This window comes from Spodoptera frugiperda, chromosome 14 (genome assembly GCF_023101765.2).
Source record: "Spodoptera frugiperda isolate SF20-4 chromosome 14, AGI-APGP_CSIRO_Sfru_2.0, whole genome shotgun sequence".
Taxonomy (NCBI): Eukaryota; Metazoa; Arthropoda; class Insecta; order Lepidoptera; family Noctuidae; genus Spodoptera; species Spodoptera frugiperda.
In genome coordinates, this window is record NC_064225.1 from 225,478 (window position 1) to 496,365 (window position 270,888).

Here is a 270,888-nt window from a genome sequence, read left to right on the forward strand (position 1 = left end):
ATATATCTATAGTAATCAAGGATTATTTTATTCATAAAATACAGATTGATACTGTAAGCAAAGTCTTAAAAACTAAATATTATTCCCTATTCCTTAACGTTCTCTTAAAACAATAGTTAGTCCAAGATAAACCAAAATGGTACGAAACTACACTAGAACCTAGTAATTCAATGAAACCGCTGCGTTTGTTAGTTTCTGTGGTATTAGCATACAATGGCGGCGGGTGACAGCGCGCGTAACTCAATACAATCTGATAACTCCAATTATGTTCCTTATTTGAACTGTAAATACGAGGAGAGTATGGACGGTTCCTTTTCCTAGCCTGCCAGTAACTAGTGCAGAAATTAGAGTAATTTTATACTTTGTGGGACATTTTTAAGTGGACTGCACGGTTGGACAACTGGCTGCCGTGAAACGGGATAAGCTCCTGCACGGAGTAACTCTTTGTGTGACCATCACAATGTGTTTATTTGAGTCTGGGTGTCATGTATATGTTAAATTGTATGTTAATAATTGCAGCTATGACATAAGAGAAAAATTCTAAAATGTGTAGCAAATATTTTGCCCTTTCGTAGCACATAATCATTAACAGTGTATTAGGTATTCAGATAAAGACTTCAGTTTTAGAAGTAAGACCTGTTTCATATCACTTGCGAAATTTTACAAACATCATTTAGGAATTTGTAAGATATTTATAACAAAAAAGCATAGCGTACAATAGATATTCATGTAGTATTCACACTAACACAGCCATCAAAAAGTTAAATCAAATAAAAATTGATTTCTTCAACACCAGCCTCAAAATAAAATTGTCCAATTTAATCTGTCCGGCCAAGATTAAAGTTTTAATGAAACAAGTGCAACATTGAAATTAAGCCGAGCTAGCAGGTTGTCATCGTAACCGGGGATTAATCTGATGTTATTTAAATTAAATCTCCGCGCCGGGGATTAAGATTACCGATAGTGTCACATCTCTACCGTATTTGGATCAAAGGTGCCGCTGTGGTGGTAGTGATGGGAGTTTATTTTTGTTTGTTTGTCGATGATGTTTTAAAATGCAAAAAGCATTTTAGAAGTATTGCTTTAAGCTGTTGAGGATTTTTTATGGGAATTATAGTATTAGGTGGTAGGTAGTCTATTGACAAAACTAAACCACTTTCTTTTGACTTGACTTTTGATTTTAATTTATAGTGTAAAACATGTGTGACAATTGAATCTACATATTTTTATGTCCTAATGTCAAAGTCAAATCCAAAATGCCTGCCTCGTTGGTCGAGTGGTCGCAAGTGCGACTGCCGAACAAGGGGTCTCGGGTTCGATTCCCGGGTCGGGCAAAGTATTACTGGGCTTTTTTCAAAAATTCTCAGTGGTAGCACGGAGTCTGGAATTGTGCCCAGTATATCGCAATAGGCTCACCCCCTATTACATGTTACTTATAACACAAATGGTGAAAAGTGGGTGTACATTGTATAGCGGCATTACGTGCCGTAATGCACCTCTGCCTACCCCTTCGGGGATAAAAGGCGTGACGTTGTGTGTGTGTGTGTGCAAATCCAAAATGAAACTAGCATTAGTTTCTAAAAGCTCACATATTCTCACCAATCAAATTACAATTTCATAATAATTAATCGATAACAATCAGCAATCACCCCATCACTAGCCCGCACTAGTGATGTTGTCAAAGTCCACCGCTGTCAGTGTGCTCGGTAATTTGTCAATGTGTGCAGCACGGAGTGTCGCGGCGAAGTGACGGGAGTTGTGTATAATCTGTCTCCCATCTGTCGTAACTCCAAATGTGAGCTAAAGTTCAAGTTGTTGGCTGTTCGTACTTTGGCTTTGAACTTATACAAGACTAATGTAGTGCGTGTCATTTTACTAGGCATATTGTAAAAAATACTCATACTCAATAATTTATTGCATTCATGTGTTACCATTACCGGTTAAATGAAGAATTTTAAACAATATTAAAACGTGACTTTGATTGATTTCGACTACGGTGGCCAGTCTGTCTAACTAGACTGTGCGCACTACGCAGGAGCACTCTCTGTTCCCTCAATCTCTAAATTGACACGATCGGAAAGAGGTTCCGCGTTTGACCAACGGCTTCCGAAACACGGGCGTGAGGTACCGCCAAAGTTTCTGATTTCATGAATTATCAGGTCATTTAACTTAGAAAATGCCATTATCACATTTTTGCCCGATACGGGATTTGAATCCGCGACGCGTTGCACAGCAGCCAGTCACCCTGCCAATAACATTATCAGTAGCCCGTGACAGTGCAAAAGCTTAACGCGCTAATCAGGACAATGCAAAAACGTCGTTTGGCAAAAGCTTTACTCTTCTTTATTAAGGGTTTAGACCCAGGATCGCATAACTGCAACAGTCATTTGTACAAAACTTCCTAAAAATAAAACATACATTGAGAAGGATCATAAGTATGTTGACCTGCGAAATTGTTCGGCGTCGGTTGTTCGGCCATAACTTGTTGAACAACCAACAATCGGAGACTCACTTCGAGAAACGAGTTTAAAATAAAATTCGATTTATTAAACAACTTGATGACACCGAATCCAAAATATGTATTAAAATAAAATAAAAAATATTTCGTATAAAAATACAATCACCGACCCCAAACGAAATACATATTTATTATATTATATTAATACAATTTCGCAATACGTAATAATTTACAGTGTTACCGAAATCGATATTGAATATCGATATAAATAACGGCAGATATGGTCAAAAATCGATTGGGTCCACAATCGGGGCCGATGATAAAATACGTTTAATTACACCACTAGTCGCTACCGATACATTTGTTATTGTACTGTTACTCTTGCAACACAAACAAACACATCAATATGTTTTTAATTGCATTGAATTCTGGAGCCAATGTGAACGGTGAACCTACAATTGTGAGTCAAATAGTGTACATTATGCAGTGGTATTAAGTACTGTAAATGTCGACCTCTGCTTACCCCTTCGAGGATAAAAGGCGCGACTATACTTGAAACCAAGACAGCCTGTCTTTGCAAAATCAATAAATCTTATATTTGATACGTTTCTCCGATTTTTTTCTCTCTTCTTTGTTTTCTCCCGTCTTGGGTGAAGCAAGAAGGAGTGTCAGACTCTTACTGACTGAAAACCACTCCATTCCCTCTTCTGATTTGAGCTGGAGCCCCGGTAACCTGTTACGTTGTCTGCAGCTCCTGATCTACTGGGCCCCATATGTAGAATTTTCTCCGATCCTAGAATTGAATTTGAGACATTATGTTTGGCAGCCATACTAGCGATTTCGAACAACGAGGCAAAGACGCTGTACTGTTAGTAAATGCTCAAGGCACTAATCCACCAATTACATAAAGTATGATTAAAAATAAATAAAATTTCAGAATTGAATCAAGCCAAAGCGACACTCGACCTTAGAACACAACATTCAAAAGTCCCACTCCCTCCAACTGTACCTACGAGGTACAACACTATAATCACTCATGTCATACACAGACAGACAGCTAGACAGGCCCGTAACGCAGTAAAACATTAATTAATTCCCAACTATTACTATTATAATGGAGTTGTAATAAGCAAAGCCGCGGGCTAATCATTGTGTAGCCAGTTTATAAAGGGCGAAATTGGGTTGGGTTTGATTGACACTGTGGAAATAAATGACTGGTCTTAGTCCAATATTTGTGCAATGATCTAGATTTTAGACAGAAACTTTATAGAACTAACGTCTGAATATTGAAACGCTACTCAATACAATTTTAAGTTGTAATTAAATATCGAAGTTAAAGCATTCATTTCAATTAATCCTAAATTAGGCACTTTTGAAACGTCAAATTGAATTGTCGGCCAGTCTGTCTATCAGTGAAGCTAGGTGCTCGTTCCTAAGTGTAGCTTTTTTATGTTAAATGGGCCGACGTTTTGCCGCTATCTCGCCTGATGGTAAGTGATGATGCGGCCTACGATGGAGCTTCGAATGGAGAAGAACGAACAACAATATCCCTTTGGGAATGAAAGGCGTGACGATATTTTTTTATGATAATTGCTGTTAAACGAGCCTACGGATCACTTGATGGTAAGTAATTGCTGCCGCCCACGGATACCCGAACACCAGAGGCGATACAAGTGCGTTGCCAGCTTTTTTGGGGAAGGAATTTAGTAGTAGTTAGGGAATCGGGAATTGAACTTGGGAAAACCATTTCTCGTCCTACCAAATACCCAATAACAAAACAAACAAGATAATTTCGTACACAATCATAATCAATACATGCTGAGTCACGAACAGAACCAATATAAATATAAATACATAATAAAGTATGTATTGACCGAAGTGAAAGTATATTTGGAGAGCAGCTCGATGAGACGAGTGTTTAAATGAGTCGGTACATCTGTACATCGGTACATCTGTCGTCACACGCTGTTTGTCCAAGCAGGTTACGTCATCGGTGTTGGCTTTTTGGAAAATGGGGGAGGAATTATTAATTAAAAGTGGGGTTCTTGACTGTCATTTTGAATCGAGATTCTATTCTATTCTACAAATATTCTCTCTATTTATATACTAGCGAGTTAGCGACCCGCTCCAGCTTCGCATGGGTGCAATGGTGATATATTATGCATGTATTATACATAATTATAAACCTTCCTCTTGAATCACTCTATCTATTAAAAAAACCGCATTAAAATCCGTTGCGTAGTTTTAAAGATTTAACCATACATATGAAAATAGGGACAAACAAACTGTACATATATGTGTAGATAGATCTCTATTTATCTATATGTAGATATATAGAATCTCTATTCTACAAATAAAGATTAGTAGCATAATGACTGCATTGTTAGCGCAGTGGTTGAGTGATCGACTGCCGCATAATCTATCGTCAGTTTCCTTAACTATACGGGATAACTCTTTGTGATCCATAATTGTTATTCTAGGTTTGTGTGTGGTGTGATTTTTATACGACGACGACGCAGGATAATAAAATCCTTGAATAAAAAAATACGATAAAATTGTGGAAAATTAAAAATTGTATTCTCTCATGTTTGCTAGTTGTGTTCGTAAAATAACTCGAATTTCATTATGAAATGGAAAAACTTAACAAATAAATTGATAACCTACTAGGGTACTACTAGGACACAAGCCTCTTATCACTAAAAGCTTAAAAAAAAACGTCACACAAAATGCTGCAAATCTTTTCAAAAAACAAATGTGTTTTTGGTACCTACATGATATAATAAAGGCCTAAAGAGCTTTCAAGCTGGCTCGTTTAGATGCCCGCTCTAACCCCCGCAGTACTCACACTGTGACAGAACACGGCGCGCGCGCACCTCTATCAACACTTAGATCACGGCGCGACATACAAAGTGATAGTGAAAAAAAAAATCGAATCGAGACACCGATTATCCGATATTTCGAAAAAATCGGTATTATTTTTTCGGTTTGTGAAAATTTGTTGAACGGTGGTGTGACGTGATTATTTTTTGGATATTTTTTGTTGTGTTGTGAAAAAAAAGTGGGTCAGTTGGATTTTTTTTTCGTTTTTTTTTGTATAAGGAAAATTAGTTGCGGTATTGTAGTGTTTGGACTGTTGTTTAATATACGGTGATTTTTTTTTAATGACGGGAGCTTTTGTGATCTTCCTTGATATTTTAACTTAACTTTCATTGAAGAAATTTGGTATTAAATTAGACATATTTTGCATTTTTACGCAATCATAAAAGCGTGAACTTATTGAAACTGTACATTATCATATAACAGATATGGTGATATTTTAAAGAAATAAAAAGCTTAAAAATGCTTTTTACTTTTTACCCTTCTACAGGGTGATTTGTTATTAGAGCACAGTCTCGTATGGGATTATAGAACAGATTATTTCTAACATTTTTTTGAACACTATCCCTTGATAGGCGGAAATTATTGGTTAAGAAAATTATTAAACTTTTAGTGTTAATTTGAAAATGACCGACGCGTGTAGTAATGTGCGGCATTAATTTAGTATTAAGTAAATAAATGTTTTATTCGCACGAAACAAATATTTGTTCGATCTATTGATATTTTTGTTTAGTAGTAAGTAGATGTTTTGGTTAATTATGGTTATAAATATATTCATTACATAAGAGAATATTCTAGCAAAGGTAAAGATTTAGTTAAGAATAATGTTTTAAAAATTAATCTCGAATATTAAATACCCATAAATCTAATATATAAAATTCTCGTGTCACAGTTTTCGTTGCTATACTCCTCCGAAACGGCTTGACGGATTTTGATGAAATTTTTTGTGCTTATTTTTCATCCACCTAAATGTTAGGAGTAGTACAACCCTACATTGTTTAATTTTCCGCGGACGAAGTCGCGGGCAGAAGCTAGTTATCTATAATTTTATTGATTTAAAAGTTGATTAAAATTATTGATTTCAATAAAAAATGTGCCTACGAATAGGAACTTGAGTTCTATAAATATAAACAGCAAAATATAATTCCGTAGTCGCCAACCGAATACCGAAATCCGCATAGTTTGTAGTATGTAGTAAGTATTGTGACAAAAATAAACACAAAACCAGTTTGATGAGTATAAATAATCTAATCACATAATACGGCTTATGGTATCTCTATTATTTAAATTATATAATTTTTACACCTTTTGGAATAATTTTTTTAACACAGTTTGAATATTTTTTTAACATCTTTTGAATAAATTCATATCATTTGATCGAGATAAATTCACCAATTCTGTAGGATAAAAAGTATCCTATCAACCAAGTCAGCTCATATCATGTCTGTATACCAAATTCCATCAAATTCGTTCTGTAGTTTCAGCGTAAATGACTGAACAAGTATTTATAATATTAGTGTGATAACTCAATATCACCCAAAAATGTCGCTTAGATCAATTAGCTTTTCAACCGCCCGATATGAAATCATTGTCAACAGCCCGGTATAGTGCACTACGGGACTATGGGGCTACTCTAAATAAGAGTGGTTTAACTGAATACACCGGTTTTTAACCGACTTCTTTACATCAACCAAGTTTATTTAATTTATTTTATTTTTAGCCATGATCTTTCTCCATTAATATACATGAGTTATACATAACCTCACGCCTGTCTCCCATGGGAGTAGGCAGAGACAATGGAACGCCAATTGCCATTGAGTTATTGAGTTATCTTTCAGTTAATTAAGTATGTCTCACGATAATTATTAAAAGACCAAATTACATTTCATCAAAATTTGCTCAGTAGTTTAGACTGTACGTAGTACCAAACAGACTAACATTGGCCAGCGTGGAATATTTACGCGAGTTACTGTTACACGTTAGACGCTGGCAGGCTGGTTACACCTTAACGTTTACGTGGGCGTGTACTCTCGGTGTTTAGCGAAATGTTACGAGTACCAACGCATCGTCACGTAATGCTAATTAAACAGGTGGATTAATTTCAAGCTAAAAAAACCTTTTCGTACAATAAATCTATACATATTATATACATAAAGAAAAGTCGAAGTTAGTTACACTATTTAAAACTAAAGAACGGTATCAAAGATTTGGCTGAAAATTTGTGGGGATATTTCATCCAAGGCTTTCCCGAAAATCACATGGAAACGGAAAAAACTGATATAACTATGAAACTAAATTAATTTTAATGTTCTATCAATGCTCTGTTAGATGTGATCATTAGAGACGGTATATAATTTATGATTAATTTATAGATTCCTCAAAATTTATCGAGATGTTTATTAATGCTAATCGATTTAACTGAATTTTGATACAAAATTAACGTTATCAATTAGAGATATGAGTAAAAAAAATGCTTTGGGGTCAACAAATAGTTTTTCTGTCAGTGTAAAATATTTACATAGTAATAAAGTATGATTCTAAGTAGTTAGCAAAGCTGTAGACTGCCTAGCGGGTTACTAGAGTTTCGGCTCGAAAAGCAGGAGAAGGAACGGGGTAGTTTTTAGTCAGTAAGACTCTGACACTCCCTCTCGCCTCACCCAAGGCTAGAGAAGTCATTGGATGATTTCCCCCCCTCCTCAAAAAAGTAGCTAGCAAAATTGCTTCATTATTTTGTCCTAAGCAGTAATGTAGTATTTCATTTAAAGATAAAACCATTGACCCGACCTAACACATCGGTATCATCAATCCACGATCAATCAACATTTGAATGAGATTAACATAAGCAGCCGCAGCGACACGCTGAGACCGAGCCATCATAAATTATTGCCTATTTGTGTTACAATACATTAAAATACAATACCAAGATGAAATATTGTGTTGTATTAGTTGAATATTTTGTTCTATAACTACTCTTAACTAATGAATCAATTTGTTCGTCGCCGGTTAGACATCTAGTTGATCGTGATTTATTTCAAATCTTGGTCTCATATGATAACTACAACTAGGTTCAGCCGTGTTAAGAAGTACCTAATATAATTATTTGAGGAAAAGTTACTCTACATGGAGTAATATAAGGTTCCAAAAAAGTTTGTTTTGGCACTTATTCTCAGAGTAGTCAGTGGGTGGTGGTGCTTTTTGTGGCCTATTTACAAAAATAAATTCATTGTTTATTTTACATTTTATTCTATAAGTCTTATATGATTAGATAGACCGATCCACTCAAACTGCTTTTCTTAAAAAATACCCTTTATGAGTGCATGAAATGCATCGGAACCGAAAAGTATTCGCATTAATTTAAGGTAGTGAACGATCACTCAACTAACGCACTGACTGTCTAGGCGATGTTTAAGAAAATCTAATTATTTTCAACAGGAAAATTGTAGTCTATATCTTCAAGAATTAAGATAAAATATCTCACCTAATACCCTATATTCCGTCTCAATCATTCACAAACCAATAACAGAGACAACAATAGACTTAACGGCGATTAAAATCAAGTTGCGTATACGCATCGAAGCGTATCATAAGCTCCTTGAATACGTCTAACAACAGGAAACATAGATTTAAGACATAGACAACTTTCTCCGCCCAATGTTTGTGTAAGCAAGCGAAAGGATTAACCAAATTAATTAATTAAATCTGTCCCCTGAGCTGTCAATGTCATTTTGACAGTTGGCTGACAAATTACGCGCCAAATCTTACGTCAAAGCAACGAGGTGTCATTGCGAAATAGTGATGCGATGTAACGGAATGATTTTTTTTTATAGAGTATTAGGTCTAGTTATTTTGTGATCGTAGAGGGTCTTAGTTTTTTGGCTTTCTCGGGCGGTTTTTTTTTTAATGGAATAGGAGGGATAAGAGTAGACTGATCACCTGATGGTATGCGATTAGCATCGTCCATTTATACCCGCAACACTAGACGCGTCACAGGCCCGTTGCTGGTCTTTTAGAAAAGAATACGCTCTTTTTTTGAAGGTTTTAAGGTCGTATGAGTTTGGAAAAGCCGCTGTGATAATAAATGAAGTAATTAAAAGAATCAATGCCTTTGACTATACAGGGTGACTTTGAATTCGACGTATTCCTCTCGGGAGGTGATAATACAACTAATTTCCTACATAATTAGCCCTGAGGTCCTTGGGCGGAAAGTGGCTAGTTTCTGAGATATTCAACATTTTTGGTTTTTGTAAAAAAATCCCGAATTGACTACAAAAACATCAATAAATAAAAAAATACTGGTTGGATTTTAGTTATTTTAGTTTTAATCAGTTGCCAATACATCAGTTATCATTTATAAATACTAATAATGGCAGAAATATCATTCGTTTTAAAATAGCAAGTATTTTCTTATCAAATTTTGTTTTGTGTCACTAATTTGGTCAATAGTAAACTAGATTTATTTCGAAAAAAATATATGACACTAAGCGTACAAACCATTAGAAAAACTTCCTTGGTTTATTAGCTACCCAGAAACATAAAATTATTTACAAAATTCTCAAAAACAAATGAATTAATTGATGATTAGTAGAGTGTAAAGAGAAAAGGGCAATTACAAAAACATCTTAATTTGCAAAATTTTGTTCAAAGTGACCTCCCTTACGACGAAGACATGTCCGAATATGCTTCCTTATCTCTATGACGGTCACTCTTGGACTGAATATGCGTCTTTTTTCGTCATTATCTTCAAATATGTTTCGACAATTCCGTCCGTTTAAACAAGGGATTTCATGTAAAACTCAATCGTCGTTAGATTTTGGACACCGTGCATGCCATGGAGCTGGACCCCCTGCCATAATAAATAAATTGCCGTAATATAACACGTAGAAACCGAGGTATTCAACCATAGCCGCACCGTAGTTTGATAGTGACCTGAACAATTGTCGTGTTCGAATACATTCGTCATCTTGTTTCTAAATTCAAATTTAAAACAATGACCCTAGCTTATTCCTTAAAAATTCTTCATATTTCTTACCATTTAATTAATATTATAAATTGTTAGATAAAAAGTACAGTCCAATCAAGTAGGTAATTATTTATGATACCCATCCTAACACACCCATCTAAACATAATTGTTTACGTTGGTTTTGAATAATAGATATTTTGATAGTTTGTCCAGTGCACTATCGGACTACTACTGTGCGGCAATGGTAGGATACCTCAATTCCCACGCGTTATACTGGCAGGAGGGTCCAATTCCATGACATACACGGAGTCCAGAATCTGACGACGATTGTTTTTTTTACATGAAATCCCTTGTTTATGCGGACGGAATTGGCCGTGTATCGAACTTCTTCTCCGAAATATATTTGATGATATTGACGAAAAAAGACGCATATTCCGTCCAAGAGTGACCGTCATAGAGAAAAGGAAGCATATTCGGACATGTCTTCGTCGTAAGGGAGGTCACTTTGAACAAAATTTTGCAAATCAAGATGTTTTTGTAATTGCCCTTTTCTCTTTACACTCTACTAATCATCAATTAATTCATTTGTTTTTGAGAATTTTGTAAATAATTTTATATTTCTGGGTAGCTAATAAACCAAGGAAGTTTTTCTAATGGTTTGTACGCTTAGTGTCATATATTTTTTTCGAAATAAATCTAGTTTACTATTGACCAAATTAGTGACACAAAACAAAATTTGATAAGAAAATACTTGCTATTTTAAAACGAATGATATTTCTGCCATTATTAGTATTTATAAATGATAACTGATATATTGGCAACTGATTAAAACTAAAATAACTAAAATCCAACCAGTATTTTTTTATTTATTGATGTTTTTGTAGTCAATTCGGGATTTTTTTACAAAAACCAAAAATGTTGAATATCTCAGAAACTAGCCACTTTCCGCCCAAGGACCTCAGGGCTAATTTTGTAGGAAATTAGTTGTATTATCATCTCCCGAGAGGAATACGTCGAATTCAAAGTCACCCTGTATACGAACAAATTCGATTTTTATGCGTATAGCACTAGAATACAAATTAGTCTATAACCTCTATCATCCTTTTTTGTCTGTAGAAATGATGAAGTTAATCTCTTTAAGTAATAGAGTTTACACTTGATTGACGAATAATATACTTAAAAATCTCTCCTGAATGCAATTTGAACTTAATTACAAAACAATAAAGTTAAAAATCAATTACTTTGATATTTTAACATCTACCTATTATGACATACGAGACCAAAATACAATTTGATTGAATAATAATACCTAAGTTACACACACACATACACACATAGTACTAGTGCTACCCACTGATTGTGAGGAGGTATGTAAGGAGTGGCCAAACTTTCACTAAATTCGCAAACTTGATTAATTCTGATTTATTACACTTTGATGACCGTAGTTTTGGAGTTCCGTTGTTCTTTTAACAATAGTTACAAACCATGTGCAGGTGAACTATCCTTATTATAATGTAGAGTAGAATATCTTCCTTCTTTTTTTGTATTTGGGAAAAATCACCACTTTGGGTGAGGCGAAAGAGAGTGTTAGACTCTTACTGACCGTTCCTACTCCTGCTTTCCGAGCTGGAGTCCCGGATATCTGCTAGGCAGTTCGCAGCTCCGGGTCGGTATCAGACTTATTGGACCCCATCTGGGGGGTCTGATAACTTATTGGGACGAGGGTTTGATTCTAGACGGGCGGTGTGCTGCCCTTGCTCGCCGTCTACAGATCCACACTTACGGTGGCTCGGACGTCTGGAGTGTCTTTCTCGACAGCCTCCTCCTTAGCTATCATGGCTGCTTCGCAGAAGGAGGAGACGGCAACCCAATCCCCCACGCTTCGCAGCATGACTTATCTATCTATTACTTTCTTATTTTACTATTACTTTCTTATTTTACATGTACTCATTTTAGTTCTACTGGTACTTATTATGTCTTTTTTTTGTGAATGTTGGTTAACCTATAATTGGCAACTGTGTAAGTCCTAGACATATAAAAATTGTACTTTAAGCTTTATCTACACAGAAGCTGTTGGTAAACCCTTTATAAATAAATAAATAAAATAAATGACTTGTACCAATGGAATATTGATTGCTTGAGTCGTTGACGAATCACAGAACCTTTTAAATTGCAATATTGAATTCATCTGTTAAGTATATTACGGTAAACCTTTTTATGTAGAACAGACTCATATTTCAGAAGTAAATAGTAACTGTATTGATGATGATCTGGTCCTAAGACTGTTAAGAATTCTCGTAAAACATTTTCTCCTATACTAAGATGACTACGGAACCGTATAACCAAAACAATCGAAATAATTCAATTAGTGAGCTGAAGCGGCGCCGGCGACGTATCAATCACTTGAATTATAACGATATCATTGTACGTAATGTATGGAGCCCGAATGAATCAGATAATCAACTGAGTAGGCACTTACACCGCAAGATTAATCGAGTTCCTCGCCAATTCTCACCACAACCTAAAACACACCTTAGTCTGATAACAATACGAGTCAATTTAGAAGTAGAATTGATGTAGATATTTAGACAGGTGATTCTGTAATAGGAGCACTGACTCAATTATTGCTAAAAAATGAGTTTTGCGAGCCTTTGTTGCACCCTGAGGCTAGGTTCCGAGGTTAAGGCGCGGTGGGTGCGGTTAAAATGTAGATGGGTGACCTGGTCATTGATAAATAGCACTAGATTACATCATAATATTCAATTCATAAGAAAGTTTGTAACAAATTCGCAACTAATTTTCCTTATAGAACAACTTCCTCCAAAAAAAAAACAGTGAAATGATGTGAAAAAATGCCATAGACTCAACAACGAACAGACATGGCATCTAACGGTAAAACTCCGGAGATTTTGACCAACTTCGAAACTGTGGACTTGGACAAGAATGGGGACGAGGATGTGGGCAAGAATGGACAGTTGGTGGTATCTGCAGCCAATGGGCAGTTTGATGGGAACTGTCTCGGGGTCCCCAGGACGGGACATAGGCCGTCCATCATGGAGGTGGAATGTGCCAAAGAGCGAACGAGATTGGCTCTGCTGAAGCAGTGCTCCGCCATCTTGAAACAAGGAGACCAGAAGTATACGAAGGAGAGTCTGCATCGGACGTTTCAGGATGAGGTAAGTGTCGTTTATCTTTATATAGGTATATAATTCTTCTGTAAGTGTGTGAACTTCTCTTAAACGACTGGACCGATTTTGATGAAATTTTTTGTGTGTATTCAAGGGGATCTAAGAATGGTTTAGATTCACAATTTTATCCGCTGGACAATGTTTTTTTTTTTAATTATTATTTAATTTATTAGTAGTGGTTGATTTTGGAATGTTTTACATTGGATCCGACAAATTTTCAAATTAAAGACGTGTAGACAGGACAACGTCTGTCGGGTCCGCTAGTATGTATATAATACATTAAATAATAGGCTACCAAATTCAATGTTTACAAGATTACATTTACGGAATATTGGCTTAGTACGAATGGTATTTTAATTCATATCTTATTTCTTCTAAATTATAGAGGATTCTTATAAAACCTAGACAAAGTACAAGTAATACATAAAAATAGTTTTATGTGAAACGGTTTTAATGTGCTTACATTGTATGGTCATCAAGATTAAGAGTGTGTACCAAATACCAGACCGAGCGGACGTCAGGAAGGGGGTTAATTGCCAATTACTAAATTTGATCCAAACAAACAAACAGGTCAAGCTAAATAAAACCATTTAATAAACAGACAGACAGACACGTCAAACTTATAACACCCCTCTTTTTGCGTCGGGGGTTAAAAATGGAACAACGTTGTTTAGGGAACAGAGAGTAAAGTTCCCTAAGAAAAGGAGGATCCTCCGACCAGGCGAGGTGATCATGCCTGGCGGGCTTTCTGCCCAACAGTTGTTCGTTGGGATTTTTCTATCCATGTAAAATTCACATGTGCGATGTAGGATATTCATATGATCCGTCATCCGTTGATTTGCTCGTCGATAGTCTATGTGCGACTTCTGTTACAATTGTCCCTTATATACGTTATTCTGTTATGATCTTTAAATACCGCACCGGTCTTTCCTGATACTTGGTCCACTTATAGCGGTTTTTGTTCATCTCCAACTAACTTATTAAATAATCCCGTAAAAACCAATGACGACACAACATTGCCTTCTCTACGCGTTCTATTCTCGTCAACCGATCTCATGTACTCGTATGTGGTTTTATTTTTTTCAATTAAATCGAGGTCTGACCGCAGATAGCTGCAGTTTTTGCGTCCATTAGCGAGACACAGGCTTCGATACAATCGGCGCACTAAGTAGGTGTTGTTAATAGAAAATAATTGCTATTATAATGGAACAAAAAACTGCCTCGTTGGCCGAGTTGTTGCAAGTGCATCCGGGCAAGGGGTCTTTTTTTGAGGGGGAAAATCATCTAATGACTTCTCCCGCCTTGGGCCTGGCGGGAGGGAGTGTCAGATTCTTACTGACTAAAAACCATCCCGTTCCTTCTGCTTTGAGCCGGAGCCCCAGTAGCCTTTTACGTTATCCGCAGCTCCGAATCGGGCAATAGCCCTATCGGGCATCTTATAGGTCTTGGGTTTGATTTCCGGGTCGGGCAAAGGAATGCTGGACTATTTTCGAGTTTTCGAAAATTTCTAGAGTCTAGAAATGTGCCCGGTATATATTGGCTCAACCTAACAAGTTACAACATTTTCTGAAAAGTAGGTGTACATTGTATAGCGACATTACGTGCCGTAATGTGTACCTCTGCCTACCCCTTCGGGGATAAAAGGCGTGACGACATACATATACGATTGAACAAAAAACAAAGGCATTACAATTGAATTAACTTGGCGGTAAGGTTTGGACACTAGCTATAAAACCAGTATAAACTGAACTTTGAATGTGGGGGAAGATGATACAAAGCGAGACCATGGTAAACTGGTTTTGTATAGGTTGATGTGCAGCTGTGTGGTATTAAACTTGCCCAACACAGTTATAGGTTAGCCTTCGTTTTGCTCATCGAATATCGCGCAAGGTCACATCACTAGTTGTTACAGTATAACTATATAGGCAGAAGGTTTAGTACCTACATCTATATCTAAGTATATTTGAATGTATAAAGATATGTCGGGTTTTCCTTCCTGACGCTATAACTCCAGAACGCACGAACGAAAATTCAGGAAAAATTTCAAAGAAAGAGAAAAGCAGGAAAACAGGGAAAGTTATTGGTGGCGAAACGGAGTTCGCCGGGTTTGCTAGTACATATAAAAGAATCAATTACTGTTCGTTAATCTCACTGAAACTCGAAGACGGCTCTATCGATTTGGTAAATTATGGTCTTAAATTGTTTATGGAACACTCATAACACAATAGATTTTTAGTTTTAATTCCGCTTACATACACAACACAACAACGTCACGCCTTTTATCCCCTAAGGGGTAGGCAGCACATTAAGGCACGTAGTGCCACTATACGTACGTACACCCACTTTTCACCTTATCTTACATACAATAAAACTAAAAATCTATTGTATCGTTAGTGTACCATGGATTTTTTTAAAGTAACGCCTGATTCTATTCTGTATATCGTTTGTGGAAGTCCAGGGAAGGTTTAAAAGGTGGTATGAAGTTTGCCGGTTTAGCTAATATAGTTTAAAGTTAACTTTCTGTGCATAGTTTAAAAGCCCCACAGCGTCGTTACACACAAATTAAAAGCTCGTTAAGGTACGAAATGTGAAGATTTGCACGCACCAGTGTAGTCGTGACCTTACGCTTTAATGCTTTCAATGGCCCAACGAGGATGTGTAGTGGGGCCATGAAACTCGCGGGGATTTGTTTCAAATAACAATTTTTAATTGTTTGTAGTGTTTTGTTTTAGCGCTTATTGTTTGTATGAATGAAATAATTAGCTAGTTGCAAAACTTATGTATTATTTGGATAAGATATGTGTCTATATAATGTATAGAGGTTTTATGTAAGATGTAGAAATGTTTAATGCGATTGAAAACATAAGTGTTTCGTAATTAGTTGAAATAGTTAACTTAAGAAATTGAATGAAGTATGATGTGCTGGCCTTTATAGTGATTTTTTTATATGCAGTATGTTATAAGCTACATTATTATATTTTTTTAATTAAGTCTCTTTTTAACCGATTTCAATAAAGGAGGTTCTCTGTTTTATCTGTATGTAATGTATGTTTGTGCGCGATTATCTCGCGTTTGGCTTAATTGATTTTGACTTTCTATTTTTACCTAAAACGATTTTAACTTACTATTTTTCAGAATTAAGAGAAGGGTAGTTTTAGGTATATTTCCTGACTTAAACAATTGAGGTTGTCACCTAAAAGTAATAAGGCGGTTCCCTTTTTTTTTTTTTTAAATAGTCTTAGCAGACTACAACTATGCCTAAATGATAACGTCCCTTCATAACAGTAGACAGCTAGTCAGGAAGCCACACTTCATTAAAAATATACCATCAATAGTCTACCTACATCATTTCATATACCTACATATTTTAACTACACAGCGCCGTACCAACGAAATACCAACATAAGTCAATTAAATTATATTTGAAGTCAAGTTGAATGATCTCGGCCGTAGTGTGGTGTGGTGCCCGCTCATTATGTCATTGTAATTAAATAAGGGCCTGTCAGTTCGTTTGCTGACGCCTCTCACGGCCGAACCTGTAGTGATGTAGTGATGGGCTTCGTGGTAACAAAATGGGCCGGTAAAATGTTTAGGGTAAATGACTAGATTTAATTTTAATTTCCGCCTTGTAGATTATTTTCATTAATCTTGAGACACGTATTTTTTGTTTTTTATGGAAACAAAATACTTTCGAAGATATGTCGATTTGAAATATCGCGTGATGTCACTTCTAGTTACTTTTAAACTTCGATTCGTTTTATCTAAATATTGTTTTCTTATACGGCGAAATAAAAAATACGTGTCTAATAATTTTTTTGTTGCCAAACTGACGGACTAAATAGATTTTTAATTTTCATCACCCCGTCATCATTCCATACCGTTCTTCTTTTTTAAAATTTTTAGACAAATTTTTTAAACTATAAAGTTACTTTCATTAATACACAATTTAATTCCTTTGGTGTAAATTGATCACAATTTTTGACGTTTATTACGTGTTATTAGGGAAAATAATTTAAACAAGTATATTTATTATATCCGTGGTGTGAAATTATGGTTTACCCGCTGGTCTGTCCCGTCCCTAGAGAGTAAACAAATCGACCGCAAGAATTTTACCTCGTCCCAAACATTCATTTCAATAGTCAATATTATAACTACATGCTTCCGTTTATACTGCGTTGTATAAGATTTATTTTATAAAAAAATGTAGCATCGTCACGCCTTTTAACCCCGAAGGGGTAGACAGAGGTACACATTACGGCACGTAATGCCGCTTTACAATGTACACCCACTTTTCACCATTTGTGTTATGAGCTTATAAGTCCCATGTAATAGGGGGTGAATCCATTGCCACATTATGGGCACAATTCCAGACACCGGGCTACTACTGAGAAATTAACGAAAAACCCAAAAAAGCCTAGTAATACTTTGCCCGACCCGGGAATCGAACCGGAGACCTCTTATCTGGCAGTCACTCTTGCGATCACTTTACGACCATCGAGGTAGTCTGTTTTTTAATCTGACTATAATATTTAGTTTTAAATAAGTAAATGTTATATAGGCATCCTTAGTTCGATTTCCTGGCCACACAGCAAACACACATACATTTCACAAAATGTACTTGTTACGTTGCTCCTCGTAAAATTTTATTTCAATACCACTATCTGGTTTTTTCGTAATTCTGTGATTTTGACACAAACTTACTTTTACAGTATAAAAACAAACATCCAAACGAATTTATTCTTTATTCCAAGGCAGTAAGGTTTGTTTACATTTTCCGCGACTGTAGATTTAAAATTGCCGGTAGATTTGTTTATCCTTCCGATTAAAAAGTGTTTTTTTATTGGAATTGCGACCTTTTGTCTCTCATATTAAGATCGTTTATTTAGTTACGTTAAGTGCAAAGTTTAATTGGTCCGTGTAATTGGTAATTTGTTGAACTAGTGAATTGAGATTTCAAAAAAATCGACGAACATGTTTATGTGTGTGTGCGTGTGTGTGTGTGTGTGTGTGTGTGGCAGTGTTACGTTCTGTCATAATAAAACTTTGTAAGTAAATATTAAATCTGTCAAGTTTTGTTGTGAAATGAGAAATTAATAAAACTGACAGTTTCATAATAAACTTTATGTGGTTGCAATATAATTTAATTTACAATTTCCTTTCACACACATCATAATTATTTGTTCGGCTGTTATCCTTCACATTTGTTATAACCGCAGATCTGAGTACCTAAAGTTCAAAATAGAACTTTTTTAACTGACTTCAGAAAAAAGATGTTCTCAGCTTGACTTGTATGCATGTATGTATGTTTGTGCGCAATTATCTCGCGTTTGGCTGAACTGATTTTGATGTGGTTGTCGACATAGTATTCAGCCTTGTTTGAGGTGGGAAAATCATCCAAAGACTTCTCTTGCCATGAGCGGGGTGCGAGGGAGTGTCACACTCTGACTGACTAAAAACCCAAAGCTCTCTAGCGCTATCTCGCTAGGCAGTCCACAGCTCCGGGTAGTATTCAGACTTTGCAGAAGATTGTGGAGATCTTATTTGACTTAAAAATGGAGCGGTAAAGGAAAATACAGGCGGTTCCCTCTAAAAATAAATAAAAATATAATTTATTAGAGCTCCTTCCATATGTTAAATAAGATGTTTTGAATGCTCTAGGGCTTATAATACCCAAGTAAGCTACAGTAGCAGTATGCCTCACAAGTGGCTAAGCTAACAATTATATAAATTGCCTCCACTCAGTACTCCGCACCGAGCTACACTCAGCCGCCTAATGAATGACTTCATTTACCTGCTTAGTTTGTTGGGGTTCTTATTGGTCTAGTAGCTTATAGGGATTTAATGTTACTTTTGATTTAGTTTGTAAATAAGGTTTTCTAAAAGTATCTGTCATGGCTTTGATTGAAGTAGGTAGCGTAGCATAAACCTATGACTTCTCTCGCCTTGGGCGAAAGGAGTGTCAGACTTATTGACTAAAAACCACCCCGTTCCTATTCCTGCTTTTCGAACCGGAGCCCCGGTAAACCCGCTAGATTGTTCGCAGCTCCGGAAACCACATGGTTTAGTGCGGCGATTTACGTTCACCATGTATGAAGTTAGAAATAAAGTTGTTACTACCGAAAATCCGGAAAAAACCCTGTAATACTTTGCCCGACCCGGGAATCGAACCAAAAACCCATTGACTGGCAGTCGCACTTGCGGTTACTCGACTAAAGAGACAGTCGGGGAGGCAAAACGAACAAATCCCTCAGTTATTCCAATACCAGTACCAAATATCCCAACTATATAAATATACATACGACTGCATGGTTGGCGCGGTAGGCTAGACAACTGGCTGCCGCGTAACGTGTAGCGGGTTTGATTCCCCCAACTCTTTGTGTGATCCACAAATTGTTGTTTCGGGTTTGGGTGTCATGTGCATGTGAAATTGTATGTTTGTAAACGCACTCACGACACAGGAGAAAATCCTAGTGTGGGGCAACGCTTTTTTAAAAAATATTCAACTCAAAGCAGCAAGGATCCCCAGCACTATGCTGTGTGGCATCCAGCCTCTATAGCGCAGCATACCGCGTTGTAACTAGATCACTTGCATTGCGCAACCTCATCAATCACAACATGTCATTACCATATGAATGGGTATTTTGACAAATGGCCGCCGCGCCTGCGCGCCGCGCCGCTCCTATCACAATTATAATTGCTTTGGAAAGTTCGCGATGGTATCAAGTGTAATATTTCACCAGTTAACATACGCTGCTGGCTAAACGGCTACCGATCGATCTGAGTTAAGCAATAGGCGGTAGGTACTGCTGGGACAAAATAAACTGGGTTCGTTTTCACACTGTGGGACTATTCAGTGTGGTTTGGAATTAGGTACTACGGATTTAGAAGATGTATATAGGTTATTTAAATTATACTATATGTACATTTTCTGAACTGTTTTCCAAAAATAAGTGGAATTATTGATGTATAGGTAAGTTATAAGTGGTAAAAAACAGCAGTGGCAGTATGTCGACGTCTGTTAAAATTAGTTAAGTTAAAGTTTTCTCCTTCTTACACGGATTGTATAAGCACAAATACATTAGAAGCACTTGGGTCACCTCTAGCTTAGCACCTCTGAGAAAAAAATACTGATAGTTAAAAAAAAGCAACGTACACCTACTTTTCACCATTTGTGTTATAAGTCCCATGTAATAGGGGATAAGCCTATTGCCATATACCGGCCACATTTCCAGACTCCATGCTACTACTGAGAAATTTTCAAAAAAAGCCCAGTAATACTTAGCTCTACCAGGGAATTGACGATAATAAAAAAAAAAATTGAAAATCTAGAATCTAAATTCGAATTATATTTGTAGCAAGCAGTGCACTTTACATTGGCACCAAGTGTACACGTAAATGTCATTCAACCTTCGGACAGATTGATGGCTAATAGCTCCCTGCGCAGTTACGAGAGCCAATGGAATGACCGCTTGTAATTAATTGACCAATCACAGATCGACAGTTGACAGGGCAGGTCAACCGGCTACATGATACGGTTTAACCTCAGCTTGCTATTGTAATGTGGTGCAAGGAGAACTGTACACTCTTACATCTTAATTGTGTTATTCTATGCAAAGGCTGCGAATTATTGGAAGTTTATTTTTGTTGGCCTGGGCTTTGTTATAATCCCTTCCTTAGTCGACTGTTACGACGCCCACGGGAATAGTGATGTCTTCATGGCTGCACCACATCATAATGGGGGCTTTTTTTTGAGGGGGAAAATCATCCAATGACTTCTCCCGCCTTGGGCGAGGCGGGAGGGAGTGTCACACTCATACTGACTAAAAACCACCCCGTTCCTACTTTTTCTTTTCGAGCCGGAGCCCTGGTAATCCCGCTAAGTAGTCCGCAGTTCCGGATATCATAATGGGGGCTACCGTCTTTTTGCTCACTACATAGCAAAACTGCTAGAAGAGATATTTTTATCCAATCACCTTAACTGACAAATATAGAATGCCCAGTGGTGTGACACTAGCTAATTGCCTATTGGACGACAAACGAGAAGTTCACATTTGCACCATCTGAGAAGCAAACATACAATAGCCCCCATTAATACTAATTCCAGTTGTAATTTTAGTTCTAAATTAACTAAAAATCACAGTTTACTTACGTATATATAGGTATTAATGGAAAACAGCTCTACTAGTTTCGAGTCAAATGTGGCGAAGTAGCGCAGCTTACTAGATATAAGTAGCTTACAGAGTATAGGCTGCGTGAGAGTGATTTTTAGTTAATTTGGTATGTCTTATGATAGTTAATATAACAATTTTAGTTCTGATGTAGATACTGGACTATCATAGAGACCACGACTGCAACCACAACTCGTGCTCTACGAGAAAACAGCTGCTTAATATTGAGTGAACTTCACATTTGCTATGTACTATTATACCACATTATACTTAACCTACAACAACCTTAATAATACCACAACAGACGTTTTATAAAGCGCTTCGTCGTAACAGTAAATCGTGAGCAAGCACAATGCGAGCCACAGTATGTAGCATTGAAATAAATCCTCAGCTAATAATACCTGACTTGTGACTTACAGGCTGAGACCTAGGAACACAATGACCTTCCCGCCTAACCACGATCTACATACTAGTGACATTGCCTTGAATGGCTAGAAGGTGGCTTGTGACGTCATCGGACACATACAACAATTACCAAAGACAATTACTATCCCTTCACATGTGTGTGGCCTTGCGTTCGAATACGTGTGATTGGTCAGGTGCAGCGTACGCAAACTGCAACCACCAATCAGATTAATTGAATTTTTTTTCTAAGAATTTCTTATTAGTGAAAGATTTGGACGTATTATTATTGATTAGGTGGATTATTTTTTTATTACATTGTAGGTTGATAGTGGATTGGGTAAAAGAGGTTTGGAAAGGAGGATAAATAATAAATATACAATTATGTAATGTAGTAATTAAGATGGTCGTAAAATTTTGGTAAAAATGTCAATGTGAAGTATCATGTCAACATCGTTGTTGGTTTTGTTGTTGAAAATGCAACTCGATTCCTATTTAAATAAGGTTGTTTTTGTGAATATGATTGTTTTGTTTATTATCTTAAGTAGTGTCTACAAAGATTTGTCTGAGTATTTAACCTGTATACATTAAGTAAATGCATTAACCAAAACTCGCACGAAGCGCTTCTCATAAACCTTTCTTGTGCGAACTACTAAGACATAGAATTCTTTGCCGGAGTCTGTGTTTCCTGATGGGTATAACCTGGGTGTCTTCAAAGCCTGAGTGAATAGGTTGCTTATGGGCAGACGTGCTCTATTGTAGGCCGCATCATCACGTACCACCAGGCGAGATAACGGCCAAACGTCGACCCATTAAATATATCGCACACCTAGTAATATATTGGCACATTTACGGTTTTGGTTTCCATAGTTTACCTGACTTGTTTAGTTTTTAGTTTACTGACCAATGAACCGTTGTTTTACGTGCGTGAGGGAGGAAACTTAGTGGTATAATGACACTTGAATATGGAAATAATTAGATTAACATGCACTTTTAAACACGTAAAGCATATAAAGTCAAATTCACATTTTTTGCAGATGTGCCAATATGTTACTGGGTGAGCGATATATAAAAAAGTTCAGCGTATAACATAACAGGATATATAAGATAGGCAGCACTTCTTACAAAGATAAGATAAAATCAGACATTAGTCGGAAATAGTATCTAATTGATTGGACCACTTAACAAGATGGAGAGCAAAAACTAACATATCAGAATCTCAGTTTACATTAGTAGATTCAGATTAGCAAAAGATGAGTACTTAAGCGTTTTAAACTTGGGAACAGTGTGGGAGGCATGCTTTAGCGTGAACGGTAGGGTCGGACTGCATAGTTGTCGCGGTGCCTAGTCAACCGGCTGCCGCTCAACAGGTAGCGGATTCGATTACCGCACGGAGCAATTGTTTCTGTGATCCACAAATTGTTGTTTCGGATCCGAGTATAACGTGTATTTGAATTTGTAAAAACTCACTAATAAAAAAAACACATATGGCCCGGCTTGGAGTGATACCACGGCCTCACAGCAAAACCGACGTGAAACAACGTAGTGTGTGCAGCTGTGTGAGTGAGGTGACGTTACTAAAGACTTGATCTTCTCCCTCCCATCCAAGACACTCTTGGTAACTCCTTGTTATCAGTAAAGGTGATCAGTACCCTTAGTATGAGTTTGCTTAACGTTTAAAGTAAAACGAAAACACGTTCGGCGCTCTAATTCGCCGGTTCGAATAAACTAACCGCTCTCATTTTCATTACTTCTAACGGAAAGCAAACCTTTACTAAGGGTACAGGTAACACATCTGTTTGTTAACCCTCTATCCTATACAACAAAATTAACACCATCAACATAAAACAGTCAGAACAAACCTAAAACTCCTACAAACTCCACCAAAGCATTAAACGCCTACGCGAACATACCACCATCTATCGGGCGACACTAGAAACATGTGCATGTAATGTAAACCAGCATTGATAAACGTCCCCCGGTCCGCAGACTTATGATACGCCTCAGTAATGTTTACACAGCAAATCGCCGGCCAATCTCGCTGTCAGACCAGATCAGTCTAAATTACTAGGCTCCACTACTCAGGGTTCTCTTCTCATGAGGGAATTTGAACTCTGTGAATTTTGTTAATAAGGTTAATTGTGCAATGACGTTGCTTGCAAATTGTGTAGGCTTCATCGTGATGAGAGGTTTTCTATTGACTTAGTCATGTTAAGTGATGATTAAATAAGATTTAGTTTAAACTTTTTAAGTCTTACTTTACACAAATCTATGATTTAAAATCATCCTTGTGGGATTCAGATTTTGACTTAAAAAAGCAGTTTTATCAGATGTCAAGTTTCACAACCTGCTTATACTTGTTTTTCTTTATCGTCCTCCCGCTTTGGGTGAGACTAGAGAGTGTCAGACTATTACTGACTAAACACCACCCTGTTCCTACTCCTGCTTCGAGCCGAAGCCTCGGTGACTCTTTGCATTTCTCCGCAAGCAGAATATAAATTTCTCTAAGTGTTTTTACACAGTAATATCTAAAGAAGAAAGTATTTTAACTTAGTTCTAAAACATTACTTGCGTTTATCCTGTACCAGTATCCAGCTACACTTTGGAACGAGCACCTAGCTTCACTGACAGAAAGACTGACGGACAATTCAATTTGACGTTTCAAAAGTGCCTAATTAAGGATTAACTAAAATAAATGCTTTGACTTTGATCTGTCAAAGAACACACAGTATTTCATATTTGAAGAATTTGTCAAATTATTTTTCACTTTCACATCTCTCTCGAAAACACATAGTACTACAAAATTAATTTACAAGACATTACCAACCTGTGTATACACGAACCTATTACTGGACAGGTGGACACACAGACACACGGACACACGTGCAATCACTGTCCGCATGATTTCATGTAAATGTGATAACAGAGCCATATGTAATGTTACTACGTTTTGCAACCGCTAGTAAATTGGTTAAGTGATGGCGGTTTAATGCTGAGATTTGAGTGTGTTGGGCAATATATCTTCTGTTTGCATAGGTTTTATATAATGTCTTAATGTTTTAATTATCTTTACTAATGTTGGAAAGATAAAAGATTTGATTATTTGCACTAGACTCCGAAATAAATTGATGAATGTGAAATTAATGACTAATAGATGGTTTATTTTTCAAGGAGTAAGATGCTTATAGCGAAAACATAGAGCACTTTTTATCCCAATTATACATAATGTGGATAATTGGCAATTTTTTATAGTGTAGGACCGCTAGATGGAAAATAGAGAGGTGCGGTGGTTTGTAACGTCCCGGGGCGCCTGTAAAGTGTCACGCATTTTGTTAAAAGAATATCTAGTCTGAAATTTCTTTATAATAGTTTATTTTGAAGTATACTCCTTTTTAAAAGGCCAGCAACCCACTTGTGACTCCTCTGGTGTTGTGGGTGTCCATGGACGGCGTTGATCGCTTACCATCAGGTGACTCGTCTGCTCGTTTGCCACCAATTCCATTAAAATAAAAATAGTTTAGCTTCTAACTGAAGAAATCATAGTAAATTAATTAATCTAGCATATCTTCGATATTATACTGACTTCAGAATCCACGTTCAGCGACCATACTTAGTCTTAGTTTAGCTCAGAGTCCTAGTAAAACAGCAGTAAGTACACAAGCACAACTACCGCGAGTTACTTGTACTGTCAGTGATTTATAGAGTATCTTATTAGGAGCACTGCTTATGGCAACTTGTCGTAGAAGTTGGCGCTTATCTAGTGATCTGTCTCGATCGTTAACTCCGCAACATATACATATACTACCAATTAACTTGGTCTTTCATGACCTGGTTAAGGTATAGAGCTGCTGGATGCAGGTGGCTTCCAATCGGCTGATATGGAAGTCAATAAGGGCTACTTTCAGTAGTGGAAGTCTTTGAAATACGTTTTTAAATTGACATGGTTACTAACACTGTCATTAGAACTTGAGACGGGATATTTACCGTGTTTATTTATGTCTATGGGTTTCCGATATTTCGGCACTGTTGCAAGCGCCATGATAACAGATGAACTCATGGTAAATATCGGTAGGTAGTCTTTAAATGGAAAACGTTGCCCCGTACTATTTCAATCCTGTGACGGTTTACAAACATACAATTTCACATACACATGACACTCAGACCCGAAATAACAATTTGTAGATCACACAAAGATTTGCTCCGTGCGGAAATCGAACTCACTACACGTTGCACGATAGCCAACTATGCAGACAAACAGTCTAGTAGCAAATAAACATTCTTGTAATGATAGTTTATTTTTATCATGGAATATTGTTGAGCAAATGGATCACCCAAGTCATCGGCGCCGGCGGAAATCTGCAACGCCAGAGAAGTTATAACTGCAATACTGGTATTTTCGGTATTTGCATGGCTCTCTCACGTGAATATACTCATTGGTATTTTGAACAGATGTAGAATATGACAAGTACTAATGATTTTTTAGGATCGTCGTTAAGCATAGCAATGAAGGATGGCCATTGTTCAGCGTTGGACGTCGTCTGCCTGATAATTGTGAATTAGAATTTTAATGACGATGATATCATAATATGTATTTGGACAACTTTAAAAAACACCACATTTATTTTAGACACCACCGACAAATGGTGATTGAAAACATCGTGAGAAAACCTGGGCTTATAATTTGTAAATGTGAGTTTTATATCGCCAACTCGCATTGAGTAAGCGTGGTGATTAATTGTCAAACCTTCTCCGTGGGAGAAGAGGCCTTTGGATAGCAATGGCTATTGAGAATACGAACGATAGGAATTTACTACTTTAAGAATAGCACTGCAGAAGTATTACTGAGCTTTTCTCGCATTCTCGAAAAGTTTTCATTCGTAACACGGAGTCTGGAATTGTACCCAGTATATGGAAACAAGAAAGAGAGTTAGTACCGTAATGCGCACCTCTGCCTACCTCTTTGGGGATACAAGGCGTGACGTTGCTCTGAAGAATTACATACAATGAGTATGACCTTAATACAACTATATTTAAACCAACTCAATTTACAATTAGAAATAAACACAAAAGATTACATTGCAAACAAGTTTATTATAATCAAAAACTAATTAGCAATCATCCAGTATTTGTATGGATCTCCAACGGACGCCAATCGTGACCGTACCACAAAATAAATCATCGCGAACACACATACATATGTAACCTCCTTGCATCACTCAACTTGTCGGCACCAACGTTCACTAACTACTATTACTTAAATTAATAAATTTAATTTATACTAAAGCAATAAACGGTAAAATAAACCTTGGGTTTCGAGCGAATTTTATGTTTGAGCGAAATTAAATTGTTTTGACGTGAAATGGGATCGGTCTCCGGGTCGAAATATGATTGAGTAATCTCGAAAACAAAAACAATTAAATTTTTAACATTGATATAAGCCCTTTTAGGGAATAAAAGCATCAAATGACTTCTCCTGAGTTGTTGAAATAAGCCTCTCTGTCTGTCACTCTGAGTTAGAGGCTAGGATTCCTGTATTAGGTTAGGCAAGAAAGTATCAGACTTTTACTGACTAAAAACCACCCCGTCCCTACTCCGACTTCGAGTCGGAGCCCCGGTAACCGGTAAGGTCGTTAGATTAAAATAAGCCCTTTTTGAGAGGGGGGAGGAATCATCCAATGACTTCTCCCGCCCTGGGCTAGGCGAGAGGGAGTGTCAGACTCTTACTGACTAAAAACTAACCCGTTCCTACTCCTGCTTTCCGAACCCCGGTAAACCCGCTAGGTAGTCCGCAGCTCCGCTCCGGTAAAATAAGCCCCAGTTTCGCCATTGAGTCTAATAAAATAGTGTAATTGGTTAAATGTAATATAAAGCTGACATTTTATTTGCTCACTTTGACAAATATCTAATTGCGTATGCAATGGAAACTAGAGTATCTAAATGTTACGTACGTCTCTCGATTTGGTCACGAGTGTTATTATGAAAAGACATTAATATTATGTGCAATCGAGTAATCGAATGAATCAATCGTTTCTAATTAATTACATCTCTTTCTCACCTCGTCATCCTGTAATGTTTACCGACTGTCATAAACATGATATCATCATGATGAATTAGTTTTAAGTTAATAAAATTATTGTTCAGTTTTTTTAAATAGGCATTGACTATGTGACGTAATTAGCTTTACAATATACACTAAGCTTAAGGTAATAAATAAATAAAACACTAAGCAACAATTGAAGCTACACTTTGGAACGAGCTTCCTAGCTTCACTGGCAGGCTGACGGACAATTAAATTTGACGTTTCAATAGTGTCTAATTAACGTCTGTACCCTTAGTATGAGTTTGCTTTACGTTTAAAGTAATGAAGTTTGATGCTCTGATTGGCCGGCTCAAATAAACCAACCAATCAGAGCGATAGGAGATAATTAATCAAAAAGGAAATACAAAACGCTTGAGCAGTAGAAAGCAAAAAGAAAATTTCCGAAAGGGATTGACAGAAATGCATGGATAAATAAAGACCGAACCCATTGCACAACAACTGTACTAAGAAAAGAAAGCCTAAACACAAACGTAATAAAATACAATTTCAAATAATTACACCCACACCCCAGTTGACATTGCTACACAAGTTTTACATGAAATAATGATAAGTGTGTGGCCCCGAAATAATCGGAATATAATCGAAAGTAGATCGATTAAACTGTATCGATTTGAATCGAGAATCATTCGTTATGTGTGACTAATGTGACGGGTTAAGGTGTGGTCGCGAGACGTGATTTTAATTAAATATTGCCCGCTTGTTGGGCTCCTGATTAATGTTATGTTTTTTTTATGGAACGATCAGACGTATCACCTGATGGTAAGCAATCGCCGCCGCCCATGGACACTTGAAACACCAGAGGCGTTACAAGTGCGTTGCTGGCCTTTTGGGAGTTAGAAATTTAAGGGTTGACGGGGATTCGGGGATTGGGAAGGGGGGAATTGGGCCTCCAGTAACCTCACTCACACAACGTAAGTGTTGTTTATGTGTTAATCTGTTGTTGAGGTGTAAGTGATGTTCGCAATGTTCTCTATTTGAATCCTACACAGAATACATTTTTGAACAATTAATAAAGCTTGTTGTCTAACAAGACGAATCGTCGTACTCAGAGTCATATAATGATTAGTTAACTCAGGGTTCTTATCTCACAAGGGAATTTAAACTCTGTGAATTGCAAATAAGGTTAATAATTATGCAGTGACGTTGCTTGCAATTTGTATACGCTTAATTATGATAAGAGGTTTTCTATTGACTTACCACCGTACTCGGAGTCATGTAATGGTTACTTCAGTCAGTCTTCACTCAAAAGTGGTTTTGGAAACTAAATCGCTTCTAAGGAATAGTTTAATTAATCATTAAATGTCTCTGAGTGTAGCAGTAAATAGTATTTATTAAAAGAAGACATGAAATGTCAAATTCTTTCCGGTAGGTTGGTAATCTTTAGTCAACAATAAAAATCTTTGCATTTTAGTTGGTAACATATAAAAACATTGTTTTTTTTTAAGGTTTCATGAAATATTTCGCTCTTGTTTTTAACAAATATTTCAAGATCATTCGTAAGGCGGAGACTGGAGCGTGTGAGAACCACACCTTAACATTAGCGCAATCTCACAGATCTGCCGACCATTAATACAGCGATCGGTTTAATTAGAAAACATATCGATATGTAATTTTATAAGTAATGAGTTCTTTACCACACAGATGTATTAAAGAAGGCTTACATGCAGGACTGGCTCGGTTGTTAATAGTAGTATTTTACAGACCGTCGAATGAGAGATTGGTCGTATATATGTAGTAGGCAATTTAATTAACCGACTTCAAGAAAGAAGGAGGTTCACAGATTGGCCTGTGTGTATGTATGTTCGCCATTATGTCGCAGTAGGCTGAACTAATTTCAGAAGCGTTTTTAGCTCAATATTTTTTAAACTTAGGAATAGGTCTTATAAAAATAGAAGTGGTAAATACAATTTAGGGCAGTTCTCTTATTGTTTAAAGCTTTATTTCTCTAATTTTGTTTTTATTATTATTTTTTAAAATAGTTAATTAAAGCATGGGAACTGTACTTACATGAATAGATGCAAAAGTTTAAGTATACTGTAGCGTAAAATAAAAGAAGTGCGCATCGGGACTTCAGATTTTTAATGTCACAGTTAAGTTGGACTTTTATATTTACCTGTTTAGTGGCAGTAAGCCTAGGATTACGACATGAAGTCGTCGGCTTAATATTATGTTAATGCGGCGCGCATTAGATAGCTGTTTACACGCGACATGTGGGCATGTGGGCAGCTCGACGCTGGGACCTCACGAGCTGGGGAATGGGTATCACAAGTCTTACTGACTATTTCAGAGTCATTTAATGGTTACTTAACCCATCACTTAGCAATTGTTTTCCATACAAAATCGTTACTAAGGAATAGTTTAAGTAAGCATTAAATGACTCTGAGTGTGGCAGTTAGTACGAGTATTAAGATAATTATATAGTTTTAGTTTACAATTCGGTTCTGAATTTCTTTATATTTTCTAAGATGGGTAGCAACTGATTTTACCTTCACATCTTACGATTTAACTGTAGGAGTACAGTTTTATATATTATTGATTCGATTTAGTTCAAACCATACGGTTCAACTGTTTGCTCTACACTTTCAGGATTTAACTGTTCAGTCCGACTGTACAGTTAAAATTGCAGAGTTACATCGTAATGTGGGTAGCCGCTATAAGGATACTTGCAAAAATAGAAGAGATGCAATAAAATTGTGTATATTAATTCCTTAGTTTCCATTATAATATAAAAGATTTGCGCACGTTGCTCATAATGAAGAGTCTCTCTGTGACTCGAAACTAGTTTCTCCATTAACGCACGTAAGTAAACCGTAATTTATAGTTAATTTAGTTTATCTCACGATAGTTAGACAAAAAGATATTAAAAAGCATAATTGTCATTTTGTCTGCATCTGGTCTTTATGCAAACAAACACGCACGGTAAGTACCAGTAGCAAAGAACACTAAAAGACTAAAGTTATAGCAGAGCTAGTACCAAACAACATAATATTATCATAAGTAGTGGCCATGCTAACCATATCGCGACGCGGGCCTATTACGCCAACTACAGACGAGCGATGTTCTAATCTAATCGCTAATCGCCGGCTCGTATATGAAGATAGCGTTGGGTAATAAGCAGTAATGGGCTTCATCGAATTCATTACTGTAGGCTTCCTGCACCAAGACCTATACATAGGCAGGCAGGAGACTTAAGTTGTTGACATGTTCTGTTGGGGTATGATATTTTAAACTGAGTATTAAATGAGAGATGTTGGTTATTTTGAAGTATCTTGTATTTGAAATTAGTTGTGTGTAGACTAGCAAGAAATTAGAATTGAAGTGTCTGTTGGTAATGTTAAATAAATGTGTTTTACTACACGCATACACACGACACAAATTTTAAAAGCCATATTTTTGTCTGTCTGTTCTTTTTTTATGGAATAGGAGGCAAACGAGCAAACGAGTTCCATCTAATCAACAATAAATTGACGAATGAATGATTATATGGAATTAATAGAAATAATGTAGTGATTGGAGTAGACTCCGTGTGCGTTCTTCAACAGCAAATTGCAACCAAGAGATTTTTAGATGATATAACTGATCCACAGGTCGACAAACTTGACGTTATTTCTAACCTTCTCTCAATTCAGCTGTGGACATCTTTCTTATTGATGATGATTATGAACATCAATGACACAACACCCACTGGTCTCCCAACCCACCAGCAAGTTAATTGGAGCCACTCTTAATGAACACATTGTCTCATTAATCAGTACATAATGATGTTCATGTTGGTCCTACTCCAGTAGTAGACCAGCATGACAAACTACACCAAACTGTTCCATATCCTTCAACTGAATTTTAACTCTATGACAATAAGGTAAGGTTGTAAATCATTTGATAGTTAGGTGCAGCTTGATGAGCTGCCGTCTGTAGTGTGACAGCTGACCGCCTGTCACCGGCCTTACGCGATGTTTTTTTGTTCATAAATAACTGTTTGAGTTTTCAAACTGGAAGTTGGATTAGTTCGCGTTTTTATTGATTTGTTTTTAGTTGTGTATATTTTGTATTAATTATAACTTAAGTTACTGTTAGTAAGTTAATTACTTAGTAATTTTACTGAAGTTACTGACGTAGCTCAAAGGATTAGCAAACTAAAGTAGTAGTGGTCCAATCACATTTGTCGAAGAACCGATGACCGCTAGAATGGAGACCGTATCTAGACAAGCGTAGTGTAGGGCGCCCTCCAGCTAAGTGTAGTGACGATATACGCAAGGTGTACATACATGCAGCAGTGGACGAGAACAGGCTGATGATGATGGTGATGATGATATGTTTAACTGCTGAGCTCATGCTCATCCACCCTTAAAAGTCGTTGTCCAAATCCTGGGCAGAGAAAAACAATATAAAGTTAAATTATATTATGTGTGGTATCTGCTGCATTACTTATTCTTATGATGGTGCCTGCTAAGCATGGAATCTCGTGTAAGATTTCTACGTAGAATTAAGTGCTGCTATTACTTCTATTGAAATTTATTCTTTGACAAGGTTTTACTTGTCTGTATTGTGTACCCCACAAAAACATTTCATGTTAAATGTTGCCAAGACGAGACCATATAGCTCGCACTGTCAAAAAGTAATCAGATCCCGTGTAGAGCCAAGTTTCTAACCCTATACTTTTGAACTGGCGAGTCGGCCGCACGGACTTTTTGCTATTCGTCATATGGGCTTGAGCTTAAAAATCTATTCAATCTTCTAAACTCTTTCCGTGCGGCCAACTCGCCAGTTCAAAAGTATAGGGTTAGAAACTTGGCTCTACACGGGATCTGATTACTTTTTGACAGTGCGAGCTATATGGTCTCGTCTTGGCAACATTTAACATGAAATGTTTTTGTGGGATTCCATTTCTTTTTGTAGGTTGCTTATGATAGAAAGATAAAATGAGCGACAAATTCACCTACTAAACTACTAAATTTATAAGAAAATTGCAAACGTAATCCTAATACTTTTTATCAATGAAAATTAAAACACTAGTATCTAAACCTTTACCTACTAAACTACTAACAATTAAATATTAGGCAAATGGATTTTTTCTCCGCGATAGCAAATTTTTAAATCACCGAAATATTCCGAAAACTTTTCATTCAATGAGACAACCGTCAACGACGTCTGCCCTCGCGCGTCTGCCCGCGTTCGGGTGCCGCGCTCGCTGACGGGCCGATTATTTTTAGCTACTGCGCGGGGACGAGGGGGCAGGCGGCGGGCGTTGGCGCATACTATACTTACGATGCTTATGTTCAAAAGTATAGGTTGATTAATAAACACTTACCGAAGTGAAGTGTAGTAATATTATTCATATCTAAGTACTTATGGGTAGGATAATGTTTTGATTTGATGAAAAGTTTGTGTTCTATGTACTTGTGTATAATTTTCAGATCTCAAGCAGGAAATAGGGAATTAAGTTTCCCTATTTCAGATTTTTACCCCTCCGCGGCCGCATTCAGACCTCTAGCGTCAAAAGTTGCGGAAGTCTCGAACAAACTTTCACCCCCTAGTTTAAGGGGTTGGGGGGTAAAAGTTCCAAGTTTTAGGATTTTTTTGTTGTTTGGGTACTAATACTAGCTTACATACCAAATTTCAGTTTTCTAGGACTTCAGGAAGTACCTTAAGAATTTTGTTGATCATCAGTGAGTGAGTGAGTGAGTGAGTGAGTGACGAAATCGGGGTATTTTAGATATCAATAAAATCTAAAGTATAAGAGCTATGCAATTGAAACTTTAGAGGTTTATTAAGTCTACCACTGACATTATATCCTGAAAATTTTGTTTATCTGGTATAACCCAAACTCAAGTTATGAAGGTTCAAAAATACGACGAAGCGCTTCGAGAAAAGGTAGGTAGTGCCCTTGCGCTTGCGCTTCGCTTGGCTCGTCTTGGCGGGGGCACTACCGTGCCCCCAGATCAATCCAAGTGACTTATGACAACTTACTACACTTTGAAACGAGCACTTACTCGTAGCTTTACTGACGGACAGACTGAGAGAGTATTATTCATTTCTTTATTTGGTGACGCTTCAAAAAACTTTACTTTGCCTTTGAACTACTTCTATATAGATACATGTAGTAAGGTTTAAATTGGCATAACTGCAGATCATTTAATCAAATCCCTAAGTATCTATTAAGCAACCGATAAATAAATAAATAGTCAATTATTCGATAACAATCGAATCGATTAGGAGTCAAAACATTAAAGTATCGAGTTGCGATCGATCATGAGTTCGTGACTCGCTCGAGATAATTATATCACTCTCGGCACAGATATGATCGATCGGTATCGCGGCGTTATGTGATGGGTTCGACCACTGGCTGAGGTTTTTTGTCAACGTAAAGTTTTATTTAGCTACTGGTTGTACTAGTTTTTTCCAACGTGATTTGTCATGTTGTCATATTTTTTCAGTAGCCGGATACAGGTGGTTGTAACTGTTCTTTTTGTATTCGGTAGTTAAGGATATGAAACGGATAAAATGATATTATCAATTTATTAAATGTTGATCTGTATAGTATAAGTATATAACAGTCTAAAGGCACTTGATACAACGATGAACAAGTGAAAAGCAAAATTCGAAACTCGAAACGAGTTCGTGTTCGTGTTCGTGAACTTCTTGCCGGAGTCTGTGTTTCCTACAAAATACAACTTGGGTGTCTTCAAGTCCCGAGTGAACACTGAACAGGTTGCTCATAGGTGCTCTATCGTCGGCTGTACCACCGCAAACCACCAGGCGAGATGGTAGCCAAACGCCATCCTACAAAGTATATAAAAAAAAACAATTTCATACGTCTTAAAATAATCCAAGTTGTAGATAAGTAGGAATCAGATCCCTCAACAACTTCATCAATGCATCTTCATAATTGCCATTTGTCCTCGGTAACCAACCACACTCATTTTACTACTTCGGCTTACTTCTTTCAATCAAATCTGGTACATAATCAACATCAACCTCAAAAGTAATTGGCAAAAGAACAAATATTGATGATGAAGTAACACATCAACACTGCAGCTCCTGGTCTCACAATGTGACGTAACATGAACAACAGTCGACTCGAAGACAAGCAGCCTGTTATATGTAAATGCAGGCAACACAACACCCACACGATCACATGTAACATTTACGAGACAAGCCCTAACAATGCACCCACCCACTCGACACTAAGTGCACACATGCCACGACTTTTGGTCCTACTCCAGTAGTTTTTTTATATGAAAGACGCCGTAATCGTACAGACGTATTACCTGATGGTAAGCAATCGCCGCCGCCTATAGACACTTGAAACACCAGAAGCGTTACAAGTGCGTTGCCGGCCTTTTGGGAGTTAGGAATTTAAGGTTGTTGGGGAATCGGGGATTGGAAAGATTGGGAAGGGGGGAATTGGGCCTCCGATAACCTCACTCACACAACGAAACACAACACGAAATCGGTTTTCTGTGAGGCCGTGGTATCACTCCAGTCGAGTCTGCCCATTCGTGCCGAAACATGCACTTAGTAGCAGCCCAGCATGACAAACTATACCAAACTGTTCATGTCCTGCAACTGAATTTTAACTCTACGACAAACGGGTAAGTTTGTAAATCATTTGATAGTTTGGTGGAGCTTGATGAGCTGCCTTCTTCTTCTAATCACATGTAACATTTACAAGACAAGCCCTAACAATGCCCCCACCCACTCGACACTAAGTGTCCGCACACATGCCACGACTTTTTCATCTAAAATGGATGCCAATTACCCGACCATATACAAAACGCGAGCGACTTTTTGTCGTTCGTCTAAAAAGGCACTAATTATGGTTTCCGGTTAGACAGCGGGAATGTTCGGCGCGCGGTGAAAAAGTCGCAGAGGTGTGCGCGAAACGCGATGCGTCGCGCGGCTGTGTTGTGCAGGGTTGGTAGACGACAGGTGTGGTACATGTACAAATAATGATTTGTAGAATATTTATGATTAATATGAATGATAATTCATACAAAATTTCGAAACTTGAGAATAAAACACATGACACATTCCTCAGTACTGCATTTACCAGCTACTGCTTGCAAATGCGTATTTAATATTACGTTATTCGTTATATTACGTTATACACATACCAAAGCATTTTGAATGACAATAAATTGTATTGTACCATGATTGGTAACGAAAAAATTATAATAAACCGTTGACCGAAGAAAAGACTTCAACGCGTTAACAAAATCATTTCTTCTTTTATATTCTTTTATACCAGCCCTAAGTCTGTATCGCGGTTGCGATTAGTAGGAGAGTCACGTAGTCACACAGAGTAGGTACCTACATGGAGTAATGTATATCTTCATTGCGGAACATATGTAGTTATGTACCGAATTACTGATACACTATTAACGAGATATATAAGTATGATATGATATATCATAACGCAGTCACCTCGGTGGTTTTTGTATGATATTAATTTTTCTATCGATATGAATGAAATGGAGAGTTGTGAGGATCTCTTTTATTTATAGTTTTATAGGACAGAATAGAGAGATAATTTTTATTATGTAAGTATTTTAGAGATTTTTTAAGGAGATGGTTCAGTCCAACTTCAGAGGCCATACTAATATTGACTTGATTTTTCTAGGGTAACTTTTACTCAAATTCTAGTGGTTTTATAGATTTTTTTAGACAAACTAACAGATAATTTTTGACTATTTCATTTAAACAATATGTATAATAACACATTTTAATTTCAAAAGCTATAAGGTAAAGTTGCACATACACTCTGAAATGTAACTCCTACTTTTCACCAACAACTCCCCTACATTGCAATTCATATAAACCAACACAAAACAACCAATTACAATGCAGCGTGTATTTCAAGCTGACTAATTGACAAGACATCTGTCAACTCGAATTAATTCATCGACACTTGTTCCAATGGAGTGACATGCAAAATATTCCGACACAAAAAATGCATGAATAATAATATATCGAGTAAGTGAGCACTCTGTCCACACATTACTCCGTGGCCCAAGATGGTGCGGGGGAAAAAAGGATACATGTTGATGTTGCGTTTATCGACGACATTTCGACATACCATCAATCATCACACCAATAGCCTAAAAGTATACACTGCTGACCAAAAGCCTCTTCTCGTATGGAGTAGTTTGAGCATTAATCACTTGCTTAATACGGGTTGGTGATTTCAAATTTAATCCAAGTTACCTCACAATGTTTTCTATCACCGTTTGTCAGTGGTTTCTAAATAATATAATATTAGAAAGTAGGTATAACTCGGAAAACGTGTCATTGGTACTTGCTGTTGGTAGGTTTCGAACCCACCACGATAAAATAAAATAAACACCAGTGGCGTTACAAGTGTGTTGCCGGCCTTTTAGGGGTTAGGAATTTAAGGGTTGTTGGGTTTTCTAATTAAAGTTGACTTTATCACCAATTCATCTTAAGCAAGCATGATAATTAATGCACAAACCTTATCCATGTGAGAAGAAGCCTTTGGTCAGCAGTGGCCACTTATAGACTGATGAGAGGTGGAATTGATTTAATTTTATAGGTTTACTCCCTATTACAAGGGTCCTAAGGAAGGTGCAAATTACTCCTTAAGTATCTATTATACGTTCCCCTGTTTGATTACCCAAGCCTTAGGGTGCTTTTCCACCAAAGATGTGGTATGCAGCTATGCTACGAAGGTGTAATAGCTAAGCTGTGAAACTATGTGACAGTTTCCATCGATACTAAGCTATGTAGTTGTGCGAGTAATATGCGCAGCTCTAGTATGCGATGTATCGATAATAGGGAAGACATCCATAGCACACATACATAGCACGTATCCATAGCACGCATCTTTCCATATAAAAAACATAGCTTAGCTGAGTTCGTTTCCACCAGTTTTAAGCTATGTGTACCAATGAATATGATTGATGGAAGCTAAACGCATCCACAGCAACGTAACATAGTACATCTCTAGAGGAAAAGTAGCCTTACACCTAAGTCCCAACCAGCTTAGTCTTAAATTGAATGTTAAACACCTATTACAAATATCTTAGCACCAAGTTTGCCAATCAAATAGGTTTCTATGTTAATTTACCATCGTTTTCTTATACCGACCATCAACTTACCCTAATCTGTCACCACTGCAATTAAATTCCAACCTTAAACTGTATAAAACTAAAGTTGAAATTTCCATGAAAAGTTTTGTCAGTTTAGAGTTAGTAGTACAGATTTGATGAGGGATTATCGACCTTATGTGGTTTAGAATAGAGTGGTAGTAGATATCAATGTGTGATGGACAGGTCTGTCATTATGTGCGACGTTTTCATCTGCGTACGTGCCATATAAGTACTGATTGTGGTCCTCGAAGTGTCTCCTAAGTGCATCTGATTGCGTTTTTCACAGGAAAAAGGTGTTTTGAGTTTTTACTCTAAACCGGTTCTTAAATGTGCTTTAGAGGCTGTTTGGACGTGACAATCTTATTAGTTGAGTGTAAAATTTATTGAGGTGGTCTCAACTTCGTATACTAATCTCAGATTTTTGCGTTCCCGTAAGAATTTTGTGATTTTTTTATGACATAAGTCGGTAAACGAGCAGACGGATCACCTGATGGTAAGCAATCACTGCCGCCCATAGATACCCGAAACACCAGAAGCGTTACAAATGCGTTGCCACCTTTTGAGGGTTAAGAATTTAAGGGTTGTTGGGGAATCGGGGATTGGGGAGATTGGGAAGGAGGTAATTGGGCCTCCGGTAACGCGAGCGTTGTTTCACGTCGGTTTTCTGTGAGGATGTGGTATCATTCCGGTCGAGCCGACTTAATTGAAAACAATATTTTAACGTTAAAGTTATCATGTACAGGATCGAATTTATTTCGTAACATGTTCGCTGAACAATCTCTACAAGAATGGCGTTTCGGAATGGGTTTCACGTGGAGCTCGTCATTTGTTAGTGTCGGTAATTGATCGGCACTCGCAGCATTTGTCGGCATCCACCCGACTACACCACGCGGATACATTCGAGGCTTTTTCATAGATTCTTCTAAATACCTGGGCACTTTGAAATATATAGAATTTCTCAGTTCCTTGGCGATTGCTGTTAGCAGTACAAGAGGTGACGGGAACACGTTTACACAAACACATTTTTTTTATATTTATTGAATTACAGTACATTTTTACTCTGATACAATTGATTTCACATAAATATAGGGGACAGTTTTTCTACCATTGGTATATTGTGCATATTGTTTCTGACTAAGATTATTGAGAAACCCATATTCTCAATTATAATTAACTTGTGACTATGCAGTTACACTGACTTGCAACCTATGAAATAGGTCGTAACATAAGACACCATAGCTTGCTCGTTTTCATATTATCACCTTCTGAACTAAAATTATCTTAAACACCACTGGTAAATTCATTCACCACAAAAGCTAATCTCTTTTAATAGATTCGCCTCAAACCCGCAATCAATAAAATCCTCCAAGAAAATGCTACCCATTATCTATGTTGGTCTTGCACTAAATTACGGCGCGGTCGGCATCAGCGCGATGCCATCAACTTGGACGTCCACATACATAGGTCGGGAGTTGTAGGCTCACATAATTAACGTCAGCGACACACCACTGTGCTGTCGCTCGACACACGCGTGTACTCGCTGCCAGTTAACATGCTCTCGTTTCCTTATACAGGCAAATAGATTAACTATAAGCTCTACGTTTATTAAAAGGGAAATAATAAACTTGTTGTACAGTTGTGTTTGTAATGAGTTTTACGGTTTTTGAAATAATAACCTAAACTGAGCTCTATTAAATTGATTTAAGGTTTAACATCTGTAAGCTATAATTTGAAAATTTTATAATAATTGTTACACCCTCTTTTATACCAAGCTTATTCATATTGCCTCGTTGGTCGAATGGACACAAGTGCGAATGCTGGGCAAGGGGTCTCGGATTCGATTCCCGGATTGGGCAAAACATTATTGAGCTATTTTCGGTTTTTCGAATATTTTCGATAATTCTCAGTAGTAGCACGGAATCCGGAAATATGCCCGGTTTATGGTAACAGACGCAGCCCCTATTACATGGGATTTACAACACAAATGGTGAAAAGTAGGTGTACATTTTCCAACAGCATTACGTGCCATAATGTGCACCTCTGCCTACCTTCTTGCGGATACAAGGCGTGAACGTTATAGTTTTACTGTTTATTTACTCCTCAAACACTAACGAATTACCTCAACTGCTCACATCACGTAATGCCTAGATTCAAGAACGTCTACAATTACCCAAACATCACGAACTGACGAGTGACAGACAGCAGCGTCACCATTGGTCGTCAGCTGCACTCTGCTGGCCAATGGGAGGCCGTCTCAATGACCTAGTTGTTTCTAGTCATGCTGTAGGGTAACTAGATCTAGATTACTTTGATTCTTTGATTATGTTCTACTGGTTTAGTTTACCTACGTTTAAACTGTACCGATCCGCCTTGAGCGAGCGTAGTGACTATTGCTCATTCTTTCTCTGTGTGAGAAGAGGCCTTTGGGAAGCAGGGAGACAGTTGATATGCTGTTGTACATGAAAATAACTGTATTGTAAACATGAAATGTCGTGGTGGCCCGGAGGTTTCATATCCCAGAGGTCCTCTCCTCCTGCATGAGAGCTCTAGATCAAAACCTACCAACTGCAAGTACCCATGTGACTTTTTGCAAATTATATGTAAGGTACTTTCTAAGATTATTTAGACACCACTTGGGAAGAAGGACACTATAAGGGGGAAATTCATCCAATCACTTCTCTCGCCAGGGCAAGGCGAGAGGGAGTGTCAGACTCGTACTGACTAAAAACCACCCCGTTCCTATTCCTGCTTTTCGAGCCGGTGCCCCAGTAACCCGCTAGATAGTCCGCAGCTCCGAATCAGGCAGCAACCTTACTGGACCCCATCTTTAACCGCGGCTTTGTTCTTATGAAAGTCAATCTACGTGATTCTCAGTCCTACCAAATATTAATTTAATTGAGTAGACGCGCTGACGTCCCGAAACTTACCGTAGAAGGCAGGTAGTTAGTCTAGTCAGTTTTAAGATCACGGTTAATTCACGTAAACCGTGATTTTTAGTAAATTTAGTATATTTCACCATAGTTATCATTATTTATACTTAGAAAAATACACTCCCCGATAAAGCAACAAGAGGTAAAAAAGAAATACACTTTGGTTTCACATTGTTTTACCTATCTTGAAAAATCATAACAACACACCCTTATATGTCTAACCGCGAAACACAATTATAACTCAACACCAATTAAGAAACACAACTCCATACAAAGTCCATTTAATTATGAGTAAAACCTTTTTATCCCATCTCTCTTTGCAGCCTCAATAACTCTATTGCAGTATACATCCATTCCTTATTCCTGCCTACCCCGGCAAGGCAAGTGGCGTGATGATAGGAATGCGAGTTTAGCACTTAAATCACGACCAAAAGCGAAGGCAGCCGACGGCGACCGAACCCATACGTGTATGGGAATGTTGCATTATATTAGTAGGGGGACCATGTGGGAGGGAGCTTATGAAAATATTCTTCTAAAAGTCTTTGCAATGTTTAACCGACTTCAAAGAAACAAGAAGTTTCTCAGTTTGACCGGTATATTTTTTTTAAGTATACGGTATATGAGCAAGCGGATCACCTGATGGTAAGCAATCGCACGAAATACCAGAAGCCTTACAAGTGCGTTGCCGGCCTTTGGGGATTAGGAATTTAAGGCTTGTTGGGGAATCGGGGATTGGGAAGATTGAGAAGGGGGGAGGGAGGGTAATAATAATTGTGCCTCCGGTAACCTCACTCACGCAACGAAACAGCAACGAAATAGTCGAGCCGACAATGTACGTTACGATAATGCACGATCTCCTGCAATATCCTTCACACCAAAACATGACAGTCACCCTCCAATCTCACACTATAGATCATTGATCGATAGTAGATCATTAGGGCGGCGTGATCGATACCCGGCGCGCGCTGCTCACGCGCATCCATTATTCATGTACACACGCCCTCACACATCAAACTACACATAACCAGTTTATCTTGATCCCTCTCTTTACGATCATTCCGTACATTCAACGGTTCAGATTATACTGGTATTGCTTAGCTTCAAGTGTAGTGACACACATCACGACTTATATGACTTGTTCGCGTTAGAGCGAGACAAAAAATAATTCAATTGAGTAGTGTAACGTTGATCGAATGACGGCTGCTTGAAAAAGTGAGCGAAGAAACAATATGTGTGTGTGTGTGTGTGATCATTAAAATTGTTCGCTAATTAATAACGCTCAGTGCTATGAGCATTAAACTTAATATTATGTGCTCGACGCTTTTGACATACACTCCCATATACGAGTATTGAATTTTCTATTCCCTCGGTAGACATAATTGGTGCTTACATGCAATCTAAGTCATAGCACCGGTTGGGATTGCAGGTTCCTAGACAATACAGATGGGGTCCAGAAGGACTGAACCTGATCCGGAGCTGCGGACTATCTAGCGGGTTTACCGGGGCTCCGGCTCGAAAAGCAGGAGTAGGAACGGGGTGGTTTTTAGTCAGTAAGAGTCTGACACTCCCTCGCCTCACGCGAGGCGGGAATAGTTATTGGATGATTTTCCCCCTTGTAAAAAAGGCTAAATAACTACATTATAAAGTTTTTTACTGATCGTCTGTTCGCAACTACTATTTTTTTTATATTATTGGTACCTATTATATCAATCCTACTCAAATCCATACATCACTCAAATTATCTATATCTACATATATTATAATTGATTTCACAAATCAAATCACCTTTCAAACAACAAACGAGTTCCAATCGGTCATCGCATCATTGTCTATGCTTAATGATTTGATACATTGTCTATGCTATAATCACGCTGTGAGCGATTGGGTGTAGTTTATGACGGCCCACAGATTATAATTATTATACTAGTATTGTGCCTGTGGTTTCGCTTGTGTTTAATTTTGAAGATTTCTCAAATAGGTCTTAGGTTTCTGTCTCAAAATAGCGTGGTCCATTTTAAAAGGCTGGCAACACACCTGTGACTCCTCTGGTGTTGCGGGTGTCTATGGGCGGCGCTGGTCGCTTACGATCACGTGCAACTGGCTGCCGTGCAACGTGTAGCGGGTTCGATTACCGCACGGAGCAACTCCTTATGTGATAGTAGTAGTAGTAATAAATTGTTGTTTCGGGTCTGGGTGTGATACATATGTGAAATTGTATATTTGTAAATGTACATGACACAGGAGATAATTTCAGCGTTCAAAAATTCTCGATAAAAAATTAATCTACGTTACTGCCTGAAAAGTAACATTTCGAATGGTAAATAAAAAATTAAATGACTGATTTTAATATTTTTAGGAGTAGATACTGTCTAGTACGTACAAACAGTCAAATCTATTCACTTCATAACGTTATACTATACATAATTGAATTGGTATAACCAGACGTGTGTTGGCCAATGTAATTTATGGCCGTATTCTGATAATTCAGATAATTGATAATTGCACTCGTTTATATTATGTTCGGCCAGGCTTTGGCTGGTCTACTCGCGAGTAATTTGGTCAAAGATTAATGTCTTAGGATTATTATCGTAATTTATTACGAGACAAATGTTTTTGATAACGTTATGCTTTCAAAGGGGGAATAAAAGCTCGTAGCAGTTGATAGATTAGGTGCCTACTAATTTCCAACACGATAAACGAGCAGACGGATCACTTGATGGTAAGCAATCGCCGCTGCCCACGGGCACAAACATCAGAGGCGTTACTAGAGCGTTGCCGACCTCTTAAGGTCTCAGCACACATATGGGATCGGAAAGGGAACGTAACCGTAACGCCTTTCGCCTCGCTGTCAACCAGGCGTCAACCTACCGTATGCACGTAACGAAAGCGTATCAGCAACGCCTGTACGTCAACTCGGCTACGGCTAGGCGACACCGACTAGACTAACACGATAGTTAGTCGGTACGGAGAGACGTAAGCGCGGGGACGGAGAAACGTAAGCGCGGGGACGATGAGCCGTAAGCGCGGGAATTCAAGTTCGGAGCCTGTTCCGAGGCGAGGCGATTACGTTATTATTCCGATTAGTGTGCGTTGCAGTAGGGAGTTTAATACAAACCATTCTGAACGGCTCGAGGCGATACGGTGACGATCCCTTTCCGATCCCATATGTGTGCTGAGACCCTTAGGGGTTAGGAATTTATTTAAGGATTGTTGGGGAATCAGGGATTTGGAAGATTGGGATAAATGGGCCTCCAGTAACCTCACAATGAAACACAACAAGCGTTGTTTCACGTCGGTTTTCTGCGAGGCTGCGGTATCACTTTCTGTGAGGCCGTGGTATCACTCCGGTCGAGCCGGTCCATTCGTACCGGAGCATGGCTCTTCAACATTAGAAAAACTTTACTAGGTATACGATATCCGCAATGAGACCAATACTCATTCCCGTGTGAGTCTCTCGACACGTTCAAAGTACGAGTATGATTGTGATCAAAACAAATAAAGAAACATAAGAGCATCGTCGCGAGTGAATGCGCTGTCATCTGTCTGTGTGTAATCTGTGTGTCACGAACATCGCGTGTGGCGTGACGTCACGTGTGGATTAATCGGGTTAGAAGTGTGGTAATCATAACCTTTGGGTATTATTGTAACTTTCGTGAGACATACTAAATTAATTACTATGTTCATCGGCTCAAAGTCAAAAGTGAAAATAATTTATTTCAAATAGACCAGGAAGGCACATTTGAACGTCAAAGCAAACTAATATTAATAACGTCTGTCTGTCGGTCAGTCCTCTAATGAGGCTATTTGCTCGTTCCAAAGTGTATATTCTATGAGAAGAACGAGCAAGAAACTCCATAGGTTACTCTTTTTCAATCAGATTCACAATACGACTTGGTTACATTGTTTGGATTGCTTCAATTTGGGTATGTAAAACTGTAATATTTCAAAGTGAATGAAAAAGAAAACACTGAGGGCAACAAAATCAATGCAGTTATTATCGGCTTACTCGCGTAATTGTTTGACGAGGAACTCGACTAGTTTCAAGCCATGCTAGAGGCTCATATTCATGAGCAGCATTCCGCGACACACGACAACCTTTGAGTTTTGGGTATGTGAGGTTTTTGTGACACTGAAAATGTGTTCATGTTAGGTTATGGTCAGGTGTAGTATTTTTGGGTTTTTTACTGACTTCAAAAATATGAGGTTCTCAGTGTGACCTGTATGTATGTTTGATGCAGTTTTCAGCATAGTATCTTACTACTACTTGACTCAAAAAATTGTAATTGATCAAAATCCTTTCTTAGCGGATACCTACGTAATAGTATGCGATATTTTAGCCCGATCCATCCAGTGGTTTGGGCTGTGCGTTGCTAGATTACTATGTCAGTCAGTCAGTCATATTTAGGTGAATATACTTATATATTTAAGATTATAAAGCGCATCTGTGTTAAAGTATCAATAAAAAACTTACCTACTATAAACACTATGTTTCGTAAATCTAGATCTAATATAATTTAGCATAATTACATACTATCTATCTAACTATGACATAAGTTTACTAGGCCAAAGCTATAAACATACAATAACGACAAGAAATTAATTAAAATTCATAATATCTTAATACTGACTTATAGTATACACAACTTCACATCAAGCTACTATAAACCAATTTATCTTGGTCTGACTTAGCATGAACTATCCGTGCATTCATGGGTCAGCTTAAAATGGTTAATCACCCATCGAGCTGTAATTACCAGTGTATCTTGGTCTAACTTTGTATGAACTTTCCCCACATTCGAAGGTCAGCTTATACTGGTTGTATAGCTTGATGTGTAACCGTGTGTACAGCGGATGTAAGCAATCTATGTATGTAAGCTGACAGTCAGTTTCCGTTCGAACCCGTGCCGGGACATGTAGTCCAAACTGTAATATCCGTCCAAGTCATTATGTTATCAATTAAACATGTTAATTTGTATTTTATGTTAATTTCTGACAGGTATGTTACTAAGTCATAACATAACACTATTTATTTTATAAAGAAATGTAATGTTAATAAAAATATTGTGACATTTTTCGCCAGTTATTTTTCTATTGCCATATAAATGCTACGTTGCTCTCAATTCGGGTTTGATAACCGGGTCGGGCGAAATTTCTCAATAGTAGCACGGATTCTGGAAATGTGTCCGGTATAATATGGCAATAGGCTCACCACCTATATGGGACTTGGACTTGAAGCTGCGGACTACCTACCGGGCTTGCTGGGGCTCTGGCTCGAAATGCAGGAGTAGGAACGGGGTGGTTCTTAGTCTAACACTCCCTCTTGATTCGGTCAAAGCGGGAGATGCCACTATATGATTTACCCCCTCTAACTAACTATTAACAACAATTAACGTTCAAAATTAGTATTACTATATGTACACTTTACAGGCACATATACCTTTAACAATTACAAGCTCTACTTATACCTTCAGGTAATAAGAACCGTGAAGGTATGCCCCACACATAAGGTCGGCCGCCGAGGGTAACGTAATGGGGTAGGCGAGACATTATACCTTATGGCCCATATTGTGTGCTATAATTATTGATAAACTGTAGGACACACATACTTGGCTATTATTATTTATTAGTATGTGTCATGGAGATAGCCTTCATGTAAATATAAGTAAGTTAAATAATATAACTACACATTTATTTCTGCCTCGCTGATCGAGCGGTCGTGAGTGCGACTGCCGGACAAGGGGTTTCGGGTTCGATTCCCGGGTCTGGCAAAGTATTACTGAGCCTTTTTCGGTTTTTCGAAAATTTCTCAGTGGTAGCACGGAGTCTGGAATTGTGTCCAGTATATGGCAATAGGCTCATCCCCTATTACATGGGACTTATAACACAAATGGTGAAAAGTGGGTGTACATTGTATAGCGGTATTACGTGCCGTAATGCGCACCTCTGTCTATCCCTTCGGGGATAAAAGGCGTGACGTTGCTTTTTGTTACATTTATTTCTGTAGTAGTACTGTATAACTCTTTGAATGATGAATGAAATTGAATTACACGACGTCGACAGTTACCCTAAAATGTAACACCTATTTTCACCAGATAAATAATTATGAAAAAAGCTTTAACCTTTCGTATGCCGTATATCTATACTATATATACTAGTTATATATACTAGTTTGTTTGATTGTTTGTTTGTTTGTTTAAACGCGCTAATCTCAGCAACTAGTGGTCCGATTTGAATAATTATTTTTGTGTTGGATAGCGCATTTATCACGCTACGTTCAATAGGAACCGAGCAGAGCGGGTGAAACCGCGCAGAAGTAGCTAGTAAGACAACAATAGAAAACACATTGTGTCTCGCGTGGATTCACGTTCCAAACATACGAAGGGTTCAACAGAGAGGAGTGGAAGGAAAGTAGGGAGGCCTTTGCCCTGCAGTAGGACGATCATGGCTGAAATATAAATCTAAATTTAAGTAATTATGAGCTTTATTTTATGGGAGAGTGAACTCATTAATATCTAATTGATTGTCATGAAACAAAACTCGTTCGATATTCGATAAAGCCTCATAATAATAATTTATCGCCTGACCTGACCTGGGTATAGATATCTAGAGTTATGTTATTTTACTAATATTATAAATGTGAATGTTTAGGAACTTTTGTGTTTATGTGTGTGTATGTTTGTTACTCAATCACGTTAAAACGGCTGAAGGGAACGGGATAAAATTCGAACAGGTGTAAAATATGGTCTGGACTAACACATAGGCTACTTTTTACCCCACGCGAAGCCGCAGGCAGAAGCTAGTTTACCAAATAAACTATAGAACAAGCATATTATGCTTTGTAGGTACCTCGGGTTCTAGGTACCAATTAGTATTTATAGGTGTTAAGTATTATGGTCATAATAAGATAGCCTTGCTACACACTAGCTGTACCGATTATTAATAATCTCATGCATTATTAAGTACTTATTATTTATTGTTATTAACTTGTTGTGGTTTTCCTGGAGGCACTCGTGGTGTCAGTCTATTAGTCGTTATGTATATGGTTTGGTTTTATAGAAGAAAATTAGAAATCTATAAAATGAGAACTAAGTACCTTCTGTTTTGAGGGGGTAAAATCATCCAATGACTTGAGTTTGACTTCTCCCGCCTTGGGTGAGGTGAGAGGACTCTTACTTACTAAAACCCTCCCCGTTCCTACTGTTACTTTTCGAGCCGGAACCCCGGTAAACCCGCTAAATAGTTTATGATGAAGAGTCTCTCTGTGACTCGAAACTAGTTACAGCTTTTCTCAATATATAGGTACATATATGAGCAAATCGTTGCTTTTTAGTTAATATACTATGGCTCTCGATAGTTATTAAAATATTATATATATATTATATGTACCACAACAGTCGATCGTCACGACCTCTTGTTGTGAAGTATCTTAATTGCAACATCTATTTCTGCAGATGAGCTCATCAAAATCAGTTAAGCAGTTTTCGATAACAAGGTTAATATTCATACTAAGAAAGAATTACGATAAATTGATGATAGATAATTAATAAATGAAGTTACTATGTATGTATGTTTGTAGAGTAATTGATGAATGGCAGGTACATGTTGTTGACAAGAGTGTGAGTGGGGGAGTGGGTGATGACGTCACGAGCTGATGATGTACCGGTTCAGTTCTCACGCCCTACACGCGTTGTGCAATTACAGTGGGTACTTATCTATATCGAGTGAACATACGGAGGGGGAGAGCGTCGAGCTTGTTGGCTTAAACTGCTTGGTAAGGTTTAGCTGAAATGAATATTTTTATCTTACGGCGGGTTAAGTACTGTTTGACGAGGTGACTCGACTAGTTTCCAGCCAAACTAGGGACTTATAGTCACGAGGAGCATTGCATGAGTCGTGACAGACTGCCTCGTTGGTCGAGTGGTCGCAAGTGCGACTGCCGGATAAGGGGTCTCAGTTTCAATTCTCGGGTCGGGCAAAGTGCTACTGGGTTTTTTCGGTTTTTCGAAAATTTCTCAGTAGTAGCATGGAGTCTGGAATTGTGCCCACATGGCAATAGACGCACCTATTACATGGGACTTATAACACAAATGGTGAAAAGTTGGCGTATATTGTACAGTGGCATTACATGCCGTAATGTGTACCTCTGCCGATCCCTTCGGGGATAAAAGGGCGTGACGATGCACGATGCACAAAGAGTTAAGCGAAGATGTAACACGTAGCATTGCAACCTAGTCACTGAGTCAAATACACATTCAATCAGTCAACAGTTTTTGTTGTGTATCCTACACGTCTGTGTGTCACGCAGCCCGCGGCATCTTTCGTAAGTGTAACAGTAAATGGCGATTATGTTAATAGCATCAGTTTCTATAATGTAACGACACGTAATTGGGACGTGTAGTGTAAATACACATTATACACATTACGCTGTTTGTGCTTGAAGGGCAAACAGTTTAGTACATGCTTACGGTTTACCCAGACCTAATTAATGTATGAGAGAATTTATTCGACTGCCTCGTTGTTCGAGTGGTCGCAAGTGCGACTGCCGGGCAAGGGGTCTCGGGTTCGATTCCCGGGTCGGGCAAAGCTGCTGAGCTTTTTTCGGCTTTACGTGTATTATTTCGGCATTACGTGCCGTAATGTGCATCTCTGCCTACCCCTTCGGTCATAAATGGCTTAACGTTGCAAGTGGCCAACGTTGCAATAAAAATATACACAATTTTTTTAATCCGTCTAAGCATGTTCTGTGCAAACGATTAACTACAGTTTACAGTCGTGACTGCTTATACACACAGGATCAGTGAGACAGTCATAATTACGTGTCACAATGGAGATGGATGTGATAGAGACAGATAAACAAGTGATGATGTGATACATCGCCTCGATGTTACACGTGACGCAGCGTGCAACGTGTTGCTGTAGCTTCATTACATGTTTCAGGGCAATACCTAAATCACGATTATGAATTTATCCTGTCGAAACATTAAATCCTGTAAATTATCACATCAACAGCCTATAAGTGGTTATAAAGGCCTCTTGTACGGGGAAGCTTTGAGCGTTAATCACCAGTCGTGCAACGGGTAGTAGGTTCGATTTCCACAGGGACCAACTATTTGTGTGATCCGCAAATTGTTGTTTCGGGTCTGGGTGTCATGTATATGTGAAATTGTATGTTTGTAAACGCATCCACGACACAGGAGAAAATCCTAGTGTGGGGGCAAAGTTTAAAAAAACGTTGCACAGTGAGCTACTGAGCCAGAAGCATGGAGATGACATAGATGAGGTAAAAGATATGAGTATTATTGTATAGTGTGACATATAAAGTACACGTGTAGTCACACCTGCACTGTGTGTGTACGTGTGGGTCACAAGTCACGATATTGTGAAGTCGTGGCTTGTATTACACTGATACCAGATAATCCATTAGGTTTATTATTACTATCAGTGTAATAGCTAGGTAGTTAGCTCTTTAACTAAGTTACATATAATATGTGTTGTAGATGTGAGCCATATGGTAACGGCAGAGTGCTTACTAAACAATTACACATAATATGACAGTGACAGTGGTCTTTGATTAATCTGTACCCTTCGTATAAGGTTGCTTACTTTAAAGCAATCGAAACGAGAGCGCGCTCGGTGCTCTGATTGGCAGGCTCGAATTAACCAACGAATCAGAGCTCTGCACGTGCTCTCGTTTCGATTATTTAAACGTAAAGTAAACTCATACTAAGGTTACTGGACATTTTATACTTTTATCTCTGATTACTATACCGAGTGTTAAGATAATGGCAAATCCTCATGTAGTGGAGTCCATTGTCATGAACTATTAATGATGATGAATACTACTTAAATAAATGGTCCGTATCTAAATAAACATTCAGAGCTGTAGGTCTGTTGTTTGAATAAATCTATCTGCAATTTCGAAGGTGCACAACAAATGAAAGGTCAATTTCACGAATAATTTTTGCAAGTATAAAATAAGAATTATGCTTATTTTTTGTATGCTATTTCTACGCCTGTAAACGTCCAGACGGATCTCCTGATGGTAAGCAATCACCGCCGCCCGTGGACAACCGAAACATCGGAGGCATTACAAAGACGTTACCGGCCTTTTAAGGAATTTAAGGGTTGTTGGGGAATTGGCGATTGGAAAGATTGGGTAGGAGAAGTAATTGGGCCTCCGGTAACCTTATTCACTCACAACAACGCAAACGTTGTTTCACGTCGGCTTTCTGTGAGTTGTGATATCACTTCAGTCGAGCCGGCCCATTCGTGCCGAAGCATGGCTCTCCCACACTTAAATTCTTTCTATTTCTTGGGATCCAATATTACTTGAATATCAATTAGCACAACCTTATCAATTGTCTACACTATTAATGACTGCCAACACTATCGACAACTCTACATCACTAATTAGCGCGTCACTGTCAACTGTCAGCTGTCACGTGTCACTGTCATTATCTGACAGACGACAGCAACGCCCTCTCGCGGCGAAACAAGATCAGACTTATCTTGATATGTATGACAAGCGCTGTAATCGTCTTAATAGTGTTGTAATGAGGCTTAATGTGACAAAACGCCCACGGGAAGGGTTTGGGCGGTTTCTTGTGATTTCCTGCTTAATTACATAGTTATACATTGATATAAAAGAGTAATGAATGAAATTTCTTGCTCGTTCTTCTACATCCTAAGCTACACTTTAGAACGAGCACTTAACTTCACAGACGGCCGGAGCTGCGGACTACCTAGCGGGTTTACCGGGGCTCCTGCTCGAAAAGCAGGAGTAGGAACGGGGTGGTTTTAATCAGCAAAAGTTTGACACTTCCTCTCGCCTCCCAGAAGGCGTGAGATGTCATTGATGATGATTTTCCCCCTTAAAAGGGATTATTTTTGTGTTGGATAGTCCATTAATCGAGGTAGCCTTCCTTTGTAAGTTTATGTGTTTGTTACTCAATCACGTTAAAAAATCTGAAGGGATAGAGATGAAATTTGGAAGAGGTGTATATTATGATCTGAAATAACACACGGGACACTTTTAAACCCACGGAGCCGCTAACTGAAGCTTTTGGGCTATGAAACATTACGCCACGATCAATAGGAGCCGAGAAATGGATGAAACCGCGCTAGTTTAAAAAAAATACAACCACAATGTTACGCCTTTTATCCTCGAAGGGGTAGGCAGAGGTGCAAAATTGCACATTATAGCACGTAATTTATTTATTTATTTATTTGGTCTACCAACAATAATGCCGTTATACAATTTACGCCCACTTTCGACCACTTGTGTCATAAGTCCCGAAGTCCGAAAAGCCTCCAGTAATGATTTGCCCGACCCGAACCCGAGACCCCTTGTCGCGCTTTCGACCACTCGACCAACAAGGCAGTTTAAAATAAAGTTTTTTTAACACACTTACATAAGTAACTAAAAATATACAAATAAAATTATGTTCATAACATAATTGGCATGACCATCCACGTTAGCTGTCATATTCGGTACGAGATAATCACAGTAACGTAACCCACTTTGCGACCACCACACCACCCATACCTGACGCTAATTGTAATTTAAACACACAACTCGATTATTTGATCGAGTCAACTTATCGATCGGCTGACGCGAGACGTCACATCGAATCGATTCAAATCGATTGCAATCATCTTAATTGGTCGCAGCCGAGTGCTGTGAGATGAAGGAAAACTAGACACTTGCGGTATTTTGATTGGATTGTTTTTTTTTTATTTGTGGTTTTTAGTGTTCAGTGCATAATAATGTTAATGGGATGTTATTTCGTTTTATATTTTTATAATAACTATCGTAAGACAAACTGAATTAAATCACCATTTAATTACGTAAATTAATGAAGAACAGCTTTATTAGTTTCGAGTTACAGAGGGACTCTTCATCATGAGCAGCATGCGTAAACGCGGCGACGTCGCGCAGCTTTCTGAATGATGCTCTTCTCTAATTAGTTTTAATTTTGCTACATACTAGGACATTTTTCTGCATTATGTGAGTGTTTGAAGATATACATACAAATACACACCCAGGTTATACCCAGACCCGACGAACCCGCGACACTTTACGCCACAGCCAGTAGCTTAGCCACTACGTCAACCGTAGAGTCAATTAGAATGAGTTTCGCTTGAGCTCAGACTATCATCTTAATCTTATACTATTATATAAAGCTGAAGAGTTTGATGCGCTAATCTCTCGAACTACCGGTCCGAATTGAATAATTATTTTTGTGTGATATAATGCATTTATTGAAGAAGGTTATAACAAAGTAGCTAGTATTATATAAAACTGAAGAATTTATTTTTTTGAATGCGCTAATCTCTGGCACTTTTTTTAAGGGTGAAATATCATTGGATGATATGAAAACTCATTGGATGATAATCCAATGAATTTATTTTTCGCCTTGGGCGAAGCAAAACCAAGTGTCAGACTAAAAACCACCCCGTTCCTACTCCTACTTTCCACCCGGAGCCTCGGTAAACCCGCGAGATAGTCTGCAGCTCCGGATCAGGTATCAGCCCTACTGGACCCGTCTGTAGTAGGACAGGTTCGATTTGAGAAAAAAAATGTATGTAAAACATCACGCTATAACCAATAGGGGCCGAGCAGAGCGGTAGTAGCTAGTTTTCAATAAAGAATTACATCAATATCTAAACAGACTATCACAAAAAACTACCAGCAGGCTTATGTATGACCTTACGATCTTTGACAAATTAATTCACAATCGCCTGTACAAACACATCACGGTTGAATACAAACTACTTATATGGCAAACAGTTTAATGTCATTATTTGCTGTCAATCACATACTGTACGAGTATAGGCAGGAAACTTGTTTGTGGCTTCACAGTCTCGTCTGAATATTAAAGGAGATACTACGTACTTTATCCTAGTATAATAATCCTGTTTTAGAATTTATAGTTCTCATATTCTAAGGGCTGGAGTCTTAAGTGATATATTTATTCGAAGGGTAAGCTATATTTTTATTTTTCCTAAAAAAAAGTGTCCCCACACTACTATTTTTTTCTCCTGTGTCGTTGGTGCGTTTACAAACATACAAGTTTACATGCACATCTGACAAAGAGTTTTCCGTGCGGGAATTGAACCTGCACCAGTTGCCTAGCCACCGCACCAACCGTAGTCAAGATTCATCTTTATTAAGAAAAAATTAAGTTCTTTGACACGTTGCGTTGTTTGAAAATATATATTACTAAGTAAATATATTCTTAAGGATAATAGTTTTGTATTTACATGTGTGTAATTAACCTGTAATATACTATTTCCTCGTCAAACGGTTACGTGAGTAAGCCGATAACATAATAATTAATTTAGTATGTCTCACGAAAGTTATAATAATAATACCGCGGTTAATGTTACTAGTACATGGATGTAGAACCCAAAAATATGGTTAGGTTGTTTTGTCTGTCTATCTCTCTGTATGACTGCGCGCATCACATGAAAAACTACTGATTCAATACCGATGCGGTTTTCACAGATGTATTTATCTTCTTTCAAATTAATGTCTGATGTATAAAATATATTATATGTATAATTACTTCGAATGTAACGCATGCGAAGCCGCGGCCAAAAGCTACTTACATAATATAGGTAGTTAATTACATATTATAAAGTAGGTATTATTAAGAACGCTTTACTTATATTGTATTTGTTCATGTCCCAAGTATGTTAATCCTTGAAAACTATTTGAAATGTACAAAAATAAAAGCTGGAGTTAGGGAAAAAATATTTGTTTTATACGATACATTTTTATACACTTAAGGTAAGCGTCCGCAGGCCCGTATTAGACGGATCGCGTCAAACTAATTAATTTTCCTGTATCGGCGGATTCGTTCGGATTGCCGACGCTAGTATTAGCAATCGGATTGCTAGTTTCTATTCAAGATAAACAAAAATCCGTTGCGTGCGATGCGTCCGATGCGTACGATGCGGGCCTGTGAACGCTTACCATTATACTTTTAACCCCTACTACGCCAAACGTACGTAGATCTATGCAAGACATAATGTATATTTTGCTGTCTCATATACCAGCACTCGGCAGTCAAGAGGATAATATGGTTTTGATAAAATTAATTGTTGATTAATTTGTCCTTGGTTTTCCTCTCATCCTTTAAAGTTTATCGTTTAATTAAACTGTTGTTTACAAATCCCAGCAGGAATATGGTAGTAGTAGTGCCTATGCACTGCAGTTTTATAAATATGTTTTCCTGTTATATGCATTTATGCGTAATGTACATGTAGTAATAAATAATTCTGATATTATATCATTAGTTGAAAGTCTACTGTGGTGTTTGTACTAGGTACCTAAATATTTACTTTAGCTTAACCTAAAGATATTGTTTCATAATCATCATCATCAGCCCATGTTCGTCCATTGCTGGATATAGGCTACTCCGATAGCACGCCACTGAGCTCAATCTTCTGCTCTTTTCATCAAACCACTGCCATTGACTTAGTTGGAGTGCACTTCCAGCTCACGCCAGCTCGTTTTCCTAGACTTTAAACTCTAATTTTGTTAATTAAATCATATTTTACTTACTTAAACGTATTTTCTTTTTTAATAATTTCTTCATTAGTTTTATGAGCTAAACTACCTAGTGAAGAATGTTTGCAGTTGCCACTGTACATGTTAGTAACGAATTTGTTTGAATTGTTTCAGGATCTACTTGAGCGAATATTTCGGTTGTTCGACGCAGACGGCAACGACAACTTAGATCAAAATGACTGGCTGGAGTTCTTGAAAGAACGACTCAGGTATGTTTACAAATTTTTGTTTACTGCTAAGTTTAGCGCCATCTAGCGGCGAGTAGCTAAAATAAGAGTTTGTGTTCAAGAAATGTTTGTTTTGTATTTACAGCGAAGACAAACAAATAGATTTTGTGGAACAAGTGGAAAGTGTCGCTTACGTCTTATGCGGCAACGGTGTGATTACATTGGACACGTTTCAACTCATCCTTAAAAATAAAGTTGTGAGTATCAATAAGCAGCGCCATCTATTAGCTAATAGACTAACTAGTGGTAAGATAATTTGTCACTAGATGGCGTTGTCTTATCGTTTTATTAAATATTATTTTTTAACATGCTACCCTCGAAATTCAGTACTATAATAAAAAATCTGTGTGTAAAAACATTTCGTAGTAAAAATAAATAGTGTTAACGTAAAGATTATTGTTTTAGGTAACAAATAAGTTGTTCAGAGTGGTGGACACTGATGGTGACGGGTATGCGACGGCTGACGAGATCATGGAGTTTCTATCTACAGTCACTAGCAGCAGGTAACACTAGCAAGTCGTGTTTTTATATGAAATATTGTTTACTTCATTGATTGATTATTAAATAAAAGAAGATACAGACTATATTACAAGAAGAATGATCGGTAAACTAGAGAAAATAAAATACCTACCTAATCAGTTACGCCACTAATTTGCTGACTTTTATAATAAGCCTTTTATATTCTCATTGATTGTTTAGATAACTTTATTCAACATAAATTTCATACATTCGCATTTAATTTTCCATTCACTTAACTTCATAAACTAAATCTTCAGTATTGAATGTCTCTAGACCTATGAAGATGATCCCACTAAACAATAACCATATCTACTGACTGATGACGATGTTGAAGTAGAAACATGATTTTAGTGACTCCATAATGTTTCAGACCTCGCGTGGGCTTCGACAAGCACAGCGTAGACCGGCTGGAGAAGCTGTTCCGGGCCACGGTGGGAGATGAGAAGGAGATCACCAGGGAACAGTTCCAGAAGATTGTCGTGTCCAAGAATGTAAGCTGACAATACATTACTTGAGAACATTATATCAATAACAATGTCTATACCTTCTGTACCCTTAGTATGAGTTTGCGCGTTCAGCGCTCTGATTGGTTGGTTTTCAGGACCAATATTTGGAACATATTACTGTATAAAATTGTAGACCACACTGTACACTATGGATGCATTAAAGTGATTTGATTTTTATTTGATTTTTCGAGTCGGCCAATCAGAGCGTCACAGTCGTTTTTATTACTGTAAACGTCAAACAAACTTATACTAAGGGTACATGTCAATTTCGATTACAACGAATAATTTTGTTATTTGGAAACATCCAGTGCTTTCTGCGAATATAACTCGTCCAATAAAATGTCTCACGCCACTTTATCTGTTTCCAGCCATTCTTCACGGAGCGAGTGTTCCAGATCTTCGACGAGGATGACTCCGGCGCCATCTCCCTGCAGGAGTTCATCGCGGCCGTGCATCAGTTCGCCGGACAGACGCCCGAGGACAAGATACGGTTCCTGTTCAAGGTCTATGATTTGGATGGTGAGTTTCACTAGGACAACTTAATTAGTGATCATGTTAAATGCAGATTAAACATAACTATCTCTTAGTTTAAACTTGGTGCAAAAATTAATTTTAAGTGTGATAGCCATGCTTCGGCACGAATGGGCCGGCTCGACCGGAGTGATCTCACAGAAAATTAACATGAAATAACGCTTGCATTGTGTTAGTTAGGTTACCGGAAGCAACCCTTACATCCCTAACCTCCAAAAGGCTTTTGTAACGCCTCTGGTGTTCAAGTACCATGGGCGGCGGCTTGCTTACCATTAAGTGAACCGTCTACTTGTTTACCAGCTTATACTATAAAAAAAACGCTTTCGTTGTGTGTATACATGCCGGTAATCGAGCACACGTATTACCCAATGGTAAGCCATCGCCCTTCCCAATGCCCGATTTCCCAACAACCTTTACAAGTTCCTAACCGGATTTTTGACCAGCAACGCACTTGAAGCCTCTGATGTTTCGGTAATGGGGATGGGGTCCATTGGGAAGGAAGGAATTGGGCCTCCGGTAACCTCACTCACACAATGTAACACAACGTCAAGCCTCGTTTCACGTCGGTTTTCTGTGAGACCGTGGTATCACTCCGGTCGATGCGGCCCAAACGTGCCTAATCATGGCTCTCCCAGACTTATACATTACAAAATCCCAATCAAAATTTGCCTCTACCTCCACCCCCAGGCGACGGCCTGATCCAGCACCGCGAGCTGCAGCACGTGATGCGCGCGTGCATGGAGGAGAACGGCATGCAGTTCAGCGACGACCAGCTGCTGGAGCTGACCACCGCCATGTTTGACGACGCAGACTCCGAGCGCCGCGGCGCCATCACGTATGATGCGCTGAAGAAACAGCTCGAGAGTCATGATGGGTTACTGGAGAATCTGTCCATCAGGTATTGAATATCAGTGTCAACAGTTTTTTGGATATTTGCTCACTTGTTTTCTTTAGGCGTTGTATCGATGATTTCTTTTGCCATTTCAATATAATAAAATATCCCAAAATATGTCGATCATTTTCATGTCATTGCGGTTGACGATATTCTTATTTATTGAATGTTATCTTACAATTTTTTACATAATTAGTATGCTATTTGACTCAATAAATAGCAGGAAGCAGTACCTAATTTACCATGTCATACAAAATTCAGAGAAAAGTAACGTTTTTGACATTCCAGTTACAACTATTGACATTTGACTAGTAGGATGATACACAATTCATTAAATCCATTTTAGCCAACTTTCATCTCTGAAAGCTTCACTAGACGGAGAGATGTTACAAGCATCAGTGTGCTGTTTAAATATTTGCCCACTTGACTTCCATTAGGCGTTGTATCGATGATTTATTTACTAAGTTTGATATTGTGATACATAGTCTTTTTATTGCATTGTTATCGTCTTTAGAGTCTTATCTAGTTTTGATGCATTCTCAACGAAATAAATCAATTATAATTATTAAAGTGACGTCATGCATTTACTAGCATGCCACATGGTTTTGTTACTACTGTGATTTATTGTTGTGTATCCCTTGGAAACGCCAAAAGATATAATATTTATATTTTTCTTTAATTACCTACGCCTTTTGTTAAAATAAATTCAAATTAGATCTAGTGACATGACTATTTCCAATTGCTATTTCTTACTCTATTGGACATTACCATAAAACATAATCCAACATCAGCCCTAATCATTTTAACTTGTCTAACTAATTCCATCCTCTTCCAGCATAGACCGTTGGCTAGTCCCTCCAAAGCAGGACCCGCAGCCGGTGTCCTTCAAGCAGCGCCTCTCCCGGCTGAAGCCGTACCAGCTGTCCCGGCCGTACTTCAAGAACAACTACGTGTTCCTCACATACCTGGGGCTGTTCTCGCTGGTCAATGTCGGGCTGTTTGTGGCTCGCTGCGTGGAGTACCGCAAGGCAAACGGATTTGTTATACTCGCTAGGGCTTGTGGTAAGTCTGTTGTGAACTTTATTGTTACGTTATATGTAGGTACGATTTCTTTGGATAAGCTTTCAGAGATAGAAATAGAAATAAATGTATTGTAACGAAATATTTTGTAGGTAGATAGAAAATAAACTTATACGCCACTGTAACGTTAGTGGTTACAGTGGGTAGATAGAAATTAAAATGAAAAATTATTTTAGTGATAATTTTATATTAGGGTAGGTAGGTAGTGGTCGGTGAGCCGGGAGTGAGTCCGAATATCGAGCGTAACGAATTCTAGTTCGCCGTAAAACACCACTATCCTGATCAGTAGCCGGTTGAGTGGGTAGGTCGCTCGCAGCTCCGCAGTAGTCCAGCCGTCGGTGTTGCAGGGTAGGCCCGCTGACTTCGACGTGAAGGTCGCGAAGGTCACGAGGTCCAGCAGACTCGGATAGTAGTGAAGATGGATGGCAGTCGGTTGGATGGTAGATGCAGGTAGATGATGAACCGTAGATTGTAGGTAGGTGTTGAAAACCGGTAGGTAGATGCTGGAAGGTAGCTGCTGGAAGGTAGCTGATGGAAGGTAGCTGATGGAAGGTAGCTGATGGAACCGGAGCTTGTAGGTAGGTGATGGAAGTAGCTGCTGAAAGGTAGATGCTGAAACCCTGGAATTCGGTAATTGGCCGTCTTAGAAGGTGTCCGAATCCATGCCTTGACTGCAACATCCCGATCCCACTAACACGGTCTACTAAAGGGAAGCGGCGTTCTAGCATTAAGCAGCTATCGAGATGAGGCAGTCCAGGCAGCGTGGTACAATAGCAAAAGAAGTTACTTTGATGATTTGCAGCATTAATTGAATTGAAGTTACAAAAATTAAAAGTATTAAAATAATTAAAACATGTAGGTAGATACATATTATACTACGGGTAGAAATTAAAAATTATTATAACAAAGAAAATGTATGACCTAAGTCAACCGTCAATTTAGATTAACGGGGTATTTAGATATTTAGATGACAATATAGCAATTAGGTACTATATTAGCCCTTTAAACACATAACAACACAAAACATTACTAAATTACTTTTAAACATAAACTACTGGTATAAAACATTATGATACACAATTACTAACAAAGAACAATGGAAAATAGCAAATCATGCAGCGATTAGGTAGCTAATAAGCAGTAAGGATTTGTTTTGCAACACTCACCCGATCTGGGGTTAACACTGAATTTAATAGTAATAAGCACTTGGTAGGAATTGAGGTACGGATAATTGTTCGATTTTATAAATTAAATTAATTAAAATAATTGTAATTCGCGACACTGTTGCGGTAGGTGACTTTCTTCTGTCGCGGTTGCGTGGTAGTTTGGGATGATTCTAGTCGGTTGCCTAATATAGCTTCTCGCCGGCGCCAGGGAATACTAAGTACTAGCGCGGCGAGTCGCAGTCTAGGTGGAGGGGATCGTGCCGAACCGGCTACCGTGGCGCGGTAAGTAGCTATCGCAGCGCGCGGGTATTCAGGTATTTTTTGTAATGATTAGTTTTTTCTCTCTGTTTAGGTAGGGTAGGTGTGAAATTTATTATTTCTTTGTTCACGAAATATTAAAAATAACGTGCAACGTTACAGTACCCCCTTTTTAGCGTAGGATTTTCCCTAAAGAAAATCCGCTGCGTTCGCTCTTGCTAACAACTGACCTGAGTTACTCTTTCATTCATCTTCATTCATAATCCAATCATCCCTCACTTTTCATTATTCCTAACATTAACTAGCCGACATCACATTTGACATCTGTGCGTCAGCGTCCTTTCGACCTGAGTATTCTGCTTGTAGTGCACAGAACACTCACTCAGTTCAGTTATGGCTGATAGAAGAAGAAGATTAAGCTGAATTAGAGCGATTACTAGCTACACATGACTACTAATTGATAGATTGAAGATTAGAAAAGATAAATAAATAAGTTATGTTTGTGATTAAGGCTTATTTATAGAGTAATCAACCGCTCTTGCAAAGGCTTATTTAAGGAGTTGCACCGCTCCGTAGAGTACCAAAGGTGTAGGGCCTTTAGCATACATAACCGTAGGGATCTATGGGGTAGAACCATGATCAAGTTTTATTTATGACCATCGGTGTAGGGCCGACAGTCATAATATATTTAATATGGTAGTAATACAATGTATGGGGTAGGCCATCATCATATAATCTATTGGGGTAGACCAATAGATGTAGAATAGAAAGGGAATAGTCATGTGTAGTAGTAGTAAGTGGGTAGGTATAGAATTTAGTGCATATGTAGGTAGTTTTAGTTAAATTTAAAATTTTATTTAAAAATGTGTATATTTAGCTATAATCCACGTAGTTTTAGTTATAAAAAAATTTAGTATTTAGTTGCTATTTTTGATAGTTTAAAAAGATTTCGATAGTTTAAAAGTATTTAGTTGATAGTTTAAAATATTTAGTTTACTTTAGTCAATAGTTTAAAATATTTAGTCTGTTTTTTATTTACATAGCTGTAGTTACTTCTAATAAAATGATGATAAAAATTTAATTTAGTTATAAGAAGGTAAAGTAGAAGATGATTTAACTATCTTTTTCGAAGTTCGCTAACCGAGTCACCAGTACCGCCACGAACAGTAACTTCATAGTCGTGTTCAGCTTTTTGTAGCAATAAAAATTTAATAGGGTAGGACATGATAAAAATTTTAATAAAAACCGCAGCGAAATGTGTGTTGCAAAACGAAAAAGAAAATCTAAAAAGGCACAATATAAATAGGTAACACAATTTAAAACACAAAAATTATGCAAAATCAACAGAATTTCAGTCTACCAATGTGTGAAATAAAAAAATTATTACAATAAAAAAATTTGAAGGTAGGTGTAGAAAAATTCACAATTGGTATCCTGTGATTGAGAAATAATCTTAACACTACTGTTAGAAAGCCAACACCACAAAAACCACAAAATGATTAGCTTACCAAAATTCTATACGGCTCGATATTCTACCTATTTGGGCGCCATTGTAACGCTTAGCGTTTTGTAGGTAGATGAAAATTAACTTAACGCCACTGTAACGTTAGTGGTTACAGTGGGTAGATAGAAAATTAAAATGAAAAATTATTTTAGTTACAATTTTTATATTCAGGTAGGTAGGTAGGTAGGTAGTTGTCGGTTGAGCCGGGAGTGAGTCCGAATATCGAGCGTAACGAATTCTAGTTCGCCGTAGAACACCACTATCCTGGTCAGTAGCCGGTTGAGAGGGTAGGTCGCTCGCAGCTCCGCAGTAGTCCAGCCGTCGGTGATGCAGGGTAGGCCCGCTGTCTTCGACGTGAAGGTCGCGAAGGTCACGAGGTCCAGCAGACTCGGATAGTAGTGAAGATGGAAGGTAGTCGGTTGGATGGTAGATGTAGGTAGATGATGAACCGTAGATTGTAGGTAGGTGCTGAGACCGGTAGGTAGATACTGGAAGTAGCTGCTGGAAGGTAGCTGATGGAAGGTAGCTGATGGAAGGTAGCTGATGGAACCGGAGATCGTAGGTAGGTGATGGAAGGTAGCTGATGGAAGGTAGATGCTGAAACCCTGGAATTCGGTAATTGGCCGTCTTAGAAGGTGTCCGAATCCATGCCTTGACTGCAACATCCCGATCCCACTAACACGGTCTACTAAAAGGGAAGCAGTGTTCTAGCACTAAGCAGCTATCGAGATGAGGCAGTCCAGGCAGCGTGGTACAATAGCAAAAGCACGAAGTTACTTTAATGATTTGCAGAAATAATTAAATTGAAATTAACAAAATCAAAAGTATTAAAAATAATTAAAACATGTAGGTAGGTACACATTACTACGGGTAGAAATTAAAAATTATTAGAACAAAGAAAATGTATGACCTAAGTCAACCGTCAATTTAGATTAACGGGGTATTTAGATATTTAGATGACAATATAGCAATTAGGTACTATATTAGCCCTTTAAACACATAACAACACAAAACATTACTAAATTACTTTTAAACATAAACTACTGGTATAAAACATTATGATACACAATTACTAACAAAGAACAATGGAAAATAGCAAATCATGCAGCGATTAGGTAGCTAATAAGCAGTAAGGATTTGTTTTGCAACACTCACCCGATCTGGGGTTAACACTGAATTTAATAGTAATAAGCACTTGGTAGGAATTGAGGTACGGATAATTGTTCGATTTTATAAATTAAATTAATTAAAATAATTGTAATTCGCGACACTGTTGCGGTAGGTGACTTTCTTCTGTCGCGGTTGCGTGGTAGTTTGGGATGATTCTAGTCGGTTGCCTAATATAGCTTCTCGCCGGCGCCAGGGAATACTAAGTACTAGCGCGGCGAGTCGCAGTCTAGGTGGAGGGGATCGTGCCAAACCGGCTACCGTGGCGCGGTAAGTAGCTATCGCGGCGCGCGGGTATTCAGGTATTTTTTGTAATGATTAGTTTTTTTCTCTCTGTTTAGGTAGGGTAGGTGTGAAATTTATTATTTCTTTGTTCTAAAAATAACGTGCAACGTTACAGTATCAATATCAATTTGATCATGACTCCTAAAAGTAAACGGTAAACTCTACACATCAACCTTTACTTTAGATAGATAATCTAAGTATATCTATTTTTTTCTGACCCAACCAGGAAAAGCTAATAAGAGATTAAGCAATGTTATTGACCGAAGTAATTGGGTGATTCTTCCAAAAAATTCTCCCGAGTTATTAAGCATCGTGGTAGCTTATCATTATCATTTTTTTATTGGATCGATTGGGTTATAATCTTGAGTTTCAAATGTCAGAATTCTTGAGTTGTTGGTTGGTTGAGAATAATGACACCGTTAGCTTTCTGTGATTTTTTTTAAATTCCCCAGTTCACACTTCACACTTCCTTTAATATATTCCAGGTCAGTGTCTAAACTTCAATTGTTCCTGGGTGCTGGTGCTGATGCTGCGGCACTGCCTCACGGAGCTGCGCGTGCGCGGGTTCAGCTCGTACCTGCCCCTCGACCACCACATCTACCTGCACAAACTCACCGGCGTCCTCATCGCCATCTACAGTCTCGTGCATACGCTGATGCATCTTTGTAATTTTAGTAAGTATCAAGTCTTTACCGACAGTTTTGGAGTAAAGCGATGGCTTTGTTTAGTAATTAGTCAAAATCTTAGTCAAAGTCAATATCACTTATTTTAATTAGAGCAGGAAGGCAGTTTTGAACGTAAAAGTAAAAAAAATGTAAAGCTATTTGCTCATTCCAAGGTATAGATAACTCCGGAGCTGCAGATTGCTTAGCGGGTTACCGAGGTTTCGGTTCGAAAAAGGAGTAGAAACGGGGTGGTTTTTAGTCAGTAAGAGTTTGACACCCCCTTTAGCCTCACCCTAGGCGGGAGAAGTCAGTTTCCCCTTATAAGAAAGAAAAAAAAGTGTGGACCTACACCTTTGAAACGGTTTTACATTTTTTTTTTTAGTACAAAGAAAACGACGAAGTTTATTACAAGTGTAATATCAGTTTAATGTAAAAAAAAAACTAAAAATAATTATATTTCAAAATTATTGTAATAATTTTAAATAGATAATAAAAATTACGAACATAAACGGATGGTAAAACATTGTACAAAAAGAAATCTGCCGAAACCCGGGATTGAACCGGGGACCTTTAGATCTTCAGTCTAACGCTCTCCCAACTGAGCTATTTCGGCTGTGTGAGTGAGAGCGAAATTATCGACCAGTGTGTGTTCCCGTTATCAGTGCCTTATCACATACCTATACGTTTATTCCCATACAACTGATTGACTTCATAATCTACCTTTTGATACTTATTTTTTTCTAAATATAATTTTCATTGTTGTTCAAAGTGCGACTAACATAACGACAGCATCAGGGTCGTAGGTTCAATTTTCGGTTCGAGAAAAATACTGTAGCTTTTTTGAATTTTTGCCTCCAAAATTCTTAATATTAACACAAAATTTCGAATTGTGCCCGATAGATGGCAATAGGATCACCTTCTTATAATTTTTTTTCTAGTGTTTCGCCATAAAAAAATTGACGTAAACTTTAATAAGTGGCATAAAAGTACTCAAAAGCGTAAATTCGCAACTAAAGAAATTGTTGTTAATTTTTATTATGTGTGTAATGCGACCCCGCGCATTTTTTCGGATGAATGGAGTTTAATCAGGGTTAATCCTACTTTTAACCATTTATTTCATTACAGGTATAATAGTAGTGAACGACCCGGTCCTGAATAAGGCCAACTACACACTGTCGGAGTGGCTGGTGACGGAGAAGCCGGGGCTGTTCGGGCTGGTGCCGGGCTGCGCCAACCCCACCGGCGTGGCGCTCGCCGTCATACTGCTCGTCATGTTCATCTGCAGCCAACCCTTCATCAGGCGGGGCGGGAGTTTTGAGGTGATTACATACATAATACTTAAGTATTTTTTATTTTATTTTCTTTTTTTAACGAGAATTTTTATTTTTATTTTTTTTATTTTAGTTTTAAGTTAGTTTTTATCTTTTTTTAGGTATTTTCAAGGTGTAAATAATGGAGAACTTGATTATCGTAGAAAATAATTACAGACATTTTTGTAAGGACTATTCTTTATTTTATTTTATTCGATTAGTATAGATACAGACAACAGGATAATCGTATATAGCTATCTTAATTATAATATAAAGTGAGTGAATCTGAACTTCCATTACAATTTTACATAACTTACTGAATATACATATTAAATTACACATACCATTCTCAGATATTCATTTAAAACTACATTACCTGCTAACTTTTTTTTTCAATTTTAATAATTGTAATAGAAAGTGCAGTGTTAAAGGATAAACATAATAATGGTAGTGGAGCCAAGTCCAAATTACTAAAATGTACGTTCAAATTAAAAAAAAAAGAACTAAGTACTGTTATAATTTACTGCTCTCTCCTGAAACATACAGCACAAATGTAACACAAATATAAGTTAGTAAACATACTGTTTATGCATAATATTACTATCTATGTAACTTATATTTAAGCATACTGTATGCATATATTACTATCTATGATGATTAATGAAAAGAAAGTTTTACAAACATTTTTTATGGTATAAGCCGGTTATCGACCTGATAGTAAGCCATCGGCGCCACCACCCATGGACGGATATCTAAACCAGAGGCGTTACAAGTGCGTTGCCGGCCTTTTAGGGGTTAGGAACTGAAGGGTAGTTGAGTATTGGGTCGGGGATTGGCAACAAAATCTTATTAAGATAAATAAAAATATAACAGCCTAATTAAGTAAATGACACGGCTTTAATGTAAGTAAAAAGTTAAACCTCGTCATGTCTTTCTAAAATCTGGAAAGAAATAAAAGCATTAATTCGACAAAGCCACAAGTCAAGTTGATTATAAAGCACACACTTACACACACACACACACACAGACACGCACGCACGCACGCACGCACGCACGTACACACATTTACACACCCTAATACTTACTAATATAATACAAAATAATAAACTAATAACCTAAATTCATAATATATATTATGTTGTTTGTAGATATTCTACTGGTCGCACCTGCTGTACGTGCCGTTCTGGCTGCTGCTGCTGCTGCACGCGCCCAACTTCTGGAAGTGGTTCGTGCTGCCCGGCACCGTCTACCTCTCCGAGAGGATCATGCGGCTCGCCTGGATGAGGTGATCATTCAACATTGTTTACTTACTTTTTTAGTTGTTATATTTTAAACATATTATATAGCCGAAATGTGAATAAAACTAGCCAGGTAAATAAATAAACAGAAGCACACTGAATATATTTCATAAAAACAAACGAAGATCTTAAAAAGTTAGGTTATCTACTTTATTTTAACTTGATTGTTTAAATGTGCTCTAGGAATTTCTTTTTTTTATTGTTGATGATCACCTTCAAAAGGGCACCTTTATGGGCAAAAAACTAGGGAGCTTGGGATTTTTACCTCATTAAAACCTCTCCGGTGGTCACCATCTAGACCGGTCGGTAGACCAAGCCCGGAGCCCCCATGATGCAACGTCTGGAACAGAACTAACAATTAGTATACTACAATGAGTAATATTGCGTGAGGAGAAATGAATTCCACGACATGTTACAAAACACGAAATGAAACTAAGCGTTTATAATGTAATATTGATAACTGGGAGCACGGTAGTGCATCACCAATACGCGCCAAGTCAATCGCAAGGGTAATCATTCTCTTTTTAATTTATTTCAAAAACACTTACATAATGTCACGTTTACCCCCATGCCATTGGGGTAAGCTAAAATAATGAACATAGCTGTAACTTTTATAAGATGTAATGATACAATTAAAACACATACTTCGGCATTTTCTCCCCCAGATCCGAGCGTGGCAAGACGTACATATCATCGGGCATCCTGCTCCCCTCCCGCGTGACCCACCTGGTGGTGAAGCGCCCCCCCCTGTTCCACTTCCACGCCGGAGACTACGTGTTCGTGAACATCCCTGCCATAGCCACGTATGAGTGGCATCCTTTTACCATCAGTAGTGCTCCGGAGCAGGAAGGTTGGTATAATTGTTGTTAGAAGATTTAAATTACACATTTCAATCACACACTTACTGCCGCACTCAAAGACATTTAATGGTTACTTAGAAATTTTCTTTAGTAACGATTTTGTTCCGAAAACAATTGCTAAAGACAGGGTTAAGTAACCATTAAATGACTCTGAGTACGGCGGTTAAACTTTATTGTGTGGGGATTCAACTTTAAAAATTCATGCATTCAATATAGCGTAATGATAGGTTTATTTCCTATTGTCTAGATCTAGTATTATACCTAAAAAAACTACAGTAAAAGTCAAAGCATTTATTTCATTGAATCCTCAATTAGGCAATTCTAAAACGTCAAATTGTCGGTCAGTCTGTCTGTCAGTGAAGCTAGGTGCGCGTTTCAAAGTGAAGCTTAGAATAGAGAAGAACGAGCAGGAAACTCCATCATTACTCTTTATAAAAAATGTTTTTTACAATTCTGTAGCGAACACAAACACCAGTCCAATTATTAGAGTATTAAGTGTATCTGTTAAGTACGTACATGATGTGTAACATAATACACAATCTTTGAGTATTGTGTTATACATCACACAAATATGATTACAGAATACATTTGGCTGCACATCCGTGGCGTAGGAGAGTGGACCAACCGCTTGTACTCGTACTTCGAGAGAGAACAAGCGAGGCTGCACGGGGAAGAACTGCCGGCTATTGAGAATGGACATCAGTAAGTATACCCTACATTACCTAGTATAGGTATTTGATAAACCTATACTTCATGATTATCAGAAACGATGTTTTTGAAGTTTGTAATTTCGACTTTGAACGATTGTTTAAGCAAACGATTATATTCTGTTTGTTATGTATAAACACAATAATAGGCCAATTTAGTCAAATGTGTAGTCAAAATTAACCGGTATTACATCCCTTATATTCATAAACATATTACATCTTTTATATTCATAGCATATGCTCGGATTCAGCGGAAAACTCATTAATTACTGTGACTACGCAAAATACTAAAACAATATTGACATTATAACTATTTTGTAACCAGTTACCGTAACCCTGATGACTAATAGTATTTTGTATAGCGGTATGAGTATCAATGTAGAAACATTAGGCATGTCATCTTTAAGAGAAACTTACATTTCACATTTCTATGTTCCCAGGAAGTTAGCGCGTTCAATATCCAGCCAGAGCAAGAAGAGCCGCAAGAGTTCAGTGGCGAGCACCAAGAAGCGGTCGGTGGACTTCTCCCCCAAGTGCTTCACCAACGACGCTTATGTTCCCGAGGAGGGAAACGGGGATGTTAAACAAAATGATGGTGAGTGACTTATTTAAAGGTGCCATACCGTAATGTATTTAAGTGTGGGAGAGCCATGCTTTGATACGAATGGGCCGGCTCGACCGGAGTGATACCACGGCCTCACAGAAAACTGATGTGAAACAACGCGTGCGTTGTGTTTTATTGCGTCAGTGAGGTTACCGGAGGCCCAATTACTCCCTTTCCCAATCTTCCCAATTCCCAATTCTCCAACATCCTATAAATTCCTAACCCTCAAAAGGCTAGCAACGCACTTGTAAAACCTCTTATGTAGATCCCAATGTGTAAACAGTATTTATTACAATATAGTATCTTGTGAGTAAGGTTACTGGAGGCCCAATTACCCCCCCCCTTCCGAATCTTCTAAATCCACGATTCCCCAACAACCCTTAAATCCCTAACCCCAAAAGGCCAGCACCGCATTTGTGGCGACTCTGGTGCTCAATATGTCCATGGTCGGTGATCAGGTGATCCGTCTGCTCGTTTTCCGGCTTATAGCATAAAAAAACAATATTGCTCAGTAATCGTAACAACATACTATTCAAATGACATTTATGTTCCATTGCTCCAGCTCCATCACCAACGAAGATATCGTACCACCCCTCACTGCTGCTGGCTCCGCCTCGCACCCTGGAGAAGTCTCGCTCCATGCCCGACGTACAGAAGAACTTGAAGAAACGACAGCGGTTGATGGCGTGAGTATCATATATTTATTTTATTTCAACTTGGCTGTGCACTACCGTACTTACTTCTGACAGTATTTAAAAATATTTAAACGCACTCGTAGTAAAAAATGGTGCACTGATTGCTAAGAAACTCGAGTGAAGCATTTTCTGAACATATTTTTTACTTTTTTTATTTGAATTCTTGATAGACTTCTTAATATCAGGCCAGATAAAGTGCTCAATGTAAATTATGAACACACAAGCTATATCATCTCTTATACTCGGTTCATCCTAATACGGAGCCGCGGACTACCTAGCGGGTTTACCGGAGCTCCGGCTCGAAAAGCAGGAGTAGGAACGGGGTGATTTTTAGTCAGTAAGAGTCTGAAAATCCCTCTCGCCTTGCCTTAGCGAGAGAAGTAATTGGAAGGACATATTACGACTACAACTGATAGTCGTATGGCGTCACTATAACTAAACGTTTTAATGGAGTTATAATTGCTCCGTTTATTTTTCTTTTCATCCATTTTCGCAGTCTACGCGACTTCATGCGTTCGGAGTCGGAAAGCAAGTTGGACGAGGGCTCCATGCTGAGCGCCCGCAAGACCTTCGGGCTGGCCAGCAAGGTCCCGCAGAACAAGTCCCTGGTGCACAGCTTCAGGTACATGAGGACCAAGCCCACCATCATCGCCTTCAAGACTCCCAGCTTCGAGGAGAGGAGGAGGAGCAATGACAGCATTTTGACTCTTGGTGAGTTGGAGTAGTTGGTCTAACTAATAGAATACATTTCCTATCCATATAACATTATTCCAGCAAAGGAATTGGCTGGCCAGCGCCGAGTGTAATATTGGTGTACCCGAACTATTTGGTGCCACTTTTTACCCCTCCATGACTTAAAACTCTAGTTAATGTAAACAAAATTAAGCTTTCTGTAGTTGGCACTAATTATTTTACACTCTATATCGCTTTAAAATTTCTTCAGGGGCATTTTTGGTTAAGTTTAAAATTTCCGCTTTGTATAATCTGTTTTATCTGCTTAACTTATACTTTTTCTTTCATTTTACTAGGACGACTTAAATCTGTCTCTTGCATTAAATTCGCCGAGGGAAGTAGAAATTCTAATAATCTTTTGATTTATTTCGTTGCGGGATCCAAGACAGTCATTCATGTCCCTGGGACGCGCCGGATTTCAGTGTTCCGGTATTTTCATGGTTGTATCTACTGTAGATCCTGGCTTACAGGAGTTGCAGCGGTATGGGAGGTTGTGGCGGGCTTGTCCCATTAAAAAACCACTCAAATATAAATTAAGCTATTTCATATATGTTTTCCTGGTTTCCAGCTCGTCGTCGTCTATCAAAGAGTTTGTCTCCGGACAGAGACATCGAGTGTCAGCCAGAGAAGATCGTGGAGTGTGAGAACGATGGCTCGGAGGCTACTGATGACTTCGAAGCCAACTACCCTATTGGGAAACCTTTAGAGGTAAGATATTCTATGTCATAACGAGATTGATGGATGGATTCATTTTGAATTTTTTTAAATAAAAGTCTAAAGATTGGTTTTACTTAAATCATATTACAATAAGAAAATAATTTAAATAATAAAGAGGGAAAAAGACATAAATTAAAAAAACTTCACAATGGTGTGTTATGACATATACGAAAAGCTACGAATTCGAATTTGCTAGAAATTGCTGTAAGCAAGGGATAAGCTTTTTTACAAAAAAAATGTTATTTTCAACGTCTGATTAGTAGAAATTAAAAAAAATCGTAAGATTTTTTTCTGCCAGAAATAATAATATTTTTGAGTAACTAATTTGCTCACTCTATTTCATGGGACTTATAACACAAATGGTGAAAAGTGAGTGTACATTGTACAATGGCATTACGTGCCGTAATGTGCACCTCTGCCTACCCCTTCGGGAATAAAAGACGTGACGTTGGCGTTAACTAATTTGCTTATTCAACTCTCGATATCGTAAACCGCAAAAGACTAAATCACCTGGCTCCTATCTATCATTCTACTAGTTCAACTGCCTTACCACAACTTAAAATAATACTCTTTACCCCTTTTCAGATCTATCTGGACGGTCCATACGGCGCGGCCTCCTCACACATCTTCCTGGCGCAGCACGCGGCTCTGGTGGCGGCTGGTATCGGAGTCACTCCCTTCGCGTCCATCCTCCAAGCCGTGATGTACCGCTACTGGAGTGCCCGCCAGGACTGCCCCAAGTGTGGGCACACGTGGGCGTCTGACATGCCCAGACATAATATGAATTTGAAGAAGGTGAGATGTGTTTGCGTATTAGTTGTTGGTGATTGAATCAAATTGAAAACGTTAAAAAAAGGAGTAATATTTGCGGTAGACTAGTAGAGAATACCATTTTTTTATTTACTTCAGGCATCTAAAGCCCATAGAGAAATACTATACATAGATATTACATATAATTGAATTATATACTAATACATATTTTATATAAAAAGCGTCTTCTCACATGGACAAGGTTTGAGCATTAATTACCATGCTTGCTCAATACGGGTTGGCGATAAAAATCTTATTTAATTAAAAACTATAATCCCAGATTTCCTCACGACGTTTTCCTTTACCGTTTGTTTGGCAGAGAATGCCATCCAACATTAAGCCAGCCATTGTATGATTGTACATGAAGTGTTAAGTAAATAAAATTATTTTTCAGGACTTATTTTTTTAAATTTGTTACTGATGATGTACCAACACAACACAACCAAATATTTTTTTTATAATGAGTATGATAATCAGACTAGACTACAAATTATTATCGATTGTCTCGTTGGTCGAGTGGGCGCAAATGCGACTGTCGGACAACGAGGGTCTCGGATTCGATTCGCGGGTCAGGCAAAGTATTACTAGGCTTTTTTCCATGATACTAATATTCACTATTCCCAGGTGGACTTCTTCTGGATAAACCGCGAGCAGCGCTCGTTCGAGTGGTTCGTGTCGCTGCTGTCCCAGCTGGAGATTGAGCAGGCGGAGCTGGGCGGCGCCATGGAGCGGTTCTTGGAGATGCACATGTACATCACCAGCGCGCTGCAGAAGTCCGACATGAAGGCTGTCGGACTGCAGCTGGCCTTGGACCTTTTACATGAGAAGGTGGATATTTTTTTAGCATTTTTTATTAGCTTACGCCAATTTTTTTCCTTGGATAAATGAGTAAGTGGATTAGACAATCGACTGATGGTAAGCAAGTAAGTGCACGGTTGGCGTGGTGGTTAGGCAACCGGTTGCCGTGTAACTTGTAGCGGGTTGGATACCTGCACGGAGCAATTCTTTGTGTGATTCACAGATTGTTGTTTCGGGTCTGGGTGTCATTACAAGAGAAAATCCTAGTATGGGGCAACGATTTGTAAAAAGAAAATAAAAAAAGCAATCAGCCTACCAATGGACACCCACAACACTGAAGGAATTAAAAATGCGTTGCAGGCTGTTTAGGGGTTAGGAATTCGAGGATCGGGAGTTAAAATAGGGGAACAAAACAGTTTTATAGTAACAACATTTACAATCAATACATTTTCACAGGAAAAACGAGACCTGATCACAGGTCTGAAGACCAGAACGAACGCGGGCCGTCCGAACTGGGACAAGGTGTTCAAGCAGCTGCAAGAGCAGAACAAAGGGAAGGTGACGGTCTTCTACTGCGGACCCCCGCAGCTCGCCAAGATACTCAGGGTCAAATGTGACCAGTTCGGCTTTGGATTCAGGAAAGAGGTCTTCTAAATACTACGACAAAAGTTCCCTAAAGCCTCGTCTCCGCTAGGAACATTTGTCGAGCGACCAGGGGCCTTAGTCTGCTATTACAATTGTGTCAGAATGGTCGATCACTGAGCAGTGCAAGAGGGACGGAGCTATGTAGGTTGTATAGCTCCATCCCTCTCGCACTGCCCAATGATCGACCATTCTGACACAATTGTAATAGCAGACTAAGGCCCCTGTACCCCTGGAGACATCGGGCGATGTCAGGCGACGCGTCATTGTTGACTGTGCGACAAGGAACAGTTTCAACAATGTCAACGATGTCTCCGGGGACACATTTAAGTGTGGGAGAGCCATGCTTCGGCACGAATGGGCCGGCTCGATCGGAGTGATACCACGGCCTCACAGAAGACCGACGTGAAACAACGCTTGCGTTGTGTGAGTGAGGTTACCGGAGGCCCAATTCCCCCTTTCCCAATCTTCCCAATCCCCGATTCTCCAACAACCCTTATATTCCTAACCCCCAAAAGGCCCCCAAAACGTCTGCTCGAATACCGGCGTGTTCCAATAAAAAAAAAAACATAATGTCCCTCGACAAATGTTCCTAGTGGGGACGAGGTTTAAAAATCCTTGTACATGAAGTGCAGACGACAGCAAGTAAAGTTAAACCTTATATGACAGTAAATTTTTAACTTTATGTCTTAGGTAAGAAGGTTGAGAGTCTATTAAAGCTTGTAGTAGCTGTATGTGCTGGCGTATGTATGCTCAAAGTTAATGTAGTATTGTTAGCAATAGAAGTTACCAGAAAATGCTATGTGATAGAAATGTGATCAAATTACCTATGTGTTCTGGTTTTTCAAAGGAAATTTTATTTTTATAAAAAAATATATATTATGCTATTGTTATTTGTATTATAAAGTAAAATAATTATCGTCTTGGTAATTTTTTTTGTATGCCGCAATGTGCATCTCTGCCTACCTCTTCGGGGATAAAAGGCGTGACGTGCGTGCGTGCATGCGTTATTTTTTTTTATAAATTGTTTTAAAATAATCTGTAAAATATTTTGAGTAATACGTACCTACCTAATGAAATCAGCGATAATACTTTTAAATTCTTTGTAAATTTTAAAAGTGACAGTTGTATAATAATATTTTGTTCTTAAATTATAGGTGTAGCATAATGATTAATTTATTTAATGAAAAAAGAAGAAATACCATGACATTTACCTATACGAATTATGACATCAGTTTAATAGCAGTTGGACAAATATTTGCATGTAACATATTACAGTACGTACATATACGTGTTTGACTTAAATTATTATATTCTTTATCTGAGTTATATTGTTTGGAGTCTGTCATGATGACTTTTATTAAAATGGGATTATGTCACGGTCAGAAAATCAAATAGCAGCAACCAACAAAAAATTCAATGGTACAACTAGATTAACTAAAAATCACGGTTTACTCACGTAAATTAATGGAGAAAAGCTCTACTAGTTTCGAGTCACAGAGTGCTGGCTGGCACAGGCTGAGCAACGTCCCCACATCTGCTATAGTCCCTCTGTGACTCGAAACTAGTAGAGCTTTTCTCCATTAATTTACGTGGAAAACCGTGATTTTTAGTTAATATAGTACGTCTCATAGCAGTTATTACAAGAATATAGTACAACTCAATTAATATTTTAATTGATACTTTCATAATAATTTTATTATAAAAGAAAACTGTATACTCTATATCATTGTAATCTTAATTTAATCATCAACTTATTTTCACGTGATTCTTGTTCAATAAAATTATTATGATATGCGCGACTTGGCTGTACACTGCCGTGCCCCCAATAATTAAAAACATCTAAAAAGTAAGTTATTAGTTTAGTTAAGTGATGCTTAAGTAATTAAGGATAACTTTAACTAATTGGACTATGTCTGTTTGTATGTATGTATAGATACCATTTTGTTAGTCATTGTCATTGTATTTTGAACCCTATTGTAATTATTTCGACATTCTCTTTCTTAGGTAATTTAAATAAAATTATATTTTTTGATCTTTATAAAAACAAGACTTTTATTTTTCACTAGCATCAAATTTTATTTAACCAAAATCACGGTTTACTAAAGTTCCAAAATACCGATAACGCGGGCGCCTCGCTCCTGATCATGCGAAAGCAAGCGCGCGCGAAATTTTGTTGTTTAGTTATTATCATAAAAATAAAACTAATTAGTTATTAAGGATTAAAAGTTTATTTAGGAAAGTTGTTTGTAATCATGAGTACAATCACGTGATTAAATATCGTTCACTAATTACCAGTCACCCTATATAGTTTCTTTCTTCCATTAAAATGACGTCATACATCGGTCGGTCGGACAATCACTAAAGTCACTTTTAATTCTTTTGTGCTTGTGTTTTCAATCCGCTTCATTTCTCTGCATTACCCTATGGTTGACTGTTAGAGAATGCCTTAAGGCATTAAGTCCGCCATTCACTATTTTGTGATGAAGATTAAATAAATAAATAAATAAAGACGCTAAATACAATGGAACAAAATAAAACAAAGATCTAGATTTATTTATTTATTTATTTGATTCAGGCATCTAAGGCCCATAGAAAAATACTATACATAGATATTACATACAATTGAATTATATACTAATACATATTTTATATAAAAAATAACTTAAAAACTAATGCACACGAAGCGTCGGCGTCGTGTTACGCTGCGTGGTGTCGCGTAGCCTTCCTCGGAATCTCCGATAGACGACACCCTTCGGCCAAAACTCTTCCTTGAGGAAGGTCTCGAAGTGATGAGTTGGAACTCGCACCATGAACGACTTGAAGTTCGTGTTGTGGCGCGACTCCAACTTCTCCACCCTCAAGGTCCAGTTGGTCTTGGACCGGACATACTCCACGATCTGCTCCACCGTCGTGGTGTGATGTAGACGGGACACGTACAGCTGCGTCGTTGGTTTCTATAGAAACGCGAACTGCAGTAAGACGAGTGTGTAGCTGGTGAGCAGCTGCATGAGCGTGCGCTGCAGGCCGGCGTCCAGCCGCACCGCGCCACACACGCGCACCTTGGAGAACGACGCGCGGTGCAGCCGGCGCACGTTCTTGCATACACGTCTTTCTACATCTGGGATAGAAAATAATATCATCATCATTCATCATCGGCCTATAAGTGACCACTGCTGACCAAAGACCTCTTCTCGCATGGAGAAGGTTTGAGCATTAATCACCACGCTTGCTCGATGCTGGTTGGCGATTTCAAACTTATAATTAGAAATTATAAGCCCACGTTTCAAGTTTCCTCATGATGTTTTTCCTTCATTGCCGTGTAACTCGGAAGAAGTCGCATTGGTACTTGCCGTTGCTTGATAGGTTTCGAACCTGAACTTTGATGCATGAGAAGCGCCACCACGACATCATATGAAATAATATAATATTCACTATACTATTGGCTTTCAACGCGAATTTTTATTTCTCTTGAGTAATGTCGGCTTCTTGACCATAGAAATCGTATAATTTTCTAAAACTTAGAAACCCGAAAAGTGAGCTTTCCTATGACGGAGTTTTGTAGATTCAGAGTCACATAAAATTAAACAAATTACCAGTACAATGAGTCTTCAATATAACAAAGCAAGCATCTTGTATGCTCTGCATCGCTATGTAGAACTGCTCATACCGGCTGTTGAGGAGTGTCAGCGTTGTGATGTCCTTCATCATCCAACATACTGTCGATATCCACAGTGGGACCAATATATTCTGAAACAATATGGACAAAGTTTTTGTGCGGAGCTTTGTGCGGGTTTTTCGAGTAGTGGCACTGAGTCTGGAAATACTGGACTTTTTTATGTTTTTCGAATATTTCTCAGTACGGAGTCTGGAATTGTGGTCAGTATATGGCAATAGGGTCACCCCTTATTATATGGGACTTATATAACGCAAATTGTAAAAAGTGGGTATACATTGTATAGCGGCATTGCAAGTTCCTAAATTCTGAGGCAGGCTCAAATTTCGGACCATTCAGTCTCTCGAATTTCGAATTAACAAGAGTCGACTATATTTAACATTGTTTGAACATTGTTCAAACGGTCAGAAAATAAAAATGGACCGTGAGACATGAAATGAAAGAAAAGAAAATTAGTGATGAAACCAGTAAATATAACTTACGATAAATATCTCGTGGCTGGAGTTGATGCCAACCTGCAGTATATCTATACTGAACTGCACGTAGATCAATATATGAATGAAAACTTCGAAGATGTAGAACAGAATCTAGAAGGATAAAAGATAAATGAGGAACAAAATACATTAGAACTAGCTCACAATACCTTTAGTCCTTGTTATGAAATAAATTAATGCAATAATGTGGGCAGTCTTATGACTATGTATAATATAAGGACTTATTCCATTGTTGAGTATTCCAACGCAAGATACACACACACTAATATATAAAGCTGAAGAGATTTATGGTATGTTTGTCTATTTATAACTTATTTTACAATCAATCAAAAATCACCAATATACTTACATATGGCTGAAAACAAACTTTATGCACATGATAACACTGTAATATATCAGCGTAAGCCTGAAACATCTTCTTACACTCACTTTCTATGTGCACTTCTTCAAACCCGGCCAACATCTTACACTTCCACAGCTCAAGTTTAATTTCTAGCAACCTAATAGTTCTGAATGCGTATATTAAGTTAACATCAAACACATATAAGGCACAAACGACATTAATTAGGAACAAATCGAAGCCAGCAGTAATAAATAACATGTATTGTATGAATATGAACACACCTACGATAGAAGAAGCAGACAGCCAATTCCATATAATGAAATGCTTAGAACTAGTATTCAAGAATCTATGCACTTTTTGAAATGTAAGGACGAAATTAATGTTATTTCTGGACTGGATGATCCCGTTCAAGAAGTTGATGAAGAATCCAAAAGGATAGTAGATGCTATCGAAGTAAAGGCCTTTTGTAATAAAACTGGTCATAGAAAGTACGAAATGCCCAGAGATGAGATAGTAGGAGCGACTGATTAATAAGATGGAGAGCAGAAACATGCCGATCATTGAGAAAATGATACTAATGTAAGAATTGGGAACAATGTAATTGTTTTTGATACTGTATTTGGGGCAAAATGTGGCACGTTGTAGAATGTTTAGAAACTCCAAAATGCGTTGCACATCTTTGTCGACAAAATTGTTTGAATTGAAGTTAACTTGGTATTTATTTTTGTTGTTGATAGAAGTCTTCATAATTATTTTCTTTTAATGATTATTGAAATACACGTGCGTGTACACAATGTTCCTGGACGATGAATACAAATGGTGTTGTTGAAATTGGTACATTTAGATATTAAACTAGTTATTGAAGCAATCGCTTAATTTGTTTCTATTAATAGTTTAGATAGTCTATCAATGGTGAGGTGTTCAACGTTATTGCTATAGACTACTATAGCTTATACATATTTTTAGACTAATAAAAATACAATAAATTCATTTGATAAATGTAATGTCATAATATCTAATCTTATAAAAGCCAATTTTATAAATCTTCCACGTTCAGCGCCATCTACTGTGCCTGAAATGAAACAATCACGAAGTTGTCTGAACTTCGTGGAGTTTAGGCGTGTATAGAGAAATGGATAGAAGCTCTTCTTGTCGTTAGATTGCCTACTCAGTTGTAAAAGCATGAAGTTTTGATTCTTATTTCCATATTAAACACTTGAATCACAATCGTAAACAAATTCAATGTCTAATACCACATTTTTTATCATAATAGCCGGTAAATGAGCAGAGGGATCACCTGATGATAAGTAATTGCCGCCATCCTTTGGCACTTGAAACATCAGGCGTTAAGCGCGTTGCCGACCCTTTGGGGGTTAGAAATTTAAGGGTTGTTGGGGAATCGGGGATTGGGAAAAGAAGTTGGGCGATAACCTCACTCACACAACGAAACACAACGCAAGCGTTGTTTCACGTCGGTTTTCTATGAGGACGTGGTATCACTCCGGTCGAGCCGACCCATTCGTGCCGAAGCATGGCTCTCCCTCACTTAACGCTACACGTTACATAGCGACTGGCCACGTAGCCACATCAACTACTACCAATCAATACATCAACAGCTAACTTTCATACACCTATCTATTAATAATTACAACACATACACAATTAGATCCAATATTAAATTCACACACACACACATACATAGATACAAAATAATCATTTCCTACTTCGTACGTCAGAGTAGCGTCATCGTCATCATCAGCTTTATCAACGTACGCGCATTTTACGCTAAATATATCGCGTACGTCACTCGGCCTTTGTCCAAGGTTGTTGGAACAAGTTCAGTGCCATTATCCTGCCAAGGGCGACCTTCTAGTGACCTCGCGGCGAGGTCGCGTTACCTCGCGGCGAGGACACGGCCTTAATAAAGGTCATTTGGTTAAAATTCGCTGAAAATTATTTTTTATTGTTTTTTTTGGTGGATTATTGGTGTTTTTTCGTGGATTTTGTTTTGTGCAATAATATATCGTGACCTTGATTTCAAGGTTTTTTTACGTCATTCAAGGTAAAATTTTTGGGACATAATTTTGTGTTAATTTTTTTGATATGCTATCTGAAGTCTTGTCTATATCGATTAACGTAAGTTAAATTACAGCTCATATAGTTCCACATTATACATTAGAAAAATAAAAAACAAAACATTTGCAAAACCTTATTTAATAAAAGCGCTATCTATTATTGAACAAGAATACTTGTTTAAACAGCTACATCGCCTACATCTTTCAAGTTCCTCCATTACTTCCTAGATGGCGCTGTTATCAAATTAGCACAGGCAAAGATGTTTACTCACCATCCTTTCTCTAATATTCTCGAGAAACATGACAGAGATCACATAGCATTTCAGACATTGATAACTCTAAAGATAAGAATTATAACTTTATCGATATAACAATAGCTAGGTTTTGTGTTCCTACTAGGTAATCTTTGATTTGACTGTACCTACCTAAAACAAATTCAACTGTTATCAGATCAAGCTATTCTAACCCGTCTGCCCTTTGTAATAAAGTTGAGAATTTATTGAAGTCAGTCATTTATTATTTTACTTTGACGGGCAATACATAAGAGTTTTCATCATCACAATCATCTGCACCCACTACTGGACCCAGGTGTCATTAGATAAGTTCGCCACTGATTAGTACTTATTAGTTTTTTTTTTTTTGAAAATTATCAGCCAATTATTTATTCGATTCAGTGGGTCCAATTGTATTAGAACCGCGGAAGACCTAAAAGGTTACCGGGGCCCCAGTTCAAATAGCAGAAGTAGAAACGGAATGGTTTTTAGTCAGTAAGAGTCTGACACTCCCTCTCGCATCATCCAAGGCGGGAAGATTTTTACCATTAAAAAAAGGAGTCATTTGTATTCTAAAAGATTTCTGGTTTCATAATGTACTTTAAGTAACAAGACTAATACCCGTTTGTATCATCTCTTAAATTTTAAACATCCCTTAAAGTAAGATAAGTGACACTTAGCAACATTCTGGTTTTAACCAAACTGTACCTTAGTCACACCTAACAGTATTTGATAAGTTTAAGTGCTACTTCAAGCTAAATACCTAACTCTTAGGTAATCAAAAGAGGGGAAGGTAGTTGGTGTAAATTACCGTTTTTACACCTTCTAGTAATCTGTTTGTATTTTATGATATAAGCCGGTAAACGAGCAGACGCATCACCTGATGGTAAGCAATCACCGCAGCCCATGGACACTTGAAACACCAGAGGCGTTACAAGTGCGTTGCCGGCCTTTTGGGGGTTAAGAATTTAAGTGTTGTAAGGGAATCAATGATTGGGAAGGGGGTAATTGGGCCTCTGTGTCTATGCACAGCTGCGGCACTCCACGTGACACGAAATGAACCTTTAAGGAAATAACGGAATAAATAATAATTAATGTTTTACCTGACATGAAATTAAAACAACAGCTTTTAGGTACATAGCTAAGTATTCAGTCATATTCCAAGAAATATTCGATTATAATGTTTAGTCAGCATTTCTGAGAGAACAACAAGCTAACAGGCTAGCTATGTAAGTATGTATGTATATATATGTATGTACCGACACAGGAAAACATTAGTTTTAGGTGTCAGCTAATGTTTATGTCATTGTTTTATTAGGATTCAATAATAATTTAATATTTATTTATTGCATTTACGTTACATTAAAATTGCCAATTGTTACTTGTTTCAGCAGGTTAGCTTTTTTTTATTATTTTTTTAATGGAGTAATATTATCCAATGTCTTCTACGGGCTTAGGTGAGGCGAGAGGGAGTGTACGGTTCAGAGGTAGCTAGTTAGTTTTTGGGTGTGAGTTGACGGAAACTACTGATTCACAATAAGTTAAGTTTATTGGTATAAAGTTACAGTAATAATGTTGGATGCTAATACGTACATTATTGCTTAGGTAGCTGTTGGTAACTGAATATTATAATTATTTAATTATAATTACAGTAACTTTAGGGAATTAGGTTGCGGCGTAAACCATTTGCCTGTACCTACGAGAACCATACAGGGAGTGTGAGACTCTTACTGATTAAAAAAACCCCGTTCCTATTCCTGTTCTTCGAGCCGGAACACCGGTAACCTATTAATTCTTCCGCGTCTCCGTATCGGGCATCAGCCCTACTGGGCCGCATCTGTAATGGTCTGATGGCTCTTAATAAACCCGAGGCAATGTTGTTTGTCTCGGCCTCATAATATATAGCTATTTGATATATTGACGTGTAAAAGTGTTATTTTATAACCTACTAGCTACTTCCGCGCGGTTTCACCCGCTGTGCTCGGTTCCTATTGATCGTAGCGTGATGATTTATAGCCTATAACCTTCCTTGATAAATGCGCTATCCAACACAAAAAGAATTATTCAAATCGGACCAGTAGTTCCTGAGATTAGCGCGTTCAAACAAACAAACAAACAAACAATCAAACAAACAAACAAACAAACAATCAAACAAACAAACAAACTCTTCAGCTTTATAACATTAGTATAGATTTACAGAAATAAATATCATTTATTATTTGTGACAAACAATATGACTCGCTAATAATACAACAACGAGTGTTATTGTTGAGTTTTCCCAATACCATCCAGGTGTTGGTTTTTCCTTTAGGTTTTCAGATATTCCAAGTTACATTTTTGATTTTGAATTTTGAGCTTTAGAAAATGTGCATTAGCAAAAATCCGAATAAATAAACTAATAGTTACTGTTTCTCTACTGAGTCAGTCTTTATTTTCATAGGAACCCCGATTGAATTTGTTATCCGTACCAGTAATATTTATTTAATACATTTTGAGTACGATACGGTACCGTTATATGTTTAGGTTTAGGTTAGGTTAGGTAGGTACTTAGATAGAAAATCCTGCTAAAATGACTTATTGAATCGGTATGTCACTTCGGAAACAAAAATGGTGCAATAGATTTATATCTTTCAGTTATTTTAAAGTACCCCACACAATAATAATCTTATGACATAGTAGCGGCTCGCCTTACTCCGGCTTCCATTCAATTTCCCAACATCTTGTTTGATAAAACATTTTTACTATTATGCTACCAGGTTTTTTGGTCATCCTATATACCTATCCTCTCTAAAATAAGCGTGGGAGAACCATGTTTCGGCACTGACTGCTGTGCCGACTCGACCGTAGTGATACCACGGCCTCACAGAAAACCTATGTGATACAACGCTTGCGTTGTTCTTCGTTGTGTGAGTGAGGTTACCGGAGGCCCAATTTCCCCCTTCCCAACCTTCCCGATTATCGATTTCCTAACAACCCTTAAATTCCTAACCCCCAAAAGGCCAGCAACGCGGTGGCGGCGATTGCTTACCATGAGGTGATCCGTCTGCTCGTTTACCGGCTTATACCATAAAAAAGTAATAAAAATACTTATTTGCCCTTCACATTTTGCGATTAATTTTTATTTAGACAGACAGAATTCAAAGTATTGATGACGTAGGCACAGTAAAAAACGTATTTATATGAAGCAGTCCACCTGAGTATCAGGGAACATCGATAAAGATACGACTACATAGAAAGCATTGATAAAGTATTAGTAGTGACGTTAGGGTAGTTGCACACTGACGCGTAACAAATAAATAAACATAGGTACATTGCGTAGTTTCCGAAGTGAAAAATAAATTATTTTGACATATTTTTTGACATTCAATACAATAAAATATCCTAAGATAATCGTACGGTACTGTCATTCATTTTAAACGACTTCCCAAAAAGGAGGTGATTTTCAATTCGGCCGGTATTTTTGTTTTTTCTATGTACAATGTACATCGATTACGGCCTGTCACTTCACACCAACTGCCATTTTAATAGCACAATCCAAGTTCAAGTACATCCGACCCGACTCCGAGCGCATCCGACCGGCTGCGAGCAATTCCGACCGGCTGCGAGCACATCCGATCGGCTCCGAGGGCGTCCGACCGGCTCCGAGCGATTCCGACCGACTGCGAGCACATCCGATCGGCTCCCAGCGCATCCGCTTTCAGGTCTCTTCCAGCTGGTCTATGTGAAACAATTAGCAACTCCACTCCGGTTAACTCCAAGTATAGGTCTATGAGAACAGAAAAATTAAAAATACGCCGATGCTCTCCGAGCCGGTCTGTGTGAACGAACCCTTATCGGGGTTTTTGTGATTACGTAAACTGTTATGTCGAAATGTAATTCATGCAGTCTTGGCATGACACCTCAAGTCAGGGAATAGACTCGATGACTCAGAGGCCGCGAGTTCAATTGCTACTTATGTCATTGGTTATTTTTTTAAATTTCTTAATTTGTTTTTTGTTTTCGGGATTTCACACCTATAATTAGAAATTATAAACCCGGGTTTCCAGCTCGCTCTTTGTAATTTGAATAGAATCATTGATGAACGATGATGAATATTTAATATGACAATGTGGGCATTAAAAATAATAGCAGTTGCTTATAAAGACATTAATTAGATGCAGATTTTATTCGAGTAGGTATAACAATATTTCTTTTATGTTTCTATTTACGTGCTAAGATTAAATGGGCAAACAAGCAGACGGATAACCCGACACAACCCCAGAGGAGTCACAGGTGCGTTGCCGAAGGTTTGAATGTCGTATCGTATATCGTATTTTTCGAGAGGGGAAACATCCAATGACTGCTCCCGCCTTGTTCTTACTGAGTGAAAACCATCCTGTTCCTACTCCTACTTTGAGTCAGAGCCCGGCAACCCGCTGGATGGTCCACAGATCTGTGTAGAGTACTAAATACCTAGGAAGTTAGCCTTCAAAAATCTCGTGCTGTTGAATATATGTAAATCTATATATATAAAACTCTTCCGTTACTGAGTGACTGACTGACTGACTGACAGACAACGCACAGTCGAAACTACTGATCTTAGACAGCTGAAATTTGGAATGTAGGTTCCTTGGGATATGTAAGGGAGCACTAAGAAAGGATTTTTGGAAATTCAACCCCCAAGGGGGGGAAAAGGGGTAAAAACGTTTCTATGAAAAATGTTATTCCTTGGGCTTATAAACTTGAAACTTGGTATGAACACGTACATAGGCAAGTAAATATGTTTGACATTATAATTTTTTTCAAACTACCCTCCAATCGTGATTTAGGGGGTGCGATTGGATGACTGATTTATTAACGCACAGCCGAAACCGCTCGGTATAGGAGTCTGAGATTTTGAACAGAGGTTCCTTTAGTAACATAAGTGAGCACTAAGAAGGGATTTTTGAAATGTCAACCCCCAAGGGGGGAAACGGGATAAACTGAGCCGGAGCTGCGGGAAAGTTCTAACGAGATACCGTGGCCCCGGAACGCAAAGGGCAACTGAAGGAACGAGGTGGGTTTTAGTCAGTAAAAGTCTGACACTCCCTTCCGTTCCACCCAGAGCGGGAGAAGATTTCAGCCTGTGGAAGAAAAAGCCCTGTCAAGATCATTAAAAAACGCTATATATAACCGAATTACACGTGGGCGAAGCCGCGGGCGGAAAGCTAGTGATGTTATAATATATATCATAATAATAATGTAGTTATACATCGTGCATTTAAATGTGTATAATAATACCTAAACATCTTTTTAGGTTAGCAGACCAAGTGTCTGCTTTTTATTCCGATAACCGGTCAAATCCGCCGAATGAGAAATAAAAACAAAAACATTTAAATACGTAAACAGTGACTCCAACTCAAGCTATGACGTAAACTCACAAAATAAGAAGACGCAAGATAATTATATAGGTATAATAGCGAAAGTGTTTGGATACAAAGAATCAAATAATATACATACCTATATACGTATGTATATTATTTGATTACCTATAGAGGTTTCTCCGTACGGTATATACCGTACGGAGAAACCTCTTATGACTTAATTCAAACCACATATTTGTTATCATCTTGCACTGCTCAGTGATCGACCATTCTGACACAATTGTAATAGCAGACTAACAGTCAGTTGCAGGAACGATCATTAAATTTTTAAAGTGACTTTAAATATTAATGAAGCTTTAAAGTGTTGCACAAAGAAGTATTTCTATCTCATTTTAATGCCGGATTGACTTTAATTAAAGAAACGTCAAATCGGGACTTTAGCCTATTTTAACCGACTTCTTTTACGTTGCACAAAACGTCATTAGCGCTAAAGGAGCATTAAATTGACAGTTTGGGGCTATAATTTTTAATGCCTAGTCAAACATCCATTAAACTTGTTATTAAACTCTCAATTCTTTTGTAAATAGTGCTAGTAATATTTTTTTACTTTATTACAGTATTATTTATAATGTCCCTTTCAAGCCTTTCATCTTTATCCGCTCCTTCCACGACGACGTCGTGTACCAGATAGGATAAATTTATTTGAAAAACATGACGGAGAAGAGTTTCGTGTGAGATACAGGATTTCTAAAGCTTTACGCATTTGCGAGATACTAAATTTAGAAACTGAAACCCGAAGAAATAAAGCTATTGATGGCCTCACATAGTTATTGATACTAGTGGTCGCCTAGTGGTCAAAATTCGACCATATACGATTTAATTTACAATACCACTTAACATACGTTCAAGGATAATTTTTATTTAACGAATTGCTATTCGTTTTGTAAAATTCAAATTAATATATTCCGGCGCATTATGAATAACCAACCTCTTCATTTTTTTTTTTTTTTTTTTTTGTATCGCGATGGAAATCCTCATGGACTTCCCACGCCGTGGGGACGACGGAGGGGTGTGCCGGACTCTTACCGGCTAAAACCACCGCGGTGTTCCTCCACTGCCTGTGGCCGTGATCCGGGCTGCCCTCACGGATTCACCGCACCCGGCAGGCTTCGACCTACCGCTATGTTTGCGGCAGGTCCCGCCACGTTAGCGGCCCTGGGAGGCTGCTTCCCTTCCTCGAGTGGCGCGCGTGGAACACTACGCTAACGCCTACTCTCGCCTATACAGCGGACGTCTGACTCCCCTAGTCAGTCGCCCGTAGGCCTTTCCTACGGAGGTCGTAGATCGGCTGCCGCCTCACGACGCTGACGATTGGCGCGTCTACGGCGGGAGGGAAGAGATCTTGATTCCCTCTCCCTTTCAGCCGCTTCCTTTGCCAACATGACTTGTTCACAGAAGGAAGCGACTCCGTCCCATGCACTCTCACTGTCGACCATAGCTTGTATAACAGTCGACAGTGAGAGGTCTGTCCCGCCGAGTACTGCAATGAGTTCACGGCGCGGCTCTGCCCATGCAGAACATTCTTCGAGTGTATGCCGCGCCGTGTCCTCCAAACCACCATCGCAGTGATGACACACCGATGTCTGCTCCCGGCCTATGCGAAGCAAGTACTTTCCAAAGCAGCCATGTCCGGAAAGTACCTGTGTTAACCGGAAGGTTAGGACACCATGCCCTCTGCCGATCCACGCCTCCATGACGGGACTTACTGCCGCTATAATGGCGTGCCCTGCACTAGGTTGCGCAAGTCGTGTTTTCCACTCCGTTATTGTGTCACGACGGAGTTCAGTCCTTCGTGCCTCAAGAACTCGAGGTGGATATCGCTCGCCCCGGGCAGCCAGCTCCCCGCGCCACCTATATAGTGATGCGAGAGCCTTTGCTTCCAAGTCCCAGGGTGGGGATCCAGCTAGGAGGCTTGCAGCCTCGAAAGAGATCGTGCGGTAACCCCTTATCGCTCTGATGGCCATCGCTCGCTGCGAACTTCGTAGCAAAGCGACATTGGGCGCCGTCAGTCCATCCGCCCAAACTGGTGACCCGTAAAGGGCCATTGACCGCACGATCCCCATGTATAACCACCGGCAAGATTAACCTCCTTCAATGAGAAACCTCTTTTCATTTCTTCTTCTTTTAATATCATCGCAATGTCTGTCAATTTGACGTTTTGTCAAATACGATAGGGGAAGGTGGGGGAATTAGGAACACTTAACTTAAAAGGCAAAAAAAAGTATTTTCTCTTAAAAAAGGAATCAACTTTTATTAAAACTTAAAAACATTATTTATCTGTCTGCTTATAACGGAAAAAATATTTTTTCATTTCATGACACATATCACACACGTAACTTTTGCTGGTCTCTCTGGAAGTGCATTGCACATGTGCCCAAAGCTTTATCGTGGTCATGTAAATCTGATATTTGAACAGGTGGTGTCTGGTTCAGTCTGGCTGCAGCAACATCTCGCCTCATCTAAAAAAAAAATTGTATTGTAATAAAAATATAAAAACAAATTGTAAATATGAACGTTCCCAATTACCCGCCACTCACCGTTCCTAATTACCGGCAGTCGATAATTTGAATAAAAATGGTCGCGACCTTCGATAGCATTATAAGTGAATCCTATAACACGTAAAATTTTAAAACGGATTATCCATGAAATAAACTTACGAAATATGGTGTCATTGTACTCAAAAATATGACATTTGCATCTAATGTATGAAAACACAAAATTTATAACAAAAATGCAATAAAAACATTTTGACTCACCGTGTCAAGATGCGTGCATCCTCCAGTTCCCACTGTCGCTTGCGCACTTAGGGGCGGGGGAAGCATACCTCGAATAGCCGCGAGACGGGATACGGGGAGGGGAAGTGGAACTTATCAACGTGTTCCCAATTACCCGCCGTTCTCAATTACCCTACCTTCCCCTACTATGCATGGTAGTGTGTGTAATGTTTTATTTATTGATTTATTTATTTATTGATTATGAATGTACTTTATAAGCATTATTTATGAAAAATATTAGCGTTCTGCACTTCTCCTACACATAAACTATAAGTGTACCAAATTTTATGCTCCTACGTCCGCGCAATTTTCGTCATATAGATGTTTGTGATTCTTCGCTGCTGGATCTACCGAAGATCAGCTTCCTGCCAAACATAGGCCTTCCTTAGGTATTTCCATATCATGCTCGGGGAATAGGTGTATTAATAGATGTATATACCTTGTTCTTTATAGAGACTGGATAAATGCTAAAGAAGTGTTAACTATTAAGTAGTTATTTTTAAGAATAAATAAAACGACTTATCTTGTTTTAAATTAATTTATTTTATTATATATTTATTTTACTAAAATACCAAGCCACCTGGGGGTAATTCGTACTTCCTCTGTGGGTGCAATATTATACCATTCTTTGGTTAATTCTTTGCTTAAAAAGTTAGTAAAAGGGCGATGCATACTGCCTGAACCAGCCTGTGTTGCATCAGATACCATGGTTAATGAATAATACTGAAAATTCTTTCTACAAAAGGAAAACTCGAGACGAGTCCAATTCTCAATTAATCACAACAATAACAAACACCTAGAAGCTACATTAAATCTTCTCTCTTACAAACGGTGTTACGATACCAATGAAAGATAATTCAACACCACATTAAAGCAATTGATAATATTTTTATCGTAAAAAATTAGGATTTTTCCTAAATACAGAGATGACAGAAACGCTCATGATGACATTATTGACAACTAGGGCTGGTCAATGGTCATCTAGGATTTTATTCCCGCGAACCAAAAAGGTTGATACCTATTTTAAATCGGAACACATTAATTGAATCGGTTCAGGGATATGAAGAAAATTTGATATTTATACGTATTCCACTATTAAGACACTTCAAAATACATTTAATAGTAGCTAATTAAAATAACACATATACCTAATCTATTAAATATAGAGATATTTAATAAAATACAAAATATAGATATAGGTATTACGTAAAAAATGTGATTAGCTCTGGAAAAACTCATAACTAAGTCTTAGTTTACAAGTAACTAAGTAGTAACAAATGGTATTGTATTGATTTTTATAGTGTCTTTTAACTACATGAAATAAATCGAGTCACGATCGATAAATCGTCATTTTAAAAAATCGGTTTCTTTCGAAGCGGGATTCGCATCCTTCCATCCTTAATGACAATTTACATTCAATCAGTTCCACAGAGTATACAAATACTACGTAATCAGTTCATTCAAAATATGTGTTTTAACTTGCAACACTTTTTAATGTCTTCTTTAGTTAAAGTCCCATTAAAGGGACCCGCAACAGTTTTGTGCAACGTCTTTAAATTTAATGGAATATTAGCGATAATGACGGATTAACTAATGTCGATTTTAAAGACAGTTTTGTGCAACTGACTGTAAGGCCCCAGTAGGTAATCCAAAAAGTGCATTATTCTCTTTGAGATAATTTGGAAACTCTTTTCTTAAATACGGCATTATAACATTCCTAAACAACCAACAATATTACACCTCTTCTGTGGTCAAGGTAAATGGAGCTGTTCACACAGAATTGAATACTTTATTTGTTTATTTTGTTTGAAAACATAATATAGTAGTGAAATCTTAAGTTGAATCATGATTCTGTGGACGAGTACTACTTATAATTTCATGTAAATCATATGAGTGATCTGCGTACTGTATACTATGTAAAACGATACTATAGAACTTACTAACAAACCAGGCAAACTCCGTTTTCCTACTTTTCTCTTGCATTTTTCCCGAATTTTAATAAACCTAAACCTCACAGTTCCTGAGGCCTTTCCAACAAATAGAAAACCGTGGAAATCGGTTCGTGCATTCTGGAGTTATAACGTCAGGAAGGAAAACCCGACTTATTTTTATGCGAGTGATGTAATGATTTCTTTTCCGAATGTAGGGTTTCATGTATCTTATGTATGGGAAAAATTCATAATTTCGTTCCATGAAAACGTGAGAAAAAAAACCCTTCCCGTATCGTTTCTTATGTTATCTAGAAACCTTGCACTTGATATGAATACCCCATTTTTGTTACACCGTGTATAGATAGTAGGTACGTGTATATATGCTCGCTATGTTTACTGTCTATCAGCTTCAGCTCATGAAGTCACACTGCACCGCCACGCCACGTGGCTCTCGTTCACACAATATATATTTAGACACTCTCACTGTTTATCCCTACATACATACACACATATATATGTATATAACTATGTTGACACGTTTACGACATTCTCTGCCAACACGTGGCCGGGTAATGATAAAGATTTTTACTCATCAGTCTTCTAATTATCAACAGTAATGTACCATGTGTCTAGGTTCAGTCTCTATTAGAGCAACTGTGCACGGTTTTGGGTGTACAGTGGAGGACAGATCCGCTTGATCATTTTGAAATTTTATTGCTTGAACCCAAAAAAACTTTAACACGTTGACTGTCCGTGCATTACATGTAATGCAATGTTGATCTGGCTGTGACGTCCGTGCATTATATATAATGCATTAGTCAGTGGCAACTGAACTGCCTTTACTGCGCTGGACGTGTGAGCTAGAAATTTATTTTTCTAGGGACGTATGAACAATTGAAAATTGATATTTTTTTAATCAGTAGAACATTTTAAGTATCCTCATTGGACATACCACTAGATTATCCATAATTCTAAAAAAAATACATCGCGTTGGGGGACCGCTCCTAATTATTTCTTACTTCTCTACGATTTTTTCATAAGTATCACATGCTTGGTGTTAACATTAAAGTAAATTGATGTTTAAGTACTTAACTATAACGCAGAAAATAGAAATATAGCGGCGCGGGCGGCGGTGTGCAGTCCGTATTCATGCGGTCCCCCAACGCGACGTATTTTTTTTTTAGAATTATTAGTACATTCTTAGGTACTTTAAGATTAGGTTTCTTTTATTATTTTTTACTTTTTAAAGGGAAATTAAGTTTTTGTGTCGGGGGTTTTTAAATTTTTAATTTAATTTTTTATTTTATACTTTTTATAGGTAGGTTAGGTTAAGTTAGGCTTAGTATATTACATATACGTACTATAATTTCAATTCTTGTTAAGGTAAAGATTACAATCAAGGTCAAGTTCGTTGATTTTTTTTTTACTTATTAATTACTAGTTTTTATTTCTATAAGTAGGCTAAAGATTACATTGGTACAGGTTTTATACTTTTGTATTTTATAAAATATTTAATTGAATTTTTAAATTTTTTATTAATTTTTTATTATTTTTTTATTTTTAATTTATTTTTTTATTTTTCTTAATACGAAAAAATTATATCTTTCAATATTTTCTTTCATTGCGGTTTCATTTGAGACCCCATCCCAGTATATTTGCAGACCTTCGGTTAATCTCCCGCTTACGTTACTTTCACCACCCATAACTTTAAAACGGCTCAACCGATTTTCATCAAACATGTCTAAAAACACTCGCAGATAAGCCCCCTTTAATACGAAAAAAACCAAATTGAAATCACTGCATCCGTTCGGGAGTTATGATGCCACAGACAGACAGACAGACAGACAGACACGTCAAACTTATAACACCCCTCTTTTTGCGTCGGGGGTTAAAAATAGATGGGACAGTTAACGTATTAAGTCATGTCTCATAAATGTCTCGTTTAATAGAAAAGCAATTTATTAATCCCTCAGTCAGTGGTGTGTTTGATATTGTTCGGCTACCTGCGCTGTCACCAGCACCGCCCACTACACCACTCCATTCGTCAGTTCAAGATCATGGGGCAGGGCTAGAGAGCGGATCTTATCAGGTGTAAGCAAACAATAATAAATTAGTAGTGTTCAGGCGCATGTGACCACCATTGTACCTCTAGCTAGGATTAATTTTATTATATCAAGTTGCTTGGAATGAAGTGAAGAAGAGCTTGTGTGAACAAATGTGCTGTCGGCGTTTTGGGGGTTTGGTATTTAACGATTGTTGAGGAATCGGGGATTGGGAAGATTGGGCCGGGTCGACCGGAGTGATACCTCGGCCTCACAGAAAACCGACATGAAACAACGCTTGCGTTGTGTTCCGTTGTGTGAGTGAGGTTACCGGAGGCCCAATTCCTCCCTTCCCAATCTTCCCAATCCCCGATTCCCGAACAACAACCCTTAAATTCCTTACCTCCAAAAGCCGGCAACGCACTTGTAACGCCTCTGGTGTTTCAAGTGTCCATGGGCGGCGGCGATTGCTTACCATCAGGTGATACGTCTCCTCGTTTACCCGGCGTGATTCATAAAAAAAATCTCCAGTAACCCCACTCACTCAACGTAACAAAACGCAAGCGAAGTTTCACGTCGGTTTTCTGTAAGACTGTGGCCCATCTCTGGCCCATTTGTGCCGAAGCATGGCTCTCCCACACTTAAAACAGGCTGTAGCCGACAATGAAAAATCGTTCTGGTCATTATACCACTCATCACTTAAAGTCTAGTAGTTAAATTCTGTGTAAAACAACTTTAAAATACTAAGAAACGGAGCCCAGAAGCAAGAACCACGACAAAAACGTGTTTATATAGTGTACATATGTGTAAACGTTGAACATAATATATCTCAAGCAATATGACGTCATAGAACAATGCCTACGTAATAATAAATAAAAAAAATTAAGAAAAAAAACTGTGGTGACCGTAAATCAATCAAATCATTGTTAATATTATATTAAGAGCTCGCATATGAAGCTACTCTAACCGAAAACCTACAATAGACTTCCAACTTTAATTTAAAGTGATAAGGTACAAAATCGATTAAAGAAATTGCATAGATTGAGGTAGGTTGATATGCTGTTCGGTTTACTTATGGTAATAGAATAATGACGTGTACTGTGACATTGACCATGTATTTATCTTAGTGAAGTAGGAACACAGATTGCACATCGAGCTACACATAACCAGTTTATCTTGGTCTGGCATTTGTATGACTCTTCCTGATATGCGACGGTCAGTTTATACTGGTTGTGGCTTGATGTGACGCTGTGTATACTGTATGGCTACAAATCATCTTAAGTATTCGGTCCTTAGCGTTCGTCTCTTGTCTACGTGTGTCCCACCATGTGTCACGATGATTCACGTCCCCACCTATTAGCGGGAGAGAATATTTTAATCCTTTTTGGCTCAGTACTATTGTATGATAGATACTCATATAATGTTTTCATGGTTAAGGCATAATTGGGATGATGACGGGGTATGACAAATTAAAAATCTATTTAGTCTGTCTGTTAGGTAATGAAAAAATATTAGACAACTAATTTTTTGTCATATAAAAAACAATACCTAGATATAACGAATCAGTTTAGGTGTGAGAGGAAATACGTCATTTATATATTTATATATACATTATATATTTATATTTATATATACGAATAAAATGTGATTTCTACGTAAGAAGTGACGTCACGTGATATTTTAAATCGATATATCTTCGAAAGTATTTGTTTGCGTAGGAAAATACAAAATACGTATTATGTATAATTGATGAAAAATATAGCTCAAAAAAAGTAAGTGTGACATTAAATATTACCTAATTACCCAGAAGGTATAAAACAATTCAAGCCAAATATCTATACATATATGTAACTTCAACCAAAAACTGCAAACAGTTTTTATTTTAAAAACTATTCAACAGTTATCCAATACACATGGCCCGTACAAATTTAAACACAAGTAAAAACATTAAATAGATATGTATAAGTAAAAACAACGACTTGCAACCTTGCACTGCATCTAAAAATACCCAAAAAAACTATAACCTAGGAACTCATCGCCTAAACCGCAAATGTATACAAGTAATACATAAAAATAATGCATTCGTTACGCCTTTTATCTCCGAAGGGATAGGCAGAGGTGCACATTACCAATGTACACCCATTACGACATACAATACGATTCCAGACTTCGTGCTACTACAGAGAAATTCTTGAAAAACCGAAAAAAGCCCAGTTATACTTATTGCCCGACCCGGGAATCGAACCCGAGACAGAGTACCTATAGAGTTTCTTGCTCGTTCTTCTTCATAGGAATCTACACTTTGGAACGAGCAAATAGAACAACTAGATGACTGGACGACAGACAGACATTTTTATTATTATTATATTTGCTTTGACATTCAAAAGTGCTTTCCTGATCTATTTGAAATAAAATATAATTTTACCCAAACAAACGGGAAAACCTAAATAAACCCGTTTAAAAATGAACTCATAGATTGTACCGCCGACTCACTGAATGTTGTTTTTGTTGTATTACACAGCAGTGCACGCGCACCCTTAGATCATCTTTATCAGAATGTTTACTCATACAACGTTCAGTGTTCGTCTACATTTCAACGCGAACGGACGTGTCAGCGGAGTTAAAACAATTTGACAAATAAATAAATGACAATACATTTAATAGAAGTTATGTTATAGTGAGACAAAATGAAAGTGATAATCTGTGTTGTGCTCCTCGTGTTAGGCGCTGCTGTCAAAGGTAATTGCAAATTGCACCTTAATTGTTAACATATAAACTTGGTTATCGTGTGATAGGGAAGTGTTGCAGTTTTATTTTTAATGGAGGCGGCAGGAAGATGCCAATATAGTCGGGAATAGACTAGAAGTGTTCCGATTTAACTGACTACTGGCCCTACCTGGGTATTTGAAGCAATATCGGGTTTTATTCAAGCGATTTTCGACCTTATTCTAACAGTCATAGAGTTGTTTAAAGATAAATAGAAATTGGTTAATTCCTATATAGAAATTGGTTTAGTAATTCAGCATATAATTTTGATAGACAAACAAAATTGTGGGTTGTTTATGCTGTTATGCAAATAACTGTTGAATCGTAATGGTATGCGTTCATGCATAATTATTTATAGTAAATAGGTGTTATGTATGTATTATGTACATTCTTTAAAGTTTTCGTTAATAGGTACATAAAAAAGAGTAAATACTTAAAAAAATTCGTAGTGGCCCGGAGGTTTAAGACGCCCGCTTCTAATGAATGATAGTGCGAGTTTGAAACCTACCGACGACGGCAAGCACCAATGTGACATTTTCCGAGTTATAATATGTATGTTTCTAAAATGATTTAGACACCACTGACAAACGGTGAAGAAACTTGGACTTATAATTTCTAATTATAAGTTTGAAATCGCCAACCCGCATCGAGCAAGCGTGGTGATTAATGTTTAACCTTCTCCGTGTGAGAAGAGGCCTTTGGTCAGCAATGGCCACATAAAGGCTGTTGATGTGATGTGACTTAAAAAAGAATAAATGATAAATGATATTTATTTTTGCAAATAGGTTACAATGTAACTCTTTTACACGTCAATCTCTTAAATAACTAGATGAGGCCGACATTTCCTATCGGACTACTTTGAGAAGAAATGCCGAAACAAACTCAGAGGTCATAGTCTCTTTTAAAGTCCAGACAAAATCAAATAAAGATGTGAGATGTCTTTAAAAACGTCATTATGATGTGCATCTGCGTAAGCGGTTCGCTTCTTATAAGGAAAAATGGATCAAATATTATATTTTAATCGATTTCTTTATGAAAGATGTTTTATAATGCCTAGAATGTTACAGTCATCTTTCGTTTGGCCTTTAAATATCATAATTTTAATTACCTCATACAAATTCTTTAGTTTTTAAGGAAAATTATTCTTATGAGGAAAAGAGTAAACTAGTACTTAGGTACCTATTGTATGTGGTATGTAGATTTTGATAAAAAATCCACAATATGTATTGACAAAACTAAATGAAATATTGCGTAATATTATTTTTGATTGACTATTGAATATTAATTAGTTTACTAGCGGATCCCAAGAACCTTTTTCTGCGCATTTTTTTAAATGTTTCTTACATTAGGACTTAGTAATAATATATGCAAACAAAAAAGAATTCTCCAAATCGGTTCAGCTGTTTTCGAGATTAAGTAGTCAAGTTTTGAATAGTTTTTGTTTAAGTTACTGCAGAGAAAATCTGTTATTCAATAATAGCACTTTATACGAAAACATTAAAGTTCTTTTTCAAAATTAGCTATGACGCATCGAGCATGCACAATTCAAATGTCAGATTAGCCATATTTTCACAAAGCAGTATACCAACACATCAATCTACCCCAATATCTTCAATACGAATTCAACTTTACAACCAAAAGAATTAAGTTCACAATCAATTGTAGAAATTACACATTTTGGTATAGGTTGACCTGCGTTTCTATACAAAAGAATATTTTCTTTGTACATTTCGTGGTAGATTATTGGCTGTCTCGAGATGGATAAGCATCACTCTACTGATAAGCATTGATAAGGGAGTGTTTGTGTAACCTATCGCGAGTGACACTCAAATATGTGACCGTTTCCTGCTATTGCTTATATTGAGGGAAAAGAGGATTATTCTCATCTACACTAATGATGTGTAAAGCTAAAGAGTTTGATTGTTTGGTTAAAACCGCTAATCTCCGAAACTGCTGGTCCGATTTGAATAATTATTTATGTGTTGGACTTAGAACACATCACGCTACGATCAATAGAAATCGAGCAGAACGAGTGAATACAAAAAGATTTATTCAAATCGGACCAGTAGTTCCGGAGATCAGTGCGTTCAAACAAACAAACTCTTTAGCTTTACAAATATATTAGTATAAAGATTGGTCTATAAAGCTAATATAATTATATTACATGAAATATTTTCAAGTAGGTACCGATATAATTTGCTACCTGACTGCGGAACGAAAACAACAAAGTTTATCATAATCTGTCCAGTAATTTACGAGCCCAGCTTGTATTGTAAACTGATTACTCGTAATCTTTACTCCTCGGATTATATTTACCGAGCATGACTAGTGGCTGTAAAGTATTTACTTTGTTTTACACAAATTATACGCCATTTTGTTTTCCGATAATACATACATACATACATATCGTCACGCCCTTAATCCCCGAAGGGGTAGGCAGAGGTGCACATTATGGCACGTAATGCCACTGTGTACACCCACAATTTCACAATTTATGTAGTAAGTCCCATGTAATAGGTGGTGAGCCTATTGTCCGATAATATTAAAATATTAACAACAATGTCTGAAGTCCTTAATGGTCTATAGCTGGACTATAGGCTTTTATAGACTATAGCTTGGCGGTGTGGTTGCTGTGCAAAGTATCGCGGGTTCGATTTCCAAACCGGGCAAAAAGTGATAATGGCATTTTCTGAGTAAAATGACCATTATTAGCCCGGAGTCAGGAAGGTTGGCGGTGTCTTACCACCCGTGTCTCGCAAAGCGTGTAAATCCGTTGGTTCTGCGTCTGACCTCTCTCCAGTGGTGTCGATATGCCGTCCCATCGGGTTCAGAGAGTGAGGGAACAGAGAGTGCACCTGTGTTTGCACACACACTTGTGCACTATAATATCTCCTGTGAGTTAGACAGACTGGCCACCGTAATCGAAATCAATCGGGAGATTTATTTTATAGACCTCATCATTCATTTATATAAGAGGGTTGGCCATAATGTCCACATTTGATAGGTGAGGTGGATATCGTAGGTTAAAAGTATAATAGTAATGAAAATCAAAGTCAAAGCCCAATCCCTAATAGGCCGGCTACGCACTTGTAACTCTTCTGTTATTGAGGGTATCTACGGGCGACGGCCATTGCTTACCATCAGGTGATCCGTCTGCTCGTTTGCCGCTTTATGTCATAAATAAATCGTCAGCCAATTCAATGGTACCTACATTGCTGTCTTATTAGTCATTATTCTTAGTCATAATAAAATTTGGAACGAGATAAATATTTGGTAAAATTCCTTTTGAAAAGGAAAAATAAGTATTTTCCCCATTCACTAAGATTTTAATATACCTGCATGGTATACTATGGTGATCTATGAATCATCGTTCTGGCTTGGATTCTTAGGTTTTATAATTACTTATGGTTATTCTACTTTAGAGTTTTCAATAGCTCTAGTATAGATTGACATCATGTAAGCTTCTCTAGGAAAATAGCATAAAACTAATAAAATTACGGAGTTGTAGGTAAAACATCAACCGTTGTGTAGGTGACTAACGTTAGCCAAAGTCAAATCAAAGTCAAAATCATTTATTTCAAATAACTAGATCAGGAAAGCACTTTTGAACGTCAAAGCAAATATAATAATATTAATAACGTCTGTCTGTCGGTCAGTCCTCTAGTTGCTCGTTCCAAAGTGTAGATTCCTATGGAGAAGAACGAGCAAGAAACTCCATAGGTTACTCTTTTTCAATCAGATTCACAATACAATTCTTGGTTACATTGTTTCGATTGCTTCAACTATGTGAGAGCGAAAGAATTGCCAAAAGGAGAATGCTCACGAAGTATGGGAAAAAACCCAGGCCCGGCGCAAACGATTTGTATCTCAGTTTATCAGTATAAATGTGTAATAAAATCCCGTATAGGTACCATCGTCGAAAACGATGGCTAAATGTAGGAAATTGCTATTTGTTTTTTGTCAGGGACTATATTTAAATCGATCAGCAGTGGACGTATTTCGGCTGGTATGATGATGATATTTAAAGGATATTACGAGTAGAAAGTATTAAAACAAATGTATACATTATCAAAACATCATGTATCAGATTATTCAAAGTTCAATCATTTTAGTTCTACATCTTATATTACGTTTTGTAGTGAAAGTGCGGGATTTGCAAAACCATCTCGGTGCCTTGCCCACCCAAGGTAGTATATGATGGACATCACATGGACACAACAACCGAGCGTCCTTTTCCCATGTATGTGTTACGGTAAGAGTGAATAATTGAAAATTATTAATAATTATCTACTATTATTAATAATTACCGAAACTCGAGGTAAAAGTGATAAATTAATCACATTTGTCGGTTATTATTAATAATTTTACCCTAGTAGTGATAAATGTAATAAATGGCCTAGATGTAATTTTTATTTCAATTTAAACGGCAATATATTATACTTGCACAACAAATATTTATTGAATTCTATGACAATACTTTTAAAATTTTAATTTGATGCATTTATAGGTGCTACAGAAGATTTACAGGCAAACCAAATATGATTGTTGATTATTGCTTTTAGGATTCGTGTTGATTTTGTTAATGAAACAATAATTGTTCCGTGTCTGTGCTTTTCCTCCCGCCCAATCAGAAACAGGAACCTAGTTACCCAAACTCCCATGTCCGGTAAGCACCTGCGTCAGGCGGTAGGTAAGGACGCCCGGGGCATCTCTCTAGCCCCTCCTCAAAGAGGGGGACTTACCGCTGCAATGACAGCGAGCCCAGATAAATGTAGAAGGGCACTATTTAATATTCTAGTTCAGAATATGTGAATTTGTTGTCCTTTCGGTTTAAAGGAAGTACAAGTAACCTTATTTGTATGATCTCTAATTAATATAATCGTAAGACTGTGTTTAATATTATAAATAAATACCTGCTGGTCAAAAAACATCGGGTTTATATTTATTTTATTACTTTCACCAATATGTGTCGTGAATTATTAATAATTACTACTACAAGTAATAAATTCCGTCCGATTATTCACATTTACCAAAACGTGTGTTAACTATTAATAATTTTGAAAAATTATTAATAATTTTCAATTAATCAGATTTACCGTAACATATGCATTAACAATAATATTCGCCAATTGCATTTCTGCCACTACCTCTACTATATAAAACGTCTTATATCATGTATTGATGAGGGGGTGATCTGTGATTGATGCTCACGGCGTATACGAAGCGTATTAACTCAATAAAATAAAGAGATATTACTAAGTTTCATAAATCAAAACAATGATAAAAATTAATCCATGCTAAAAATAAATATCAATTTCCAACATTTAGCCATCGTTTTCGATGATGGTAACTATACGGGATTTTAACACACATTTTTACTGATAAACTGAGATACGTATAGTTTGCGCCGGGCCTGGGTTTTTTTTGAGCATTCTCCTTTATTAAGTTTTTTTTAGAATTTCAAACGCCCGCTTCTCATGCACGAGGATGCGGGTTCGAAACCTACCAACGACAAACTGTACCAATGTGAAGTTTTCCGAGTTATACAATATACTTTCTAAGATTATTGAGACACCACTGACAATTGACAAACGGTGAAGGAAAACATCGTGAGGAAACCCGGGCTTATAATTTCTAATTATAAGTTTGAAATCGCCAACCCGCATTGAGCAAGCGTGGTGATTAATGCTCAAACCTTCTCCGTGTGAGAAGAGGCCTTTGGCGGTCACTTATCGGCTGTTGATGTTGAATGTTTGAATCGATCACGATACAATGATTTTGTTTAGTTGTTATAACAATGCAAAGAAAATAATCTAAAGTACATACTAATTATTAATCTACTAATTAGTCTTGCTGCTTCGTTGGTCGAGTGGTCGCAAGTGCGACTGCCGTACAAAAGGTCTCGGGTTCGATGCCCGGATTAGGCAAAGTATTACTGGTTTTTTTTCGGTTTTTCGAAAATTTCTCAGTAGTAGCACGGAGACTGGAATTGTGCCCAGTATATGGCAATAGGCTCACCCCCTATTACATGGGACTTTATTAAATAAATGGTGAAAAGTGGGTGTACATTGCCGCAATGTACACCTCTGCCTACCCCTTCGGGGATAAAAGGCGTGACGTTACATACGAATTAATGAAAGAATAGTATTTTGCTTGTGCAAAATAAAACGTAAGTAAGTGCGATAACAAAATATTTCCTGTACACTTTCTTATCACACACTGACTCATATATTTTTTTAAATAAACAAATGATTAAGTATTTAAATAAATGTAGGAACAGTGTATGTATTGAAGATTATCATAAAATTTCGTTTATAGGTAAATGTATAGATTCTTAGATACTGAATCAAATTATTTTGTTTGGCATTTAGTCATCTTTACCTAAGTGGGTTGGTACTGTTAAATTGGGTTGGGTTATTAATTTAATGATTATTTATTGGTTTATTAATTTAATTATTATATCAGAAACAAAAACCAGATGATTTCCAGACCGGCTAGCTCACAAACTTGCATCCAGTGTTTCCAACTTTTCAACGGTTACCTCTATTTATGCTCATAAATTTTGAAAAAAACATTATTTTTTAAGCGGTTTTATTTATTTAGCTTGACCTGTGTGTTTGTTTGGATCAAATTTAGTAATTGGCAATTAACCCCCTTCCTGACGTCCGATCGATCTGATATTTGGTACACACTCTTAATCTTGATGACCATACAATATAAGCCTATTAAAATCGTTTAAATTAAATCACCTTTTAATGTAGTTATTACTTGTGTCGAATTCATAACATATAGGCAATTCAGTAGCAAATCTACCAAAGTTATGCATTTCTACGCCTCAATATTAGCTAAATAAGGCGTAGTATGTCGATTACACGGCATTTAGGAATGTAATCTAAGTCGCGATAGGATTACAAGTCATAGGTACGTCAGCGGGTGAGGGGTCGCGGGTTCGACTCGCAACTATATTCTGCACCAATCATGTGACTAAGTAATTAGTAATGACTTGATAAGCCAAAGGAAAGTTTTGTACTATCACTAGCTTGTACTCGCCACTTCACATGCTTGTAACAGGGGATTTTTTACCATCTATATCTTTTTCTAAATATATTTCTACTGAATAAAGTGTGCGTTGCAACTTGTTTTATGGAATAGTGAGTGAAGTTCCCTAAGAAAAGGAGGATCCTCCGACCAGGCGAGGTGATCATGCCTGGCGGGCTTTCTGCCCAACTGTTGTTCGTTGGGATTTTCTATCCATGTTTATTCGCAAGTAAACTTCACATGTACGATGTAGGATTTTATGACGTCATCCGTTGATTTTGCTCGTCGATAGTCTATGTGCAACTTCTGTCATCTGTCACTTGTCATGTGTCTCCACAAATTAAATGCTATAATTCAGTTTAAATGTTAAACGAATGGTCACAATACGAATATTAAAAATCTATACATATAGTCCGGCAGCTAAGCAATTGATAAATATTAGACACATATTAGCACTCTAAGAAGCAAGTGATTCACCTACTTTCATCGTCCGAAAAGAAATAGCTAAGTATCTATAGTTATGTTCGGTCATCGATATTGTTTCAAGGTCTGCTATTTAAAAAATGATTTTACTATTCTAAGGTCATATCTCACCAAAACAGGTGTTTAATAATGTAAATACTGATAATGCATTTCCAGACTGCCTCGTTGGACGAGTAATCGCATGTTGCGACTGCTGGTCAAGGGGTCTCGGGTTCGATTCCCGGGTCGGGCAAAATATTACTAGGTTTCTTTCAGTTTTCCAAACTTTCTCAGAAGTAGCACGGGACTCTGGCATTGTGGTATATATGTAAAAAGGCTCACCCCCTAGTACATGGGATTTATAACACAAATGGTGAAAAGTAAAAGACTATACATCGTGCAGTGGCATTACATGCCCGTAACGTGCAGGTGCACCTCTGCCTACCACTTCGGGGATAAAAGGCGTGACGTTACATATAAATTTAGAGCAGAACCAGACACTAGTCAATCCAGTTAGACACATGTGTCTTACAAGGAAAACGAGATGCCATCCATTGGAAACAAACATATTTTGTTTATAGACTGAACCTGAACTGAACAGTGCAAGAGGGACGAAGCTATACAACCTACATAGCTCCGTCCCTCTTGCACTGCTCAGTGATCGACCATTCTGACACAATTGTAATAGCAGACTAAGGCCCCTGCTACAGTCTGGCTACGTCAGGCTAAATAAATAAATAATATATTCGCGTCTGTGTGTATATATGTATATATGCATATTTATTATAATATATTTAAACAGATGTAACAGTCTGATGGATCACATCTACATTTGTTAGTTAGTTTCATCAATTTTGTCTGTGGAAGTGAATGATATTGACCTTGTTAGTAAAAGTACCTAAGCAGAGCTCTCCCCCTCCCTCCATTCGCTTAGATTTGTGGGAATCCCCGAAAATGCGTTTTCAAATACTTATAGACTGAATGTCTACAGATGACGTAATCATCATAGATGATTACGTCTTAATCTGGTCTGTGGTGGTCGCGAACTTAATCTGGTCCAGTTTAACCCTACTAAGACACAGGTCTGCGTGTTTACCGCTAAGAAACTACCGTTGGTCGTCTCACCTCAGTTTCAAAGTACCCCTCTGACTGCCTCAGCCGGTATTGGAATACTTGGCATCAACATTTCGAGCGACGTCCAGTTCCGTGGTCATCTGGAGGATAAGGCTAAATTAGCCTCGAAAAAGCTTGGTGTGCTCAACAGATCGAGGCAGTATTTCACTCCAGCCCATCGCCTGCTTCTATATAAGGCGCAAGTTCGGCCCCATATGGAATACTGCTCTCATCTTTGGGCGGGGGCACCCCAGTACCAGCTTCATCCTCTGGATCGCGTTCAGCGGCGTGCGGTTCGGATTGTTGAGTGTCAGGAAGTTTCAAACCGACTTGACACTTTGGCAATGCGTAGAGATGTAGCTTCATTGTGCATTTTCTATCGCTTATACCACGGGGAGTGCTCTGAGGAATTGTTTGGTCTTATTCCTGCCGCTTCTTTTCGCCATCGACCCACACGACAGCATTTCCATCCCCACCATATAGATGGTTGGCAGGCCACAACTGTGCGCTTCTCGCGCAACTTTCTGCCTCGCACAGCAAAACTGTGGAATGAGCTGTCGTCGGCGGTATTTCCGAACCGATACGACCTTCAAACCTTCAAGAAAAGAGCATACTCCTTTTTAAAAAACAAAGGCCGGCAACGCACCTGTGACTCCTCTGGTGTTGCGGGTGTCCATGGGCGGCGCTGATCGCTTACCATCAGGTGACTCGTTTGCTCGTTTGCCTCCTATTCCATAAAAAAAAAAAAAAAAAAAGATGTAATCCCTTAGTCAGCAGTGCGTTTGATGTTGTTTGACCGACCGACCATCACCCCGCTTTATTGGATTCTTCCAAGGGGGCGTGGCTATAAAACGGATCTTATCATGTACAAGCAAACATTAACTTAGTAGTGGTCAGGCACATGTGACCACCATTGTAGGTACCTTATACTTGTTAGAAAAAGACCAGAGGGCTTAGTACAACTTTACTTTACATTGTATGAAAACGAAACGAGAGCGTTTTCAGCCTTCTGATGGGTTGGTTCATTCGCGCCGGCCAATCAGAGGGCCGAACGCGTTTTTTTTCAACGTTAAGCAAACTTGTACTAAGGGTACAGGAGGAGAGGTTATTAGATCAAGATACAGATGTGTAATTCAGATACAGAATACACAATAGTTTCTTGTAATCGAGTTGGTTTTACCCGCGCTCTGATTGTCAACACGCTATGCTGATAATGTAACGGCACCTATTTGATAACGCTTGCTAACTCAAAACATCTTCTAGGAATAGACATGTAAACAAAATCTTATACTTATTATATAAAACTGAGATGAAGCCAAAACAAACAGATAGACAAAAATTAAAAATATATTATTTTGGAGTATATATCTTGTGTATTATTTAATCTATTTTTATTTATTTCAAAGAATCGTTGCTCAACACTAGGATTTCCTCCTGTATTGTGGCGTGCGTTTACAAACATACAAGTTCACATGCACATGACATCTAGACCCGAAACAACAATTAGTGGTTCACACAAAGAGGTGCTCCGTGCAGGATCGAACCCGCTGCACGTTGCACAGCAGCCAGTTGCCAAGCCACTGCGCCAATCCTGCAGTCAAGTATATTCAAATGCATATAGAAAAAGCGGTTATTTCAGTAATTCAAATAGACATTACAATTTTATTACTTATTTTAGCAAAACAATCACATTGCGGATATCTTCATTCCATTCTCGGACGCGACATCTTTCGGTGGGACTCGTCCATGGTTCGATGCCGACTGCAGACGTGCTGAAGCGCGAAAGCATGCGGCATACTTGGCATGGGCGGATGCCAGGCGTCGTAGGGCTGACGACACTCTTCAGAGGAAGAGAGCCTATAACCGGGCTGCCAAGTCATGCAAAAAGGCATTACGGATGGCCCGGTTCAACCACATTGGCCGAATAGGGAACAAACTGGCTTCTTACCCAGCGGGTAGTAAAGCATTCTGGTCCCTGGCCAAGGCGGTTGAATCGAACTTCTGCCGTCCTTCACTCCCACCTCTCCTGGGGCCTAACGGGACGCTGGCACACACCGCGGTAGAGAAGGCAAACCTGTTTGCTTCTCTATTTGCGGAATCTTCACGTCTTGATACTGGTGGCGCTATACCTCCTTCTCTAAATAACGTATGCGAGACGAAAATGTCGAAAATTCGCATCCGACAGAAGGAGGTGTATAAGACGTTGCGTAATCTCGACGTGAACAAGGCCAGTGGCCCCGACGGAATCCCGGCCGTGGTTTTAAAAACCTGTGCGCCTGAGTTGTCTCCAATCCTGACACGCCTGTTTCGACTTTCCTTGGAGACTGGTCAAGTGCCGGTTGCATGGAAGCTGGCCAACGTGCAGCCTGTGCCCAAAAAGGTAGTCGTGCCGACCCTAACAATTACCGACCAATCTCAGTCACGTCCATACTCTGTAAGAGTATGGAACGTGTACTTAACAACAGGCTCCTGGCATACCTTGAAGGTAACGACCTCCTCAGCGATCAGCAGTATGGGTTTCGCCACAACCGATCCACTGGGGACCTTCTTGCGTATGCCACCCACATTTGGAGCGAGGCCATAGAGAAGCACGGGGAGGCAATAGCGGTCTCACTCGATATATCGAAGGCCTTTGACAGGGTTTGGCACGACAGCCTTATCGGCAAGCTTCCTGCATATGGACTTCCCGCTGATCTGTGCAGATGGATTGCAGACTTCCTGAGGGATCGGTCAATTCGAGTAGTCATCGATGGCTGCTCGTCTGACCAATTTGGTATCAACGCCGGAGTCCCTCAGGGGTCAGTACTTTCAGCAACGCTCTTTTTGCTGCACATCAACGACCTGCTTAAGCCCGGTATCTTTGGGTATGCAGATGACAGCACAGTTGTTGAAAGGTATGTGTCCGATGCGCGGACTAGCGGAACACAGATCCAGTCTCTAAGAGAATCCATGGTCGAACGGTTGAACTCGTCCTTGAAGGCGGTCTCCGATTGGGGTGACGCCAACTTGGTCAAGTTCAACGCTACCAAAACCCAGGCGTGTCTATTCTCTGCCAAACGGAGTCAATTTCCGCTGGCTCCTACTTTCCGAAATGTATCCGTTCCAATATCGGATCATCTAGAGCTTCTGGGCGTAACTCTATCGCCAACGCTAAACTTCGGCTCTTATATAGAGTCGAAGGCGCATCTGGCTGGTAGGAAGTTGGGTATCCTCTCGAAGGTGAGACGGTACTTCACACCGAAACAACTGCTGAGCCTGTACCAAGCGCAGGTTCGGTCATGTATGGAGTACTGTTCTCACCTTTGGGACGGCTCGGCTAAATGCCAGCTAGATGCGCTCGAACACATTGAAAGGCGTGCCAAGAAGCTCATCAACGATGATGCGCTTGTGGAGGCCCGGCTTCAAAGCCTTGAACACAGGCGCAAGGTCGCAAGCCTTTCCGTTTTTTACCGGATACATTTCGGAGAGTGTGCGGGGGAATTGCACAACTTGATTCCCCCTAGTCCTTTTCATCATCGAACCACAAGACAATCGGCGAGGCGTCACCGCTTCATGGTAGATATCCCACCCACTCGCACGAAGCGTTTCGCTTCAAGCTTCCTTGTGCGAACTGCTAGGGAGTGGAACTCCTTGCCGGAGTCTGTGTTCCCTGATGGGTATAACCTGGGTGTCTTCAAGGCCCGAGTGAATAGGTTGCTTATGGGCAGACGTGCTCCACCGTAGGCCGCATCATCACTTACCATCAGGTGAGATAGCGGTCAAACGTCGACCCATTAAATGTAAAAAAAAAAAAAAAAAAAAAAAAAAAATCTTCTCCGAAATAAGACCAAAGTCATAATAACAAACTCGTGCGAACATTCCGCGCGGTTCGATAATAGTATAATTTATTCTAACTCGCTTTAAGTAGGTGAGTGATAAACGATATCACTATTGCATGTATTTACGACAGTCTACCACTTAAATGCTTCCTTCATTCTTATACATATATGACTAGATACTTCCTCGCGGCTTCACCCGCTCTGCTCGGCTCCTTTTGACCGTAGCGTGATGTTTTATAACCTACTAGCGACCCGCCCCAGCTTCGCATGGGTGCAATGGTGATATTATACATATAAAACTTCCTCTTGAATCACTCTATCTATTCAAAATCCGTTGTGTAGTTTTAAAGATTTAAGCATACAAAGGTACATAGGGACGGAGAAAGGGACTTTGTTTTATACTGTATAGAGATAACCTTTTTCAATAAATGTACTATCCAACACAAGGACTAGTAGTTTCGGAGATTAGCGAGCTAATCTCCGAAACTACTAGTCCGATTTCAATAATTCTTATTCAATAATTCTTATTTCAATAATTCTAAAACTCCTTTGCTAATCTCTAAATCGGAACTACTGGTCCGATTTGAATAATTCTTTACATGTTGGATAGTGCATTTATTTAGGAAGGCTAGGCTATAAAAATGTAACTAGTGTTTGTTATACAATGTGATAGGGTTCGGACTTCTAACCCGTTAAGGCTGAATACTACATCTAATTTTATGGACAAAAGTCGGGGGTCGAATGGGTCGAACCCCCTCCCCCTTAAAGTTATGGCTATTTTAATATTTTTCCTACTTTATGTGATATCAAAGGCTGTATGCGTCGTAGAAACAAAAAAAAAACGACAAACGGTAGCTAATAATCTTGGCTAACTAATTCATTACTTTTTTCATATGTTTGATAATGTTTTGGTGAGAAAAAAATAAATTCTGAATAATTTTTACCGAAAATATCGCTATGTTTCAATATTTTTTATTGGGGGTTCAACCCCCCATATTATCTTTTTTGTCCATAAAATTAGATGTAGTATTCAGCCTTAACGGGTTAGAAGTCTCGCCCCTATCACATTGTATATTGCTATACATATCATGTAATTGAATTACATCGGGACCTAGTAAGTACTGTTTACCATTTGAATGAATTACAAGGTAATTGCACTCATTAAAGAACTAAGCTGACTAGAACGAAACACTATAGGAACATTGTTAAACAATGAATGACACATTTCAGTACAACAAAACCCACTGAATTCAGTGGTCTGTTTAGAAGTGACGTCACAATGGATGCTTTGCATTGGTAATTCATTTAGATTTTCAACTCAAACGCATTCATTGCTTCATTTATTCCTAAGGTGCCTAAACGGCTAATGCCCAAATACTCAAACGCTACTCAATTTTAAGACGCTTTCAAATGTAGTTCTGTCACTATCAATTCTTTATAAAATGACAGAGATAGCATGATATTTAAGTACAACTTAAAATTGAGTAGCTTTTGATTATTCGGGCGTTAATCTGTCAAATGATTTTAACGTATTTACGACTCTATTATTAAATGTTAAAGTTGATATTCTGTTAACTGATTTTAAGAGGATTGTAACTTCACCTCAACAACCTTTAAATTCCTAACCCCCAAAAGGCCGGCAAGGCACTTTTAACGCCTCTGGTGTTTCAAGTATATTTGGGCGGCGGCGATTTCTTACCATCAGGTGATTTCATAAAAAAAATCGTATGTTTTTCTTGTGTTATGGATGTGCTTATCTGATATGTATGCAGCTACCCGCGGCCGCACTTATTTACCTATATCTGCACCTGTGCATACATACAAAACATGTAGACTTATGTACTATACAGGGTGTAACAGAATACCCATATACATCAAGAAGCACTGAAGAATACAGGTTCAATAGAATCTCTCCACAAAGTTTCAGCTTAAAATACTTTAAAAAAAAATTGGCACCAAATACTTGATGTCGCATGGTTTTTGATTTTAAATCATCATACAAACGTATCATAACACTACAGGGATCACTCGCTAATTACAAAACATTTCTTCTGTAAATCTGATCGCCTAGTACCTGTATCTACCTAATTTTGATGTTCGGTTTCTGGAATTTTATGTATTGGAAAAATTCATATCTTCGTTCCATGAAAACATGAGTTTAAAAAACCCTTCCCGTATCGTTTGTTATGTTATCTAGAAACCGTGCACTTAATATGTATACCCCCTTTTTGTTACACCGTGTATACAACTACATAGCGTATTTCTTGTAAACGACAGTGATGCATAGCTAGTTACATATTGACAGTAAACTTGGCACCGTATAAAAATATTTCTTTATGTTTTGTGTTAGGCTTCGTATGAAAAAATATTGTGAAATCTATGACATATCCTTGTTTTTACAGGAATTTTGATAAAGGTAAACCAGTGATGGGGAATCGATGACACGCGTGCCCTCAATGGCTCGTGTGTCATTGATGGCATGCAACACAAAATTTTGGACACGTCATTGATTGTCGTATATTACAAAATTAGTCCTATGCCAGTCGTTATTCTCAGATATGAATAACATTAAATATTCAGGTACACAAAATGACTCCAGTTCAACATGAATTTTGATTAACGAACTAACAAAATATAAAAAAATCTAATTATAAAGACACGTAGGACCGTAAAGGTTCGCCATCTCTGGTATAGACTAATCCGGAGTTATAACTAATCTGTTTCTGACTGCCGTGCTGAGAGTCGTTTAAAGGTTACTTAACCCAGTCTTTGCCAGAACAAACAAACAGATAGACAGTTGAGGATTTCCATGAGTGGCGCTGATCGCTTAATCATCTGCTAGTATACCACCTATTCCATAAAAAACAAAACGTAATAGACATAATGCAAATTTAAATTGGATTGAATAATCATTTTTATAATAACTTTCGTGAGACATACTAAATATCACGGTTTACTCACGTATTATTAATGTAGTACTCACATATCAGAGCTTTTCTCCAATAATTTACATGGGTAAACCGTATTTTTTAGTTAATTCATGATTATCGTCAGCGCGACAATCGCCGCGTTGTGTGTCACGGAATGCTGCTCATGAATATGAGCCACTAGCATGGCTTGAAACTAGTCGAGTTCCTCGTCAAACAATTACGTGAGTAAGCCGATAACATAATAATTAATCTAGTATGTCTCAGGAAAGTTACAATAAAATTATCGTCTGAAATTGGCTGAAATTACTGTCACTCTCCAATACAACGAGCATAATATGTGTTTGACAAGTAACTAGTACCAACCATTCATGATTACAATAATTGAGCATGGTCTAACCACCTTTATGTTACAACTACAAGCCGTATCACTATGTCCAATTGTAAATACAAATTACTTCAAGCGTATAATGAAACTGTGTGAGTTTATCGGAAATTTTACACTAGATTAAGAATAAATGCTTTAGTGCAGTGACTTTGGAGTAGACTGCATTTGCCACCACTTCTCTTCCCATGGGTATTATAAGAATCGACAGAAATTTGATGGGCTGCAGTATTGGATCTCCACTGCGATGTCCAAACCATCAGTCAAATATTTAGCTGTCATGCTTCTATGGACGAGTACTACTTGTAGTTTCATTTAAGTCATAAGAGGTTTCCCTATACGATATACTCTATAGAAGGTTTTTAGTCCAACAGTGGACTATACTTGGGTTAATTTTGATGGAGTTTTAGTCAAGTTGAATGATGTTATTGTCTTATTTATTAGGACTACTAACGTCGTCGCAACGTCACGCCTTTTATTTCCGAAGGGGTAGGCAGAGGTGCACATTACGGCAATAGGATTACATTTTTTTTTTATAAAAACGTTGCCCCACATGAGGATTTTCTCCTGTGTCGTGGGTGCGTTTACAAACATACAATTTCACATGCACATGACACCCAGACCCGGAACAACAATCTGTGGATCACACAAAGAGTTGTTCCGTGCGGGAATCGAACCAGCGACACGTTGCACGGCAGCCAATTGCCCAGCCACCGCGCCAACCGTGCAATCATTCTGGCCGCTCTGTATCACTATCCTTACATACTATTTACCTTTCATGCACCTGAACAAACATGTTTTAGTACACATATATCAATAGTTATAGATTGCAAACAATGACGTCATCGCCATGATAACTGCGGTTTATCAACGATAACAGTGGCTGTGTTGTGTAGCGCTGTCAGATTGTGTTGATAACATGGTAACCAGTCGTATATTACAATAATAAATATATTATTTTATGTATTTTATGCTAGGTATTGTTCAAATTACCTGTTATCCTTAGTATGAGTTTGCTTTATGTACAAAGTAATCCAAACGAGAGCACGTTCGGCGCTCTGACTGGCCGGCTTGAATAAACCAACCAATCAGAGTGCTGAACGCGATTAATTTAAACGTAGAACGGTGTAATGCAACTAGTACCAAAACATCACATCACAAATCAACAGCTTATAAGTTTTGCCCGACCCGGGAATCGTACCCGAGACCCCATGTTTGGCAATCGCAGTTGCGACCACTGGACCAGCGAGGCAGTCTTTAATTTTCAATTCCTAAATTAGCACTTATTTTGAAAACGATAAGCGTTATTTTTCTTTAACAACCATAACTGGCTTCTTTAAGTTCTTTATTCCTATGTACCTACCTATCGAGTATTGTTGAACGTATAGAGGAAATAATTACACGACTTTACATTTCCTACTTACAATCGGTGATAAATAAAATTATACGGGTCCATTGTTTTTGTATTTAACCGACTTTTTGTTCGACGAAGTTCGACCGAAGGTTCTCATTTAACCTGTATATACATATATCTACATGCATGTATGTTTATGCGAGATTATCTCGCTTTTTTCTGAACCGATTTTAATGCGGTTTTCAGTATAGTATTTTTCAGACTTAGAAAAAGGTTTTAGGGATATTACCTGAGTTTAAAATTATGGAGGCGGAAAGAAAATTTAAAACCCTTCCCCTTTCAAAAATGTTGTATGTCTGTTTGTTCCCGCTAAACTCTAAAATGTCTGGACCGATTTAGACGGAAATTATATTGCCAGGCAGCTCATCTACTAAGGAATAACATAGGCTACTTTTTATTTTAGAAATAACAAAATCATAAACACAAAATAATTATGTCAGAAGTCAGTATTCTATGCGTTCGAAGTCGCGGACAACAGCTAGTATCAAATAGAATTAATTGTCGAACTGAATATTAATTAAATTATGGTTTCATGGAAAACTGAAGGATAATTATAATTTATTATTATTGCTACATTATGGCAATGATTCATCTGTATCTATGTTGTTTTGCTAGACATTTATTGATGACTAATATTAATTTAAATGTCTTGAAAGAAACCTAATATCCCTGTTCCGTGGCCATTGAAGAGTAAGCCATGTTTCGACACGAATGGGCCGGCTCGACCGAAGTGATACCACGGCCTTACAGAAAACCGACGTGAAACAACGCTTGCGTTGTGTGAGTGAGGTTCTTGGAGGCCCAATTACCATCCTTCCCAATCTTCTCAATCGCCGATTTCCCAACAACCTTTAAATTCCTAACACCCAAAAGGTCGGCAACGCACTTGTAACGCCTCTGGTGTTCCATGGGCGGCGGCAATTGCTTACCATCAGGTGATACGTCTGCTCGTTTACCGGCTTATATCATAAAAATAACTTATTGGTCTGTAACTAATTACCACGTGAATGTAAACAAAATCCCAAAATCCCAGGTTTTCCTGTTCCAGTACAGATTTTGGGGGAATCCTACATTTTGTTGAGTGTTTACACTGCCTAAACAACTTACTAACACCAGTTTCAGCTAATCAAAACAGTGGTTTTGTTACACTTTCCCTGTTTTTGCCTTGTACCTATTATTGGAAGCAAGTATTAGCTCACACATAGGACCCACTTAGTTTTCAGTCGAATTTCTGTGGTTGGCGACTGGGATTCTCCCAGTTGTGCAGTCTCTTTTGTGCCTTTAGGCTAACTAATTCTGTCTCTTGCATTAAATTCAAGGAAATTGGAAATTATAGTTTTATTTTTCTTCTTCTCCAATAATATCTTGTGATTTATTTCATTGCAAGCAGGGAAGTGGAAACTATTGTCTTTTTTCGGTGTCTCCTCTAATATTTGATTTATTGAGTTGTGGGATCCAAGACAGTTATTCATGTATTCAGTGTTTCGGTGTTTTCATGGTTGTATCTACTGTAGATCCTGGCTTGTCCCAAAAACTCTTTCTTTGTTAGTCAGTCACCTCTATAATACTAGCTTTTACAAGTGGCTTCGCTCGCCCCACCGGTACAAAAACTCTGTGTCAGTCAGCCAAACATCCGATCAGATTTTACATATATAATATATCAATCACATCCTCGCCAGGAACCACGTACCATCAGGTGGGACATGCGTATTTTTGCCAACGTCGTGGTATAAAAAAACACATCGAGCTATAAAAACCAGTATAAACTGACCGTCGAATATATGGAAAGACCATACAAAGCGAGACCATAATAAACTGGATCTGTATAGCTTGATGTGGCCGTGTGTACATGGACCCAACCTGAAGGTTATCATTAACTTATGTACTAATTAATGTAATATATTATCTACCAGTAACATCTCGAACGAGACATAATAACTATTTTATTAATTGCATCGAAGACTCGAGGTCGACCAATTAGCTTATCACCATTTCTTCAAATTATACAGTTGGTACAGACTCTTTTGTACTCTATTACAAAGGCCATAGGATTGAAATTCAATTGAAGTTATTGGTCAAATTAGTATAGTTTGATGTGCTGGTGTATTACAGTTTAATTATTTACTTTTTTCCTTTTTTTACTCGACTGCTAATAGAAAGAGCGAGGTAAAGATACACATTAAAATAAACATTCAATTTCCTACTGTTGCTGCAACAGAAAGTATTAGAATATTACTTTTCCTGATTCACATTTTCAGCCTATAAGTGGCCACTACTGACCAAAGACCTCTTTCTCACACGGAGAAGGTTTGAGCATTAATCACCATGCTTGCTCAACGCGGGTTGGCGATTTCAAACTTATAATTAGAAATTATAAGCCCAGGTTTCCTCACGATATTTTCCTTCACCGTTAGTCAGTGGTGTCTAAATAATCTTAGAAAGTACGTGTAACTCGGAAGAAGTTACATTGGTACTTGCTATTGCACTTTGCTTCACTGACGGACAAACTGACAGACATTTCTTTATTTGTTGACGTTTTAAAAGCTGCTAAATATATGATTTAATTGCCATAAATGATTTGACTTTGACTTTGGTACATTTTGAACCCGTTTCGTTAAACCTCCGGGCCACTACGACGATAATTTCCCTTAAGGTAATGCAATCGCGTCATCGGTCTAAATTAATAATATTGAGTAAATAAATAGCTGAAGTTAAACAAACAATAAACAGATGAGTAATTGTTTGTATTTATACCCATGATGAAATAGGTCGATGCGGTTTACTTTTGACTGACAAACATCTATTTTAAAACAATTCATTATTATATTTGTGGCCAAATTCATGAAAATAAATCTGATTTTTTTATTGTCAATTTCTATGAATAATGACTGTTTTGAGAGGCCTTTTTTGGTATTATACAAAAGTGCTAAAACATCGTGGTAGCACGTAGGTTTAAAACCGCTTCTCATGCATGAGTGTGCAGGTTCGAAGCCTACCAACAGCAATTAACAATGTGACATTTTCCGAGTTATATGTACTTTCTAAGATTATTTATTTAGACACCACTGACAAACGGTGAAGGAAAACATCATGAGGAAACCTGGGCTTATAATTTCTAATTATAAATTTGAAATCACTAACCCGTATTAGGCAAGCGTGGTTATTAATGCTCAAACCTTCTCCGTGTTAGAAGAGGCTTTTGGTCAGCTGTGGCCACTTATGGGCTGTTGATGTGTCTTTTTTTGAGGGGCGAACGTCATCCAATTACTTCTCCCGCCTTGGGCGAGGTGGAAGGGAGTGTCAGACTCTTACTGACTAAAAACCACCCCGTTCCTAGTCCTGTCTTTCGAGCCGGAGCCCCGGTAAGCCCGCTAGGTAGTCCGCAGCTCCGGATGTGTGTACTAGAAACAAGAGTTGTTCAGTTTCATAGCTTGAAAACTGCAAGGTTTAGAGCTAATTCTATGCACAACCTATCCATTACCTCGACATAGCCTTGTCTTGAAAGAAAAATAACATACTTCTATATAATGACTCAGTGATAACAGCTACTATAATAAAACTGAATATTAATTCCAATGACTTTACTTGTATATTACAAGTTGTTTATGTATGAGTACATAAATAGTCCGCCATTACTCGTTACTCATCACATTACTGTGTTATTGTGGTTTGGCTCCTGAAAAATATTTCTATTGAATTACTTTTTGTTATTTTGTCCTACTATATTATAGTTGGTCATGTGACCTCTTTGTTACAGGAACTGAGTAAAGTTATTTATTTAGTTTATTAATTTAAATTCTATTTCAATGTAATTAAGACTGACTTTCGATTAAAGGTGTTTTTTTAGCAGACATGTCCTATGGTATGTTGCTGTAGATGCGGTTGGCTTCCACCAATCATATTCATTGGTACCTACACATAGCTTAGCTTATGAAATGGGTTCAACTTAGATATGTTTTATATGCATTTACAGACATTTAAATTGCGGTTATTTAAAATATCAAGTACCTACTATTAAAGTAACAGTTAATATTTTCCTGAACAAATTGCTTCAGAACTAAAGATGACAACATATTTATTAATAGAAGTATTTATAGTATAACTATAACCACTATATTTCTCAGTAAGTTCAATTTAATTAATTTTGATGTAAGAGCGGCAACGTCGCGATGACTCTCGTGGGTCCTATTTCTATATAAATACAAGTTAGTTGTTCAATTTTGTTGCTAAATGTAACCATAAATGAATAAAACGATTTGTCTAATACTTCTTGTAATTGAATAAAACTTCTTCAAAGAAATTTAAGAAGTAAGCATCGGTCTATAGGCTGTTATTGTAAAGTATGTTTTAAACACATATTAATAGCATCTAATTTCCTTGTTACAGCGCAAGAAGGCGATGCAAATCCAGATTACTTTGCAAATGACTACGACGCTTTATACGACTCATATGTGGATACCAGTGATGAAAACACTGACTTAAAACAAGTAGATGCTAGTAAGTCAGTGGAAACAGATGATGTACAACAGGACCCAGACACACAACCTCTACCAGCAGCTGACGATGGTGCTGATCCAGCAGCAGACTCTAACGCCATACCAGACTATCAGATCGAAGACAACAGGTCCAAGGAACAAGTTGAAGACAATCAAGAGCTACCAGCTGAAGAAGAAAAAGTAGAAGACAAAAGTCTAGAAGAACACAAAGTTCTACCCCTAGGAGCACCTGAACCAGATAATGAAGAATACCCAGACTTTGAGGCTGATAATCCTCTATGGCGCGACGCAGTAGCTGATATAGCAGATGATGTTGACCCACTACCAGTGCCAGAAGCTGAAAATGACGAAGAAATTTTTAAAGAGACTGAAGATATTCTAAACAATGACAAAGATTCTTTAGATGAAGAGAAAGTGCCAGAAGAGACAGCCGCTAGTGAAAAAAATATAGATAACATCATTGAGGAGACAAACAAACTTTTGGCTGAAATGAGTGATGAGTTTGATAACAAAGATTTTGATACTTCTCAAGAACAGGACCAAGAGAAGAGCGAAGAAGACATTTTCAATGAAAAGCCTGAAGACTCTGAGGAAGACACACCTGCAAAAGTATACGCTGACCTCAACGCTGATTTGGATAAATTAATTGAAACATTTAATAAATTAAGTGAAGATGTTTCAAATGAAGATAAAGAAAACGAAGATCTTGATAAGGTTTTGTCAGAAGCTGTTGATCAAGAACCGGAGGATCCGAAGCAAGCTGATGAACCTCTTGATGCATTTGTAGCTGATGATGATATTGCAGCTGATGAGGATATTGATGCTGATGAGGATATTGAAGCTGATGAGAATATTGTTGATGATGAACAGAAAGATGATGAGCAGAAAGATGATGAACTCTTCAGTGATGAATTAGGAGCAGATGAGAATATTGTTTCCACCGAAAACAAAGATGATACCGACTATGTCGAGATCCAAGACAGCAACCTGTCAGAAATATTTGCTGAAAACGAGAAAGATGAGAATAAAACTGAGTCAAAGGAAGTCGACGAAAACGTTAAACAAGAGAAAAATACTACAATGTCTCCTTCCCCTCAAGAAATTGAGGAGGAGAAGAAAATAATCGACTACGTTGATAATTACGATGAGCTCACTGACACTGAACCAAACGCTGATGATGATATCGACAGTATTATCAAACAGATATTCAATGAAGATGTCAAAGAGCCACAACCATACGGAGACGACGGTCTAGTTGATGAGAAACGAACTGAAAACGCAGATGCAGTTGTGTTTGAAACAACTACAGCAAGTGTTGAGGATACTACTGAACAGAAGACGAAGATGGTCGATGATTTGAACAGTGATGAGCTCGAACAGCTGAGGATACAGTTCATCGCTACTCATCAGGAAGAATTAGACCCTAATTCTGAAAGCTTTGCTAAGAATGTGGCACCTATCCACATTACCTTGTCAGTAGATACACCTACCGTTATAGAATCCCCTAACTTCCCTAATCCCTACGAACCAAACAACATCGTTGATTGGATTCTAGATGGATCCGGCCAAGGCATTGAGCTAAACATTACCAGCTTAAATCTCAATTCTGTTGTGGGCGACTTTCTGCTCATCAAACCAGGTAAGCTTATAACAACATAACGTCACGCTTTTTTATCCCCGAAGGGGTAGAGCTGCACATTACGGCACGTAATGCCGCTATACAATGTACACCCACTTTTCACTATTTGTGTTATAAGTCCCATGTAATAGGGGGTGAGCCTATTGCCATATACTGGGCACGATTCCAGACTCTGTGCTACCACTGAGAAATTTTCGAAAAACCGAAAAAAGCCCAGCAATACTTTGCCCGATAAACTTTTTCCAAGTTTTAAGTACTTTCTAATTTTATTTAGACACCTATGATATAAGGTAAAGGTGGATATCGAAGAAACCTGGACTTGTAATTTCTAATTATATAAGTATGATGTCGCAGACCCGTCCTAAGCATGCATAGTGAATTAATCCACAAACATTAGAACTTAAGACGGGATATATACCATGTTTATTTATGTCTATGAATTTCCGATATTTCGGCATTGTTGCAAGCGCCATGATCACGGATGAACTGGAGTATATGCGTATAGAAATGAAGTATATAATTAAACATGGAACAATAATTAACATCATTAGCGATGCGGACGATTTAAATTAGTTTTTATTGGTTTTTTTAGTTATTTCTAAGTTGTATATATAAAATAAATGTAATTGATATTCTGTTAATGAATCTTAACTACATATTAAACATGGTAAATATCCCGTCATAACTTCTAATGTGAGTAGTGACCATGTCAGTTTAAAACAGCAGTAGGACAACTAGAGGTTGATGACGTCACCGCAGTAAATGTTGATGATGATAATAACTCGTGGTTACTTTCAGGCGGTCTCGATGCTACTGGTTCTGATGGGATTGTATTCGCGCATCGTTTGGTATCAGAACGCAAGTACAGGTTCACTGGCGTGGACCGCCTGTTCATCAGGTTCCAATCGAACAACATTGCCGCAGCATGGCAGACTGCAACTGGATTCAGTCTATCTGTTAAACTGATGTGTAAGTTTTATTTTATTCAATACTAGCTTAATCTATCCGGAGCTGCGGACTGCCTAGCGGGTTTACCGGGGCTCCGGCTCGAAAAGCAGGAGAAGGAACGGGGTGGTTTTTAGTCAGTAAGAGTCTGACACTCCTTCTCGCCTCGCCCAAGGCGGGAGAGTCATTGGATGATTTTCCCCCTTAAAAAAAAGGTTAATCTATCCTTGCTCCAATTTTCATCCTGATTCAGTAACAAACATACAGACAATGTGAATGAATGTGTGGACATATAATTTCTAATTATATATTTGAAATCGCCAACCCGCATTGAGCAAGCGTGTTGATTAAAGCTCAAACCTTCTCCGTGTGATAAGAGATCTTTGGTCAGCAGTTGCTATTTATTATTATGATTTTCCCTGATTTCCTGCTTTTCTTTGCTATAAACCTCACGAAGCCCAATACCTTTCCAACGAATGCAAAACTGTAGAAATCGGTTCGTGCGTTCTGGGGCCTTAGTCTGCTATTACAATTGTGTCAGAATGGTCGATCACTGAGCAGTGCAAGAGGAACGGAGCTATGTAGGTTGTATAGCTCCATCCCTCTCGCACTGCTCAGACTAAGGCCCCTGGGGTTATAGCGTCAGGAAGGAAAACCCGACTTATTTTTATATTACGTTAATAATATCAAAGAGTAGAGATGATAATACTTCGAACTATCTTCCAGGGCCTCTCCCAGAACTTGTCGAAGAACTGCCTGATGCTGAGGCGGTCATCGAGCCACCACGGGAGACTCTGACCCTGAACCTCGCTGGCCTCACGTTGGCCCAATTCAAGGTCATTAAGGATGACTTCAGGCTAATGCTAGCGGACATGGCCAAGGCATATATCAATGACAACAATATTGAACTAGGATTAAACACCACGTAAGTACCTTTTGTTATTTTAAAGGCCAAATTTTTCTTTTTACAAGTAAACGGTGCCCTAAACTAGGGCTTTCCCTGTGTCGTAGGTACGTTTACAAACATGCAAGTTCATATACACATGACACCCAGACCCAAAACAACAATAATTTGTGGAATAGAGTTGCTCCGTGCGAGAATCGCACCCGCTACACGTGGCGTAGTAGCAGGTTCAACCGATTTTGGTGTGGTTTTGATAAAAATGTTTGTTGTTTTAGATTTTAGTAAATTAACCGATTTAAAAGAATATATTTTCGGTATTAGTAAAGTCTGGGAGAGCCAGGCTTCGGTACGAATGGGTCGGCTCGACCGGAGTAATACCACGGCCTCACAGAAAACCGACGTACAATGCTTGCATTGTATTTCGTTGTATAAGTGAGGTTATCCATAGACCCAATTACCCCCTTTTAATCCCCGATTCCCCAACAACAACATTCCTAACCCCCAAAAGGCCGGCAACGCACTTGTAACGCGTCTAGTGTTTCGGGTGTCCATGGGCGGCGGGGATTGCTTACCATCAGGTGATCAGTCTGCTCGTTTACCGGCTTACCCTGAAAAAGCTAAGGTTCTACCTGATTGTATATGAATTATAAGGCGTATCATAAAATCACCTACGCATTACCTTTTGCGAATGAAAATTGTGTCATATGTGTATGTATATAGGTTCTATAATGAAATATCAATTAGGTTTATACTTAATTGATTCGAAGTTAATAACTACATCGCCATTATAACTTGAACTCTCATCGTAAACATCTTAGTCACCGTCACGGGTCAACGTTTTTTAGACCTTAATATTATCAGTATAAATATAAAATTGTATTGTTTTATCGCCCCTTTGTCTAGGACGTCTCTTTACGATAATCCGGTGATATGTTATCTGAACTGAATCATCGAAAACACAAAACATTTTTGTTTTAACCGACTTCAAATAAAGGAGGTTATCTATAAGACACGTTTGTGTACACGTAGTGCGAATTACAATAATCTATTTATTTTGGGCTTGTAAACGAATCATTTTATAATGTCTATATATAAATACAGGTATATTTATTAATACAATAGAATAAAGTGTGGGAGAGCCATGCTTCGGTACTGCTGGGCCGGCTCGACCGGAGTGATACCACGACCTCACAGAAAACCGACGTGAAACAACGCTTGCGTTGAGTTTCATCGCGTAAGGGAGGTTAAAGGAGGTCCAAATACCTCCTTTCCCCATCTTTCCAGTCCCGGACTTCCCAACAACCCTTAAATTCCTAATCCCCAAAAGCCGGCAATGTCTCTGGGGTTGCGGGTGTCTATTGGCGGCGCCGATAACTTAAGATCAGCTGATCCGTCTGCTCGTTTACCATAAAAAAGTACATTTCTCAGAAACTACTGATTCAATAATGATAATCCATTTGTTTTGACAGTTTTCTACATGAATCTAAAACAAAAAACTCATTTTAAAACGAAAACTCACCAAACATACTCAACCATATTTAGTAAAAAATATCTGATAACATTCTAATAATGAATACAAATATTATAAGACTTGTAAATATTATCAGTCCGGACGATCATTTGCCAGAAATTTAAAAGTAATGTCCACATCTAATCTCAATCTGCAATTGAAAACAAAAGGAAGTAATGTGTTTCATGTCTCCGATACACGATACATGACGAATTATTTCACAATATTATACTAGCTTCTGCCTGTGACTTTTTTTATAACGTCACGCTTTTAACCCCCGAAGGGGTAGGCAGAGGTGCACATTATGGCACATAATGCCAATGTACACCCACTTTTCACCATTTGTGTTATAAGTCCCATGTAATAGGCGGTGAGCCTATTGCCATATACCGGGCACAATTCCAGACTCCGTGCTACCACTGAGAAATTTTCGAAAAACCGAAAAAAGTCCAATAATACTTCGCCCGACCCGGGAATCGAACCCGAGGCCCCTTGCCCGGCAGTCAAACTTGCAACCACTCGGCCTACTAGGCAGAATCGAACTAATTTTTCCGAAAAAATTTTTAACTTACTTTATGTCATTAGGTACTTTAAAAAAATGTATTGCGCTAGTAGTGGCAAATTTCATCAAAATTAGCTCGTTTAATGGGATTTCTGAAATTATTAGAACCACCAGTAGTTCCAGAGATAACGTGTTCAAACAAACAAACATGCTCTTTAGATTTGTACAATATGTTAACTAACAGAGGGCGTTCCTTTAAACTCGTTAATCTATATCATTAATAGATTAAAATAAAAATATCAGCATAGAAAAATAAGCAATAATTTACAACGTTGCCTTCCTTCAACTACGCGTGCACAGAGTGTTTTTATTATTATTTTAGGTGAATATTTTAATATTAAAAAAAAATTGTTTTGCTTCTGAATGGCATGTTTTTTTGCATGTATATTAACTAACAGGAACGCCCTCTGTTAGTTAACATACTGTATATTTAAAAAAAAGTATATAGATATAAAGTAAAAATTTTACTTAAACCGGTTAACGAATCTCATACACGACAGTGTGGCTCTTATTATTACCACTTAAAGTAAAATACAATATAATATGTTATTCTTCTAAAAACAAAATACAGTCGTTGTTTAGTGACTTTGTTCGTAAAATATACTTATATAAAAGTCCCAATTCCCAAGAACCACTGCAGTAGGCGATACGAGGACAGAACGAAGTAATTGTCTCGTTCTAAATGCGGAACTCTCAACTTTGTCGCATGCAATGCTTTACTATACAGGCGCACAGTATTATACGTACTCTGTGTATGTATGTATGTATGTATACACGCGTCGGTATGTCGCACGAGACAAGAGGAATCTATTCTCGGAGACGTCCACGTCACAGTGACCCACTTACGTATCAATTTGTATGACAATATCCATTCACTAACTAATTGCATTAGATAATACAAGAATATTAGTCAAATTGTGTTCTTTCTACAATGTTTATCAAAATAAAAGTACTTTCGGAGTAGAGGTTCAAGGTTCCGCGCATGCGTGGATCGGGAGTCTGACGCCTGCGCGCTGCAAACGTCAAATCTATTTCAGTAAAGCTTACGGCGCGAGCTTATAGCACCGCTTATAAACGAAATAATACATTAAACTTATTGCCACAACGTTTCATAGGACACAGTGCGTTAATCTAGTGGGAAACGTGAAGGATGTGCAAGAAAACGATACTCTAACATGTTAATAATAAGAGTGAATTTCCAAAATGCAGCATTGCGCCAACGAATCGATTCGAACGTTCCCTGATGCCAAACACAGTATTTAGTGTGAAATATCCACAGAATGGAGCCCCTCATAGACAGGAACAACTTCGCTATCAGCGCCATGGTGACGGTCGCGATGCAGATCCTGTTCTTCACCATAGCCTCGTTGTTCCAGAACGACAAAGTGACTGACTTCACTGGCGGGGCCAACTTTATTATCATAGCCTTGCTGACGTTCTTCCTCGGGCAAGGAGGCTCCCACCTCAAGAGTTACGACAGTCGCCAGCTCATGGTGACTGCCTTCGTGTGCCTCTGGGGCGTCAGGCTCTCCGGCTACCTCATTTACAGAATCTATCACATAGGTAGAGATAAGCAGTTCGAGGATCGTAAGAGTAATACTCTGAGGTTCGCAGTGTTCTATACGTTTCAGGCAGTCTGGGTGTACATAGTGAGTTTGCCAGTAATTATAATGAACTCGCCGCATCACTCCTTCCCCAAGTCTCCGAAGACGATGACGACACTGGACTCGGCGGGCGCCGGGATATTTGTCACGGGATTGTTGATCGAGACCTACGCAGATCTACAGAAGTTTGCGTTCAGGCAGGAGCCAGCCAACCAGGGCAAGTGGTGCAACGACGGACTCTGGGGACTGTCGAGACATCCCAACTACTTCGGCGAAGTAGTGCTGTGGTGGGGAATATTTGTCATATCACTAAACGTAATTAATGGCATCGAATGGATCGCGATCCTATCTCCGTTATTTACGACCGCGATCATATTGTTCTTATCTGGTATACCACTCCTCGAACGATCCGCTGACGAAAAGTACAGAGATAACCCAGATTATTTGTATTACAAAGCGTCGACTTCGCCTCTGATACCGATTCCGCCAGCAATTTATGTGGAAGTGCCACGATTTTTGAAGTTCGTCTTGTGCTGCGAGTTCCCCATCTATGACTCGACCACCGAGGAGTTCCCCGCGCCCACTATTGTCACGGAGACAACCAGCATCTCGATGGTGCAGTCTCAGACATAGCTAACAAACGCCGCGCGCGACATCGCCGCGGCCACCGACCAGATAGTGAAGCAGCACAACCAGAAACAATTGTGATACACAGCCGAGGACAGACAACACCGGCTGCCAAACTCTTTGCCACTTAAACATAACAACACTGTAGATATGAACCTCCACAATAGTTATATGGAAAACATTAAGAAGAGTAAACGTATAGCTTTAGGACTAATAGAAGAGACGAGGGACTATACCGCCGCGAACTCACCTGATATTGATGTAGACAGGGATATAGATTTAGCTGTGCCTAGTACTAGTCACGCGAAACGACCTCAGGAGATAGTGAAGTATGGTAAGATTACTTTTAACACGACTGCGATATTGCATCATTACCCTCAAGTGTCTAATAATGAAAGAAATTTACACTGTAGTAAGGAAGCGAAGAAGAAGTCTGACTTAAATCTGGAGGAGATTAAGCCGGACAATAACAACGCATCGACTTTAGAAGAGGTGGTGGTAGACAAGAAGAGAGACAACTACAACAACAATGAGACTGTGAGGGTCGACATCACGACCGACAACGCTCTCGAACTAGTGAACCAACCGGTGAAGTTTACAGAAGAAAAGCTTGTATGAGATTGGGAGACCACCTTTTTCTCTGTACATTTTAGACTGTGTAGAATTTGGCATCGATACTTGAAGCCTAAATTGACATATCGCGATTGATGTAAAGACTGGCCAAAATGTTATGAACAAAATGTCAGAGAGACAATTTATTATATGTGATAAGTGTAAAGTCCTCATACCAATAGTTGGAATCCGTCTCACTTAGTATTAATGTTAGATTTACAGATTAGATTATACGTTAAATATAAAACAATAAGGATATAGAAGACTACGATAATGGTGAGTTTTTAACAAAACATATTTATTGGTATTTAGTTTTATTTTTCTTTGCACACTCTTCTTATTTTGTTTCTTTTAAACATAACAAACAAAATATGGTCAAAGATTTTTCTTAAAACCTTGCCCCACATTAAGATTTTCTCCTATGTCTTGAGTGCGTTTACAAACATACAATTTAAAACAAACAAAACAATAATTTGTGAATAAGACAAAGAGTAGCGGGAATCGAACCTGCTATTCATTGCAGGGCAGGCAGTTGCATAGCTACCGCAACAACCGTGTAGTCAAAGTTGTTTTCAGTTTGTATATTAACTTCATTTTCAAATGAACCAATAGCTTCATTCACATCCATACCTAGTCGTACTTATCCAGAATCAATAATTTCGAAAAACAATTTACCTGTTTTGTTATAGGTACTCATTATCAGCCATTTTATGTTTCTTATCTCTTTCGATACAATTAGTAAAGGCACGATTTCCTTATCGTTTACATTTAATATCGCATTAAACAATAACAGTTTCACTTTGGCCGCGGTGAAATCATTTATCGGAATATATTTCATTTTTATACTGCCTCATATATCCTTTATATTATTTTTTTAAAATACTTTTTATAATTTTTTTATAACTTTATGCTATCGGCTTACTCACGTTGCTGTTGGACGAGAAACTCGTCTAGTTTCAAGCCATGCTAGAGATTCATATTCATGAGCAGCATAATTAAGTCATACAGCATTTTATTTTAAATCTTTTTGACGATTATAATATCAATTATATTGAGCTACAAGAGTGATCATAAATCATAGCTACGGATATAATTTCACCTATAGTATCTAGTGTTAGTGTGTTAGTGATAAAACATGAGAATCCGCAATATCTTCGGGGGACGAGCACGATACGTGAACGTGGCGGGACCACGTGACTACGCAATGCGGGTAGCATTGCTGCTGTTGCTGGAGTACGGAGGCGTCTTCATTTTTGCTTTTGTAGTATTATTTATTTATTTTGTACTTTATTGCACTTATACATAAAATACTTTACATTGTAATAGTAATTAGAGTACAATGGTCTTATTACACATGGTGATTTCTTCCAGACAACCTTTGAATGGAATTTTTTTTAATTATCTGGGAATGGTTAGTGTCCATGTACATAATAACACAAAATGAAAAAATAAATAGAATAGAAGAGAAAAAAATAAGAAATTCAACATACAATAAAATTTACAAACTGCATTAAAGGGTCTGGTGTTAAACGTTCGCTTACCATCAGGAAAAGGAACGATTTCCTTATATTACTTATGGCGTTGTTATTTATTAGTACGATTGCAGTATAAAAATAATATATAATTATTACTTGTATGACATAATTCGTGAATGCAGATGCTAAGTAAAACCTTATAACGATGTGGTTTACTTAATTTGGGAATACAGGCCAATAGCGAAACTTGAGACTTTTCGAAATAAAATAATGATAATTTAAGTGTGGGAGAGCCATGTTTCGGTACGAATGGGCCGGCCTAACCGGAGTGACACCACGTCCTCACAGAAAACCGATGTTTGTGTTTTGTTGTGTGAGTGAGGTCTCCAGTAAGACCCTATTAGCCCCCTTCTCAATCCCCAAATCCCCAACAATCTTCAAATTATTAACTTCCCAAAGGCTGGCAAAGCACTTGTAACGCCTCTGGTGTTTTATGTGTCTATGTGTCTATGGGTGGCGGCAATTGTTTACCATCAGGTGATCTAGCTGCTCGTTTACCGACTAATACCATTAAAAATGCAATTACACTTTACCTTACATAAAATTGAAACTCAAACATGCTACTTACGATAACTCGATCGCCGAAGTTATATTTAGGTATCTAGATTTTTCTTTTTACATCAAAACATAAGATATTCCAATATTAGCAGATACCTACCGCCTCTTGTAATACATTTCACCTGTCAAGATCTCGGCAAGGCATTTTCCATAATCTTCCGTTAGAAAGATCTAGAGGTGATAGTAAGAACTGTGGAAAATAGTGCTGTAAAGTAATTGTGTATGCATGTCATTGAATTGATAACTCGCTGCCGAATGATAACAGCTTATTGATAACCGTCGCGATAAACAATAGAAATAGTTGAGAGAAAGACAAGTTTGAGTGAAGTTATGATAATGATTGTGTTTTATTTATATGTATTACGTTCATAAAGGGGGAATGTTACGATAGTTTGGACATGTAGAAAGGATGAATGAAAGCAGATTTACGAAAGAAATATACAAGGCGAATATGAGTGGGACCGTCGGTAGAGGGACATATTATATCGACCATATTGGCGATATATTAGAGAAGGGCAAAGTTAAAAGTACCCTTAACCGACCGAAATGCATGAAAAGACTGTTGACTGTTGATAAAGCGAAAGAAATGTGTAAGAACCGTGGCAATTACCGTTCCTTTGTCTCTGCCTACCTCCATGGGAGACAGGCGTGAGGTTATGTATATATGTATGTATGTATTTATTATATTAATGTTTATGACTGTTGGAAGTACCTACTAGCTATTAGTCGTAGCGTAATGAGAAATATTTCCTTCCTTCCTCGATAAAGTCGTTACTAAGGAATAGTTTAAGTAATCATTAAATGTCTCTAAGTGCGGCAGTTAGTTCTATTATAAAATGAACCAGAAAAACCCATTTGTTTTAACTGAAACTGCTTAAATAAACACAGTTTTTTTTTTTTTTTTTTTTTTTTATGGAACAAGCCGGCAATCGAGCAGACGTATTACCTGATGGTAAGCAATCGCCGCCGCCCATGGACACTTGAAACACCAGATGCGTTACAAGTGCGTTGCCGGCTTTTTGGGAGTTAGGAATTTAAGGGTTGTTGTTCGGGAATCTGGGATGGGGAAGATTGGGAAGGGGGAATTGGGCCTCCGGTAACCTCACTCACACAACGAAACACAACGCAAGCGTTGTTTCACGTCGGTTTTCTGTGAGGCCGTGGTATCACCCCGGTCGAGCCGGCCCATTCGTGCCGAAGCATGGCTCTCCCACACTTAGTGCATTAACATTAACCATGTAACCGTTTCCACTTATACTAAGCTATGTAGCTATGCGAGGAAGATGCACAGCTTGAGTATACGATGTATCGGTAGTAATAGCACATATCTTTCCATATAAATAACAAAGCTTAACTGAGTCCGTTTTCACCACTGCTGAGCTATGTGTACCAATGAATATGATTGGTGGAAGCCAAATGCATCCACAAAAACGTAGCATGGTACATTTCGGGTAGAAGCTTTTCTACCTCTCTAAGAATACTGGTTAAATATAACGGTAGACATAAGCATTAAATCTTCATAATCAGATCAATTCTTAATTTATAATCATTGATTCATTACTACCTAATTAAAAATATTGAACAATAATATTTGTAGCAGGCAATGTGACTTCCAATCTAAATTATTGCTAATTATACCTTGTGCGTCATAGAACAAGATTGTTTATCGCTTGCAGAGATGTTGACAGCCATCATTTTATGTTTGACGTTAAACAAACAGAATGACTGACGAAATTCCCTCCTCCCTTCTATTTCCAATCCTTAATTTTCTCAATTCTCAAATCCCTAACCCCCAAAAACTTGAAACTCCTCTAGTGTTGCAGGCGTCAATGAGCGGCATTGATTGCTTACCATCAGATAATCCAGCTGCTTGTTTATGTTTGTTTTATCTCAAGTCAGATTTTCAAAATCTACCCATTAAAACTTTATTTGTGACATAATTTTTTTTATACCACCATCGTCGTGGTATAAAAAAAATATGTCACACATAGGAAAGGGTGACCGTGGTATATGAACGATTGCAACTTTTAGAACATTGCATGCTCTTTAATTAACTACTGCCCTTAAATTCCTAACCCCCAAAAGGCTGACAACGCCCTTGTAATGCCTCTGGTGTCATCAGGTGATCCGTCTGCTCGTTTACCGACTTATACCATAAAAAAACAAGAATTATCTCAAGATTCTAGTGGAAACTATGAATGATGGCGTGACCTTCAGTCAGTCAGTCAGTAGATAATAAACACTGACACTGATCTATTATAAGATCTCCAATGCTGAACACTGAACACTGAACACAGTTTATCGGATATTTATTTATGTTCTACGTCACGTTCATTACATGTTACGTTGCTGTTATAATTTATAACTGTTACTGTTTATGTTACGTTATTTTTGTAGTTATAATATTAGTTATTAGTTTCCGATTATAACGTTACAAGGTTATTTAACGAGATGTTTATGTTTATTTAGTTTTCTCCGGTATAAAACTAGATACGAAATGTTTAGAAAATCTTTGACGATACACGTTCTGAGGATATAAATACATACTTTTTTGAAAAATCACGCACCTGTGACTCCTTTGGTGTTGCGGGTGCCCATGGGCAGCGCTGATCGCTTACCATCAAGTAAACCGTCTGCTCGTTTGGCCACTATTCCTTAAAAAATCACTTCAGCCATTTATTATATTATATGTATAATAAATTCTGTAGTATATTACATGACCAGATTTAGTCAGATTTATCTATCTCTAATGACTTCCAGATTCCATCGAATCATGAGAACACAATTGAATTTAGATTTACCAATGCCCTAAGATCCTTTTAATTAAATTACAGAAACTAGTGCACCATTTATTCTATTTTAAACAACAAGATACCAATTACATTAATTGAAGAATGTTGTATATGAGTAAATAACTATAACCACAGTACATAGTTCTTTGTAAAGATGTCTTATCAAATTAACCAGTTCAATCAATATCAATCTGTTGCACCGATTCTTAAAAGTCGCCTAACCGATTGAACACGATTAAAACTGATTCCTAAAACTCAACAAATCGATCAGTCCCTTTTTATTCGACATCGATTCCGAAAATTCAACCTAACCGATTTTTTCACCGATTTTTATTCCGTAACCGATTTTTTCACCGATTCCTAAAATTAACCAACCGATTCTTTCGATTCCAGATACGAAGTGACGCAGATCACCAGGGCTGCAATCTGCAACATCCAATGGCCAGACTATGAGAGCTGTGTGGAGGTGACCTTCGGAGTACCCCTGCAGTATGATGACGAGGTCGAGGGGTCGGAGCCGAGGCTGTCCACTAAAGAGCTGGATGACATGTGGACTACATACATCATCAAGGATAATTTCGCTGAGAGGCTGCGCTCTTTCGGCATCACGGTGAGTTGTGTTTATAAAGTTGTTTACATGTCTTACTACTAAGAATTGTCTCTGGGATTTCCAGCAAAGTTGTTTTAGAATCTTCTTAAATATTGGAATTCTTTATTAAGTTTATTCACATACATTAATGAACAAAAGCTCTACTAGTTTCGAGTCACAGTTGTAGTCGCGTCTACGCACGCTGCTCACAATGACTCTGTAACTCAAAACTAGTAAGCTTTTCTCCATAAATTTACATGCGTAAACCGTAACTTGAGGGTAATTTAGTCTGTCTCACGATAGTTATTATAAAAATATGGACATTCTTTGGTCTATCCTAGTTTTCTATTTTGTAACTTTTGAAATATATTATAATTGACTTAGAAATATTTTTATGAAAAAATACTCCAATAAGTCGCCAAAAATATGGCACCTAGGAGCAATTATAGAGGGACTATGTGTAGGATTGAAATCACCACCAATATTCCCTGTATTCGATAAGCAATACCATGGTGATTAACATTCCAGGAGTACGCCATCCCTGATGACCAGACGGTGCTGATGGTATGGCTGGTGATCGCCGCTGGAGTCATCATCTCCATGGCCATGCTCGCCTTCGCGCTGTGGAGGTTCAGCTGCTTCGAGGACTACACCAGGTACCTACGAGAAGACCAAATTTTTTATATCTCAAAATAAAAGTGAAGTAATTAATTTCAATTAAATCAGCAAGCCACAAAATATTAAAAAAAAATGAAAGCATCTTTATGTCAGTCAGTCTCCTAGTAATGATTTACTGCACAGGAATTAACAAGTTCAAAATAAATAATGAAACAATGAATTTATTTTTGTAAATAGGCTACAAAAGAGAAGTTTTACACGTCAAAATAATTACAAAAAAAAAATCTAGATGAGGTCGGTATTTCCTAACGGACTACTCTGAGAAGAAATGCCGAAACAAACTTAGTACCTATATAGGCCGTCAGTCTGTCAATAAGTGAAGCTCACTGCTGCTATTTCTCTATCAGACTAGAAATAGCAGCCATTTACAGTAACTTAAACAATTGATTGGTCCGCCTCCGCTATAGAACCAAAAAATAATTATATTGTCCTTACGACTCGATCGTATTTTTGAATCTTGTCTAAAAATCTGTTTACTTTAAAGAAGTTTAACAGGATTTGATTAGTGTTCGATTTTACGGTGTTCTCGAGATGTTTGAGAAGGTGATTAATTATAAAATGGCCATAATTATTCAAATAACAAGAAATAGTAATGAAACAAAAGAAATTATACGATGATTAGTTACAAGTCAGAAATGCATTTGTCAAAATTTTGTCTTTAGTGCAGTTTATTCAGAGTGGCATAGAAGTAACAAAGACTGATCTCAGTTCTATACTAGGAACCAAATAGCATTAATGTTAAGGAAATAAAAGTAAACTGATCAAAATGTCCTTTGTCGATGTTTAAATAAAAACATAATAATAATTGGGATCTTAGATATTTTTATTTTTATGATATAAACCGGTAAACGAGCAGACAGATCACCTGATGGTAAGCTATCGCCGCCGCCCATGGACACTCGAAACACCAGAGGCGTTATAAGTGCGTTACTGGTCTTTTGGGGGTTAGGAATTTAAAGGTTGTTGTGGAAGCGGGGATTGGGTAATTGGGCTTTTACTTTCAAAACTCCAGAAGTATTTACTTTAGTTCTAACCATCTCCTCTATCCATTCCAGGATGAAGGTATACGGCGACACGGACAGCGTACAGAACGAGAAGCGGCACCTGGACCTGTACCCCACCCCCCACCAGACGCTCCCGCCGCTCTACTCCGAGACCGACTACAAGTGGGCCGACGACAAGTACGACGACTCTACACGAGGTACGCACAACTATAGAATGTTCTATTTACATGGTAAAGGGGTCAATGAGTAGACTGACCACTTAAGAGTAAGCAATCATCGCCGCTAATGAATCAGCGGAGCTATAAAGGAATTCTGTGACGTAGTAGTATCACTCTAATCGTGCTGGCCTATTCGTAACAACTTCACGCCTTTTATCCCCAAAGGGGTAGGCAAAGGTGCGCATTACGACACGCAATGTACACCCACTTTCACCATTTGTGTTATGAGTCCCATGTAATAGGGGGTGAGCTTATTGCTATATACTAGCACAATTCCAGACTCAGGGTTACTACTGAGATTTTTTTCGAAAAGCCGAAAAAAGCCCAGCTTTGGCCGACCCGGAAATCGAACCCAAGACGCCTTGTCCAGCAATCGCACTCGCAAGCACTTAACCAACCAGCCCACCGGTTGATCCCTCGGGGCTAATATCAACTGTTCTATTAACATTGTATATTTCCCCAATTCCAGTGGACATGGGAGGTTTCTCCAACAATAGTTACGTCCGAGACGACCTCTACGAATACGACTCGGATGAGGACGTCATCACACCACGAGACAGGTACTTATTGTAATGCAATAGAAGCTAAAATCGCTTGTCTTGTATTTATACTCTCTTATGAATTAACGTGTCATGGAAAATAGGTATTGTTTTTAGAATATTAATTTTTATTGCATCATTAAAGTTCCAAACCTACGACCAAACATCGGTCCATCAAATGTAAAAAAATGTATGTAGACACAGAGAGAGAAAAACAGAAAAACATTTCTATTTTTCAAAAAATACTACTCAAATCAAATCTACATACTTTAATCAAACCTCTGTGATGATAACAACATGAAACCCACCCGTTGACTAACAAAAATGTAAAAGATTTGTACTAAAAATTAAAATTCATTGTTTCATTGTTACAAAAATTTCATGACACGTTAATTCTAAACTAATTCTTCTTTAACTAACCTTCTAATCGATCTCTTCTAGTGCTGTGACTAACCTTCTTTTACTTCTTACCCACTAACATTGCAGGTACACTACAAACGTGTAGCCGGCACATCCCTAGCGGTAGTGCACTATGGTACGATATTACTAACACTTTCGTTTCATTTCATTCATGAATTAATTCATTTAAAATGAACTAATATTTATTTCATTATTGCTTGAATTTTTAGCATATTTTTTTAAGAATATTAACTTTAGTATAATACGTAGATTATTTTTAAATGTAACGTTATGTTCATTTATGGCTTATATAAGGTAGTTTTAACGGTAAACGAGCAGACGGATCACCTGATGGTAAGCTATCGCCACCGCCCATAGACACCTGAAACACCAGAGGCGTTACAAGTGCATTGCTGGTCTTTTGAGGGTTAGGAATTTAAGGGTTGTTAGGGAATCGGGGATTGGGATTATTGGGAAAGGGGACAATTGGGCCATTGAACTATGTATATCTTATTTTTATATTTTCTTTTACAGGAAAGGCATCATCAGCCCGCGAAATTACTATGACGCGTAAACAGTACGTAAGGATTCCAAAAATATATCGATATCGATGAATCTAATGAATTAATCGATAAACCTTTATGTAATTGTAAAGGTAACATATCAATTCATCGACATCGATACTCTTCATGTTAGTCTCAAAGTGAAATAAAATTAGAAATTTTAACAAGTACTGTCTACAGTTTATTCAATCAAATTTGAGTTTTATTCCGTAGACATAAGATTGGCATTAAAAGTAAAATTATATTTGCGAGATTTGGCTAGTCGGTGCAGCTACAATAATATATCTTATACAAAGCGTAATAAAATTCAAATTTGATTAACGGTAATAGTGTTTGTTAATTTTTCTAATTTTAATTCATATGCAGAATAGTTTGAATTAAAAATAACGTAGTAGGTACATATTATATTGTAAGTTTAAATTGTTGATTTTATGTGATTTTAAATGAAATCAATAATTTGTGAATATTGTCATTTGAATATAAAAAAAGAATATTAAATTACACCAAATATCGAGACCAAATAATTGCATTTAACATGAAAAAATCAACAACGAACAAAAAAGGTTTAATAGGTGAGTTCATTTTCATTTAAAATGAATTAATGTGAAATGAACTCAATTTGTTATAGTAAAATGTGAATATTCACAAATTATATGTTATACGCAGATATTATACCGTTGTATACTTAATAGATATATAAACATACTGTAGATATTGTAAAGTACATGATATAAAAGTTGTGATTTTATTATTTTTATATAAGTAAACAAATCTTTAACCTCTGTTGTAAATTATTTCATTTTATATTTTTTGTTTGCAATTTTATTTCACCAATAAATAAATGGTTATTTTTTAATTTGTGTTTTTTATTTTACTTTTTTCTTAGTATAATATTAAAATTTTAACTATATATTAGAAAATATTATACCTAAATGATATTTATACATAAAAAATCATGGTTTTAGTTCCCTAGGGTTGTGTTTTCAGAGTTTATAATAGGGTTGTGACATGCCATTCCTAAGATATAGAGTGTTTCATATTTCCTATACTCACAATTTTATTAAGTTTGAAACAATTTTATCCTATTATACGATTTTCAAAAAGTAATCATATTTACAAATCTTGCCAAAGTTTCGCCAAATGCTGCATGTTAAGATATTTATGAAGGGTCTAATTGACAATGCAGAAAGAACATACTATATTACATATGTTATATTAATTTATCTTTTAGGCATACCTACTATATGTATAACATTGCCAAAAAGATAAATTTCTTGCTTAAAGCCACTTTTAAACATGTGAACAAATTAAATTGCTTTACAAAAATATCAATACATAATATTATGATATTTCCAAAATTACTGATTATAATGGAAGCAATGTGTTCAAGACAAAGAGAGAAGCAATTTTAAAACTAAACAGAAACATATTTCAAAAATGGATTAATATTTAACGCCAATACTACACGTTGAAATATTATTGTTTAAAATTTCACTTACTAAATTAACTTAAAATCACGGTTTACTCACGTAGTATTAACGGAGAAAAGCTCTATTAGTTTCGAGTTACAGAGGGACTCTTCATCATGAGCAGCGTGCGCAGACGTCAGTCCGTGATATTTAGTTAATTTAGTATGTCTCATGATAGTTATTATAAAAAAATACATCCTATAACCACAATATTATGCAACGTTTTTAATCATATTATTCGACGCCTCCTTCCATATACAAACGTATTAATAGTATAATATAATAATTATGCCTAATATTTAACATTGATATAAAATAATAATATATTCTATATATAATAAGAATAAAAACATAGTTTATGTATAGAAACCTGTGGTCACCTTATTACCTGAAGTAACATAGTTCCTTAGGCATAAAAAGTAGATAGTATAACGAATATATAAATATAATTATATATAAGTATACCAAATGTCCATAAACTGCTATATAAGTAATATTAATAATATCTAAATTTATAGTGACCAACATTTAAAACAAATAAAAAAAAAACAAGATTTTTCAGACAAGTGTCTCCTGAATTTGACTGAAAGTAATTTTGGTCATCTCATCTAAAACAATAAGTGTATAATAAAATTACAAATTATTACTGCTATTGCATTTATGAGTAAACATTTCGATTTCACGTGCAAAAAGAAAATCATGCCAAAATAAATAATTTCATGTCAATTTTTTATGCCAAAATCATTATAAAAAAATACCTCTATTGTTTTAACAAACATTATACATGACTTACTATACTTAAATATATAAAATATGGCTACGATAAAGAGGTATAGTATAAAATGTATAATATTAAATAAGTCAATATAATAGGTATATAAACATTTCTATTGGCTACGCTATTAAAATGTGGTATTAATATTTAACTAAATTATTAGGAAAAATCTATTATCTAACTAATATATAAAATTGTTTTACATTATACATAATTATATATTATAATTAGAAGTCGGAATTAGGTACAGTTATTTATGTACTTGCATCGAAATGTTGATATTAATGTGGACTTTCCCGGGATTTCTAATGGACAATCCCGTGTGGCTAACAATATTACAACTAAATAATAATAAGAACGGCAGAGATATACATAACAACTAATGCGACAACATCACGTGTATTGGTATTTTACAACTTTGGACATCCGATGTCATTGATGTAAGTTTGGCAACGTCGTGCGTGCAGTAGTTTAAATTGTGTAAAAGTAAATAACTTTTTATTTAAAAAATCACGGGACTTTTCTGTTCTTTAACCTTTTTAATCTCGGAATTTGAGACATTTCCACTTTATATAAGTTTTTAAACTGACATGGTCACTAGTAATATAATTAGAACTAAACACATTGAACGCTGTGATGGTCACCTGTGACCGACGTTAGCGGAGGATTTGCCTTCAACAGTTTTCTATTGGCAGTCAAAGACTTAAACCGGGATATTTACCACATTCATTTGTTTTTATGGGTTTCCAATATTTGGGCACTGTTGCAAGCACCATAATCACGGATGAACTGGAGTATATGCAGGTGGATGTTCATGAGAAGACGAACTAGAAAGATGGTTGACCGATTCGTGGATTTATTCTTTCACTGTATGAAATCAGTGTAAGTACATGAACGACTGTACCTGATTACGACCACTGATTATAATATAGAAACTTTTATCATTCTTCCTTCTAAGTACTTAGAGAAATTAAAACTAGTACCTATGTATAAAAAGTTTGTGTTCAAAACGTTCATTACTTAAAAATATAACATAAATTAATGTTATTAGAATGTACTTAGATCTATTTAACGTTGTCTTCATTCAGATTTTAATTATTTATATACGTTATCAAATATGTATAACTATTGTACTGTATAATAGTTTAACTATGACATAATTAAGCGAATTATTTGAATATTTAAATTTAATTGTCAGGTCATTGTTAAATATGTCTTGTATGTATATTAAATAGGTATTTTCAAAGATTTATGTGCCTATTTTATTTCATCTTCTACTCAAAAAATGATGTTTGGTTATGACTTGTAATGTATTGCTTAGATACAAATGAATATAATATAATTAAAGCCAAAGTTCAAACAATAATTAAGAAATTTAATAACACAAAAATGCCTTTTTCTTAACTGAGAACCTATTACAATTTCTACAACGGTAGAAACAATAATATACATACCTATATATAATTTGCATTATACAGAAAACTAATTACACAAACTTTACTTAATTGTTCAATTTATACGATATAAGTCATCATATTATTTAATATAAACATTTTCATATTATGTTCAAACTAAAACAATAAATAATTTATTTCATTTAAAATGAGTTATTGCATGTTTGTGAGTGAATTTGAAACTGAACACCATGTATGTAAAATGAATGTCAAAACAAGGCAGTACCTAATAAAGATATTGCCAATACATATTGTTTATTTTATTTATCGTTTCAGATATCCCACTTTTAACATATACATATTTTTAATTCAATCAAGACTTTCTATGGATGTATGCTATAGAAATGGTCGCGAGTGATGTAGCTATGTACAGAGCAGAATAACTACAGCAGCTAGTTTGCGGCGTCGCATCTTCATAGCAAATCTTACTCGCACAGCTACATAGCTTATTATCAGTGGAAACGGTCACATAGTTTTACAGCTTAACTTTTACATCTTTGCAATATAGCTACATAGCATATCTCTGGTTCAAAAGCAACCTAAGAATTGTGAAACAACACTTGCGTTGTGTTTTGTTGTGTGAGTGAGGTTACCGGAGGTCCAATTGCCCCCTTTCCCAATCTTCCCCATCCCCGATTCCCGAACAACCCTTAAATTCCTAACTCACAAAAAGCCGGCAACGCACTTGTAACGCCTCTGGTGTTTCAAGTGTCCATGGGCGGCGGCGATTGCTTACCATCAGGTAATACGTCTGCTTGATTACCGGCTGGTTTCATGAATTAAATTCCTAGCGAAATGTGTACAAAAATTCACATATTTGTCAAAAAATCCCCCACGTTTAAAATTTGTCTACAGGAAAACCGAGAAAATTACGCATTAGCTACCTGTAAAATTTGTCATGTTATGTTATGTTATCAAAAATTAATCTCGGTATTCATAACACCACATAATGCTGTGACAAAATACAACAAACACATATAATAATTATGTTAAACAGGTAACTAATGTTAAATACATTTGTTTGTACATCTGTCTATATGTATCATATGTATGTATGTTTGTATGTATTGTTGTGTGTACGTCGCTCTCTGAATTTAGCCGCTTCTTGTATTGTTACCGTGTTGGGCTATTCTGTAGCGGAACAATATGAGCGTTGAAAATGTTCCGCAAAAATATAACTTACATTAACACATAACTGGATGTCAGGTTTTCTACTGAAGTGTATGCCAATTTGTCTGTTTGTAACTAAACGGGCCCTCGACACAAGAGAATTAATTTTATGGTGTAAGCCGGTAAACGAGCTGATGGATCACCTGATGGTAAACAATCACCGCCGTCTATGGATACCTAAAACACCAGAGACAAGTGCGTTGCTGGCATTTTGGGTGTTAGTAATTTAGGGGTTGTTGGGAAATCGGAAATTGGAAAGATTGGGAAGAGGGTAACAAAACGAAACACAATGCATGCGATATTTCATGACCGTTTTCTGTGAGGCCACGGTAACTCCAGTCGAGCCGGCCCATTTGTGCTGAAGCTTGGTTCTCCCACACTTCACTTCTTTTAGAAAATCCTAGCTTCTTATTTTTTGATAAGCTAAAATCATCCAATTCCCGCCACTGACTTACTGGTCAGACTTACTGATTCGAAACCACCCCGTACTCACTCTTTTTTTTTGTAAAACCTAGAGTAGAGCAACGTTTAAAAAATCTAGACATTGAGCTATAATGGGGATTTAAGAGGTTTTCAAAAAACCAAAAAAATAAACAATGTCCCTTATAACCGTCGCACTTGTACTCACTCCATCAAATATTGATCATTTGAAAATTAAATAGTAATTAGCGATACTTTCTGATCTTTAAAGAAATATCTTACCAACCAAAAACCAAATCTAGAACTTAGAAAATAAACACTAAATTGCAAAAACATCGTATCACAATACTTTAGTGTTAATAAGATATAGGCATTGCTAAATGTCAATGCTAAATTGTATCTTGTCTGAATTATTTTAAGTGCTAATTTCGTTAAATAGATTGTCATGCGAGTGGGTGATAATTAGGAGTCACAGAATGAGTAAGCAGCGGTACTCAATATATTTTGCAATATTTTATTTAACTTGTTTCCGTACAAATACAGAAGTAATCTAATTTGTGATTGTATGGTTTCTTGTACCAATTTTTTTATATTAAGATCACTGAAGGAATTATCAAGAACTTTATTTTATTACTATTTCTATCATGCTTTCCAAACGAGAGCGCATTCGATGCTCTGATTGGTTGGTTCATACGCCCTGGCCAATCAGAGCCGAACGATACAGATCGAAAGGAAGTCCTGGACAAAAATCACTTTCAACAATCAAATAATTGATAACCTACACAAAATATCGCTGTTAAAAAAAATGGAACCAAATTAAAAGTCAAAATCAAAATCATTTATTCCATGTTAGTCCTAAAGCCTAATCTTATCAATTCGATCAGTTAGTTTATATTCTCAGAGTAGACACATATACACAAACAACAACACCAACAAAATATACAAGCAACAAATTCATAAAGATTCCGCTACAGAATAGCCCTCCGTGCTCTCTGCGCAAGGTCGCTCCGGATCTTGTGCTTAGAGCGCGCATCACAATTAACACAAGATAACGCGATAACAGACGAGATAACGCGCACAGGACAACGTCTCACCAAACCACACAGTTTCGCACAAAAAATTACGTGAAAGTGTACTTCACTCATTATTTCATTTCATTTTGAGTGTGAGTGAGTTTATTTTTTATGTGAGTTCGGTTTATTTTAGTGTGTGAGTTGTTAAAAATGTGGGATTGTTATTGTTATTTTAGTAATTATTTTATTGGTGCTGTTAATGGATTTTTGTGACGTATCTACAAAATATTTACAATATAAAATTACGTATAATTAAATTTTCCAAAAGAAATAAACATGGAAGTGGAAACGAAAAGAAATTCCGAATACGAGCAAATAAATCAACTTTACGACGAATGCCTGAATTATTTGAAGGAAAACAAGCATTTTTTAGAACAGCACAGAGCTTCAATAGAAGACCCGGACTATGAGACCATACGAGAGCAGACAGAAGACCTTCAAAAAGACGACGAACACAACGAAACAGTGGAATCAAAAACAGTCTTTAAACTAGAGAATGAAAAATCTATGGAGAGCCTAGACTCCGTGATCTCCGAACCTCGGTCTGAGAGACTTCGAAAACTATCCAAACAATTACCTAAGATCATTATAACGCAAAGCACAACAAGTTTAGACTTCAAAAAAGATGAGATTAACAAAAAGCCTTTGCGAGGTGAAATGTCCAAAAGTGACCGAGTTTTGCCCAAAATTGACAGACATCTGCCCAGGCCGGACTATAGTATGCCCGTGATCAATCATCATCATCAGAATGTGTTGAATTTCGATGGGAGTTTGAAAGAGCGAGACAGTATGTCGAGTATGGATCGGAAGATGCCGAAATCTATGAAACCTTATAATCATGTTTCTAGTGAGAAGAAAAAGGTGCCACCTAGCAGGTAAGTTAAGTACTACTAAGTATTTTTGTATATGGATAAGTGATATCTGTGTCATTGATTGACTGGTTTAAGAGGCGGCCATGTTCAAGATTTGAAAATTTAAGTTTTAAAAAAAACGATAAGGGTTTCCTATTAACACATTGTTTAGTGGTTAGAAGCGAGAGGGAATTTCAGACTCTTACTGACTAAAAACTACCCAGTTCCTACTCCAGCTTTTCGAGCCGGAGCCCCGGTAAACCTGCTAAGTAGTCCGCAGCTGTGGCTTGGACAATCGGAGGGTCTACTGACTAATAATTGCTGCTACTAACTGCTCTACGTATCATTATTTCTGAAATCTACATGTTACTGAACACATAATCTTACAGAGTAACTTTGTACATAAATGTTTACCAAATTCTTACACAAGATATTGTTCCAATCACAGACCTCCACCTGACTGCCTCGTTGGTCGAGTGGTCGCAATTGTGACTGGCGGCCAATGGGTCTCGGGTTCGATTCCTGTGTCGGCCAAAGTATTACAGGGCTTATTTCGACTTTTCCAAAATTTCTCACTATATAGCAATAGGCTTTTTTAAGGGTGGAAAATCATCGAATGACTTCTCTCGCCTTAAGGCGAGAGAGAGTGTCAGACTCTTACTGACTAAAAACCACCCCGTTCCTACTCCTGCTTTTCAAGCCGGAGCCCCGATAAACCCGCTAGGTAGTCCGCAGCTCTGGATCAGGCATCAGAGGTTCACCCCCTAATACATGGGACTTATAACACAAATGGTGAAAAGTAAGTGTACATCGTACTGTGACATTACGTGCCGTAATGTGCACCTCTGTTGACCACAACCCCTTGACTGATTTCTTACAGAAGTTTGAAATAAACCCAACATTACGTTTTCCTTAATTAAAATTGCTCTTGAACCATCAGTGAGCTTATGTTATTAAATTATATTAAAGTATTTACTATTACATGTGTAATGTGTACGTTATACAGTAATTATCTTACACAAATAATGGCAGGCTGCAGAGATATGTTTACTCTGCCAAGTTACCAGTGACGCACTTTGGAAATTATACACGAAATGACGTGAAAGAGATTTCGAAGATTGACTGAAATAGTATCTTTCTTTGTTTAATTTAAAAGTATTGTGAATCTAATATATAACATTCTCGTGTCACAGTTTTCGTTGCTATACTTCTCCGAAACGGCTTGACCGATTTTGATGGTTTTTTTGTGCTTATCCGGTATCTATGAGAATCGGCCAACATCTATTTTTCATCCCCCTAAATGTTAGGGGTAGTAGTACAACCCAAAAGTAGTACTAGTTCACTAGTATAATATTATAACTTTCGTGAGACATACTAAATTAATTATGATGCTTTTCCGCTTACTCACGTAATTATTTGACGATGAACTCGACTAGTTTCAAGCCATACCACGGCCTCATAGAAAACCGTAATGAAACAACGCTTGCGTTGTGAGGATGAGGTTCCCGGAGGTCCAATTACCCCCAATCCCAATCCCCGATTCCCCAAAAACTTAAATTCTTAACCCCCAAAAGGCGTTGCCGGCCGGCAAAGCACTTGTAACGCCTCTGTTGTTTCGGGTGTCCATGGATGGCGGTGATTGCTTACCATCAGGGCTTTACCTTAAAAAAAGTTCACAAATAGTAACATTTACCTATTGCGAGAAATGTCACCAGCTAATTTACGAAGGTTTCCTTGCCCAGCTGTTTGCTCAGCTTATCCGTCGAGAATGTGAGGATTATGTCAGATTGATGCTAAGGTCGGTGTCACCGGTGTGGCTAAATATAAACGCTAATCTTAAGGCCATACTTTACAAGTAGTAACGTACTCTTGAAAATTTTACTACGAGTATAAATATTGACCACATATCATTTGCTCGTTGATTGAATGGTCGCAAATGCGTATGGTAAGGGTTTTTGGGTATCCGGAGCTGCGGACTACCTAGCGGGTTTACCGGGGCTCCGGCTCGAAAAGCAGGAGTAGGAACGGGGTGGTTCTTAGTCAGTAAGAGTCTGACACTCCCTCTCGCCTCGCCCAAGGCGAGAAAAGTCATTGGATGATTTTCCCCCCTCAAAAAAAAAAAAAAAAAAAAAGGGTTTTTGGGTTGCGATTTGCGATTCCCGGATTCAGCAAAGTATAACTGCCTAAAGTGCCCAGGCATTTACCGGTTTTTGGAAAAGAAATCTCAGTATTTGCAGGGAGTCTGGAAATATACTCACATTACCTGGGAATTATAACACATAACAGAGGCATTACGTGCCGTAATCTGCACCACTGCCAACCCTGCTGCGGGGATAAAAGGCGTGACGATATTTAGTTGAGTCGCGCGCTTACTGCTCACCGAAAAACTCACAACAATAAATTTAAATGGTGATACTGTGTAGGAAATAAACCAGCATCTGTCCATCACTAAGTGAAATACATTTTTACATTAGTTCTATAGAATTAATATTACAATTTGGCTCGTCCACCCTAGTAACATGTGACAATGGTTTTGCAGTGATTTCAGACATCCGCAGCGCACGCGGCCAGGGTACGGAGACCACCCCAAGCGCCTGGTCTCCAAGACAGGCATGGAGAATGTAGCTCTCATATCCAATGTGCCATTCGAGAAGATACGACTGCTGAATGATACCTTCCATACTTTGGTAAGACGGATTTAATTTCATATCTACAAAGGTATTGTGAATCTTCAGAGTGGCGGGGAGCCAGTGGATGCACGTGGCGGTTTGTGGTTCTCCGTAAAAGACTAAAGGGGAGGCCTTTGTTCAACAGTGCACGTCTTTCGGCGGCTGATGATGATGACACTGCTTCATGATTCAATCAGAAATAAACAATAATTTTATGAACTCTAGATTTCGTCTGATTTGTTACTTATACGTACCCCTGGCTACATGAATCAATTAGATATTTATAAAAACACAGTATTCATTACTAGGTATAGGAATACGAAGTTTAAAATGTTGATATTAAAAAATTGACTGAACGGTTGACGCAGCTGAGCAACTGTATGCCGTGTAACGGGTAGCGGTTCCGAGTCCTGCACGAAGCAACTCTTTGAGAAGACCCTCAAATTGTTGCTTCGGATCTGGGTGTGATGTGTATGTTTGTAAACGCACACACGATACAGGAGGAAATCCTAGTGTGGAGCAACGTTTTATAAAAAAACATAAATAGAATAATCTCATCAACAACGACCATGTGTTGACCATCAATCCAAGAGAATACCCTCACTATTTGACGCCATCCACCATGATGCTGCTACCACCTTCCTTCCAGATCAACCTGCGCTGGCGTTGGATCGTCATCGGCACGATAGTGGTCCACTTCGCGATCTGGCTGGTCTTCGCCGTGTTCTGGTACATCACGGCGCTGGCTCACTACGACTTCGAACCAGACCCGCCCAAGAAGACCTGTGTGACTGGCGGCAAGGACTTCGTCACTATATTCTTGGCTTCTGTTGAGGCACAGGTGAGGAACTTCTTATCTATCTTCTAAGGGTTCATCATCAGCCTATAAGTGGGCACTGCTGACTAGGGCTCTTTTCACACGGAGCATTAATCTAAGGTGGTTTCGAGTCTGGGTACTATTTGTATATTTGTAAACGCACCAACGCCACAGTGGAAAATCCTAATGTAGGGTAAAGTTTTTATAAAAAAAGTCATGTGATTGAGGTCTAACTACGAGTCCAAATCAAAGGCTGGTAACGCACTTTCAACTCCTCTCGTGTTGCTCATGTCCATGTGCGGCGCTTACCGACAGGTACCATACTATATACATACATAATGTCTACACAATATACATCATGTTAAATGCTATAAAATCATTATGTTCATTAAATATTGAGCACGTATGTTAAGAATATTTTTCCTGTTAATGTTTTCATACGGTCTGCCCATATTGTGATTATAGTTAACATGAGATTTAGTATAACTAGTCTTTGCGATAGATTTTACATAATTTTGAAAAAAAAAACTTTTCTTTGAAAATGGGAATCGCCTTCAAAAATTAAAGTGCACCTCACATTTTAAGGCGGACGAAATACGAAAAACCTTTTGAGTCCCAAAAATATTATGCTGAAAACCGCAACAAAATCGGTTCGGTCAAACGCTTGATAATCACGCACAAACATACATACATACATACTACACCATACACGTAGTCTGGCATGCCTCGTGTCATATTTTTGACAGACAGCAGTAAAGCTAGTTTAGTTTATTAAATTAATGAAAACCGGCGTCGCTTATTAAGATAAAGTTCTTCAGACACGTCTTATTAAGCCGGGCTTTTTGTGTGTTTAACTTCGGTCTACAGGGACTGTGTGTTCATAGAACAACTTCATTATAAAGCGTCTTAAAATACAGTCCAAATCCACAATTAGAACTACCAACCTACCTACATTAAGAGTATAGCAGTAAATGTGGGAGAGCCATGCTTCGGCACGAATGGGCCGGCTCGACCGGAGTGATACCACGGCCTCACAGAAAACCGACGTGAAACAACGCTTGCGTTGTGTAAGTGAGGTTACCGGGGGTCCAATTACAATCCCTGATTACCCAACAACATTTAAATTCCTAACCCCAAAAAAGGCTGGCGACGCACTTGTAACGCCACTGGTGTTTTGGATGTCCAATGTATGAACACATTGCCGTCCCTGGACACCCGGCGATTGCTTACCATCAGGTGATCCATTTGTTTATTTACTTACTCTATTGGCTTATATCATTAATTTGTTATGTGAAAGAGTTTTTTTATATCTAGCAATGCACTATCAAAGGCTGTTGACGGAGACGATCAGATAAAGTTAAATGACTGTGTAATAGTTTCCTCTAATAAATCTTTGTTTCGCAACCCGAAACCAAATTACAAAAATCTGTGTCATATACGAGTACCATCAATCCTTATAAAAGACGAACAAAGCAATAAATCCGAGTGTAGGACCAAACAACTAAAGTACAACTAACACAAACAATTACCCTCATTCCAAAGTGACGGACAGACGGACAGACACGTTAGTTGAGATTGCCATTTATTGCATTAGCGAGGATTTACTCGAGTCGCCCACTGAAATACTTGGGTTAGATTATGTTAAGGGCCGGACGATGTATGAGATTTGGTAGTTAAAGTAGAAGTGGCATGTTGTTATCTAGGCGGTGTTTTGAGTGTCGGAAAGTAAAATGAAGGCAGATAAAGTTAGTTTCAATAGGAATCTGGGAGCTTACTTAATGTCTTAGAAAGTCAATTGAGCTAGATATTCGGTAACTTGTTGAACATCAAGGCTCCTTAAGAGATTTTTGGGTGTGGGGATCAACCAATGACTTGTCCCACCTTGGGCGAGGCGAGAGGGAGTGTCAGACTCTTACTAATTAAAAACCACCCCGTTCCTAGTCCTACTGTTCGTGCACGAGTCCCGGTAAGCCGCTAGGTAGTCCGCAGTGGACTTAGGGTTCTTAAGAGACTTGACCAATCCAAGTGTGATTAAATGAGTACTATACAATATGCACTATATTATCTTACTTCTCTACCACAATATCGCTAAAACTGTAAATCGGGAACACTGATCGAATGGCAAAAGTCAACATAATAAGTTCACCAGATTTTTACTTGTATGCACTTTTACTAATAGATCTATGTACTCATCAGTTCTTAGCAAAATGTTTAAGCATAAGTAAAATTTCTAAATACCACAATATACACAAAAAGTCAATGTACTAGCAGCACGTGAACATATAGAGGACATACCTATTCTCAGTCCGCACGTCACGTGGACTGCAAATAGTTGCTATTGTAGTCAAATTCTGGGCGATTTTGTTCAGATTACTCAACAAAACGCATCCGTCGAATCGTGCACGTGTCCATACGTTGATATTGTTGACTTATTTGCGGGTTGTAGTTGATAGAATAGTAAACAACACTTTTCATTTTTTTATGTTATAAACCGGTAAACGAACAGACGGATCACCTGATGGTAAGCAATCGCCGCCGTCCATGGACACTTGAAACACCAGAGGCGTTACAAGTGCGTTGCCATCCTTTTGGGGGTTAGGAATTTAAAGGTTGATGGGGCATCAGGAATTGGAAAGGGGGGTAATTGAACCTCCAGTAACCTCACTCAAGAGCAAGCGTTGTTTCACGTTGACTTTCTATTAGGCCGTGATATCACTCTGGTCGATCCATGACATTCGTACCGAAGCATGGTTCTCCTACACTTAAAACTCTACCGTTCAAGCAATAACTTCAGCTTATAGCTGTAGCTGCTTTTGTGAAATCAAAGAAGATATCAATGGAACTACCATCAAATTGACGTTCAAAGACGATATCGGTGTAACTACCACCAAACAACTCCAGGCCCCATAAAGTATTCCAAGTTCAATACCCAGCGAACACTCTCGTCTCATCCGTCCAATCCGTCCCATCTCACAGGAACGTGGGCGCTAACAGCTTGCCGAGCAATCACGCACAAATAGATTCATCATTAGCACCAGTTCCCGTGCCGTGGCCGAAATAGCACCGAATGAGGAAGACATACATTGTCTCAAGGTGGTACTGGTTAGCTATGAATAGACCGACACTGCATCATGACATGACATGTGTGTGAATTTCCACCTGAACTGTGTTCAATGAAACTAAGTGGCGTTGTACTATTATTCATAAGTACTTAGAAACTAGGTAGCGTTATACTATTAGGTATGCTTAAAATACTTCAACGATCTTTATAAAGACGACATCGCAGGACTTTTCAAATCCGGAGCTGTGGACTAGCTAGCTAGCCCACGATCTCCGGCCACCGTAAAATGATCTCCGGCCACCATAAGTGAGGGTCTGCGGACGGCGAGCAAAGGTAGCTCGCCGTCCGAACAGAACCATACCCGTGCGGGCAGCACGATGCGTTCCGCGCGGCTGACCGTGATCCGGAGCTGCAGACTACCTAGCGAGTATGCCGCACCGATTCGAGAAGCAGGAGTAGGAACGGGATGGTGTTTAGTCTAAGAGTCTGACACTCTCGCCTTGCCCAGGGTCGTTGAAGTCATTAGATGATTATCCCCCTCAAAAAAAGAATGCTTTTCACATTAGGAACTGTAGTGTTATCCATACATACATAACCTCACGCCTGTCTCCCATAGGAGGATGCTAAATAGGGAGGAGATTATGGAACGCCAATTGCTACGATTCTTACACACCTCTTTCGCTTAGTAATAGTGTTATCTCCAGTCCATAGTCCAGCATGACTAAGTTAAAAGGTAAAGAGAGAGAGAGAGAACAATGTTTAGAATTAAAACAACAGTAATGAAGACTTCAAAACAACAACCAAACTTCACTCAAAAAGCCACAATCTCCGATCAAACCCCAAGTTTCCGTGCACCAAACACAATAATTGACACGGAACATAATTGAATTAGCCCACTCCTGCTGTTGCCGCCAAAGAGAGAATTATACCAATCAAGGACTATTGAGCTGGACATCCTGCTTTACTGGAACTGCTCTTGGAAATTGGGACCGCTATTGTTCTTAAACCGACAGCGAGATTGGTTAATGTTGAGTTGCCGAAACGGTAATCAGGATACTAAAATTGGTTGATTTTTTTTTGGCAGTTGTGTTGAGAGGCTGATTAAGATGTCGGGGAGGAGTTGAAGACTTTCTTGTTGCATGTAACTAAACCAAATCAATTTAATGCAGTAAGGACAAGTGCCCAATACGATTGTTATATTTCTTTAGCTTCCACCTCATATCAACAGCACATATCAGCAGTAATCACTGCTGACCAAAGGCCTCTCGCACGGAAAAGGTTTGAATATTAAGCACTACCCTTGTTGAATGCGGATTGGTTTCTACCTAAGGTTATACGAATACACAGTGATTCAAATGGTGTATATATAACATGTCAAATGTTTTGTTTCCAGACAACGATTGGCTTCGGAGACCGTGCGATAGATGAAGAATGTCCAGAATCTATATTCCTGTTCATCATGCAGGTGAGTCGTTGTTATTTGTCATAAAGAAACCAATTAGATTAAAAATAATTAGCTTCAATATTTGGCCATACACATATTCAAATACAAAGTGTATTTTACTTGGCGTGATGAAGTTACTACATATAAAATCGTTCCATGTATGCACATATTACTACAGTAGGTATTTCCCTAGGAAACTTACTAAACAATGGATGAATAATGTCCACATTGTACGACAAACATCTGTAACTGTTAATGTTTACTACAACGACGGTCGTTCAGTGTCATTTAAATAATAGAAATCGTGTAATTAACAGCTGGTAAATCGCTTGTAAATAAATTAAGGAAAAAAATTGTTGTATTTAACGCCATCTAGTTGAAAAGGAGTAACACTCTTCCAATTTCGTTTGTAACTTGTTTAAGAGATGGCGCTAGTAGTCTAACCGAGATCGAGAGGTAGTGGTTTTTGTACAAATAAATATTTTATTTGTCACATGATTGTATTTATTTTATAGAGTGCATTATTAATTATAAGTCTTAACATTGCAGCTGATCCTAGGCACTGGTCTCTCAGGAGTCCTGACTTGTGTCGTGTACGCCAAGTTGACCAGACCGGAGAAACTGTCCAGAGATGGCGTTGGCTTCAGCAAAAAGGCTGTGGTAAGTATTATATTACAACTTTATTGACGACTATTTGAGAAATAACATCAAATCTTCCGGACTTATAGAATTTATTTATTACTATTAAGGCATGTCAATAGAAACACCAACATTAATAAAAAACAAAATGAAGACAAAAGATCATAAAATGGCAAATAAATAACAATAAACAACAACCACGTCACGCCTTTAATTCTTGAAGAGGTAAGTAGAGGTGCACATTACGGCACGTAAAGCCACAGTACAACGTACACACACTTTTCATCATTTGTGTTATAGATACCAATCATGACAATTAGTTAAGTATCCCATTGACTATTGACTATTCTCGCCATCAAACTGTAAAGTTTGGCGAGGAAACTATGTATAGAACAACGAACAGTAAATGAATTAAAAAAAAACTATTATAATATTCCAGATCAGCATGCGAGACGGCCGCCTCTGCCTGATGATGCGAGCCTGGGACCTCAACTACGATCACATCATCAGTTCCGAGTTCACTGCACACTTTGTCAATACTTACAGGTGTAGTTTTAATTGAATATTTTTTGTTTTATATCCCCGTCGATAGATGGCGTTAGTAAGACTAAGCTGTTTTGTTAAACATGAAATTGACCAGCGATTACATTTTTTTTATAAATCATCACTCCTTTTATACCCGAAGAGCTTAGCAGATGTGCACATTATATCATCATGTACCGGGTTTCCAATTACATTTCTAAACTCCGTGCTACTACTGAGAAATTTACCGATAAAAGCCCAGAAATACTTACCCAACTCGGGAATTGAACCCGAGACTATTTGCCCGTCAGTCGCACTTGCGACCACAGTCGATTTAAAAATCTTGTTTCATATTATCTCTACTATTAGGTACTTATCTAAATCATCATTTACCATCATTTTTTATCATCATCGAGACAGAAACTGGAAATACATAGATATAATAACCCTTTATCTTATCAGAAAACCCAACCAAATTTCACAATCTTGTAAACTAACATCCACAAAAGCAATTCATTATCCACAAACATTATCCATTGCGGTTCCAGAACGAAGGAAGGCGAAGTGATCCGGTACTACGCGCGCAGTCTCACGCTGCAGCAGCGACAGTTCCTGCTGTGGCCGGTGACGCTGGTGCACGTGATCGATGAGACCAGCCCCCTGTACGGGTATACACCCGAGCTGATTGCACATAATAGGTATGAAGACATTGTGTGTTATTAGCAAAAAAAAATTGTCTTACCCATTAAAACACATTTTTACTCACCCCCTATTCGTCTCGCAGGTACGGTACTGAATATTTCTTTCTGTAATAAGCCGGTAAACGAGCAGACTGATCACCAAATGGTAAGCAATCGCCGCCGCCCATGAATACCCGAAACTCTAGACGCGTAACAAATGCGTTACCGGTCTTTTAGGGGTTAGGAATATAAGGGTTGTTGGGGAATCGGGGATTGGGAAGATTGGGAAGGGAGGAATTGGGTCCCCGGTAACCTCACTCATATAACGAAACACAACGCAAGCGGTGTTTCACGTCGGTTTTCTGTGAGGCCGTGGTATCACTCCGATCGAGCTGGACCATTTGTGCCGAAGCATTGCTCTCCCACACTTCTCTCTCACAGGTTTGACAAAAACCAAGCAGCTGCACTCTCCGATAAACCTGAACGTTTTAAACTACAAGCTCTAACCAGCCAAAAATATAACAAATTCTCTTATGTAGATGAGACACATGGTGAAGCAAGACTTTTAATGATGTTGTAGATGCACTAACGATGACGACAGCGATGATAACGACTATCGTACTATAATGTTCTTTATCCAACGTTACACCTTTTATCCACCAAAGGGTTGGCATAGGTACACATTACCGCAGTTAATGCCTGTATAGAATGTACATCAACATTTCACCATTTGTGTTATAAGTCCCATGTAATAATAGTAGGTGAGCCTATTGCCAGATACTGGAAAACATTATTATTTTGCCCGACCCGGAAATCGAACCCGAGACCCCTTGTTCGGCAGTCACTTGCGACCACTCGACCAACGAGGCAGTCTTCACCAATTCCCATGTAATGTAATATTCCTATAACAATAAAATAACCTTCTTTGACCCCAGCTACGAGATCACAGTGAGTCTGAAAGGCGCCTCAGCATCAATGGGAACGTTCACTCAGAGCCAGACCTCCTACCTGCCCAAGGAGGTCGCGTGGGGCTTCAGGTTCCCTCCTGTCGTGAAGTGAGTAAAGTGTCGATCAGATTGTATTCTATATTTATATATTTTTGACATTTAAGTCAGAATATTGTTGATGAAGTGCATCTGAGTTTTCCTATTTCACAGTACTGGTAAATGCTAAGTTTGAATTGGTAGCATAAATTTCATTCACATGAACTCTTCCAAATTACATTTGAAACGATTACATTTGCACAACCTTACTAACCACACAACCTCAACAATAGGATAAATGACTAATTTTTATTTTAATGACCGTCTTGTAGATTATTTTAAAATATTAGACACGTATTTTTTATTTTCTTACGAAAACAAATACTTTCGAAAATATATCGATTTGAAATATCGTTGGACGTTACTTCTAGGCATGTGTTATACGTATTTGCTCCCACTTTAAACTTTGAATCGTTTTATCCAAGTATTGTTATCTCATATGATAAAATAGTGTCCAATATTTTTTAATTACCTAATTGGCGGACTAAATAGATTTTTAATTTTTAAGGCCCGTCATCATCACATACCCAATACTTCATTATTACTATCTTTTAAATATTCTCAACCAAATCACCGTCACCTGGTAGCCCCAAGTACCAGGCTCCCAGAATTCGAGAAGAGTATACGTAAAGAGTTTGCAGGTACGACAGCCACAAGCAGAAGTACGTCATCGACCACAAGAAGCTGGACCTGCTGGAGCCTGTCGACACGCCCTACTCCTGCGCCAGGGATATTTATCGAACGTAAGTCGATAGCTTATACCTTCAACTTGTTTCCACTATGAAAGTCTATGGCGAACTCATTAGTCGTCTCGGATTAGATTATAGTTTTATGGTAACACTCGTGAAACATACTAAATAAATTATTATGCTAAGAACTAGATTAGGTTCAAGCCATGCCAGAGACTCATATTCATGAGCAGCATTCCACATTCGGTAGCAGCGCGACAGTCACCACGTCGTGTGTCGCGGAATGCTGGCTTGAAACTAGTCGAGTTCCTCGTCATGCAGTTACGTGAATTAGCCGATAGCATAATAATTAATTTAGATCATAGTTATACATAATGCGAAAGATATACAGTATAATTCTTACTTTTCCAAAAAAAAATTATTTTGTTGTCAATCAACATTGAAAAAAAGGAAAAAAAATGTGTACAAAAATATATTGTGATATACAAGACTCATACAAGATCTTCTACCACAAAAAAATAAACATTTAGATTGGATCTGGTTCTGGAACCATTGAGTATCATAAAACATCATGACTATGTTCCCTTGCAGTCCTACGCCGATAAAGGAGCCCCCTCCAACGCCTGGTACTCCGAGCAACTTCAGCGAGAAGGTGTCCAGCTTCCAGCTCGCGCGCTCCTCGTCCTTCAGGCAGAATAAAAATAATAAAAGCTAACTCATTATCGAATAAGACCATTGTGTGTTAATTCCCATCACTTCTTTCTCTTTTAAGTCATTTCTCACAAAATCTAAGCTTCTTGCGACCAAAGAAAAAAAGCTTAGATTTTGTTCACTTTAAACATCCGCTCACATTTTAAAGAGATTATTAATTTTAAGAAAGTGTAAAATAAATAGACATACGGATCTAGGTCGTATGAATCTGAATGAAATATGAAGAAATTACCTAAATAAAAAAATTGTATGAACATGGAAAAAGCAAGAACATCCTTTGAGGATTGTCATCAAGTGATTTATGGTAATGATAAGTGTTCACAATTGTAATATTTTGATAGTGACGTCGTTTATAAGGAATGTATTGATTGTATCAATATTTTTTAAGTTAAGTATGATGTATAAAAGTCTATGAAATATATTTTTATGAGGTCTTTGTGTGTTTTGAATTATTTTTATTACCTATATATTTCAGAAGACCTTTTTAAATCAGAAAACTTGCAAATGAAATATTATTGCCGAAAAGGAGCAAATAAAACAAAACATTATACTGTACACTCCTACTAATATTTTTGAATGGTATAAGCCGATAAACGAGCAGACGGATCACCTGATGGTAACCAATCGCCGCCTTCCATGGATACCCGAAATACCAGAGGCGTTACAAGTGCGTTTGGGAGTCAGAAATTTAAGGTTTGTTAGGGATTCGGGGATTAGGAAGGTAGGTAATTGGACCTCCGGTAACCTCACTCACACAACGAAACACAATACAAGGCGAGCCTATTCGTGCCAAAGCAAGGGTCTCCCACACTTATATTATGAAGAAAATTTAAGTCATTTAGTCTAAAGAATAACGACCATTTTCATACTAGGTAGGTAAATACAAGGTTACCTACTTATTTTTAATCACTAGCCTATTAAGAAACTGCACTCTGAATAAGACAGACAATGTCTAATGAAATGAGTAATAAGTCCTAATATGTAATGTTTACATGAAATTACAAGAATCTTTATTTACCAACACTCGAGGCACAATCTCAATGAATCCAAGTCAACGCTCCATAAATTTTCTAGGCCACAATTAGATCAAAACAAGTATATTATAGTACAAATATATTTGTTTCTTATCTTCGGATAAAGGTGTCCTTATCTTTAAAGATAACAATAGCGACCACGAGAATACTGCTACAGTGCTAGCGTGAGGCACACAAGATCTTGTCAATATTTTGGTGCAATTAAAGTTTTAATATTACCCTTAGTAAAAGTGCAGTGAACCTAGTCATAAGTGGTATTACAAAGGCTGGAAAATGTTGCTAGAAATATAAGCTACATGTTTCAAGGAAAATTGATAAAGAAAGTGAAATAATAGGAATATGTGATACCAATATTTGTGGTAACTTATTTGCGTTGTCTGATAGTACATTCTATAATAACGTTTTAAATGCAGAAAAGTATTTCAATGATGATAATGTGATTGTTAATGCAAATATTGCAATACAAGATGCAGTGCCTTAAATAAAATACTTATAAGACTTTGGTGACGAAATTTTACTCAATACCATCAAGTATTAGATCAATTTACTTGAAGATCGGACAAAATGAACTACGACCAAGGTGAATCTAGACGGGGCAGTCGAAACAGAGCCCTAGAAAGATCTCTGAGCTACTCCGAAGCCATAGGCAATGGTTCAGGCAGATCTTCAATAGAGATTCCCAACAACATCGTGCAAACAGACGTCTACGCGAATGAAGAACTGAAGAAACAATACAGAATATCACAGACTTACGTAGAAGGGAAGGAGATAGCATTTCCTTCGGTAGTAACTAATGTTGATACTAAGAACCATTTGAGGATACCCATAGTAGAATCTTCACAGGACTCCTCGATATATTCTAGTGAGGATGAGCATACAGACCCTGGTTTAGTGATGACGATAGATGTGGAAGATAAGCCCAGTAGCGCAAAAGACTCTGATATAACTAAGCCACTGTCTGAACAGTCTACCATACCTATGGCTTCGGATACCACTACAACCAATCACATATATGATACGATTGATACGATAGAAACATTGGATACTCCTGACAGTATATTTGATGGACGAGACACTACGTATGGACCGTCAGCTCATGCGTATTCTACTCCTTATAGTCGGAGGAAAAGGAAGAGGACTCATAGGTGGGTTTATTAAAATTATTTGTAAATGTTATTTTTTTTAACATTTACGAATAATTTGTTAATAATTTCCAATGTTTTGCAAGCTGTATTTCATTTATACTTAAGGATTAAATTCAATTGTTCATAATATCATTGGGATTATCGATAGAATTATTCTGAGTACTATGATGAATCCTAGAGCGTTGAATTTTTTCGACACCACTCCTTAAGACTGCGCTGCTCTTCAAGCAAATACTAACTCTACACTCTAGTATATTGAGTCCACAATACTTTTACCACCATCGACAGACCCATGTATAATAATATGACTGCACGGTTGGCACGGTGGCTGGGCAATCGGCTGTCACGCAACGTGTAGCGGGTTCGATTCCCGCACGGTACAAATCTTTGTGTGATCCACAAATTGATGTTCCGGGTCTGAGTATCATGTGCGTGTGAAATTGTATGTTTTTAAAGGCACCCACGGCACAGGAGAAAATCCTAATGTGGGGCAACGTATTTAAAAAAACTTATAATAGGTTGTGCCCTATTATGGTAAAACAAGTCTTCACTCGACTTCCGTCGTATTGATAGCCGAAATAAGGGCGACGCCTTGAATCATATCGCGACCGCTTTTAAGGCGAACCATGAATTTCGATAAGATAGCAAATTATCCGGTGTTCTCAGATTATGTGATGTTATTGGAAAAATATTGCGAATAACTGAATCATTTGTTTACAATTCATTGATTTCGAGTTATAACTGGTTAATATGGTTGCTCGATAATGTAACTGCTAAGTATGAGGTCCTAAGTTAAATTGATGCTGTAATAAATAGTATTAAGATTTTTCAATTTCTAAGTTCTTTTGCAGCATCTCAATAGTCAATAATCAATTGTTTCTTGCTTTCCACATGTAAGGCTTAGGTGGTAAATTTAATTAGGACACAATGTGGACACTAGAATATAGGTTTAGAAGAGAACACACTTATACATGACATTACAAGTACGTTACCGGCCTTTGGGAGGTTAGGAATTTAAGGGTTGTTGGAAAATCGGGGATTAGGAAGATTGGGAAGGAAGGTAATTGGGCTCCCAGCAAACTCATTCACGAGAGAGTTTCACGTTGGTTTTCTGTGAGGCTGCGGTATCACTCCGGTCGAGCCGGCGTATAATATTCGTCCTGAAGCATAGCTCTCCCACTCTTAAAATTATATAGGTATTTAAGAAAATTATTCCTTTGCAACCGGGACTAAAAAAGAAGTCCTGGAAAAAAATATTCAAAATAATAAACTCACAATAGTTCGACTTTTGAGAATTTCGTAAAGTCGAAACTCACAATCATTTTAACTCGGTTGGAAAGGGTAGCGTAGTAAAATACTCAGATATCATTTTACGTAACAACCTTCATATACTACCACAGCGCAGTTTCATTAACCATCAAGTCTTCTATTGCAGACAACGGCACGGTAGACCGAACAGATCCAGGCGAGTGGTGCTGAAGTCAGGCGAGGAGAACGTCCCGGTGCGGAGCAACATTTCTGCCAAGTCCATCAAGTATATGAGGGATATTGTTACCACTGTTGTAAGTACTTATATACTGAAATAATATCTATCTATACATATAATAAAATCGTAGAAAAGTGGTGTCTGTACATTGAAAATAAAAATAAAAAAAATAGCAGGGGTTATTGTTATGTCGATGTCGAACCCAAAAATGTAATTAACTTTTTTTTTGTCTGTTTGTCTGTTTGTCTGTTTGTCTGTTCGTCTGTGCGCGCTAATCTCAGAAACGGCTGATCCGAGTTGGATGCGGTTTTCACGAATATATTGTGGGATGCTTAAATTTACATTTAGTGTTTGTTTCATGTCAATCGGTTCATAAATAAAAAAGTTATGTCAAATTAAAGAATCACGTCGAACATTCTATGCTTATACCATTAATCTCCGCAACTATTTGACGGATTTGGTTGAAATTTGGTACAGATATAGTTTAGAACCTTAGAAAGGACATAGATATATTTTTATTTCAAAAATCAAAAAATAAAAATAAGAAATAAATTATTTATAAATAATTCTATGTCGATCGTTACACGACTTCGGTTCATGTTATTGTTTTAATTTATCGAAAAAAAGTAAATAAATAGTAAAAAGGTATGAAAAAAATAATATCAATATAATAAAACATTTAGTACAAAGAAAATGCTCTAACGGAGTATAGATAATTCTATGTCGATCGTTACACGACTTCGGTTCATGTTATTGTTTTAATTCATCGAAAAAAAGTAAATAAATAGTAAAAAGGTATGAAAAAAATAATATCAATATAATTAAACTTTTAGTACAAAGAAAATGCCCGAACGGAGTATAAATAAATAATCCAAGTTGTCTTTATCCTCGATAGATCGAAATAGATCGCGCTATGGTTTCGTTACATTCATTTGGTTGGGTATCGGCCGAGCGCTTCGGTACTATCGTAGAAAAAGTGTATTATCAGTCGTATGATTATTTGTCTGTAGTGGTCCTGCTGTTTCGTATATTCTAAATTGGTTTCGTTGTATTTGTCAATTAATAAGTTTATTTGTTGGGTTTTCCTGGTTTTTGGTTAAACTATTTAACGTAGGTTTAGTTTGATATCGATTATTAGTAGTTACTGTAGTTAGTTTTTTTAATAAAATTGTAAGTCTAATTTATAAATTAATTAGATTAGATTTAAGTCGTTTCTTTTAAATTATTTAGTTTAAGCTTGGTTATTATAGCATAGAGGATAGGTTGTAATATAGTTTCTTTTTTAATTGTTATAAATTCGTAATTCGTAGCTTTCTTTAGTTTTAAGTTAGTTTAAGTCCGTTTTTAAACAATTTTTTCAATGCCCTAAGTGAGTATACATCTATTAAATTCAAACGCAGAGCTCATTATGTTGATTTTTGAAGAGTTCCCTGGAATATCTTCCACATCTCATTTTTGAAGAGATCCCGCGAGATCGGGAACTAAGTGGTTAAAACCAAAAATTTGCCGGAAGTCACTATTCCACGCGAACGAAGTCGCCGGCAAAAGCTAGTATTCAAATAAATTTTTAACCGACTTCAAAAGAAGGAAGTTCTCAGTTTAACCTGTGTGTATGTATGTATGTAAGTCAAAGTCAAATCATTTATTCCAATTAAACCCATAATAGGTACTTTTGAAATGTCAACAAATGTCTAAAGTGAGATTATTTCTGGATATTACTGAAATTGAACTAAGCTTTCCTGTTAGAGTGATGACATGCAGCTAGGCGATTTTTCGGATGAATACTGAGTAAACTCATTACTCAATATCGATAAATACTCAGTAGGTATTTATTCGGAAAATCGCCCATCTATACTGACGTCAACATCAAATACATCGAGCGTGTCATTGGTTGTACTAACGTATCATCGGTCGAGTGTGAACGGTCAACTGTTTCTATACATTTGCCTGTTCTGGTGTTGCGCAACAGATAATACGTGACACAATGTTCCGTCAAATATGAACCGATCCAAAGTTTTCTTATTACCTTGATCATCAGATCAACAGCAAATGGCGTTTCATCCTCCTGATGATGGTGGCTGCCCACTTCATCTTCTGGCTGATCTTCGCGGCCATCTGGTACGCGGTGTCCACCTCGTACGCGGAGGACATCGGCGATGGGAAGGAACACTGCGTCACCGGCACCAAGTCCTTCGCTGGACTGCTCATGATGTCGGTGGAAACTCAGGTGAGCGTCTGTTTAGATGTGGATGGTTTCATATTAAGGTATGCGAGATATTAAACAGGAGTTGGGCTATTAATTATTTTTTGTGTTGTAACTAGCATTTTCTCCGACATCTTTAATTGATTTTATCTGGACTTTAAAAGAGACTATAACCTCTGAGTTTGTTTCGGCATTTCTTCTCAGAGTTGTCCGATAGGAAATGCCGGCCTCATCTAGTTATTTAAGAGACTGACGTGTAAAAGAGTTACATTGTAACCTATTTGCAAAATAAATATCATTTATAATTTATTTATCCTGGTGGATGCGTTTACAAACATACAAGTTCACATACACATAACACCTAGACACAAAACAACAATTTGTGGATCACACAAAGAGTTGCTCCATGCGTCCGTCCGAATTAAAATGCCCTAATTAAGATTTAAGATGTAGTCTATAAAATGAAATCATAGGGTATAAGGTATTATTTAGATATAGATATTTAATGAAATAAGTTAGCTATACCGCAATTCCGATTGTCCAAAGTGCAGAAATCCTTCATGGGATTTTGTGTTAAGTGTTACAATAAACTACCAACCACCATACTGAATCTGAACGAGAAAAAATTTAAATCTTGTATAAAGCGTGAACTGTGTAAACAGGCATATTATAAACTGTCAGATTATATTGAAGATAAAAATGTGTGGCAGCATGTTGGTCCGGCTCCACTGGACACTCGCTCACACTAGACAATGCTCTAATACGATCACTAGTTACACGTTAAATTAAAGTACTAATTTATTCCAATGTAGTCTAGGGATCCTGTGGCATCAAGCAGTTATTTATTATTTTTTTATTTGAAAAATTAAATTAAAGATTATTTTTTATTTGTATAGAAGCATTATTTCAAAATTGTAAGTGTACATATGTGGGCACTATGTTTGAAACAACCCGCTTTTTTGTTTTATTTTATATTCTTTACAAATTGGTTGTATTGTCGTTACATTGTTCCTACATATATATACAATAGGTAAATGATCAAATAATGTATCAGAGATATTGTAAAAAACATTTTTTGAAAAGAGTAACGATGGAGTTTCTTGCTCGTTCTTCTCCATTCGAAGCAACACTTTGGAACGAGCGCCTAGCTTCACTGACAGACAGACTGACGGACAATTCAATTTGACGTTTCAAAAGTGCCTAATTTAGGATTAATTGAAATAAATGCTTTGACTTTGACTTTGAATGGTAATGTTTCTCATAATTGATTATGTCTTAAAAGCATCAGAGTGATCACACGAACACGCCCGTTTTGGAGATTGACCCATAAATACTCTGTACTGTATGATAAACTTTAAATTATCTACATTTCAGATGACCATTGGATATGGAACTCGGTTCCCGAATGAAGAATGTCCTGAAGCTATCATCATCATGGTCTTGGAGGTAACGAACAATTCGTATAATTTCCATATGCATTTCATAATATTCTTTTAATGGACAATTCTGCGTGGCAAATTACGAAGGCTTATTCATTTTCATGTTTTTCGGCTTACTCACGTAACGTAGGACAACGATAACGTGGAATGCTGCTCATGAATATGAGCCTATAGAATGGCTTGAAACTAATCGAGTTCCTCGTCAAACAGTTACGTGAGTAAGCTGAAAAACATATTAATTAATTCAGTATGTCCCACAAAAATTATTATACAAATAATATTATTTACTTACACTTGATAATAAAGATTTTATAGTGTTACATACTTTAGTTGGTCTAAGACAATTAGATTGCCCTGATAATCTACTCCTACAATCTATAATATAAAAATAAGTCGGGTTTTCCTTCCTGACGCTATAACTCCAGAACGCACGAACCGATTTCCACGGTTTTGCATTCGTTGGAAAGGTCTCGAGCTCTGTGAGGTTTATAGCAAAGAAAATTTTAGAAAATTTCATGAGAAAAATAGGTACAACAAGCAAAATCATTTGTGGCGAAACGTAGTTCGCCGGGTTTGCTAGTTATTAATAAAATTACTTAATATTTCAGATAGTAGCCGGCACCGCTCTCTCGGGTGGTCTCTCAAGTTTGCTGTTCACAAAACTGATCAGACCGAACCGACATGTGAATTCCGTTGGTTTTAGTAGGAAAGCCGCGGTGAGTAGTTACAAAAATATTATTAGTTTAAAAAGCTAAAGACTCACTTTTAATCATAAATTGGTAAATATCTAGAGAAGAAACATACATACATTTAATCAACTGTGGGAGAGCCATACTTTGGCACGAATGGGCCAACTCGATCGAAATGATATCTCACAGAAAACCGTTGTGAAACAACACTTGCATTGTATGAATAAGGTTACCGGAGGTCCAATTACCCCTCGTCCCAATCTTCTCAATCCCCGATTTCCTAACAACCCTTAAATTTGTAACCCTCAAAAGGCCGGCAACGCATTTGTAACTCCATAGGTGTTTCGGGTGTCCATGAGCGTCGGCGATTGTTTATCACCAGGTGATCCGACTGCTCGTTTACTGGCTTACACCATAAAAAAATAATATATCCTCGTCATCAAGAGAAACGAACCTAACTATCCTTAGTTAGGTTCATTTCTCTCTCGGCTCATGCCCATACTCGATATAGTTATTAACCTTATTATGTCTCTAGGTCTGCCGCCGTGACGGAGAGCTCTGCCTGCAGTTCCGAGTGTGGGACCTGATGAACGTGCACATCATCGGCAGCACCATCACCGCCTACATGCTCAAACCTATCAGGTATCAGTTTATTTGCTATTTGTTTCTTGTCCATGTCTGGAGTTTTAGTGACCTTCAATTAAATTCCTGATAGTTTAAAATAGCTTTTTTAATATAGGTCGTTTTTATTAGTAACAGTAATAAAGGATTCCCAAATTAATTTACTACAAGGCAGACTCATATAAGCTATGTTTTTTATATGGAAAGATGCGTACTATGGATGGGTTGCTTCCCTACTACATCGCATACTCCAGATACGCATCTTTCTCATACAGCTTTTTTTTGAGGGGGAAAAATCATCCAATGACTTCTCCCGCCTTGGGCGAAGCGAGGGGGAGTGTCAGACTCTTATTGTCTAAAAGCCACCCCGTTCCTACTCCTGCTTGTCGAGCCGGAGCCCCGGTAAACCCGCTAGGTAGTCCGCAGCTCCGGACTACTGGACCCCATCTGTGGTTGTCTGATCGCTCTTTAAGGCGCGCGTGGAACACGACGCGCTGTACTCTTCACACAGCTACATAGCTTAGTATCAACAGAAACGGTCACATAGTTTAATTACAGACGACATTAATTATTTGTAAATGTTATTGCAAGCTATCTTAGACTTTATTTCATTCATACTTAAGGATCAAATTCGATTAAGCTAGGGATATTAACTCTTAATGCCATGAAAATAAGCTTCACATTACCTTCTTCACCAGGACCCTGGAAGGAGAGCTGGTGCACAACTACATGCACCAGCTGGAGCTGAAGGAGTCGCGCGCGTTCCTGCTGTGGCCCATCACGGTGGTGCACGTCATCAACCGACGGAGCCCGCTCTACGACTTCTCCGCCCAGGACATGATGGACTACAGGTGTGCTATGGAAACTCTATTCCTAATGCTGTGGCAAATACTTTTAGAACACGTCAATATTTTAATATTATCTAGATGAAGCCATACTACTAACAGTACTTAATAGTGGGAGAGCCATGCTTCGGCAAGAATGGGCCGGTTCGACAGAAAACCGACGTGAAACAACGCTTGCGTTGTGTGAGTGAGGTTACCGGCGGCATAATTCCCTCCTTCCCAAACTTCCCAATCCTTGATTCCCGAACGACAACCCTTAAATTCCTAACTCCCAAAAAGCCGACAACGCACTTGTAACGCCTCTGGTGTTTCAAGTGTCCATAGGCGGCGGCGATTACTTACCATCAGGTGATACGTCTGCCCGTTTACCGCATAAAAAAAGATGGAGCCTAACTACTAGCAACTACTCCGAAAATAAACGTAGAGATCAGTTTTTTTCTGAAATAGCCACTGACATGCACCTTATACTTCAAGTACTCCCCGAGACATGGAGAGTAAACATCACAGTCTGTCTCTACTACTTTTTGTAATATTGTCCAATCTAAGTTACCCATATTTTTCTAGGTTCGAGATCGTGGTCTGCCTGACAGGTGCCTCGAAGAACATGGGCACCACCACACAGAGTCGAACCTCGTACCTCTCCAAGGAGATAATGTGGGGGTACAGGTTCAAGAACGTTGTGCAGTAAGTACAATATAATAGTAGTCACCATACAATAACTTCTTGTCAGCAGAATAGGGTAGGAGATATAGAGATTCTAAATAAGTATAAACTGACCTAAGACAAGAAGCCGACTATAGAACTTTGACGAAGTAATTTCGGTTGGTTGGCAGTTGGCACCTAAAACCCCAGTCAATAGTCAATAAGAGGCCACGTGACTGGCGCAATTGTAACTACTCGATTAACGCCACAGCAGGCATTAGGCCAGTTCCATATGGCAATAGGCTCACCCCCTATTACATGGGACTCATAACACAACTGGTAAAATGTAGGCGTTATTGTATAATTATGTGCTGCTCTTTCTACGTATTCTTCGTATTTACTAGCTACTTTAGCACGATTTTACCCGCACTGCTCGGCTCCTATTGATTGAATTATATTTTATAGCCAATAGCCTTCCTTGACGAATGCACTATAAAACACAAAAAGATACAATACAAAAAGGAAGGATATAGACTATAAAAAGAACACGCACTAACATCACGCTACGACCAATAGGGGCCTTGCAGAAATAGCTAGTTTATAATAAAAAAGTGCTAATTTCAACAACCTTGTGAAATCCCGGGAAACAAATGCAGTAGGTGATCCTTGAAAGTATTACTATGTGTTGATAATGACGTCATAATAGCAGGGAAACCCAACTTTTATGCAACGCTGTATAGATCTAATATTTGTAAACAATGTGCGCTATAAATGAATTCTATGCAGTTAGTCGTTCCGTGTCTGCTGCAGTAGTTGGGAAATTATTTTTATACTACGAGTAAGGTTACACATTAATATTGATGAATAATAAAACCTGATTTATGTTTCATCTTACATTATTGAGTGTGGTTAGATTGCTCTCGCCAGATGTTCTTTTGAAGTACTATTTGAATCTGCACTATTTATTTTCTATCTACGCCAATCATAGCCCACTCAAAGTGTGGTCGAACCTGAAAGATGTACAATTTCATGTTTTTCTTTATTGGTCAAATAGTTGCGAGTACAACGATCTTATTTTGAAGGGGGAAAACATCCAATGACTTGGGTGAGGCAAGTAGGAAGTGTCAGACTCTTGCCGACTAAAACCGACCCCGTTCCGTTTCGAGGCGAAGCTTCGGTAGACTCGCCAGGCAATCCACTGCTCCGGGCCATCATCAAACCTACTGGGCTCTATCTGTGGTGGTCTGATGTAAATTCGGTGTTACATACTATGCTTGTTATGTTATTATGTCCAAAATTTTCTAAAATAGCGACACGCCCAGTTTTAACACCACCATCTGATCTTCCACAGCTACAGCAAGAAGGAGGAAGCCTACAAGATTGACGAGGAGAACCTCAACACAGTCGAACAGGTGGAGACTCCTCTCTGCAGCGCCAGCTACATGAAGGACTTGGAAGAGGACTTGAAGGCTTCCACCAACATCCTCTGTACTCCGAACATGTCTGCCTCTCCCACTGATCTCTCTCTTCCCGAGGACTCTTCTACTCTCTCTCGACAGGGAGACTCCATCCCTTCGTCTCCTTCTCTTAATAGAACGGGAACTCAAAGAAGTTTCGGATGGAACTTCAAGAGATTTAGGCCGGAGAAGTATTTGAAGACTTTGGAGAAGAAAGAGTAGATAGAAGATATATAGGATATTAAAAGCTTTCCGGACTATAATTTTACCTAAGCTATAAAATATTTGAAATTGTACCTGCATAGGTTTAGCAGTTTTGTGTGATAAAGTAACATAAACTTTTGTATATTTTTTAACAGTAAGATTGATTACTCTTTGTGTTACAAAAGGTACAAGGCAGACATTAATCTGCTTCTCGATCGTTTGCTTCATGTCTGAAAGTCAAGTTCTTGAACGGCTTTCATTGCATTCTGTGTGGTTCCCCTCTATCTTATCCTCCAAGGGCTTTAGTAAAAGAGAGTTCAGTGTGAGTAGCAACTTGATCACACCATCGGCTGAGAGATCGGCCACGTGATCTTTTTCCTTCCATTTTACCAATAACAACTAATTTGTCGAGGTGATCTGATTGGTATCAATGTGACCCAAAACGAAATACCTAGGAAGGCATTAACATAAACTATACTAATATTATAAAGCTGAAGATTTTGTTTGTTTGAACGCGTTAATCTTTGGAACTACTGGTCCGAATTGAATAATTATTTTCGTGTTGGATAGTGTATTTATCGAGGAAGGCTATAGGCTATAAAACATCACGCTATGACCAATAGGAGCCGAGCGGAGCGGGTGAAACCGCGCGGAAGTAGCTAGTATATAATATACCTGGATAATCTAGATATTGCTCAAAATAACTATATGTACCTACCTGTATGTTTTATTTCTATACAAACATATTATAATCTAGTCGTAAAAGTAGGTATTAAAATAGTAAATTCATAGACAAACCTATTGTAAGCATTTTAATCGGTGTAATCAATTTATAGTACTACGATTAGGTTACATTGTAATATTATTTACTGTGTTGAATTTTTCGCCTATAATAAATATATCGCATATTTAATTTACAATAATATCTTGGTATTATTTTCCGCTAGACAAGCATAGCGGGAGAAACCACGCCTGTGTCACTAGTTAAAAATATGGCAAACAAAGAAAGTTCTTTGATTAACCTTCCTTTTTAATTAATAACATCTTGTATATAAATAAACCGATAAATAAAAATACCGTTACATGCGTGTTTTAATAATATTTGCGTAAAAACAACATCTGGAGTGCAAAGTTCATTCACCGGGCGCCTGCGTCGATTTTTTCACACACTTTTTTAAATGGTTTTTGTGTCAAATTTGTTTATGCGTGTTCTATTGATACCATATGGAGATTTTATGGGTAGAAAGTCCGTGGGAGACCTATAGTTGAGTTATTAATTTATTGCGTGATGTGACAAAAATAGTCTAATTATTCCTATTTCTGTGGCCTGACTTTACGACAACCAAAATAACTGGTTCAAGTCATATCATATCACATCAATAGCCTATAAGTGGCCACTGCTGACCAAAGCCTCTTCGCACATGGAGAAGGTTTGAGCATTAATCACCACGCTTGCTCAATACGGGTTGGCGATTTCAGAGAACGCGATCCTCCTCTTCCTTGAGGGGTCTCAGGGCGGAAGAATTGCCAAATCCCGACTCTCACGAGTCGAGATGTAAGGCTACATCGATTATAGAAAATTATCGTATCCTTTTTAAGAATTTAATTTAATAAAAAGATTGATTGCTATACTTTGCGTATAACAATAAAAAGTATTGATTGTCCATAATTTTATTGTGAGATTTGAGAGTATAAGAGATTTCGATTTTCTACATACATACAACATATAATATAAACGATCTTAAATAAAATTCATTATTAGACGCTGTTTCCTTGAAGATAGTATCGTTTAGAAATGCTGTAGAAGATAACTCATTCCACAATTTTGTTATAATGATAAATTACATTTATTTTTCCAAGTTGGTTATAAGATAACACTTTTACACGTCCATCTTTAAAATAACTGGATGAGACCGGAAGAGATTCCATCCCAAACCACAATACCACTTTACCCAACGACCCACTAACAAGTCTCCCCAAATTATTCGACCTTGCCTATTAACCGCAGTAATTACAGCATCAAGGAACAATTACCCGTTAACGAGCCCACACTAATGTACATGTCGCGTGAACGTTTTGTAACACTTCCAAACAAATCATTAACTAATACCACTAACAGCATATCAACGTATCCGAAACCACAAATTGTCTTTAAGCGAGTACCAATCTTATAAACTTAATGTTAAAGTTGATAATTGGTTGTGATAGATAGTAGTAGGTTGATGTGCTGGTGTGTGTGTATGTTATAATTGTTACAATGCTACTCATCACTGTCATAGTGTAGATAAGAGCCAGTAGGTCAAGTTGGAATCTTTGTGTGATCTTTTTATCAAGATTTGTTGGTTGTCAAGAAAAAGCTGAATACTTATGTATTTCTTATTTATTTATTTTTTCAGCCATGATCGTCCCACTGCAGGGTAGAGACCCTTCCCTCTCCTTCTTCCCTGGAAAGAAGAAAGGGAGGAGGGTCCTTCTACTCCTCTCTGTTTAAAGCCTTTTGCAGCCAATCCTTGTCATAGATGTCGAGTTCGTCCCCCCATCTCCTCTTGGGCCTGCCACAACGTCTGTGGACGTTCAAAACATTGATTATTTGATTTAATTGCAAAATATTATCATTATTTACAAAGCACTTCTTGTCAGTGTCTTGTAGTAATCGAGAAGTCCAGTTGGCGATCTCTAACTTATAATTAGAAATTATAAGCCCAGGTTTCTTCACGATGTTTTCCTTCATCGTTAGTCAGTGGTGTCTAAATAATCTTAGAAAGTACATGTAACTCGAAAAAAGTTATATTGATACGTTGCCGTTGGTAAGTTTCGAACCCGCGCTCTTATGCATGAAGAGCTAGGTAGATTTCAAACCCTCATGAGGAGCGAGCGTTAAACCTCCAGACCAACATTACACTTAAATTAAAACTACGCAAATAGTTAATTCGCCGAAATGAATATCCCTGATCCGTACAATATCGAAAAGTGAGAGTTTGCTTTGTCTGCCAAGAAAACCAGATGCACTTCTTTAAAGATTAATGCATACAAAATAAATAGTATTTATTTATTGATAAAACTTCCCAGTAAATGTTTACACGATATATCACCAACTGTAGGTTAACACATTCAAATATTTGTTCAACCTTGGCATACTGCATTCGTTTTCACTGTGGCAAATGACTCAATTTATTTGCACTAAAAACACCACCAAACTTACATTTGCGTTCAAAACAAACCTTATCCCGTTACTATAAAGTCCATAATCCTATAACCAACTGCAATAATAAAGTTGTAAAAGTTATCAAAGCGCGGTGTACGCAATTAACCAGTTTGTCTTGACCCCCGGAGTTGTTTTAATGTACGGAAATGTTGATAGTAAGGTCGTTAATGTAGCGAATTGCAGGTGTCAAGTTATTTAGGTCGTTGTGTAATACCGACATGTGTTATCAAGAGGGTTATTAGGAACATTTTATGCTTCCCAAAATGTCGTACGAATTAAGCAATTAATGTAATAAAACAATTGTAATTAATTTATTTTACAGAATCGACAAATATGTAAGAAACATGCATTATGCCTAAATGCTGAAATTACACAACTTTTTAAAAGACCTTACCCAAGAATGGAACTTAGACCCACGTGCTTAGTAGGCACGCATGTGAACATCGATCGTGACCAAAGTACAAAGTACATAATTTTCAATTAATATTTGTTTATATTGACTAAAACATAACGCATGTTTAGGTTTGGACAACAGCACATGATACTACCCTAATTTCTTCAATGGATTTTCAGCTCTATCCAAAAGTGACTAAGTTTAAAATTGAATAACAAAAAGCAGTTTGATTTTGCTTAAACACAAAATGCTTATTAAGACACTATTACATAAAACATGGTTTAATGACACGTCCTAACAATTTCTTTAAACATCGAAGTTCAACTTTATTACAAGCGACATAAGGTTGTTTATTACTGTAATAAGTAGTATTTTCTTCCCTATCACGTATTTGTAGGCATGAAATATAATGCATTGTATCACATACCTTCCATATTTGTTTGTTACGTTATTTATTTCCAAGTGATTTGACAATTTTAACTATTGTGAGGCATACTAAATAACCTAAAAAAGAGACATGATAAAGAGTCCCTCTGTGACTCGAAACGCGTACCCTGTCTGTATACCTAATTTCATCAGAATCCGTACAGTAATTTCAGCGTGATTGACAAACACACAAACATTAAAACGTTCACATTTATCTTACTAATATTATGGATGCGAAAGTTTGTGTGATTTATTAATTTGTGTGTTTATGTTCAGGGGTTACTCAATATCGCCAAAACGACTTAAGTTATCGGGATGAAATTTGGAACAGACGTAGATGATAGTCTGGAATAACACAGGATACTTTTTAACATACTGGAACGCGGCCGAAACCGTTGGTAGAAACTAGTCATATGATTAGTGTAATAGTGTGATTGAAATGAAGATTACTTCATCGTACTGGTATCACAACGTAGTTACTATTGACTGAGACCCAGTATTTGCATTCAACTCCCGGACCCGACTACCCAAACAGACAGTTTGGGGCAGCCAGACACTGTTTGTCTTGCTCTCACAGGTACGGAACGGAGGTAAAGCATGGAGTATCTATATGTATACTATCTGTTACATTAATGGGAGCGAGGACGATGTTTTAGATGCAGATAGATTCTGTGAAATTAGTTGCATTCAATTTTAATCCTTCTTGTGTTAGCTATTTCTGGTTGAATAGGTACCCTGATTATTAAAAGAATAAGGTATAATTTTGATCGATTTAAAATTCGTAGTATCTTGATCTTGAGCGTTTCTGGAGTTCGATTCCCGCACGGAGCACCGCCTTGTGTGTTGTTTCGGGTCTGGGTGTCATATGTATGTGAAATTGTGTGTTTGTAAACGCACACACGACACAGGAGAAAATACTGGCATGGGGCAACGTGTGTTTATTTTCATAAAAAAATCTAAGTACACTATGTCAGTATTTATCAGCGTTTCAAAGATAAACTGCATGAGCAAGCAATTTCTTTTTTTATCAAGTTTAGTAATTTGAATTTGGAAAACCTGGCAAATACATTAATTATATAGTAGCACATTATCAAAAACTTGTTAATAAAAATATTAGTTAAAACTGTACTAAATTATAACTTTTAAAACCCTTAGTCAATTTAGACCTATTCACAAAGTCATCCATCAATAAGTAATACTTAGTAAAAACGTCTTCATATAAAATCAGATGATCGGTTTGACTCGCATTCCCTTGAAGGGATGTGCAACACAGCAACAATCGAGTCAATCGATTGTAACGTATGACTCACGAGATGAGTAATCGATAGCGGATTCTAGCTGCTAGACTAGCTTCCGGAGTGTTTGCTGAGTGTGGCAATTAGTTCGACCTTCGTATAGTCTGGGAGGCAGAGGGGACTCGTTTGGTAACATCTTGAACTTTTAATTACTTTTTTAGTGTGAATCGGTTTGGGTTTAAACAAGTGATATTGTCGTGTATAATTTTTTCTTCTTAACTTTTTATGTGATTCATCTCCTAGTAGCACCTAGCTTCACTGACAGACAGACTGATGGACAATTCAATTTGACGTTTCAAAAGTACCTAATTTATGATTAATTGAAATAAATGCTTTGACTTTGATTTTACCTATACCATAGACTCAACAGAACTGGTATAAAATGCATTATATTTTTTTTTCTTTAATATTTTAAGGGGTTTTTGTCCAAATGGGTACGTCAACCAATCGTACCTTATTATCTAATTTACACTCAGCTAATCATATAATATTATATAATAATTATACGCTATGAATCTACATTTTACTGACGGACATACTGACTAGACCTATTTATTTATTTTATTTATTGACGTTTCAAAAGTACCAGTTTATGGTTTCATTGTAATAAATGCATTGACTTTTAGTTATTATGAGTAACTTGTCCTTCTTCAGGGATAAAAGGCGTGACAAATGACGTCATATTATTTGTCAATAAGATTAGTTCACTCTTCAGACTTTACACTTAGGAGGGATTCCCTCAAACACAAATGTACGACGTAATCCATAATTCCTTTCTTAGTGCAACGTCATGAAGCACTCACTGCACATTCCTTGAACGACTGCAGTCATAACACGGCACAATGTTACGTAGAAGTCAAAATGCTTACTCAGGCGTACAAATGTACAATGTAGTAGCTGTGTATATTATGTACCTACTGTTGGTGTGTGGACTGTTTTTACGACAGAGTGTGTTTGCCCCAATCCCCATACTTAGCAGGCAAGTTCGACATCACAGTTCATAATAAGGTACCACTTTGCCAGGTGGTCCGCTTCTCATGCATGAAAGCCTAACAAAACTTACTAATGGCCATAGCAAAACTTTCTCCGTGTGAGAAGAGGCCTTTGGTGAGCAGTGTCCACTTATAAGTAGTCACTACACATCAATCGCACTCAAAGAACAGTTGATGAGTGTTATCAGAAAGCGCTGCTGCCCGGTCTCTGTTAAATATATTAGTCCTTTAGTCGGTCACTCGATGTTCATGCACGTTAGGTATGTTATAAAACTTACCAATGATCAATACCGATGTTATTTTTTGAGATTATTTAAGACACCACTGAAAAACGGTGAAGGAAAACATCGCGAGGAAACCTGGACATATAATTCCTAATTATAGTTTGAAATAACAATCCGCATTGAGCAAGTGTGGTGATTAATGCCCAAGATGCGTAGCTCAGATGTAGGTACCTTTAACAAAGAGATGTTGTTTTATCAAAGAAATGATGCTCCCTGTTGTTCCTCTGTTCTCAAACTTAAATAGTCATTGATAAGGTTGAATTAGAACATGAGTAGGAGTTTTAGACAAAGATAGTTTTAGTCACGCCACATTGAATTCTAATGTCACTGACAAGGGATTTTCCAATTGAGATTAAAAGTCTATTTAGGATTTATAAAACGGTAACAAGGTGTTTTACAATCACCTGTAGAGCAGAGTAATGAACTTCCAGATGCGCAGCTCAGATGCACCTTTAACAAAGAGATGTTGTTTGTAAACAAAGAAATGATGCACCTGTGTGTTTCTCTGTTCTCAATACTTCTATAGTCATCGATAAGGTTGAATGTAGAACATGAGTCAGGAATTTTAGACAAAGATAGTTTTAGTCATCAGGAAACAAAATCCTCATAGGTCTATACCAATTGTTCACTGACATACTGACGGAGAATTCAGATCTGACTCTTTGGCAGTCGCAATTATTGACTATGTCTTTGATGACAGACTAGGTAACTATGCTTCAGCCAGCGGCTTCGCTCGAGTTCCCGTGGGATAAAAAGTATCCTGTCACCCAATCATCAATTAATCATTTCATCAAAATCCATGTTCAATAATTTTAACGTCATTAACGGACAAACATTATCATGCAAACAAACAAACAATCACACTTATAATATTAGTATGATTTGACGACAAACATCCAAACAAATAAACTTTCACATGTAAGTATAATATTAGTATGATTCTAATTAAACGAACACTTCTGCTTACCTCCTCAATGAAACAACAGCAACATACATCATTCATCAACATTGGGAATCGATAACATCCAAACTTTTAATGCCGACAATGGATGCCGCCATATCGTGCGGGGCATCCAAATTACCGCTAATAATACATCGAAATACATTGCATTGTGTGCAAAAACACATTCTGTAGACTACAAAAATATCCTAAATCTATAATATGCAACGTGAATAAAATTGGTATATGTATACCGATTTTACAATTGACTTATAACCTAGACATAATCTTGCGGAAATGGTTGTTGACGTGGTATAAAAATTAAAAATCTAAAACAAAGATAAAACGAATTTAAGTTTAGGAGTGCCAACAAATACGTCATTTCTTTAAAATGTATCTAGAAGTGACGTCACGCGATATTCTAAATGAATTTATCCTCGAAAGTATTTGTTTCCGTTATAAATTAATATAATCGTGTCTAATATTTTAAAAAATGACAAAGACATTAAAATAAAATTAGTCATCTACCCTATTGACAAATAAAATTTTGATTGTTACAATTTCGCCTCCACCTCATAATCATTTGCTCACATATATATTACCATCACCATGACTTACTTTACCTTTGACATCCCAAAAGAAAAGAAACAGTACCTACACAAATAAAATTTACTAACACTCAGCTTTTAAGGCTGTAAATAAACACACAATAACATAAAAAGAAAATTCGTCAACCGTCACTTTGGATCAAAACATTCCCATCTACAATCTACATTCTACGCGTCAATCTCAAGCCGCGATATTCGACATCATTATTACGTAATGGCGGTGACCCAATTCCTTCCCCGACGACAACAAAGTCATCAACACTACGTAGCTGGTGTAAACAGACCCTTTACGAGGACATGTGGCAGGTTTACTGAACTAACTTGTACTTATTCGTAGCCCTACTTTGTGTGGTCGGGTAAACATCGCCACAGATGGGGCCCAGTAGGGTTGATGCCTGATCTGGAGCTGCGGACTATCTAGCGGGTTTACCGGGGCTCTGGCTCGAAAATCAGGAGTAGGAACGGGGTGGGCTTTAGTCATTGGATTATGTCTTTTTTTAAGGGGGGAACCCCCCTTTAAAATACTACCCCTTAGTATTAGTCCAAAAACCAGATGTATGTATGGATATAGGCTTTGATTGGTGCTTTGGACTCATGAAAATTGTTTTATTTTGTTTCGTTATTTAACCAAGAGAGTCCACAATGTATATCTTGACTTAAAGAGTGCTTTTCCCCAATGATATTCTACGTTCCATCAGGTATGTAAGATTCATAGCAATTACATCACAATTATAATAATCATTACGTACAAATTACAATAAAAATTCAGACACCAAAATCTAGAAACCGAAGCATACATCAACTTGTCTAGTTGCATAACACTAGACCAACTTATCATGCACACATCAGACAGAATGTACCTATATTATAATCTCTCCTTGGCGGAGAAAGTGACAGACAGACAGACAAACAGCCATCTATAGGCGTTTCATTGCCGCCGCCATACTTGGAATTCAATGTAAACACGTATTCAGATCACGTAGGATTACTAGAAAATATAACAATGAGTAGGGCTGTTTGTTGTGTTGGACGATATTGAACCTTAGTGGTTTTTGGTTAGAGTTGTTTTTGGGTTGTGGATGTGGTAAGTGTACAGTCAGCGTTTAAATGTTCATTATGGTGCTGCAACTGATTATTGATTATAGCACTATAAGTTTTATCAAGTTATTTCATTGTATGTTTACATCTTAACGTGTTATAATACGTAGTTAAAGTACTGGATTTTTGTGTAAATTTAGTAAATTCCAAGTTAAACCATAAAAAATACTTAATATATAATACCTACCATAAAATACTTAAGTACTTTTGAAACGTTAACAAATAAATAATAGTCCGTCAGTCTGTCTTGCAGTGAAGCTAGGTTCTAGCTATCATCATAAGACCGAAGTCCGGGTTACTAAATCCCGCTGGGGTAACGTTGACCCAAATTCTATAACCAATAGGAATTCAGAATAAAGCGTATATGAGTTTTTCATTGGCCTTAAAGTATACCCTGTAAGAACAAAGAAACCCAATCTTACGGAACTTATTGCATCAAAAATTAAAAATAGGTCTAGATTTTACCATGATAATTAATAAAAAAAACTTTACAATTAATTAATAATCACTCACTTGCAGTAAACACTCCAACTTAGTCATAACATACACTTATTAAAGTCGCCAACTGTACCGGAGTCGTGATCAAACTTTTGTTCCCCAACACTGAGTATTGTCATAATATGTATGGGATTTATGTTCTATAGTGTATAGTATACAATGTATACTATATGTATACTATATAACCGTTTATAATCACCATAGAGTGTATAGTATACATTCTATGGTGATTATAAACGGTTTTGTTAACTTGTCATGTCTCTTATTTATCTGTTGTTTGACAAAGAAAGATGGTGTATTGAGACAGGTTGAGGTTATAAAAGGTATAATTAACAATGGATTGTTTGATACTAAGTGGTGTATTAAAGTTTCGTATTTGTATCACCATACTATCAGTCCCAGCCCCGTCAAATATATACACGAATAGGTATGAAAGGTAATAAATTAAAGCAACTAAGCGAGTTTTCCGAAATCGCAAATCTTGGACGTAATTAATTTGAATAAAAATCGGTTAATACTTTAAAATAAAATGTATTCATAATTGTCTTCCCCAAAAACATTGCATATTGGAAATACCAAAAATACCAATTTTGAATTTGGAATGTTTCTTTTGTGGGTGAATAGGGATGCACTCTTCAATCTTTCGATCAACAATACCAAGCTTCAATCAAAAAATATTTTTATCGATATAATTCAGTAATATGTTTTGACAAAATTAATTTCGTGAGTGACACTTTTTTTCATTTAAAAATAGAAATTACAAAACATGGATGACATTATTTTTATTCTTGGTTAAAAATAAAATCCCAAAAAACATGATGAATATTCTAATTTGACTATTAAGAATGTAAAATCCAGCCGGTTGTTCTCAATACAATGGTAAAATTCCACAATGGTATATTCCTAACAGTTTTTTTTTGTAACAAAACATGTGTCAATTTGGGTATTATCCAAAACTGCCGTTTTTTAACATGCACACAATACTTATTGTCGCCATGTGCCTGTCAAAATCTTAATTAATCACGTTAAAATATGATTACTGAAGTGTGTGAAAATGTAGAATATTTTTATTAGTAAGGCAGTAATTGGCGCCGTTCTCAAACTGGTATGGACACCAGTTGGGTGGCAACACCAGAGGAGTCACAATTACGTTGCTGACCTTTTTGGGATAATAGGGTAGATGACTCATTTTTATTTTAATGTTCGTCTTGTATATTATTTTAAAACATTAGATGCGTTTTTTTTAGGAATTTTTCTTACGGAAACAAATACTTTTAAAGGTATATCGATCCGAAATATCGTATGACGTCACTTTTAGGTGCGTTTTCTAGGTGGAAATGGCATAGGTATTTGCTCCTACTCCTAATTCGTTTTATCATAGTATCGTGTCTAATATTTTTTCATTAGCCAACTGACGGACTAAATAGATTTTTAATTTTCATACCCCGTCATCATCCCTATTCATTGTACAGTGTACATTTGTCGAAGTTGTAGACAATACTTTTCATTATAGCTGTATTCCTAATTTTCTGGTCTCTTCGACCTTGTAATGTGCCTTATCAAAGTTAACTTAGGCCTTACTTAAATCACCGCCACGGCTACTGAAGTCGTTTATACTCCTTATCACTACCTGCACCCATATAGCGTTATATTTATCCTCCTTTTAACTATTATTGGCAATCATGACGATTAATGCCTGTATTTACCTAGTACAATAATATATTGTGACTACCTAAGGTACCTTGTGCCGAATAAGGGGCTTGGCTTCGATTCGGGCTTGACAAATAAAGTATTTTTGTTTTATGGTCTATCAAATATTTTCCATATTAAGCGCTCAACCTGACACAATATGATGTCCATACATAGTCATAAACTTATTATATATCCATGAGTCATTATAATAACTGAAGGATATTGTGCAGAATATGAAGTTCCACAGCTTAGCGTTTTGGAGAATATAAAGAGTACGGTATTGTTATATTAGCAAAGTATAGAGTACAGATAATAATATATTATGTACTAGGTTCTGCCAGCGGTTTCACCATCGTTCCTGTGGGACAAAAGTATATTATTACCTAAGTCAGTTCATACTCTCTCTGTATACGTGTCTCTCTGTACAATTTCATCAAAATGCGTCCAGTAGTTTCAGCGTGATTAACGGACAAACATCCAAACAAACAAACTTTCACACTTATAATAATATTATAATACAATACACTTATACAATTATCAAATTGTCGTAGACTAATAAATAATACTGTAGAAGTACACTATTAATATAATATAAAATCCAAAATAGGTCAATAGCTCCCTGAATTCCATCACGATTGTCCCTAATAGCTTCAGCATTCATTGACAAAAGTAGTCCATAATAAATAACTCGATGACGTCATTCCTAAACAAAATAATTCCAATATAATAATGGAATTTTACAAATTAACGAGAAATAAACAATAATTCCGGGGAACACTTTGTAATTGAACTGAATTCGCTTATCGAATAAAAAAAATAAGACGCGTTATCAATGTTTTGTCGGGGTATTACATAGCTTGTAAACAACTTTGAGAAATACATTGACGATACTGTGTTTTTTGGGTCATAGAACTATTACATACAAAGTATTACTAAATAAAATAAAATGTCAGACCTTTTAATGCTCGAAGGAGTAGGTAGAAGTGCATAGGTATTTACTACGATACACACACTTTCCTGGAATCCACTTTAGTTCCATGTTATGAGGGTGAAACCATTTCCATCCACAGGAAAATTTCGCAAAATAATAATTATGTTTTGCTCAGCCAAAAAATTGAGCCCGAGACGCCTTGATTTGCAGTCACATTTAACGAGGCAATCTAGAATAATTATATTAATATAAAATGCCCCATTTAAAAAAGGTTTTCGATATTAAAAGTATTCGTTAATTCTATTTACCAACTTTTATGTTCCATTAAACTTTTGTTATCAAGAACAATAAAATTTTATTATCAGTACATAAGCAGTTCCATGTAATAAACTAGCTTCATTCACAATGTTTGTTTACGTATCATATAAAATACGCGAATCCCACCGTCACTCTTAAACTACGACCGACAATCGACCACTATAGTATTTAATATTGTCATAATCGACTCACACGTGGAGTCGAGAGCGCGCCTCGACTCACATCACTACTCGACACTCGCGTCAAAGTTGGCGCGAAACGTATTTCTTTTTTTTTCAAACTTCGAAATTCGAACGTCTTTTTTTTCTTTTTTTTATTCGAACGTTTGTTGTGATTTTGTAGTTGTTGTTTTTTTTTGTTCATATATGGAATATAGTTTAAGGAGTTTTTAAGTGAAAGAGTTGTGTCGTGTTAGAAAAAAAAATGAAAACTTTCTTGTTTATATTTTTGGCTGGGTATGCTGTGAGGTGCGATGACTTGAAGTAAGTGGTTTTTATTCATTATTATATATTAGTCAAACTATTTATTATTTATAATTATGTGTAGGTAAATAAAAACGAAGTGTAGGTACCCACTTATTTATAAAAATGATTCGTAAATTTACAATATAATTGTTACTAATCGTTCAACTTCAAAAACAATAACTCATAAACAAACCGAACAGCATTATGTTATATTTTTAACACATCTTTTTATTGACGGTATTGTATACAAAATAAAAATATTTTATGTACTTATCAAAATGTTTAATCCTATAATACTATTTCTCATAAATGTTGATGAACAGATACATAAACAAAAAAATAAGTTAATATTAATTAGAATTACCCACAAACACGGCAAAATAAAACTTCAATTACTAAGTAATCCTTGTTTGGCAGTATAACTTTCTTTGTTTTGTTCTATTCTTGGCAACTGTCTGTATTTTTAGCCAATGCCAAGGTACTTCCAATTACGTATAGAAAACTGTGTATATTTTTATCACTGTTTATTTTAAGATACATAATTACAAACAAATGGTAAAGAGTAGTTCTTCCTGTCTGTATTTACTTAAATGTATCGACTTTCATGAACTATCTACAATTACTAATCAATTACATGCTACTTTCTCCTACACCTATTGTTTAACGACTGCCTGTTGGTCGAGTGGGTTAAATTCCCGAGTCGTGCAAAGCATTACTGGGCTTTTTCGGTATTTATAAAATTTCTCAGTGGTAGCACGGAGTCTGGAAATGTGCTCGGTATATGGCAATAGGCTCACCACCTATTACATGGGACTTATAATACAAATGGTGAAAAGTGGGTGTACATTGTATAGTGACATTAAGTGCCGTAATGTGCACCTCTGCCTACCCTTTCGGGGATAAAATGCGTGACGTTCGATTGACCTATTGTTTAACATTTAACCACTCGTACTTAAAGAAAATGAAACAAAAAGCATGAACTAACTAATAATAATACTTACGACTCGACTAAATGAAATATAATTAAAATTTATATTAAAAAACCACCTACTTCATTCTAATTTTAAACATACATAGGTATATAGGTGCCTATTATCGGTGATACTATCACAAATGTCGCATTTAAGAAATAAAACAAATATTACAACTATTGTTCTGATTTAATGAGCTAAAGAACATTAAAAGATTTCTTGTTTCCATTACAATTTACATTATTCCTTTAAGAAAAAGAAATTGAATCTCTACTTATTAAGATATCATATAATTTTATTATAACTTTCATGAGACATACTAAATTAATTATTATGTTATCGGCTTACTAATCGCGACAATCGCCGCGTCGTGTGTCGCGGAATGCTGCTTATGAATATGAGCCTCTAGCATGGCTTGAAACTAGTCGAGTTCCTCGTCAAAACGTTACGCGAATAAGCCGATAAAATAATAATTAATATTATAATATGACCTATTTACTTTTACCTGTGAATAGAAACTCCTGAACTAGGAAAATTAAGTTTCATTCACAAACCTCTTCTAATCAAAAACAATAAAATAATGGTCATTTATGCTTTTACTCGTTAAAACCACATTTTGACGTATTGTGTCGACGTCACATCTGTTTGCCTACGTACCTATGTATATGTATGTATATAGGTATAGATTATATTATTAAATACAGGTTCTCTTGAAGAATAATCAGACTGAACCGTCATAATATTATAATTATGATTCGACACGTATTTATACAAACATTCTTAATTAGGTACTTTCATTTATTTTTACTCGACTTAAATGTAAATGAAAAATCTAATTACAGTATTCTTACACATTACTTTATAGATAACTTACTTAATATAACAATCTTCGATCACTAATATTAATGATCGAAGACAACAATTAACGAGTTAAAAAGCCGCTCAGGTTCGTCACAGGACCTGAGCGGTTTGTGAATGAAAATAATAATATTTAAGTGTGGTCTCCCACATGCATGCTTCGGCACGAATGGGCCGGCTCAACCGGAGTGATACCACGGCCTCACAGAAAACCGGCGTGAAACAACGCTTGCGTTGTATGAGTAAGGTTACCGGTTACCCAATTGCCCACCTTCCCAATCTTGCCAATCCCCGATTCTCCAACAATTCTTAAATTCCCAATCCCCAGGTGTTTCATCAGTTTTCTGTGAGGCCGTGGTATCACTCCGGTCGAGCCAGCCAATTCATGCCGAAGCATGGCTCTCCCACACTTAGCCACTGTGTAATCCAAATAATATTATTTACAAACAAACATACAAAAACAATACTAGCTAACCCACCTTGTCTCGATGCATGAGGTAATCGACAAGCACTCGCTTCCGTACCCTTCACCAGTCCACTACACATTATATCACACAGTTGCTAGTTGTCATAAAAACTCCTTTGTTGCAAACCGCTGGCAGTGTAACAGAGTTTATTTTTAAAAAAAGTCAACGACACAGCGCTTGTATTATACTGTTCATTGAGTATTTGAGTGATTATATCGCTAATGCCTTGTTTGCACTACGCTAACGTTTTAGTCGAGTAGCGAGTGTTTAGTAGCTTTCAGTCGCTTTGGTGTTGAGAGAGATAGCTACTAAGTACTTGCTACTAGACTAAAATACTAGTTTAATGAGAACAAGGCATAAGAAAGAGTTGCACTGCAGAAAAAAGTTTAAGTCATAGTAGGTATGTTTGTTTACCTTAATACGATTATTTAAAACAGTTTGTGTACCCTTTCTATTAATGTAATGTTTCTGTATAGTAAAGATGATATTTGAAATCGAAAGTTTCGAAGTGCGAAGCGTTCCGTAAAACACGTTCGTTGCATGGGTAATCTCTTAAATATATTTTTGTTTTAAGATTCCATATTATTACATTAAGATAAGAAAGACAGTGATCCATTTTTTGTAAAAAAATTAACTATTATACTGTTAAGATTGTGACCACGATGAGGGTGGCTATTTATATAAATTAAATCCTCTATCAATAAAGAAAAGAGATAAAAAAGTAATGCTTCATGAGATTAATTAAGCTGAGTAATAGATAGACAACCGAACAACGTAATAATCTTCATCGTACTATACTAGCAACTAGAAACACTTTTAAATACCTTACCCCTCCGCTCTTAGTTATAATTATTCCTTTAATAAAACAATACAAAACCGCACTCAATATTAATAACAAATCGTTCCCTGTAAACACGATGACGCTGTCACAATTAAGGACACCACAACACGGCAATTAATTAGCGCAGATCATCGGTTGTACGTCATGGCGGTGCGGGGCAGCTGAAGGATAATAATATCTTTGTAGGTACTGTGAGTAACACCATCGGTATCAGTGTACTTACTCGTAAATTGACTGTATGGTTGGTGCAGTGGCTGGGCAACTGTAGCTGTGCTGCAACGTGTAGCAGGTCCTATTCCCGTATAGCACGGACCAACTCTTTGTGTGATCCACAAATTGTGTGTATAAACTGTGATACACTGCGATTTTCTCCTGTGTCGTGGGTGTGTTTACAAACATACAATTGCACATGCACGTGACACACAGACCCGAAACAACAATCTGTTGATCACACAAACAGTTGTTCCGTGAGGAAATCAAACCCACAACAACCGAAATTCTATAATCTGACACCTAATAGAGCAGAGTAGAAAACGAAGAAGATCCCAAGTATCTGAGTTATCCCAAAGAACAGTAAGAAGAGCATATTTTTATCAACTAACAGCATGATTTCGAGTAGCAAATAGCAACAAGTTGATAAGAATCCCACTTAAAATTACACTATTCCTAAGAAGTAAATTAAATTTCTTAGAAATAATGTAATTTTTTATGGTATAAGACAGTAAACGTGCAGACGGATCACCTGATGGTAAGCAATTGCCGCCGCCCATGGACACCCGAAACACCAAAGGCGTTGTAATAAATGCGTTGTCGGCCTTTTGGAGGTTTGGAATCTAAGGGTTGTTTAGGAAGGAGGATAATTTTTTATTCAGCAAAAACACAGGCAATAATTACGCCAAAACAAACTCCCATTTGCTCCAAAACCTTTATATCCTGTGAGAGTGTAATCCTGCTTTCATAGATTCTCCGTACGTGACCAAGGTACCGTCCAATCCTTTCTCAATGTGTCACACCACACATCATCTTTTATTTACAAGTCAATCTAATTAATTAGAAACCTAATTTACGTGAATTTGCAATCAATTTGTTTGTAATTCAATGTATTGAAAGGTGGGTTTCCTTCGCACTTACTAATGTGGTAACAGCTCATCAAGCTCGTCGAATATTCTTAAAGGATTTTCAACTTTATTCTTTTGGCGTTAAAATCTAAAGTCTTTTGAAGTTGAGTGTAGGTTGATGTGCTTATTGAAAATTCTAATTGTAAGTGATGACTAGTATTCTCAAGTGCTTGTATCGGACACACCTTGAGTGTCCAATCAATCTACATGAGTAATTCCTACTTGTAATCAATTACTCAGAAACAAAAGATGCATGGACATGTATATGTATAAAGAATTAGTTTTTTATCGCAAATGAAATTGAAGAGAGGGCGTAAAGGTCACTTCGTTGTAGTAAAATTAGCTACTAAAGCTGCCAAGGCAGAGTTTTGGGTTCAGTTCCCGGATAAAGTAGAGTTGCCAGCGCGCTGGCGGCGCGCTTACAGCCTTTTTGTATTAATGTTGCGAAATATATCGTATTACATAAGATTTAATGTTCAAATTTAACTGACAAGTTTAAGTTAAAGTGAGTCCACTAAGCTCACTCTCTTGTTAAATTCATTCATTATTGCTGAAACATAAATGGGAAAGAACTTCCTAAATAACATTGTACCTCATTCAACAATCAGTTCAATACTAACCAGCAACAATCGATACGACAGTTACACGAAGTAATCGCTGAAGTCCACTAACTGTGGTTAATCAGATTACATTACAATGCGAGGTTATAAGGAAGTAAACACAGTTATGGGTAGTAAAGTTATCTAATGGTGATTATGCTATGGTGAGTTCGACCCAGGTCAATCGTTTAGCGCAGTGGTGCAAATAAAACCCGGGTCTTTTTAAGGTCAGAGATCAGACTTTCTAAGTCTGTGTGCTTCATCTTCAGCCGCATCTTCGCTTCGCTGTCCTGGCAGTAAACAGGTTGGTCGCCAAACACAGACTTATTAACGCTAAATAAAAAAGTGGTTAAAAACGAGTATTATGCACAGCGCATTCACTCTCAGAACGACAGTTTATTTACTTTCAGGATAATACAACTGTCTTATTATAAAGTGTTGGATACGCTTCCATAGTCCATACATGTTTCTACGAATTTTAATATCGATAAGCATACTCCATGACCGTTATACTACCTTAACATAATCTTTACAATCTACACGTGCACACTATAATAAGTTTAGTGTCCACCTCAGTAAACAGCTCAGGGCCCAGTAGACAGCTATCGATCTGGCTCGCTGCAAAACCTTGACATTTCCAGGATCCATTCCGCACGGAGGTGCAAACTATATCGCCCTTGTGACACACATACAGATTAGTAGATATAGTTTTACCTACATTTTTATAGTTCAGTTAAGGTCAGTGATCCGAAGCAGCGGACTACCTAGCGGGTTACCGGGGCTCGAAAAGCAGGAGTAGGAACGGAGTGGTTTTAAGTCAGTAAGAGTCTGACACTCAAGAAAAAAAATGGTTTAAGCTCATGATCGTGTCAAGACTTTTTTGATGACAATGTCAAAAATTCACTAACCTTACGATTTCGGAATTAATTGCAATAAAAAGAACAAGAATTTTCGTTTTTCCCACTAGTTATCCAATCAATATCAATAATTGGGATGATGACGGGTACGAAAATTAAAAAATTATTTAGTTCGTCAGTTAGGTATTGAAAATATACAATGTATTTAGAAGTGACATCCCGCGATATTTCAAATCGATTTATTACTATATTCAAAGTATTTATTTCCGTAAGAAAATAAAACATGCGTGTCATATGTTTTAAATTAATCTACAAGACGGACATTAAAATAAAAAAAAATGTCGCCGACCCTATTATTGGACATAGGCTCACCTCCTATTATATGGTACCAACTTTATTAAAGTGTTGCATTGTACCGTATGTGGATCTCTAACGACCCCTCCTAAAGCTATATTGAAGGTAAATAAATACCTACTCAACTACATTAAACTAACGTCGTACTACAAAATTTTTACCAAATGTGTCACTTATTTCTAACAAAGCTTCGACAACGACAACTGATTTGCATAAAATGACATTTGAAAGTTATATCGAAAACAAAACAAACCTATTTGTTTACACGTTGCTAGGCAACGGGAGAAGCTATGATTCACTCGTTCGAACTATGTGAGCAAAGTTGTATCGATGAAATTTAATCTTTAAGTCTTTATAAATACGATTGATTTTCACATGTACGTCTAATAATTTTACTTGTAGTACTCAAAACTATCTATGAACAGATTACAGGTTTTGAAATGAATTGTAGACCGTAGCCTGTGTAGGCTATTGATCGTGTATGGGTTCGATTTTGATGATATACATAAATCATTTGTAGACTTAGATGGGAACTATTTTTTGACTGGCTCATTAGACAAGTGGTCACAATTGTGACTGCCGGAGAAGGAGTCTCGCGTTCGATTCCCGTGTCGGGCAAAGTAAAATTGGGTTATTTTTCGGTTTGTCGAAAATTTCTCAGTATTAGCACGGAGTCTGGAATTGTCCCGGTATATGGCAATAGGCTCACCTCCTATTACATACTTATAACACAAATGGTGAAAAGTGGGTGTACATTGTACAATGGTATTACGTGCCGTAATGAACACTTCTGCCTACCCCTTCGAAGATAAAAGATGTGATGCTGCAAAAAATAGGACCTAAGTACTATAATATACACACCTCTGCTCATCCCTTTAGAAAACAGGTGTCATATCACTTTCTTTGTCCACACATAACACAGCATGTTTATTACAAACAAAACTGCACTCTACAGCTCTAAATATAAATATTATTTTTAAATGCAATCTGTTTGTTGAGTGTGAGATAAACAAATATTGTTGTTGAGAGGTCAGTGTGTCAGTGTCAATGACCTGTTGTTTACATGTGTGTGTGTGTGTGTGTGTGTATAAAGTAGGTATGTATGTATGTGTGTATGTTGATAAGAGAATGAGGAAGATTTTGCATATTGTATGAAGAATAGATATAATAGTAATATTTTCATCAAATTTATCAAAAGATTTTCGACTTTATTGCAAAATAATAAGGTAGACTGTCTCCTTGATCGAGTAGTTGTGAGTACCAAATTGCAGAAAAGAGAATTCTGGATTCAATTTCCTTATCGTTCATAATATTATTAGGTACGGTAATAACTCAATAATAGGGGCTCTATTTTTAACATTTTATAGCTAAAGTTAAGCTGTGTAAGTTAGTGTAATAGTCACCCGCGCACCTCAAAGTGCTATAAGACCACCACAGATGGGTCAAAGTAAGACTGATGCCTGATCCGCAGCTGCGGATTACCTAGCGGTTTTACCTGGGCTCCGACTCGAAAAGCAGGAGTAGGAACGGTGTGGTTTTTAGTCAGTAAGAGTCTGATACTCCCTCTCGCCTCGCCCGAGGCGGGAGAAGACATTGGATGATTATCCCCCCTCAAAAAAAAAGTATGTACTATACGAATTTATACACTATTAATTCAAAATACGTATAAATAAAAAATAACAAACCTAGAAATCCTTCTGCACCCCACAGACGAAATAAAACAAAAGAATTCTAAAATGACATTGTAAGCTTCCATGAATTATTTCTTTAAAATAAAAAACAAAGGAGTACGGACACGGGCGCGTCTATTATGTAATATTGTAGTGTAATGTAATTCTACAAATTGTGGTCATTACACACACATGGACCAAAAAAAGTAAGAAGTATGTATACAGAGTGTGGAGAAAATAAAACATCTTTCTTATTCTTAATAGCGCGATAGTCACAGTTGTATCACGTCGGTTTTCTGTGAGGCCGTGGTATCACTCCGGTCGAGCCGGCCCATTCGTGCCGAAGCATGGCTCTTCCACACTTATACACATAAGATACTAGCGACCCGCCCCAGCTTTACATGGGTGCAATGGTGATATATTATGCATGTATTATACATATAAACCCTCCTCTTGAATCAAACTATCTATTAAAAAAACCGCGTCAAAATCTGTTGCGTAGTTTTATAGATTCTATTTCTCTTGTATGCAAGACAAGAGAAATAGGGACAGAGAAAGCGACTTAATTTTATACTATGTAGTGATAACAATTAGTCACAAATTAAGTTACCATTTAATAACTTTTTGTATACCTCTCCTTGTCTACCCTTCGGGGATTTTATGTTATGCAACGTGTTTGAAGCACACTGTATCCAGTGGACATGGACATGCATGGAGCGGACTAATAAGTCATCAATTGTACCTCGCGTGTCTCGCGGCGGGTAAAAAATTACAGATAAATCACTACCAGCCACAAACGTCTTTTTATGTGTCTGTGTTCGCTAGGGTTGGCACACTGAGATATATTTTATTCATCTTATAATAAATATAATAAATGGGATGATGAAAATATGGAATATGTTCACCCCCTATTACATGGAACTTATAACAAAAATGGTGAAAAAGTGGGTGCACATTGTATAGCGGCATTACGTGCCGTAATGTGCACCTCTATCTACCTTTTCGGGGATAAAAACGCGTGACGTTGTTTTTGTGATAAATATGGCTATAGAAAAAAATACCGCTGTTTAGTTTAGATAGAGTTTAGATAAAAAAAAATTGTGGTCATTTTGGTAACTCATAAAGTTTATAGTCTCATAATCATACATGTAGATGTGAATATATTGACTAATGCCAAGAACAATATTTCACATTTTCTTTTAATATTATTTTATTCAACCGATGTGTGGAGTTTAAAAACTTTACCTTGAAAAGTTAGAGAAGTCAATTGTCCATAAGAAATTTGTACACAAGAAATCTTTAAAATCTCGCGCTCGTGCGTAAAGTTAGTCAGTTACATAAAATGGTGAATTATTAATTTGCATGTAATCTGCATCGTAACTAATTGTTATTCCGTAGATATATTTTTAAGGAAAGGATAACTCATAAAGTTTGATCTATACTTCAGATATCTAATACTACGAAATGCAAAATAAAGATCAATTATTGTTTATTTATCGGAGTTAGTGGCACGTGGTCTTACTGGTTTGTATATAAATCTGACTGTTGAAGGAAAAAATAGTCCCATAACGACATTGTTTAATTTGTAAAAAGCGTCCTACGCTACGATTTTTAGTATGTCTAAATTTAGCACTGTTTCCTCCACATTACATCCCTTTTTTCTTGGAGGGGGTATGATCATCTAATGACTCCTCCCGCCTAGGACGAGGCGAGAGTGTCAAAGTTTACTTAGCTTTACCTTTTTGAGCCAGAGTCCCGGTAAATAGTATAGGATACATTTTATCCCAGTATTGCAGGATAGTGACATATAGTGGCAAGAAAGCTTTAAAATCAGCCAATCCGCGGATGAAACCGCAGGTAGAAAAAAAAACATACTTACCGATCGAACTGAGAATCTCCTACTTTTTGGGAAGTCGGTTAAAAACACAATAAAATTTATATAAATATATTATACATAATTATAATGTCATGCCTTTTAAAAAATCTGTTAAATATTCGTTTTTTATTTTTAATAATCTTTATATATATAATTCTTCTGTAAGTGTGTATGTCACTGAACTTCTCTTAAACGACTGGACCGATTTTGATGAAACTCAAGTGAGTGTTCAAGGGGATCTGAGAATGGTTTAGATTCACAATTTTATCCGCTGGACAATGTTTGTTTGATCTAATTTCGAAGTTAGTGGTACGTTGTTGATTTTGCAATATTTTACATTGGATCCGACAGACGGCGATACTATCGCAGTGTCAAATATTAATGACGTTAGATATTGTCATAACATTTGAATAATAATTTTCATCAATATGGTCCAGAATGTTTTAGCTTATTAAAAAAAGTTTAAAATTTTCAAATTAAAAACGTGTAGACAGGACAACGTCTGTCGGGTCCGCTAGTATTTGTATAAAAATAAAACATCTACACTGCATGCCAGCCCTGTAGCAGTGACCCAGAGTATTGTCAAGGTGAACACACAAAGCTGTCCACTCCCATACATTACAGATCACTGCTTACCTCACTATGTACATATATATACATAGGTACATACATTATATAGTTGTGTGGTTTTATTGTCACGACATCTCCGCGAACGAGGATATAGATAGGCTAGGCTATGGAGCCTATATAGGGTGACTGGTAATTAGTGAACGATATTTAAACACGTGATTGTACTCATGATTACAAACAACTTTTCCAAAGAAACTTGTTTTGTATACTGACGTCCAAAAAAGTTCACAAGTGAGACTTATTCCTAGGCTATACACTAAGTTATACTCGTGTTGGAATGACGACATGCAGCTAGAGATGGGTGATTTTTGAGATGGGACAAACTCAAAATAACCTACTGAGTAAAAACTAAATACTCCTTTAAGTGTGGGAGAGCATTACTTCGGCAGTAGATTAAAAACGGTTCGCCGAAAACACGACGTGAAACAACGCTTTCGTTGTGTTTCGTTGTGCGAGTCCCAGTTACCGGATATGCCCAATTACCCAATCTTACCAATCCCGCGATTCCCGGAAAACCCTTAAATTCCTTACTTCTTTTGGGAGTACAATGCAACTCTGTAACTCCTTTTGGGAATTAGGAATTTTCGGTTATTCAGGAGCAGCGATTGCTTCCCATCAGGTGATAAGTCTGCTCGTTTATCGGCTTATACCATATAAGAAAAGCCACTTCACATACACGCCTAGAAACTCTCAATATACTTATAGATCAATAGACACACACGAGCTAAGTTACCTCCGACATACCTACGTCCCTGCTTACCTCACTTCACGGTCAAGGCTTGTAGATAAAGCGCACACCTATGTACATACGGGTATATACAACAAGCTATGCAGAACCAGTATAAGCTGACCCTCAAATATGTGGAAAGATCATACAAAGCGAGACTGGGGTTAAACTGGTTATGTATAGTTCAATGTATATAAGTATATAGGTAAATATAAGTCTGTATGTCTGTCTATCATGCTATCACGTGCTAGGTTTCGAGGAGAGGCGGTTTCGAGGGTCAAAGTTTTATACTACTTAATTGTTTTGTCTAGATTTTTTAGTGCTTAATTATTGTGACCTAATTTGGAAAGTATGTCTAGAGCAAACTCTAGACATTTTTTCCAAATTAGATCATAGTAGCTTAGTGAATACTGAACTTATTGTTATTTCCCAGACACAATTTCAGACTCCATGCCATTGCTTATACTGATTCTAAAATCCAAAAAGAAATAGATAATATGTATGATCCGGGAATCCTACGGAAAATTAACGACGAAATTAGTCTGTATGTTCAGATTCATATATGTATGTATACATTTAGCCTTAAATAGATAAGTTAATGATCCTATTAACATATTTTCTCATGCCATTGTATTTAGTATCTACCTAATTGGTGTACTAGAGCAAGGTCATGGTCGAGATTGCAAATCAAAATTCGTGCCTCAGATAAAATATTGAAAAAACATTTTTTTATTTCAAAATTTGCCTCTTATTGAGGGGGATAACCATCCAATAACTCCTCGCACCTTGGGCAAGGCGAGAGTGAGTGTCAGCCTACTGACTAAAATTTTCTGTCTACTGCTAGACTTTAAGTCTTTATAAAAGAAGTTGTGGTGCAACTCTTGCCAAGCGTCTTGAAGATTGCAGACCGACCCGAGTAATCCCCAGTTGGCTCTAATATGGGTATATTAGAAGCGGAAAGAATAGGGTTTTGAAGAATAGACGTGTTATACCATCACCATACAGCACGAAGTAAGAACAGTGATAGTATAGTATAACAAAATAAATCGATACACCCCCGTCACGAGTGGCGTAACAGTTCAAAGTCCTGCTGACCCAGTTACACGAATCGATAGCGAGTGCATACCGAGTTGACATTACTGAACGGTACAACTTTTGTCAATATTTACTCTTACTGACTAGTGACAAGTTGGCGGCGTCTTGTAGTGTTAGTGTTTCACTGGGCTATGTACTAGATTTGTTGTTTTTTATGAAATAGGGGACAAACGATACGGGTCACCTGATGGTAAGCGATCAACACCAGAGGAGTCACAGGTAGGCACGTTGCCGGCCTTTTAGAAAGAATACGCTCTTTTCTTGAAGATTTGAAGATCGCATCGGTTCGGAAATACCGCGGACGACATCTCATTCCACAGTTTTGCAGTGCGCGGCAGAAAGTTTCGTGAGAAGCGCACAGTTTTCGATGGTGAAAAGACGCGGCAGATATCAGACCAAACACTTCCTCAGAGCACTCCCCGTGGTATAAGCGATAGAGAATGGCCAACGAAAGTTACACTGAAGTTATTTTGGCCTACTTGTCAATGTTTGTGAAGCATATAACTATAACGTATGTATAAAAATAAAACTAGAATTGACACGAAGCTCACGTTACTTCCGAAACAATGTTGATTATTTACTTGAAACGAAGTAAATATTTACATCGCATGCACTGCAGACGATGCGAAATATCATATATGTACATACCGACAGTATCAAATAACTGTTACAAATAATAATACTAAACAGACTAAACATAAACAATACGCAGTTTGTGAAAGAGAGGTCAGCTAAACGTGATGCAATCCCAGGTGGAAACGATTAATATTAGATAACCTTAGTCTGGTAAGTCTCTCCAGAGTTCTAAGTCGGTAGAGTACATACATACATACGTATCGTCACGCCTTTAATCCCCGAAGGGGTAGGCAGAGGTGCACATTATGGCACGTAATGCCACTGTGTACACCCACTTTTCACAATTTATGTTGTAAATCCCATGTTAGGTGGTGAGCCTATTGCCATATACCGGGCACATTTCCAGACTCCGTGCTACCACTGAGAAATTTTCAATAAATCGAAAAAAGCTAGAGTAATACTTCGCCCGACCCGGGAATCGAACCCGAGACCCCTTGCCCGGCAGTCACACTTGCAACCACTCGACCAACGAGGCAGTCAGTCGGTAGAGTATTGTACTACAATAGTTCTGTGCCAAAGCAACTGTAGGTTTATTTTAAATAATGTTCAGGAAGTGTGTGAGAGCCATGCTTCGGCACGAATGGGCTGGCTCGACCGGAGTGATACCACGGCCTCACAGAGAACCAACGTGAACCAAAGCTTGCGTTGCCTCGTTGTATATGTGAGGTTGGTAAGGCAACAACCCTTACCTACTGGGGCTATTTTGCCAGCCAAGATGATAACAAATATGTGGTTTAAATTATTTTTAACACATTGAACGCCGTAGTAGTCACCAGTGAACAAGTTAGCAAAGGATTTGCCTTCAACAGTTTTCTATTGGCAGTCAAAGACTTAATTGTGGTACATATATAGACTTAAGTGCACCTCTGTTTACCCTTTCCTACAACAACAAGCCGTATGTTACACTACAAAATTATGTCCACGATGCTGATTATATAAACATGGCCGAAACTAGACGGGCCCGTCATAATAACCGACCAAGTTCCGTATAAACAAAAGACTATATAAATATGGCGCAACCTTGTTGTCATAGCGGTATAATATATGTATAATGTATATGTATAAATATATATATCAATATAATATGTATAATTACATAACTTTGTTTGTATGGAGTATTGCAAGTTTGCGATAATTGATCTGTGTACATTATACAGGTATATAGGCAGAAGATCAAGTGTAAACTACTTTTTTATGGTATAAGCCGGTAAACGAGCATACGAATCACCTGAAAGTAAGGAGTCGCCCACGCCCATGGACACCCGAACCCGCACAGAACCGTTTCAAGTGCGTTACCGACCTATTTGGGGTTAGGAATTTAAGGGTTGTTGGGGAATCGGAGATTTTTAAGGGGGTAATATGGGCCTAAATATAACTTCACTCACATATTGAAAGCCTATGTTACATCACGTTGGTTTTCTGTGAAGCCGTGGTATCACGAGCCGACCCATTCGTGCTGTGTAGCATGGCTCTCTCACGCTTAATACTACCACACTACTATTGAAAATACAGTAGTTATAATATATTTTTAGTAATTTGTTGTCGGTGTTAATTTCTGTTTTTTCACTACCGTACTTCAACCTGAGACATGCTAAATTACTAAATGTTAGCTACTGAAAAAGTAAACGTCCAGACAATACACAGAAATCATGGGCTGGTGATAATTAAAAACCTAGTTTCAAATCTAGATACTTTAGATTTTCTTACGCCACCAAGGACAAGAGAAGCTATGGATGACTTTCACCCCACAAAAAACAAAATCTTAGATTTCTTATAAATCTATTTAGGCATATATTTAAGAATGAAAAGCCCTGATATATGAAGCCCCAATACAAAAATTATCTAACAATACTCTAATAAACATTCAACTAATTAATAAAGCACAGTTACTCTATCGGCGTTCGTATCGTCGCGTGACTGGACATCACAACGTCCGAACTAAATCATTGGCCGCTAATGTGGCCGGGGCATGCCAACTGCCGAAATAACTGTTTTGTCTTTATTATTTGGTACAATCTGTCATTATTACTTAACTTTGGTTGTAGGAATTGTAATTAATAACTTTTTATGGTATAAGCTGGTAAACGAGCAGATGGATCACCTGATGGTAAACAATCGCCGCCACCCATGGACACTTGAAATACCAGAGGCGTTACAAGTGCGTTGCCGGCCTTTTGGGAGTTAGGAATTTAAGGGGAATCGGGGAGTGGAAAGGGGAGTAACAGGGCCTCCGGTAACTTCACTTAATAAACGAAACACAACGCAAGCGTTGTTTCACGTCGGTTTTCTGTGAGGCCGTGGTATCACTCTGGTCGAGCCGGCCCATTCGTGCCGAAGCATGGCTCTCTCATACTTATTAACAGTAATACTTCTGTGTATACAATTGTCCAGTAACATTCAATCCATTGACTGAATAGAATAATGTACGATGACAACGACAACGCCTCAAATAAATATAAAGGCTTCCGCCCACTGCGGCGTAACACTAGCACGTGCTCGTAACATTTATTTATAGCCTGTTATGTTATGTTTTTATAATTAACATCTTTATGATTTGTTATTGTTTACACTATCTGCTATAACTATTGTGTTCAACTAGTTTCTGCTTTGGACTGTGTATTAGCTTAAAAACATCGTATTTTTCTCCTTATCAAAGGAATGTGTGTTCTTAACCGCCAAAAGGCCAGCAACGCACTTGTAACGCCTCTTATGTTTCGGGTGTCCATGGGCTGCGGCGATTGCTTACCTTCAGGTAATCCGTCGGCTTGTTTTGAACTAAACGCCTGTTTTGTTACTTACAGAATTATTAATGATAAATTCGACAGTTCTGTATTATCTGTCTGTCTGTCAGTAAGACATTTTTATTTCACCGTTCCTGCCTACCCCCGTGGGAGACAGGCGTGAGGTTATATATGTAGAGATGAGGTTATGTATATGACGTAAACTGTAATGGTTAATCTAAACCAAAGTTTCTTAATTTAGAACAGACACAGCTGATTTTTATTATAATCTAATTTATTTCATCACACACATACCTTGACGTCATCAAATTTCTTTAATTTTTAATTTTCATTGATTTGAGATCTTTTTTACAAAAACATTATTTGACATAAGACTTAGGACTTGTTTCACAATGCCTGGATAGCCGCTATGTATCAGATAACTTTAAATTAAGAACGTAATAATTTGTATGCACTATCTGTCACATAAGTTTATCGGGCACTTATATGAAGGTGGTGAAACAGGCGCTAACAGAAGTATTTATCGGGAAGTGTAACAAAAATGCTCGAGTGCTCGAGTTAGCTCGAGTTACGTACACAGTTACATTGGACAATGTTAATTGTTGTTTCACAGTGTTACGTCATCGTTCATTAGAAGTGTTGCAAGATTTTATTGTTGCCATAACAATATGGGCTTTATTTCCTGAAGTAGCAAGCAAAGGTTTTGACTGCACGGTTGGCGTGATCCGGCTGCCTCGGAACGTGTAGCGGGTTTAATTCTCGCACGAAGCAACTCTTTATGGGATCAACAAATTATTGTATCTAGTCTGGGTATCGACACCCAGACTTAAAACGTGTATTTGAAATTGTAAGTTTGAAAACGCGCCCAAAACACAGGAGATAACCGCAATGTTTTGTTATAAAAAAATCACCTGATGTTAAGCAATTGCCGTCTACCATGGACACTCGAAACACCAGAGGCGTTACAAGTGCGTCGCCGGGCTTTTGGGGGTTAGGAATTTGAGGATTGTTTGGGATTCGAAAATTGAAGTAATTAGGCCTCCGGCAACCTCATTCACACGACGAAATACTCCATAATATCAGTAAATTTTACAACATACATTATGTATAGCTTACTGTTCACCTACTTGCGAAATATTCAACACCTGGAGTCGAACTACAAATTATGGAGGTGGGCGCGAACTGGAGCGTAACAAGCATCGGCATCGTAAAGTTCAGGCCTAAGTTTAGCTGCGTCGACTGAAACTAGGACTTATCGACTAGGTAGTAAAAGGAGATGGCTAAATGACTGACCCAGGCATAATAAGAAGAATACGAATTTCACGCTAACCCGTATCATTTAAATATTCACTTATGAATTATTTTGTGTTTAACTAATTCTTATAACTTGGTGAACAAAAATTACCAAAAAATAAGTTACATAATTGATTTTTTTCTGTTGTGGTTTGACATGACAACACGGAAGTAGGTACTGCAAGCTATTATTAGGACATTAGTTTCCCCGAAAATCAAATCGAAATAATTAAACGAACATCAATTTTTAATAAGGGTAATATAATGACTTTTTTCTGAAACCAAATAATTGTTAAATGTTTTGATCGACACAAAATATATATTTTGTATAAGATTGCACTATCTTACTATATATTTTGTGTCTGTCCTTGGTTACTTTGTGTTCATTATCTAGTATAAGCAGAATTGTTTACCTATCTACCTCATATATGAATAACTTTCGGCTCAGGTACATCAAAACGCCTTGGTAAAAGTTCACAGCAATGTTATGTAGTTTGAAGTTTTTGTAACGTTGTTTGACGTAGGAACGCTACTTTATTTTCAGGATTGCGCAGATATGCCAAGTTTCTGGACCTTTTAATTACAAAATATCAATTTTTAATTATGCGGCTTTATTTATTGCTAGGTACCATATTTATACAATATTTATTTGTACGGGTTACGACGTCCATACTTTGGTTTAGCCATGTCCTTTAATTTCGAAAAATATCAGTCGAAGGTATAGAATTCTTGTATTTTACTTCTATTCTTATAGGCACTTGTTTAGTATAATGTATATCATTCAAAGTCAAAATTACTTATTTCAAATAGACCAGGAAGCACTTTTGACGTCGTCAAAGCAAATGATGATGATGATGATGAAAGAAAAGCATTTACAAGCTATTTTACCTATTTGCTCGTTCCAAAGTGTACCTTAGTAGAAAAACGAGCAAGAAACTCCATAGATTACTGTTTTTCAATCGGGTTTCATTGAAACAACTGCACTATAACTCGCATGATTTTATGCGTTTGTTTAGAAAGAGCTTTAAAAATAAAATTATACATTAGATCAAAACACAAATAAACAAGTCCACATACAGACCCAGACCCGAAACAACAATTTGTGGATCACACAAAGAGTTGCTCCGTGCCGGGATCAAACCCTCTACACGTTGTGCGGCAGCCGGTTGCCCAGCTACCACCAACCGGTTGCTAGCACATACCATTCATAACCTTAAGAATATAACTCGTATATTATAAACACCTCCGAAATAACATCATTCACAAAAATATAAGTCTCTTCCATTACAATCAAAATGTACCTATCAACAGTCAGCTTAAACAAAAAGCGACCAACAAATAAACATTAATTACCCAACACCCACTAGACAGACTCATAAACTAGATATCGCCAATAAAAATTACATCATAGTTCCTCCATTCATAAAACTAATTCACGGTCAAGAGCAGAAGTCAAGTACACATGTAACTATACAAAACCAACATAAACAGACCTCTTAATACACTGAAAGATCTTACAAAGCGAGGTCATGATATACTGGCTGTGTATAACTTGATTTGTAAAGCGTGTACTAGTAAAAAATGGCTCAATCAAGTGCGAACGAACATTAAAACAAAGTGGGGTCAGCGACCTAATTGTTACGCAGCGGTGGGCGGGTACCTTAATGTTTAATGTGCTTTATGAAGACAAATTAAATCTGAGCAGGATATTTGGTAGACTGGGAGTCTTGTGTTTTCTTTGAGCACTTTTAAAGGTTTTGTTCTTTGTGCTTCTTACTCATCACTACATAGTATAAAACGAAGTCGCCTTCTCTATCCCTATATCCCTTTGTATGTTTAAAACTTTATTATTTAAATATTTATGATTTAAATTTAAATCTTTAAAACTACGCAACGGATTTTGATGCGGTTTTTTTAAAAGATTGAGTGATTCAAGATATATATCATTGCACCTATGCGAAGCTGGGGCGGGTCATTAGTAATATAATATTATAAATGCAAAAGTTTGTAAATGTTTGTGTTTGTGTGGATATTTGTTACTCAGGCACGTCAAAACGGCTGAATAGATTGGGATGAAATTTAGAACAGGGATAGATTACAGTCCGGAGTACTTAATACATAGGCTACTTTTTATTCGAAGCCCCTGGCAATAAATAATGTAAAAAAATGTTGCTATATGTTACCAAAAGAATTGTGATCAAAAGTAGTGTTAGCTTTTGCATTTTGGTCGCAACCTACATTTGAAAGTACATTGACTTTCAATAATATTGGAGCATTTTTATACAAATTAATAAATTAACATGTAACCGTGTTACACAACATTTCATTTCCTGAAAACTTACACAATTAATTGGGGGCGAGTATATTACAATCATCATACACTTGGGTTGAAATATAAAACTTAAAAAATATATTTTATCTGTCATTTGGTAATGAAAAAATATTGAACACGTACTTTTTTAATTGGTCATCTAAGATAACAATACTTAAGATAAAATGAATCAAAGTTCATAATTCATAATTCATAATTCTTTATTGCAAATCCACAATGTAAAGATAAGATGGTAATATAAATAACATGGTAGCAATCGTGGACCCTGATGGGCACAGCAAATAGTAAATTAGAAGAGAGGAAGGCGTTGTATATAAGTAAAGAATTATTTGTTTAAACTCATTAGTATTCATATTCCTTTTTATATTTTGTCATATAAGATAACAATACTTAGATGACACGAATCAAAGTTTAGGAATAGGAGCAAATACGTCCTATCTACGTATAAACTTTAGCTAGAAGTGACGTCACGTGATATTTCAAATCAACATATTACTTAAAAAGTATTTGTTTCTATAAGAAAATAGAAAATACGTGTCTAACATTTCAATATTAGTCATCTACCCTGTTCCATACATTTACTATTCATATAAGAATAGTTATAACCAAGAATCACGTCTGTCTATTTCAGAAGTCAAATTCATCTCTAGTGGTTTTTGGATATCCTTTTTCATCCTCAATTTCCTAACAGACTGTCTCCTTGTTCCAGCTACTACGTGGTACAGATGCCAGAGAATGACGTTCCAACGAAAGAGTTCAACGTATACTGGAACGCGCCCACAATGCAGTGCAAATCCAAAGGAATCCTCTTCGACGACCTGTACGAAAAGTACGGAATTATTCAGAACACCGACGATACATTTAGAGGGGACAAGATCTCCATACTTTATGATCCTGGCGACTTCCCTGCCTTACTAAGGAACAGTACTAGTGGGGAGATTAAGTACAGAAACGGTGGAGTGCCGCAAGAAGGAGATCTCATTGAACATCTGGATACGTACCAACAAGTTCTTGAGCAAAGTATTCCGGATAAGGACTTCAATGGTGAGTGCATTTAATTTTGTGCCTTAATACATGTACACACTTCTGAAAATCAATGTAGCAAATCAAAGAACAGGTGTTCTGTCAAATTCCTTTGTGAGTTTTTTAACCTAATCGTTTTGATTTTAAAGTTGTAAAGTTGGAAATCAAGTGTGTCCAGTGTGTATATATATACATAATATGTTAATTCATTTAGCATATAAGCTACAAATCAGATAGACTACTTAACAAAGGTGACACAGTCACTGGATGATGGTCGGTTCCAACCGGTCGATCTGGAAGTAGTCAACCATTATTAGTTTAATGAAGATCAGTTTTGGTCTTACAAAAGTAACTCAGGCAGTACATGGTATACGTAACTTTTTCAATTACACTCACACGACGCGACGCATAAAAAAATACCATAAGTCTAACACTGGACTGATCACTGTTGATGAAGCGAAAGAAGTATGTAATATTAGTATAACATTCAGCGTATTGAAAAAGTACAGAAAAAATTTCTAATCCTTGCTTTGGTGCAGAGACTATTGTGGATTAGTATTTTTATATAAAATTTTAAACTGTAGAATAGACTGCCCATCTTTGTTATCACAGATCCAAATAAAAGTCCCAAGATCTTCCGCGAGGTTAGTTAATTATACTCCATTCGCCACGAAATATACCCGAAATAAATATGGCAGTAACGCACCTCTCACCTATACTCTCAGAAAATGTAATGACATTTATAAGAAACATGACATTGATATATTTGCAAGTAAAATACATGTATTTAAAAGAGCCATTTATAGTTTACCCAATCTTTAGTTTTTATAATGTTTGTACTTAATTTACCTACCTTACCTTAATTTCTTAATTTTTTAAATTGTTTTTTTTTATACTTATTGCTTGAACGGTCTAAAAATAATGTTGAGCCTACCTTTAATTTAAGAGCATACACTAACTGTTGTTTCCCATATTTTTAAGATTGTCTGTATGTATCTTAGTTGGTAAACCTTAATAAATAAATAAAAATTAAATAAAAATAAATAAATAAAAATATTCGTAGTAAATAGCATTTTATTGCCTCTGCTTACTCCTATGGGAGACAGGTGTGAGGTTTGTATGTAGCCACTAGCTAATTTTCACTAGCTAATTTTCTATATTACAAGGATCTGGCAATATATTTTTATCACCAGCTATAAAATAACAGCCCTCATCGAGAGAGATTGACGTTTTTTATTCACATCTTGAAATTACCCTACCGCGAAACACAATAAAATGATTTAATGTAGGCAAAACAATAATTATTATTTAAGTATGATATAATAAGCAGTACAGATCCATAAAAGTAGCAATTAATTCCTAGGTTAGTCCGAATTATGCCCGCATGTGTGTGTTTGTGTAATTAGTAAAATTTACGGTCCCAGCACAAAGTAGGTCGGGGTCGCCCCTATAGTGGGGTCGTTAAACAAAGGGACGTAGGATTTGCGAATTTGAGTTATAGACCTCAATGGGGGTGAGTTAGACTTTGTAGGTACTCCATATAATGTACTTGATAACGTCTAGTCTTTCATCTTGTCGTCAAATTCTATACTGATTACGTATGTATATCAAACAGTGGCGTAGGATATACGTTTTTGGTTTTGATGATTAGACAAACAAATAGTTTTTCTCAGCCTATATTGGTGCCATCTGGAAAACGAGAAAACGGTATCAGCCATCCCCAATTCCCAACTAATAATATCGAAGTATCCTAACAAAGACTGGCAACAGTTTTCATGATCTGCCCCGATTACTTACCATCTGGAGATACGTTTGGTCTTTTGTCAATATATGCCGAAAAAAAAGTTTTGAAAAACTTAAATTAATAAAAAACTGTCTTCTATTCCCCAGGTGTTGGTATAATAGACTTCGAGTCGTGGCGGCCGGTGTTCCGGCAGAACTTCGGCGACCTGACGCCGTACAAGGACATGTCGTACGAGATAGAGAAGCAGCGGCACTGGTGGTGGAAGAAGGAGTGGATACAGGAAGAGGTAATTGTGTTCATTAACTTGAATCTATGGCTGATTTGGTGGGATATAACGTAAACCTGATGGTAAGCAATCGAGGCAAAACATTAGAGGCACGTTACAAGTGCGTTGCCGGCCTTTCGGTTAGGAATTTAAGGGTTGTTGGGGAATCAGGGATTGGGAAAATTGGAAAGGGTGGTAATAGGGCCTCCGGTAACCTCACTCACACGGTTGTTTCACGTCAATTTTCTGTGAGGCCGTGGTATAACCCCTGTTGAGCTCTCCCACACTTAAAAATAGACAACTGAAAGGATTGAAATAGAAAAAAAATCCTGCCATTTTCTGAAAAAGCTGTAACCTAGCTATTTCTACCATTTATTGTCCACTTCAACTGACTCCTTCTAAGAATCACATAACATACATACATAATTGTACGAACAAATTGTACTGACCCATCGTTCCCATTCAGTACAATCATCGCAGGCCAGTGATTGCATCGCATTATCTACCAAGTAATTAGGACGCGCTAACTAAAGGGCCTCCATCCAGCTACACTTCAATTCTCAACCTTAGTTACTGGGTTATACAGTTGGAAATGCAGTAACATGGGTTAGGGCAGCAGTAATACTCGGGAGATTTAGAGTAATTGGTTTATGAATGTCTTCTATTTTGATAAGCTAAATTGGTTTGTATTTGTGATTGCGTAAAGTTCTAATTTGTTCTTTATTAATATTTACTATCTGTTTAAACATAACTGAATATGAGTATATGTATGCTATGTTAATATCCTTCTACATAAATAGACGTCTAAGTTATTTATCAACCAGACGTTCTAATTATACTTTTCAGTATTGTAGGCTTTGCGGTTAGATGATGCATAAATAACATAATTATATATGGGAATGCGTTACAGAAATAATAATAAGCCACTGTTCCAATCTACAAGACATAATATATTATACGACACATTTCTATATTTTAATTGGCACGTCGTTTTAAGTGTGGAAGAGCCATGCTTCGGCACGACTAGGTGGGCTCAATCGAAATGATACCATTATATTATTATATGTACCATACCATCGTATGGCCTCACAGAAAACCGACGTGAAACAACGCTTTCATTGTATGAGTGAGGTTACCGGAGGCCTAATTATCCCTTCCCAATCCCTTAACTTCCTAGGCCGGCAATGCAGTTGTAACGCCTGGTGTTTACGGTGTTCATGGACGGCAACGATTGCTTACCATCAGGTGATATGGTCGTTTGCCGGTTTATACCATAAAAGACAACAACAGACACAGAATTATGACACATTTTGTATGGAACGTTACGTAGATAAACCTGAACAGACAGATAGGTAATTGAACGTCAAACTCCTAATCCTCTAAATCTTAGACATTACATTGATGAGAAACAGAATTGAAATCCACTTGCCACACAACACATTACTACATACACACAAACAAACATTCAAAGATTGTAATTTATCAATCAGACGTCTCCCGTCGGCATGCACTCGTCAAACTAATGCTTCAGTTATTTAGATCAGCTAGTGCTGCGCTTCACGGTTATCAATCTATCAATCTAATGACTGATTTATCAATCAAATGTTAGAATGTCGTTGTTAAATTAATTGGGTATTTAGGACGGCTGTGATAGAAAATATTTGTCAATTTGTTAATATAAGTATGTAAGTGCTCTGTCACTTCCCCTTATAACTTTTTTATATAAAATCTAAGCTATCTAGCTTAAATACAAAAAAATATATATGCTTCATAAATTACGAATTGGCATTAGGTTAATAAATTTTCATAAGTAGTAATCTTTCTAATAAATAACTTTCACCTGCTGTTCATCCAAATCCCCTATATTTCAAATCGTATGAACTTCACTAAAATTAGAAAAATAAATAATTGTAACTACATATCAAAATAAAAAACAATTTAAACTCTCGATACCTTCACGTTCATACAACGTCACGCCTTTTATCACCGAAAGACTATAGGCAGAGGTGTACATGACGGCATGTAATGCCGCTACACAATGTACACCCACTTATCCCCATTTATACGTTTATCCATCAACAAAAATCTTACGTAACGTATCACTCAATTAATACAAATACATTAATTGAATGTCTCAATCCCTTTAATAGGTCAATCGTTATAACATAGATGTACCATCACATGTTCCCCTCACTAATGTTGCTCCCGTTGCACAACCGATCAGATCCCGGAGTATTTGTTGTCTAATAATAACGATTGCACTAACAATCATAATATATTACAGCTGTGTATATTTAGAACTAACTGTTGCCCGCGACTTCGTCCGCGTAGAATATTGAAATGGTCTTTAGTTATAGACTACTTTTATTTAAGAAATAATATGTTATTTTCCTAAATTCCGTCAGAAGTCAATATTTTACGCGGACGAAATCGCGGGCTACAGCTGTACCGATTTTGACCAGTCTTTTATTGCTGATTTCTGCCAATAAAAGAACCGTCAAACTCGGTCCGGCCATTTCAAAGATTAGCCGGAACAAACAGACATACAAACAGACAAAAATTGTAAAAAATATGATTTGAGCGTATGATAGATACATGATGCATCTTTTCATGTAAAAACATAGCTTAACAGAGTCCATTTCCGCCAGTGCCAAGCTATCGCCAACAAACTGTCTTACAGTTTGGCGATTTTTTGATAATGTGTAAAATTGTATGTACCTTTTAATAAATAAATAAATAAATGTGTACGAATGAATATAATTGATGCAAACCAAACGCATTCACAGCAACGTCGCATAGCATATCTCTGGTGGAAACAGCTCCTTTATCCTTCATAAAAAAATATGTACGACTATAATTTGTCCTATTGTCCTACGTAGGTACATTATGTTTTGGTTGTCCTTAAAAACGAAAGCCTCGAAATAAATACGTTACTGGCTTCAGTGTACTAGTATATTATTTAGTACAGCCATAAAAACTATAAATTCTCTAAAACACTCATAAAATCTCATAAAACCATTAGCCCTTTATAAAAAAAGACTAGCTTAACTTCATCATAAAAAAAATAATACCTACGATTCGCGAAACATGAATTGCGAAATTAATTTTTAATTCTTAAATCCTTCTAATTATACATATACTACATTCCTAGATAACAATTAACTAGTTAGTTTAGGAGCTAGATTAATGTAATTAGTGGTCATATAACTATGATAAGAAAAGTTTAACGACTTCTAGCTCTTGTACTATAATCTTTTTATAAGTTTAGTATGAGTAGATATAATTATGATTTTCTTAGTCCGGTAGAGTGTAAATCTTTTTATTACTAGTCTGTTATGACACTGTCAAATGATCATTAGATTTTTTAAATTTGCTTTAAGCCGGTGAACGAGTCGATGGATCACCTGGTTTTAAGCAAACGCCACCGCCCATGGATACTTGAAACACCAGAGGCGTTACAAGTGCGTTGCCGGTCTTTTGGGGGTTAGGAATTTAAAGGTTGTTGAGGAATCGGGGATTGGGGAAATCTGTAACCGCACTCACACAACGAAATACAACGCAAGCAATAATTACAATTAAATTATTTATTTAATTAAATGGTAAATTAATCCAACTGTTCAAATACAAGTTAGGTAACATACATACAATGCTTGTTTGAACAAAAATATCATAATTTATATTAGCATACTGTATAAATATTGATCCCAAAATTTTTGTTCATTCGCACTGATTTTAAATATTTACTTTTACTTTTATGTAATTGCTAAGTTGCTAAGCGCAATCTTTTAGAACAGCTGAATAAAATCGGATCACTGATTTTGTAACCATGTAATGAAATAAATACCTATAATGACGTAAACCCAGTGAAAAGTTAACAATATATAAATACCATAGAATGAAATGGGCGCAAGTGTGAATGACAAGGGGTCTTGATTTCGATTCCCGGGTCGGGCAAAGTATTACTGGGCTTCACGATATCAAACTTATACTCAGAAATTATAAATCCCAGTAGTTTCCTCGCGATGTCTTTTCTTGTGTCCAGGATATGGTCTAAATAAAATCACCCCTAGTACAATGGGACATATAACTCCGAAAATGGTGAACAGTGTGTGTAGTTGCCGTTCATAATCGGCATATACGCTGCGGAAAATGTGCACATCTGCCTACATGCCGATGCGTAGGTTTCGAACCCATAATCGTCACGTTGCATAAATACTGTAAAATAATATGGCACTCATTAAATACATTAATACATACACTAGTCTTTAGATAAATATCAAGACATTAATGGCCATAAAAGTATGAAAAAGTATAAAAGATTTATTATTTACCATCCTAGACCTAGTACATAGTAAAATTCTTTATTACACCGTCATATACATAACTATATCTATGTCAATACACATAATGACTATGTATGCTTACATTAGTAACAGTGTAATCTCTAAGATTAACTGTTTAAATAGAAAAATATTCGTTAATGAGTTTGAAATGTTTGATCACATTATCTCTCAAATTAGCACGTGTAGCATTAGATTTCAGTAATCTTTTTATGATTATTTTATTTATGTACTTTTATACTTACTTTGTTCTCGCCAGTGCAGCTATTTACTCTGCAGGTTAGAAAATAAAGATTAAGGAAGAAAAACCGATTCATAAGTATGGGAGAGCCATGCTTCGGCACGAATGGGGCCGGCTCGACCGAAGTGATACCACGACCTTACAGAAAACCGACGTGAAAAAACGGTTGCGTTCTGTTTCCTTATTTGAGTAAGGTTACGGGAGACCTAATTACCCCCCTTCCCAATCTTCACAATCAATTCGCCAACAACCCTTAAATTCTTAACTCCCAAAAGGCCGACAACGCACTTTGTAACGCCTCTGGTGTTTCGGGTATCCATGGGCGGCGACGATTGCTTACCATCAAATGATCCATCTGCTCGTTTACCGGCGTATACCGTAAAAACCCATAACCATTGATTGGTTACATAATAACATTACATAGGACCCACTTAGTTTTAAGTCAAATTTCCGTGGTGCTTGGCGACTGGGCTTCTCCCAGTTGTGGAGTCTCTTTGTGCCTTAAGGCTTAAGTCATTCTGTCTCCTGCATTAAATTCACCGAGGGAAGTGGAAACTATCGTTTTCTTTTCTTCTCCTCTAATAATATCTTCTGATTTATTTCGTTGCGGGATCCAAGACAGTCATTCATTTCCCTGGGACGCGCCGGACTTCAGTGTTCCGGTGTTTTCATGGTTGTATCTACTGTAGATCCTGGCTTACAGGAGTTGCAGCGGTATGGGAGGTTGTGGCGGGCTTGTCCCGAAAAAAATAAATAAATAACATTACATATGCTATTTACATATAATATATACAATTATACATACTACTTATAGTGAAGATCATTATGGAGACTGACAATCTCTTCAAAAGAATTTAAACCAAATTAAAATTCTAACAATCTCCATATAACTGTTTCAGGCTAAGCGTCGGTTCGAAGCAGCTGGTCGCGAGTTCATGCAGGCGACGCTTGCTCTGTCGAAGAAGATGCGGCCGCGAGCTATATGGGGGTACTACGGGTTCCCATACTGCTTCAACATGGCGTCCAACAACATGAAGGAGACCTGTGCTGATAAGGTGAATCAGGAGAATGATAGGTTTGTACCAATAGTTCATTGTATTTAACAGTTTACTCACATAACTCTTTGAGATAACTTGACTAGTTTCAAGCCACGCTGGGGGCTCATAAAACAGCAGTTAGGTAGTTACTTGAGTAAGACAATACATATAGTTAATTTAATATGTCTGACGAGATACTTACAAAAGTATATCATCATCATCAGCCTGTCCTCGTCCACTGTCGGACATAGGCCTCTCCAATGATACGCCACTGAGCTCGATCTTCAGCTCTACGCATCCAACCACAACCAGCCACCTTGCGGATATCGTCACTCCACCTAGCTGGAGGGCGCCCTATACTACGCTTGCCTAGACGCGGTGTCCACTCTAGAACACGTTTACCCCAACGGTCATCGGTTCTTCGACAAATGTGACCGGTCCACTGCCACTTAAGCTTGCTAATCCTTTAAGCTACGTCAGCAAAAGTGTAGTTCGGTTTTGTTATAAAATAAAAGTGAGCAAAAAGGTATCGGATTTGAAAACCCCGACAAATACTCACCACCTCACATACAAATTCTTATAAAATCTGCCTAAATTTCCAGGATAAGTTGGCTCTGGCAGGAGAGCACAGCGCTGTACCCCTCGGTGTACAGCTCAGCGAGCCTCTCCACGCGGCAGCTGGCTGCTCTCATCCGCGGCAGGGTGAAGGAAGCCGCCAGGATGGTCAGGGGGGGAGCACCCATACTGCCCTACTTCTGGTACCGGTATAGAGACAGTGGGTTCTTGAATAAGGTTCGTTGGGTATTCAATTCTATTGTACCAGCCATTAAGTTTAAATTGACTTGTAAAGAACGTTTTAAAGATGGCGAAAGGTCGTTATTTTCATCTAACATTTAAGATTTCATCGGAAAAATAATAACGGTAGCCTTTCACAGTGCTACTGTTGAAATGGCGTGTTGCATGCTTCTCACTAGCTATTCACAGTTCTCTATTGGATTTAGTTTTCTCCAATACCACATTACTATGTTCATGGTTTAGTTCTTCACTTCAAACCAGTGCTTCTTTCTGTGGTATCATAAAACTGACATTGGCATACAAGTCAAAATATATCATAGCTTTCGATCAAGCTGTGAGGTCATTAACTAACCTTAAATCCACGGTCCTAGCTCACTTGCACGATCAAGCATCAGTATATTAATAAAATTTTATATAAATTCACACATAAGTACAATATCATGTGCCAATATAACAGTCTATCGCAGATCCAACTCCCACACATAATTAACACGTAAACAGTCCGTTACACAGCTATGATAACTAGCATAACACAAGTATTTGATAAAGAATTGTAATAAACTACATGGCAACAATATTTTTCTATTACAGACGGACTTATATGTAGCCTTGAACACGTTTTACAAGTCAAACGCATCAGGCTTCATTATATGGGGCAGTTCCAATGATGTGAATACTGTAGACAAATGTAATAAGCTTAGAGAATACGTCACTAGTGTATTAGGACCAGCTATAGCTAAATACACTAAACAAAACATGAGACAAGGTGATGATCCAGAAGTAATACTAGGAGCTAATTCTAATCCAAATAATTCCACTACATTCGATCCAGAATTCAACTGGATCCCACCAGAAAATTACACTCAAACTATAGAAGAAATTGTAGATAAGGAACTTAAAGAAGAGAAGGAGATAGGACATAAGAATGTTACAGAAAGTATTCTAGTTGATATGATATTGAATAATATAGCTGATAGCTGTGGCGATGGCTGTGATAGTGCTAGTAAAGATATACCGACTGATGTTAAAGAAGAAGATGCTGATGTGAAAGAGATGAAAGAAGATGGTGCAACGAATGAGTCCCAGGTTGTTGTGGTAGTCACTGAGGATCCTTTTAAGAAGAATTCTAGTGTGGTCGCAGTGACTGGTAAGTTTGTTCAAGTTAATTTAATAATGAGATCATCTGATCAGTCTTTTTGATCGATATGAAAAAAAAGTTGTTGTAATTGTAGGCACATTACGGCACGCAATGCCACTTTTCACTATTTATGTTATACGTCGTATGTAATAGAGGGTGATCCTTTTGCGCTATACTGGGCACAATTCTAGACTCCGTGCTACCACTGAGAAATTTACGAATAACCAAAACAAACCCAATAATATGTTGCCCGACCCGGGAACCGAACCAGAGATCCAATAGCCGGCAGTCACACTTGTCTACTCGACCACCGAGGCAGTGGTAACTTTGTACCATTTCAATAACTGCTGCACATTTATTTAATGTTTTGAGATAATATAATTAATCTATTAATTTCTCAATTTCAGCGCCAACCACAACAGAAGAAGACACTTACGATTACGACGTAAATGCTACAGGGGATGTCAATATAGAAAACATAGTAGAAAATGTCGAATATAGTGATATTAGTACAACTAGCAAAGATAGAGAAATTATTAGTACAACCGCTAAGAGTATTGAAGAATATATTACAACTAGTGCAAGCACGGACACAAGTACTTATAGCGTAAGTAGAGAAGACACTACAGAAGGGAAAGAAGAAAGTAGTACACTACATACAAGTACTGCTGACACAGAAGAAAGTAGTACACTGAATACAAATACTGCTGATACAGAAGAAAGTAGTACACTCAGTACAAGTACTGCTAACACAGAAGACTTTACTTTGAGAAGTGAACAAAATAATGTCATAGAAACAAATATAGAAGAAGAAAGCTATATAGACAGTACTACAGTCAATACAACTAATGCAACTACCACAGAATTTAATATTACCACGTATAGTACAACTAGTTCTAATGAAGAAGAGGCTACGACTACAATAGAAAATGAACTTTATTCGACTGTGAATAAGACAGAGGATACAGTGAGTGATAGCAGCACAACGTTGGCACCGGTGTCGACAGAACAGGTTGTTGTTTCAGTTGTTTAAGGTTTGTTGTTAACTGTTGTCCTAATTTTATGTTTGGAACAAATTATCTACTATGAAATTTTAGAATTATCAAAATCCGTTGCGTAGTTTTAAAGATTTAAGCATACAAAGGGACATAGGGACAGAGAAAGCGACTTTGTTTTATACTATGTAGTAAAGAAACATAATTACTATAATTCCTATTGCTTTCTGAAGAGGCAGGCAAAGGCACAATAGGGATGATGATGGGGTATGAAAATTAAAAATCTATTTAGTCCGTCAGCTAGATAATGAAAAAATATTAGATTTTATTTTGTCATATAAGCCAACAATACTTAGTTAAGCAATATAATGTTTAGGATTGGCAAAGTATTGGCATATAAAATATATGGATAGAGTTTTGGAATTGAAAATCCCATTATTAGCTAATTTGTAAATATATACATACGTCTAAGCTAATAAGACAGATATTTTTATAGCCAATTTTTTATATTATAGTTAGCTTTTGACCAAATTTCATTGAGTCTGATTGCAAGTAGACTCTTTCCAGTTCACAATTTTACTGTTTCATTTGTAAAACTTTATATTATTGCTTATATTTTGTCTTTTTCCTTCAAATTACTATCTAAGCATGTAAGAAGAAGACAAAATCTGTCCTTGGCTAAACTAGGGTTATATTTCGTAGTAGATAATATTGTTCATACTAATTAAAAATTTACAATTTTAATTGCATTTGCATCCAAAGCTGTACTTAATTCTTTTAATTTATGTAATTCTTTAATATGTAAAGTTTACTCAAATAACTGTTTGACGAAGTAGCTTGACTAGTTTCGACTATAAGCTCTCAGTGTGGCTTGAAACTGGTCGAATTATTAAATAAAAATCACAGTTTACTCACGCAAACTAATGGAGAAAAGCTTTACTAGTTTAGTTAGTTAATTAAAGTAGGCTGCGCGTCGTTGCCGCGTCTGCGCACGCTGTTCATAATAGAGAGTCCCTCTGTGAATCGTTTGAACTAGTAGAGCTTATTTCTCCATTAATGTACGCTATTAAACCGTATTTTTTAGTTAATTTAATATGTCTCACGATAGTTATTATAAAAATATAGTCGAGTTATCCCGACTTTGATATTTGACTTAAATTAACAGTTATTTGAGTAAGCGATACAAATAATAATTAATATATTTTTTTAATATTGTTTAACTGTTTGCTAATTAATTTGCTCACTTGCTCTGTAATTCTGAATAACACTTCTATTGCACAATTGATTAATTCTATATCTACTAAGGAATGTGTCATAATCTTTATTATTTTTCTAATTTTTATTAATGTTTCTTTGTTTAATGCATTTTGTGTTCTGTTAAGCTGCTATTAGAGATTGAAATGCTTTGAGTTTTGAGATAGAGTGGTGAGTTACCTCTCATGTTTTAAATCTTAACTATTAACCGCCGTACTCAGAGTAATTTAATGGTTACTTAACCCTGTCCTTAGCAATTGTTTTCGATACGAAATCGTTACTAAGGAATAGTTTAAGTAATCATTAAATGTCTTTGAGTGTGGCAGTAAGTATTTCAATCTTTCTGCGAGCTGCTATTTATTATTAACATTTAATTCTAATTGCACCTTTATTTTGTTGTTTTAACTATAATTTTGGTCAATGTTCGCTTTTTCTTAACTTACTTGTTAATTTTATTTCTATGTAATACACTCCATATGTAGTAACGTTAGAAATTATGACAAATCTTTTGCTGTAATGCCAATTGATTTTGTGTTCTAATACTTTTAAAATAAGATACATTATTGTGGTAACTATGTCAAACTGCCTTGCGAATAGACATTCTTATGTGTTTAACATAGAATTTAACACTAATTTCTGACGTTATTATCAAAATGGAGTGTTTTGTGTTTCGGGTTTGCTCAACTTCTTGTAATTCGATGAAGGCTATAATTTTTCTCAGTATATAGAAAATATATAGAGCCAATTTAGAATGAGAACCAGTTTGTCTACACAATGTAGCTATTAAAAATTAACTGTCTAACCGTTGTACTCAGAGTCATTTAATGGTTACTTAAACCAATCCTTAGTAATTGTTTTCGGAACAAAATCGTTGCTAAGAAATAATTTAAGTAATCATTAAATGTCTCTGAGGGCGGCACTAAATGTTTGAATCTATCATGATTTGAACATTCTAAGACTATTTTCACTTGTCGTATTAGAAGTTTAGCAAGCAGCCGAAACATTGAATTTTCTCGAATTATTTGTTTGTTTATACATTCCTTTTTATTCCTATGTTGGTTTAAATTCAATGAGCTATCTTCTCTGTTTTTTATGTGGTCAAAAGACTTTAAGTCTTGTTATTTTCTCATTGGAGGTTTAGAAAGGGATGACAGAATGTCATTATAATATCTACTTAAGGGTTTATCTATCTCATTATCTTTTTTTATACTACGAGGGCAGTGGCAAGAAAGCACACGGCCTCCTGATGATAAATGCTTACCGTGGCTTTTGAACGCATGCAATACTTGGGGTAATATGTGCCTTGCCGACCCTTAAGAAATCTATTTACTTCCTTCTTGAAGTAGTTGTAGCCTTCTGGGAAAACCTCTGCGGGAGCTCATTCCACAATTGGAGGGTTTGTGGGAGGAAATTCCTCTGAATATCTCTGAATTCCATTAAGTTCTTGATAGTGGTTTGATCTTTCGAATATCCTTGTCTTAAAAGGCATATTTGAATGGAAAATCTGAGGTTGTTAAAATGGAAAATCATTGATTTATTAGTAAATATCAAAAAATCTTACTACAAAACCAAACTAAACATCTTCCATCTCTATCTAAACCACGTTATTAGAAAAAGACAACAATAGCCTAACCAATGAAAAAGACCTACAACCTCGAATAAAATACACAAGAAGAGAGCTCATTGTACGGTGGTCGGTGATGTGTTTGTGTTAATAAATATCTGTCTATAGGTGTCGGGGTCTGTGTCCAGAGCTATCGACGTAAAGCCGATCGTGTGCACTCTATTCTATATCTACTCTGTGACCAAATGTCTCTGTCTCGTATTCGGAACGTGCTAAGGTAGTGGCTAACGAATGCAATTTTCAACTCTAAAAGCTTGTGACGAAAGTACATTTTACTTTGATGTTGAATATGGATTTAGGATCTTTTTAAAAAGAGGAAAGTGTGGTTGTATTTTTGTAAAGGGAAATGTTCTTTATGACGATGATAATAAGGTTAATATTGTGTTACATATTTTTGTACGAATCTCCTTGATCGAATATTTTTCTAAGTCTTAGGTTTAAGGTAAAAATCAAACCATCACGTATTAATAATAACTTGTCCCAATCATGTACTTATTTTCATAGACGCCTAACTTCAAAGTACCCTAAAATATCACAATGGATTTTCAACTCTATTCCAAAACGATAAAGTTGAAATTCATCTGAATATTGGAGATTTTAGATTAGTATTAATTTGCATTTAGTAGTGCCTGATTTCTAGTGCCTCAGATCAAAAATTGCTTAAAACATAAAGTTACGTTACGGGTATAAACAAAGTAAATAAAATGTTAGATCTTTATTTTACAATAAATCTGATTAACGTTTAGTTAGGTTTTGACTCGAATATATCTAAACACATTCTAATTGTGTTTATATTATACAGTGAAACCTCGTTAAGTGAGACATCAAGGGACCTTCAAATTGGTATCACTTATAGAGGTATTCCACTAACCCAGTGTCTCAGATAACCAGGTATAAATAAACATTTGTCTCATTTACAGAGGGTTCCATTAATGGAGGTGAACATACGGGTTATTTTACATAAAGAGGTGTGATTCTTAAATAAAACAATGTGTTATGTGCACATTATAAATAAATAAGAATAAGTAAATCAACAAACAAAACGATGTTGTCTCAGTTACTGAGGTTTATGCATTAAAATTCACTTGATGTCTCAGTTATAGAGGTAACTAAGATGATAAATCGAAAGAACAAATCCCAGATATAGAGGGTTGTTTGTCCCACTAATAGAGGTAATTCAGTGCCAATGGGTAGGGACCTCAGTATGAGTTCCATTTGTGGAGGTTTCTCACTTATCCAGGTCCCACTTAACCAAGTTTCACTGTATTATGATTATGAAAGAAAAACGTTTTTAAAAGACTACTAGTCTACTTAAAACTACTTTCAAAATCGTTAGCCACTACTCTAGCAGACCTTTCAATAAAACATCTGTTTTAACTAAAAATCACAGCTTACTCACGTATGTATATGAATGGAGAAAAGCTCTACTAGTTTCGAGTCACAGACGTCGCCGCGTCTGCGCACGCTGCTCATAATGAAGAGTCTCTCTGTGACTCGAAACTAATAGAGCTTTTCTCCATTATGCCTTCTTCACACTACGTTAGTATTTTAATCGAGTAACAAGTATTTAGTGGCTCCCTCACGCTTTAATTTTGAGAAAGAAGCAAGAGAGAGCTAGTAAATACACGCTACTCGACTAACGTACTAGTGTAGTATGAAGAAGGCATTAATGTACGTGAGTAAACCGTGGTTTTTAGTTAATTTAGTATATCTCACAATAGTTATTATAAAACATCTGTTTGTTATTACCACTAACTATCCAACTATCCAAGATTATTTTTATACATTTCTAACCTAAAGCTAAGTTCAGTTTACGACACAAATACGGTTAAATTGTCAGACATTTCTGACAACTACATAGTTTTAATTTTCGCCTTTTTTACCGGTATGAGCCAGTAAACGAGCAGACGGATCACCTGATGGTAAGCAATCGCCGCTGCTCATGGACACCCGAAACACTAGAGGCATTACAAGTGCGTTGCCGGCCTTTGAAGGGGTAGGAATTTGAGGATTGTTGATGACATTAACTTCACTCACACGTCTGCTTTCTGTGAGGCCGTGGTATCACTCCGGTCGAGCCAGCCCATTTTGCAAATTTCGAAACGTGTTGTATGTTACAACTTTTAGTTCTACATGTGACCGGTAGAGGCGTTGTAAAATTTGCCATACAAAATATTTACGTCGTCGCTAGCGACTATCGACAAATACTAAAGTCAAAGCATTTATTTCAATTAATCCTAAATTAGGCACTTTTGAAACGTCAAATTGAATTATCCGTCAGTCTGTCTGTCAGTGAAGCTAGGCGCTCGTTCCAAAGTGTTGCTTCGAATGGAGAAGAACGAGCAAGAAACTCCATTTTTATTACTATTGCTTCAAACTCATGGTAGAGGTACTGAACTTAGCTTCTATCGTTCCAATATAAATAAATGTATGTATTTTGATGAGAAAGGTGACAATCGGTAAGTTTACTCGATAAGGATTACAACTTAGGATATAATTGTGACTAATCATTTTATCTGTGATATGTTTTTAGTGTAATTTTGTTAGATATTTTTTGTGAATATTATTGCCAATTTAATTGTCTTAGAGATAAGAATAAAGATATTATATTTTCAATGTACTTTCTCTTTGTTTTATTTATCTCCATAAAGAAAGAAACTCATCCAATGACTTCTCCCGCCTTGAGCCAGGCGAGAGGGAGTGTCAGACTATTACTGACTAAAAACCACCCCGTTCCTACTCCTAATTTCAAACCAGAGTCCTGGTAACCTGCTAGGCAATCCGCAGCTCAAGGTCGGTATCAGTCCTGCTAGGTTTTAATTATAGTAGGGTTACTCTTTTCTGTGGTCGGGACCATGAACCTAAGCAACCCACAAACCTTGTTTGCTTGATTGATTCATTAATCAATAATAGCTTAAAATAACTTGAAATAATAGAACTTAATGAAGTTAAAAGGATATTTAAAGTAGTTACATGTTTGTGTATCGACATTATTATTCTGTTGTTAAGTCGATGTTTTATGATACGCAAGGTACAAAAGAAATACCAACTTTAATCCACATTCTTTATTAAAACACAGAAACAAACGATAGATGTAACCAAACACGTAAATAATAAATTACTTGCAAATGTAACACTTGTCTAACATAACATTACAGAGCACACAGCTTACACATAGACTCGAAACAAGAGCGCGATCGGCACTCTCATTGGTTGGTTTATACGAGCCGACCAATCGGAGCCCCGAGCGCATTTTCGTTTACTTTAAACTTATAGCAAACTCATACTAAGGGTACAGATATTGAAATATTAATTGAACTACAACCAAAAATTTTTTTTTTTCTATCTGAACTATATTAGGAAGGTCGAAGAAATTAACTGTAATTCTCTTTAGGATTTTTTAGAATAGAACTTAAGCAACCTATTAAAACTTTTTTTTGTAAGTTCCATAAATACATCACGTTTACTTTTTCTTATGGTAACACATTACTCATGCACTTATAATAGTAAAACAATAATTCTTGAACAACAAAGGCATCTCATCATCAGAAATGAAATTCCTATCAGGCCTGACACTAGCAAAATTATTATACTTCGGTTCTGTGATGAAGTTGTATCCAGTCTCCGAACACTCCTTGACCCTGATGCAGTCTTTGTGGAGCTCCGTGATGGTGTATCCTGTGATGATGAAGGGGATCTTCAGCTTTAGGATGGCGTCTATAGTTGTGGGCCATGGGTCCTTGCCGTTGTACACTGATGATCTTTGGATGCTGGGGTTGAAGGCGCATACTGGAAGTAGATTAACAAATTACAGTGTTTTTTTATGGGGAAAAATTAATCGAATGACTCCTCCAATCTTGTGTAAGTTTTTGATGGAAAATTAAAAAAAGAACCTTGGGGATAGTGGAGCTCTCCTTATTTTGAAAAATAAATCTATAAGGACCAGAAATTCTATGATGCCAACTAAGCCACGGGCAGCAGTTTTTACAATCATCAATTACAATCAAATCATTTATTCCAATTAAACCATAAATATCCCGTCTTAAGTTCTAATGTTTGTGTTAGGGCCCATGTCAGTTAATATATAAAACTAACGTTGAACTATAAAACTTCTTAGTGACATATCTTCTGTCTTATTTAAAAGACTCACCGATATCAGGTGGAACGAAGTCCTCGCTGTTCTTGTAGTCAGCATACGTCCTCTTGTCTTGGAAGTTAAACACCACGCGTCGGCTGTTCTGTCTGCAGTTGTCACATAACCTGGGTGGAGGAGAAAATTGGATTCATAGTAGTTAGGCATAAAGTCGAATTTAGTTTGTAGACCTATGATCTAGAAGTAGAAAAGAGAGTAAGATCTAGAGTCGGGTTGTAGAAGGTGAGTATCATCTCAAATAGTAGTCCGAAAATAGTAATCCCTAATAGTAATTCCTGATAGTAATCCCAAGTATTAGCTGAATGACCCAGAAACAATCCCAAAATCACACTAATATTGTAAATGTGTTTGGATGTTCGTCTGTAAATCACGCTAAAACTACTGAACGGATTTTGATGAAATTTGGTTTACAGACAACGTATGAGCTGACTTAGGTGAAAGGATACTATTTATCGCATAGCAACGAGGGCAAAGTAACTAGAAGAAACTAGTACCTACTAAAAATTAAAATTGATAAGTATCACAATATCAAATACCAAACCAACTTACTTGATCTTCCCAAGCAACTCCAGTGGCAGGTTCGAAGGGTTCAGGTTATAATTGATGAGTACGACCCTCAACTCCTGCAGCTCCGGTCGGAGGTGGAGGAAGAACACCTCCCACTTATTGAGAGCATCAGCCTCAAACTGAAGCTCTGCTCCCACCACGTGGATTGTGAAGGAAGATTTCTGAAGAAAATATATATTTTATCAAGAAGATTTTTTGGTATAATCCGGTAAATGATCTGACAGATGATCACCTGATGGTAAGCAATCGCCGCCGCCCAAAGACACCCTTAACACTAAAAAAACAACGCTGACGTTGTGTTTCGTCGCGCGAGTGAGGTTACCGGCAGTGAGACAAAATTAGGTACCCCCCTTCCCAATCCCCGATTCCCCAATAACCCTTAAATTCCTAACCTCAAAAGGCCGGCAACGCATTTGAAACGCCTCTGGTGTTTTGGGTGTCCATGGGCGGCGGCGATTGCATACCATCAGGTGATCCGTCTGGTCGTTTACCGGCTTATACCATAAAGAAATGTAACATTCGTTTATATACTGTGACCATTGTCATACTTTCAGTCAGAATGCCTAGATATTTTGTTTACTATTATAATACTTACTTTATTGACTCCATTGGTGACCGGGCCAGCCTTGTTCCTGCAGAGCTGGTGGCAGTAGGCGGCAGTGAGCGGCGCTGTCGCCAGCTGCGTCAGTGCTGCGTACTGAATGTCGTTTATATCTGAAAACAAGTTATCTTGTTAATTACTTGACTGCACCATTGGCACGGTGGCTGGGTAACTGGCCGTCGTGTAACGTGTAGCGTGTTCTATTCCCGCACGGAGCAAATCTTTGTGTGATCCATAAATTGCTGTTTCGGGTCTGGGTGTCGTTGTATGTTTGAAAACGCGCCCGTTGTATACTTGTGGGGCAACGTTTAAAAAAAATACTGCAATCTTTTTTAATTATCTGCATGTGATCCTACTTTGTATCTTTTTATTTCCACTGAGTTACTCTAACAATATCTTTCCAAGGTTTTTAAATAAATTCCTCAAGTTTTTAGTACTCTGGTTTAAATAACAATCTTTTACTAAAATAAATAAAACAATTGACACCCACAATAATGATTACTCAATTACCAAACGTACCTAACAAAAGAGCTACCTAAATACATGAATTGCTACAATGACTCAAAGACGATATTATACGACATTATACGAGTACCACATACACGGCAATAAATCACATTTATAGCGTGCTTCGTCACAACGTATGTGGGTAATGTTTCCTTAGAATTAGTCTCACTATTGTAGAATAGTTTTAACCTACGCTGTTATATCTAAGAGACTCCAGCACTAAAATTGTGAGGTATTTTGTATGAATTTCTATGGAATAGTGGATTGTCATAAAATAACTGGGAAAAAGTGGTACTACGAATATATTTGGGAACTACATAAATCATAAACACTAAATAAAAAATGATACGTACATAAGTCCAATATTACATAGTATGAGTACACTCATCAAAACAGAAGAACTGCAAACAATAGCACACTCAATGTAATCTAAATTCCTGTCACAAAGCTTGCAATCATCGACGCTACAGTTCCCAGTATATCAAATTAAATAGAACCCTACACTCCCTTGTACTGAACTGAACACCAGCAGATCAAAATACACCCATCTCTCAAACTTCTTCAATGAAATTTTAACTTTAAAACTTTAGCAGTAAAGTGAAAATTCTCTTGGCAGTGTAGTGTAGGTTGATGTGCTGGTATTTATACTAAAATCTAGGTCACCGAATGAGAGGGTTCCACCCTTAGCATTTTGCACAATGAATAATATTATTGCTTTTTTTTACTTTTATCAAAACAACCCCTTCAGCTTTCTCGCACAATTCGAGTGTCCATTGCCGATTGTAAAGAATCAGATGGTTTTTGCTTAGTGAAATGACAGATGCCAATAATACCCTTTATACGCTGTGCGCTGGACAATACTTGAAAAGATTTTATCGAATGGATTGGACAAATGGACATTGTAGTACTTTCTATTCATTATTGCAATATGAATGTTCGTTGATTATTCGCAAATACTTTTTTCAGACTAATTAAGAAGGATTATCTCTCTCGTATTATTCATAAATAGTTGTGATGCAGAACTTGAAGTACTTAGGGTGTTAATCGACCAAAAATGTGCTATACTACGTTGCTGTGGATGCGTTTGTACACATATGTTAGCACTGGTAGAAACGGACTTAGCTAAGGTATGTATTTTATATAGAAAAATGTGTGCTATGTATGCGTGCCATCCTTACTTAGTAGTACCTCGCACAGCTACATAGCGTAGTACCAGTGGAAACGGTCACATAATTTCATACCGTAATTATTACATCTTCGTAGCATAGCTACATAGCACATCTCTGGAGGAACTCACTTGACACTCTCAATCTTAACTTGGCTTTATTTTTAAGAAGTTTTTGCTGTTACGAAGTATGATGCAATGCCATGAAAATCTTAGTGTCTACTAGACTTCCGCGCGGTTTCGCTCTTGCTTGGCACCTATTAGCCATAGCGTGATGTTTTAGAGCCTTACTCAATAAATGTATTATTCCACAAAAATAATTATTCAAATCGGACCAGTAGTTCCTAGCGCGTTCAAACAAACAAACAAACTCTCCAGCTTTATAATATTAGTAAATATAGATTAGTATAAATTAAAAAAAGATACACATAGATCAACTCACCGATCTTCTCCTCATACATGGAAGCCAGTACTTCATTAATCTTCTCTGGTATCTGTTGTGGTTCCCTCAGCACTTTGGTCGGCATCTTCGGCTCCAGTCGACCTTTGGTCTGCTGGTAGCTCACCAGCTTCTCGTAGAGGGAGTAGGACTTGCACCAGCGTGAGTGAGACTTGGGGAAGTGGTCGGGGTTATCCGTGCAGTAGGAGATCTGTTGAATGTGGAAACTGCTGTAGAATTGTTTCTAGTAAAAGTACATATCATGATGCATGTTTTTTTTGGACAATTACCACCAATTTTGGCTCCGTTTTAATAACTTTCCTAAAATGATTAGACACAGAAAAGTTCTTAAAGGATCAAGTTTCTGAAATTAAAAAGCAACGCGGTCTGAGCAGCACGGTAGTGAACTCCACTCCGCTCAAAATCGCGTTTTCATTTCAATTGATTTGAACTTAATCATCAACAGCCTATAAGGGTAGTTCCGGACAAAAGATGTCTTTGGGAATATTTTTGAAACCAACTAACAAAACGGCATGGTATAGTTTAGCTATATCGTTACTGACAAATAATATTTTTTAAATAATTGCAGTCTAGGTACAAAATATTTTTTTAAAGCTTGTTCTTCTGATTCATATGGTGTGTCCGTTTGCCATTTTCCGGAACAAAGTAGTCGATTTCGCATTTTCCCTTTGATACTTCAATATAAATTAAATTTACATCGAAAGGAGATGAGTTGTCCTCTTCAAAAAAATATGCATTCGTTATAACTATGTTGTATGATTATAAATAAATAAATAAGAAGTGTCCGGCGTATAATACTGATTAATATGGCGTAAGCCCATGACCATACTCGGTCGCGTATTAATAATGAGAGTCTGGCTTCCTGTGCGGAGGGAAACCAGGCGTGCAACGGACAAGCTAGGAGGCGGACGTGCGGCTGGAGCCTAGATCCAGGTGTTACGAAGGTAAATATCTGATTCATCTGTGTTTGGTTTACATGGCATCCTGATTACAATGCCTATTTTATAAAATTTACTTTACAGTTTTAAAACTTCAATCTATGTTTTGTGTGAAGCTTTTTGGTTATACATTCGTTTAGAAAAATGATAGGAATGAAGTCTGTATATACGATGAGTTATGCATGATTGTAAGCAAAATCCTGATTCATCTGTGCCTGATTCGTATGGTCAAAACCGCATATGAATCATAAAATAATGCTCTTATTGCTCCATTTTTTTACTAGTCTTATTTTTAAATTAACTTAGCTATAAATGTTATAGCTACAATTTAATCTTTTTTTGAGGAATATAATTAATATGATCTGAAATTGCTAATCCGCCCTGAGCAAGCGTGATGATGAATGCTCGTGACTTCTCTGTGCGAAAGTACTCGAAAATGGTAAGCTAACAATTAAAATAAATACAGAGCTCATTTACATACAATTTTCAATTGTTCAACAGATTCATCTGTAACAATTTCTGATTCATCTGGGCAGAAATATTCAAACGTCGATATCTCGAAAACTATTTTTTTAAAACGAGTCCCTCATTCGAATTTACGTTACTAGGTATAACTATTTTCATATGAACACGTGTTACAGATCTTAAAGTGGAATTAAATTTTGGCCATATGAATCAGTCGAAGAATCAAATTTCGAAGAACTACCCATAAGTAGCCACTGCTGACCAAAGGCCTTTTCTCGCACGGAGAAGGTTTGAGCATTAATCACCACGCTCGTTCAATGCTGTTGGCTGGCTGAACTTAATAAAAACTCCAAAATGAGTCTTATAATTTTACTAACCAGCTTCAGATCAAGCGATTCTCCTGAACATCAACTCATCAGCCTTAAATACTCCTAGCTTAACCCCACATCCTCACCTGCCCACATCCCTGGCAGTCACTAAGCTTGCTCTGCCGCCACTCCCTGCACGGCACGTGGGCGCAGACCCTGGGATACAGCAGCGCCTCCTGCTCCCACGGCACCAGCCGCCTCTTCAGCACCTTCTCGCAAGACACTATCATCTGCATCCTGATCAGACGGTAGTCGTGTCCCGTCAGGTTCTTTGCATCCCCGTAAATGTGCTTTTGGTCTGTAAAAGACAATTTTGTTATTCATCTATACTAATATTATAAAGCTGAAGAGTTTGTTTGTTTGTTTGAACGCGCTAATCTCCAGAACTATTGGTCCGATTTGAATAATTCTTTTTGTGTTGAATAGTGCATTTATCGAGGAAGGCTATAGGCTATAAAACATCACGCTATGACCAATAGGAGCCAAGCAGGGCGGGTGAAACCGCGCGGAAGCAGCTAGTGTTGTATAAGCATCGATGTTTATGCTTTTCTATCAACAATCATTTTGTTATTTTACTCTGTTCTTTGTGTTTTATTCCATAGGATCGATATCAGTAGGGCTACTCCGGTTCTCGAATGCGAAGTTTTGTTTAATCTTCGGCCGTAGGTTTTATTGATTTACTAATAGAATTACTTAAAATAACGTTTATTTTTAATTTCATATCAAAAACTATTTATTTATCTTCATTTAATTCATTCATTTTAGTTCACGAAAGTTCTCAATAAATATAATAAAATGCAATCTGCGAAGTTTTTTCGTTCGTTCGTTGAATTACAGTAGGCCCCCAGATCACATTGTGGGAATAACCTGCAGCACTCTACCAACTCGTTAGTCTTCTTCTTCAAACCCATTTCATTTTCTATTGCCTTAATACACAAGTGATTCCAAATCCATTATTTATTTAACAAAACATTTATTAGATCTAGTTTTAAATCTCCATCAAATAGTTTATTATTAAAACTAAATGTGTTCAGCCTTTGAAGTGGTCTAGTACGAGCACGTTACTCGATGCCATTTACAATTCTTTGAAATGTATTTTAAATACGATTTAGATTAGTGGCGGTGACTCAGCAGGGAATAGGACCATACTTTACTAGTTTAGTATTTCTTTAGGCTTACTTTTACAATATCTTGAAGAATGTTAGGAAAGGACCATTATATTATCGTCTGATAATTAGAAAAATGTAAGAAAGAAGAAAGATAAAATTATAGAAGACTACTCTGACAGACAATTAGAGAGAATAATTTGATATTTATGAACTTTTTTTATGGTATAAGCTGGTAAACGAGTAGACGGATCACCTGATGATAAGCAATCGCCGCCGCCCATGGACAGTCTAAACACCAGAAGCGTTGCCGGTCTTTTTTGGGGTTTAGGAATTTAAGGGTTCTTGGGAATCGGGGATTGGGAAGATTAGGTATTCTCACAACGAAACACAACGCAAGCGTTGTTTCACGTCAGTTTTCTGTGAGATTCGTGCAGAAGGATGGTTCTCACACACTAAAATGAATTTCGAATTCTATAAGCGCTACTTTAAAACCTTATAGTTTACAATATGACTCCTTAAACTTTCTAAGACATAGATTACTCACCTTTCAAGTGAACAATAGTGGAGACAGCGAAGCACAGAGCCTGATGTTGAGGCCAATCTTCATCCTTATGCTTGTTACTACAATAGAACAACAAGTTGCAATAGCTACAAGGCACTCTCGAACTGCACAAACTCTTCTTGCAAACATGGCAAGCGCTTTGCAGGAACACTTTCCTAAAACTGTACTTATAAACAAAATCATCATTGTCATTCATTTTGTAATCTTTAATGAAATCCTTCATTCTATTGTTCGTCTGTGTGTTTTTAGAGGATTTCTTCTCAACTTCAACCGAATCTTTTATCTTAACACGAGCGGTTATTTCGTTCGGTATTTTATCTTTTTCCTTCTTGAAGTCCCTTTTATTCGATCGTACAGGAATATCGGGATGGCCTAGCAAGTTTTTTGGCGGCGAAACGGGGGTTTTCTCTTCATCTGGTGCTATGATGTTGATTTTAGGATTGTTTTGTTCCTGCGACTCTTTAACGATCATCTCAAATGTTTTGTTTACATCGTCAATGCTAGAAGTGAGTGCATCTTCAAAATTTTCTATTGGTTCAAAGTCTGCCTCTGTGAATGCATTGTCTTGGCTCCCAGTGTCGACGTCACTTGCTTGTTGTTTACCCTTCCCTTTACCTTGACCTCCTCCTTTTGATTCCGATTTGCTTTCAGTTTTAGTTTCTTGTTTTTCTTCTTTTTTAGTCTCTTGTGTGGTTTGTTGAGTTTGAGTAGGAGCTGGTGTGCTTTGAGCAGTAGAAGGAGGAGGCGCTTGTGAGTCTTGCTTACCTTTCTTCTTTTTGTGTTTATTTTTATTGTCTTTTCTTGCTGGACATACTGGTGGTACGTCTGTTGGAGTTTCTTCTTCTTTGGGCTTTTCAGTGTCTGTCTGTTCAGTCTTCATTTCTGCTACAGGCAAAGACATTGCAGGTAATATGTTTTCTTCGACTTTTGGTACTTCAGTTGGTTTAATAATTTCTTGTTCAGCCTTAATCTCAATTGTTTTCTCTTCAGGTTTTGGTGGACTTTGCGCTATAGCACTCTCGACTGTAGATGAGGTGTCTGATGGTATACTTTCAGTATACGGTAAAGGAATGACTTCTTTTTGTACTTTTTCAACTGGAGTGCCTTTACCTTTACCTTTTTGCTTTTTCACTGGTACTATTTGTAGTTGTTTTGGTGATATCTTAGTTTCGTCTATAACCAATGGCATTTTCGCTTCTTCGACGGGCTTAGGCTCGGTAGCTTCTGTTGTTTTAACTTCTGTTTCCTTTACCATACTCTCTGTTGGTATCATTTGTTCGATTACTGCATTACCGCCTATATCAAATAGGAGATCGGATACATTCTTAGCTTTGTTTCGAGTCGTTTCAAACTCCTTCTCAATATTCTCTTCGCTCTTTTCTATAGACGTTAGTTCAGCTAAAGACCTCTCTATCGACAGCCGCAACTCTTCCATATCTTGATTGACTTCCATCATCTTAGACTTTAGATCTGTCTTTTCTTCCTTTGGAGGACTTTTCTTTTCTTCAGATTTAGGCAAAGCTTGGGCAATGTCTTGTAATATTGGAACAGGTTCTATTGGAGAAAATACTTCTCTGATGAAGGTATTATTGTTGTTGTCAGGCATTTGTTGACTCGCTGCACGTGGGTAGCTGACGTCAGGTATGACGTCACAAGATGAACCTTCAGACTCATCAGCTTTGATGCTACTTATTTCAATGTCATACATTTTAGTTATGTTAGAAGCCTCGACCTTCTCCGAAGATGGTTGTTGAGTACTTTCCTCAATAGTAGATGGTTCTTTAGCTAATTCTGGTTTTGGTGTTAAAGGTCGTTCCCCGGTTTTAATTGGTTCTTCAGATTTTTTCGGTGGTTTAGGTGACTTCTTTCGTTTCTTTCCAGACTTATGTTTGTCTTCAGGTTGTAATGTAGCAGTTTCTTCTGGTTTTGTAAATTCTTTCTCTTCACCTACAGTTTCAGGCGTCAATAGCTCTTTACCTTGGAATTCATGGGATTTTGGAACTTCTAGAGTATCATCTTTTACAGTCTCTGTTGGCATCGGCATATCAGACTTTTGACTCGTAATAATAAACTCTTGTTGATCAGTCTGTGGAGTTAATACTTCAGTTATGACTGCCAATTGTTCTTTGGCAACATCTTTGATATCAGTTTGTTTATTTTCAGTGTCTATTTGTTCTTGGATTCCAGTGCCGATATCAAGGTTTTTAGGAGTTTTAGGTCCCTTTTTCCGTTTTTTACCCATAGCTTTTTCAGCAAGCAACTCGAATTCTTGAGCAATCAGTTTTTCATCTTCATCTGGTACCGTAAATGTGATGTCGCTTGGAATATCTTGCTGTGTAGGCTGCAGTACAATTTCTTCGATCTTTTCTTGTTTTAAAGGTTTTGGATCTGGTGTTACTACCCTTGTTTGTTCTGGCTCTGCTATCAAAGCTTCAAGTATTTCCTGAGTTGAACTCTCAGAAACTTGAGCGTCTTGTTTACCTTTCCGCTTCTTTTCTACAGGCTTTGCAATTTTAGCTTTAGGTTTTGGACTCAAATCTTCGATTATTGGTTCAGGTGATTCTGCTACTGTTACATCTTTAATATTTTCTTCTTTAGTTACCTTTGATTCTTCTTTTACTGGGTCTGGAATTAAAGTTTCGACTGGTGTAACTACTGGTAGAGGAGTTTCTTCAACCTTAACTTCATCTGGTTTCACTACATCTATCTTTCCTTCTTTTTCTTCGGGTTTTGGAGTTTGCTTTTTGTCTTTTTTATTTTTCTTTTTACCTTTACTCTCAGCTATTGGTGCTTCCTTGACTTCTTCAAGTTCTTTAACAGGAGTTGATGCTTTTTCCATTACTGGTGGTATTGGTAAAATATCTTCAGTCTTTTCTAATTTCGTTTCAGTACTTTCAACGTTCATCTTAATACTTTCTAATGGAATAACTGGCTCACTAACTTGCTCTTCAATTTGAGCTTCAGGTTCCTCCTTTTCATCAAGAATTTTCTGGAAAGCGGCAGTGCAAGAGAATTCTTCTTTGTCAGACTTTTCGGAATCGTTCCTCTTTTTGATATGTATGAACTAAGTTTTTTATGGTATAAGCTGGTAAACGAGTAGACGGATCACCTGATGATAAGCAATCGTCGCCGCCCATGGACACCCCGAACACCAGAAGCGTTGCCGGTCTTTTTTGGGGTTTAGGAATTTAAGGGTTGTTGGGAAATCGGGGATTGGGAAGATTAGGGATAGAGATTCGCACAACGAAACACAACGAAAGCGTTGTTTCACGTCGGTTTTCTGTGAAGCCCATTTGTGCAGAAGCATGGCTCTTCTACACTAAAATGTGTTTCGAATTCTGTAAGCGCTACTTTAAGACCTAATAGTTGACAACGTGACACCTTAAACTTTCTAGGACATAGATTACTCACCTTTCAAGTGAACAATAGTGGAGACAGCGAAGCACAGAGCCTGATGTTGAGGCCAGTCTTCATCCTTATGCTTGTTACTACAGTAGAACAACAGGTTACAATAACTGCAAGGCACACGCGAACCACACAAACTCTTCTTGCAAACATGGCAAGCGCTTTGCAGGAACACTTTCCTAAAACTGTACTTATAAACAAAATCATCATTGTCATTCATTTTGTAATCTTTAATGAAATCCTTCATTCTATTGTTCGTCTGTGTGTTCTTAGAAGATTTCTTCTCAACTTCAACCGAATCTTTTATCTTAACACGAGCCGTTATTTCGTTCGGTATTTTATCTTTTTCCTTCTTGAAGTCCCTTTTATTCGATCGTACAGGAATATCGGGATGGCCTAGCAAGTTTTTTGGCGGCGAAACGGGTGTTTTCTCTTCATCTGGCGCTATGATGTTGATTTTAGGATTGTTTTGTTCCTGCGACTCTTTAACGATCATCTCAAATGTTTTGTTTACATCGTCAATGCTGGATGTAAGTGCATCTTCGAAATTTTCTATTGGTTCAAAGTCTGCCTCTGTGAATGCATTGTCTTGACTGCCAGTATCCACGTCGCTTGCTTGTTGTTTACCCTTCCCTTTACCTTGACCGCCTCCTTTTGATTCAGATTTGCTTTCAGTTTTAGATTCTTGTTTTTCTTCTTTTTTAGTCTCTTGTGTGGTTTGTTGAGTTTGAGTAGGAGCTGGTGTGCTTTGAGCAGTAGAAGCAGGAACTTGTGAGTCTTGCTTGCCTTTCTTCTTTTTGTGTTTATTTTTATTGTCTTTTCTTGCAGGACATACTGGTGGTACATCTATAGGAGTTTCTTCTTCTTTGGGTTTTTCAGTCTCTGTTGGTTCAGTCTTCATTTCTGCTACAGGCAAAGACATTGCAGGCAATATGTTTTCTTCGACTTTTGGTACTTCAGCTGGTTTAATAATTTCTTTTTCAGGCTTAATCTCAATTGGTTTCTCTTCAGGTTTTGGTGGACTTTGCACTGTTGCACTCTCGACTGCTGGGGTGTCTGATGGTATACTTTCAGTATACGGTAAAGGAATGACTTCTTTTTGTACTTTTTCAACTGGAGTGCCTTTACCTTTGCCTTTTTGCTTTTTTACTGGCACAATTTGTAGTTGTTTCGCTGATATCTTAGTTTCGTCCATACACACTGGCGTCTTCACTTCTTCGACGGGCTTTGGCTCGGTAGCTTCTATCATTTTAACTTCTGTTTCTTTTACCATACTCTCCGTTGGTATCATTTGTTCAATAACTGCATTACCGCCTATATCAAATAGGAGATCGGATACATTCTTAGCTTTGTTTCGAGTTGTTTCAAACTCCTTCTCAATATTCTCTTCGCTTTTTTCTATAGACGTTAGTTCTGCTAAAGACCTCTCTATCGACAGCCGTAACTCTTCCATATCTTGATTGACTTCCATCATCTTAGACTTTAAATCTGTCTTCTCTTCCTTTGGAGGACTTTTCTTTTCTTCAGATTTAGGCAAAGCTTGCGCAATGTCTTGTAATATTGGAACAGGCTCTATAGGAGAAAATACTTCTCTGATGAAGGTATTATTGTTGTTGTCAGGCATTTGTTGACTCGCTGCCCGTGGATAGCTGACGTCAGGTATGACGTCACAAGATGAACCTTCAGACTCGTCAGCTTTGATGCTACTTATTTCAATGTCATACATTTTGGTTATGTTGGACGCCTCGACCTTCTCTGAAGATGGTTGTTGAGTACTTTCCTCAACAGTTGATGGTTCTTTAGCTAATTCTGGTTTTGGTGTTAAGGGCCGTTCCTCGGTTTTAATTGGTTCTTCAGATTTTTTCGGTGGTTTAGGTGACTTCTTTCGTTTCTTTCCAGACTTATGTTTATCTTCAGGTTGTAATGTAGTAGTTTCTTCTGGTTTCGTAAATTCTTTCTCTTCACCTACAGTTTCAGGCGTCAATAGCTCTTTACCTTGGAATCCATGGGATTGTGGTACTTCTAGAGTGTCATCTTTAACAGTGTCTGTTGGCATCGGCATATCAGACTTTTGACTCGTAATAATAAACTCTTGTTGATCAGTCTGTGGAGTTAATACTTCGGTTATGACTGCCAATTGTTCTTTGGCAACATCTTTGATATCAGTTTGTTTATTTTCAGTGTCTATTTGTTCTTGGATTCCAGTGCCGATGTCAAGGTTTTTAGGAGTTTTCGGTCCCTTTTTCCGTTTTTTACCCATAGCTTTTTCAGCGAGCAACTCGAATTCTTGAGCGATTAGTTTTTCGTCTTCATCTGGTACCGTGAAAGTGATGTCACTTGGTATATCTTGCTGTGTAGGTTGCAGTACAATTTCTTCGATCTTTTCTTGTTTCAAAGGTTTTGGATCAGGTGTTACTGCTCTTGTTTGTTCTGGTTCGGCTATCAAAGCTTCAAGTATTTCCTGAGTTGAACTCTCAGAAACTTGAGCGTCTTGTTTACCTTTGCGCTTCTTTCCTACTGGTTTTGCTATTTTAGCTTTAGGTTTTGGACTCAAATCACTGATTATTGGTTCAGGTGATTCTGCTACTGTTACATCTTTAATATTCTCTTCTTTAGTTATACTTGATTCCCCTTTTACTGGTTCTGGAATTAGTGTTTCGACTGGTGTGACTACTGGCAGAGGAGTTTCTTCAACCTTGATGTCATCTGGTTTTGCTACATCTATTTTCCTTCTTTTTCATCGGATTTTGGAGTTTGCTTTTTGTCTTTTTTATTTTTCTTTTTACCTTTACTCTCAGCTATTGGTGCTTCCTTGACTTCTTCAAGTTCTTTAACAGGAGTTGAAGCTTTTTCCATTGCTGGTGGTATTGGCAGAATATCTTCAGTCTTTTCTAATTTCGTTTCAGTACTTTCAACGTCCATCTTAATACTTTCTAATGGAATAACTGGCTCACTAACTTGCTCTTCAATTTGAGCTTCAGGTTCCTCCTTTTCATCAAGAATTTTCTGGAAAGCGGCAGTGCAAGAGAATTCTTCTTTGTCAGACTTTTCGGAATCATTCCTCTTCTTTTTCTTATTTTTCTTTTTGGCAGGCTTTATTTCTTGTTCTAGCACTTCTGGTTTTAACAACTCTTCTTTCACTTCTGGTATTACCTCTTTCACTTCAGGTTCTTTCTTTTCCTCTTGTAGTGGAATATTTGGAAGTTCCAAATCAGGAGTCACAATATCATCAGCCTTTTGGTCCGCATTCTTCTTTTTATTTTTCTTTTTACGAGCTGTCGGTGTTATTTGTGGTAATTCTTCAGATTTGGTTTCAATATCTGGTATTTCAATTTCTTTTTTCTCTTCTACAGGCAATTGGATGTCAGTTTCTTTAGGTTTTTCTTCTGTATTATCTTCAAAGTCATCGTCCTTACCTTTTTTCTTCTTTCCTCTATTACGTTTAGGTTTTTTGGGAGATTCTTCATCTTTGAACTCTGCAGCTGGAGCTATAATTTCACTCAAAATTTCTGGCACACGTTCTTCTTTCACACTTTCAACTTTTTCTTCTATCTTCGGTACTATGTCTTCGATCACACCGGCTTTTTCTGGTTTATCAATGGCAGTCACCTCCACATTTTCAGTTTTTTCAACACTTTTGTCTATATCTTCGATTTTATCACTTTTTTCTTCCCTCACAGGTGTAGGATTGGGAACTTTCCCTTTTTTATTTTTTCCCTTTTTATTCATTTTTCACAACACGGATATATTCACGACTAACGTTTACGGGGAAATCGGAGTGACTGAGCTTCTAAATACAGATTTGTCTGACCGATATGTTGGGCCGCATTTCTAGTCAGAAATGTCCACGTGAAATTACTAAATGTCACTAGGAACTGGGTAAGGGATTGGCGACTCTATGCTGTTTGCTGTACAGTCTATTTTTAGTTGCGCTGGTGCATAATTTGTGCATGTCTCTAGTCATAAGGAAGAGGACGGTGCCAAAAGAGCATATATCTGTTACACACTTGTTCTAAGAATATAACGGATTCGAATCCATTTCCAATACTTCAATCGGTGACAATTTGACATATTGACATTTGTAATTGAACAAAGTATATTTGATTACGATTGATTAATTAATTACGTCGTATTAATCTTATGTAATTAATTTTATTGTTTCTTTGTACATAATATTATACACATATAATATAAACATGTAGTGATATCAAATTAACTTAATATAATAAAATAATTGATAAACAAAATAAAATAATAACTATCTTTGAACAACAACATGATTATACAGTTGGCGTAGTGGCTGGGTGACCAGCTGGTGCACAATGTGTTGCGTATTCGATTTCCGCACAAAAGTGTATTTACATAAATATGTTACTTTGAAAGTAACAATTTAACAGTACCAATTACTGTACAGAATTATATAGGACCCAATAATTTTGGATGCTATTATGCTGCTTACATGTTATTAGTGAATTGTGTGAGAAACTTATAAAATAATTGACCTCCTGTTATGTACTATTCTTGCAAATAAATAAATTTCATTTCATCTCATTTCATTTGGGTTTTTTGTGTGATAAATTTATAAACGTACCTACATACCACAATATATAAGAAAATCCTTTTAAGGGAGGAAAATCATCCAATGACTTCTCCCATCTTGAGGTTTTGTTTCAGAAATCTAATGGTACTCCCATACAGCAGTTATATAACGTTATACAACATTGTGTAACATTTATAACAGCATGTAACATACTCTACAACCACTGTTATAATTTGTTTAAACACAAATGTTATTGTTACACATTGTTGTATAACGTTATATAACCGCTGTGTGGGAGCACCATAAGAAAACAATTGTTTTCTGATGCCGAAAGTAATTCCACTGAAATAAAACGCAACACTATTCATATACACGTTCATATAACTAAAGAAACACATCATTTTGTCAATCCCAATAAATACAACATTCTATAAGTTCCCTAATACCATTTTAAATGACAAAACCTGACAACTATTGTACTTATTCAAAAATATCTGTCAAAAGGAACAAAGTCAAAAGCGTTTAATAATACTATCTCGTCACAATCTACGTTTTTCGTTGACCCACATAAATCTTTTATGGCTCCCTGGTCACTTGAACAACTGTCGTATGCTAAGGGACCGTACAAATCAAAAATATTTTATAGAAAAAACTATAAAAAAGTCAAGCGAAAACATACCTTATTCCCTTCACTATAAAGCTAAACGTGAACTTTAAAAAATGCTCCAAAAAAACCAAGTTAGGAAGTGTAACTGCGAATTTAAAAGCCAATCTAAATTGACTTCTATAATGAACAGAATAAAGGTCAGTGTTTATTTTGTCGATTGTCAGTATAAAGTTGTGAATCAACCCCTTATTTTCGATGCTAATTCAAGGCAGTGCACCCCAAGTAAAAAGGCCGGGAGTTGCTCTTTTATATTGTTTGTGCACCGTGGCGGTGGCTCGTTCATTTGTCAACATTACATTAGAATGGTAATAGAGTCACTTATTTTGTATGATAAGTGTACTAAGCAGGCTTATTTATTACTTTTACAGGGAATATTTTAAGATGGAATATCATAATATACTTTATGGTATAAGCCGGTAAACGAGCAGACGGATCACCTGATTGTAAGCAATCATCGCCGCCCATGGACACCCGAAACACTAGAGGCGTTACAAGTGCGTTGCCGGCGACGTTACGAATTTAAGGGTTGTTGAGAAATAGGGGATTGAGAAGATTGGGAAAGGGGAGAATTGGGCCTCCGGTAACCTCACTTAACTTTAACCCTTAAATTCCCAACCGGCAACGCATTTGGTGCACGCACAACGCACCTAACGCCTCTGGTGTTTCAGGTATCCATGAGCGGTGATTGCTTATCATCAGGTGATCCGTCAGCTTATTAACCGGCTTATACCATAAAAAAATTAATGTACCGACTCGACTGGAGTGATACCAGGGCCACATAGAAAAGAACAATTAAAACAAATGAACGTTCTATTCCTCTCAACATACTACTCGTATATTGCCAATATATCGCACACCTAGTATTATATTGGCACATTTACGGTTTTCATAGTTTACCTGACTTGTTTAGTTTTTAGTTTACTGACCAATGAACCGTTGTTTTACGTGCGTGAGGGGAAACTACAATAATGGTATAATGACACTTACGACCTCTCTCGATGAATATGGAAATAAATAGATTAATATGCTCTTTTAAACAACGTAAACCATATAAAGTCAATTTCGCATTTTTTGCAGATGTGCCAATATATTACTAGGTGAGCGATATGTCGATACGCAGTTACTAGGGACGTCCACAACACGTGAAAGTATTTTGTTTATCCACTAGGGGTGTGCCCTACAGACAGCTGATGGTTGGCACCGCACAACAATTGAGAAGACTGTTCGCAATGCCACTCCTTGCCAAATACGGTTGCTGTGTGATTGAGTCAAGAGTTTGATGTTGTTACTACCTGTGATGTTTTGTGTAATCTCTTTGTGGTGTACAAAGAGATCCACACTAGGATTTTCTCCTGTGCCGTGCGTACGTTTACAAACACACAAGTTCACATGCACATGACACCCAGACCCGAAACAACAATTTGTGGATCACACAAAGAGTTACTCCGAGCGGGAATCGAACCCGCTACACGTTACGCAACAGCTTAACCTGAGTATCGTATTCAAGACCCCTTACACTGCTTTCTTTTAAATATTTCAATACATAATACAACCCAAAACCTCATCACCCTCTATCTACACAAAAAAATAAGACACAGCAAAGACAATACGACATAAAATAAAGACATAAACAATAAAAACGCGTGACAGAATGCCGCGGCGACAAAACGCAAATAATTCATCATAAGCCGCGCGACATGAATAATTCAGATTGTCGCACAGCGCGAGATGAAAGTGTAGGCACGATGCATATGAAACGTGGCTCATCTTATATTCAGCGTACTGCTTACCTACTTATTGGCTCAGGTCGTATTATATTATACTGTTATTTCACTAATAGAAAATGTAGAATTAATTTTATTTATGTACTTAGACATATAGTTTTCCTTCTGCTGTGCTGTTATGTATATTGTATAAAGCTATTTTTAAATATCAGTATTTTAATTTTATTTAGGTACACACTAATAATAAAAAACGCAATTGATAATATATAAAATGTAAAGTACAAAGTTGCCACATATTCCTATTAGAATTTCTTCCTGTGATAGGAAAAGTTATTAAAATTTAGGACACAATGTGTAATAAAATACAGACAAATAACATAAAAAATAGACTAAAACCACCTAAAACTAAACAGATTTAATTTATAAACAATATCTAAAACCCACAGGAATACTACGTTATACATTTAATTCTGATTAAAAAAAACTCGGGCAAATTTTCTCTAATATTTTCAGAAACAGCGCTCAACTGCGCTTTTAAAATTGTACCCAGTATATGGCAATTAGCTCAATCTCTGTTACATGAGACTCCATAACACGAGCTTTGTCAAAGAAGCATACTGAACCTAACTCATTGAAGATTAAACAATATAATGTAATGCTACAAATCTGAATCCAAAAACCAAACCCATGGTCAGTAAACTTTCACCAACAAAAAAAATCTAAATACGAGACACGAAATCTGAATAATACATAAATATGATAATACAAGAATTGTTGCCTAAACTATACCAGAATACATTACGACACATAACAAACGAATTCACATTTCGCAATCCCAACTCCTGGCCTATATCCGACCAGCACGTGCGACAGAGACAACACACTACAAACTAATTATAAAACGAGCGAGAACGAGACAAAACATCTCAAACCTCAAATTCTGCAAGTGCGAAAGAGATAGTACTACAAAACTAATTATATTGCATGCATGACGGCGCGATTAGTATGGAGTGCGATTTATAGTCGCGAGTATGACACAGATGTTGCGTTTTTTTTTTTGTGTTCGCTAATATTTTGATTTAGTGTTACTGTGATGTGATTCTTCACGGTTTTTTTTTCGAACAAAAGGGTGAGCGGAATTTATTGTTCGATACAACTGGATTGGATTTGCTTTCACCCTTCGATTGGATAATTCGGAGATATGTTACTGTCTATTCGATAGACGCAATAATTCTGTCAGGTTATTTTTTATCATTCACGTTGTGTAGCGATATCTTTGGCATACCTAAATAGACCCAAACTAAATCGTTTTTTAATCCAAAGTTAGGTTAAAGACCCGGAGCTGCGGACGACGTAAAAGGTAGGCAGGAGAAGGCAATGGATGATATTCCCCCTCAATAAAAAAAGGTTAGGTTAAAAACACCATGATTACCTGAACTTATTTTAACAGATATATGACAAAATAAATTACTTTATCAAAAGCTAAATACTTCTTATTAGTAATTTAATCTAAAGGATTTGTGTTATCATCTTCACACTTGACAGGCCGGTAAAAGATCGCAGTTTAAAATGTTCATTCAGTCTTTTAAAAAAACTGTTATTCTGGCTCTGTGAAATGTGCAATCCCTTAGTTGACTCTTACAACCACAGAAAGAATAGGGATAATGACAAAATGTATTTTACATAGTCACCATAAAAAATCAAAATCAAAGTCAAAATCATTTTTATTTAAATTAAATAAAGAAGACACTTTTGAGACATCAAATAAAATACTAAGTGTCAGTCGGTTGTTCAGTTCTCATTGAAGCTATTTGCTCGTTCTAAAGTGTAGATTCGTATGGAGAAGAATTTTATTAGCAAAAAACTCTTTTTCAATCAGTTTCGTAATACAATTCTTGGCTACATTGTTTAATTGATTCAAATGTATCATACGTACATCGTACAGGAGAAAGTAGAGGGAACCAGATCACGAGGCAGATCACCTATGCGCTGGACTGATCAAGTGAAATCGGCTACAGGAAACCCTGTGTCAGACTGCGCCAGACAGTCCACAAATAGGGAGAGATGGCGGGAGATCGTGAGGAAAGCAACATCCACCTCCAATACAAATACGGCTGCCTCAACGTCACCACGACGACTCTGCCAAGAGCGAAACGACAGCTCCTTTCCATCATCGAACCACAAGACAATCGGCGAAGCGTCACCGTTTCATGGTAGAAATGTATTTTATGTGTGGGAGAGCCATGCTTCGGCACGAATGGGCCAGCTCGACCGGAGTGATAAAATGGCCTCACACATAACCGAAGTGAAACAACGCTTGCGTTGTGTTTCGTTGTGTGAGTAAGGTTACCGGATGCCCGATTACTCCCCTTCCCAATCATCCCGATCCCAAATTCCCCAGCAACCCTTAAATTCCGAACCCCCAAAAGACCGGCAACGCACTTGTAACGGCTCTGGTGTTGCAAGTGCGTTGCCGATTGCTTACCATTAGGTAATACGTCTTCACGATAACTGGCGTGTTTCATAAAAAAAAAAGATATTCCACCCACTCGCACGAAGGGCTTCGCTTCAAGCTTCCTTGTGCGAACTGCTAGGGAGTGGAACTCCTTGCCGGAGTCTGTGTTTCCTGATAGATTTAACCTGGGTGTCTTCAAAGCCCGAGTGAATAGGTTGCTTATGGGCAGACGTGCTCCATCGTAGGCCACATCATCACTTACCATCAGGTGAGATAGAGATCAAATGTCGACATCGTCCATTTTTTTTTAAATAATAAGAAAGTTCCGCTAATCGCACAGGGATTGATCCGCACAAGCATCGTGCGCAGACGCGGCGACGTTGCGCTGACTATTGAACGTCTGCGTCCGCGTATTTTTAGTAAATAAAGTAATTTTCTTGAAAAAAATGATAACAAAATCTTGCCAAGTTATCTACCAACCTTTATATCATACAACACGGGTTATAAATAAATAGTAATTGAAAATAATAATTAACAATATAAAGAGAGAGCCTCCTCCACTGTGCGCTATCTCTATCAAATCCACGTCAGCCGCGCGCACTCCCAACTCACCGCGTAGAGTAGACTGCGTGTTGCACACTCTGATATTATTTAATCTTTCTTTTATTTGATTTTTTTATAATGAGAATTTATCATTTTTAGTGTATATTCATTGTACAATGCAAATAGATTGTGGTTAGGATTATAAAGCACATTTTGAAAAAATATATAATTTTTGTGAAAATATTCCGTGACACTGTTATCCCATCCCCATCATATAGATTGTTGGCAGGCCACAACTGTGCACTTCTCACGAAACTTTCTGCCTCGCACAGCAAAACTGTGGAATGAGATGTTTGCGGCGTTATTTCCGGACAGATACGACTTTCAACCCATCAAGAAAAGAACGTATACCTTTCTAAAAGGCGGCGCTGATCGCTTACCATCAGGTGACTCGTCTGCTCGTTTGTCACCTATGCCATATAAAAATCAAAAAACATTTTAGGTACATATACATTACATATTACCTCTGTAAAGTAATTCATTAATTATTAAGATTTTTTGTCGTCCACTTCCTCTATAAGTATACTAATTTGTATTAATCTCTGAAACAGTAAAAGAAATCACGTAATAATATATCTCCAAATATAACGCTCAACTGCACCGGTCAAGCACGCAACCTCTGACTTCCAAACGTACCCTGTACTCTTTATGCAAATAGGGTGAAGGGCCCATTTCATGTCCGACTAAATTATTCCGTTTTGTGTCATAAAAATCGTGTACATTAAGTTTACAATACGGATTGCGTGCCGTTCCCTTAATGGCCGGCTTAGGTTCGATTCCCGTGCGACGGATTTGTGTAACATGACACGCTTTTGTCATTTTTTTAAAGCTTCGCTAAAAGGGTTTTTTTGATGATATATGATCGCCAGCGGTGTGTGTTTTGGGATTGAGAATAACATGCAAAGTTGTGATGTGACGTCACAGTTTTGTAATTGAATGAGGAGGAACAGACTACATTAATGTCGAACATTGTTGTTTTGTATTAAAAATAAAATGAAATGGTTAATTACGTTGTTGTGTTTTAGGTAGGATAGACGCGAGCACACATTATATTTGTCCATAAAAGTTGACTGATTGCACGATTGGTGCGATGGCTGGACCACGTGGCTGCCGTGCAACGTCTAGCGGGTTCGATTCGCAGCAACTCTTTGCGTGATCCACAAATTATTGTTAACGGGTCCTGCTTGATGCAATGTGTAGTGTTTGTAAACGCATCTACGGCATCAAGGAGAAAATCTTAGAGTGTGGGGCAATAATGATGTTTAAACAAAAAAATGCAAAGGTATACTAAGCCAGCGTATTCAAACTTTAATAAAATCCAGGTTGCTGTGTGGTATTTAGTCTCAAATCTTTAGATCGAGATATTTTTTACATTTTTTTATTTAGTCTAGTACTCTAAGAACTAATCGAAGAAACAGTTTCCTCAGATCCATTAAAATAGTTTTATCATTCATTTTACAGCAATCAGCCAATATTATATTCAAAGCTAAAAGTTTTCTCCCAGATGTGCAGGCGTCTAGATTTTCAATACAATGTAGTATTCAAGTGTTCAGCTGTAACCAATCTGAGCACTTTCAGACGTCTGACCCGAATACAGAATTAGATGAACTTGTAAACAATCACGGAAGAATGCACATTACGTGTATACACATAGAGCTATTTTTAGATTGGCACACACTTGCTATGCCACTTAATGCAACGTAGAAATGTGAGAAGAAATCGGATTGTGATGTCTTTTTTTTTTGTTTTTTTATTTAACTTTTGTCATACTACGTCATAGTGGTCGTAGTAGCCAGTAGGTAGTTTAAGATAGCCTTTCATACATGAAGGTGGAGGTTCGTAACTTACCAACGGCAAAGTATCAATTTTCCGAGTTATAAATACGTACTTTCTAATATTATTTAGACACCACTGGCAAACAGTGAAGGAAAACAACGTGAGGAAACCTGGGCTTATAATTTCTGATTGAAGTTTCAGAGCAAGCGTGGTGATTAATGCTCAAGCCTTCTCCGTGCGAGAAGAGGCTTTTGAACAGCAATGGCCAAGTAAGTATATTATATATTACTATGCATTAGTATGTATGTTACATAGTTGTAACACACCTTCTATACAAATACAAAACCCTCCAACGATATCAAAAGAACTCCATAAATAAAAGAAGCATTTTAAAAACAAAACCTCAAATCATTATTCTATTTTTAACGCATTAGAAAATCGAGTCTCCATAATAATTCTTTTACATGACAAGACTTGAAGGAATTTGTAATGGAACGGGGGACTTAAGTGGTGCCATTACCCTCTTTGGTGGGAAACGACAGCTGTTGTACGTATAGATACTGTTGTGGTGTTATTTCTACTAAAACCTTTTTGTATTGTTCGACGGCTTAGTGTATAAGGAAGTTTTTTGTTCACATAATTATATACCACCCCTCAAATGATATCTTCTGATTTATTTCGTTGCGGGATCCAAGAGAGGTATTCATGTCCCTGGGAGGCGTCGGACTTCAATGTTCCGGTATTTTCCTCCTCACAGGAGTTACATTGGTTTTGGAAGGTAGTGGCGGGCTTGTTCCATAAAAATACTCCTGCTAAATTTGATGATTTTCGCAAGTGCGACTATTAAAATGTACAGTTAAATCGTAGCTCTATACAGCGTAGACACCTTAACTTCTAACTCTACCGTAACCGCATCTGCATACCCATTTTAGTAGTCGCACCTGCGAAAATCATCAAGTTTAGCAGGAGTATTTTTTATGGATCAAGCCCAGTTAAATCGTAAAGTGTATGGAGCTACGATTTAATTGTACAGTCCGACTGTACAGTTAAATCAGCACAGTTGAATTGTAAGATACATAGCGAGCACTGAAGTTCTCAGTAAATAGGACAATGTTAGGTAAAGTGTTACTATAGCAATACTTAACACAAAGGAAAAACATTTGACCGCCTATACTTCACACACCTACGAAAACTTCAAGCAACATTTAACATAACCCAAAAAAAACCCCTAATACTTCAACCTGTTACACCAGAAAAAAATCCTCACATTACTATAGAAGGGAAGTATACGCGAATCATACAAATATATGTTGTAGTGTTAGCCGGGCCGTGATACCGACCAGCTGATGTCGTTGACCCGTATACCGTGACAGGAGGATGGGTGGGGTGAGGTCGCGGGGCGCGGGGGACGGGGGTGGTTGATGTACGGGGTGGTGTGTTTGTGTACATTGTGCCACGGTACGGGATGATGGCGATCGATTTTGTTGTGTGAGTGTGTTTGGCAAATTTTGGCATATGAATGACTATAAATTTATCGTGTGAGGGCACAGTAAGAACAATGTTTTCTAGCCCCACTAATTGCGTGGGTGTCGTAAGATACCGACTTAGTGATGTAAGTATTGAGTGCTTTAATTGAGACTAGGCAGCTATATTCTCTGATAAACTTGAACTTCTTTAACTACAATCTCCAGCAAAAGTATTCACTTGCGTCATAAAAATAACACAAAGACCAACGTTCAAATAGCTCTTATTTTAAAAAGTTAGTTAAGTCAAAGAAACCATAAAAAATAACAAACTTTAACTCAAGTTCAAACTCAAGTAACTTTTGACTGTCAAGGTTTGCTACGAAGTAGGCTACGAACTTGCTACGCCGCCTACGAAGTCGTAGTAACTCGCTACGAAACAATTTCCTTTGAAAAATTGTGACCCTTTATAAACAAAGTGGTTCTTTATAGAATTCTTTCTATTTTTAGATCGTGTAGTGGAAACGAATTGCCTCCCTTTAAACATCACTGCGAATGTACAACCGGTAGCAACCCCCTACCTATGATTACCATTGGAAAATATACCTTAAACCTAACAACATACAGTACTATTTCCTCTACCATTACACTCAAACTTTATTGAATAAAGCAATGGCTTAAGCCATTCGAAAACCAACTTTATATCGTTAAAACTAAAGCTACTTTTCACGTTAACACCAAAAACTAATGGCTAATATTTCCTCTTTGACGTCGCTAAACAAAATAGGACTCTATAACTGTAACTTAAAGCATATTTTTCATTAGGAAAAGTTAAATACATTTAGTATTACAAATACGGACAGTTTCCCGGAGCGTGGCGCGAGAGATTTGATATCGTTTTTTGCTGAAGTCTCACTATATATAGGAACATAGTTATGTATGTTTGTATATATGTTCTTTGACAATTTTCTAATGTATTTCTCTTTGAATATTGCTTCCTAGATAATTGGGCGGGACTTGCAGTGGAAAATGCGGGCACTTTGTACTCAAAGCCTTTGAATTTTAGCTTCCTAAGTACGGCGGTGCTTGCAACGTTTTCCAACATTTTCTTTTGGAATATTGAGATGGAAAATTGGTTGTTGCAGCGAAAATTGGCTTGGCTTTGTGAGGTTTTCATTAGTGGTGAAATGAGGTAACATATGGTTTATTTTTGTAAACCGATTTATTAGTTTGGTTCATACATAATAATTATGACGTGGTTTTTATACTTATGAGTACAACCTATAATATATAACTTGTTCCACGCCTGTCTCCCATGACGGTAGGCAGAGACAATGGAACGCCAATTGCTACAAATCTTACATACCTTTTTCGCTTCATCAACAGTCATCAGTCTTTTCAGTCGACTTAACAAAAGCGTGTTGGAATAGAAATTAACATAACCATAACCTCTACCTGTCTCCCATGAAGGTAGCCGGAGACAAAGGAACGCCAATAGCTACAAATCTTACATAGCTCTTTCGCTTCAAAGCAAAGTCAAAGTCAAAGCATTTATTTCAATTAATCCTAAATTAGGCACTTTTGAAACGTCAAATTGAATTGTCCGTCAGTCTGTCCGTCCGTCAGTGAAGCTAGGCGCCGTCATCAGTCTTTTCAGTGGACTTAACGAAAACGTGTTAAAACAAATTAACATACCTCCCTACTAACATGGAGTAAGTTTCTCTAGTCTCCCACTAGAGGTCAGTGGGTACCTCCGAGTGTTACACGGACCTTCTATTACAGTCTCTGTTCGTTGCACGCGAGCTCTGAACTCTAACCGAATTATGTAATGAAAGTGGTTGGAACTGGGTTACTATTTGGTGAACGTATTTGTTCTTGTAGTTACAAGTACGTGTTTCAGTTATCATATACAGATGAAATATAAAGTCACATAATTTGATCCGTGGAGGGTAAAGCAAACATGCACATTTTTAATGTAGCATCTACCGAACAAAAGGGCTTCGATTTTTTTATGGTATAAGCCGGTAAACGAGTAGACGGATCACCTGATGGTAAGCATCGCCGCCCGCACATTGAAACACCGGAGGTGTTACAAGTGCATTGCCGGCCTTTTGGGGGTCAATTTAAGGTTTGTTGGGAAATCAGGGCTCACACAACCGAACACAATGCAAGCGTTATTTCACGTCGGTTTTCTGTGAGGCCATGGTATCACTCCGGTCGAGCCGGCCCATTCGTGCTGAAGCATGACTCTCCCACTTTAAAAGTATTATACTTTTTGTAGCTTAAACGGTTATATAAATTATTTTGAGATGATTTCGGTTTTCCCAAAAATTTAAATGTAACGTATCTCCCAAACTGTATCAAAAAAACCGCAATCCCTCAATTTCCAATCCCCAATAACCAAAGAATTTCCCACCATAGCAAATAAAGAGTTAATAATTCTGCTCGGCTCCCATCGTTTGTAGCGTGAAGGTGAATTATAAGCCTTTGTGATAGCAGAGAGCCCTCAGCTCCGAAATATTACCATTTAAATTGGCTGACGTTTGCATACAGGGTTGAAACCACGGACAAGCCAGGTTATATGTACAAGTATATTTGGTTTTTGATGTTCCGTTCAAATATTTAGTTACTTGCTAAACGGGTGTAGACGGTAAAGTACAATACACTAGCTTCTGCCCGCGACTTCAGTCGTATTCCCGTGGGATTAAAAGTAGCCTATATCGTATTCTAGACCATAATTCATCCCTATACTAAATTTCATCCTCATTCCTTCTGCTGTTTTGATGAAATTAATTAAAAACATACTCACAAATATTAGCAAACTTTCGCATTTATAGTTTTAGTAAGCTTTTGTAACCACCCCTAAAGTTAAGGGATTATAATAATATTGTTTTTTCTTTACATATTACGGGACCATATTGTTTTTATTATTAATTTTTTACATACTTATTTGACAGAGACTATACAGCAGCGCTATCTGACCAACCTGAAGTTTTTAACTGCGAAAGATTGATGAGAAAGAAAAAACTGTTGATTTTGATACAGAAGTCACAACATCCATATCTACAGATAAATCTAATTCACACAAACCTTAAGTTTTCCTCATTGAAAAACCAAATCAAAAAACGACAACCTACCCACTTAACCTCCATCAACACACGCCTCCTATCAAAAAAATAGTAAAGAAAAAACACTTAATTTTATCAAAGTTTATAAGCAACATAATACACTCACGTAGGACATCGCGTGCCACCCCTACGCGGCTCGGTGGAAAACTTTGCATAGTTATTTTACTTGTAAAAGCGTAAACTGCCTTTACTATGACTAGTGACTTTGGAATTGAAAAAATATGACTGAGAGAGCCTTGAAACTTTTTGGTGAATTCGTGAACGCCTTTTAGTCATAAGTTGGTTTACTTTTTACACATAAATATCAATTATATATTTATGTGTTAAACCTACGATAACTTGATTCCTAAAAGATTTTTTAGGTAAATTCGTCTACTTTATACATACCTAATATATTTTTTTAATAAAAGCAGAAACTTACTGTCATGTACAAACTTTTGATAAACACGAAAAATGGTATGGCATTTTTAAAATAAACAATTTTTAGCAGAGCTAAGTTCTGTTCCCCTTACTACGAGTTTGCTTTACGTTTAAAGTAATCGAAACGAGAGCACGTTCGACGCTCTGATTGGTTAGTATATTTGAGCCGGCCAATCAGAGCACCATTCTCAATATCCAGTTAATATTCACTACTAAAAAAAACTTCCTAATCTAGCACAACTTTGAAAATGCTGCCACTCCAGTTGGAAGTTACTTACTTCAAAACTTTATACCTGAAAACTACCTAAAACAAATATTTGTCCAAGTCCCTACGTAGCGTAGTATAACCGCGCCTCGCTTTATCTTTTAGCTGCTCGTTAGGTTCGCGTTGGAAAATTTTCAAACAAGACTAGCAGGTCTACATGTGTTACTGTGATGTACTGCTGGATCCAGTACAGTATGAGCAGATGTACATTGGTATTGTAAAGGAATGCTTTATTGTTTTTAAAATACAACATTGGTATATATTTATACAATGTAAATGCCCGTCCTCTCTCTTACTAGGCTACATTTTGTTGTGCCCGACAGGGTCTCTAATTGTTACTTAAAATTATATATCCTCTATGTGTACATTAGGGCTACAAAAGTCCGGAGCTGCGGACTGCCTAGCGGGTTTACCGGGGCTCCGGCTCGAAAAGCAGGAGTAAAAACGGGATAGTTTTTAGTCAGTAAGAGTCTGACATTCTCGTCTCACCTATGGCGAGAAAATTTGTTGGATTTTGGCCCCCTTAAAAAAGGGTTACAAAAGTATGTATTGCATTATTAAGTATTTAGAATACTTTTTTCTTCTTTTTGAAACATAATTTTATTCTGTTTAAAATAATATCAACCTTTCCTGCAATGAATTTTGCAGTTTGATAAGCGAAAACTTGTTCGAACGTCAAAGAAACAATGAATAGTAAATTCAGTGCTCCATTTTCTCTTTTATCATGGGTGCACTTACTAACTCATATTTCTCATGCACATCACACCCAGACTCGGAACAACTACACATATATGTGGATCACACAAAGAAAACTACACTTCCCGAAGTGTGTCGTGAGTTAGAATATAGAGAAAAGGCAACATTTTAATAAAATGCTACGTTTGATGGAGACCAAAATCATTATTTTTAATGTATCTATCTAGTAGGTTAAAAAAATATGAAATGATATATATTATGGACATTAAAATTTCGCTGAATGAACCTTAAAAGTATAGGGAAAAGTAATACACCAGAGACATAACCAGTCTCACTCCGAAACTTTAATTTAATATAGATATAGTTAATGTTTTAGTTTATTAGTTGTACATATTTATTTCTTTTTATTTAAGTTCTTATTTCGTGAAGACATATCCCTTTTTTTGAGGGGGAAATCATCCAATGACTTCTCCCGCCTTAGGGGAGGCGAGAAGGATTTTCAGACTCTTACCGACTAAAACCCACCCTGTTCCTTCTCCTGCTTTGAACCGGAGCCCGTGTAACCTGTTACTTTATCCACAACTCCGGAATGTAATATTGTATTAATATCTAAATAATAATTATGTATTTTTTTACCTAAGCATTATTTTTTATTGAAAAATTAAAGAAACTTGTCTAACATTTTTCATTGTCTAGCTGACAGACAAAATGCATGTTTCCTATCTACACCGCTATTATATCAGAATTCCTACTGCCTGTAGTAGTGTAGGAAACTATTTCATAACGATCTCGTCAACAATTACTGAGAGAGTCGCGACAGACAGGGCGGCGACGAGGCTTTGTGCCGTAATGTCATGTCATCGTACTATATAATATTATAAGTGCGGATGTTTGTAAGACTGTATGTATGTTTGTTACTCAATCACGACAAAATGGTTGAAGGGATTTGGACAAAATTTGGAACTAGGGTTGATTATGGTGTGGAATAACACATAGCATACTTTTTATCACACGTGATCGCTGGCGAAGATGTTGGCAGAAGCTAGTACGTTATATTATTGTAGTAACCTAATATTATTCTTAGAGGTAGGTAGACCTATATTATTAGGACATATAAAGAAGACATAGAAAACACATCCTTGTATCCTGACTACGTATACATATGATATGATATGATGATAGTCTAATATTTAGCAAATATTGACTTGTTTATCTTTCTTGCGTAACACCAAAGAGCATTTTACTGTACGAATTGTATGTCTAAAAATAGTTATTAAGCTGGAGACTGATGTGGGCTATGGAGCAAAAATATAACCTATATCACTCTATTATATGATAATTTACATTCTCTGTTAGAAATAGAAAAAAATATGTATTCTAGTGAAGAAGTAAAAATAACACTACATTTTAAATAAATTATAGTGATAGACTACACAAAAGCAAGCCAAAATTTAATAGATCGGAACAGTGACATGTAAAGTAATAGTACATAATAATAAGCTCACATATACCTATAATATACGTACGCATCATTATCCCACATGTACTTTATCGCCGACAGCAAACGTTCCCGTGTAAACAGCGACTTGTGTCAACTCGAATATATTGTCCAGTCAACAAGGATGTAGCGAGGTTGACTGCGCACTGCGGTGCCATATAACACCGTCAATGTACACATACATTCATCATTCGTAAATATAAATTAAATCAATCAAATAGAATAATGATTTTATGAATTAAAGTTCCGTGAATACATTTAGTAAAGGCTTGTAGTGCTACGGCGTAGCACCGTAGCAGATTGCTACGAAATGTGTAGTGGAATATTTTCGGTTATAGAATGTCATGGAAAGTAGGTGGTTTTAGATTTAATATAAATTGATATTTTATTTAACATTCTTTTAAAAGTGGAAAACTACTTGAAATCCGGGTTAGGAACTCTTCTAAACCGGAAATTATGCACATTTTATTGCCTGAATTTTAAACCACTATAAAACTGAAACAATGCACACAAACGTATGAATGTAGTTAGTCTCTGCTGACCAACCTATCCCAACGTGCGTCACGATATTCAACCCTCCGGCGTCCACGCACGGCTCACCCGCGACAATCAACGTAACAATTATTACAACATATCGAATGCAATAACCCCATAGCAGGTCACTCCACCTGCCAGTTACCACGAATCAACCCTTCCCCACCCCCTTCCGAGAAATCTACTCAAGGGATATTATTACCCCCGGCATTTCCCAGCAAAACTTTATTAATAAACAATTTGTTTGAGGAAACGAACAATTGTTTCTATGCAAGCTAAATATAGCAAGCCAGGTATAGCTCCGTGTGGGTTGACTTTCAAACTTTTTTGTCGAAAGTAAACTTGGAATAGTTCATAATGTTTGAGGTAATTGTTATTTAACCGCTGCCTAAACTTCCTGGGTTATTTCATTGAGTGTTCGGAAAATTCCTGGCACCCTGTGTTTCATTGATAAATTACGATGCTTGTCTATTACGATAAAGGTAACAACATGGTGTAATGTTTCATTGACACCAACATAAATCCTCGCAATTTCCACCTAATTCTCGCTCCGCTCGCTCGGTAGGTGGAAGCAGCTCGTTCGTTGTCCCCGAACGCAACTCCTCACGGAACCCAGTTACGTCGGGGCCGAGGTGGCCGGGTGTCGATCGATTCGCCCGGGGTAGATCTGGTTTTTTCGGACACTATACCAACGGAGGGTGAACGAACCCAGTTATGTAAGGCGGGTCGATAGCGGGCGTCATGCGCGCCGCGCTCGCTGCTACCCCTCAATACCGTTCGCGCGCGCTACCCCGACGGACGTGCACTTTATTTTTATCGCGTTTTTTCGTTCCTCTTTCGTTCTTTCCGTTTATGATTTGAGCCGCCACCATGTCGAAGGGCGATGGTGAACAACAAAACGGTGGTGGCGAGGAGTCCAAGACTAACCTGATCATCAACTACCTGCCCCAGTCCATGACGCAGGAGGAGATCCGGAGCCTGTTCTCCAGCATCGGTGAAGTGGAGTCGTGCAAGCTGATCCGGAACAAGGGCGCGGCGTTCCCCGACGCACTCAACCACGCACTGCACGGCGGCGGCCAGAGCCTCGGCTACGCCTTCGTCAACTACCACCGACCCGAGGATGCCGAGAAGGCCATCGCCACGCTCAACGGCCTCCGGCTCCAGAACAAGACGATCAAAGTTTCCTACGCGAGGCCCAGCAGTGAAGCTATTAAAGGTGCGAATCTGTACGTTTCCGGACTTCCTAAGACGATGACTCAGGCCGAACTCGAGCGATTGTTCAGCCCGTACGGCAGGATCATTACGTCGCGAATCTTGTGTGAGAACTCTGGCGGCCGACCCTTCACTGGCGGCGAGCAGGGGCTGTCCAAGGGTGTCGGATTTATCCGCTTTGACCAGCGCGTCGAGGCGGAGCGTGCCATCCAGGAGCTGAACGGAACAGTGCCCAAGGGAGCCACGGAGCCCATCACGGTGAAGTTCGCGAACAACCCCAGCAACAACGGCAAGGCGCTGGCGCCGCTGGCCGCGTACCTGCCGGCCGCGCTGCGCTTCCCGGCGCCGCTCGGCAGATTCAGCTCAGGCAAGTCTCTCCTAGCCATCAACAAAGGTCTGCAGCGCTACAGCCCGCTGGCGGGCGAGCTGCTGGGCGGAGTACTGCCGGGCGCCGTGGGCTCGGAGTGGTGCATATTCGTGTACAACCTAGCGCCCGAGACCGAGGAGAACGTGCTGTGGCAGCTGTTCGGGCCGTTCGGCGCCGTGCAGAGCGTGAAGGTGATCCGCGACCTGCAGACCAACAAGTGCAAGGGCTACGGGTTCATCACCATGACCAACTACGACGAGGCCGTGGTCGCCATCCAGTCGCTCAACGGGTACACGCTCGGCAACCGCGTGCTGCAGGTCAGCTTCAAGACTAATAAGATCAAGACCATCTAAGGGGATCGCCCCGTATTCGGCCTAGCCGGACGCTAGGACGGCACAGCAGGCGCGCACCCATACATACACACTCACTCGTACTCGGCGGCCGCTGCCCGCCTCCGCTCCACGGCGGGCACACCGCGACTTGGACCCAGGCTTGTCACCTTTTCAGTGAAAATATAGTATTTTGTCGTGTTATGTAATTATATGTTAAAATATTACGTTTTCACCGTGTTTATGCGAAAGTGATGGACTTGAACTTACGGTGACGACATAAATTGCCAAATACTTGATAAGCAAGAGTCTAATGTATTGATAGACATAGGTGACATTCCTAAAGATTGGACCTGACTTATAGACTGTCTTCCCGAGACGGCCCGCCCTATGTCAGGGTTGCCGGGCGGGCGTTTTATTATTGTAAAACTAGAGAAATGTTTTTGACTGTAATGTGTGGCAACCCTTTGTTCGGCGCCCGGATAGTCGGCCGCTAGAATTGGGTTAAGTGTTGAGGAAACCAAGATGGCGGCGAGGCGGGGCGCGGACTGCGCAGGTCCGGATGGCGCGGCGCGGGAACCAAGGGTCGCCACCGACACGCAATAATATTATAAGCTCCGCATCAGATGTGGGCTACTGGCCAGAACTCTGAAACATACATATTGGTAATAGTCAATAACAAAATAATGATATTAAACTTCGCTTATGAACGGTTGTGGTTATCGAGAAAATAGTTTTCGAATATAAAATAATATTAGCAATAATAGCCTAAATGCTATGCTCCAATTTTTTATGCGATCATATCGTAATAATTACATTAACGTACGTATATGCGAGACGAGGGCGAGCGCGACACACTCGATGTACGCAGGCACCGCGGCCGCCGGCGCCCCACCGGCCCGGCGCGGACTAATCGAAGTAAAATAGTGTTATATTGTTAAAGATTGGAAAGAAAATATATATTATCTATACGTATATTTTAATCATATATTAAAATTAAGGAAGAAAAAAAAACTAATCAAAAACTGTGATAGGTTTTGATACAATTTTAAAGATCAGAGTATGGGTGTTGCAGGCTGCTCGAGGCGAGCGAGCCCGGCAGTAGTTAGTATTAGAAAAATTTTTGAGATACATTTTCGATGGTGGTAATACGCTTAACACGACGGCCGACGCCAAGTCGTACGGAGTTGACGGATGTTCCGAGTACACGGAGCTTGGGGAAAATCGATCGAGCTAGTTCTGGGGAGCGCGCAGGCGAGCGCGGGCGGGGCGCGGGTCGCGGGGCGCGGGGCGGCACCCACCCCGCCGGTGGCCGGGGGGGCGCGCGGCTCGCCCGCGAGGACGAGTCCGTTCGCGGAACAATGGTGCATACTCTAGTCTAACGATGTCGTTCCAAAAATATAATTAATCGATGTCTAAACATATTATCGGTACCTGCTATATATAATGTATGGATGCGGCCCTGCGTCTATTCGAACTAGGCTTTAATTGTTCTAGTCTAAATGGAAATTTGTAAATAGAAAAAAAAGTTGTTTAATTTAAATAAATGATTCAGTAACGCCGCGTCTCAACACGTCACACTAGTATCTATAATATCATTAAACTTTACCCGACAAAGACCTACTATGAAACATCGAACTTGAATAGATATTTTAAATATCGTGCCGTCCTAACGACCCTACGATTTTTGTAAAAAAAATATATACTTAATATTATGTAAAAAACAGTTTTGTAACATTTCAAATATTAAAATAAATAGGTATCTACTCATTACATACCAAGAGATGGAGATAAATTTACAAGTATTTATATATTTATTATAAATGTAAAACGTGCAATAACTAATAGCCAGTAATTTAAAATTAAAAAAAAATATTATTAAAACGTCAAAAATGACTCGAAGAGGCGTTGGTTGACATAGTGTCAATGCGCGGAGCTCGCGCCACCTTGTTTACTATTTATTGTAAACTATTTGTTTATCCGCACTAAGTACGCGCGATTTGATTACACTCATTTTTTCCATTTATTTCAATAATATAAATAAAACGACAAAAAAATCGCTTAATTTCGATACAGCTTGATAAATAAATGCTTCTGACATTCCATTTTTAGTGTTAAATACTTTTATTAGGACTACTATTATTGATTTAGATAAAATTCGTGAGTTACCTGTGCGTCCGCAAACGTCACTTGTGTCAGCTGTCACATCGTTTGACAGGTGTCAATTGGGAATGACGTTTGTGAATGCGGATTACGTTTGATTTAGTTTCGATGAAGCCGTACGGTTGGCTAAGAAATGAGTACTTGTATGGTCTACGTGTGAAGCACAAGATTTGCTATACCTACTTATTATCTATATACTATGTAGTCGTCTCTTAGGTTAAAATAGTTGTTGTGTTTTGTGTTGTTTTCATTCAGCATGAAAATTTCAACTATTCTAGTCATACGTTCCGAAAGGAATTATTAAATTATAATAAAGAAAATATTTGATATTTTGAATAGTTGAAGTTAATGGTCAATGTTGATAATAATAATCTTAATGATAATTTTGTCATAATATTTTTCATCTTAGATTTACTGTCATTAATTTAGTGTATGTGCAATTTATTGTATTTTATGTGTAAAACTTAGTGTGCATTTAACTTATTTAATATTATATAATTTATAAATTATTATATTCCTAAATATTAGTTTTTATCGATGTCGATATATTTCCGAGTAATGTCTAGTCACTAATGGTACCGGCGCGCACGCAAGTGTTGTCGCCTTTATTTATTCGCGTCGATAAAAATTGATGTTTTATCGAGAAGTCGATAAGTAAACCTAAATTGATTTATTTATTAGGGAAATATATCGGGCAATTAATATAGGTCGGGAGCTTGGACTTGCTAACCTTGGTTGGAAGTAACGAAGTGTCGAAGTAACATTTTTGTTCAATTACACAATTTTACGATTCCTTATTGATTTGTTTTCTCAAATGTTTGCGTATGATAAAGCTTAATACGTCGTTTTGAATCGAAACATAAAACACCAAAGTATTTTACTGAAATTTCATCGACTTTTTAGATAATAATAAGAAATAATGAGATTGCAAATGATAAAAATGCAAAATGATATTTTGGAGTGAAATTGTTCGTTAGGAGTTCGGTTAGGTGTTACGTCAGAGGTTAGTAGAATGTTTTGTGCGCCCCTCTTCTTTCGGTAATAATTATAAAATAATAATAATTAATAATAGTGCTCAATAGCTTAGAGGGCGATGCCCGTAGTACGTAACGCGAGAAGCAATAATAAATAATTGTGAATTTTATAAACAGAACACACGGGTAATAACTACACCTTAATTAACTTAATATTTTTGTATGTATTTTAAAATATACTGTAATTCATATCTTCATAGATTTAAGCGGCCGACTCGCAAAACGTTCTACTAATTCAGTTGCAGTCCGAGTTTTGATTACTGTAAATGTAAACTAGGCGACAGGCTCGTGTTGTAAACTGTAAAAAAATAAAACCTTGCTAGGTATCGCTAGAGCAATCCATGGAACCTATTTTAAGAAAAATGGACAGACACGGGCCGCGGAGCTACCTGTGTGTTGACTGAGTCACACTCGCACGCACACATATGTATAACGTGCGCACTATGTAGAGGACGAAGCGATCAAAGCTCGGACTGAGCAAGCTATCTACAAAGCTATGGTATATAGGTTGTGGATACAAACGTCGATGCTAAGTAACTAACCCCACTAAGTGACAAGGGATATCTGATCAATAGCATAACGGCTACTTTTTGAAAGGTGTTTTGATGCATTTTTATGAAATTAAAAAATAATAATATTATTAAAAAATCGTAAATTAATTGGCAACACAGAAACAATACTCTAATACGCATAGGCTAATTGACAATGAGGCTGTGAAATTAGCAAAAATAAAGTTAAAGAGACACGTGACGATTGATCGTAATTTAATAAATAAAATATTAACGTAAGTTAAATCACAGAACAGAGACTAATGGGAATTATTTCACGCGCCACAGACTCGTCGGCACACATCATTTCCCAATCGTTTCCCAATGTGCCGATTCTCACACTTTCCCAGTCGAGAGCATGACGCTTTGCGTAGCATGGATGGATTGCAACGTGCCATATTCACTTGTTACCGATTCTTTCCTGTGAACCATTCAACGCCACTTTTATAATATAAGGAAAGTATGTATCTATATGAGCTGCTCCCTTAAGGAAGCAGCGCTTCGAGCGAGCCGAGCGGGCCGCAGGTGGCGCTGGCGTCGCTTGAGGCTACATACAGCAATAAAGTGTAAATGTAAAGATTGCGATAGTACATAAGGTGTAGGTTGCTAGCCCACAGCCTGAATGCCTCTCTGTTCTGTGATTACAATCATGCACTCACGCGTACAAAACATGTTTAATGCCCATATTTAATAAGTAAATCAATTGAAAAGTTAATACTCCAAACTGCGTGAACTGTTTGACTGTCCAATGTGAAATAATGATAGAGAAATAGAGTGAGATGGGAATAAAAGCATATAGAGTTTTTCTATACAGCTTATCGTGTAGAATGGAATGGCCTTAAACTCGGACGCAAGCACAAAGAATTATCAGTGTGGCCGAGATGTACGCGATTCCGATAGTTAGGTCACAAATGAAGAAATGATCTTCCATAGTAAATAAATACGTAAGTTTTATATTTCTTCACGTAAAAATATTTCAGCGAACCACTCTGTGTCGCGATACTCGCCGCGCGACGCGCCCAATCGATATGCTCAATTTAACAATGGACGCAGCGACGCAGCGCCCAGTGTTGTGACACAGTCTTCCTACTCGACACTCAGCATAGCGATTGAAATATTTTTCACGTCGTAGAAAACTCGAGACATCGACTAAATGTGTTACTATTACTTCATAAATGTCAAAATTTCTAGTGAGAATAACAGAACGCAATGCACAACACCTAATGATATATACTTGTACGCTGCTACAGCTGTATTCTTATAAAATTATTTGTAATTAATACTACATTTGCTCACCTTGTACTTCCTTGTATTTTGGATCCGTTTCTCTAGTAGTATAGCTTAGTAGTGTAACGTCTGTCGATAATTTTATAAATACAGCTCCGCCCAGCAGCCTGTTGCTTCCCTCTACGCATGATCATCGTCACAAATGTTCCGAACACATAGTGTTACTCGATTTCTTTCTAATAAATTCCTTTAACTAATCTTATTGACGATTCTAATTAACATAGCCCTATGTGTTTTTATCCCTGAATAATCGTTATAGACAGTGAAAACCGGAGCGAGAGATAAATTAAAATCGACCTGATGTAGAATAAAAATCTTTATTTACAAACATTTTAGAATGAACTTAGCTTGACAATACGCCGTCGGGTAAAAAAACAGATTGCAATAAATATGTAAATAAACATCAAAGGTTCGGTCCTGCTTCGGGTAAGCGAATTATAAATAAAAAAAATATTAATAACCAATAGTTTCGAATTTAAAATAAAAAGTAATATCATGTAATATCAATTTCACTGTCTATTTATTAGAATTCGTTTTCGGTGTTGATTCCTCTTAAGCTGCATGGACACAGTTTGTTCCCATATCGTACACATCGTAGTCAGCCGTTGTATCGACACACCTCACTGTACTTACGACCGGTTTCCTTTTATCGTACTCACTATCGATAACTTTCGGGTTAGCAGTAGTGGCACCTCACTGTTTGGCAATAATTTCCACGCGATGGGAACGAACTCGCACCCATGCAGAGTAGATTGTGATACTCCTAGTGCATACTATAGTCAATACTCATACACCATTACATAGATCAGAGTTCACACCTGATCACCTCTTCGTGTGAACCTTCTAATGTGTAAATCGATCCCAACTTCCCACAAACTCGATAAGGCTAGGAAATAATTTAGAAAAATGCATCGTAAGATAAGAATCTCAACAATAAAAGTATTGAATAAGTATTTTACCAACTTCAAAGTTAAGGTGTACTAGACAATGAAAGCAATGATATTTATAATTAAATAAAAATGAAATTATGTGTAATTCGGTCAGCCATTTTCCTTGTTCGTACTCGCTGACGTCACTTTGATACAAATACGTATTTTATAAAAGTAATAAAATGCAAAAAAAGTTTAAAAAAACACTTAAGATCTTCCGGTATTAACATTTAATGAGAATCAATGTAAAACAGTTTCATTTACGTCTTTTTATGAATTATTATAAAATTAAGAGGTAGATGTCTGTATGTGTTGGTGGTATTAACTGATTTAGTTGGTATTGTACCTAAAAATTAGGTATTTCTATAATAATTATTGTGTCGGTTTAAATAAATTACCTCTACATTATAGCTTTTGTGAAAATTATTGTTTGCACAAGAATAGACGAGTAAGGCCGATTCACTAAAACTGGAAGGTTCCTACACTCCGCCTATTATAAGGGCAGTTCGAGTGTGCGGCGGCGGCTCGTGTAGACCCTGCGTTACGACTACGGTCGCAACTCCGCGTCTCGCGGCCGGCGAAGTAAAAATATTGTCGCAATAATATTTGACAGAAAATATTTTTAGTGTCCATTACAGTTTTAGTGTCGTCTTTAATCATAAATGTTGTTTCCAATAATTTATAAGATCGTTTTAAGGATATTGTGTAGAGTTCTCTAAAATCGCTAACTTTTTCCGCAAATTATGTAATCGTATAGAAAAAGCAAGCGTTTGGATAATTCTGCACGCCATCTTTCTTTCGATATCGGATTAGAAAGATTTTGAATAAAAAAAAAAGAATACTCATTCCTAAAAGTAAGCATTAATAACCAATATATTTACATCAGTAGATACTTGGCTGTTTTTACGTAATTATGAATTAATATTTTCACGTAATTTATGTGTCTATAATTAATTAATTTATTGGAATTAATTATAATAAAAAAAAATATGGAAAAAAATGTCACATTCTTCTCACTTTATACAATAGTTTTTACAATATGATATTTAATATCCTCAATGGTTGTAACTATACATTTCTTGTTCTAAATATATAAAAAACCCGTGATTGAGTTTTTTATTCAACCTGTAGTATGTCCTTTAATCATAAGGCCCATAAGGCTACACTTTGTTAAACAATACATAGCTTGCACACAGACAACACTTTAAAATACATTTTCATTAAAAAGTGCTTTTTAAAAATAATTTTCTGAGTTAACACTTTTGACCTTCACTGTACTTTAAGTGACATTAGTGCTGTTAATATTTCTACAACTTTTATCGTGTTTAATCGATCAGAACACACTTGACGAGCACCGCTCCAACCCAGCAATTGACTGGTGTAATGGTTGTAAGTCTTTATTCACCACTAAACACAATTTAACACAATAACTATGTAGATACAGACATTTGTAGTAACAATAGTTTTGGGAAGAAGAGGCGTGGGACATAGATATATTCGCAAACGACGCGTAAGCGGCGCGAGTCGTATGCGATCTCGCGCCGTTTGTAGTTAGTAGTGAAATAAAGACATTACAACCATTACACTGGTCATTTAAATTTGAACTTTAAACCGAATCTCGTATGATGAATTTTATAACGTCGCACCCACGCGCTTGCGGCTTGTGGACGGCACGCTGGAAGCGCGCGTGCCATGTGCTTATTGCACACCAACAGCGAGTCGCCCTCCAGGCGCAAGTGAAACATCATCGCATCGCGCGCTTGCAGCTCGCAGTCAGCGCGCCGTAAGCACGCTTGCAGCTAGCAGTAGCCACAAATTGAAACCACGTTGTACGGAGCTGAGTCGGAGCCGTGCTTGTTATGTGTGTTTTGACTTTTAACATCATGAAAACAATACATAATTTATATTTTAGAATTTAACACCATATTAATTCTGTTGAATACTTTTTTGTGCCACGATAAGTAATGACCGTAAAGTCCTTAGTTATTCATAAAGCAATTTTACAAATTGAGTCTAAAGGTCAGATAAACACTTATATCAAGTTTACTTTTCCATTTATAGCATTTACATGAATAGGTACTGCCTAAATTATTCATAGTCATAGTCAATTCCTGTAATTTAAAGACCACAAATATGAGTAGGTATAGTTAGTACATTAGACCTGTAGATCAACCTATTCCACTCAGTTCCAATTTCTCTAAAAGATTTTTTGGACATCCTTTAAAAATTTTATTTTTCTTATTAAAACTTAGTACTCCATGATTGAATCACCAGCTTGAAATCCTTATGTCAGACTGGAATAGGTTGATGCCGTTTGATATAAAACTTGTAGCAGCATATAGCATCAAGTAAATCCTCTTCACACCATGGAGTTTGGAACTACCATCATCAACATTACATCAAGTCAAGAATCAGCAGCTTCTACTTTTCCACCAGGTCTACCTTCGTGATATCTCACAACAGAGAAGCAAATCATCTTTCTCCTTGTCACCTACTTCAGAAGAATAGCATTTCAGCAATTTTATTTAGAAAATTTGACATTTCACCTAAAAATATTTAGTGTCGCAGCTCTAGCCCTCGTCTCATTTTTAGGATCCCGTCTGCCAGTACCTCAATACCATCAAAATTTGTTAAGCAATTTTAGGTGTGAAAGCGTAACAAATATGCTTAGGACATTAAGATTTCTGTCTTAATCATAAATATGTAAGTATTATCTAGAAATCAAGCCTCAAATAGTTTCACATTAACATTACATGCAATAATATTTCTCTAGTTTTCTCAAAACCATATATTTACAAAACTATACGTATGTATGGGTGAGCGCCATCTTTGAATTAGAAAAGCACGTGTTCCTGACTTTGACATTATTCATTTTCGAACGAAAATTTGACATTGACAGTCCCGACCAAATTCGGTAGCTAGTACTAAAATTTCGTCAATAGATTTTAAACCTTACCACTTTTGTAATAAAGTTGAATATTCCTAACACAGCGGTCGATTTCTGTCAGTAGGTACGCACAACGCCACGTGAGCGAATTTGGAACTAATGAGCTGTCACACATTTAATTTTGTTTTATGAAAATGTCAACGTCAAAACTACCTATTACTATAACACAGTTTTTGCTCGACTGTTTTCGACTTTGTGCACTTTGTATTTAGGTGTATTTTAGTCTATTTACACGTTGGCTGAAGATTATAATTATATTACAATACGCATTCGAAACCAGTCGAGCAAGCACGAGATTAGTAAAATCCTTTCACAATATTCATTAAACATTTATTTTTTGTAGCTAAGCATCAACTTATTTTTAATTAATTATTATGTTATCGGCTTACTCACGTAACTATTTGACGAGGAACTCGACTAGTTTCAACCCATGCTAGAGGCTCACATTCATAAGCAGCTTGAAATCATAATATTGATCAGAGCTTGAAACTAGTCGAGTTACTTCAGTTCCTCGTCAAACAGTTACGTGACTAATGCCCGAATACTCAAACGCTACTCAATTTTAAGACGCTCTCAAATGTAGTACTGTCACTATCAATTCTTTATAAAATGACAGAGATAGCACGATATTTAAGTACAACTTACAATTTGACTGCCCGGTTGATGCGGTGGCTGGGCAACTGGCAGCCGTGCAACGGGTAGTGGGCTCGATTCCCGCACGGAGCAACTCTTTGTGTGATCATGTGTATGTGAACTTGTATGTTTGTAAACGCACCCACGACAAAGGAGAAAATCCTAATGTGGGAAAACGTTTTCCAAAAAAAGATTGAGCAGCGTGAATACCCGGGCGTAAGCTGATTACACACGAAAGGTATAATACAATTATTTTTAATTGTTTTTTTTTTCGAAATTGGTACGATAAACCTTTCAATGACAAGCAATCTAAATATATGTATGTAGAAAAGTGCTAATCGCTGCGAAGGGGGCCTTCTCCAAGGTCGGAGTTTCCCCTATTGTTGATCCAGTTATTAGGGCTGCCACTGCCTGCCGGAGCGACGTGTTTCATTACAACTGTTGTCATTTTTTGGAATCAAGAGCAAAAAGGTCGTATATTACTTTAACAACACGACTACAACACAAGAGGACCGCGCGCTGACCACCCGCCGTCGGCTTTTTGTACTGACGTTATGAAATATACCATGCGACATACGACTTACAGTTCAAATTTAAATGGCAAATTTATTGCCTTAAAGGTGACAGAGAGGTGTAGATATTTATTCATACGATAGATTTAAAAGCTATAGATGTAATAATATTTAGTAATTGATGATTAACAAAGATACAGTAAAGTCCGGACACTTTGCAAAAAGTTCGATTTTCTATGGTATTTGTAGAACAATAACTGCCTCGACTGCCTCGTTGGTTGAGTGGTCGCAAGTGCGACTGCCAGACAAAGAGTCTCGGGTTCGATTCCCGTATTAGGTACTTACTGGGCTTTTATCGGATTTTCGTCTGAATAGTAGCACAGAATCTGGAATTGTACCCAGTATAAGGCAATCGGGTCACCCCCTATTACATGGGACTTTAACTGGTGAAAAGTGGTGTACATTGTATAGCGACATTACATATCTCTAAATTAATTATTATGTTATCTGCTTACTCACGTACTGTTTTGGCGATTGTCGCGCTGCTACTGACAATCGCCGCGTCGTGTGTCGCGGAATGCTGCTCATGAATATGAGCCTCTAGCATGGCTTGAAACTAGTCGAGTTCCTCGTCAAAACAATACGTGAGTAAGCCGATAACATAATAATTAATTTAGTATGTCTCACGAAAGTTACAATAAAATTACATATCTCTGTCAAAAGTTTCATCAAAACAAATTTTAACTTCCATCTTCAGTATAACTATACTATGCACTGAGTAGTGGACATACGAACAACACTATGCACATCAACCTACACAATTCTGTCCAATTTCTGCAACAGATTTTCAATCCTATCACAACAGTGTAAAGATGAAAATAGAAAGAACGTACAGGTATATGTTTGGTGCAAGTTTCGAGTTAATGCTACCGGCTTTGTTTGCACCCCTCCCGTACATGTGCGCGGATTATTAAATACAGCTCTAAGCCGACTACAAAATATTAAGAGTTCATACTTTGTTTTGTTTCTTTTTACTAGAAATTGTTCTTGGATTGGTTAAAATCTTATAGTAGTATAAAATCCTCTTTGTTCGTTGGTTGGATTTTAGATTAATGTCTTTTATCCCCAAAAGGGTAGGCAGAGGTGCACATTACGATACAAAATACCTCTATTCAATGTATTCCTGGCCATGTCGAGTGGTCACGAGTGCAAATGCTGGACAAGGGTCTCGGGTTCGATTCCCGGGTCGGGCAAAGTATTACTGATTCTGGAATTATTTGGGATTTATAACACAAATGGTGAAAAGTGGGTGTACATTGTATAGCGGCATTTACATTAACATTCACGTGCTGTAATGTGCACCTCTGCCTACCCCTTCGGGGATAAAAGGCGTGACGTTGCAAACGGCGTCTAGTGTCACAATATCCATCAAACAAATTAACATCGAGCATGCGAACTGCGTCCACTAGATACGCAACAATACGCAATCAACCGACACACTGAATTATTCAGTGCTGTAGTCTGTCCATTTAAGAGGTACAGGCATTTTACCAAACGCTGATGTGGGTACGATGGACCCGTATGGCAAATTAATTAAAATGTGTAACCAAACGTTGTAGGTTTTATTAATTGCAGGGATGGGATGTTCACCTTAAGTCCTTTGTCATACACTGGGCGTAAATCGAGTACTTTGTAATTGGGGATATTTTGTCATACACTGGGCGTAAATCGATATTCTATATTAATAATAGGGATGATGACGGGGTATGAAAATTAAAAATCTATTTAGTCCATCAGTTAGGTACTTAATGAAAAAATATTAGACACGTTTTCTTTTTATTTGGCATCGGTGCCAATACGTCATTTCTACAAACGTACCTAGAAGTGACGTCCAGCGATCTTTCAAATCAATATATCTTCGAAAGTATTTGTTTCCATAAGAAAATAAAAAATACGTATCTATTGATTTAACATAATCTACGAGACGGTCATTAAAATAAAAAAATAGTCCTTCTATTGAAAACCTTAAATCTTTTTCGAACTGAAAAACCGCATCTAGACTTGTACTTAGTCTTTTGACCAAAGGAACCAATCCAAGAACAGTTGAATTTTTAACAACAAAGAAATGCTTTTTGTTCATTTCACACAACATTACGAGGGTTTGTTACCCCCTAACTTACTAACAAATAGACGTAATTACGACACCATAATTACGTTAGCCAGAACAGTTGTCAAGCGTGCCTACATGGGGAAATTCCAATTCAGGTATACTTATATATAGGTACTAACTTGACCATCCAGGTAATTATACACTACAGATTTACAATTTATATGTAAATAGAATTGAGTATGTTACATCACTAATTTAGTATCATTCGTTCATGTCATTACCCCGTCACTATGGTCTGAGGTCAACGACCACTGTCGTTCTAGTGTGTGTCGAGTGCAGTCGCACCTACTAATATAGTAAATAATTAACATTGTAAAATAATGTAAAATACAAGTCATCTCACATCAAGTCGTTTAATTTAATAAACACAACAACAATACATGGTGTCAGAAGTGGGATGCTACGTTTGGTATTTTTGAATGCATGTTGTGATTATTTGTTTCTGATGCTAAATTACTTGTATTTGACTGACAAATGTCATTTTTAGTGTTCCAATGGTAACTCAAAGTTTTGGAAAAATTACTTTTTGGCTTAACTACTGACTATTCTTATAAGACTTATTATAATTAACATGTCCTTGACCTAGACTATGACTGTTTTTATTGTTATTTATTGTCTTGCGACTGACGGACTGACTTTTATTAGTGTAGCAATGATAATAATGCTCACTTTGACTATTCTTAATCGACTTATTTGACTTATAGGATTATTTTTATTAAGACTTTGACTTGTAAGACTGTTTTTATTATGACGGTGTAATCTCTCAGTGCAATAACATTGTCATCATGGAGATTACCTAGACTTGGACTATTTTTGTTTAGACAAATTTCTTGTGTGTGAGTGCATTTACATGGTCCAAACTATATGACTGACTTTTTGACTGATTTTGTGGTTGACTGTATGACTGTGCAAATACTACTGTGTGACTGCTTATTTGAATACTAAGATGATTTTCTCGACTTATGTTTAAGATAATCCTACAAAATAGGTATCATTTTGTATCGACTTTGATGCTTGCAACTGTCTGACTTGTTTATTCCAAACAAAACTTAGCATAATGACCAAAAGAGTTACATGACCTGCATTGTATCCAATCGCTGGGTTTCGTTCGATGAGACTGCCCACAGCGACCACACGTTGATTTGACTGCCTCATCGGACTGGGAGACTTCCACGTGGCCCGATGTGGCGAAAACTTGAAGCACGCTGTCGACAGACTCGTCGACCGCCGCTCCTTTGACACAGTTGCATCACCTTCTCGCCGTCTTCGACGATGGACTTGTTTGTCATCTTGTCTGCATCCTGCTGTGCGACAATTAGGGTTTTCGCCAACTCTGCATCCTCTCATAGGAAAGGTTGGGCTCTTGCAACAGCCTTTATGTTGACAAATCCATTGCAGGTTGGCAATGAAAATATTCATGAGGACTCGCGCAGGGTTCCGAACTCGCAATCCTGCTCTTTATCTCCATATCGGTGATAAATTGTCGATGCTCTCAGATTGAGCTTGCCTCCTTGTAAAAAACATATACCTGCACATGGTAAGGTTCTTACGTGGCTCAAAGTACAGGTCGAATTTGACTTGACGTCTTCCATTTTGGCCTCATCCAGGCTTGGTTTTGTGACTTTTTGTATGACTTGCATTTGCTCCATGCGATCCAATTCCTCGCGCAGTTTTCCTTGCAACGCAAACGGAACTTTCCTTGGCGGATCAACACACGGAACTGCACCAGGAACCATTCCTTGAGTTTCAGATGACAGACTGGGGGTAGACATCCAAGACCCTTAAACAAATCATCATATTGTGTAAGAATTTGTTTACAAAAATCTTGTTTTGTGACGGAAAATACACGTTTTATTATACCCAATTCTTCGCAGGGGAGAGATGAGGGTGACAGACAGGAGCCGGAGAATCCAAAATTCCCACAATTGTACAAAACCAAGTCAGGTCGTGTTGTGAGACCAACACAAAGGTTAATCGATGAAATAGATTAATTTTTTAATTTAAGAAGGGGATGTTACATCACTAATTTAGTATCATTCGTTCATGTCATTACCCCGTCACTATGGTCTGAGGTCAACGACCACTGTCGTTCTAGTGTGTGTCGAGTGCAGTCGCACCTACTAATATAGTAAATAATTAACATTGTAAAATAATGTAAAATACAAGTCATCTCACATCAAGTCGTTTAATTTAATAAACACAACAACAATACAGAGTAGAAGACTAATTTTTATTTTTATGGCCGTTTGGTAGATTATTTTAAAACAGACGCGTATTTTTTTTACTTTCGAAAACAAATACTTTCGAAGATATTTATTGTTTTGAAATATCGCATGACATCACTTCTAGGTAAGTTTATACGTAGAAATGACGTATTTGCTCCCACTCCGAAACTTTGGTTCGTTTTATCTGAGTATTGTTATCTTATAGGACAAATTAAAAATAAATCATGTCTCAGCACTCACTTTTTTCAGCACCTAACGGATGATATAAATAGAATTTTAATTTTCTTACCTGTCATCATCCCTATTTTCAAGTCAGTTACAAATAGGTACTCCAGGTAATCATGTCAAATATTGTACCTATAGTTTTTAATTTACACATATGTTTGATAGAATGTAAGATTAAACCCATGAAAACAGTAGACATTCTTAGCAATACAACAAAAACGTCCAATTTTCCAACTCAGACAACAAAATCAAAAGTCTACATTACATGCTCCAAACAGCAAGACAAATAAAATACAGACCATATTTGTTTGTTTCCATCCGCAAATACTACTCGAATTTACTCGCAGCAAATACGAAACATGTACTTAATTCTCGACCTTATGTACTGAAAGCATAATCCGTATTACATAGGTAGTCTGTGTTATATGGTAGCTGGTATGCTTGGGGTACTAATTGACTGGGCACTCCAATCAAAGGCTCTGACGGGTCGGCCGACTGGCAATATTGATTCAATCTCTGGTTTCGGCTTTTAAACTGACCCCCGGCGAAAAGGGGTTGATGTAGAGAGTTATTAAAACTCTTTGATGGGTGCAAAACTTTGTAGTTAGGTTTATTTAAATCCCGAGGCGATAGAGGGTTAAGCTGGAATGGATAAGTGTGAGTTTCAAAAATTTTTTATTTGGTTTTTTGTTGTTGTTCGTAGTTGATGAGGATTTTGTTATTGATTTCTTTATTTATATGAAGGAAATAATTGCAATTGGTCTAAAAGACCCTTCGACAAGTTAATATTAAGTTGACCAGATTATATTCATGATAGATATCCCACCCACTCGCACGAAGCGCTTCACTTCAAGCTTCTTTGTGCGAACTGCTAGGGAGTGGAACTCCTAGCCGGAGTCTGTGTTTCCTGATGGGTATAACCTGATTGTCTTCAAGGTCCGAGTGAATAGGTGGCTTATGGGCAGACGTGTTCCATCAGGTGAGACAGTAGCCAACCGTCGACCCAAGAAATATAAAAAAAAAACTTCTAAATGCCCCTAATCAGAGATTGTAAAAACCGTGTAAAAACTAATCACTCAGGTCCTGCAATAGTGTTTGCGTGGAAGACACTCACAAAATTTCATATTTACCTATAATATTAAGTGAGACAGGTTTTTTTTTTAAATACTTATAGTTCAGTTTTTTGGCCCCGATGTCACAGCTCAATGAAATGCCTTTCAGACACTACCGGAGATAGATCAGACGATTTATGCCATCCGTTTTATCGTGTGTTTTCATGTAGCTGTAGCTGTAGAAACATTGGAAAATATACTCTAATCCCTTGAAGTTTAAGTTTAAAGTCCATTATTGCTTTTAGCGTATTTGTTTATACATTCAGATCAATTTCCGATTTTAGTAAAGTATTTCTTCCCTATCCCCGATTCTTCAACAACACTTAAATTCCTAACCCCTAAAAGCCGGCAACGCACTTGTAACCCCTTTAGTGTTTCGGATGTCCATGGGTGGCGCTGATTACTTACCATCAGGTGATCCGTCTGCTAGTTTACCGGCTTATACCATAAAAAAACCAACTAAAAACCAATTGATTAACATTATCAAAGCATAAAAATGCACATTAGTCACAAAGTCTCAGTAATTTAATGTAGCGGCATATGTCCAGTGGGTCACGCGTTCGGCCCCAGACGCGTGCAAGCACCGAGGTGTGACTTGCATGAGGTGCATTTAAATCACTTGAAACAAACACAGCTGATTACTGTTTGATGGGGGAAGTAATATAATTACGTGTGTATGAAATTATACGGTTTAATTTTAGCTTGTTTTCCTGGTGGCCAAATACTTATTGTCGAAAGGACGAAATTGAATTTTGAACAAGAAAAAATATTTTACGCGTGTAATGGAGGGTTATTGTTTTTTTTTTTTTTTTTTGTCGTCTGATTTAGTTTTTAAGTTGTACACAATAAAAAAAATATTTCTTATTATTTAAGTTCTTAATGCATACAGGTTTATTTGTCACCATACATTTAAAGAAATACTAAATACATATGTCATCTTATATACGGATCACATATTACATTGGATACAATAGCATTTCGCATTCACAGAAAAGATATAAGTAAAAGAAATTACCCCTTTTAATTTTTCGATAAACCTAGTACTTGCCTATACCTACACAACTTTACATACTTACATTAAAACAGATCCATAAAAACATTCATTACAGAACATCAACATTCACAAAGAAACAAATCAACCGACAACCAAAGCTCTTTCATATTTAAATAAATCAAAAATACATTTTGCTCTCAATAAAATACTTCATAAACGATGTCCGACGTCAAAGCCACCCTCACCCCCTACCCCATCCCCCTTTCGACACGAGTGCACGCCGACAAAAATCCCTTTGCGAATGGTATTTAATAATGTTTCCCCCTAATAATCTGCCTCTGCCACCTCCGGCTGTGTAGACGGCTTGATGATATAGAATATGCGTCTGTTTTGACCAGACAAACAAAATATAAAAAAGATTTTTTGTAAAATGTTTTGATGTGTGCTTAAAGTTGTGTGGATTTTGAAGATGAAACATTAAAACCGTAACTGGGTTTCATGTTGAAACTAATGTGCTAATGTAATATCTATGTACCTAGATCTACACATAAATGCAATAAATGATTTGAGTTTGAGTTTTAAAGAAGCCAAAATAATTTAGAGATGTTTGATTTCCATTTCATGATTTTTGAACATCTTTGTGGGAGCCAAAAGATGCATCAGTTGTTAGATACGAATTACTTTATTAGAAGTTAACATGACACATGCATCAAGGAGATTTCTATAAGTCCTTCTAACTTGTAGCGTTTCAAAAAACATCTTAAGACATTCTTTTATCAAACAGTCTAACGACTTAAAACTGGAAAGGAACAATACTTAAACGAAAACCGTTAGCGTCTCCATTTTTTTAAATCAGTTAATATCTCTTAAAGCTTCTCCTAAGTCAGACAAATACTAAGCTAATATCGTTTCAGCCAAATAATCGCGTTTAAACATACATAGATGTCAAACTGAGAACGTCATTTTTTTAAGTCGATAAATAAACAAAGTAACATTTAACATACAAACCTTTCTACTCTCAAAACACAACGAACCCTTACAGAAACAGCACTTAAAAAGAATATCGACGTCAATTTCAATTTAGGTACCCCGTCAAAACATCACAAACAGAATATATTGAAATAACAGATCAAAGCGGCAATTAATAAAGTCCGTCCGAACGCCGGGCATTTCATTAACAAACATACCAGCCCTATGCAAAACATTCCTGCATTTGATGTCCTGATCAATCAGAAATATTCGTCAAAATTAATAAAAGGTAGTAGCGAGGGGGTTACCATGGCCACCGACAGCCAACGCCATCTTTTGGGCGGGGCGGGGAGGCTTATGACGGTATGACGTTTATCTCCCTACCTGCCGGACGCTTCAATTAGCGGTAGGACTAATTGAAATTCGAGATTGTATGAAGGATTAGTTCGGTGGCCATTAGTGCAGATGAGAGCTTTGATTATTCGGAACTTTGGGATGTAATCCTCGGTGATTGCAAGTCCGGTGCAGTTGTAGGGGATGGACAAAAGGTTATTGAATTGCATTGTAAGTTGTAATTGGGAACGCTGTTGTAAAGTCGCTGGAATTTAATCATGATGTTATTATGACGTCATCTTTCAAAGCTAATTGTATGCCTACAAATACTACCTACCTACGTACCTACAAATAGGTATAACTACTGTTTGTATAACTACTATAGGTAGATACCTGTATAACTACTGTAGTTATACAGGTACCTGTAGGTACAGTAGTGTCAGTAGTTTTACAAAATGTTATAGGTACCAGCAGGCGAGGCAACAGGGCAGCGAAATATCTTATTAAAAACCAATGAAAACTTCTTTAACTTCTTCAATTTATTTAGAATAGATTTACTCTTTTGACGCATGTCCTAATTTTTTTATTTCTTCTTAGGTATTTTTAAGTTGTAAATATTTTAGTCATAGTTATTATTGTAATTTAGTTTATATAGTTATATGATTGAGTTACATAGCTTTAATTTATTTTTCAATTATTATGTTTAGAATTTTAATCAACCTAATTAATAAAACCATCTCTCTATCTATATTACAGGTCGCTATGAAAACTCCTAAGAAGAAAAATGACAATACGACTAATTACAATAATTGCAATAATTACACCAATTGCAATACTTACGCTAATTGCAATACTTACACCAATTGCAATACTTACGCTACTTGCAGTACTTACAATACTTGCAATAACTATAATAAACAAGAAAACCCCAGAGAAAACGCACCCAAGAGGACACATCGAAGGGCCAGAAGATAAATTTTCTTTGTATAAACTGTATCAATATTAATACACAAACTGAATTCAGTTAAGTTTAATTTAAAATGACTTGTAGGTATACTTATTATTGACTTACAAGCATTTTCATCAATCATCTATCTCTTAAGTAAAAATTACTTAGCATTACATATCACCCTTACTATTAGGTGACACTTAAAGATGTCCAAAATGTCGTTAAATTTAAATTGCGGGAGAGTCATGCTTCGGCACGAATGGGCCGGCTCGACTGGAGTGACACCACGGACTCACAGAAATTTTTTCTATACGCTTGCGTTGTGTTTCGTCGTGTAATTAGGGTTACCGGAGGCAAAATTACCCCCTTACCAATTCCAGATTCCACAACAACCCTTAAATTCCTAACCCCCAAAAGGACGGCAACGCACTTGTAACGCCTCTGGTGTTTCGGGTGTCTATAGGCAGCGGCGATTGCTTACTATCAGGTAATCCGTCTGCTCATTTACCGGATCATATCATAAAAATGTAACTTACATTATAGTAACTTTTTAAGAGATTTTGTAGACATTAAATGCCTGCTGCATTTAATATAGGTATTATTAGAAAAAAAAACACATTTAATGTATTATGAATACGAACTGAATTCAGTTTAGTGTTTGCCTTGTATAACGGCTCTTTATACTTATACACTGTATTAATGTGTACTTTTATTAATAAATACATAATATTGTAACTCAATGGCTTTGGTTTTTATTTCTCTTCACACATACGTAGCTTCTTATGTTAGCCAGTTATGTTATTTGACCCATAAAGCAAGCATTTTTAACTACGATCTCCAACCCGCCAGCGAAGTGTGATAATTATTAAAAACCTCTTATTTATCTAATTGAATAGAACGCTACAAAATATCAATTACATTTCTTTCCATTATAAAAATTAAGAGAGAAAAACAAATGTACAAAAATTTGAAAAATAATATTAGTTAATTCATCTATCTCTTTCGCAAAACTTCAAGCATGCATTCCGACAAAAATAATTTTCTTTCACTCGAAAACACGTCACACTCTGGCTTTAAATCGTAAGTAGAGAAGGCTCATAATTTAACATGATCACCACATTACTAACTAAAGAAATCAGTGATCAGAAAATAATCTAATCTTCAATAACACTATACCTTAAACTACAAATACCAAACAAATCCTTTAATAAGATTCAATACCAGACAAAGCAGCCTTCCACAGTATGCACAATATCGAGCCAATTAATTATAACAAGCAAGCTTCGACAACCAGGAGCAGAGATTGAAACACCATTATATTCCGACAACACATGGATCCATACAACCAATTTAACATGATCTCGCTTTGTATAACCTTTTCACATATTCAAAGGCCAGCTTATACTGGTTGGTGTAGTAAAATCCATTTTATCATGGTCTCGCTTCGTATAACCTTTTCATATATACAAAGGCCAGCTTATACTGGTTTATAGCTTCGTGCGAAACCATGTCTACCTTTACCACCCTGTACCTCCCCCTCTTTTAAAGGATCATGTTGGTTGCAAGCTTAGGGAGGGAGGTAAGTATACACTATTATTATAAGTAAGTATAGCGTTGGAACTGAGGTTAAGGCGACTGCTGCATAAGTTTGAGGATGAGTATTGAAAATGAGTTTTGTTAAGTGGTAATAAGACTCTTTTTGCAAAGATTTTGAAGTTCGTTTACACATGAAAAATCTAATATCAGTTACCAGGATGTGACCGTTCAAATAGAGCTCTGCTCACTATGATACGGAAAAGGAATGAGAATTTATCTCTACAATTGCTGATAGTGAATTAGCAAGCGTAAGTATACCTACTACAAAATTGTAAGCCTAATGTTTGTAATAGATAACTAGCTACCTCCGCGCGGTTTCACCCGCTCTGCTCGGCTCCCACTGGTCATAGCGTGATGTTTTATAGCCTATAGCCTTCCTCGATAAATGCACTATCCAACACAAAAATAATTATTCAAATTGGACCAGTAGTTCCGGAGATTAGCGCGTTCAAACAAACAATCAAACAAACAAACTCTTCAGCTTTATAATATTAGTATAGATTATTATTATTTTTATATAAGGATATCTCAGAAACATTTAGGACGTGTTTCACAATGTCTGGATAGCCGCTATGTATCAGATAACTTTGTAATAAGAACGTAATTTATATGCACTATCTGTCACATAAGTTTATTAGGGACTTATATGAAGGTGGTGAAACAGGCGTTTTTAAACTATTCTTTAGTTCCGAAAACAATTGCTAAGGACTAGATTAAGTATCTAATCATTAAATGACTCTGAGTACGGCGAAATATTAGATAAACAACCAATTACCTGTCAATTTAATCATAACTTAACTCAACAAAATAAAATAATGATCCAACAGCGTAGAGCTCGCAACGTAGAGATGACATATCAAAACATAAAGCATCCAATATCGGCAACCCACTCACTGTCAAAAAAATCTGATGCACCCTACTAACGCGAAAACCCCATCACCAAACACCAGGCAACTTTAACCTCTAAGTACAATAAAAATAAGGGTGATTTCTGCATGTTGAAAGGTCAGTATTTGAAGTAGGGTGGGTGGCTTCGTTTTGTATTTCGCAGATATCGACGGCAACGTGTGATTCGATAGAGGATCGCGATTTTGTTGTGTGAGTGAAATATTTTGACTGGCTGATTGATTCTGTTGAATAAGTCATGTGTTTATGTTTGTGGATAGATTTGGGCTTTAAATTAGATAGTATTTATGGCTTAGTTTTATTGGTAACATAAATTCACGCATTTTTTGTCAAAATGGTAGACTTTAATAATTCAGTCTCGGTAGTACTACCTACTACCTATACCTTAGCAGATTAGGTACCTCGGCCTGCTATTTAATTTTATTCAAGTTTTATCTAAAACTAGCTGGCCCTGCAAACTTCGTACTACCTCACACATTTTTTTCTCACATTTTTAAATCTGCCCTGGACTTCCACGACTAAAATTTGCCAAATCGGTCCAGCCGTTCTCGAGTTTTACTGAGATAAACGAACAGCAATTGTTTTTTTTTTATATAGATAGATCAACTAGTACTTAATGCTCAACGCTACAAATAATGAACACTGATTCTGAGGTAGTGCTGTGTTTTTCCTATCTTTAAATCGTCCTAAGAAAAACCTGGTGCTCGGGCTCAATGATGTGCCATTGAAATGACCTCTGTCCAACAGTGGATCGAATCATGCTGATGTGTGATGATGACAACAGAGGAGGATATCTACATTTATCAGCATACCGCTGCAGTAACCGGGAGTGTCGTAAATTCGACTAAGGGTCTACACACTTGACAGCAACCGAGCAAATACAGTAATTGAAAAACATTTCATAACAATCATTTATCTTAAAGTCCGAGCTTAAGAACCACTTGCTCAGCAATTACGCTAGTGGTTGCAATCCTTTTAACTAAAAAACCAGTCCTAATCATATAAGTCTTACTATAA

The 270,888-nt window shown here is 37.3% G+C and overlaps 10 protein-coding genes and 1 non-coding gene across 15 annotated transcripts; 7 read left to right on the forward strand and 4 right to left on the reverse strand.

The window, feature by feature from the left end:
* The first annotated feature begins 5,298 nt into the window (after window positions 1–5,298).
* Window positions 5,299–74,846, forward strand: LOC118279333 (NADPH oxidase 5). Of its 2 annotated transcripts, none has more exons than XM_035598998.2 (21): window positions 5,299–5,520; window positions 13,106–13,472; window positions 55,880–55,974; window positions 56,078–56,189; window positions 56,398–56,495; window positions 56,882–57,002; window positions 57,386–57,536; window positions 58,236–58,446; window positions 59,276–59,502; window positions 64,386–64,574; window positions 65,691–65,884; window positions 67,024–67,160; window positions 67,839–68,023; window positions 68,615–68,735; window positions 69,181–69,335; window positions 69,907–70,030; window positions 70,536–70,750; window positions 71,340–71,479; window positions 72,074–72,283; window positions 72,923–73,126; window positions 73,553–74,846. In XM_035598998.2, the coding sequence occupies exons 2-21, from the start codon at window positions 13,176–13,178 to the stop codon at window positions 73,748–73,750; spliced, it is 3,384 nt and encodes a 1,127-aa protein (XP_035454891.2). In that variant the 5' UTR covers window positions 5,299–5,520; window positions 13,106–13,175; the 3' UTR covers window positions 73,751–74,846. The 2 variants fall into 2 exon arrangements, with proteins under 2 accessions (XP_035454891.2, XP_035454892.2); XM_035598999.2 differs by having other exon boundaries at window positions 5,310–5,441.
* Trnaf-gaa (transfer RNA phenylalanine (anticodon GAA)) lies at window positions 65,106–65,178 on the reverse strand. Its single transcript has one exon. It is a non-coding gene; the product is annotated as a tRNA-Phe (tRNA).
* Window positions 74,847–86,945: 12,099 nt separating the features above from the next.
* LOC126911369 (uncharacterized) lies at window positions 86,946–88,068 on the reverse strand. Its single transcript, XM_050698276.1, has one exon. It carries the CDS (start codon window positions 88,061–88,063, stop codon window positions 87,269–87,271), a length of 795 nt encoding a protein of 264 aa, XP_050554233.1. The 5' UTR covers window positions 88,064–88,068; the 3' UTR covers window positions 86,946–87,268.
* Window positions 88,069–95,310: 7,242 nt separating this feature from the next.
* Window positions 95,311–135,300, forward strand: LOC118279136 (uncharacterized). 2 transcript variants are annotated; one of them, XM_035598671.2, is made up of 10 exons: window positions 95,311–95,486; window positions 117,057–118,805; window positions 119,604–119,774; window positions 120,477–120,675; window positions 130,848–131,064; window positions 131,572–131,699; window positions 132,777–132,922; window positions 133,413–133,503; window positions 133,969–134,017; window positions 134,416–135,300. In XM_035598671.2, the coding sequence occupies exons 1-9, from the start codon at window positions 95,435–95,437 to the stop codon at window positions 133,985–133,987; spliced, it is 2,772 nt and encodes a 923-aa protein (XP_035454564.2). In that variant the 5' UTR covers window positions 95,311–95,434; the 3' UTR covers window positions 133,988–134,017; window positions 134,416–135,300. The 2 variants fall into 2 exon arrangements, with proteins under 2 accessions (XP_035454564.2, XP_035454563.2); XM_035598670.2 differs by lacking the exon at window positions 133,969–134,017.
* LOC126911368 (uncharacterized) lies at window positions 123,263–125,098 on the forward strand. The gene has a single exon (XM_050698275.1). It carries the CDS (start codon window positions 124,007–124,009, stop codon window positions 124,961–124,963), a length of 957 nt encoding a protein of 318 aa, XP_050554232.1. The 5' UTR covers window positions 123,263–124,006; the 3' UTR covers window positions 124,964–125,098.
* Window positions 135,301–140,784: 5,484 nt separating the features above from the next.
* Window positions 140,785–154,365, forward strand: LOC118279379 (ATP-sensitive inward rectifier potassium channel 15). 2 transcript variants are annotated; one of them, XM_035599066.2, is made up of 10 exons: window positions 140,785–141,680; window positions 144,196–144,343; window positions 144,975–145,166; window positions 149,597–149,668; window positions 150,197–150,307; window positions 150,726–150,832; window positions 151,357–151,506; window positions 152,424–152,543; window positions 153,164–153,274; window positions 153,812–154,365. In XM_035599066.2, the coding sequence occupies exons 1-10, from the start codon at window positions 141,082–141,084 to the stop codon at window positions 153,933–153,935; spliced, it is 1,734 nt and encodes a 577-aa protein (XP_035454959.2). In that variant the 5' UTR covers window positions 140,785–141,081; the 3' UTR covers window positions 153,936–154,365. The 2 variants fall into 2 exon arrangements, with proteins under 2 accessions (XP_035454959.2, XP_035454960.2); XM_035599067.2 differs by having other exon boundaries at window positions 140,788–141,680; window positions 153,173–153,274.
* A 749-nt stretch (window positions 154,366–155,114) lies between these two features.
* Window positions 155,115–166,778, forward strand: LOC118279386 (ATP-sensitive inward rectifier potassium channel 1-like). Its single transcript, XM_035599076.2, has 9 exons — window positions 155,115–156,110; window positions 157,546–157,672; window positions 159,635–159,823; window positions 161,174–161,245; window positions 161,847–161,954; window positions 162,463–162,569; window positions 163,247–163,399; window positions 163,958–164,077; window positions 165,387–166,778. Exons 1-9 carry the CDS (start codon window positions 155,530–155,532, stop codon window positions 165,712–165,714), a joined length of 1,785 nt encoding a protein of 594 aa, XP_035454969.1. The 5' UTR covers window positions 155,115–155,529; the 3' UTR covers window positions 165,715–166,778.
* Window positions 166,779–178,503: 11,725 nt separating this feature from the next.
* Window positions 178,504–213,178, forward strand: LOC118279116 (uncharacterized). Of its 2 annotated transcripts, none has more exons than XM_050698265.1 (8): window positions 178,504–178,859; window positions 198,616–198,950; window positions 200,820–200,959; window positions 206,419–206,594; window positions 207,159–207,348; window positions 207,943–208,498; window positions 208,897–209,523; window positions 212,471–213,178. In XM_050698265.1, the coding sequence occupies exons 1-7, from the start codon at window positions 178,801–178,803 to the stop codon at window positions 209,520–209,522; spliced, it is 2,082 nt and encodes a 693-aa protein (XP_050554222.1). In that variant the 5' UTR covers window positions 178,504–178,800; the 3' UTR covers window position 209,523; window positions 212,471–213,178. The 2 variants fall into 2 exon arrangements, with proteins under 2 accessions (XP_050554222.1, XP_050554221.1); XM_050698264.1 differs by having other exon boundaries at window positions 208,897–209,501.
* A 2,234-nt stretch (window positions 213,179–215,412) lies between these two features.
* On the reverse strand, window positions 215,413–226,309 carry LOC118279279 (muscle M-line assembly protein unc-89; the record flags this gene model as incomplete). Its single annotated transcript, XM_035598923.2, has 7 exons — window positions 215,413–216,151; window positions 216,513–216,622; window positions 217,065–217,243; window positions 217,678–217,796; window positions 219,798–220,005; window positions 221,673–221,884; window positions 223,240–226,309. Coding segments are annotated over 7 exons (4,197 nt in total), but the record flags the coding sequence as incomplete, so codon positions are not given.
* A 351-nt stretch (window positions 226,310–226,660) lies between these two features.
* Window positions 226,661–230,470, reverse strand: LOC126911367 (titin-like). The gene is given in 2 exon segments (XM_050698256.1): window positions 226,661–229,381; window positions 229,384–230,470. Coding segments are annotated over 2 exon segments (3,729 nt in total). The 5' UTR covers window positions 230,392–230,470.
* A 16,718-nt stretch (window positions 230,471–247,188) lies between these two features.
* On the forward strand, window positions 247,189–267,577 carry LOC118279209 (ELAV-like protein 3). Its single transcript, XM_035598787.2, has 2 exons — window positions 247,189–248,327; window positions 267,177–267,577. Exons 1-2 carry the CDS (start codon window positions 247,302–247,304, stop codon window positions 267,393–267,395), a joined length of 1,245 nt encoding a protein of 414 aa, XP_035454680.2. The 5' UTR covers window positions 247,189–247,301; the 3' UTR covers window positions 267,396–267,577.
* Window positions 267,578–270,888: the final 3,311 nt, after the last annotated feature.

Excerpts from the sequence above, each read along its gene's own strand:
- LOC118279333 (XM_035598998.2), top strand. The coding sequence starts at position 13,176 with ATGGCATCTAACGGTAAAACTCCGGAGATTTTGACCAACTTCGAAACT. Across the intron at positions 57,003-57,385 it reads AGATTGTCGTGTCCAAGAAT|CCATTCTTCACGGAGCGAGT; the intron begins GTAAGCTGACAA and ends ATCTGTTTCCAG. Across the intron at positions 67,161-67,838 it reads ATGCGGCTCGCCTGGATGAG|ATCCGAGCGTGGCAAGACGT; the intron begins GTGATCATTCAA and ends TTTCTCCCCCAG.
- LOC126911369 (XM_050698276.1), bottom strand. The coding sequence starts at position 88,063 with ATGGGGATCGTGCGGTCAATGGCCCTTTACGGGTCACCAGTTTGGGCG.
- LOC118279136 (XM_035598670.2), top strand. The coding sequence starts at position 95,435 with ATGAAAGTGATAATCTGTGTTGTGCTCCTCGTGTTAGGCGCTGCTGTC. Across the intron at positions 120,676-130,847 it reads GAACTAGGATTAAACACCAC|ATACGAAGTGACGCAGATCA; the intron begins GTAAGTACCTTT and ends TTTCGATTCCAG. Across the intron at positions 131,065-131,571 it reads TGCGCTCTTTCGGCATCACG|GAGTACGCCATCCCTGATGA; the intron begins GTGAGTTGTGTT and ends TTAACATTCCAG.
- LOC126911368 (XM_050698275.1), top strand. The coding sequence starts at position 124,007 with ATGGAGCCCCTCATAGACAGGAACAACTTCGCTATCAGCGCCATGGTG.
- LOC118279379 (XM_035599066.2), top strand. The coding sequence starts at position 141,082 with ATGGAAGTGGAAACGAAAAGAAATTCCGAATACGAGCAAATAAATCAA. Across the intron at positions 144,344-144,974 it reads ATGATACCTTCCATACTTTG|ATCAACCTGCGCTGGCGTTG; the intron begins GTAAGACGGATT and ends CCTTCCTTCCAG. Across the intron at positions 152,544-153,163 it reads AGGTTCCCTCCTGTCGTGAA|AGTTTGCAGGTACGACAGCC; the intron begins GTGAGTAAAGTG and ends GTATACGTAAAG.
- LOC118279386 (XM_035599076.2), top strand. The coding sequence starts at position 155,530 with ATGAACTACGACCAAGGTGAATCTAGACGGGGCAGTCGAAACAGAGCC. Across the intron at positions 157,673-159,634 it reads GGGATATTGTTACCACTGTT|ATCAACAGCAAATGGCGTTT; the intron begins GTAAGTACTTAT and ends CTTGATCATCAG. Across the intron at positions 159,824-161,173 it reads TGATGTCGGTGGAAACTCAG|ATGACCATTGGATATGGAAC; the intron begins GTGAGCGTCTGT and ends TCTACATTTCAG.
- LOC118279116 (XM_050698264.1), top strand. The coding sequence starts at position 178,801 with ATGAAAACTTTCTTGTTTATATTTTTGGCTGGGTATGCTGTGAGGTGC. Across the intron at positions 200,960-206,418 it reads AGGAGTGGATACAGGAAGAG|GCTAAGCGTCGGTTCGAAGC; the intron begins GTAATTGTGTTC and ends TAACTGTTTCAG. Across the intron at positions 206,595-207,158 it reads GTGAATCAGGAGAATGATAG|GATAAGTTGGCTCTGGCAGG; the intron begins GTTTGTACCAAT and ends CTAAATTTCCAG.
- LOC118279209 (XM_035598787.2), top strand. The coding sequence starts at position 247,302 with ATGTCGAAGGGCGATGGTGAACAACAAAACGGTGGTGGCGAGGAGTCC. Across the intron at positions 248,328-267,176 it reads TCGGCAACCGCGTGCTGCAG|GTCGCTATGAAAACTCCTAA; the intron begins GTCAGCTTCAAG and ends TCTATATTACAG.